General features: G+C 44.8%; 2 protein-coding genes across 5 annotated transcripts; one reads left to right on the top strand and one right to left on the bottom strand.

Annotated features, from left to right (window-relative positions):
• Positions 1–22,886: 22,886 nt before the first annotated feature.
• Positions 22,887–153,163, top strand: LOC138661800 (cytochrome P450 2F3-like). 3 transcript variants are annotated; one of them, XM_069746726.1, is made up of 10 exons: positions 22,887–23,017; positions 54,185–54,362; positions 91,586–91,748; positions 108,840–108,989; positions 111,662–111,822; positions 123,537–123,713; positions 143,867–144,008; positions 147,195–147,382; positions 149,623–149,764; positions 151,043–153,163. In XM_069746726.1, the coding sequence occupies exons 2-10, from the start codon at positions 54,186–54,188 to the stop codon at positions 151,222–151,224; spliced, it is 1,482 nt and encodes a 493-aa protein (XP_069602827.1). In that variant the 5' UTR covers positions 22,887–23,017; position 54,185; the 3' UTR covers positions 151,225–153,163. The 3 variants fall into 3 exon arrangements, with proteins under 3 accessions (XP_069602827.1, XP_069602826.1, XP_069602828.1); XM_069746725.1 differs by lacking the exon at positions 22,887–23,017 and adding an exon at positions 25,834–25,924; XM_069746727.1 differs by lacking the exon at positions 22,887–23,017 and adding an exon at positions 27,920–27,971.
• A 37,013-nt stretch (positions 153,164–190,176) lies between these two features.
• Positions 190,177–234,375, bottom strand: LOC138661801 (cytochrome P450 2F2-like). Of its 2 annotated transcripts, XM_069746728.1 has the most exons (10): positions 234,300–234,375; positions 229,750–229,927; positions 224,102–224,264; positions 220,150–220,299; positions 217,882–218,042; positions 194,682–194,858; positions 194,439–194,580; positions 193,391–193,575; positions 193,149–193,290; positions 190,177–192,646 (listed from the first exon to the last, which is right to left on the bottom strand). In XM_069746728.1, the coding sequence occupies exons 2-10, from the start codon at positions 229,924–229,926 to the stop codon at positions 192,444–192,446; spliced, it is 1,500 nt and encodes a 499-aa protein (XP_069602829.1). In that variant the 5' UTR covers position 229,927; positions 234,300–234,375; the 3' UTR covers positions 190,177–192,443. The 2 variants fall into 2 exon arrangements, with proteins under 2 accessions (XP_069602829.1, XP_069602830.1); XM_069746729.1 differs by lacking the exon at positions 217,882–218,042 and having other exon boundaries at positions 194,682–194,776.
• Between the last annotated feature and the right edge of the window lie 53,983 nt (positions 234,376–288,358).

Genomic DNA, 288,358 nt, shown 5'->3' on the forward strand with positions numbered 1-288,358 from the left:
CAAGTATCGGAATGTATCCTCATGGATCCCAGGGTCTGAAGGAGAGGAAACTCTCCTTCAGGCCCTGGGATCCATATTAAAGTGTAAAATAAAGAATTAAAATAAAAAATATTGTTATATTCACCTCTCCGGCGGCCCCTGGACATCAGCGGGAGGATCCGGCGTCCGGCACGGCTTCTTTCTTCAAAATGCGCGCCTTTAGGACCTGTGGAATGACGTCCCGGCTTCTGATTGGTCGCGTGCCGCCCATGTGACCGCCACGCGACCAATCAGAAGCCGCGACGTCATTCCTCAGGTCCTAAAAGGCGCTCATTCTAGGACTTTAGCTGAGGAATGACGTCGCGGCTTCTGATTGGTCGTGTGGCGGTCACATGGGCGGCACGCGACCAATCAGAAGCCGGGACGTCATACCACAGGTCCTAAAGGCGCGCATTTTGAAGAAAGAAGCCGTGCCGGACGCCGGATCCTCCCGCTGATGTCCAGGGGCCGCCGGAGAGGTGAATATAACAATATTTTTTATTTTAATTCTTTATTTTACACTTCCGATACCGATACCCGATATCACAAAAATATCGGATCTCGGTATCGGAATTCCGATACCGCAAGTATCGGCCGATACCCGATACTTGCGGTATCGGAATGCTCAACACTAATCCTGTCTATGATTCCTGCTTACCAAGTAAACAATGAAGGACAGCATCCAATCCAGGTGAAATGTTCAAGAAAGGATTTCTTTATTTGCCAAAGTGCAACGTTTCAACCCACAAGGGTCTTTTCCAAGCATAACATATATTGGTAATGGTGGGTTTTTATAGGAAGTGGATTGCCATCCACCAATCCCCACAGAGCAACCACCTACATAGTAAATATCATTTAAAACAACACATCAATACACATAAACATAATACATATTATATACATATCAAATATCAGGGCAAAATCAAAAAAATCCCTTCACAAATGTAATTATAGTACATATAGTTCCCTAAAGGAACTGCTTGCGATCTTGTCCAGGTGTCCATAGCAACAAGGCACCAATAGCTAGGCATGTTACATCCAGCATACTATTACCCTGGTAATCACATTCAGTTTAGTATCCCATTATTCCACATGTATATTTCACAATACGTATCTCATATGCGCACACCAATCACCACCTGTACCCAGAATGCCTCATGTCTCAAACCTACCAATCACTCCATATGACTCATGTAATGTTTACAAAATAGACCGCCAAGCCAATGGATGAGCTAGTTCACATGGGCGCTGCTCACCAACACATATGCCGTCTCCAATGGGCTGGATCTATACATATACCTCATGGTCCGGTGTCCGATGCTCCATGCTTGTGTGCAGGCATGCGGGCTCCCAAAGCTCCACCCACCGCGACATCATCACCAATGATGCGACCCAGTGAGAGAAACAATGCACGCCCACAGCCGCACCACCGCGCATGCGCACCGGCCTCTTACCAAGCTACCAATGCAGAGTCATAGACTCACTCTACGGGGGAACACCCCCCAGATAAACAACAGAGGAAACACAGCGTGGAACACCATACTGTCACCACGCAAGCGCATAGGTGTCCAGCACCGCACCACATAATTGACGCTATGAAGTGACACCTCCTCTAAAGGGGGAACGCCCCCTAATCAACCAGGCAGAGGATTCAGTATGTGAATAAAGCCGAAACATAACACAATAATGCCCTCCGTATGCAGAGATATCCTCTTAAAGGTAACATATCCATCTGCCATAGTTATCATATTATATACAAAGTCGGCATACCCATCCATATTGATTTGGCAGTGATAGCCCAGTAATAAAGCAATCTGCAATCAAAAAAACTATCGATCATTGGTTCACAAGGCCATATTAATGTAAATCTTCATGTCATTGGGCACTTAACCCTTAAAGAGCTGGTGGACTCATATGAATGTTCAATCGCATATTAACATAAGGTTTCATAATGAAAAAAAGAGGGGAAAAAAAGCAAAGAAGTAATGTACATACTATATAGTGTACAGACAAGAACACTACACCCGCAAAACCACCGGACTTTACATCTTCTTATATCATGACCATCTATGTATATAAACCTAAGAAAACAAAAAAGAAGAAAAAAAGAAGACAAAAATTCTGTTTAAAACCAATTTAAAAACATTCTTATACCTAGGAAAAACCACAGAATAATCTCAACTTAATCATGATATACAAATTTGTAGATTATACTCAATATTGAGACCCCCAGGTTGCAAAGAACCTAGCCTGGAGTTCCATCTCAGTTCCTTTTGCTTCAACAATTTAATCCGATCTCCACCTCTCCGGAGTGGTGGTACCCCATCAATCACCCTAAACCTCAGCTGACTAACGGTATGTTTATTCTCGCAAAAATGTTTAGGAACAGGTAACTCTAGCATTTTGTTTCTAATCGTACTCTTATATTTCCCAATGCATGCCTTAACCTCCATTGTTGTCTCACCGACATATGTTAGCCCACAAGGGCACACTATAATATAAATGACAAAATTAGACGTACATGTGTATCTGTCTCTAATAGCTATTCTCTTCCCTGTATGGGGATATTCCCCTGTCTCGGAGGGTCCAGAGTTCTCTGTATAGAGACCTTACCAGGGCCTATATCAGAGTGAACCAACCTGTCCTTAAGATTCCGTCCACGTTTGTACGAAAAAAATGGGAGTTTGTGAGAATTTGGCTACATTGGGAAGACCTTTGCTTAGTATATGCCAGTGGTTCCTCAAAATCCCACTGATTTGACTACTGTCAGTACTAAATGTAGAAACAAAGGGTATACGCCTATCAGCATTTTTAGTTCTCTTATTCCTAAACTCATGCTGTGTTAACTCTTTAACTCTGTTCTTATAAACCATCACATCCTTGTTAGGGTAACCCCTATCCGTAAATTTCCTACACATATCGTCCAACCTGGGATCAAGTAAGGATTCGTCTGACACTATTCTTCGTACCCTAACCATCTGACTCCAAGGTAGGGACTCTACCATTTTTCTCGGGTGATGGCTGTCAAAACACAATAGACTATTCCTGTCTGTTTCCTTGACAAACAGATCCGTCCTCAATACAGATTCCTCTTTATATACCATTGTGTCCAGAAATTGAACCCGCCCTGATGAATATGTCAGAGTAAAGTCCAACTCAGGGAAGATTCCATTTAGCTCTCCCTGGAATTCAAGCAGCTCGCTCTCCTCACCATCCCACACAACAAAAATGTCATCGATGTAGCGCCACCAGGCCCGGACATGGCACCAAAATTTGGAACTGTACACATGCCGGTCCTCAAGTACCACCATATAGATGTTTGCATAAGTGGGGGCCACATTGGACCCCATGGCGGTACCTCTACACTGCAGGTAGTAATCATCCCCAAAGAGGAAATAATTCCTCCTGAGGATGAACTCTAGCAGCGAGAGGACCAGCTGTGCACAGCCCCGTCCCAAGTCCGAGCCCGATAGCGCCACACCAACGGCCTCCAGGCACCTGGCATGCTCAATAGATGTATAGAGCGAGACGACATCAAAAGATGCCAGTATGGTGTTGGAAGTCACAGTCAAATGTTCAATCTTACTCAGGAAATTATTCGTGTCCTTAACATAGGACTTAGCAGACATTGCAAATTCACGTAGAACCCTGTCCAAAAAAAATAGCCACTTTGTTAAATATGGAGCCTCTACCGGACACAATCGGGCGCCCTGGTGGATTAAAGTAATCCTTATGGATTTTAGGCAATACATGTATTAAAGGGCACTCACCCATAGAAGCGCAAGCACAGCGCGAAACGGCCGTCGTCTTGGTTCTCCCCTGCTCACACGAGCTGCGGCTCTGCTAGCTCCAGGCATGGAGTTTATGTGAAGATTTCATCAATAAAGTTTTGAATCCTGTGAAGATTGGTGAGTGCCCTCGTTTTTTCTCGTATTTGGACTATATCTGATGACTGGTTTAGAGGAGCACCCTAGTCAGGATTTCGTCAGCTGCGTTGTCCACTGCCAGATCATCACGCATCCTGTAGTGGTGGAGATTTACCGTTGAAGGCTGTGCCACCCGCTATTTTGTTATATATTTTGGAAATGTATTAAAGGTCTCACCGGGCACTCAACTATAAGAAATTGAGAAAGTTTCAAGTCAATGAGGCCCTCAAGAAGGGCATTATTGACCAGAGACTGCAAACCCTTCTTAAAACGGGCCGTGGGGTCACTAGACAATTTACAGTATACCTCCTCATCAGTTAGTTGGCGTATAATTTCTGCTTTGTACTTATCACTGTCCATCACTACCACCGCCCCACCTTTATCGGCGGCCTTAATAGTAATGGCAGTGTTCTTTGAAAGGCCGTCCACTGCTTTTTTCTCATCAGGTGTTAAATTATATCAGTCACGATTATTAAACTTCTTTTTAAGGTTTCCAAAGTCCCTTTCAACCAACTGTACATAAGCCTCTTCGAAATGGTTTTTAATGGGAGGTTGAAAACCACTCTTGTTAAACAGGCCCACACCCTGCAGGGAGAAACCTGTCACAGAGTTATCAACCTCAATACCATCATATTTCTTATCAGAAAAAAATGAAGTAAGACGACACCTTCTAAAGAAACAGAATGTTAGGAGTCGAGTTTCCTCTGCTGCACAGGGGGAATCTGGATCCGTGTCTGCTGCGGTCTCCCATTCTGCATCGGCCGCAGTGAAGCCTGCTCAGCGGAGACGTCGCTCCCAGCATCTCACTGAGACTGATTCTGTGCAAAGGGTTACTACTGCCTCTCCTGGCTCTGCTATTGCACCCTGCACTGATCTGTGGCGAGCAGGCTTTTCTGGGACTAAGTCCTACTTTGCACACACTGAGCATGCCCAGGGCAAGATCTCTCAGTGGAGATCTAGGGTCACATGCTCAGGTACTGCAGCGACTTTCACTGGTCCTTCTTTGAAGGGTCCTATAAGTGCTGCAGCTATTTAAGGCTTGCATGGCCGCACGGCCATGCGCTAGTATCCTCTTATGTTATGTGCTTTGCGCCAGTGTGGTCATATGTTTGAATGTGTTCAGGGACCCGGCTGAAATAAGCCCCTAGAATGTTGGCACCTCCGGCGAGGAGATTGTGTTTAAGTGTGTTCAGGGACCCGGCTGAAATAAGCCCCTAGAATGCTGGTACCTCCGGCGATGAGATTGTGTTTAAGTGTGTTCAGGGACCCGGCTGAAATAAGTCCCTAGAATGCTGGCACCTCCAGCGGGGAGATTGTGTTTAAGAGTGTTCAGGGACCCGGCTGAAATAAGCCCCTAGAATGCTGGCACATCCAGCGAGGAGTTTTGTGTGCATGCATGACCACTCACTGCTCACATCTGGCTAGTTGGCCTGTGCCTCTGTGAAAGTCTAACAGGGCACAGAGCTTTGCCGTCTCGGCTGCTCTGTGAAGCTAACAGAGCTGGTTTATACCGCCATATAATGCCGCCATTTATTTAGCAGCAGGTTCTTTCCTGCACGGTGGATCCCGGGTTGCGAACGCATCAATCCCACTTAATAAATATATTCGGTGCGTTCCGCCAACCCTAACATAGAATAAGTAAATTTCCAATTCAAACCAATCAGGTAAATTGGTTGGACAAAACGACAGTCCTTTTTCCAACAGCCTTAATTCAAGTTCAGTCAGTATAGTAGATGAGATATTTACCACCAATGTCTTTTTAGTTAGTTGCTGGTCCCCCGCTTCTCCTCTATATTCCTCATCTTCATTGCAGTGTTGCGTGTCAACCTCTGGTTCTGTGGTGGTCTTTTTCCTTTTGTGCTTCCTGCCTCCTCTCCGGCTCCTTCTCTCTGGATAGCACTTTCGACAGGGCCCCACCCTAAAAAATGCGTCGATGTTGAGGTGCCCATACTCGAATCGCCCGCTGAATCTGATTCAGCTGTGGTAAAACCAAATTGTTGATTCCTCTCCATTGTCCGCTTCTACCTTCGACTCTGAAAAAATTTTTTGTTCCTTTTATTTTTAAAAGAAGATGGTTGCTGTCCTATTTGCCAGGAAAAGACTCGGCCGCTTTTGTAGTCCTCGGTGTCACGGAACCATTTGGTCCTCTTTGTACCCTCAATATCCTTTCGGAATTTCAATAGGGTCTCTTCCAACACAGTTTTACAGGAACTCATGTCTTGTGCTGTCAGCTGCGCAGCTAACTGCTGCTCTAAGTCACCAATATTTTTCTTAATAGTCTCTGCTTCCAACTATAGATATTCGATATTAAGAAGCATCAAGTCAAAAGAGAACTTATTGGTTATAGATTCGAATTTAGTGCAGAATTGCGTATTATCCGCCATCAGTGTAGGGCGCAAATGAGGTCGCAACCCCCGAGGTATCCTCCGTGCTTTATAATACTCGATCAGTGTTGTTGCATGCAATTCAAACGAGATTAATCTCCTCTTTTCATTCTCATACTTCCTCCTTAACATGTCAGTTGAAGGAGTACTCAGAAAGGCAGCACTGGTCTGTGCGCCTGAGATTATCCTTATGGCATCATCTTCCGTTTAAGAAAAAATAGCGGCAACATCCAGTTCACCCATTTCTGGATTTAAAACAGTTTCAGTCATCATATATTTAGTGCACGCCAACCAAAGTCCAAACTTAGTCCAACAAAATAGCAAATGGCCGACAGCACATTAGACATGTGGATGCACGTCCTAGTTCCACTGGATCCCCATGGAAAGAGTACATACCAAGTAAACAATGAAGGACAGCATCCAATCCAGGTGAAATGTTCAAAAATGGATTTCTTTATTTGCCAAAGTGCAACGTTTCAACCCACAAGGGTCTTTTTCAAGCATAAAATACATTGGTAATGGTGGGCTTTTATAGGAAGTGGATTGCCATCCACCAATCCCCATAGAGTAACCACCTACATAGTAAATATCATTTAAAACAACACATCAATACACATAAACATAATACATATTATATACATATCAAATATCAAGGCAAAATCAAAAAAATCCCTTCAAAAATGTAATTATAGTACATATAGTTCCCTAAAGGAACTGCTTGCGATCTTGTCCAGGTGTCCATAGCAACAAGGCACCAATAGCTAGGTATGTTACATCCAGCATACTATTACCCTGCTAATCACATTCAGTTTAGTATCCCATTACCCCACATGTGTATATTCCACCAATACGTATCTCATATGCGCACACCAATCACCACCTGTACCCAGAATGCCTCATGTCTCAAACTTACCAATCACTCCATATGACTCATGTAATGTTTACAAAATAGACCGCCAAGCCAATGGATGAGCTAGTTCACATGGGCGCTGATCACCAACACATATGCCGTCTCCAATGGGCTGGATCGATACATATACCTCATGGTCCGGCGTCCGATGCTCCATGCTTGTGTGCAGGCATGCGGGCTCCCAAAGCTCCACCCACCGTGACGTCATCACCAATGATGCGACCCAGTGAGAGAAACAATGCACGCCCACAGCCGCACCACCGCGCATGCGCACCGGCCTCTTACCACGCTACCAATGCAGAGTCATAGACTCACTCTACGGGGGGAACACCCCCCAGATAAACAACAGAGGAAACACAGCATGGAACACTTTCTTTCTCTCTTTCTCTCTTTTTTTTTTCTTCTTTTTTGTTTTCTTAGGTTTATATACATAGATGGTCATGATATAAGAAGATGTAAAGTCCGGTGGTTTTGTGGGTGTAGTGTTCTTGTCTGTACACTATATAGTATGTACATTACTTCTTTGCTTTTTTTCCCCTCTTTTTTCTCATTATGAAACCTTATGTTAATATGCGATTGAACATTCATATGAGTCCACCAGCTCTTTTAGGGTTAAGTGCCCAATGACATGAAGATTCACATTAATATGGCCTTGTGAACCAATGATTGATAGTCCCAACAACACTGCAGCTCCATGTACCGACCTCTGGATATATCCTGACTATGATTCCTGCTTATCCTCCCAACAATACTGCTGCTCCGTGTACCGACCTCTGGATATATGCTGACTATGATTCCTGCTTATCCTCCCAACAATACTGCTGCTCCGTGTACCGACCTCTGGATATATCCTGACTATGATTCCTGCTTATTCTCCCAACAATACTGCTGCTCCGTGTACCGACCTCTGGATATATGCTGACTATGATTCCTGCTTATCCTCCCAACAATACTGCTGCTCCGTGTACCGACCTCTGGAAATATGCTGACTATGATTCCTGCTTATCCTCCCAACAATACTGCTGCTCCGTGTACCGACCTCTGGATATATCCTGACTATGACTCCTGCTTATTCTCCCAACAACACTGCTGCTCCGTGTACCGACCTCTGGATATATCCTGACTATGATTCCTGCTTATTCTCCCAACAACACTGCAGCTCCGTGTACCGACCTTTGGATATATCCTGACTATGATTCCTGCTTATATACAAAAAAGGTTGTACTCTATTATGCTAAAGCATGTCAATGTGAAATATATGAAATATGAATAGCAAGACGCCTTTTGAATTTTAGGAAGAAAATAAGACACTTAGCATAAACTATGGCATATTATTTCTGCCCATCAAGCATCGTCAAAGTGGTCTCAAAGACTGATGGGTCCCTACTAGGGTTGAGCGACCTTGACTTTTTTAGAGTCGAGTCGTGTTTCGCGAAACCCGACTATCTTAGAAGTCGAGTCGAGTGGAATCGGCCGATTATGGCGAAAAGTCGGGTATCGCCCGAAACACGAAACCCAATGCAAGTCAATGGGGGAGCATAGTCGGCAGTGAGTGGAGGCCAGAAAAACACCTACACTGCCCATTTTAATGGCAAAAACATCCATTCTTGTTACAGAAGCTTGTCAATCGTAATTTAGCTTATAATAATTGGAAGGCATTTGAAATTGGGGGTCATTTGGCTAAAGTTGTGGGGGGTAGGGCTGGTTCAAGTAATTAGTGGGCCCAGTAAATCTGGACCACGTCACGGCAGTGGAGCAGGGAGAGGTAAGTATTTCAACTTTGCAAGTGCTGTGATCCTGAGCAAGCAGGGGGGGCCCACTCGTTGGCATTGGCACTGGCACAGGGCCCCTCAAAGTACAGCGGTGTGTTTGCACGGCGGGGGCGCCTCCCACCGGCAGCAACACTTTTGCGTACTATGAGAGGCCCTGTGCCAGTGACGTCGCCAACTAGTATTCCTCCCCCCACCTGATGAAGGAACCTGCACTTTCATCTGCACCTTCCTCTTTGTCCCCGTGTAAGGTGGTATGGTATGCGGGAAGAGGAACCTGACTTTCAGCAGGGTCACAATCTTGCTGTGTAGCGTGCACGGGGAATTTTGCGTTATGGGTCAATGTACCAGCAGACTCATCTATCACTGGCTGGGCAATGGGCAGGATGAGGAGGAAACACAGATATAGGCCCAAAGAATAAAGTTGGCTAAATGCAGTTCAAAATTGGTAACACAGGACTAACCAGGGGGCATTGCAGTGGAGGACAACTGGAATGAGAGGCTGACACAGAGAGTAGGCCCAAATCAGTAAGTAGTCGAAATGCAGTTCAAAATTGGCAACCGTAGTAAACAGGCGGCACAGCTTTGTTCAGTGGAGGAGAACAGCAAGGAGTGGCAGACACCGATAGTAGGCCCCAACCCAACTAGTAGGCCAAATGCAGTCTAACATTAACAACTACTTAACGAGAGCCTGAAAATGGAATTTCAGGACAGGAAACCAGGAGAACAGCAAGGAGTGGCAGACACCGATAGCAGGCCCCAAACCAACTAGTACGCCAAATGCAGTTGTTCCATTTAACCACAATTTAATGAGAGCCTGAAGATAGAAGTTCAGGAAAGGCAACCTGGAGAACACCTTGGATTGGAACACACCATCTCTCTACACCCCATACCCAATTTGTAGGCCTAATGCAGTTTAGTTTCCAACAACTACTAAACGAGAGCATGAAGATCGAAGCATTGGCGAGGAAACCTGGGGAACACCTTGGAGTGGAACACACCATCTCTCTACACCCCATACCCAATTTGTAGGCCTAATGCAGCGTAGTTTCCAACAACTACTAAATGAGAGCCGGAAGATCGAAGCTCAGGAAAGGCAACCTGGAGAACACCTTGGAGTGGAACACACCATCTCTCTACACCCCATACCCAATTTGTAGGCCTAATGCAGTGTAGTTTTCTACAACTACTAAACGAGAGTCGGAAGATAGAAGTTCAGGAAAGGCAACCTGGAGAACACCTTGGAGTGTAACACACCATCTCTCTACACCCCATACCCAATTTGTAGGCCTAATGCAGCGTAGTTTCCAACAACTACTAAACGAGAACATGAAGATCGAAGCATTGGCGAGGAAACCTGGGGAACAACTTGGAGTGGAACACACCATCTCTCTACACCCCATACCCAATTTGTAGGCCTAATGCAGTGTAGTTTCCAACAACTACTAAACGAGAGCATGAAGATCGAAGCATTGGCGAGGAAACCTGGGGAACACCTTGGAGTGGAACACACCATCTCTACACCCCATACCCAATTTGTAGGCCTAATGCAGCGTAGTTTCCAACAACTACTAAACGAGAGCCAGAAGATTGAAGCTCAGGAAAGGCAACCTGGAGAACACCTTGGAGTGGAACACACCATCTCTCTACACTCTATACCCAATTTGTAGGCCTAATGCAGTGTAGTTTCCAAGAACTACTAAACGAGAGCCGGAAGATCGAAGCTCAGGAAAGGCAACCTGGAGAACACCTTGGAGTGGAACACACCATCTCTCTACACCCCATACCCAATTTGTAGGTCTAATGCAGCGTAGTTTCCAACAACTACTAAACGAGAGCATGAAGATCGAAGCAATGGAGAGGAAACCTGGGGAACACCTTGGATTGGAACACACCATCTCTCTACACCCCATACCCAATTTCTAGGCCTAATGCAGTTTAGTTTCCAACAACTACTAAACGAGAGCATGAAGATCGAAGCATTGGCGAGGAAACCTGGGGAACACCTTGGAGTGGAACACACCATCTCTCTACACCCCATACCCAATTTGTAGGCCTAATGCAGCGTAGTTTCCAACAACTACTAAATGAGAGCCGGAAGATCGAAGCTCAGGAAAGGCAACCTGGAGAACACCTTGGAGTGGAACACACCATCTCTCTACACCCCATACCCAATTTGTAGGCCTAATGCAGTGTAGTTTTCTACAACTACTAAACGAGAGTCGGAAGATAGAAGTTCAGGAAAGGCAACCTGGAGAACACCTTGGAGTGTAACACACCATCTCTCTACACCCCATACCCAATTTGTAGGCCTAATGCAGCGTAGTTTCCAACAACTACTAAACGAGAACATGAAGATCGAAGCATTGGCGAGGAAACCTGGGGAACACCTTGGATGGAACACACCATCTCTCTACACCCCATACCCAATTTGTAGGCCTAATGCAGTGTAGTTTCCAACAACTACTAAACGAGAGCATGAAGATCGAAGCATTGGCGAGGAAACCTGGGGAACACCTTGGAGTGGAACACACCATCTCTACACCCCATACCCAATTTGTAGGCCTAATGCAGCGTAGTTTCCAACAACTACTAAACGAGAGCCAGAAGATTGAAGCTCAGGAAAGGCAACCTGGAGAACACCTTGGAGTGGAACACACCATCTCTCTACACCCCATACCCAATTTGTAGGCCTAATGCAGTGTAGTTTCCAACAACTACTAAACGAGAACATGAAGATCGAAGCATTGGCGAGGAAACCTGGGGAACACCTTGGAGTGGAACACACCATCTCTCTACACCCCATACCCAATTTGTAGGCCTAATGCAGTGTAGTTTCCAACAACTACTAAACGAGAGCATGAAGATCGAAGCATTGGAGAGGAAACCTGGGGAACACCTTGGAGTGGAACACACCATCTCTACACCCCATACCCAATTTGTAGGCCTAATGCAACGTAGTTTCCAACAACTACTAAACGAGAGCCAGAAGATTGAAGCTCAGGAAAGGCAACCTGGAGAACACCTTGGAGTGGAACACACCATCTCTCTACACTCTATACCCAATTTGTAGGCCTAATGCAGTGTAGTTTCCAAGAACTACTAAACGAGAGCCGGAAGATCGAAGCTCAGGAAAGGCAACCTGGAGAACACCTTGGAGTGGAACACACCATCTCTCTACACCCCATACCCAATTTGTAGGTCTAATGCAGCGTAGTTTCCAACAACTACTAAACGAGAGCATGAAGATCGAAGCAATGGAGAGGAAACCTGGGGAACACCTTGGATTGGAACACACCATCTCTCTACACCCCATACCCAATTTCTAGGCCTAATGCAGTTTAGTTTCCAACAACTACTAAACGAGAGCATGAAGATCGAAGCATTGGCGAGGAAACCTGGGGAACACCTTGGAGTGGAACACACCATCTCTCTACACCCCATACCCAATTTGTAGGCCTAATGCAGCGTAGTTTCCAACAACTACTAAACGAGAGCCGGAAGATCGAAGCTCAGGAAAGGCAACCTGGAGAACACCTTGGAGTGGAACACACCATCTCTCTACACCCCATACCCAATTTGTAGGCCTAATGCAGTGTAGTTTTCTACAACTACTAAACGAGAGTCGGAAGACCGAAGCAATGTGGACGAAACCTGGGGAAGACCTTGGAGTGGAACACACCATCTCTCTGCACCCCATACCCAATTTGTAGGCCTAATGCAGCGTAGTTTCCAACAACTACTAAAAGAGAGCCGGAAGATCGAAGCTCAGGAAAGGCAACATGGAGAACACCTTGGAGTGGAACACACCATCTCTCTACACCCAATACCCAATTTGTAGGCCTAATGCAGTGTAGTTTCCAAGAACTACTAAACGAGAGCCGGAAGATCGAAGCTCAGGAAATGCAACCTGGAGAACACCTTGGAGTGGAACACACCATCTCTCTACACCCCATACCCAATTTGTAGGCCTAATGCAGTGTAGTTTCCAAGAACTACTAAACGAGAGCCGAAAGATCGAAGCTCAGGAAATGCAACCTGGAGAACACCTTGGAGTGGAACACACCATTTCTCTACACCCCATACCCAATTTGTAGGTCTAATGCAGCGTAGTTTCCAACAACTACTAAACGAGAGCATGAAGATCGAAGCAATGGAGAGGAAACCTGGGGAACACCTTGGAGTGGAACACACCATCTCTCTACACCCCATACCCAATTTGTAGGCCTAATGCAGTGTAGTTTCCAACAACTACTAAACGAGAGCCGGAAGATCGAAGCTCAGGAAAGGCAACCTGGAGAACACCTTGGAGTGGAACACACCATCTCTCTACACCCCATACCCAATTTGTAGGCCTAATGCAGTGTAGTTTCCAACAACTACTAAACGAGAGCATGAAGATCGAAGCAATGGAGAGGAAACCTGGGGAACACCTTGGAGTGGAACACACCATCTCTCTACACCCCATACCCAATTTGTAGGCCTAACGCAGTGTAGTTTCCAACAACTACTAAACGAGAGCATTATGATCGAAGCAATGGCGAGGAAACCTGGGGCACACCTTGGGGAGGCAGACACCGTTAGTAGGCCCTACCAAAGTTGTACCCCCAATGCAGTTTTAAAATTCCTAGAGGCTGAAAACAAGACTATTGACGCTCAGCTTTTTTCAAAGGAACACAGCTGAATTGAGTGGCGCAGACAGACACAGGTAGTAGGACTTAACCCAAAAATGTGGCTCACTGCAGCTTAAAAAAGTTACAGGGGTACACAAGCAGCAGTGCTCTGGGCAGTGGAGGACAATTTCAATAGTGGACCGCAGACAGACTTTGTACGCCTACTATTAAAAAAAGGATGCTCTATGCAATTAAAAATAGGTTCCAGGGGTCCACGGGCAGCAGTGGTGTGGTCAGTGGACGAGTATTGGAAGGAGGGACCGCAGACAGGCGTAGTAGGCCTAACATAACAAAATTAGGCTGTAGACACTGTAAAATTGGTTCCAGGGGTACACGGGCAGCAGTGGTGTGGTCAGCGGAGGAAATTTGGAATTAGGGACTGCAGACAGACTTTGTAGGCTGTCCCCTGTGGACCATGCATCCAACACATTAACCCAGTGCGCCGTAATGGACATGTAACTTTTTGTGGACATGCCTACTGGTCCATGCGTCTCTTGTCAGGTGCACCTTTCTACTGTTTGAGTGCCTGAGTGCTATGACAATGCAGACTTTTTCATGCCGGTGGAGGGCTGGGATGGCTTTTCTCGCAAAAGAAACGTCGACTGGGTAGCTTGAACCGTTGCACAGCGTAGTTCATCTGGGCTTTCTAAATATAAAACAAAGAAAAAAAGGAGGCTACATGCACTTTCAGCTGGGTTCCAGGGGTACACGGCCAGCATTGGTCTGGTCAGTGGAGAACTATTGGAAGGAAGGACCGCAGACACGCTTCGAAAGCCTAACATAATAACAGATGGCTGTAGGCAATTTTAAATTGGTTCCAGGGGTACACGGGCAGCAGTGGTGTGGTCAGTGGAGGCCTAGTGGAAGGAGTGACCGCAGACAGGCATCGAAGGCCTAACATAATAACACATTGCTGTTGGCAATTTTAAATTGGTTCCAGGGGAACACGGGCAGCAGTGGCCTGGTCAGTGTAGTAGTAGTAGAAAGAACGGACCGCAGACAGGCATCGAAGGCCTAAAATAAAAAAATTGGGCTGGCTGTAGGCAATTTTAAATTGGTTCCAGGGGTACACGGGCAGCAGTGGTGTGGTCAGTGGAGGCCTAGTGGAAGGAGTGACCGCAGACAGGCATCGAAGGCCTAACATAATAACACATTGCTGTTGGCAATTTTAAATTGGTTCCAGGGGAACACGGGCAGCAGTGGCCTGGTCAGTGTAGTAGTAGCAGAAAGAACGGACCGCAGACAGGCATCGAAGGCCTAAAATAAAAAAATTGGGCTGGCTGTAGCCAATTTTAAATTGGTTCCGTGGGTACACGGGCAGCAGTGGTGTGGTCAGTGGAGGCCTAGTGGAAGGAGTGACCGCAGACAGGCATCGAAGGCCTAACATAATAACACATTGCTGTTGGCAATTTTAAATTGGTTCCAGGGGAACACGGGCAGCAGTGGCCTGGTCAATGTAGTAGTAGTAGAAAGAACGGACAGCAGACAGGCATCGAATGCCTAAAATAAAAAAATTGGGCTGGCTGTAGGCAATTTTAAATTGGTTCCAGGGGTACACGGGCAGCAGTGGTGTGGTCAGTGGAGGCCTAGTGGAAGGAGTGACCGCAGACAGGCATCGAAGGCCTAACATAATAACACATTGCTGTTGGCAATTTTAAATTGGTTCCAGGGGAACACGGGCAGCAGTGGTGTGGTCAGTGGAGGCCTAGTGGAAGGAGGGACCGCAGACAGGCTTCGAACGCCTAACATAAAAAAATAGGGCTGTTGGCAATTTAAAATTGGTTCCAGGGGTACACGGGCAGCAGTGGTCTGGTCAGTGTAGTAGTAGTAGAAAGAAGGGACTGCAGACAGGCTTCGAAGGCCTAACATAACAAAATTGGGCTGTTGGCAATTTAAAATTGGTTCCAGGGGTACACGGGCAGCAGTACAATGGTCAGTGGAGGCCTAGTGGAAGGAGGGACCGCAGACAGGCTTCGAAGGCCTAACATAACAAAAATGTCAATACAATGGTATTGTCAGTGCCAGGCATTGAAGGATGTCAGCGCATAGACTAAACATTGGTGGAGCTGTGAGAGATAATTTTGCAAGTGGTAGAGCACTGTTTGAGCTGGGGGGGGGAACTGTCTTGTGGCCGGCGGTACAGGTCCAGGGCCCCACATATTACAACGGTGTGTCTGACGTTGGGTGCGCACCACCACCGCCAGAGACACTTTATTGTACTATGAGGGACCCAGTGGCAGTGCCGTCGACCAAAAGCGGGCACACCCACCTCTTCAGAAAAAAAACAGCACTCTCACGGGTGCTGGCGCCAAGTGGAGATACCACGGCCCCGTGTGGGGAGTTTGGCCATTTAGGGAGGTGTAAACATGTCGTATGCTGGACAATCAGGTGCAGCAAATTAAGATATTGATAAAGTCATTCATAATAGTCCACAGGCAAGACCTTTTCATAGGGAAGCTAGGTGTCAGCCGGGCAAGGTGGGGCAAAAGATTTCGAAATCCAGTTGTGGTTCATTTTAATGAAGGTTAGATCATCTACATTTTGGGTAGCCAGACGATTCCTTTTTTCTGTTAGTATTGAACCTGCAGCACTGAATACTCTTTCTGATAGGACAACAGCTGCCGGGCAAGCAAGCTCCTGCAATGCATATTCTGCCAATTTTGGCCAGGTGTCTAATTTGGATGCCCAGTAATCAAATGGGAATGACGGTTGAGGGAGAACGTCGATAAGGGATGAAAAATAGTTTGTAACCATACTGGACAAATATTGTCTCCTGTCACTTTGAATTGATGCTGCAGTACCTGTCCTGTCTGCGGTCATAGCAAAATCACTCCACAACCTGGTCAGAAAGCCCCTCTGGCCAACGCCACTTCTGATTTCTGCCCCTCTAACACTTCTGGTCTGCTGGCCCCTGCAGCTCGTGTGAGAACGATCACGGGCGCTGTGTGCAGGGAATGCCAGAAGCAAACAGTCAACAAGAGTTGATTGTTTGGTTGCTAATATTATTTCCAAGTTCTCATGTGGCATTATATTTTGCAATTTGCCTTTATAGCGAGGATCAAGGAGGCAGGCCAACCAGTAATCGTCATCGTTCATCATTTTAGTAATGCGTGTGTCCCTTTTGAGGATACATAAGGCATAATCCGCCATGTGGGCCAAAGTTCCAGTTCTCAAATCTGCGGTTGTGCTTGGTTGAGGGGCAGTTTCAGGCAAATCCACGTCACTTGTGTCCCTCCAAAAACCAGAACCCGGCCTTGCCGCGCCAACAATTTCCAGTGGCCCCAGAAAAGCTTCCTCATTAAAAATATAATCATCCCCATCATCCTCCTCGTCCTCCTCCTCCTCTTCGCCCGCTACCTCGTCCTGTACACTGCCCTGGCCAGACAATTGCTGACTGTCATCAAGGCTTTCCTCTTCCTCAGCTGCAGACGCCTGATCCTTTATGTGCATCAAACTTTGCATCAGCAGACGCATTAGGGGGATGCTCATGCTTATTATGGCGTTGTCTGCACTAACCAGCCGTGTGCATTCCTCAAAACACTGAAGGACTTGACACATGTCTTGAATCTTCGACCACTGCACACCTGACAACTCCATGTCTGCCATCCTACTGCCTGCCCGTGTATGTGTATCCTCCCACAAAAACATAACAGCCCGCCTCTGTTCGCACAGTCTCTGAAGCATGTGCAGTGTTGAGTTCCACCTTGTTGCAACGTCTATGATTAGGCGATGCTGGGGAAGGTTTAAAGAACGCTGATACGGCTGGAGTGTACGGGCGAACGGCGGATATGTGAGCAAAGTCCACGCACTTTGAGGAGCAGGTCGGATAACCCCGGATAACTTTTCAGGAAGCACTGCACCACCAGGTTTAAGGTATTAGCCAGGCAAGGAATGTGTTTCAGTTGGGAAAGGGAGATGGCAGCCATGAAATTCCTTCCGTTATCACTCACTACCTTGCCTGCCTCAAGATCTACAGTGCCCAGCCACGACTGCGTTTCTTTCTGCAAGAACTCGGACAGAACTTCCGCGGTGTGTCTGTTGTCGCCCAAACACTTCATAGCCAATACAGCCTGCTGACGTTTGCCAGTAGCTGCCCCATAATGGGAGACCTGGTGTGCAACAGTGGCAGCTGCGGATGGAGTGGTTGTGCGACTGCGGTCTGTGGACGAGCTCTCGCTTCTGCAGGAGGACGAGGAGGAGGAGGAGGGGGTGCGAACGGCTACAGCCAACTGTTTCCTAGACCGTGGGCTAGGCAGAACTGTCCCAAAATTGCTGTCCCCTGTGGACCCTGCATCCACAACATTCATCCAGTGTGCCGTGATGGACACGTAACGTCCCTGGCCATGCCTACTGGTCCATGCATCTGTTGTCAGGTGCACCTTTGTGCTCACAGATTGCCTGAGTGCATGGACGATGCGCTCTTTAACATGCTGGTGGAGGGCTGGGATGGCTTTTCTGGAAAAAAGTGTCGACTGGGTAGCTCGTAGCGTGGTACAGCGTAGTCCATCAGGGCTTTGAAAGCTTCGCTTTCAACTAACCGGTAGGGCATCATCTCTAACGAGATTAGTCTAGCTATGTGGGCGTTCAAACCCTGTGTACGCGGATGCAAGGCTAAGTACTTCCTTTTTCTAACCATAGTCTCATGTAGGGTGAGCTGGACTGGAGAGCTGGAGATCGTGGAACTAGCGGGGGTGCCGGTGGACATGGCAGACTGAGAGACGGTGGGAGATGGTATTGTTGCCGCCAGTGCCCTAGATGCAGTGTTTCCTACTACGAAACTGGTGATTCCCTGACCCTGACTGCTTTGGCCTGGCAAAGAAACCTGCACAGATACTGCAGGTGGTGCAGAAAATGGTGGCCCTACACTGCCGGAAGGGATGTTGCGTTGATGACTAGCTTCATTGGCCGAGGGTGCTACAACCTTAAGGGACGTTTGGTAGTTAGTCCAAGCTTGCAAATGCATGGTGGTTAAATGTCTATGCATGCAACTTGTATTGAGACTTTTCAGATTCTGCCCTCTGCTTAAGGTAGTTGAACATTTTTGACAGATGACTTTGCGCTGATCAATTGGATGTTGTTTAAAAAAATGCCAGACTGCACTCTTTCTAGCATCGGATACCTTTTCAGGCATTGCAGACTGAGCTTTAACCGGATGGCCACGCTGTCCTCGAACAGGTTTTGGCTTTGCCACGCGTTTTGGGCAAGATACGGGCCCGGCAGATGGAACCTGTTGCGATGTTGATGCCTGCTGCGGCCCCTCCTCCTCCACTTCAGAACTGCTGCCGCCTGCACCCTGTTCCCCCAATGGCTGCCAATCGGGGTCAAGAACTGGGTCATCTATTACCTCTTCTTGTAGCTCGTGTGCAACTTCGTCTGTGTCACCGTGTCGGTCGGTGGTATAGCGTTCGTGATGGGGCAACATAGTCTCATCAGGGTCTGATTCTTGATCATTATCCTGCGAGGGCAATGTTGTGGTCTGAGTCAAAGGACCAGCATAGTAGTCTGGCTGTGGCTGTGCATCAGTGCACTCCATGTCAGATTCAACTTGTAATGGGCATGGACTGTTAACTGCTTCACTTTTTAAGCCAGGGACGGTATGTGTAAAGAGCTCCATGGAGTAACCCATTGTGTCGCCTGCTGCATTCTTCTCTGTTGTTGTTTTTGCTGAAGAGGACAAGGAAGCGACTTGTCCCTGACCGTGAACATCCACTAACGACGCGCTGCTTTTACATTTACCAGTTTCACGAGAGGAGGCAAAAGAGCTAGAGGCTGAGTCAGCAAGATAAGCCAAAACTTGCTCTTGCTGCTCCGGCTTTAAAAGCGGTTTTCCTACTCCCAGAAAAGGGAGCGTTCGAGGCCTTGTGTAGCCAGACGACGAACCTGGCTCCACAGCTCCAAACTTAGGTGCAATATTTTTTTTCTCACGACCACCTGATGCTCCACCACTACCACTACCCTCATTACCAGCTGACAATGAACGCCCCCGGCCACGACCTCTTCCACCAGACTTCCTCATTGTTTTAAAAGCGTAACCAAACTAACGGTATTTGTTGCTGTCACACAACTTACACGGTGAGCTATAACTTCAGTATGATTTAGCTACCCCTTTACAGGTGGGTGAGACCGGAAGGAAAATCAGGCACAATGTTACACACTCTGTTTTTGGTGGCAACAAATGAGAGAGATGCCACACACGCAGGACTGTCACTGAAGCACAAATGTAAATATTAATCTCCCACTGATTTGTTGTTTTTTTTGTTTTTTTCAGGGAGACTTTAGAAAAACAAATAATAGAATAAAATGATTTTTTAAGGAAGAATTTAGAAACCAAATAAAATAAAATGATTTCTTCAGGGAGAATTTAGAAAACAAATAAAACAAAAAATAGGCTTTCTATGGCCCACTGAGTGAGTGATGACGCACACAGGAGTCTGGAGTGGCACACAAGCCCAGAGGCCAATATTTATCTCCCACTGACTGATTTAGTGATTTTTTCAGGTAGATTTTGGAACCCAAATCAAGCAAAAAAAATAATAGGCTTTCTATGGCCCACAATTGGAGAGAGAGAGAGAGAGAGAGATGGCACACCCAGGAGTCAAGACTGGCACACAAGCAGAAAGGGCAATATTAATCTCCCACTGATTTGATTTTTTTTTTTTTCAGGGAGACTTTAGAAAAAAAAAATAATAAAAAAAAATGATTTTTTCAGGAAGAATTTAGAAACCAAATAAAATAAAACGATTTTTTCAGGGAGAATTTAGAAAACAAATAAAACAAAAAATAGGCTTTCTATGGCCCACTGAGTGAGAGATGACGCACACAGGAGTCAGGAGTGGCACACAAGCCCAGAGGCCAATATTTATCTCCCACTGATTGATTTATTGATTTTTTCAAGTAGAATTTAGAACCCAAATCAACCAAAAAAATAAATAGGCTTTCTATGGCTCACTATTTGTGAGAGAGATGGCACGCTCAGGACTGGCACACAAGCCCAGAGGCCAATATTAATCTCCCACTTTTTTTTTTTTTTTCAGGGAAAATTTATAAACCCAATAAAAAAAATAATAAATTTGCTTTCTATGGCCCACTATCTGAGAGAGAGAGATGGCACGCTTAGGACTGGCACACAAGCCCAAAGGCCAATATTAATCTCCCTTTATTTTTTCAGGGAGAATTTATAAAACCAAAAAAAAAAAAAATAAATAGGCTTTCTATGGCCCACTATTTGTGAGAGAGATGGCACGCTCAGGACTGGCACACAAGCCCAGAGGCCAATATTAATCTCCCACTTTTTTTTTTTTTTTTCAGGGAAAATTTATAAACCCAATAAAAAAAATAAATAGGCTTTTTTATGGCCCACTATCTGAGAGAGAGAGATGGCACGCTTAGGACTGGCACACAAGCCCAAAGGCCAATATTAATCTCCCACTGATTGATTTATTGATTTTTTCAGGTAGAATTTAGAACCCAAATAAAGCAAAAAAAATAAATAGGCTTTCTATGGCCCACTGAGTGAGTGATGATGCACACAGGAGTCAGGAGTGGCACACAAGCCCTGAGGCCAATATTTTTCTCCCACTGATTGATGTAGTGATTTTTTCAGGTAGATTTTATAACCCAAATCAAGCAAAAAAATAAATAGGCTTTCTATGGCCCACTGAGTGAGAGATGACACAGACAGGGATGGCACTCTAGCAGAAATGTCAATCTTAATCTCCCACAAAAAAAAAAAAAAAACAGGGAGTGTCCTTCAATTACTATCTCCCTGCAGTAATCTCAGCCAGGTATGGCAGGCAGCAATAAGGAGTGGACTGATGCACAAATTAAATAAAAAGTGTGTACAAACAAAAAAGATAGCTGTGCAGAAAGGAAGGAACAAGAGGATTTGTGCTTTGAAAAAAGCAGTTGGTTTGCACAGCGGCGTACACACAGCAATGCAGCTATCAGGGAGCCTTCTAGGGCAGCCCAATGAGCTACAGCGCTGAGGGAAAAAAAAAATGTAGCTTCCACTGTCCCTGCACACCGAAGGTGGTGTTGGGCAGTGCAAATCGCTACAGCACAAGCGGTTTGGTGGTTAATGGACCCTGCCTAACGCTATCCCTGCTTCTGACGAAGCGGCAGCAACCTCTCCCTAAGCTCAGATCAGCAGCAGTAACATGGCGGTCGGCGGGAACGCCCCTTTATAGCCCCTGTGACGCCGCAGACAGCAAGCCAATCACTGCAATGCCCTTCTCTAAGATGGTGGGGACCAGGACCTATGTCATCACGCTGCCCACACTCTGCGTTTACCTTCATTGGCTGAGAAATGGCGCTTTTCGCGTCATTGAAACGCGACTTTGGCGCGAAAGTCGCGTACCGCATGGCCGACCCCGCACAGGGGTCGGATCGGGTTTCATGAAACCCGACTTTGCCAAAAGTCGGCGACTTTTGAAAATGAACGACCCGTTTCGCTCAACCCTAGTCCCTACGTGTGTAAATACCGCTCTTAGGCTGATGTCTGAATTCCTGGGTGAATGTGGACACCTCTCTCAGCAAGGCCTGCATTTATGGGTAGATAAGAACCTGCTGTAATTAAAATCACCACATGTTGAATGGCGGAGTGCTCGGTCACTAAACTAACATAGAAATGGCAAAAAACTGACTGGCACATCCCGACTAGTGTGAATAGGTGCATACCAGGAGCAGCTACCTCCATATACAATATACAAAAAAAGGTTGCACTCTATCATGCTAAAGCATGTGAATGTGAAATATATGAAATATGAATAGCAAGACGACTTTTGAATATTAGGGAAAAAAAATGAGACGCTTAGCATAAAATATGGCCAAATTATATCAGGGTTGGGGGCAGGGTTACAAAGTATATTTGACTAGAAGGCACAAGACACCTAGTCCTGTAGTGATAATCTCCTGCTAATAAAACACTAATTTTATTGAAACAGCAACGCACAACCCAGTAAAAGACAAATCACTGGAGTCAGAACTTTGTCTCCTACATCATGGTGCACTCAGATTACAGACAGATTCCCTTTCATAAACATTTGATTTAAAAAGCGCCAACATTTTCTAGGCAATCAACCCCAGGATACAGTGACACATAATTACAGTCAGACGCAATATTACTGCACAAACATAAGGAAAACAGGCCTGAGCTCGAAATCTGCAAGAAAAGGAGGGGACACAAAAGGAACAATGGCATTTGTTCCACTACTATTCCAGCTTATTCAAGCAAACATGATTAAAGCAATAAATACTGTTCATGTTAATTCCTTCTGACTGCTTCTCTTATAAACGCCAGATAACAATCGCCACCGCGGAGAGACGTCTACAGCTTCAGGTAAGAAACGTTCCCTACTTTATCGAGAAATCAAAGAACACATCGCTGAGTGGTCGTAACTTACGTAAGGCTATAAATCGTCACATATCGCACTCATCTAACCTGTGACTGTATTGTACTCTCCTAGATAATTTTCTACCCAGATATTATACTAGATTACATTACATAAACTATATTATATTATTCTGTGCAAAGTTAGAACACATGCCCTACTGTAGTATATTACACTGCATCATTTATTATTTTACATTACTTATTTTGTACTTTATTTTATCTAGTACAATTTTATACTATATTAAATTCTATATTTTCTTACACTATATAATGTTATGCAACGCTATATCATAGGATTATATTCCATATACATAGTATACTAAACTTCACAATATTATATTTATTCTATATTATTATATCCAATATTATGATACACTGTATACATGTATAACTGTAGTTTTGTTTTACTATATTACTATATATTGTTCTACTATACTTTATATTACAGTATAACATTATGTCCAATACTTTGATATACTGTATATAAAATGCATATATACTGTACTGTATATATACTGTAATATAAAGTATAGTAGAACGATGTACAGTTATATAGTAATATATAGGACACATATATACACATATATATATTTTGTACTACATTCTACTATATTACTATACATCGTTCTACTATACTTTATATTACAGTATATCATTCTATCCAATACTATGATATGCTGTAAATATATATATTTATATATATACACTAGCTGTTTCCAGCCAGCTAACGCGCAGCACGCACATTGCATTCTAATTAACGCTGCTGGTGATTAAATAGTAAATAATGACAACATTCAATAGCGCTTACGCAGGTGGTAAATTAACTTAAAATGAAGTTAATAACAATAATAATCATAAAAAATCTGAATAATACTAATAATACATTTTATTCACAGTGTAAAATCAAAAACAAACTGGATTCAGTAAGATGTGCATTTATTATTCATTCCAGCATCTAAACAAATTTCATAACGAAACATAAATTAAAGGGAACCTGTCACCTGAATTTGGCGGGACCGTTTTTTGGTCATATGGGCGGAGTTTTCAGGTGTTTGATTCACCCTTTCCTTACCCGCTGGCTGCATGCTGGCCGCAATATTGGATTGAAGTTCATTCTCTGTCCTCCGTACTTGCCTTGCGCAGGCGTGTACTACGGAGGACAGAGAATGAACTTCAATCCAATATTGCGGCCAGCATGCAGCCAGCGGGTAAGGAAAGGGTGAATCAAACACCTGAAAACTCCGCCCATATGATCAAAAAACGGTCCCGCCAAATTCAGGTGACAGGTTCCCTTTAAGTTAAAATTTCTCTGTAAACACAATTAAATGTATAGTCATTTTCATCATTTTCAAAGATCTATCCTTGACTTCTACCAGGTACAATTTAATGTGTGGGGACCGGATTATGTGTGGTAATGTGGTGGGGGGGCTGGATTATCTGTGGTGATGTGGTAGGGGGGCGGGATTATCTGTGGTAATGGAGTGGAGAGGCAGGATAATGTGTGGTAATATGGTGGGGGGCGGGATTATGTGTGGTAATATGGTGGGGGGCGGGATTGTGTGTAGTGATGTGGTGGGGGCGGGATTGTGTGGTAATGTGGTGGGGGGTGGGATTATCTGTGGTAATGTGGTGGGGGGCAAGAATATGCATGGTGATTTGGTGCGGGGGCGGGATTATGCGTGGTGATGTGGTGGGGGGTGGTATTATGTGTGGTGATGTGTTGGGGGGGCGGGATTATGGATGGTGATGGGGTGGGGGCAGAATTATGGGTGGTGATGGGGTGGGGGCGGGATTATGGGTGGTGATGGGGTGGGGGGGGCGGGATTATGGGTGGTGATGGGGTGGGGGGCGGGATTATGGGTGGTGATGGGGTGGGAGGGCGGGATTATGGGTGGTGATGGGGTGGGAGGGTGGGATTATGGGTGGTGATGGGGTGAGGGTCGGGATTATGGGTGGTGATGGTGTGGGGGGTGGGATTATGTGTGGTGATGGGGTGGGGGGCAGGATTATGGGTGGTGATGGGATGGGGGTGGGATTATGGGTGGTGATGCAGTGGGGGGTGGGATTATGGGTGGTGATGCAGTGGGGGGGCGGAATTATGGGTGGTGATGGGGTGGGGGGTGTAATTATGGGTGGTGATGGGGTGGGATTATGGGTGGTGATGGGTGTGAGAAAATGTATAATATAAATATTAGTTTCTCTTGCTAGCCCATGCTGTGGGCTAAAATCCCCCTTCTCGCTCTGGCTCTCTTTGTTTCTATATGTGAGTGGAGCTTTTCTTCACAATGCTCTGCCCTCCCCCCAAGCCAGAAAGGTCTATTGCGCTTTTGACGGCACAATTCTCCCTCCAGCTGAAACTGGTTTGATAAGACATGCAGTTCTTTGTTCGGTTATAGTAAGATATTGGGCCACCGATTTGGGCTAGAAAAATAATAAGTATATATTGCTAACCTCCTTCGGCGGATCTATCGGCCCCTATAAGCACTAGCCTCTAATTCCACCAGGTAACAAAATACAGATTTCTCTGGAACAAAGTGTTCCTTACTAGTCCGAATTTAGTATCTATAGAGAGGAAATCTTAATACAAGATGAATGCTGGGCGTGTTATGATTCTGACATGTTCTGTAGCGGAGATACAGGCATTAGACAAACTTGTGTGAAATTTACTAAGACTGAAGAGATAGGAGGGTCTGAAGAGACCAGCCCTGTTAGTGATGTCACAAGGCTGTGGTTATTTAAGTGACTCCTTTACCCAGCCTGGAGAGTCAGCAGAGTTTTGAGAAGCTGTACTATGCACTGGGACATTTGGGGTCTGCCTGCCACATGGTTTTGCCTGATATGAACTGAGAACATGTGAGTTTTACCTTTCTTCTTTATTCCCTTTTATTTTATAATTATTTTGTACATATTTCAATTGTCTCTTTTGTAACATCTTTATATGCCTTTTCCTAAACACTGCCTAATTTTAATTAAGTAATATATTTAAAATACTAGATTCGTTCTTCTGCTCTAAAACGTACCCTAAGCCTTCTGAAGGGAATTACGCTACTGTTTTGGGTTAGCTTCGGACCCGTTTAATCGAAGCTGATGGCAGCATACCGTGTGCTGTGCCTTTGGGAGTCATTGTAGCGACTGCGGCGTTGATAATTATTGTTCCTGCCTGAGCGGGAGTAGTTATATCGCCTCGTTGCAGCATCCGCAATAGCTAGTACATAGCAGGCAGGCTTTCTGGCGACTAATTACCCTAGGTGCAGTACCTAATCTGACCTGAGAGTAAGGGGGGTGCCAGAGAGCTGCAAGTTCACGCAGAACTGTAAAGCGGGATATACATAAATCCCTGCAGTTCGTGGTATATTGAAGAGCAGTGGGATACCTAAAATAAGCCCCTGCTGTAAACTAAGAGGTCAATAGCCTTGTGTGTGTTTTTCATCACATTGTAACAGTGGAGGGATAACTAAGATAAGCCCCCTGCACAGGTGATAGCCATCTGTTGGCCTAAAGTCACCCTGATCCGTGACGTGGGGGTGATGGTCACGGTGTGAATCGTGACAATGGGGTGGGGGGGCGGGATTTATGGGTGGTGATGGGGTGGGGGGCGGGATTATGGGTGGTGATGGGGTGGGGGGGTGGGATTATGGGTGGTGATGGGGTGGGGGGCAGGATTATGGGTGGTGATGGGGTGGGGGGCGGGATTATGGGTGGTGATGGGGTGGGGGGGCAAGATTATGGGTGGTGATGGAGTGGGCGGCGGGATTATGGGTGGTGATGGGGTGGGGGGCGGGATTGTGTGTGGTGATGGGGTGGAGGGTGGGATTATGCGTGGTGATGTGTTGGGGGGCGCGATTATGTGTGGTGATGTGTTGGGGGCGGGATTATGTGTGGTGATGTGGTGGGGGGTGGGATTATGTTTGGTAATGGGGTGGGGGGCGGGATTGTGTGTGGTGATGTGCTGGGAGGCAGAGCTACTGTTCAGGGGGTGGGATTAGTGAGTAATCACAATGCCGCTTATATATATAGATGTAAGTATCTGTATTATATTTTACTATATTACCATATATTATTCTGCTATACTTTACTTTACCTTACAGTGTATTATTCTTTCCAATATTATAGTATTCTGTATTCTATTATGTCCCACTATATTAAATTTACTAAGCAAGACTGTACTGTATTTAGTATATCTTTTCCAAAGATTTTATTTGGATTTTAAAATAGCAGGCAAGAAAAGGGAATAAGGGCGGGATAGGATGGTGGGGGGGGGGGAAGGGAGGGGAGTGTATTTAGTATATCTTAGGCTGTGTTCACACATTGCATTTTTTGCAACATTTGTTTACTGCTTTTTTATGCACATTTTAAGCTGCATTTTACATTACCAGCAAAGTCTATGAGATTTCAGAAATCTCATGCACACACATTGGTTTCATTTTCCTGACTGATTTGAAAAACTGCTGCACTTTTGCAAACTGCAGCATGTCAGTTCTTTTAGCATTTTTTTTTCAGCGTATTTGCAGCATTTTCTCACCCATGGAATTCAATGGGTAAGTGCAAAAATGAAGCAAAACATGCAGGCATCGGTTTTGCTCCATTTTTGGTGTAGAAACCTAAGGAAGTTAAATCAGGTTTTTTTTAGTCCACTAAACTTTAGCAACATGCACAAGAGACAACAAAAATGAAGAAATAAAAAAACGCAGCAAACCCTGCTTTTTGCAAGCAGCTTCTTTACTGCCAAGAGAGCAGGTTTTGCCTCTGGAAAAAAATTATTATTATTATTATTATTATTATAATTGGCTGTCAACACTTTAAATAATCTATCTGGCCAGTACCCAACCACCCCTGGAAAAAGTATTTAGTTGTGAAACGCGCGTCGGGTGTGTTGGGTCCCCAGCCATCTATCTCTGAGGTACAGTACCTGTCACTATGTACTCTGTAACTGTGTGAAACCATTTGTCATTCTCTGCATACCCTTTTACTTGCCTCACACCTTGCCAATGCATATTTTTTACTAGCAACTTTGCCTTTTGCTGTTTTACCTTGGCCTTGGAGTAGAGCTGCAAATTTTCTGAATACACACTTATAATTTGTGGTTCTTTATATGACTTTCATTCTTTGTATTGCGCACAGTGGCAATACTGATTGCACTTTTTTCATTGTTACTATTTGTCCTCCTTTTTTGGGGGACTATTATATGTGCATTATGGGTTATGCGAGTAAGTAACATTAACAATCTTTTGAGTACTAGTTTATGCTCTACATTATCTGGGTGTACCCACCTTTTGTTCCTGTAACCTGCAGTGCTCTTTCTTTTTTATGTCTAAATTTAAATGTATTTGATAAGCTTTATATTCTTCATTCTATACATTCGCCTTTTCTAAAGTTTTTCTCCATTTGGTGTCTCTATAAAGTGTTTTTCTTTACCGCCATTTAACAATAGGATAATTGGTTGGTGTATTTTATCTGTGGAAAAAAATGCAGCAAACATGCATACTACATAATATATTGTTCTGTGTTTTCTTAAAAGGTACTTTAGTATATCACACTTTATTATTCTATCTAATATTATATTATTCTGTATTCAATTATGTTCTAATTTCCTATACAAGACTAATATTTAGAATTGAGAGTCCTCAGTGGTTGATAGAGGAATTCCCAAAGTTCAGATCAATAGAAATACTGTAGATTTTAGTTTATTTCCAACGCATTTCTAGATCGAAAGGACCTCTTCCTCAGAGGAACCACAATACAGATCCTCCGGGGGAGGGGGGGGGGGGGCAGGATTCAGATCCTATCAATCTAATATCGATTAGATATTCTGAGAATATATCTTCAATATCATAATAGTGGAAAACATGGTTTAAATAGATAAAAAAATATTACATCAAAAATATTCATCAAAATACTACAAAAAGGTGTCCAAAAGGCTGCAGAAAGGTGGAGGACAGAGAGTTAATATACTGTGTGAAAGCATAGTTTACATTCATGAAAAAATATTTAAAAAAAGTAAAAATTCATAATAAATATTGCATGAAAAAGTCAATAAATACTTTAAAATGCTTTAATTATACATTGTAAAGCGTAATCTGAAATTATGTGGTTAAAAATTATCCAAATTATGGCCCCGATTCATCATTGCCTTTACACTTGGGTTTTCTGTAGTTTTTTTGTGTTTTTCTTCTTTTTTATTGTATGCATTTATTGTTTAAGTTTATTTTACATGCGCTCCCCCTGTTTTTGTATTGTTTTTTTTTTTCACTTTGCAGGCATAGTTTAACTATTCTAGAAATTTTCAACTGATTCATCAATTACGACTTTTTAAAAGTTGTAAAATTTCGCGAAACTCTACTATAGTCACCCCCTGGTGTAATTTTATGCATGGTTTCAAAAGTCTCATCTCCCTCACTCCTCTTTTTTTTTAATGACGTTTGAAAAAGATATAAGCCTACAAAATAGTGTCACACTTTTCAATAATAAAATATAGTATTTTTATTAAATCCTTCTTAAAAACATGTCACATAAATATAGTGATATAAAATACAAGATCAAGGAAACACGAAACATGAAAACGGATATGCATGGATAGAGATATATAAATATAATCAAAAGAGAATCAAATGTCAATCTTTAATTAAAACAGTTAATGGGTATATATATATATATATATATATATATATATATATATATGTATATATTCTGTATATATATATATATGTATATATATATATATATATATATATATATATATGTACCGCCAGCTGAGATGATTCAAGTTCTGTCTAAAATCTGTACAAACATTTACCAAAGCTATCATAGCAAGGGCATGATCACAAAAAATAAAAAGTTATATTATTACATAGGGATGTAAGTACCCCAACGTACGTTTCACTCCATTTGATCCCATGAGGATTAACATGTTCATTTAGAAATCCAAACTCTTTTATCTGCCTATCACAATGAATTTTACGGTGTATTTGTTTTATAGTTGTGAAATGTGTAAAGAATTTAAAAAATACAGTGGAGACACTTGGATTAATAAATCTTGATAAATCTATTTTAAACATTTCATCTGTGTTTGTTGATTCTCACACGACCAAGAATTTAAAGAGAATGCATCATCAGAAAATCATCTTCTAGTTTCAATCATGTTTTTGTGTTAAACGTATTTTTTTATTTTAACATTTTTTCTACATCAGTCTTTATTGATAAGAAAAAAAATACAAAATTTGCAATTTTCTTTCTTTTAAACTTTTTTTTCTTAGAATTTTGTGTGGTGAGTATAACAAAAGGTTACATACGCATAAGCAATGGTTAGAGGGAAAAAAAAAAAAAAAAAAACATTTCCTTTCTTGGCGCTTCCGGAAGACAAGGATAGTTTGAAGGTTGAGATAATTTGCTCAGTACCAAATTTATTAGGACACTTTAATAAGAAACAATACAACCCGTTTCAGCCCACAACGGCCTTCATCAGTTATAATATGTGCTTTTAAAAATGTTTTAAAAGAAAGTTATCTTTATAGACTGGTGACTCCTAACACATAGCAGGGGTGTGCCTGAATTAATTAGGATTAACGCTCCACCCCGAGTGAGTCAGTGTGATCTTAAAGCAATCCTGGTGTATCAAATGTTATAATGGTATAATAAAAAAATAAAAAAATTATATATACAGTTAGGGCCAGAAATATTTGGACAGTGACACAATTTTCGCGAGTTGGGCTCTGCATGCCACCACATTGGATTTGAAATGAAACCTCTACAACAGAATTCAAGTGCAGATTGTAACGTTTAATTTGAAGGGTTGAACAAAAATCTGATAGAAAATGTAGGAATTGTACACATTTCTTTACAAACACTCCACATTTTAGGAGGTCAAAAGTAATTGGACATGTTATAATGGTATAATACAAAATTATAAATAAATATCATAAATTAATTTATTAATCATAAATTAATAAATATGCGAAGCACATTATAAACTGCATTGCTTCGCATATTTATTTATTTATTCATTTATTTTATTTTTGTTTTTTACTTTTTATTTTTTATTTTTTATTATTTTTCTCCTTTCCTAACTTTTAAATTTTAAATTTTGCTAAGGCGATATGTCATTTAATTGTTTTGTAAATACTTTTCGAAAGGATTTACTGTGTAACTTTACAATTTATAATATGTCTGGTATATTTATTTATATATATATATATATATATATACAGTTAGGGCCAGAAATATTTGGACAGTGACAAAAGTTTTGTTATTTTAGCTGTTTACAAAAACATGTTCAGAAATAAAATTATATATGTAATATGGGCTGAAAGTGCACACTCCCAGCTGCAATATGATAGTTTCCACATCCAAATCGGAGAAAGGGTTTAGGAATCATAGCTCTGTAATGCATAGCGTCCTCTTTTTCAAGGGACCAAAAATAATTGGACAATGGACTCTAAGGGCTGCAATTAACTCTGAAGGCGTCTCCCTCGTTAACCTGTAATCAATGAAGTAGTTAAAAGGTCAGGGGTGGATTCCAGGTGTGTGGTTTTGCATTTGGAAGCTGTTGCTGTGAGCAGACAACATGCGGTCAAAGGAACTCTCAATTGAGGTGAAGCAGAACATCCTGAGGCTGAAAAAAAAAGAAAAAATCCATCAGAGAGATAGCAGACATGCTTGGAGTAGCAAAATCAACAGTTGGGTACATTCTGAGAAAAAAGGAATTGACTGGTGAGCTTGGGAACTCAAAAAGGCCTGGGCGTCCACGGATGACAACAGTGGTGGATGATCGCCGCATACTTAATTTGGTGAAGAAGAACCCGTTCACAACATCAACTGAAGTCCAGAACACTCTCAGTGAAGTAGGTGTATCTGTCTCTAAGTCAACAGTAAAGAGAAGACTCCATGACAGTAAATACAAAGGGTTCACATCTAGATGCAAACCATTCATCAATACCAAAAATAGACAGGCCAGAGTTAAATTTGCAGAAAAACACCTCAAGAAGCCAGCTCAGTTCTGGAAAAGTATTCTATGGACAGATGAGACAAAGATCAACCTGTACCAGAATGATGGGAAGAAAAAAGTTTGGAGAAGAAAGGGAACGGCACATGATCCAAGGCACACTACATCCTCTGTAAAACATGGTGGAGGCAACATGATGGCATGGGCATGCATGGCTTTCAATGGCACTGGGTCACTTGTGTTTATTGATGACATAAGAGCAGACAAGAGTAGCCGGATGAATTCTGAAGTGTACCGGGATATACTTTCAGCCCAGATTCAGCCAAATGCTGCAAAGTTGATTGGACGGCGCTTCATAGTACAGATGGACAATGACCCCAAGCATACAGCCAAAGCTACCCAGGAGTTCATGAGTGCCAAACAGTGGAACATTCTGCAATGGCCAAGTCAATCTCCAGATCTAAACCCAACTGAGCATGCATTTCACTTGCTCAAATCCAGACTTAAGACGGAAAGACCCACAAACAAGCAAGACCTGAAGGCTGCGGCTGTAAAGGCCTGGCAAAGCATTAAGAAGGAGGAAACCCAGCGTTTGGTGATGTCCATGGGTTCCAGACTTAAGGCAGTGATTGCCTCCAAAGGATTTGCAACAAAATATTGAAAATAAAAATATTTTGTTTGGGTTATGTTTATTTGTCCAATTACTTTTGACCTCCTAAAATGTGGAGTGTTTGTAAAGAAATGTGTACAATTCCTACATTTTCTATCAGATATTTTTGTTCAACCCTTCAAATTAAACGTTACAATCTGCACTTGAATTCTGTTGTAGAGGTTTCATTTCAAATCCAATGTGGTGGCATGCAGAGCCCAACTCGCGAAAATTGTGTCACTGTCCAAATATTTCTGGCCCTAACTGTATATATAATTTTTTTATTTTTTTATTATACCATTATAACATTTGATACACCAGGATTGGTTTAAGATCACACTGACTCACTCGGGGTGGAGCGTTAATCCTAATTAATTCAGGCACACCCCTGCTATGTGTTTGGAGTCGACAGTCTATAAAGATAACTTTCTTTTAAAACATTTTTAAAAGCACATATAATACCTGATGAAGGCCGTTGTGGGCTGAAACGCGTTGTATTGTTCTTATTAAAGTGTCCTAATAAATTTGGTACTGAGCAAATTATCTCAACCTTCAAACTATCCTTGTCTTCCGGAAGCGCCAAGAAAGGAAATTTTTTTTTTTCCTCTAACCATTGTATTCACATGCAATCCTTGGATCAAGGCTGGCATAGTTCCTGCAATAGTGCTGCATACCGGAATATTATAAGGCGTGGATCCATCATACGGATCAATTGAATGTACATACAAGACATCCAAAGGGTGAGTGCAACAATATATATTTCTTGCTGCTTACGGCTTAAGCTGTATGGAGGAAATAAAGTCAAAAACAGATAATTTAAGAACAAGTCAACAAAGAGTTCCGAGAAGGGGGAAGGAAAGAGAGGTAAAAAAGAATTCAGGAAGCACAATTAACCCCTACCCCAGAAATTTGTCTCTTACATCTTTTTCCATACAAAATGTGCAATTTTAACACCAGTCACTGCAGATTTTTTAAACTCATGTAAAGGTCATCATGAAGGGGAGGTGAGTTATGACATAACATATTTCGATTAGTATATCTTCTGTTTTCTACTGTATAGAGAAGTGTTTTCAGTCATTTTATAGGAGGGGGAGGAGGTGAGCTGTGACATAATAAATTAAGAATAATGAACCTGTGCTACCTAGGTGATTATCTAGTGTATATAGTGGTGTCATCACTCATTGTGCTGATAGAGGAGGTGATCTTTGACATCGCCTATTGTGAATAGTGGATCCTGTGTTATCTACTGTATATAGCTGTGATATTAGTCATTGTACAGGAGGAGGAGGAGGTGAGCTGTGACATCACCTATTGTGAATGGTGGATCCTGTGTTATCTACTGTATATAGAGGTGTTATCAGTGATAGTACAGGAGGAGGGGGTGAGCTGTGATATATATTGTGAATGATGGATCCTGTGTTATCTACTGTATATAGAGGTGTTATCAGTCATTGTACAGGAGGAGGTGAGCTGTGATATCACCTATTGTGAATGGCGGATCCTGCGTTATCTACTGTATATAGAGGTGTTATCAGTCATTGTACAGGAGGGGGTGAGCTGTGATATCACCTATTGTGAATGGTGGATCCTGTGTTATCTACTGTATATAGAGGTATTATCAGTTATTGTACAGGAGGGGGTGAGCTGTGACATCACCTATTGTGAATGGTGGATCCTGTGTTATCTACTGTATATAGAGGTATTATCAGTCATTGTACAAAAGGGGGTGAGCTGTGATATCACCTATTGTGAATGGTGGATCTTGTGTTATCTACTGTATATAGAGGTGTTATCAGTCATTGTACAGGAGGAGGCAGAGGTGAGCTGTGACATCACCTATTGTGAATGGTGGATCCTATGTTATCTACTGTATATAGAGGTGTTATCAGTCATTGTACAGGAGGAGGTGAGCTGTGACATCACCTATTGTGTATTGTGGATCCTGTGTTATCTACGGTATATAGAGGTGTTATCAGTCATTGTACAGGGGGAGGTGAGCTGTGACATCACCTATTGTGAATGTTGGATCCTGTGTTATCTACTGTATATAGAGGTGTTATCAGTCATTGTACAGGGGGAGGTGAGCTGTGACATCACCTATTGTGAATGGTGGATCCTGTGTTATCTACTGTATATAGAGGTGTTATCAGTCATTGTACAAAAGGGGGTGAGCTGTGATATCACCTATTGTGAATGGTGGATCTTGTGTTATCTACTGTATATAGAGGTGTTATCAGTCATTGTACAGGAGGAGGCAGAGGTGAGCTGTGACATCACCTATTGTGAATGGTGGATCCTATGTTATCTACTGTATATAGAGGTGTTATCAGTCATTGTACAGGAGGAGGTGAGCTGTGACATCACCTATTGTGTATTGTGGATCCTGTGTTATCTACGGTATATAGAGGTGTTATCAGTCATTGTACAGGGGGAGGTGAGCTGTGACATCACCTATTGTGAATGTTGGATCCTGTGTTATCTACTGTATATAGAGGTGTTATCAGTCATTGTACAGGGGGAGGTGAGCTGTGACATCACCTATTGTGTATGGTGGATCCTGTGTTATCTACGGTATATAGAGGTGTTATCAGTCATTGTACAGGAGGGGGTGAGCTGTGATATCACCTATTGTGAATGGTGGATCCTGTGTTATCTACTGTATATAGAGGTATTATCAGTTATTGTACAGGAGGGGGTGAGCTGTGACATCACCTATTGTGAATGGTGGATCCTGTGTTATCTACTGTATATAGAGGTATTATCAGTCATTGTACAAAAGGGGGTGAGCTGTGATATCACCTATTGTGAATGGTGGATCTTGTGTTATCTACTGTATATAGAGGTGTTATCAGTCATTGTACAGGAGGAGGCAGAGGTGAGCTGTGACATCACCTATTGTGAATGGTGGATCCTATGTTATCTACTGTATATAGAGGTGTTATCAGTCATTGTACAGGAGGAGGTGAGCTGTGACATCACCTATTGTGTATTGTGGATCCTGTGTTATCTACGGTATATAGAGGTGTTATCAGTCATTGTACAGGGGGAGGTGAGCTGTGACATCACCTATTGTGAATGTTGGATCCTGTGTTATCTACTGTATATAGAGGTGTTATCAGTCATTGTACAGGGGGAGGTGAGCTGTGACATCACCTATTGTGTATGGTGGATCCTGTGTTATCTACGGTATATAGAGGTGTTATCAGTCATTGTACAGGGGGAGGTGAGCTGTGACATCACCTATTGTGAATGTTGGATCCTGTGTTATCTACTGTATATAGAGGTGTTATCAGTCATTGTACAGGGGGAGGTGAGCTGTGACATCACCTATTGTGTATGGTGGATCCTGTGTTATCTACGGTATATAGAGGTGTTATCAGTCATTGTACAGGGGGAGGTGAGCTGTGACATCACCTATTGTGAATGTTGGATCCTGTGTTATCTACTGTATATAGAGGTGTTATCAGTCATTGTACAGGAAGAGGAGGTGAGCTGTGACATCACCTATTGTGAATGGTGGATCATGTGTTATCTACGGTATATAGAGGTGTTATCAGTCATTGTACAGGAGGAGGAGGAGGTGAGCTGTGACATCACCTATTGTGAATGATGGATCCTGTTTCATCTACTGTATATAGAGGTGTTATCAGTCATTGTACAGGAAGAGGAGTTGAGCTGTGACATCACCTATTGTGAATGGTGGATCATGTGTTATCTACAGGATATAGAGATGTTATCAGTCATTGTACAGGAGGAGGAGGTGAGCTGTGACATCACCTATTGTGAAAGGTTAATCCTATGTTTTCTACTGTATATGTGTTACCTGGCATTGTAATCCTGCCTATGATGAGCCTGGTGAAAACTCTTTCTGAAAGGTCAGCATTGTCTAAAATAGCTACAGTGGCAAGTGTGAACATTGCAAGATTACTTTTTTAATGAAGATTGTGCTATGAAACAAATAATTTTTTAATTACATGTTACAAAAACCTCATTTAAACAATATTTTTTTTCTGATGACACAGGCCCCTTAAGAAGAATGTTAGACTTGGAAGGGAACTTCCTGTTCAATGCAGGATTCACTAAACCATCTCAAACAGACGTCTGTCCAGCCTCTGTTTGAAGCCTTCCATTGAAAGAGAACTCACCACCTCTCTTGGCAGCCTGTTCCACTCATTGATCACCCTCACTGTCAAAAAGTTTTTTCTAATCTCTAATCTGTATCTTCTCCCTTTCCATTTCATTCCATTACTTCTTGTGTTTAAATGCACAAACGAGAATAAGGATGATTTCTCTACTATATAAAATAATAATAATAATTTTTATTTATATAGCGCCAACATATTCCGCAGCGCTTTACAAATTATAGAGGGGACTTGTACAGACAATAGACATTACAGTATAACAGAAATACAGTTCAAAACAGATACCAGGAGGAATGAGGGCCCTGCTCGCAAGCTTACAGACTATGAGGAAAAGGGGAGACACGAGAGGTGGATGGTAACAATTGCTATAGTTATTCGGACCGGCCATAGTGTAAGGCTCGGGTGTTCATGTAAAGCTGCATGAACCAGTTAACTGCCTAAGTATGTAACAGTACAGACACAGAGGGCTATTAACTGCATAAAGTGAATGAGAACATTCATTTTTTTTTTTAAAATAGGCCACACAGGGATCGTTAGGGTTAATGCATTGAGGCGGTAGGCCAGTCTGAACAAATGAGTTTTTAGGGTACACTTAAAACTGTGGGGATTGGGGATTAATCGTATAAACCTAGGTAGTGCATTCCAAAGAATCGGCGCAGCACGTGTAAAGTCTTGGAGACGGGAGTGGGAGGTTCTGATTATTGAGGATGCTAACCTGAGGTCATTAGCGGAGCGGAGGGCACGGGTAGGGTGGTAGACTGAGACCAGAGAGGAGATGTAGGGTGGTGCTGAGCCATGGAGTGCTTTGTGGATTAGGGTAGTAGTTTTGTACTGGATTCTGGAGTGGATGGGTAGCCAGTGTAATGACTGGCACAAGGTAGAGGCATCGGTGTAACGGTGGGTGAGGAATATGATCCTGGCAGCAGCATTCAGGACAGATTGGAGTGGGGAAAGTTTGGTAAGAGGGAGGCCGATTAGTAGAGAGTTACAATAGTCCAGACGAGAATGAATGAGTGAAACAGTAAGAGTTTTTGCAGAGTTGAAAGTAAGAAAAGGGCGAATTCTAGAAATGTTTTTGAGATGCAGGTAAGAAGAGCGAGCCAGTGATCGGATGTGGGGGGTGAATGAAAGATCAGAATCAAGGATGACTCCAAGGCAGCGGGCATGTTGCTTTGGAGTAATGGTGGAACCGCACACGGAGATGGCAATGTCAGGCAAAGGTAGGTTAGTAGAGGGAGAGAACACGAGGAGTTCAGTTTTTGACAGGTTTAGTTTCAAATAGAGGGAGGACATGATGTTAGAGACAGCGGTAAGACAATCACTGGTGTTTTCTAATAAGGCAGGCGAGATGTCAGGAGAAGAAGTGTATAATTGGGTGTCGTCAGCATAGAGATGGTACTGGAAACCAAATCTACTGATTGTTTGTCCAATAGGGGCAGTATACAACGAGAAGAGGAGGGGGCCTAGGACTGATCCTTGAGGAACCCCAACAGTAAGGGGAAGGTGAGAGGAGGAGGAACCAGCAAAACATACAGTGAAGGATCGGTCAGAGAGATAGGAGGAGAACCAGGAGTGAACGGTGTCCTTGAGGCCGATGGAGCGGAGCATAGTGAGGAGGAGCTGATGATCCACAGTATCGAATGCTGCAGAGAGATCCAAGAGAATTAGCATCGAGTAGTGACCATTAGATTTAGCTGTTAGTAGGTCATTAGAGACTTTAGTGAGGGCGGTTTCAGTAGAGTGTAAAGAGCGGAAGCCAGATTGAAGAGGGTCGAGAAGAGAGTTATCTGAGAGATAGCGGGTAAGACGGGAGTGGACCAGGCGTTCGAGGAGTTTAGAGATGAAGGGAAGATTAGAGACAGGTCTATAATTAGCGGCACAGTTTTGATCGAGGGATGGTTTTTTAAGTAATGGATGTATGATGGCATGCTTAAATTAGGAGGGAAAAATACCGGAAGTGAGGGAAAGATTGAATATTTTTGTTAGGTGAGAGGTGACAGCCGGGGAAAGGGACTGGAGGAGATGTGTTGGAATGGGGTCACTGGTGCAAGTGGTTGGGCGAGAAGATGCATGGAGCCTGCTTACTTCTTCTTCTGTAACTGCTTCAAAGTCAGAGAGTGAACTAGATGCAGTGGGGGAGGGAGGACAGTGCATGGTATGAAGAGATTGGGAGATGATTTCCTGTCGAATGTGGTCAATTTTTTCTTTGAAGTAATTGGCCAGATCGTCAGCACGGAGATCCGTGGTTGGGGCCTGCTCTCTTATATATAAAGTTAATGGTTCTAACTTCTCCCCCCATAGCATTACTTCAAAAACAATTTTTATGTTATTCAGTTAACTAAAAATATAATTATTGCAGCATTTTCAAAAGCAAAGGAAATGTTACCCTCCAAAAATTCCACAGCCAAAGATCACAAGTCTGACACTGAAGTGGAACTTAAAGTCATCACTAGGGTTGAGCGAAACGGGTCGAACATTTTCAAAAGTCGCCGACTTTTGGCGAAGTCGAGTTTCATGAAACCCAATCCGACCCCTGTGCGTGGTTGGCCATGCGGTACGCGACTTTCGCGCCAAAGTCGCGTTTCAATGACGCGAAAAGCGCCATTTCTCAGCCAATGAAGGTAAAGGCAGAGTGTGGGCAGCGTGATGACATAGGTCCTGGTCCCCACCATCTTAGAGAAGGGCATTGCAGTGATTGGCTTGCTGTCTGCGGCGTCACAGGGGCTATAAAGGGGAGTTCCCGCCGACCGCCATGTTACTGCTGCTGATCTGAGCTTAGGGAGAGGTTGCTGCCGCTTCGTCAGAAGCAGGGATAGCGTTAGGCAGGGTCCATTAACCACAAAACCGCTTGTGCTGTAGCGATTTCCACTGCCCAACACCACCTTCGGTGTGCAGGGACAGTGGAAGCTCCTTTTTTTTTTTCCCCCCTCAGCGCTGTAGCTCATTGGGCTGCCCTAGAAGGCTCCCTGATAGCTGCATTGCTGTGTGTACGCCGCTGTGCAAACCAACTGCTTTTTTCAAAGCACAAATCCTCTAGTTCCTTCCTTTCTGCACAGCTATCTTGTTTGTTTGTCCACACTTTTTATTTAATTTGTGCATCAGTCCACTCCTTATTGCTGCCTGCCATACCTGGCTGAGATTACTGCAGGGAGATAGTAATTGAAGGACAGTTCCTTTTTTTTTTTTTTTTTTTTGTGGGAGATTAAGATTGACATTTCTGCTAGAGTGCCATCTCTGTCTGTGTCATCTCTCACTCAGTGGGCCATAGAAAGCCTATTTATTTTTTTGCTTGATTTGGGTTCCAAAATCTACCAGAAAAAATCACAACATCAATCAGTGGGAGAAAAATATTGGCCTCAGGGCTTGTGTGCCACTCCTTACTCCTGTGTGTGCCATCTCTCACTCAGTGGGCCATAGAAAGCCTATTAATTTTTTTGCTTGATTCGGGTTCTAAATTCTACCTGAAAAAATCAATAAATCAATCAGTGGGAGATTAATATTGGCCTTTGGGCTTGTGTGCCAGTCCTAAGCGTGCCATCTCTCTCTCTCTCTCAGATAGTGGGCCATAGAAAGCCTATTTTTTTATTATTTTATTGGGTTTATAAATTTTCCCTGGAAAAAAAAAAAAGTGGGAGATTAATATTGGCCTCTGGGCTTGTGTGCCAGTCCTGAGCGTGCCATCTCTCTCACAAATAGTGGGCCATAGAAAGCCTATTTATTTTTTGGGTTGATTTGGGTTCATAATTCTACCTGAAAAAATCAATCAATCAATCAGTGGGAGATTAATATTGGCCTTTGGGCTTGTGTGCCAGTCCTAAGCGTGCCATCTCTCTCTCTCAGATAGTGGGCCATAGAAAGCCTATTTATTATTTTTTTTTTATTGGGTTTATAAATTTTCCCTGGAAAAAAAAAAAATGGGAGATTAATATTGGCCTCTGGGCTTGTGTGCCAGTCCTGAGCGTGCCATCTCTCTCACAAATAGTGGGCCATAGAAAGCCTATTAATTTTTTTGCTTGATTTGGGTTCCAAAATCTACCAAAAAAAATCACTAAATCAATCAGTGGGAGATTAATATTGGCCTCTGGGCTTGTGTGCCACTCCTGACTCCTGTGAGCGTCATCTGTCACTCAGTGGGCCCTAGAAAGCCTATTTTTTGTTTTATTTGTTTTCTAAATTCTCCCTGAAAAAATCATTTTATTTTCTTTGGTTTCTAAATTATTCCTGAAAAAAATCATTTTTTTTGTATTTTTTTTTCTCTAAAGTCTCCCTGAAAAAAAAAAAAAAAAAAAAAAATCTGTGGGAGATTCATATTGCCCCTTCTACTTGTGTGCCAGTCTTGACTCCTGGGTGTGCCATCTCTCTCTCTCTCCCCAATTGTGGGCCATAGAAAGCCTATAAATTTTTTTGCTTGATTTGGGTTCCAAAATCTACCAAAAATAATCACTAAATCAATCAGTGGGAGATTAATATTGGCCTCTGGGCTTGTCTGCCACTCCTGACTCCTGTGTGCGTCATCTGTCACTCAGTGGGCCCTAGAAAGCCTATTTTTTGTTTTATTTGTTTTCTAAATTCTCCCTGAAAAAATCATTTTATTTTCTTTGGTTTCTAAATTATTCCTGAAAAAAATCATTTTTTTTGTATTTTTTTTTCTCTAAAGTCTCCCTGAAAAAAAAAAAAAAAAAAAATCTGTGGGAGATTCATATTGCCCCTTCTGCTTGTGTGCCAGTCTTGACTCCTGGGTGTGCCATCTCTCTCTCTCTCCCCAATTGTGGGCCATAGAAAGCCTATAAATTTTTTTGCTTGATTTGGGTTCCAAAATCTACCAAAAAAAATAACTAAATCAATCAGTGGGAGATTAATATTGGCCTCTGGGCTTGTGTGCCACTCCTGACTCCTGTGTGCGTCCTCTCTCACTCAGTGGGCCCTACAAAGCCTTTTTTTTTTTTTTTCCTAAATTCTCCCTGAAACAATCATTTCATTTTATTTGTTTTATAAATTCTTCTGTAAAAAATAATTTTTTTTTAATTTTTTTTTTTCTGAAGTCTCCCTTTTAAAAAAAACAAACACAAATCAGTGGGAGATAAATATTTACATTTGTGCTTCAGTGACAGTCCTGCGTGTGTGCCATCTCATTTGTTGCCAACAACAACAGAGTGTGTAACATTGTGGCTGATTTTCGTTGTGGTCTCACCCACCTGTAAAGGGGTAGCTAAATCATACTGAAGTTATAGCTCACCGTGTAAGTTGTGTGACAGCAACAAATACCGTTCCCCTGGAACCAATTTTAAATTGCCTACAGCCAGCCCATTTTATTATGTTAGGCCTTCGAAGCCTGTCTCCGGTCCCTCCTTCCACTAGGCCTCCACTGACCTGTCTACTGCTGCCCGTGTTCCCCTGGAACCAATTTTAAACTGCCTACAGGCAGCCCAATTTATTATGTTAGGGCTTCGAAGCCTGTCTGCGGTCCCTCCTTCCACTAGGCCTACACTGACCTGTCTACTGCTGCCCGTGTACCCCTTGAACCAACATCATAAAATAAAAAAAAAGTATTTTGCTTATAAAAAAGAAAATACTGGTGAGATATCAAATGCAGACATTTTAACATTAAAAACAAACACACAACTAAAATCTGGTACAGTACTAAAAATGGCCACCAGCTACAATTACTTTATCCTGCAAGTATTTAACTGAAAGGTTTTTTAAATTGAAAACACAGATATGGCATCCACCGAGTGTTGTCCTGTCGCGTCTTCTTTATATTATTGCCGAGAAGATGCAAAACAATGAAAATAATAAAATCATTAATTACCAAAATAATAGAGAAAGTCAACACCACATTGCAAATAAATATTCATTCCAAATAAAGAAGCAGGGCGCGTCCGAGGGTGAGTATATACCTAATAAGAATATAATCACCCTCGGACGCGCAATGCTTATTTCGAACAGCCTTCCTTCCTAAGAATCAGCCCTTCCGTGGTGCAGAGAGATGTTGTGTTCCACTCCAAGGTGTTCCCCAGGTTGCCTTTCCTGAGCTTCGATCTTCCGGCTCTCGTTTAGTAGTTGTTGGAAACTACGCTGCATTAGGCCTTCAAATTGGGTATGGGGTGTAGAGAGATGGTGTGTTACACTCCAAGGTGTTCCCCAGGTTGCCTTTCCTGAGCTTCGATCTTCCGGCTCTCGTTTAGTAGTTGTTGGAAACTACGCTGCATTAGGCCTTCAAATTGGGTATGGGGTGTAGAGAGATGGTGTGTTCCACTCCAAGGTGTTCCCCAGGTTGCCTTTCCTGAGCTTCGATCTTCCGGCTCTCGTTTAGTAGTTCTTGGAAACTACACTGCATTAGGCCTTCAAATTGGGTATGGGGTGTAGAGAGAGGGTGTGTTACACTCCAAGGTGTTCCCCAGGTTGCCTTTCCTGAGCTTCGATCTTCATGCTCTCGTTTAGTAGTTGTCGGAAACTACGCTGCATTAGGCCTACAAATTGGGTATGGGGTGTAGAGAGAGGGTTTGTTACACTCCAAGGTGTTCCCCAGGTTGCCTTTCCTGAGCTTCGATCTTCCGGCTCTCGTTTAGTAGTTGTTGGAAACTACGCTGCATTAGGCCTTCAAATTGGGTATGGGGTGTAGAGAGAGGGTGTGTTACACTCCAAGGTGTTCCCCAGGTTGCCTTTCCTGAGCTTCGATCTTCCGGCTCTCGTTTAGTAGTTCTTGGAAACTACACTGCATTAGGCCTTCAAATTGGGTATGGGGTGTAGAGAGAGGGTTTGTTACACTCCAAGGTGTTCCCCAGGTTGCCTTTCCTGAGCTTCGATCTTCCGGCTCTCGTTTAGTAGTTGTTGGAAACTACGCTGCATTAGGCCTTCAAATTGGGTATGGGGTGTAGAGAGAGGGTGTGTTACACTCCAAGGTGTTCCCCAGGTTGCCTTTCCTGAGCTTCGATCTTCCGGCTCTCGTTTAGTAGTTCTTGGAAACTACACTGCATTAGGCCTACAAATTGGGTATGGGGTGGAGAGAGATGGTGTGTTACACTCCAAGGTGTTCCCCAGGTTTCCTTGCCATTGCTTCGGTCTTCCGACTCTCGTTTAGTAGTTGTAGAAAAGTACACTGCATTAGGCCTACAAAATGGGTATGGGGTGGAGAGAGATGGTGTGTTACACTCCAAGGTGTTCCCCAGGTTGCCTTTCCTGAGCTTCTATCTTCAGGCTCTCATTAAATTGTGGTTAAATGGAACAACTGCATTTGGCGTACTAGTTGGTTTGGGGCCTACTATCGGTGTCTGCCACTCCTTGCTGTTCTCCTGGTTTCCTGTCCTGAAATTCCATTTTCAGGCTCTCGTTAAGTAGTTGTTAATGTTAGACTGCATTTGGCCTACTAGTTGGGTTGGGGCCTACTATCGGTGTCTGCCACTCCTTGCTGTTCTCCTCCACTGAACAAAGCTGTGCCGCCTGTTTACTACGGTTGCCAATTTTGAACTGCATTTCGACTACTTACTGATTTGGCCCTACTCTCTGTGTCAGCCTCTCATTCCAGTTGTCCTCCACTGCAATGCCCCCTGGTTATTCCTGTGTTACCAATTTTGAACTGCATTTAGCCCACTTTATTCTCTGGGCCTATATCTGTGTTTCCACTTCATCGTGCCCATTGCCCAGCCAGTGATAGATGAGTCTGCTGGTACATTGACCCATAACGCAACATTCCCCGTGCATGCTACACAACAACATTGTGACCCTGCTGAAAGTCAGGTTGCTCTTCCCGCATACCATACCACCTTACACGGGGACAAAGAGGAAGGTGCAGATGAAAGTGCAGGTTCCTTCATCAGGTGGGGGGAGGAATACTAGTTGGCGACGTCACTGGCACAGGGCCTCTCATAGTACGCAAAAGTGTTGCTGCCGGTGGGAGGCGCCCCCGCCGTGCAAACACACCGCTGTACTTTGAGGGGCCCTGTGCCAGTGCCAATGCCAACAAGTGGGCCCCCCCTGCTTGCTCAGGATCACAGCACTTGCAAAGTTGAAATACTTACCTCTCCCTGCTCCACTGCCGTGACGTGGTCCAGATTTCCTGGGCCCACTAATTACTTGAACCAGCCCTACCCCACACAACTTTAGCCAAATGACCCCCAATTTCAAATGCCTTCCAATTATTATAAGGTAAATTACGCTTGACAAGCTTCATTAAGAAGAATGGATGGTTTTGACATTAAAATGGGCACTCTAGGTGTTTTCCTGGCCCCCACTCACTGCCGACTATGCTGCCCCATTGACTTGCATTGGGTTTCGTGTTTTGGTCGATCCCGACTTTTCGCCATAATCGGCCGATTTCACTCGACCCGACTTTTGAGATAGTCGGGTTTCGCAAAACCCGGCTCGACTCTAAAAAGGTCAAGGTCGCTCAACTATAGTCATCACCCCTTACAACCAGTCGCCTATTGCTAGCCATGATATAATAGTAACATGTAGATCCATTCTGGTATATGACCCCTATCTTGCTATCAACCTTTAAAGCAAACCATCTGACATAACATACATACTGACTCACTTTCCTAAAAACACACTGGCAGCAAGACAGCTAGGGACAGCTAAAAACCCTTACCGTAAACCAAAACTATCAAGCTGCTATTCACAAATATCACAAGTTATTTTAGGTCTAATCTGTACTTTTGCATTGCTCCTGCACAAGACATCCCTACTTTCAGATGCTTGATTCCTGGAGGTAGAATCTGACATAGGATTTGGCCTTGCCCATATTGGTTGATGCACTCCTCACCACCCATCTAATTCTTCTGGTGCTGACTCGGGCTGGCCAATATACTCACCTCTGGCTTGGTAGCACATGCGTCATCCAACTAGTAAATTTAACATTATGAATGTTGTTTTTCAAGTCCCTGTTAGCCAGAGCATCGTTAGAGCTGGCCAGCTTATCATGGCATGTTAGGCAGCCGGTAAGTGCTCTATTTAATTCCCTTCTTGGCCAGTTCCCAGTTCTTTTTTATCTTCTTCTACTCTTTATATTCAATTGATTTCTGTTCCTGACCCAGTTTTTTTCTCCCGTCCCTTTGTACACCTGGCCTAATTTGACCCCCTAGTCTAACTTATTACTGTCTCTGCCTAACCTTTCTGTTTGACCACCATGACTTCAACTTGGCTTTCTTTAGGTTCTGATTTTGGCATTTTCCCTATCTCTCTATTTCTGACTTGGTTTGTACAAATTTTTCGTTCTACTCACTATACCAGTCTGCAGTTTCTCCATGGATGCAACCCAAGGGCCCCTGCAGCTAAGGCCAGATTATTGAACATAGATAAAAGACCCCCTTGTCTAACTGATTACTGTCTCTGCTTGACCTTTTAGTGTAACCACCATAACTTTAATTTGGCTGTCCCTATGATCTGATTTTGTCATTGTCCCGGCCTCTCTAGTTCTTACTTAGCTTTTACTTAAATTCAGTCTACCAGCCTGCAATTTCTCCCTGGAAGCAACCCAAGTGCCCCAGCAACAAAAGGCCAGATCCTTGTCCACAGGCAGAAGAGGCAGCCTTTGGGACCTGATACGAGGAACCTGCCAAGTCTTTAAACAGATGCCCATTCGACGTGACAGATTACCTTACATAATGACAGATATAAGTAAAAGAAATAATGTTTTCAATGTAATATTATTGTCAAGGAATGTACTTCCAAATCCTTCATTAATTGCTCTTCCATTTCCAGTTTTATCATATATTGCTTTGAATGCTCATTTAAGTTTCAAAATGTCACCAGGACAATATTAAGTATCAGGTGTAGGCTCTATAAACAGAGATAAAATTTCCCAAATTGATTTATTAGACCATGCATGTCCAGACTTGATGCTTCTTTATTCATCACTGTGACTTTAAACATTCTAAGGTCACATCTGTAAAATAAATACCATTGACAATCACAGACAAATTTATGAGCTTAAAATGCAGAGAATTATCTACCGGACTTATAATCTGAGTCTACTGACCTCCATGGGATGGGATGAATTCTTGGAGAGCATATACAGGATTACCAATCTTCACTACCCAAGTGACGATATAAATCCTCTGGATGTTCCATCACAAATGCTTATGATAATCGAGAGTAGAGTTGAGCGACTTTTACTTTTTTAGGATTGAGTCGGGTTTTGCGAAAACTGACTTTCTCAAAAGTCGATTCGGGTGAAATCGGCCAATTATTGCGAAAAGTCGGGGGCCGACTGAAACGCGAAACCCAATGCAAGTCAATGGGGAATCAAAGTCGGCAGTGAGTGGAGGACAGGAAAACACCTACAGTGCCCATTTTAATGCCAAAAACATCAATTCTTATTACTCAAGCTTGTCAATCTGAATTTACTTTATAATAATAGTTAGGCATTGAAAACAGGGGGTCATTTGGCTAAAGTTGTGGGGGGTAGGGCTGGCTCAAGATTTTCGTGGGCCCAGGAAACGCGGAATACGTCACGGCGGTGGAGCAGGGAGAGGTAAGTATTTCAACTTTGCAAGTGCTGTGATCCTGAGCAAGCGGGGGGAACCCACTAGTTTGCACTGGCACAGGGCCCCTCATAGTACGGCGGTGTGTTTGATGGCAGGTGGCGCCTCCCACTGCCAGAGACATTTTGTTTACTATGAGGGGCCCTGTGCCAGTGACGTCGCCAACGAGTATGCCCCCCACTTGATGAAGGAACCTGCACTTTCATCTGCACCTTCCTCTTTGTCCCCGTGTAAGGTGGTATAGTATGCGGAAGGGGAACCTGACTTTCAGCAGGGTCAGATTCTGGCTGTGTAGAATGCAAGGGGAATGTAGTGGTCTGGGTCAATGTACCAGCTGACTCATTTAGCAGTGGCTGGGCAATGGGCAGGATGAGGAGAAAACACAGATATAGGCCCAAAATAAAAAACTAGGCTAAAAGCAGTTCAAAATTGGTAACAGGACTAAACAGGTGGCATAGCTTAACTGGTCTAAATGGAGGCCAGGGCCCCTGTATATTTTAACTATCATCTATAATTTCAACAAATTTGCATTGGCAGTGCCATTGAAGGATTTAACAGCACAGACTACACAGTGGTGGAGCAGGGAGAGGTAAGTATTGCAAGTGGTAGAGCACTGTTCGAGCTGGGGGGAACACTCTCTCGTGGGCGGCGGTACTGGCACAGGGCCCCTCATATTATGACGGTGTGTCTGATGTTATTTGTGCACCACCACCGTCAGAGACACTTCATTGTACTATGAGGGACACTGTGCCAGTGCCGTCACCCAAGAGTGGGCGCACCCATCTGTCCAGGCAAATGGCACTCGAACGGGTGCTTGTGCCAGGTGGTGACCACGACCCTGTGGGGGGAGTCAGCCCATTTAGGGAGGTATAAAAATGGCCTATGGTGGAAATTCAGCAGCTGCAAATGGAGGAATTGGAGAAGTCAGTAAGAGGAGGCCAAAAGCAAGACATTTTTCAGGCAAGCTACCTGTCAGCAGGGGAAGGTGGGGCAAAATAATTTAAAATCCATGATTGGTTCATTTTAATGAAGGTTAGATCATCAACATTCTGGGTAGCCACACGTGTATTTTTTTTTCGGTCAGTATTGAACCAGCAGCACTGAAGATTTTTTCTGATAGCACACTAGAAGCAGGGCAAGCAAGTTCCTGTAATGCATATTCTGACAATTCAGGCCAGGTGTCTATTTTAGATGCCCAGTAATCAAAGGGGAGTGACCTGTGAGGGAGAACATCGATAAGGGAGGAAAAGTAGTTCATAAATATACTGGACAAATGTGTCTCCTGTCACTTTGAATCGATGCAGCAGTACCTGTCAAGTCAGCGGTCATTGAGAAATCACTCCACAACCTGGTCAGAAAACCCCTCTGTCCAACGCCACTTCGGATTTGTGCACCTCTAACACCTCTGCCATGTTCCCCCTCTACGGCTCTTGTGAGAACCATCACTGCCGCTGTGTGCTGGGAATGCCTGAACCAAACGGTCTACAAGAGTTGCTTGTTTGGTAGCCAATATTTGCTCAAGGTTCTCATGTGGCATGATATTTTGTAATTATCCTTATATCGTGGATCCAGGAGGCAGGCCAACCAGTAATCGTCATCGGTCATCATTTTGATAATGCGGGGGTCCCTTTTTAGGATACGCAAGGCATACTCAGCCATGTGGGCCAATGTTCCAGGTGTCAATTCACTGCTTGTGCTGGGTTGAGGAGCACTTTCTTGCAAATCAACATCACTTATGTCCGGCAAAAACCCTGTACCTGACCTTGCAACGCCACCAGTTTCTATTGCCCCCTGTGAAGCATCCTCCTCCCATAAATATTCATCCCCATCATCCTCCTCCTCTTCATCCGCCACCTCGTTCAGGAGAGTTCCCGGAGCAGACAATGGCTGACTGTCATCAAGGCTTCCCTCCTCCTCGGCTGCAGACGCCAGCTCCTTAATGTGCGTCAAACTTTGTATCAGCAGATGCATTAGTGGGATGCTCATGCTTATGATGGCATCATCTGCACTTACCAGCCGTGTGCATTGAAGGACTTGACAGAGGTCTTGGAGCTTCGAACACTGCACACCAGACAACTCCATGTCTGCCATCAAGTGCCTGCCCGTGTATGTGTATCCTCCCACAAATTAATCACAGCACACCTCTGTTCGCACAGCCTCTGAATCATGTGCAGTGTGGAGTTCCACCCTGTTGCAACGTCGATGATTAGGAGTTGCTGGGGAATATTCAGCAATCGCTGATGGTTCTGCATACGGCTGGAGTGTACGGGCGACCGGCGGATGTGCAAGCAAAGTCTTCGCAACTTCAAGAGCAGGGCTGGTAACTCCGGATAATTTTTGATGACGCACTGCACCACCAGGTTCAAGGTGTGAGCCAGGCAAGATATGTGTTTAAGCTCTGAAAGGGCTATGGCAGCCATAAAAGTCCTTCCGTTATCACTGATTACCTTGCCTGCCTCAAGATGTACACTGCCCAGCCATGACTGAGTTTGTTGCTGCAAGTACTCGGCCAGTACTTCCATGGTGTGTCTGTTGTCGCCCAAACACTTCATTTCCAACACAGCCTGCTGACGCTTACCACTAGCTGTTCGATAATGGGACACCTCGTGTGCAACACTGGCAGCTGCGGATGGAGTGGTCATGTGACTGCGATCTGTGGACGAGCTTTCGCTTCTGGAGGAGGAGGAGGGGTGGCGAACGCCTATAGCCAACTGTTTCCTAGACCGTGGGCTAGGCAGAACTGTCCCACTATGGCTGTCCCCTGTGGACCCTGCATCCACCACATTAACCCAGTGTACCGTGACGTACACGTAACGTCCCTGGCCATGCCTACTGGTCCATGCATCTGTTGTGAGGTACACCATTCTACTGACTGATTGCCTCAGTGCATGGACAACGCGGTCTTTGACATGCTGGTGGAGGGCTGGGATGGCTTTTCTCGCAAAGAAGTGTCGACTGGGTAGGTCATAGCCTGGTACTGTGTAGGCCATCAGGGCTTTGAAAGCTTCGCTTTCAACTAACCGGTAGGGCATCATCTCTAATGAGATTAGTCTAGCAATGTGGGTGTTCAAACCCTGTGTACGCGGATGAGAGGATGAGTACTTTCTTTTCCTAATGAGAGTCTCTTGTAGGGTGAGCTGGACTGGAGAGGTGCATATGGTGGAACTAGCAGTGGTGGTGGTGGTGGACATGGCGGATTGAGAAAGGGTTGGAGATGGTATTCTCGATGTTGGCCTACATACAGTGTTTCCTACCAATAACCTTGTAATTCCCTGACTGCTTTGGCCTTGCGACGATACCTCCACATTTGCTGCAGGTGGTGTCCTAACCGGTGGGCTTACAGTGAGGGAAGCAATGTAGAGTTGCTGACTACCTTCATTCTGAGCAGGTGCACCAACGGTACGGGACATTTGGTAGTTAGTCAAGGCTTGCAAGTGCATTCTGGTTAAACGTCTAAGCATGCACGTTGTATTTAAATTTTGAAGATTCTGCCCTCTGCTAAAGATCTTTGAGCATTTCTTACAGATAACTTTTGACTGATCATTCGGATCTTGGTGGTTAAAAAATTGCCACACTGCACTCTTCCTACTATGGAATACCTTTTCAGGCATTGCACGCTGTGCTACTTTTACCGGATGGCCACGCTGTCCTAAAACTGTTTTTGCTTTTGACAAACGTTTTTTGCCTGATACGAGCCTGCCAGATGACAGTTGTTTTGATGTAGATGGCTACTGCGGGTCATATTCCTCTGCTTCAGAGCTACTGGCAGCGGCACCCTCTTCCCCCAATGGCTGCCAATCTGAGTCATCTATCACTTCCTCTTCAATGTCATGTGCACCTTCCTCTGTGTCACCATGCAAGGTGCTATAGCATTCGTGACGGGGCACCATAGTCTCATCAGGGTCAGATTCTGGCTCAGTACACTGCGAGGGCAATGTAGTGATCTGAGTCAATGGAACAGCATTAGTGTATAATCTAGCTGTGGCTGTGCATCAGTGCACTCCATGTCCGATTCATCTTGTAATGGGCAGTTAACAATTTCCCGTTCTAACCCAGGCACGGTATGTGTAAAGAGCTCCATTGAGTAACCTGTAGTGTCGCCTGACGCATCCTTCACTTTTGGTCTGGGTGAAGGACACAAGGAAACGTCTTGTTCCTGACCGGGAACATCCACTGACGACTCGCTGCTTTTATATTTGGAACTTTCTGAAGAGGAGGCGAAAGAGCTAGAGGCTGAATCAGCAATGAAAGCCAAAACTTTTTCCTGCTGCTCCGGCTTTAAAAGCTGTTTTCCTACTGCCAGAAAAGGGAGCCTTCGAGGCCTTGTGTAGCCAGACGATGATGCTGGCTCAATACCTCCAGCCTTTGGTGCTATTGTGCTTTTCCCACTACCACCAGATGCTCCACCATCACCACCACCACCACAATTAGTACCAGCTGGCAACCACCGCCCACGGCCTCTTCTACGAGACTTCCTCGATTTTTGGAAAATCTAACCAAAATAACAATCGTTATATGGTACGGTAAAACAAGGTAGAAGGTGTATATAAACTTGTTGAGAATTTGAAACTCCCTTTTTTGGGGAGACTGACCCAAAACTCAGGCCCTGTGTATAAAACAACGCAATCTAAGTGGCAGAAAGTAGCTGGCTGACATACACCAAACTTACAGGACTGCAGTAGAACCACTTTGTGAGAATTTGAATCTCCCCTTTTTTGGGGGGAGACTGACCCAAAATTCAGGCCCAGTGTATATAACAATGCAATCTAAGTGGCAGAAAGTGGCTGGAAGATATATGAAAAAATACAAGGACTGTAGTACAATTTCAATCTCCCTACAATGATGTCAGGAAAAGTATGGCAGCAATAAAAAGGACTGCTGCACACAAAAGTGTGGACAAATAAACAAGATAACTGTGCAGAAAGGAGCAACAGGTTTTTTGCTTTTAAAAAAGCAGTTGGCTTGCACAGCGGTGTGCAAACAGCAATGCAGCTATCACGGAGCCTTATAAGGCAGCCTAATAAGCTACAGAGCTGATGCACAAAAATATAAACTCCACTGTCCCTGCAAACAAATGGTGGTGTTGGACAGTGGAAATCGCTACAGCACAAGCAGTTTGGGGGCTTAATTTTCCCTCCCTAACTATATCCCTTCTTCTGATGCAGCTGCGGCAACCTCTCCCTATGCTACGATCGGCAGAAGTAAGATGGCGGTCAGCGTGCACGCCCATATATAGTGTTGTGAATTCCGCCCTTGGGCTCCCTCCGGTGGTTGTAAGTGGCACTTTTGTGAGTTCTGCTCTTGGGCTCCCTCTTGTGGTTTCAAGTGGTATGGCTGCTCCTTGGATTTAGCTGTCAGCAGCTGCTTCTACTGATTGTCTTTTCTGCTCGGCTATTTATGCCTGGCTCTTTCCTTCAGCCAGTGCCACTTGTAAATGGTTCCTGGTTGGATTCACATCTCTTTGGATTTCCCCGTTATCCTGACCAGTTCAGCTAAGCTAAGTTCTTGCTTGCTCTTTTCTGTCCACAGATTGTGGACTTATCCGTTCTGTGCTTTCTATGTTTGTCCAGCTTATCAGTATGAATTATCTCTGTGTTGCTGGAAGCTCTGGGAAGCAGATTTACCCTCCACACCTTTAGTCAGGTGTGGAGATTTTTGTAATCTCTGCGTGGATTTTTGTAGTGTTTTATACTGACCGCACAGTATTCCATCCTGTCCTATCTATTTAGCTAGACTGGCCTCCTGTGCTCATCCTGGTTTCATTCTGTGTATGTCTTTTCCCTCTCCACTCACAGTCATTATTTGTGGGGGGCTAATCTATCCTTTGGGGATTTTCTCTGAGGCAAGATAGTTTTCCTGCTTCTATCTTTAGGGATAGTTAGCTCTTAGGCTGTGACGAGGTGCCTAGGGAGAGTTAGGAGCATCCCACGGCTACTTCTAGTGTTGTGTTGAGCTTAGGGACTGCGGCCAGTACAGATACCACTTCCTTCAGAGCTCGTTCCATGTTGCTCCTAAACCACCAGATCATAACAATATAGCCGCTGTGACGCGGCAGAAAGCAAGCCAATCACTGTCATACCCTTCTCTAAGATGGTGGGGACTGAGACCTATGTCATCACGCTGCCCACACTCTGCGTCCTCCTTCATTGGCTGAAAAATGGTGCTGAAAGCATCATACGATACGTGACTTTGGCGTGAAGATCGCCGACCTCATGGCCGATGCCACACTAGGATCGGGTCGGGTTTCATGAAACCCGACCTTGCCAAAAGTCAGCGATTTTTGAATGTGTCTGATCCGTTTCGCTCAACCCTAATCAAGAGTGTATTCCTTGATTAAAGACTGTGTTTACACATTAATAAACTTTCCTGATAAGACTAGGGTTACATGTCAACTTTAGCTGTGATACTTGTAGCGTGACCAAAAATTATGCTATGCTGCTACACTGCAGCATAAAGGAGTTAATGTCATCAAGCCATAACTCAAAACTTGCCCAAAGTAGTAGTAATCCCTATATTGTTTTGTCAGTTATACTATGATAATCTCAGAATTCAAGACAAGAAGCCCAGTTCTCTAGTTATCGATCAGACTTCCCAATCCCATCCTTAGACCATCTAAACTTTTCATAAAAGCTGATTCTTCAAGTATTTTTAATACATTCCTTGATAATGGAAGTGTGTGGTTATTTTCCCTTTTCTGGGCATCATAATCTGCTTAATGCATGTTGTGTACATAGAAAAAAACATAAAGGGAACCTGTTATCAGAATTTTTCTTCTTAATCTAATAGCATATTAGACCTAATAACAACATTGTGTTAAAAATTAAAGATCAACTTGTTGGACATCATGATTGGTGAATGTGTAAAATATTATTAAATTCTGTATAAAACTGTGACTTTTTGCAGGATGGACTGGTCCAGCACCTTTGTTCTTCTAATCATCTTCTGCGTGTCTTATATCATCTTGAGCTACATGAGGATCTTCAAAGAGAAGTCAACACTCCCTCCAGGACCCATGCCAATTCCATTCTTGGGAAACCTTCTTCAGATCAACACGAGTGACATAGTCAGCACACTCATGAAGGTGAGAGCTACTTGTGGTGAGAATGGCGGCCCCGCTCATAGGCGACTGTCCCTCCTATCTCTTACTGACTGTGAATAGCAGACAGCGTGATTCTAGGGAAGAGCGTAAAAGGTAAAGAGCCTGGTCTTTTTAAGGAGAAAATCAAATGTAGATGGTGCAAATGCACCAGCCGACAGCTGCCGATGAGCTGGGGCACCAGTCTGGTTACATCTACGGTGCCAACCCCTGCTGCTAGGTAGCTTGAGAAATATAGGGGAAACTAGGTGAACATTTTCTATATAGAGAATCTTCACTTGGTAATTTAACAATTGAATCCTCTATTACTAGTAAGTGTTATATACATAACTCTACACTCTGACATTCCTATCTATTGTTGTGTCTTTTGCCTTCTCCACTGCTCCAGCTAGGGGCTGACAGGGCCAGCAGGGTGAGCCGTCGACGAGCGGGGGCAACAATGTGCAGGTTTTAAGGTGCCAACTTCCGCTGGTAGGTAGGGTATTTCAAGTTTGTATAGGCACAGGCACCTCCCTATGGTATGTTCTAAGGGTGTCAATATGGTACTTTGGTGGTGTGTAGACATGAGCGAATATCATCAGATCCCTCCTTATTCGGCTCGCTAATAGAGCTTTCCGAATAGCTGGATCGAGAACCCGGATCCCTGGATCGGGAACCCAGATACCTGGATCGGGAGCCCAGATACCTGGATCGGGAACCCTGATACCTGGATCGGGAACCCGGATACCTGGATCGGGAACCCGGATACCTGGATCGGGAACCCGGATACCTGGATCGGGAACCCTGATACCTGGATCGGGAACCCTGATACCTGGATCGGGAACCCTGATACCTGGATCGGGAACCCGGATACCTGGATCGGGAACCCGGATACCTGGATCGGGAACCCGGATACCTGGATCGGGAACCCGGATACCTAGATCGCTCCCAATAATCAGGAGTCCGGTGCTGCTGCTGCATGTGTTACAGCTGTGTGATACTCACAACACTCCAGGTTCTCAGGTTTCCTTTCACATTCCAAAGACATAGTGATAGGGAATTTAGATTGTGAGCCCCAATGGGGACAGCGATGATAATGTGTGCAAACTGTAAAGCGCTGCTGAATATGATAGCGTTATATAAAAATAAAAATTATTATTACATATTGAGATCTTGTGTGCTGTGACTTGCAATAGGAACAGAATAGCCGGTCTCAGGATCGCAGAAGGAGAACACAGACACCAGTTAGGGTAAATCCACAACGCGTTTCAACGGCCTGGGCCGTCTTCTTCAGGCGGATATTTATTAATGATATGCAAGGAAGCAGTATTTAACCTTACAAGGACAAATCACAGAACAGTGGCAATTACATATGCAAATGTAACAAATAAAAAGTGGGCATGTATCATTTATTACAACATTTAGCAGCAAAGCAGCAAATGTAACATACAGATAGTGGGCATGTATCATTTGTTACAAGATTTTAGCAGCAAAAAATTGCCTAATAAAAACCAATTAAAAGAAAAATAATAATAAAAAATAAAAATAATCACCAAAGTAATAATAATAAAAAATCAGCATTAAAAATTATCATGACACATGACACATGCAGCTGCGCTGTCGGACACCATCAGGAGCGATCCAGGTATCCGGATTCCTGCAGCAGCTATTTGGTAAGCTCTATTAGCGAGCCGAATAAGGAGGGATCCGAAGATATTCGCTCATGTCTAGTGGTGTGTGCTTTTTTCAACTCAATATTATTTTTAATGAAATAACTAAAAGCTGTATTTTAGTATCTCATAAATTAGGGGTTTCTACGACGAATCACTGCTTTGAAGTATACTCCTATATTGATTCCTTTTTTTCTGTGAATAAAAAGTTCTTAGGGGGCAAGCATCTGCCTAAATTTACTCTTGTAACCTTGGATCTAACAGAGTTGCACCCCAGTAGTCAGCACTATTTCTAACACTAAGAATACGAGCATCATGTTGAAGATTGTGCAGCAAGAAGGCGCTCATGTTTTAGGTGCTTCTATGAGGTCCAAGCCCATGGTGTGTTGGGGTGGGGTAACACTCAAGCTTGCTTCCTCCATTGCTCCTGCACCTTCACTAACAGTTTGTCTTTTATCATGAGCCCCCTTCAATCACTGTGAGACACCCTCCCATGGCACATGTTTTTTCCAGGGATCAGTGACCGGTCAGAAGCCATACACATGAATCAGAGCACAACATGAAGACCCATCACAGGCCGCCCTGGAGCACGAGCATATCATTAACTCAAAACTACAAATAAAGATTAAACAACAACCACAAGATGGATTTCATAACCATGGTACTATTTTAATCAGTATAACGTCCCATTGTTCTCAGCAGCAATCTGGGAGTCGGAGATGCTTCCAGGGGCCTTCCATTTGCTATTCTCCTTCCATTTGCTATTCTCCTTCCATTCAGCAATTTTCCCATCCATTTGAACATTTTCACTGTCCCTGATATCTCTTTTTACGGTCTGCTGGAAAAAAAAGATTTCCTATTGACTCCCATTATATTTGTTACTCGAAACTAGCATGCGAGTATTAGCAAATTCTTGGTTCGAGCAACGAGCACGAGAGCATTTTAGTGCTCGGTCCTCCCTAATGATCAAACAGTGATATATGGAAACATATGTATGTATTGTGTTTCATTATCGTGCCAAGTCATAAAGCCATTAAAAGGGGAGTCCATGGTAGATCGCCAATAAAGGACACTAATGATGTTACTACAAGACACATTTTAATTGATTGATTGGCTTAGAAAATACATTTAAATACACACTACTAGGGGCTATAGAGAGGAAATAGTCTCACAATCCTCTTTTCCAAACGTTCACCTTGTCATTGAAGTGCTCAAAGAGCATTTCCAACTCTTATGGATCAAGCCAAACGGAGGGATGACTGATTTAGTTAAGTGATGAGCAAATCAGTTTGAGGCTAACTGATTTTGCTTAAAATTTTATAAAGAAAATTTGGCATATTTAAAAAAAATAATAAATTATTATAATCACCTCACCACTTCCCATCTGGTCCCCCATGATGCTCCATCCAGACTCTTTTTTTTAATTATTATTTTGACATGCAACATCTGACATCTTCATTCTGCATTGGGGTTTCCAGGAACCAGGTAGGCATCTGCTGTCATGGCTAAATGACGCACTAGCTAGTCTTTGTGCAACCCATGTAGCCATGCTGTGACATGGTAGCCTCAGAGGCTGAGAAAGACCAAGCTCAAAGTAAAGATGCCAGACTTTGGACACCGAAGAAAACAAGAGACCATCCAAAGCTTCCTATGCGTTGTAGCAACAGGACAATTTAGCTGCAAGGTCTTATTGTTCTTTTACCCTTTGATTATTAGGTTCTAGGGTTTTTAGAGACCCTCAATAAGGAACGCACAAATTGCATGGCATAACTTCAGTATAAATCGAGTTTCTTTGATAAATACATGCAAACTGCCAAATTTGAACTTAGGCCTAGAATTGTGTAATACTTGATTTTTACTGCAGGGGCCCAGTAGGAAAATGAAATACTTTCCTCCAGGCTTCTTCAGAGATCACAACTGATTGCTGGAGATCACCTTTTAATATCTCTAACTTATAATCACGCCCATTTTCTATTATAATTTAGTTTTTCCCAACAAGATTAGTAACTGATATCTAATGCAAAGCGATCCATACATGAGATGTTTATTTTATGTAATATCTAAAACAATTCTAACAATTTACACAAAGTTATGTAACCTTACAGTTTAATCCAATCCAAATAAGCAAAGTATATAGCAACCCTGCAGAACTTGTAAATCAACTCTTAAAAGTAGATTACAAGCGATGATTGTAGTAAAGGTAAGAGGTAGGGGAATTCAGTACTTCTCCTTATACCTTTTATTCATGGTTCTGAGAATGTATAATACTATACAAATGCATTATATGTGTAAAGTATAAAAAGCCAACTCCAAGTGTTGGCGCATTGTGTTAGTGATCATAATACTAGAATATTCATGAAACCACCAGTATTGTGTGGATGCAGGTGTGAATCTACTAATCCCTATCAAACGTTGTAAAGGGACTGATTAAATAACAAACCCAATAACCACATTAGAAGGATCAGTCAGGAAATATGTGTATCGGCAATATGGACTAAATCGAGTCCGAGGAAGCCTCTGGACTAAAATTTGGTAGAAGTCCTCTCTTCGCTAGTAGTGTCGACTCATAATAGTAATCCAATATTAATTAGCACAAATGACCTACTAAATACGAACAATGTTTCATCCATGTATTAGGATGGGCTTTTACAAAAACGCTTTGTTGACCCGTCCAACCTTCACCTTTTTCCCAATGCTTTCTTTATTATGACTTCATCTTATACATAAAATGTTTATGTACTTCATGACAGTAATCCAGTGTTATGATCATGGTGTCCTCAGTCCAAGTACATAGTTTTTTTTTTACCATATATAGTAGAGATATTGGAAAGATGGAGCCTAGGGTTCTTCAACCTGTTTTGAGGATCTTCTACTTTCTTAAAGGGTGTCATGTAAAGGAGTTGTCCCAACTTAGTAAGTTATCTTCTATCTACAGAATAGTTGATGAGTTGCTGATTGCTGGTACTACCATCAATCCCAATACTATAGCCCTGAAATACCTCTTTAAAAAGGAGCACTCAATTTATTATCAATGGGACTGATAGGGATGGCCATTACTTTGCTTGCCTACCTCTAACAGTCCTATAGGCAATGTATGCATTGGTGGCATATACGCACTGCCATTGTTCAAAATTGGACATTCCAAAGATCCATTATCATATTTGATGGTGGTCCCAGTAATTAGCAATTTATCCCCTATCATAACACAGTGTCACAAAGTTAATTTTTTTTTTTTTTTTTTTTAAAGAAGTCTGGAAATCTCCCACCTCACTCATAGGAATATGGTGGACCAAGAGCAAAACTAAGAGAGGACACATCTGTATATTGTTGGAGGTTCCCTGTGAATGTATTTAAGCTCTCTTATCTTTATGAGTAGCTGCTAGGAAGAGCTATGGAGAGTTTAGGAAATTTGATGGAGGACTCTGGTGCACTATACCTATGGCCCTCCCTGTATTTTTGTAAGTTGCTGCAGCCAGGCATCGTGTGAGCTTCTCCTTGCTTTTATCAATTTCAGTCAAGTTTTCTTGGAGTCCGCCCAGTATTTATACTGAAATATATTTTTCTATCATTTTGCTAAAAAAAACTGTAGAAAAATGAGTGAATATACCTCTATAAGGAGAATAGTATGCTGTAATGCAAAAATCCACAAACTGTGTGTTAGGGCTGGTGGAAAGCATCGAGTAAATATGGACATGATATAGGTGCGTTCACAGCCCATGGTCCACCGTGCAGGAGTGGAACCAGCTGCTAGTAGATGGCGGCACTATATGGCGGTACTACGCCTGAATAGACACGGCTTCCGTCACCCGGTCTGTATAGGAGCGAACCCTGTTGCTTCACAGAGTCACCGGGATTAAAGGTAATGCTGTACTCTGTTAACCTCACAGAGGATCACAGCTTACTAATGGAGCAGGTAGCATACAGTGGTCGTTCAGTCAGCAACAGCACACAAACAACTCCTCTCCGGAGGTGCCGGAATTCTAGTGGTTATAAGCCAGCCCTAAAATCACACACACAAACTCCTCTCCGGAGGTCCCGGAATTCTAGTGGCTATACAGCCGACCCTGAGCACATGCTGACACAGACCACAAAGTATCTAAGCTCATAAACATAAGTTGATACTAGCGCATGGCCGTGCGGCCATGCAAACCTTTTATAGAGAAAGCTATCCAGGACCTTCCTAGTGGTCCAATAGGAACTGCTTCAGGACCTGAGCATGTGACCCCTGACCTCCAATCCCTTGAGCATGCTCAGTAGCGGAAAAGCATGACTTAGTCCCAGAAGCGTCTGCTCGCCTCTGAACAGTGCTGGTTACAATGGCTGAGCCTGGAAGATCAGCAGTAACCAAGCGCACAGTATCTGACTGAGCCAGACGCTGGGACCAACATCTCTGCTGAGCAGGCTCCACTGCGGCTGAAGAAGAATGTGAGAAAGCAGCAGAGGTGGCTTGAGATTCCCCCCTATGCAGTGGAGGGAACTCGACACCTAACACTTTGTCTCGGGGGCCACATGTGGCTCATATACCACAGATGTGTGGCTCGCGACTGCCAGCTTGGTGCATTAGCACTTGGGTCTAGCAATCAGCCATGAAGAGAAAGCTTCCAGATGGTGACCTTTATGAATATGCCCACACAAGAGAGAAAATCTGGATGTGTATACTTGTGGGTGGGGGGATAAACCTATTAAGCTGGAGATAGTATCATAATGTTAGTTGTTGTGAATTCTGCTCTTGGGTTCCCTCCAGTGGTTGTAGGTGGGAATGCAGTTGTCTCTGAGTCGCAGTCCTGGCCTGGTGTGTCTGCTGATTACAATTCTGACTGGGATATTTAGGTGTGCAGGATTCATTAGCCCTTGCCAGTTGTCAATGTTCCTTGTGAAGTGTTGGATCACTTTCTGGCTTCTCCTGCTAGCTCCCAAATTCAGCAAAGATAAGTGTTTGGTTTTTTGTGTCTGTGGCACACTGCTGTGTGCTTGTTTTTGTTTGTATTCCTGCTCTGATTGTAGGATTCGCTGGAGTTGCAGATATACGCTCCTACATCTTTAGTTAGATGTAGGAAGTTTTTGTATATTCTGCTGTGGATATTTTTGAAGGGTTTTAATACTGACCGCACAGAACACTGTCCTATCCTGTCCTATTTAGCTAAAGTGGCCTCCTGTGCTAAATCCTGTTTTTCTGCCTGTGTATGTTTTTTCCTCTCTGACTCACCGCCAATATTTGTGGGGGGCTGTCTATCCGTTGGGGATCTGCTCTGAGGCAAGATAGTATTCCTATTTCCATCTTTAGGGGTATTTAGTCCTCCGGCTGTGACGACGTGTCTAGGATTGTTAGGTACACTCCACGGCTACTTCTAGTTGCGGTGTTAAGTTCAGGATTGCGGTCAGTACAGTGACCATCTTCTCCAGTGAAAGTTCTCATGCTGCTCCAAGGTCACCGGATCATAACAGTTAGTTAGTGGGTAGCTTGAAGGTGGATGCAATGGTGTGGATGGTATGCTTGAAATGAGAATACGAAATAAAGGTAAAGTGGTAACCCTTGGATGTAATTATACTACTGCCTGTTAGGGGTCGAGTTCCCGCCTCTGCACAGGGGGAATCTTGAACCATCTCCGCTGCAGTCTCCCATTCTTCTCCAGCTGCAGTGGAGCCTGCTCAGTGGAGACATCGGTCCCAGTGTCTGGCTCAGCCTGATACAGTGCAGATGGTTACTGCTGCCTTCCCAGGTTCAGGCATTGTAGCCAGCACTGGTCAGCAGCGAGCAGATGTCTCTGGGACTAAGTCCTGCTTTTCCCCTTCTGAGCATGCCCAGGGTAAGTCCTCTCCCTTGGGCTCGGGGGTCACATGCTCAGGTACTATAGCAGCTCCCATTGGTCCTCTAGAAAGGTCCTGAAGTGGCTCAGGTACTGAAGCAGCTCCCATTCGTCCTCTAGGAAGGTCCTGTAGTTGCTACAGCTATAAAAGGTTCGCATTGACGCACGGCCATGCGCTAGTATCAACTAAGTTGTGTGTTCTGCGCCAGTGTGGTCATGTGTATGTGGTTTCAGGGTTCGGCTGAAATAAGCCCCTACAATATCGGCACCTCCGGTGAGGAGTTTTGTGTGTGCTATTCTGACTGCATGACCACTGTTCGCTCTATTTGGTAGCTGTGTTCCTCTGTGAGGTTAACAGGGCACAGCGTTCTCTTGTCTTAAGCGACTCTGTGAAGTAACAGAGTTCACTTATACCGCCATATAGTACCGTCAGTTATTAGCAGCGGGTTTTACTCCTGCACGGTGGACCCCAGGTTGCGAACGCACTTATTACTTTATAAATATACAGTATATTTGGTGCGTTCCGCCAAACCTTAACACTGCCTATATGATAGGCACAAAGTCTCAGTATGCTATCTGTGGGGTAATTTGAGCTCTGAGGGTCAATATTGTGCAGATCGGGGGGTGATGGGACTGGATGTGGCTCACAACCATCTCTCAAAGCTGAATGTAGCTCTCAAGATAAAAAAAAGTTGGGGACTGCTGCTGTAACGTCACACTTTTATTGCCAGGAAATATTGCTTCAGATAGCCAGAAGAATCTTTGATTCTTGTTCTTATCTTCCCACTTTCCTATCCACAATAACCATTTACGACACTAACCAATTACCGTAATTACATTTTATTATTGGTTAAAAAAACTTTTGCACCATTTTTATTTAAATCAATTACTGATCACCATAAGTAATTTGACTGTTCTTTACTGTTTTGTGATTATGTGATCAAAATATATTTAAAAAAATGCATTAGATGCCATTTATTTTTGCAGTTATTTTTAGTATCATTTAATAACAGATGTAAAATGTAACTTTTAATTAGTACAATTAGTATTTTTTCTTTCACCTAGAAAAAAACTGGCACAGAGATGCAGTATATCTGTTTATACCAGTACATTACTCGAGTAAAATAAGAAAAATGCTGTTGAGGTTTTTAGTCAGAGAAAAGCCTCCCTCATTGGCTCACTGGTAGTGTTTCTGCCACTCTTATTGCAAGAAATGGATTTTAGATTCAGGGGGAACAGTAAAAGCAAAATATAAGTATGGTAAATATTAAATATGCAGGGTAATACCCTGAGCATTGTTAGTGTGCTAGGAAAGTGTAGAGAGCATTTGGGGTTATGCTTTTTTTTATCTTGCTGGAACTGATGCAAGCCCTGGCCACAGAAATAGTGCATTTGAATATATTGGTACCCATGTTGATCAAATTGCGGTGCACCTTGGAGTGCCCCAGGACTCTCGCGAAGAATACATACATTATGTGGAAACAAAAAAAAAGTAAAACTTGAGATGAATTCTATTGTCCTATCTAGAGTTGAGCGACCTTGACCTTTTTAGAGTCGAGCCGGGTTTTGCGAAACCCGACTATGTCCAAAGTCGGGTCGAGTGAAATCGGCCGATTATGACGTAAAGTCGGGATCGACCGAAACACGAAACCCAATGCAAGTCAATGGGGCAGCATAGTCGGCAGTGAGTGGGGGCCAGGAAAACACCTAGAGTGCCCATTTTAATGTCAAAACCATCCATTCTTCTTAATGAAGCTTGTCAAGCGTAATTTACCTTATAATAATTGGAAGGCATTTGAAATTGGGGGTCATTTGGCTAAAGTTGTGGGGGGTAGGGCTGGTTCAAGTAATTAGTGGGCCCAGGAAATCTGGACCACGTCACGGCAGTGGAGCAGGGAGAGGTAAGTATTTCAACGTTGCAAGTGCTGTGAACCTGAGCAAGCAGGGGGGGCCCACTCGTTGGCATTGGCACTGGCACAGGGCCCCTCAAAGTACAGCGGTGTGTTTGCACGGCGGGGGCGCCTCCCACCGGCAGCAACACTTTTGCGTACTATGAGAGGCCCTGTGCCAGTGACGTCGCCAACTAGTATTCCTCCCCCCACCTGATGAAGGAACCTGCACTTTCATCTGCACCTTCCTCTTTGTCCCCGTGTAAGGTGGTATGGTATGCGGGAAGAGCAACCTGACTTTCAGCAGGGTCACAATGTTGTTGTGTAGCGTGCACGGGGAATGTTGCGTTATGGGTCAATGTACCAGCAGACTCATCTATCACTGGCTGGGCAATGGGCACGATGAAGTGGAAACACAGATATAGGCCCAAAGAAGAAAGTGGGCTAAATGCAGTTCAAAATTGGTAACACAGGAATAACCAGGGGGCATTGCAGTGGAGGACAACTGGAATGAGAGGCTGACACAGAGAGTAGGGCCAAATCAGTAAGTAGTCGAAATGCAGTTCAAAATTGGCAACCGTAGTAAACAGGCGGCACAGCTTTGTTCAGTGGAGGAGAACAGCAAGGAGTGGCAGACACCGATAGTAGGCCCCAACCCAACTAGTAGGCCAAATGCAGTTTAACATTAACAACTACTTAACGAGAGGCTGAAAATGGAATTTCAGGACAGGAAACCAGGAGAACAGCAAGGAGCGGCAGACACCGATAGTAGGCCCCAAACCAACTAGTACGCCAAATGCAGTTGTTCCATTTAACCACAATTTAATGAGAGCCTGAAGATAGAAGCTCAGGAAAGGCAACCTGGTGAAAACCTTGGAGTGTAACACAACCTGTCTCTACACCCCATACCAAATTTGTAGGCCTAATGCAGCGTAGTTTCCACCAACTACTAAACGAGAGCCGGAAGATCGAAGCTCATGAAAGGCAACCCGGGGAACACCTTGGAGTGTAACACAACCTCTCTCTACACCACGAAAGGGCTGATTCTTAGGAAGGAAGGCTGTTGTAAATAAGCATTGCGCGTCCGAGGGTGATTATATTCTTATTCGGTATCTACTCACCCTCGGACGCGCCATGCTTCTTGATTTGTAATTAATGTTTATTTGCAATGTGCTTTTGACTTACTCAATTATTTTTTTAATTATTGATTTTATTAAATTAATAGTTTAACATCTTATTGGAAATAATTTAAAGGAGACGCGACAGGACAACACTCGGTGGATGCCATATCTGTGTTAACAACTCCAAAAAACTTTCAGTTAACTTCTTGCAGGAGAAAGAAATTGTAGCTGTTGGACCTTTGTAGTACAGTTCCAGATATTTGTTGTGTGTTTGTTTTGATTGTTAAAATGTCTGCATTTGAGATCTCAACACGATCTTATTTTTTATAATCAAATTAATTTTTTAAATATTTTATTAGGTTGGTTCAAGGGGTACACGGGCCGCAGTAGACAGGTCAGTGGAGGCCTAGTGGAAGGAGGGACCGCAGATGCGCCACTGTTTCACCCATACACAATTAGTAGGCCTAATGCAGCGTAGTTTCCAACAGCTACTAAACGAGAGCCGGAAGATCGAAGCTCAGGAAAGGCAACCTGGGGAACACCTTGGAGTGTAACACAACCTCTCTCTACACCACGGAAGGGCTGATTCTTAGGAAGGAAGGCTGTTGTAAATAAGCATTGCGCGTCCGAGGGTGATTATATTCTTATTCGGTATCTACTCACCCTCGGACGCGCCATGCTTCTTGATTTGTAATTAATGTTTATTTGCAATGTGCTTTTGACTTACTCAATTATTTTTTTAATTATTGATTTTATTAAATTAATAGTTTAACATCTTATTGGAAATAATTTAAAGGAGACGCGACAGGACAACACTCGGTGGATGCCATATCTGTGTTAACAACTCCAAAAAACTTTCAGTTAACTTCTTGCAGGAGAAAGAAATTGTAGCTGTTGGACCTTTGTAGTACAGTTCCAGATATTTGTTGTGTGTTTGTTTTGATTGTTAAAATGTCTGCATTTGAGATCTCAACACGATCTTATTTTTTATAATCAAATTAATTTTTTAAATATTTTATTAGGTTGGTTCAAGGGGTACACGGGCCGCAGTAGACAGGTCAGTGGAGGCCTAGTGGAAGGAGGGACCGCAGATGCGCCACTGTTTCACCCATACACAATTAGTAGGCCTAATGCAGCGTAGTTTCCAACAGCTACTAAACGAGAGCCGGAAGATCGAAGCTCAGGAAAGGCAACCTGGGGAACACCTTGGAGTGTAACACAACCTCTCTCTACACCACGGAAGGGCTGATTCTTAGGAAGGAAGGCTGTTGTAAATAAGCATTGCGCGTCCGAGGGTGATTATATTCTTATTCGGTATCTACTCACCCTCGGACGCGCCATGCTTCTTGATTTGTAATTAATGTTTATTTGCAATGTGCTTTTGACTTACTCAATTATTTTTTTAATTATTGATTTTATTAAATTAATAGTTTAACATCTTATTGGAAATAATTTAAAGGAGACGCGACAGGACAACACTCGGTGGATGCCATATCTGTGTTAACAACTCCAAAAAACTTTCAGTTAACTTCTTGCAGGAGAAAGAAATTGTAGCTGTTGGACCTTTGTAGTACAGTTCCAGATATTTGTTGTGTGTTTGTTTTGATTGTTAAAATGTCTGCATTTGAGATCTCAACACGATCTTATTTTTTATAATCAAATTAATTTTTTAAATATTTTATTAGGTTGGTTCAAGGGGTACACGGGCAGCAATAGACAGGTCAGTGGAGGCCTAGTGGAAGGAGTGACGGCAGACAGGCATCAAAGGCCTAACATTGGGCTGGCTGTAGGCAAGTTAAAATTGGTTCCAGGGGAACACGGCCATCAGTGGCCTGGTCAGTGTAGTTGTAGTTGAAAGAACGGGACGCAGACAGGCTTCGAAGGCCTAACATAATAACATAGGGCTGGCTGTAGGCAAGTTAAAATTGGTTCCAGGGGAACACGGCCATCAGTGGCCTGGTCAGTGTAGTTGTAGTTGAAAGAACGGGACGCAGACAGGCTTCGAAGGCCTAACATAACAAACTTGGGCTGGCTGTAGGCACTTTTAAATTGGTTCCAGGGGTACACGGGCAGCAGTGGTCTGGTCTGTGGAAGTCTAGTGGAAGGAGTGACCGCAGACAGGCTTCCAAGGCCTAACATAACAAACTTGGGCTGGCTGTAGGCACTTTTAAATTGGTTCCAGGGGTACACGGGCAGCAGTGGTCTGGTCTGTGGAAGTCTAGTGGAAGGAGTGACCGCAGACAGGCTTCGAAGGCCTAACATAACAAACTTGGGCTGGCTGTAGGCACTTTTAAATTGGTTCCAGGGGTACACGGGCAGCAGTGGTCTGGTCAGTGGAAGTTTAGTGGAAGGAGTGACTGCAGACAGGCTTCCAAGGCCTAACATAACAAACTTGGGCTGGCTGTAGGCACTTTTAAATTGGTTCCAGGGGTACACGGGCAGCAGTGGTCTGGTCAGTGGAAGTCTAGTGGAAGGAGTGACCGCAGACAGGCTTCCAAGGCCTAACATAACAAACTTGGGCTGGCTGTAGGCACTTTTAAATTGGTTCCAGGGGTACACGAGCAGCAGTGGTCTGGTCTGTGGAAGTCTAGTGGAAGGAGTGACCGCAGACAGGCTTCCAAGGCCTAACATAACAAACTTGGGCTGGCTGTAGGCACTTTTAAATTGGTTCCAGGGGTACACGGGCAGCAGTGGTCTGGTCAGTGGAAGTTTAGTGGAAGGAGTGACCGCAGACAGGCTTCCAAGGCCTAACATAACAAACTTGGGCTGGCTGTAGGCACTTTTAAATTGGTTCCAGGGGTACACGGGCAGCAGTGGTCTGGTCTGTGGAAGTCTAGTGGAAGGAGTGACCGCAGACAGGCTTCGAAGGCCTAACATAACAAACTTGGGCTGGCTGTAGGCACTTTTAAATTTGTTCCAGGGGTACACGGGCAGCAGTGGTCTGGTCAGTGGAAGTTTAGTGGAAGGAGTGACCGCAGACAGGCTTCCAAGGCCTAACATAACAAACTTGGGCTGGCTGTAGGCACTTTTAAATTGGTTCCAGGGGTACACGGGCAGCAGTGGTCTGGTCAGTGGAAGTCTAGTGGAAGGAGTGACCGCAGACAGGCTTCCAAGGCCTAACATAACAAACTTGGGCTGGCTGTAGGCACTTTTAAATTGGTTCCAGGGGTACACGGGCAGCAGTGGTCTGGTCTGTGGAAGTCTAGTGGAAGGAGTGACCGCAGACAGGCTTCCAAGGCCTAACATAACAAACTTGGGCTGGCTGTAGGCACTTTTAAATTGGTTCCAGGGGTACACGGGCAGCAGTGGTCTGGTCAGTGGAAGTCTAGTGGAAGGAGTGACCGCAGACAGGCTTCGAAGGCCTAACATAACAAAATTGGGCTGACTGTAGGCACTTTTAAATTGGTTCCAGGGTAACACGGCCAGCAGTGGCCTGGTCAGTGTAGTAGTTGTAGAAAGAAGGGACCGCAGACAGGCTTTGAAGGCCTAACATAACAAAAATGTCAAAACAATGGTATTGTCAGTGCCAGGCATTGAAGGATGTCAGCGCCTAGACTACACATTGGTGAAGCTGTGAGAGATAATTTTGCTAGTGGTAGAGCACTGTTTGAGCTGGGGGGGGAACTGTCTTGTGGCCGGCGGTACAGGCACAGGGCCCCTCATATTACAACGGTGTGTCTGACGTTGGGTGCGCACCACCACCGCCAGAGACACTTTATTGTACTATGAGGGACCCAGTGGCAGTGCCGTCGACCAAAAGCGGCCGCACCCACCTCTTCAGACAAACAGCACTCTCAAGGGTCCAAGCGCAAAGTGGCGATAGCACGGCCCCGTGTGGGGAGTTTGGCCATTTCGTGAGGTGGAAACATGTCGTATGCTGGACAATCAGGTGAAGAAAATTACGAGATTGGAAAAGTCATTCAGAATAGTCCACAGGCAAGACCTTTTCATAGGAAAGCTAGGTGTCAGCCGGGCAGGGTGGGGCAAAAGATTTTGAAATCCAGTTGTGGTTCATTTTAATGAAGGTTAGATCATCTACATTTTGGGTAGCCAGACGAGTCCTTTTTTCTGTTAGTATTGAACCTGCAGCACTGAATACTCTTTCTGATAGGACACTAGCTGCCGGGCAAGCAAGCTCCTGCAATGCATATTCTGCCAATTCTGGCCAGGTGTCTAATTTGGATGCCCAGTAATCAAATGGGAATGACGGTTGAGGGAGAACGTCGATAAGGGATGAAAAATAGTTTGTAACCATACTGGACAAATGTTGTCTCCTGTCACTTTGAATTGATGCTGCAGTACCTGTCCTGTCTGCGGTCATAGAAAAATCACTCCACAACCTGGTCAGAAAACCCCTCTGGCCAACGCCACTTCTGATTTCTGCCCCTCTAACACCTCTGGTCTGCTGGCCCCTGGAGCTCGTGTGAGAACGATCACGGGCGCTGTGTGCAGGGAATGCCAGAAGCAAACGGTCAACAAGAGTTGATTGTTTTGTTGCTAATATTAGTTCCAAGTTCTCATGTGGCATAATATTTTGCAATTTGCCTTTATAGCGAGCATCAAGGAGGCAGGCCAACCAGTAATCGTCATCGTTCATCATTTTTGTAATGCGTGTGTCCCTTTTGAGGATACGCAAGGCATAATCCGCCATGTGGGCCAAAGTTCCCGTTGTCAAATCTGCGGTTGTGCTTGGTTGAGGGGCAGTTGCAGGCAAATCTACGTCACTTGTGTCCCTCAAAAAACCAGAACCCGGCCTTGCCACGCCACCAATTTCCCGTGCCCCCGGGAAAGCTTCCTCATTAAAAATATACTCATCCCCATCATCCTCCTCATCCTCCACCTCCTCTTCGCCCGGTACCTCGTCATGTACACTGCCCTGACCAGACAATCGCTGACTGTCATCAAGGCTTTCCTCTTCCTCTGGTGCAGACGCCTGCTCCTTTATGTGCGTCAAACTTTGCATCAGCAGACGCATTAGGGCAATGCTCATGCTTATTATGGCGTTGTCTGCACTAACCAGCCGTGTGCATTCCTCAAAACACTGAAGGACTTGACACATGTCTTGAATCTTCGACCACTGCACACCTGACAACTCCATGTCTGCCATCCTACTGCCTGCCCGTGTATGTGTATCCTCCCACAAAAACATAACAGCCCGCCTCTGTTCGCACAGTCTCTGAAGCATGTGCAGTGTTGAGTTCCACCTTGTTGCAACGTCTATGATTAGGCGATGCTGGGGAAGGTTCAAAGAACGCTGATATGTCTGCATACGGCTGGAGTGTACAGGCGAACGGCGGATATGTGCGCAAAGTCCACGCACTTTGAGGAGCAGGTCGGATAACCCCGGATAACTTTTCAGGAAGCACTGCACCACCAGGTTTAAGGTGTGAGCCAGGCAAGGAATGTGTTTCAGTTGGGAAAGGGAGATGGCAGCCATGAAATTCCTTCCGTTATCACTCACTACCTTGCCTGCCTCAAGATCTACAGTGCCCAGCCACGACTGCGTTTCTTGCTGCAAGAACTCGGACAGAACTTCCGCGGTGTGTCTATTGTCGCCCAAACACTTCATAGCCAATACAGCCTGCTGACGTTTGCCAGTAGCTGCCCCATAATGGGAGACCTGGTGTGCAACAGTGGCAGGTGCGGATGGAGTGTTTGTGCGACTGCGGTCTGTGGACGAGCTCTTGCTTCTGCAGGAGGACGAGGAGGAGGAGGAGGAGGAGGGGGTGCGAACGGCTACAGACAACTGTTTACTAGACCGTGGGCTAGGCAGAACTGTCCCAAACTTGCTGTCCCCTGTGGACCCTGAATCCACCACATTTACCCAGTGTGCCGTGATGGACACGTAACGTCCCTGGCCATGCCTACTGGTCCATGCATCTGTTGTCAGGTGCACCTTTGTGCTCACAGATTGCCTGAGTGCATGGACGATGCGCTCTTTAACATGCTGGTGGAGGGCTGGGATGGCTTTTCTGGAAAAAAAGTGTCGACTGGGTAGCTCGTAGCGTGGTACAGCGTAGTCCATCAGGTCTTTGAAAGCTTCGCTTTCAACTAACCGGTAGGGCATCATCTCTAACGAGATTAGTCTAGCTATGTGGGCGTTCAAACCCTGTGTACGCGGATGCGAGGCTAAGTATTTCCTTTTTCTAACCATAGTCTCATGTAGGGTGAGCTGGACTGGAGAGCTGGAGATCGTGGAACTAGCGGGGGTGCCGGTGGACATGGCAGACTGAGAGACGGTGGGAGATGGTATTGTTGCCGCCGGTGCCCTAGATGCAGTGTTTCCTACTACGAAACTGGTGATTCCCTGACCCTGACTGCTTTGGCCTGGCAAAGATACCTGCACAGATACAGCAGGTGGTGCGCTAAATGGTGGTCCTACACTGCCGGAAGGGATGTTGCGTTGATGACTAGCTTCATTGGCCGAGGGTGCAACAACCTTAAGGGACGTTTGGTAGTTAGTCCAAGCTTTCAAATGCATGGTGGTTAAATGTCTATGCATGCAACTAGTATTGAGACTTTTCAGATTCTGACCTCTGCTTAAGGAAGTAGAACATTTTTGACAGATGACTTTGCGCTGATCAATTGGATGTTGTTTAAAAAAATGCCAGACTGCACTCTTTCTAGCATCGGATACCTTTTCAGGCATTGCAGACTGAGCTTTAACCGGATGGCCACGCTGTCCTCCACCAGGTTTTGGCTTTGCCACGCGTTTTGGGCAAGATACGGGCCCGGCAGATGGAACCTGTGGCGATGTTGATGCCTGCTGCGGCCCCTCCTCCTCCTCTGCTTCAGAACTGCTGCCGCCTGCACCCTGTTCCCCCAATGGCTGCCAATCGGGGTCAAGAACTGGGTCATCTAATAACTCTTCTTGTACCTCCTGCGCAACTTCGTCTGTGTCACCGTGTCGTTTGGTGGTATAGCGTTCGTGATGGGGCAACATAGTCTCATCAGGGTCTGATTCTTGATCAGCACCCTGCGAGGGCAATGTTGTGGTCTGAGTCAAAGGACCAGCATAGTAGTCTGGCTGTGGCTGTGCGTCAGTGCACTCCATGTCAGATTCAACTTGTAATGGGCATGGACTGTTAACTGCTTCACTTTCTAAGCCAGGGACGGTATGTGTAAAGAGCTCCATGGAGTAACCCGTTGTGTCGCCTGCTGCATTCTTCTCTGTTGTTGTTTTTGCTGAAGAGGACAAGGAAGTGACTTGTCCCTGACCGTGAACATCCACTAACGACGCGCTGCTTTTACTTTTACCAGTTTCACGAGAGGAGGCAAAAGAGCTAGAGGCTGAGTCAGCAAGATAAGCCAAAACTTGCTCTTGCTGCTCCGGCTTTAAAAGCGGTTTTCCTAATCCCAGAAAAGGGAGCGTTCGAGGCCTTGTGTAGCCGGACGACGAACCTGGCTCCACAGCTCCAGACTTAGGTGCAATATTTTTTTCCCCACGACCACCTGATGCTCCACCACTACCACTACCCTCATTACCAGCTGACAATGAACGCCCCCGGCCACGACCTCTTCCACTAGACTTCCTCATTGTTTTAAAAACGTAACCAAACTAACGTTATTTGTTGCAGTCACACAACTTACACGGTGAGCTATAACTTCAGTATGATTTAGCTACCCCTTTACAGGTTGGTGAGACCACAGCGAAAATCAGGCCCAATGTTACACACTCTGTTTTTGGTGGCTGCAAATTAGAGAGATGCCCCACACGCAGGACTGTCACTGAAGCACAAATGTTAATATTAATGTCACACTATTATTTTTTTTTTATTTTTATTTTTTTCAGGAACACTTTAGAAACCCCAAAAAAAAAAAAAAAATAGATTTTTGCAGGGAGAATTTAGAAAACAAATGTAACAAACTATATGCTTTCTATGGGCCACTGAGTGAGAGATGACGCACACAGGAATCAGGAGTGGCACACAAGCCCAGAGGCCAATATTTTTCTACCAATGATTGATGGAGTTATTTTCTCTGGTAGATTTTGGAACCCAAATCAAGGAAAAAAAATATAGGCTTTCTATGGACCACAATTGGAGAGAGAGAGAGAGAGAGAGAGAGAGAGAGAGATGGCACACCCAGGAGTCAAGACTGGCACACAAGCAGAAAGGCCAATATTAATCTCCCATTTTTTGGGGTTTTTTTTTTTTTTTTCAGGGAGACTTTAGAAAAAAAAATAATAAAAAAAATATGATTTTATCAGGAAGAATTTAGAAACCAAATAAAATAAAATGATTTTTTCAGGGAGAATTTATAAAACAAATAAAAACAAAAGTAGGCGTTCTATGGCCCACTGACTGAGAGATGACGCACACAGGAGTCAGGAGTGGCACACAAGCCCAGAGGCCAATATTTTTCTACCAATGATTGATGTAGTTATTTTCTCTGGTAGATTTTGGAACCCAAATCAAGGAAAAAAAATATAGGCTTTCTATGGACCACAATTGGAGAGAGAGAGAGAGAGAGAGAGAGAGATGGCACACCCAGGAGTCAAGACTGGCACACAAGCAGAAAGGCCAATATTAATCTCCCACTGTTTTTTTTGGTTGTTTTTTTTTTTTTTTTTTCAGGGAGACTTTAGAAAAAAAAATAATAAAAAAAATATGATTTTATCAGGAAGAATTTAGAAACCAAATAAAATAAAATGATTTTTTCAGGAAGAATTTATAAAACAAATAAAACCAAAAATAGGCGTTCTATGGCCCACTGACTGAGAGATGACGCACACAGGAGTCAAGACTGGCACTCAAGCAGAAAGGCCAATATTAATCTCCCACTGTTTTTTTTTTTTTTTTTTCAGGGAGACTTTAGAAAAAAAAATAATAAAAAAAATATGATTTTATCAGGAAGAATTTAGAAACCAAATAAAATAAAATGATTTTTTCAGGGAGAATTTATAAAACTAATAAAACAAAAAATAGGCGTTCTATGGCCCACTGAGTGAGAGATGACGCACACAGGAGTCAAGACTGGCACACAAGCAGAAAGGCCAATATTAATCCCCCACTGTTTTTTTTGTTTGTTTTTTTTTTTTGTTTGTTTTTTTCAGGGAGACTTTAGAAAAAAAAATAATAAAAAAAATATGATTTTATCAGGAAGAATTTAGAAACCAAATAAAATAAAATGATTTTTTCAGGGAGAATTTAGAAAACAAATAAAACCAAAAATATGCGTTCTATGGCCCACTGACTGAGAGAGAGAGAGAGAGAGAGATGGCACGCTTAGTACTGGCACACAAGCCCAAAGGGCAATATTAATCTCCCTTTTTTTTTCAGGGAGAATTTCTAAAACCCCAAAAAAAAAAAAAATAGGCTTTCTATGGCCCACTATTTGTGAGAGAGATGGGACGCTCAGGACTGGCACAGATGGCACGCTCAGGACTGGCACAGAAGCCCAGAGGCCAATATTAATCTCCCTTTTTTTCTGGGAGAATTTATAAAACCAAAAAAATATTTAAATAGGCTTTCTATGGCCCACTATTTGTGAGAGAGATGGCACGCTCAGGACTGGCACAGATGGCACGCTCACAACTGGCACACAAGCCCAGAGGCCAATATTAATCTCCCTTTTTTTCAGGGAGAATTTATAAAACCAAAAAAAAAATTAAATAGGCTTTCTATGGCCCACTATTTGTGAGAGAGATGGCACGCTCAGGACTGGCACAGATGGCACGCTCACAACTGGCACACAAGCCCAGAGGCCAATATTAATCTCCCTTTTTTCAGGGAAAATTTATAAAACCAAAAAAAAAATTAAATAGGCTTTCTATGGCCCACTATTTGTGAGAGAGATGGCACGCTCACAACTGGCACAAATGGCACGCTCACAACTGGCACACAAGCCCAGAGGCCAATATTAATCTCCCTTTTTTCAGGGAAAATTTATAAAACCAAAAAAAAAATTAAATAGGCTTTCTATGGCCCACTATTTGTGAGAGAGATGGCACGCTCAGGACTGGCACAGATGGCACGCTCACAACTGGCACACAACCCCAGAGGCCAATATTAATCTCCCTTTTTTCAGGGAGAATTTATAAAACCAAAAAAAAAAATTAAATAGGCTTTCTATGGCCCACTATTTGTGAGAGAGATGGCACGCTCAGGGCTGGCACAGATGGCACGCTCAGGACTGGCACAGAAGCCCAGAGGCCAATATTAATCTCCCTTTTTTTCTGGGAGAATTTATAAAACCAAAAAAATATTTAAATAGGCTTTCTATGGCCCACTATTTGTGAGAGAGATGGCACGCTCACAACTGGCACAGATGGCACGCTCACAACTGGCACACAAGCCCAGAGGCCAATATTAATCTCCCTTTTTTCAGGGAAAATTTATAAAACCAAAAAAAAAATTAAATAGGCTTTCTATGGCCCACTATTTGTGAGAGAGATGGCACGCTCAGGACTGGCACAGATGGCACGCTCACAACTGGCACACAACCCCAGAGGCCAATATTAATCTCCCTTTTTTTCAGGGAGAATTTATAAAACCAAAAAAAAAAATTAAATAGGCTTTCTATGGCCCACTATTTGTGAGAGAGATGGCACGCTCAGGGCTGGCACAGATGGCACGCTCACAACTGGCACACAAGCCCAGAGGCCAATATTAATCTCCCTTTTTTCAGGGAAAATTTATAAAACCAAAAAAAAAATTAAATAGGCTTTCTATGGCCCACTATTTGTGAGAGAGATGGCACGCTCAGGACTGGCACAGATGGCACGCTCACAACTGGCACACAAGCCCAGAGGCCAATATTAATCTCCCTTTTTTCAGGGAAAATTTATAAAACCAAAAAAAAAATTAAATAGGCTTTCTATGGCCCACTATTTGTGAGAGAGATGGCACGCTCACAACTGGCACAGATGGCACGCTCACAACTGGCACACAAGCCCAGAGGCCAATATTAATCTCCCTTTTTTCAGGGAAAATTTATAAAACCAAAAAAAAAAATAAATAGGCTTTCTATGGCCCACTATTTGTGAGAGAGATGGCACGCTCAGGACTGGCACAGATGGCACGCTCACAACTGGCACACAACCCCAGAGGCCAATATTAATCTCCCTTTTTTTCAGGGAGAATTTATAAAACCAAAAAAAAAAATTAAATAGGCTTTCTATGGCCCACTATTTGTGAGAGAGATGGCACGCTCAGGGCTGGCACAGATGGCACGCTCACAACTGGCACACAAGCCCAGAGGCCAATATTAATCTCCCTTTTTTCAGGGAACATTTATAAAACCAAAAAAAAAATTAAATAGGCTTTCTATGGCCCACTATTTGTGAGAGAGATGGCACGCTCAGGGCTGGCACAGATGGCACGCTCAGGACTGGCACACAAGCCCAGAGGCCAATATTAATCTCCCTTTTTTTCAGGGAGAATTTATAAAACCCAAAAAAAAATAAAATAGGCTTTCTATGGCCCACTATTTGTGAGAGAGATGGCACACTCAGGACTGGCACACAAGCCCAAAGGCTAATATTAATCTCCCACTGTATTTTTATCAGGGAGAATTTATACACCCCACAAAAAAAAATACAGAAAAATGAAAAGGCTTTCTATGGCCCACTATGTGAGAGAGATGGCACACACAGGGATGGCACTCTAGCAGAAATGCCAAATTGCCAATCTTAATCTCCCACCAAAAAAAAAAAAAAACAGGGAATGTCCTACAATTACTATCTCCCTGCCTGCAGTAATCTCAGCCAGGTATGGCAGGCAGCTACTATCTCCCTGCCTGCAGTAATCTCAGCCAGGTATGGCAGGCAGCAATAAGGAGTGGACTGATGCACAAATCAAATAAAAAGTGTGGACAAACAAAAAAGATAGCTGTGCAGAAAGGAAGGAACAAGAGGATTTGTGCTTTGAAAAAAGCAGTTGGTTTGCACAGCGGCGTACACACAGCAATGCAGCTATCAGGGAGCCTTCTAGGGCAGCCCAATGAGCTACAGCGCTGAGGGGGAAAAAAAAAAAAAAAACTTCCACTGTCCCTGCACACCGAGGGTGGTGTTGGACAGTGCAAATCGCTGCAGCACAAGCGGTTTTGTGGTTAATGGACCCTGCCTAACGCTATCCCTGCTTCTGACAAAGCGGCAGCAACCTCTCCCTAAGCTCAGATCAGCAGCAGTAAGATGGCGGTCGGCGGGAACGCCTCTTTATAGCCCCTGTGACGTCGCAGACAGCAAGCCAATCACTGCAATGCCCTTCTCAAAGATGGTGGGGACCAGGACCTATGTCATCACGCTGCCCACACTCTGCGTTTACCTTCATTGGCTGAGAAATGGCGCTTTTCGCGTCATTGAAACGCGACTTTGGCGCGAAAGTCGCGTACCGCATGGCCGACCACGCACAGGGGTCGGATCGGGTTTCATGAAACCCCGACTTAGCCAAAAGTCGGCGACTTTTGAAAATGTTCGACCCGTTTCGCTCAACCCTAGTCCTATCTAAATAAGGACACTATTAGAGAGACCAAGATTACAGCTTAGCAGGTCGACCGTTAAACCCTTGGGACTAGAGGCTGAAACAAATGATGAAACTTTCCGCATGATTACTCTGAATGAGCCTTGATGGTGTTATGTAACATGTTTGTACCAGGGAAATATTTAATTTGCTCCTATTTTTAGTCACAACGACATATTTCAATGTATTTGCTCTTGCAGTTGAACTTATAAACAGCAGTTCAGGTTTCTTTTAGTCCAAATCGATGGACTCATTTAGACCTGATGACAGGAACGGAATTTGAAAATCCCATGATTTCCTTCTCTTCAAAGAAGTAAATATTTTTGCAATGTCTTTTTTTTTACTGCAGCTGGAATAATATTGACTTGATCAAAACTCTGTGCATGATGTGAAGTCAGATCCCTTAAAGGGAATCTGTCATCCCCAAAATTGTATATATGAGCTACGGCCACCGGCATCAGGGGCTTATCTACAGCATTACGTAATGCTGTAGATAAGCCCCCGATGTAACCTGAAAGATAAGAAATAAAGGTTAGATTATACTCACTCAGGGGCGGTCCCAGTTCGTTTCGGGTCCGATGGGCATCGTGGTCCGGTCCAACGCCTCCTATCTTCATACAATGACGTCCTCTTCTTGTCTTCTTGCCGCTGCTCCGGCGCAGGTGTACTTTGTCAGCCCTGTTTAGGGTAGAGTAAAGTACTGCAGTGCGCAGGCGCCAGGAAAGGTCAGAGAGGCCCGGTGCCTGAAGCTGGACATTCCTTTCTTTTTTTTTACTTTATACGCCTGGACACAGCGGATCCGTGCTCCCGAAGATTGGTTTATGCATCACGGGTGAGCTGGCTTATTTTTCTTCATACTAATGGGATCCCTGCAACTCACCCCCACTATGCTGGTGGTTGATCCGGCTCTGACCCTCGGTGGCTTTTGAGCCCACGCCTGAGGATGCCCTGAGTCAGATGCTGGGATCAAACGGGAGTTCCCACCCTACACTGACTAGTTGTCAGGAGACGCTAAAGATAGCCACACAGAGTGCGTACACCACCGCAGCAGCGGTCACTGCAGGATAGACGCAGTATATTTTGTGCCTGGTGCTGGATGGCACTATCTGGCGCTAGACAGCTACAACACTCATGATCATTCAACAAATCTAGGGATGGGAATGATTCGGAGCTTTCACCAGAACAGGCATACATCCACAAATACTGAATTATACTAGCGCATGGCCGTGCAGGCATGCAAACCTTTTATAGAGGAAGCTCTCCAGGACCTTCCTAGTGGTCCAATAGGAGCAGCTACAGGACTGGAGCATGTGACCCCCGACCTCCAATGAGAGGTCATCCCTTGGGCATGCTCAGTAGCGGAAAAGCAGGACTTAGTCCCAAGAGTGTCTGCTCGCTGCTGAACAGTGCTGGTTACAATGGCAGAGCCTGGAAGATCAGCAGTAACCAAGCGCACAGTATCTGACTGAGCCAGATGCTGGGACTGACATCTCCGCTGAGCAGGCTCCACTGCAGCTGAAGAAGAATGGGAGACCGCAGCAGAGGTGGCTCGAGATTCCCTCTGTGCAGCGGCAGGAACTGGACACCTAACACACACCTCATCGCCTGCCTTTCACTAAAAATGTTTTCATGCTTTCTCTGTAAAGCATATCTGGCTGAAATAATCATTTTGCACATTGCAGATGATTGCATCTGTTACAGAATGATCACATGCTGGGGAGGCTTTTTATTATGTCTTGTAGATATTAGGTCACATTGTACAGAACAGCCAATCAGGAGGGATTATCATTGACTGTATAAAAGCTGAGGCATGGAATGCAACAACCATTTTGTGGTGAATTTGGATAGTGAGAGATTGTCACATCTCACATCTTAGCCATATACAGTGGGAAAAATAAGTATTTGATACACTGACAAATTTGCAAGTTTTCCCACCTACAAAGAATTGAGAGGTCTGTATTTTTAACATAAGTAGGTAAATTCAACCATCAGCACTCGGTTTGAGGGATGCACGCTCCAAAGTCCAAGGATCCAATCAGACCAGGAAAACTCAAAGAAGAAAAGAGAGCAGCATCCATCTTAGGTGAAAACGATTTCCAAAAAGGTGCTTTATTCTGCCATACAAAATTACAACATTTCGGCCACAGTGGCCTTTGTCAAGTATACAAAGTATCAAAAGTGGCCATCTTAAATAGTGTGGAGCCCACATGGGCACCAATCACCATCGAGGGGCGGCCTTTATTAAATCTACATACAAATAAAATATGTGCACAAATAATAAACATCATATCGTCCTAAGAACAATAACAAATCCTCCTCAATAATAAACACAATAATTAACATAGAAAATCGCAGATCGGGGTATAATATATTTTCACAGCCCAGTAACTGTTTTTGTTGTTCCGTTGTCATGGCATAGATTCATCCAATCATCGGATCTTCATAGAGCACATCCCCTTTCTTCTCCAATCACTGTGCTTTGAAGAAAAGGCGCACAATGTACAGTCACCCAATCAGCTAACTCGCACTGGAAGGTGTGTCACCCACCCTAAGACGCCGGCGCGTGCGCACAGAGAGCACCGCGCCGACGGTCACATGACCGTCCCACGGCGCCGCCCAGCACGCCGCGCCCGGCGTCATACACCTAGCGCCGGCAACTGAAGGAGGCAGACGCAGCGCGGCCTATGAGGGTTGGCATGGAGACACCATGGCGTACAGACGCCAGGGACTCCAGCCCGCCCACCCGCCACACCGCGCATGCGTCAACAGTGACGACGCAAACACAGCTAAATCCATAGCAATTATGTATTTACTGCGGAGAGATTAAAGCTGATTTAACAAATAAGGAACACAGGGAGGAGAAGAAAAAAAAAGGGGGGGACGGGAAAAAGGGCATAAAAAACCCCCAGATTCCAGGGCGATCGTAAAATGCCAGATAATATAATACAAACAACCTCCGTCTGTTCCTCAGGTATCAAATCATCGACCCACTATAGGAAGAAAAAAGAAAAAAACATATTAAACAGAATCATAAAAAAAACATAAAAAAAACAAATAACCACATATTTAAAATACACAGAGGGGGAGTATACGCTCCCAATGAGTAGTGGGGACACTATTTGCATATCATTGGAACTCAATTAATAGACCATACAATGTCTTAAATACCTAGATAGTAAAGGTTATGACACACAAATCTATAGATTATAATCTATATTCAACCCACAGGGCTGTAGTGTCTCCAATACTGAGATCCACCTCAACTCTTTTTGCTTCAGTTTAAGTGTCCTATCGCCACCCCTCCTCAATACCGGAACCCCGTCTATGACCCTAAAACGTAGCTGATTGATTGAATGACGACATTCACTAAAGTGTTTGGGAATTGGTAAATCCAATACATTAGTCCGTATTGTGCTTTTATGTTTGCTTATTCTCGTTCTTATCTCCTTCGTTGTTTCGCCCACGTACATGAGCCCGCATGGACACACTATCAGGTAAATAACAAATTTTGATAGACACGTATAACGTTCCTTAATCAAAAATTTTTTGCCAGTTCGAGGGTGACAAAAACTGTCTCCTTTAAGCATATTGCCACAACAGGCACAGTTGAGGCAGGGAAAGTTGCCCATACGTGGAGGGCAAAGAGTCCTCTGTATGGCAACCTTACCCGTCCCAACATCAGATTTGACCAATTGGTCTCTCAAATTTCGACCTCGTCTATATGAGAGAATAGGGCGTGAGACAAAATCTTGTACCTGAGGTAGACCCTTATGTAATAAACCCCAATGTTTGTTCAAGATATTGGCAATACCATTGCTAGCTGGACAATAGGTGGAAACAAACGGCACTCGTTTCTGTTTCTCTTTAACATTATGGGTCTGTAACTCCTCACTAGTTAATCTCATCGCCTTCTCTTTGTGATCCAACACTTTCGTCTTTGGATATCCTCTCCGTATAAACTTTTTACACATCTCATCGAGTCTTTTATCACATATTTCTGTATCCTTAACCACCCTACATACTCGAATCAATTGACTCCAGGGTAATGAATCCATCATGCGCCTTGGATGATAGCTCTCATATCGTAGGAGACTATTCCTATCCGTTGCCTTGGTAAACAAATCCATCCAAAGTCTCCCATTTTGTTTGTAAACCATAGTGTCTAGAAATTGCACTCTATCCACCGAACATGTCATAGTAAATTTCAACTCTGGATGAATAGAATTAAGTTCTGTCAAGAAATCAAGGAGGCACTCATGGGTACCCTCCCATACACAAAAAATGTCATCGATGTAGCGCCACCAAGCCCGGACGTGCCGCCAGAAGATGGATCTGTACACATGCTGGTCCTCTAGTGGGGGTTTTTTATGCCCTTTTTCCCGTCCCCCCCTTTTTTTTTCTTCTCCTCCCTGTGTTCCTTATTTGTTAAATCAGCTTTAATCTCTCCGCAGTAAATACATAATTGCTATGGATTTAGCTGTGTTTGTGTCGTCACTGTTGACGCATGCGCGGTGTGGCGGGTGGGCGGGCTGGAGTCCCTGGCGTCTGTACGCCATGGTGTCTCCATGCCAACCCTCATAGGCCGCGCTGCGTCTGCCTCCTTCAGTTGCCGGTGCTAGGTGTATGACGCCGGGCGCGGCGTGCTGGGCGGCGCCGTGGGACGGTCATGTGACCGTCGGCGCGGTGCTCTCTGTGCGCACGCGCCGGCGTCTTAGGGTGGGTGACACACCTTCCAGTGCAGGTTAGCTGATTGGGTGACTGTACATTGTGCGCCTTTTCTTCAAAGCACAGTGATTGGAGAAGAAAGGGGATGTGCTCTATGAAGATCCGATGATTGGATGAATCTATGCCATGACAACGGAACAACAAAAACAGTTACTGGGCTGTGAAAATATATTATACCCCTATCTGCGATTTTCTATGTTAATTATTGTGTTTATTATTGAGGAGGATTTGTTATTGTTCTTAGGACGATATGATGTTTATTATTTGTGCACATATTTTATTTGTATGTAGATTTAATAAAGGCCGCCCCTCGATGGTGATTGGTGCCCATGTGGGCTCCACACTATTTAAGATGGCCACTTTTGATACTTTGTATACTTGACAAAGGCCACTTTGGCCGAAACGTTGTAATTTTGTATGGCAGAATAAAGCACCTTTTTGGAAATCCTTTTCACCTAAGATGGATGCTGCTCTCTTTTCTTCTTTGAGTTTTCCTGGTCTGATTGGATCCTTGGACTTTGGAGCGTGCATCCCTCAAACCGAGTGCTGATGGTTGAATTTACCTACTTGTGACTGTTTGGATCCGAACCGACGTGCACCGGACTATGGCCATGGAGCCGGGTATTAATCCAGAGGTTGGTGAACTGGATGCTGCCTTAACTTTTTCTTATACGGAGGAGGATGCGATACGGATCCTATCCGGCACCTCTAATGACCATGCTTTTTTAAGTAAACCAACTGCTGATATGATATGTAAAAAACACGAGAGTGAAAAAAGGAGGTTGGTCTCGTTTGAGCTACACGTGACTACACTCACGGAATATTATAAGGCCCGTAGGATTCCTCGTGGTCTGCGTCCACATTTACGTCCCACTCTTCTGGTGGACAATGCTCAATTTTGCAATAAATTCGAGTCAATCACGAACAAGTATTCATTTGATCTAATGCTCCTGAACATAGCGTTTCTCCGTAAGGAGATGGAGTTGATCAGAATATCTGTGGCAGATCTAGAGCAACAACTAACTGGCCTGATGATGGTGCAAGATTTGGAAATCTATAAAAATAAATTGGAGGAAAATCTTACTAAATTTAGAAATGATATTGAGAAAACCAAAAGGACAAAATGGTTTCGTGATCGTGATTTGGAGGATTATAAATCAGGCCGTATTTTTTCATGGCACCCTGGTACTCTATCATCATTCAATAGTGGGAGATCTAGACCCTTTCAACAGAGAAGGAAAAGGAAACCTCAGGAGAGGGATCCTCAGAGATTCGGTTTTACGACAGCAGAATCCGATTCGACAGATGACTCTAATGTGGGAGCTTCCTCTTCATCCTTAAGTTTTTTAGGGGCCAATCAACCGGCTACGACAACAGTAAAAGGAGGTATCTGAGAGGTGGGAGGAAACATAAGAGACGGCGGCACGAGCAGAGGACAGAGGAAATTTCAACGGTCCCCTATGAGGACACGGAACATGGACGGACGACGGAAACAGAATTAAATCATGATGAACTGGTGGTAAATATATCATCTGTGCAGTTGTCAGATATTGAGCGTAATGTATTATCCAAAGGTCTATCTTTCTGTCCAAAGAACTCCCCTGATTGGTTTCAGATTGAATGTGATTTGTTTGCTTTCTATAGGAGACTGCGGTTAACTTCCTATTTTTCTGAGTCACACCAGAATAGTGATGAATCCACAGACGTGGTTGTGGAGGGGTTTACACTTAAAGGGGCTGGTCTATACAATAAGAGTTCCTTTCAACCCCACATTAAGAATCAATTTGTTGAATCCTATATTACTCTGGTGGAGAGGGATATAAAGAAATTGAAGGGGAGGTTCCGCAATAGTGGATTTAATAACTTGTCAACTGCCGAAAGACAGGCTTTAAATGGTCTTTCAAGTAATACCATGCTTACGGTGAAACCGGCCGATAAAGGCGGTGCGGAGGTAATTATGGACACTGTAAAGTATAAGGCGGAGATTATGACTCAATTATCTGATACTGCTGTTTATAAGAAACTGGAATGCGATCCCACTGCTGTGTTTCAGAGGGAGTTGCAGCTTCTGATTGATGAGTCCTTGATTAATGGACTCATCGATCAGAAGCTGTCTGAATATTTGTTTGTTAATGCACCAATTACCCCAGTCCTGTATACGTTGCCAAAGATACATAAGGATTTATTAAATCCCCCCGGGCGCCCTATTGTATCGGGCCGGGGATCTATGTGCAACAAGGTTTCCATCTTTCTAGATAAAGTATTGCGTGTTTTTGCTATCTCTGCCCGCTCCTATATTAGGGACACAGGTGACTTTTTAGAGAAAATTAGTACTATCTCTGTGGACAATTCGACTTTTTTGGTTTCCTTTGACATTGTGTCATTGTACACATCCATTGAACATGTGAGAGGTTTATATGCTGTCGATGTGGCGCTGTCAGGCTCGGACGTGCCTCCGGATTGTGCACGGTTGGTCCTCAGGCTGCTGGAGTTCATCCTCGGGAGAAATTTTTTTCTCTTCGGGGATGTTTACTACCAGCAGCTACGGGATACCGCCATGGGGTCCAATGTGGCCCCCACGTATGCTAACATCTACATGGCGGTACTAGAGGACCAGCATGTGTACAGATCCATCTTCTGGCGGCACGTCCGGGCTTGGTGGCGCTACATCGATGACATTTTTTGTGTATGGGAGGGTACCCATGAGTGCCTCCTTGATTTCTTGACAGAACTTAATTCTATTCATCCAGAGTTGAAATTTACTATGACATGTTCGGTGGATAGAGTGCAATTTCTAGACACTATGGTTTACAAACAAAATGGGAGACTTTGGATGGATTTGTTTACCAAGGCAACGGATAGGAATAGTCTCCTACGATATGAGAGCTATCATCCAAGGCGCATGATGGATTCATTACCCTGGAGTCAATTGATTCGAGTATGTAGGGTGGTTAAGGATACAGAAATATGTGATAAAAGACTCGATGAGATGTGTAAAAAGTTTATACGGAGAGGATATCCAAAGACGAAAGTGTTGGATCACAAAGAGAAGGCGATGAGATTAACTAGTGAAGAGTTACAGACCCATAATGTTAAAGAGAAACAGAAACGAGTGCCGTTTGTTTCCACCTATTGTCCAGCTAGCAATGGTATTGCCAATATCTTGAACAAACATTGGGGTTTATTACATAAGGGTCTACCTCAGGTACAAGATTTTGTCTCACGCCCTATTCTCTCATATAGACGAGGTCGAAATTTGAGAGACCAATTGGTCAAATCTGATGTTGGGACGGGTAAGGTTGCCATACAGAGGACTCTTTGCCCTCCACGTATGGGCAACTTTCCCTGCCTCAACTGTGCCTGTTGTGGCAATATGCTTAAAGGAGACAGTTTTTGTCACACTCGAACTGGCAAAAAATTTTTGATTAAGGAACGTTATACGTGTCTATCAAAATTTGTTATTTACCTGATAGTGTGTCCATGCGGGCTCATGTACGTGGGCGAAACAACGAAGGAGATAAGAACGAGACTAAGCAAACATAAAAGCACAATACGGACTAATGTATTGGATTTACCAATTCCCAAACACTTTAGTGAATGTCGTCATTCAATCAATCAGCTACGTTTTAGGGTCATAGACGGGGTTCCGGTATTGAGGAGGGGTGGCGATAGGACACATAAACTGAAGCAAAAAGAGTTGAGGTGGATCTCAGTATTGGAGACACTACAGCCCTGTGGGTTGAATATAGATTATAATCTACAGATTTGTGTGTCATAACCTTTACTATCTAGGTATTTAAGACATTGTATGGTCTATTAATTGAGTTCCAATGATATGCAAATAGTGTCCCCCCTACTCATTGGGAGCGTATACTCCCCCTCTGTGTATTTTAAATATGTGGTTATTTGTTTTTTTATGTTTTTTTTATGATTCTGTTTAATATGTTTTTTTCTTTTTTCTTTTTTCTTCCTATAGTGGGTCGATGATTTGATACCTGAGGAACAGACGGAGGTTGTTTGTATTATATTATCTGGCATTTTACGATCGCCCTGGAATCTGGGGGTTTTTTATGCCCTTTTTCCCATCCCCCCCTTTTTTTCTTCTCCTCCCTGTGTTCCTTATTTGTTAAATCAGCTTTAATCTCTCCGCAGTAAATACATAATTGCTATGGATTTAGCTGTGTTTGCGTCGTCACTGTTGACGCATGCGCGGTGTGGCGGGTGGGCGGGCTGGAGTCCCTGGCGTCTGTACGCCATGGTGTCTCCATGCCAACCCTCATAGGCCGCGCTGCGTCTGCCTCCTTCAGTTGCCGGCGCTAGGTGTATGACGCCGGGCGCGGCGTGCTGGGCGGCGCCGTGGGACGGTCATGTGACCGTCGGCGCGGTGCTCTCTGTGCGCACGCGCCGGCGTCTTAGAGTGGGTGACACACCTTCCAGTGCGGGTTAGCTGATTGGATGACTGTACATTGTGCGCCTTTTCTTCAAAGCACAGTGATTGGAGAAGAAAGGGGATGTGCTCTATGAAGATCCGATGATTGGATGAATCTATGCCATGACAACGGAACAACAAAAACAGTTACTGGGCTGTGAAAATATATTATACCCCGATCTGCGATTTTCTATGTTAATTATTGTGTTTATTATTGAGGAGGATTTGTTATTGTTCTTAGGACGATATGATGTTTATTATTTGTGCACATATTTTATTTGTATGTAGATTTAATAAAGGCCGCCCCTCGATGGTGATTGGTGCCCATTTGGGCTCCACACTATTTAAGATGGCCACTTTTGATACTTTGTATACTTGACAAAGGCCACTTTGGCCGAAATGTTGTAATTTTGTATGGCAGAATAAAGCACCTTTTTGGAAATCGTTTTCACCTAAGATGGATGCTGCTCTCTTTTCTTCTTTGTATTTTTAACATAGGCACACTTTAACTCTGAGAGACATAATCTAAAAATAAAATCCAGAAAATCACATTGTATGCTATCTACATGGCTAGGCCACTCGAGGACCTTGAAATGCTTTTTTGGAGCCACTCTTTAATTTCTCTGACTGTAGTTTTTGGATTATTGTCATGTTTGGAGACCCAGCCACGACCCATCTTCCAAGCTCTTACTGAGGTAGGGAGGTTGTTGGCCAAAATATTGCGATACATGGCCCCATCCATCCTCAATACAGTGCAGTCGTACTGTCCTCTTTGCAGAAAAGCCCCCCCCCCCCAAAGTATCATATCTCCCAACCATGTTTCACGGTTGTTATGGTATTCTCGGGGTTGTACTCATCTTTCTTCTTTCTCCAAACATGGTGAATGGAGATGATTCCAAAAAGTTCTGTTTATTCTCATCTGACCACATGGCCTTCTCACATGTCTCCTCTGGATAATCCAGATGGTCGTTTGTGAACTTCAACTGTGCCTGCACATGTGCTGGTGTGAACAGGGGGACTTTGCGTAACCTGCAGGATTTTAATCCATGGTGGCGTAGTGTGTTACTAACGGTAATGTTTGAGACTGTGGTTTCAGCTCTTTTCAGGTCATTGACCAGATCCTTTTGTGTAGTTCTGGGCTTTCTCAGAAGCTTCCTTACCCCACAAGGCGAGATCTTGCATGGATTCCCAGACCAAGGAAGACTGACAGTCATCTTGTGTTTCTTACATTTTCTAAAAATTGCACCAAACGTTGTTGCCTTCTCACCAAGCTGCTTGCCTATTGTCCTGTAGTCCATCCCAGCCTTGTACAGGTCTACAATTTTGTCCCTTTTGTCCTTTAACAGCTCTTTGGTCTTGGCCATGGTGGACAGGTTGGAGTGTGATTGATTGAGTGTGTGGACAGGTGTCTCTTATACAGGTAACGAGTACAGAGTAGTATGGATTCTTAAAAAACCTGACAGGTCTGTGAGAGCCAGAATTCTTACTAGTTGGTAGGTGATCAAATACTTATTTCATGCATTTTAAAATCATACAATGTGATTTTATGTTTTTTATTCTTAGATTCTATCTCTCAAAGTTGAGATGTACCTACGATAAAAATAACAGACCTCTCCATTCTTTGTATGTGGGGAAACTTGCAAAATCGGCAATGTATCAAATACTTATTTTCCCCTCTATAGAATGAGAAAGAAAGCCATTAAATACTGAAGAAAGAAGACAGTAATTGATATGGTATATTACTAATAGACCAATGATTCTGTTCATTTAGGGGTAACCAGATAGTACAGAGCTCATAGCCTCTGGAAGTGAGAGCTTGGCACCTATGAAAAAACAATCAGTACCACCATTGAGGACAGTGGCCAATATGTAATCTTTGTGACTTCAGGCTCAAGTTATGAAACTTTCTGCATGACTGATGATCAGTGATGTTGTTATGCAACATGTTTATACAAAGAGAATGTTTAATCTGTCTGAATGACATATTCCAATGACTTATTTGCTTTCCTCAATAATATAATATAGTGCTTCAAAGGAGCACTTTATGTTTGTTTTTTTTACCCACTCAAAGATAAAGCTAAATAGATCTGGCTCCCTCTTCCCTGTACAGTACTGGCCGAACGTGTTTGCACACTTGAAATTGTTCCAGAAGCGTAAGTATTTCTCCTATAAAAATAATTGCAGTTACATATGTTTTGTTATACACATTTATTTCCTTTGTGTGTATAGTAACAACGCAAAAAAAAAGAGGAAACAAAGGTAAATTGGACATAATTTCACAAAAAAAGCAAAATTGTTGGCACCTTTCCAAATTAGTTTGTAAACAACTTTGTTTCAAGCATATAATGCTCATTCAAACTCACCTGTAGCAACTAACAGATGTGGGAAATATCAAAATATGAAAATCATGCCTGTAACCAGATAAAGAGTAGAGAGGTTGACTTAATCTTTCCATTGTATGTCTGTGCTTGCCACACTAAGCATGGAGAACAGTAAGAGGAGAAGAGAACTGTCTGAGGGCTTGAGAACCAAAATTATTGAACAATCAGCAATCTCAAGGCTACAAGTCCAAGTCCATCTCCAGAGATCTTGATGTTCCTTTATCCACAGTACGCAACATCATCAAGAAGTTCAGAACCCATGGCACGGTAGCTAATCTCCCTGGAGGTGGATGGCAGAGAAAAATTGATGAAAAGTTACAACACAGAATAACCCAGATGGTACATAAGCAGCCCCAATCAAGTTTCAAACTGTCCTGCAGGCTCAGTGGTCATCAGTGTCGGCACGAACTATCCGTCCACATGTGAATGAAATGAAGCGCTATGGCAGGAGACCCAGGAGGACCCCATTTTTCACACAGAGACATAAAAAGGTTAAACTGCAGTTTGTCAAACTAGACATGAGTAAGCCAAAATACTTCTGGGAAAGTGTCTTCCGGACAGATGAGACCAAGATAAAGCTTTTCAGTAAAGTACATCATTCTACTGTTTACCAATAATGGAATGATGCCTTCAAAGAAAGGAACACAGTACCTCTAGTCAAATATTTTGGAGGTTCAAAGATATTTTAGGGTTGTCTCGCTGGTTCTGGCACTGGGTGAACTGACAGTGTGCAAGGCGTATGAAATCTGAAGATTAGGATTTGGTATCAAAATGTAGTGCCCAGTGTCAGAAAGCTGGGTTTGTGTCCTAGTCAAGGGTCTTCAGCAGGGCAACGACCCCAAGCATAGAACAAGAATAATCCAGAAATGATCGGAAACAAAGAGCTGGAGAGTTCTGACGTGGCCAGCAATGAGTTCGGATTTAAATTCCATTGAACGCTTGTGGAGACATCTTAAAATTGCTGTTAGGAGAAGGCGCCTTGTCCAATTTACCTTCTTTTCTCAGTATTTTTGTGTTGTTCCAATACACGCAAAAGAAATAAACATGTGTATAACAAAACATGTTATTTCAATAATTTTCTGGGAAGAATACTTCATTTTCTGGAACATTTTAAAGGGTGCAAACACGCTCAGCCATTGCTGTATAGGGAAGAGGGAGCCAGGTCTAAGGACTGGAGAGGAGCAGGGAAAAAATAAAAAATTTGCCAGGTTCAGGAAAACAGCGGCATTTACACCAGGTAAAAAATTACAAATTTATGGCAAGTGACAGGTTCTCTTTAAAGAAAGAAGACAATCTCAGGCCAAAAAAGTCAAACAATTCAATACAATCAAAGTTCAATAAAATCAAACAGTTTTCTAGCTCTGCCTTGGGTTAGACTGGGTTACTAAGTAATTAATACATTTTTTTGTTCAATTCAACAATAGAAAAAAATACATTTTTCATAAATTTTTTTGCCTATGTTTTTTTATTGATCACTTTCGCATATTGAATGATTTATCCAGCTTAGTGGTGTCATGTGGATGATAAATGTATGCATGTTTTTGTATGTATATGATAAAATTTATGAAAAAAAAATCCAAGTTTTTGATGATAGGAACTTTTTACTTTTTATTATTTTTTTCCCAAGATGTTTTATAGTTCTGCTTTGCCAGGTTCACTATGCCAGATCACATGATCTAATAGACGCATAAACAGAGCCGATTAATTGATTTACCACTTAGTGCTTATTGAGCTCTATGTGGCCAGTAAAATGAAAGACATAAGCCGTAATAAACCGCTTCTGTCTTCTGCTCAGGGTCTCCAGCTGTGTCTTACTGTGGGAATCAGATATGTTTTTTCTAGAATTAAGACATTTTAGATTTAATCTTGCACCATAAATTAAGGCCCAGGACCAAATGTGGTCATCTTGGGCATCTTTTCATTATTATGTTATACAATTGTCACTCAAGTCTCTGTTCTTTTCATGGAAACAACTCCCAACGCTGTGTTAGTTCATACAGTTCTTACACTAATGTTTTAAGCACTGCTTCATCTCTGGCTAGAGTCTATCACATTCTTTCTTTTTTTTATACATGTTCTTAAGGACTTTTTTTTTCTACTCAAACTCTATGGCTGCCGCTTCACTATCAGTATTTGGTCAGTATTTTACATCAGTATTTGTAAGCCAAAACCAGGAGTGGAACAATTAGAGGAAAAGTATAATAGAAACATATGTACCACTTCTGCATTTATCACCCACTCCTGGTTTTGGCTTACAAATACTGATGTAAAATACTGACCAAATACTGCTAGTGTGACGGCAGCCTATTTCTCATGGTATCTATCCACACCCAAGTTCTTTCACAGAAACCATCCAGTAAGCAGTCTCATAAAAAGTTAATTAGGCCACACTTCAGGCTCAGGCTCAAGCGTCTACTCCTTTGGCCGTGACTCCCAATGGCTCTCACTGGCCCATTCCTCCAATCGTGTACTTCACTCAGTCCAGTCTATTTCAGGGCTATACTACAGATCAATCAGATCTTGCTAGACTTATCTATCAGCCCAAATGGATCTTCCTAAGAATTGTAATAGGACCCAAATACAGCCTCCCTGCAAAGCCAACTAATGCTGAGTTTCCTCTCAACCAAGTGCCGTATAGCAGCCATATGGATTGTCTCAATGTAATGCGTAGAGGGTCCTTTAACTACTCCTCCTGTTGAATCTATTTTATGCTAAAAAAAATTTGTGTTGCTTTATTTTTTCACAGTTAAAAGATAAATATGGGCCAGTGTACACCCTATACTTAGGACCTAAACCTGGAGTCGTCATATGTGGCTACAAAGCACTGAAGGAGGCCTTGATTGACCAAAATGATGCGTTTGGTGACAGAGGAGACTATCCAGTTTTCCTAAACTTCATAGGAGACCATGGTAATAGTATTCCAATGTCAATATTCAATATTCTCTAAATGGTTATTTCCAAAATCACAAATTATCCTCTATCCTATGCTGATCACTGAAAGGCTGAATGAAGAGACACCCAATGATACTAAAATGGCGATTCTGAAACTCTTCAGAATGGGGCTCGGCAGCCCCATCATAAATAGAGTGGAGGTATGCTTGCTCAATATTGCCTATGGGAGTGCAGGAAACAGTTGAACGTTATGATCATCTATATTCAGCAGTTCCATTGGCAATGGGTGGAGCGAATGTTCAGCAATCACACCCACACTCCATTCAAGATGGGGCTGCAGAACTTGGAGGTTCCAGATCTCCGTTTTCTGAATCTCTGGGGGTCCCAGAAGTTTGACCCCAAGTGATCAACTGTTTATCTTCTATCTTATGATCAGTAATTTTATGCAGTGTGTATGTAAATACTCGCCTTTATTGTACATCCAGAGAATTATAGTCTGTCCTAGTTATGTCTTTCTACACACAGCTGCATGGCTTATAACAGTACAGTTATCAGAGCAGTGCCTTGTGATGATCTAGAGACCCATGTGATCATCGCATGACCAGGATAAATTTTTTTATTAGATGTAAGCAAGTCTTAAAATAAATAGCCTTTAATAATCGAAGAAAGTAGTAAGGTGGCACACAATAGTACATATAAGTGAAAAAAGAAAAAGTAAAAAAAAGAATATATATATATGTTAGGGTTGGCGGAACGCACCAAATATATAGTTTATTAGATGGAATTGGTGCGTTCGCAACCCGGAATCCACCGTGCAGGAAAGTACCTGCTGCTAAGTAAGACGGACTATATGGCGGTACTATAAGTATACATACAAGGGTTAACTTCACCCTGCGTGAAGGAAGCGATCCTGTTGCGTCACAGGACCGCGGTACCGCACATAGAGCGCGAGCAATAAGTCAGCGAACACAACCCCAACTAGGATTGAAGTCCGATTAGACCACTGCTGGCACAACACCGCAACTGGGTGTGTAAGGAAACTATCGAAATAGTAAATAAAGGCATGAGAGTGCGTGCGGTGCCGCACAAACGGACGACGCTAACCACCCAGGCTTGGGTAAGGAAAGCGCACGGCGCCGTACAGGCGGTCACTGCAACTAGACGCTGTTATGTGTGTTTTGTGCTGATGGCTAGTCGGGCGCTAGATAGCTATCATCATCCGCAAACAGTCAACAACACTAGGGAGGGATATTAGGAGCTTTCATCCTTCGCCATACATCCATCTACACACACACATATTTTCAAGACAATACTAGCGCATGGCCGTGCGGTCATGCGCAGTTTATATAGTTGCAGCACAGGAAGCTGCTACTGAAGTTTTTGCCCTTTCAGGACCTTCCAGAAGGACCAATGGAAAGTGCTGCAGTACCTGAGCATGTTTTGCCCTTTCAGGACCTTCCAGGAGGACCAATGGAATGTACTGCAGCACCTGAGCATGTGAGCGAACATGTGGCCCTCGACCTCCAATGGGAGACCCTGCCCTGGGCATGCTCAGTGTGAGTAAACAAGGACTTAGTCCCAGAGAGGCTCGCTCGCCGCAGATCAGTGCAGGGTACCATAGGAAAGCCAGAAAAGGCAGTAGTGACCCTATGCACCGAATCAGCCTCAGCGAGACGCTGGGAGCGACGTCTCCGCTGAGCAGAGCCCACTGCGGCCGATACCGAATGGGAGACCGCAGCAGACACGGATCGAGATTCCCCCTGTGCAGCAGAGGAAACTCGACTCCTAATATTACCCCCCCTAGGGCCCCCCCCCTCCTTGAGCCATACTACGCTCAAAAGCTGCGATAAGCAGCGGAGCCCGAATGTGCTCCACAGGCTCCCAGGTTCTATCCTCTGGGCCGTGACCCTTCCAGTCCACCAGATCAAATTTCTTGCCACGTACCAGCTTGCACCCCACAATAGCATTCACCTCAAACTCATCCGTGGATGAACCCGATGTCCCAGCAGATGACTCAGAAAACCTGGACAAATAAACGGGCTTTTACAGGGAAACGTGGAAAGTATCGGTGATACCAAGGCGTGGAGGAATAGCCAAACGGAAGACCACAGGGTTGACCTGTTCCAGAACCTTAAACGGGCCAATGTAGCGAGGAGCAAACTTAGTGGACTCAACTCGCAGTCTGATGTTACGGGTGGAGAGCCACACTAAGTCGCCAGGAGCAAAGACCGGAGCGGGGCGCCGGTGTGTATCAGCTGAAACCCTCATTCTCTCCTTGGAGGCCCGGATGGCATCCTGTGTGCGGTCCCAGATGTCACGTGCCTCCACCGCCCAGTCTGCCACCCTAGAATCGGTGGATGACACGGGCATGGGCACAGGGACACGCGGATGCTGGCCGTAATTAAGGAGAAAAGGAGTTTGACCAGTGGAATCGGCTACGGCGTTGTTCAAGGCAAATTCCGCCCAAGGTAGCAAAGATGCCCAGTCATCCTGCCTAGCAGAGACGAAATGTCGCAAATATGTCACCAGAGTCTGGTTGGTTCTCTCCACCAACCCATTCGTCTCGGGATGGTATGCAGAGGAGAGGTTTAACTCTATGCTGAGTAAACGGCAGAGCTCTCTCCAAACCGAGATGCGAACTGGGGACCCCGATCGCTGACAATCTTATCAGGCATACCATGCAATCGGAAAACATGTTTAATGAACAACACCGCCAAGGCCTGTGCTGACGGTAACCGAGGAAGCGGCACCAAATGCACCATCTTGGAGAAATGGTCGGTGACAACCCAAATAATGGAGCAGCCACGCGACTTGGGTAGACCCACCACAAAGTCCATCCTGACCATCTCCCAGGGCCTGTCTGCCACCGGTAGAGGGTAAAGCAACCCAGCAGGCCGTTGCCGAGGAGACCGATTCTGGGCGCAAGAAACGCACGCCTGAATATAGTCGTTGACATCTCGGGCCATATTTGGCCACCAGTATGTTCTCGCCAGAAGCTCAGATGTCCTCTTGGTCCCAAAATGCCCACCCACTCTGGAGGAGTGAGCCCACGAGAGAACCTCCGGTCGCAAGTTAGCTGGTACAAAAGTCTTGCCCGGGGGCACAGACTCTAGCGAAACCGGAGCTACAGTTCTCAGGCTCTCAGAAGGGACAATAAGCCGAGGCTCCTCCTCCTCCGATGACACCACGGAGCGGGAGAGAGCGTCAGCACGAACGTTCTTCTCCCCGGAGAGGAAATGGAGAGTAAAATGGAACCGGGAGAAGAACAGGGACCATCTAGCCTGGCGAGAATTCAGCCGCTGGGCCGTTTGCAGATACACCAAGTTCTTGTGGTCAGTGAAGACTTGGAAGGGAAAGCGAGCTCCCTCCAAGAGATGTCTCCACTCCGAAAAAGCCAACTTCATGGCCAGCAACTCCCTGTCCCCAATGGAATAATTCCTCTCCGCTGGTGTGAAGGTCTTGGAGAAGAAGAAGCATGGATGCTTCCGACCTTGAGCATCCTTTTGGAAAAGGACTGCTCCAGCACCAACGGATGAGGCATCCACCTCCAAGATAAATGGCTTATCAACATCGGGGCGATGTAGGATGGGAGCGCTAGCGAAGTGTGACTTGATCGAGAGAAAGGATCTGGAGACCTCCTCTGACCACAACTTGGGATTTGCTCCCTTCTTGGTGAGGGCAACCAAGGGAGCTACCAAAGTTGAGAAGTGTGGGATGAACTGGCGATAATAATTAATGAACCCCATAAAGCGCTGCACCGCTTTAAGAGAATTGGGTTCCTGCCAGTCCATTACAGCCTGTAACTTGGCAGGATCCATAGCCAAACCCTGGGCAGAGATGATATAACCAAGGAAAGGCCAGGACTCCTGCTCAAACACACACTTCTCCAACCTGGCGTAGAGGGAGTTTGCCCGAAAGAGGTCGAAGACTTTGCGAACATCTCTCCGATGGGAGTCAATATCTGGAGAGAAGATGAGAATATCATCCAGATAGACTACGACCGAGGTGGTGAGCATATCCCGGAAGATGTCGTTCACAAAGTCTTGGAAAACGGCTGGGGCATTACAGAGCCCAAAGGGCATCACCAGATATTCATAGTACCCATCCCTGGTGTTAAAAGCCGTCTTCTATTCATCCCCCTCACGGATGCGAAACAGGTTGTAGGCACCCCGCAGATCTAACTTCGTAAATACCCTTGCTCACCGTAGCCTATCAAACAGCTCAGATATCAGGGGTAATGGGTACTTGTTCTTAACGGTGATGGCGTTAAGACCCCTGTAGTCTATGCATGGACGTAAGTCTCCAGTCTTCTTCTGTACGAAGAAGAACCCAGCCCCTGCCGGTGACACTGACTTCCTAATGAATCCTCTTGCCAGATTCTCTTGGGTGTACTGAGACATTGCCTCCGTCTCCGGGAGAGATAACGGATAGACTCAACCCCGGTGAGGCTCAGCACCAGGCAAGAGGTCAATAGGACAGTCATAGGGGCGGTGAGGCGGAAGGGTCTCCGCAGCTCTTTTGGAGAACACGTCAGCATAGGGCCAATAGTGCTTGGGGAGAGAGGAAAGATCTGCGGGTACCTGTGTAGTAGCAACCTGAACGCACTCCCTCTGACATCTACCCTCGCAGGATTTACTCCATCCCAAAATTCTCCCAGAGGACCACTCAATATGAGGAGAATGGTAGCGAAGCCATGGTATCCCCAACAGGACCTCATCAATTCCCTCAGGAATGACTAATAGGGAGATTATCTCCTGATGTGATGGAGACACAGTAAGCATGAAAGGAATGGTTTGGTGGGTAATCTGTGAGGATAGTGTTGACCCATTTACCACTCGAACGGTCACAGGCTTGGCGAGCATCACCAAGGGTATTGCGTGACGCTGGGCAAAAGAGGAAGACATAAAATTACCCTCTGCCCCAGAATCCACGCATAGCTCGACCATAAGAGTGGATGGGCCTATGGTAATTGTCCCCTTGAAGGACAACTTTGAGGCAAACGTCGCCGTGTCTAGTGTACCTCCTCCAACTGCCACTAAACGCTGACGTTTCCCCGACCGCTGAGGACCCTTGGAGGCAAGATGTCCTGACTGCCGGTAAACATGACGGACCTTATGTGCACGGGCGGACTGAGACTTGGATCCCGCTCGTGTCACCTCTAAGGCCTCATGTGACTCGGACGCCTGGACTGGACATTCCAAAGGTTTGGCGAAGGTGGGAGCCAGCCGAAACCTCTGCCTACACTGGGCTTGCTCCAACCTTCGCTCGTGAAAACGAAGGTCTATGCGAGTAGATATGGCTATGAGCTCCTCCAGTGTGGCGGGAATCTCCCTAGTGGCCAAAGCGTCCTTCACATGGTCAGCCAGCCCCCTCCAAAATACGGGAATGAGGGTTTTATCTGACCATTCCAACTCAGACGCTAATGTCCGGAAGAGAACAGCAAAATGGCTGACCATGGTTGAACCCTGAGTCAAAGCCAGCAGCTGGAGCGCTGTATCATGGGTGACTTGAGGTCCTAAAAAGACCTGTTTCAGAGAGTCCAGAAACCGAGGAACACTCCGCACCACATGATCGTTGCGCTCCCACAGCGGCGTAGCCCACTCCAACGCTCTGTCCGACAAGAGGGAGATTATGAATCCCACCTTTGCCCGCTCAGTAGGGAAACGTGCAGCCAGGAGCTCGAGGTGTATACCACATTGGCTCACGAAACCCCTACAGGACTTACTGTCCCCAGAGTATCTCTCAGGCAAAGGAAGGTGAGATAGGGTCGGAACAGAGGTGGCAGTGGGTAAAGCTGCTACAGCCACGCTAGCAGCCTGAACAGCTATTGCGGTAACATCCACCGCCGAGGTTGCACGCTCAAGAGACGCCAACCGGCCCTCCAGCAGCTGGATGTACCCCTGCAATCGCTGTTCATCCACCATTACTTAGCCAGATCCTGGCACTAGTATTCTGTTAGGGTTGGCGGAATGCACCAAATATATAGTTTATTAGTTGGAATTGGTGCGTTCGCAACCCGGGATCCACCATGCAGGAAAGTACCTGCTGCTAAGTAAGACGGACTATATGGCGGTACTATAAGTATACATACAAGGGTTAACTTCACCCTGCGTGAAGGAAGCGATCCTGTTGCGTCACAGGACCGCGGTATCGCACATAGAGCGCGAGCAATAAGTCAGCGAACACAACCCCAACTAGGATTGAAGTCCGATTAGACCACTGCTGGCACAACACCGCAACTGGGTGTGTAAGGAAACTATCGAAATAGTAAATAAAGGCACGAGAGTGCGTGCGGTGCCGCACAAACGGACGACGCTAACCACCCAGGCTTGGGTAAGGAAAGCGCACGGCGCCGTACAGGCGGTCACAGCAACTAGACGCTGTTATGTGTGTTTTGTGCTGATGGCTAGTCGGGCGCTAGATAGCTACCATCATCCGCAAACAGTCAACAACACTAGGGAGGGATATTAGGAGCTTTCATCCTTCGACATACATCCATCTACACACACACATATTTTCAAGACAATACTAGCGCATGGCCGTGCGGTCATGCGCAGTTTATATAGTTGCAGCACAGGAAGCTGCTACTGAAGTTTTTGCCCTTTCAGGACCTTCCAGAAGGACCAATGGAAAGTGCTGCAGTACCTGAGCATGTTTTGCCCTTTCAGGACCTTCCAGGAGGACCAATGGAATGTACTGCAGCACCTGAGCATGTGAGCGAACATGTGGCCCTCGACCTCCAATGGGAGACCCTGCCCTGGGCATGCTCAGTGTGAGTAAACAAGGACTTAGTCCCAGAGAGGCTTGCTCGCCGCAGATCAGTGCAGGGTACCATAGGAAAGCCAGAAAAGGCAGTAGTGACCCTATGCACCGAATCAGCCTCAGCGAGACGCTGGGAGCGACATCTCCGCTGAGCAGAGCCCACTGCGGCCGATACCGAATGGGAGACCGCAGCAGACGCGGATCGAGATTCCCCCTGTGCAGCAGAGGAAACTCGACTCCTAACAATATATATATATATATATATATATATATAAAGTGTCCTTCTCACACCCAATGGAGGTGGTCTTTGTTGTCGGTTCTCATTCTCGGGTCCTCTACCAGAGGCCTGTGAGTTTGAGTGTTCTGCGCAGGATCTTAGTTTTTCCCAGCACTGCGCTTTTCTGGACAGAGTTCAGATGTTGCTCCTCGGACCTGTTGTGGCCATTTTCCTAACTTATGGGTCTCCGCTCCAAGTGCTCCTATCAGCACTGGAATAACTGTTGCCTTCACCTTTCACATCTTCTCCAGTTCTCCTTTGAGGCACCGATATTTCTCCAGCTTCTCATATTCCTTCTTTTTGAGGTTGCTGTCACTTGGCACGGCCACATCTATTAACATTGCTGTCTTCTGATTCTTGTCTATTATCACAATGTTTGGTAGGGTAGCCAACACCTGCTTTTCCAAATTGGATCTTGAAGACCCATGGGATTTTAGCCCTTTCATTGTCTACCACTTTCTCTGGGATCTCCCACCTTTACTTAGGGGGACCTAGCCCATATGCTGTGCAGATGTTCCTGTTTACAATTCCCACTACTTGGATTGTGGCGTTCGGTATACGCTGTTCCTGCTTCATTTTGCATCCTGCCACTATAAGTTGGACGGTTTCTGAGGTTTCTGAGGTCTGCACCTTGGGTCTTGTCTTGTGTGGTAGATTCCTGTGTGGATCTGGTACTTAGTGCTTGCTCTTGTACTGCTATGATTAGTGCCTCTGTGCTGTCTTGGAGTCCAGCTTTCTCCAGCCATTGGTAGGATTTCTCCATGTCAGCGACCTCCATTATCTGTCAATGGTACATCCCATGTAGCGGTTTGTCTTGGCATGGTGCTTCATATTCCTGTTCTTCCTTCCAGATCTGTTGTTGTTGCTGCCTTAGGCTTTCTCTCAGCATCTAATTTTTTGGTGCCATTCTTCTGATCTATTCCTGGATACTCCTTGTTTCATCTGTGATGGTGGCTTGGATGCTTATCAAGCCTCAACCACCCTCCTTTCTGTTGGTATACAATCTTTGGGTGCTAGACTTAGACCTCCATGTATTGTGAGGAGCTTTTGTGTCTTCACATCCGCAGCTTCTACCTCTTCATTTGGCCAATACACTATTCCAGCAGGGTATCTGATTACTGGCAGGGCATATGTATTGATGGCATGGATTTTATTCTTCCCATTGAGCTGGCTCTTCAGGACCTGTCTTACCCTTTGATAGAATTTGGATGTTGCTCCTTTCCATTCCTCCTCATCATGGTTACCGTCTCCCTGTGGGATGCCGAGGTACTTGTAGCATGTCTGTACATCTGCTTGTGCCCTCCTGGTAATTCCACTCCATCAGTTTTGTCTACCTTGCCTCTCTTTATTACCAACCGGCTGCACTTCTCCAGTCTGGAGGACATCTCGATGTCTGCACTGTAGATCCTTGTCAAGTGGATCACTGAATTAAAGTCTCGTTTGTTTTTCACATACAGCTTGATGTCATCCAAATAGACGAGGTGACTGATGGTGCTTCCACTCTTGAACTTGTATCCATAGCCCGACTCTGTAATTATCTGACTGAGGAGATTCAAACCTATGCAGAACAGAAATGGGGACAGTGTATCACCTTGGTATATGCTGCATTTGAAGGTCACTTGTGCTAGTTGTCTTGAGTTGATTTCCAATGTTGTTCTTCATAGCCCCATTGAGTTTCTGAGAAAGGTTCTTAATTTCCTATTGACATTGTAGAGAACCAAGCATTCACAGATCCATGTGTGTGGCATTGAGTCATAGGCTTTCCTCCCGTGTCGGTCCCAATGCCTTTCTGAGCTTGATTCATGTACTGGTTCATATGGTTCTGTAGCTTGGTGGCTATGATGCAGGCATGACAGGAGTATCCATGTTGTTGTAAGGCAGGTTATTGGGCAGTAATTGAATGGAACTATTCCTTTGAGAGGATTCTTCATGATCAGCAATGTACTTCCTTGTGTTAGCCAAGCTGGGTGGTGGCCTGCTTCATTTGCTTTGCCATTCGTTCATGTACTGCTGTTAATTTCTTTAGCCAGTAGGTGTGGATCATGTCTGGTCCAGCTCTTCATGTTTTTGACCCACTGTTGGATGTCTGCTTCTGTAATGGTAACTGGTTCTTTCTCCAGGTGGTTGCTGTGTTTCATTTTCAGATCTTGCAGCCACTTACTCAGACCTTGTATTAGTCCCATTGCTCCCATGGTAATGTCTCCATACAGTGTTCATTCTGTGCCACCTCAAATTACCATATAAACCTCTAGTTTCTTTGTATGAGAAGTTGTCGAGCAGTACGTGCAGCGCCCCAGAGACCTGGTCGTTGCAGTATGGCCCCAAGGCGAGTAGCGGTATGTCCGATGGCACTAAGGAGTTCTCCTGACCAGGTATCACCAGAACACATTACACTTCACACTCCGGCCACTAGGGGGAGAAAAAGGCTTTATTTATTGGGCCACTCCTCACGCTGGTAAAACTAGGGGCTGGGGAGGAAGTTAGTCAGAAGCTGACTGGGTTGGAACCAGGCAACATCCCGTGGCAGGGGGTGTTGCAGGGAGAAGGCACAGGGGGGTCCCTGTCAGGCGTGGGAACCTGGCAGGTGCCTAGCAAACAGAAGAGAACGTTACGGAACCGCGCCTGCACACCTTGCGGCAGTATCCTAAGAGAGAGACACGAGGGGAAGAATATTGTGGAATAGTGTAAACGAGATCAGCACAAAGGAGAGCCAGTAAGAGTCGTGCCGAGAGAGGAAGGCAACATCTTACTGAGGCGCGTAGTCGGTGGCCGGATCACCGTAGATCACCGTAGGAGTAACTGACTTCAGGCCTTACTTCAAATTCCGCTGGACAGTTGATTATAGGTTGGCTGTCTACCTTTTACACCTACGAAGACATAGGGGGCAACATTGGGAGAGGGGCGTCTCTAGGGTCCCGGAAGACCTCCAAGCCTTCCCGTCAAACGGGTGGCGTCCTAGCCATAACATATCTGGGGGACTTTAGAAACTAGCAACATCTGGAACCAAAGAACGAGAGAGAGAGAGAGAGAAAGCTGTAGAGAACGAACGAAGGAGAACAGCAGTTGTGAGGACTATTCCGAATGCTCAGCAGGGTAGGACTACAACACACAGGCACTATTGGTAGGCAACGATTTCCATCTGCGAGGGAAACTCTGGATGTGCCCATTGGACCGGCCGGTCTCTGATAGCCCGGTTGAACGTGCTCTGGACTGAGTGTACTGAAGCCTTCAGTAAAAGGTAAAGAGACTGCAACCCTGTGTCCTCGCTATTGCCTGCACCTCACACCATCTCCATCCACACTACTGGGAAGCCCTGGGGATTTACTTCACCTGTGGGAAGGTATACCATCCGGCTGCTATCCCATCACCCCAGTGGACCCCACAGCAACGTCGGTCACCCTGACCGAACACCACAGGTGGCGTCACGAACTACTGACAGACTGTACTACCATTTTCATTGGACGCCCCTTAGCAGGGTCACGACCGGGTCCAGCCTCCGTGACAACCGCAGAACCGAAGGAGAAGGGACCGGTACCGAGTGACTTGTGGCCCTGTGTCTGGGGGGCGCTCCAACTTGGCATCACGAAGAGGATCGTACTTAAGCCGGAAGAATTGGGTCATGTGTGCCTTGGAATTGTGATTGAAACGTGTTTGAACTGTGATTTATTGCAAGGACTGTGTATTGCTGATTGTCGCATGATTCCCGCCAAAACCGCCGCCATTGCCGCGCCACGAGGAGTGCAGGAGAAGAAGAAGGGCGTGGAAGTGGGCGTGGACAAGCTGAAGAGCGCGAACGACAATGGCCGCCCAGTCTAAATATTTCTGTGCCTTGAGGACGTGTCCGTCAGCGGCCGAGATCCACCTTCTGATCCTCAGTGGAGGGCGGAGACAAAGAAAACGAAACCGCCCACGGAGGAGAGAGCGGGAAAAGGACAAGGAGGGAGAAGAACTGAACCACGTGGGAGACGCCAAGGCCAGCCGACCGGGATCGGAGCGTGGGGTCGGAGCAGAGGACTCCCCCAGCTACTCAGAGAGATACCGCGGCCAGGCGTCACCTGGTGGCCCCGACTTCCTGCAGGCTGGAGTGGACGAGCTCAGCGATCGACTCCGGCGGACGCAGCAGAGCACTGAGGCCGGGTGGAAGGAGATCGTCGCCGGGGGCCTCACCAGACATCTGTCGGCAGCCTCGTGTGGTCCGGAGCGAGAAAGAAGTTCCAGCGCTCCGAAGCCAGAAAGCAAGGTCCTGCCGGAAAGCGAGCTACTGCAAACAGAGATGGCAAATCCGCAGCGCAAGGCCCCGCAGTCAGCGTTCCAGATCCCAGCGGAGACGGAGCAGGCCGACCCCGAGGACACCGTGGTGGCAGGTAAGAACGCTGACCCTGCCCCAGTGACAGAAGACCTACTGATAAGCTACGTAGCAGCGCCACCTGCTGCCATGACTAAGAATAACTCTGAACTGACAAATCCTAATACTACTACCACAGTGGGCATTATTGCCGCTACTGAACCTACTACCAAAACTGACATTCGAACCCAGATTATACCTGAAAAACTGATTAGGGACATTGATACCGCATCGGATGAGAAAAGAGATATGCAAAGCTATAAGACCCCCATCTGGAGTGAGGGAGCCCCTTATGTGGCACCTGGTAGCCGCCAGTATCCAGCTGGGCTACCCCCTGAGATACAGCACTAAACCTCGAAACCCCAACAAATGTACATAGTTATTTAACTGTTTCCTGTTTTGCTGATTTAAACCCGACCAGGGTTATTTCTTAAAGGGGTCCCTTTGTTTACCCGGGATCCCTTTCTTTTTGTTTGTTCATCATTGTTTTAAAGACTGCCGAATCATGGACGGTGAATGATTCACAAACTGGCTTTGTAAATAGTTGCACCTTCTTAAAGGTGCCTCCTACTGGTTTTATAAGTCGAGAAAGACTTTGTGAAGACTTTGCGAAGACTTGCTGCAGAAGGACTTGCTTGCCGTGAACTTGCTTGCTGGAAAGAGAATCTGCACCAGAGACTTGGGTCCCTCTTAAAGGGAATGTTTGATGATAACTTTGATAAATGTTGAAACGTTAATAATGTTGAGGAATTTAGATAGTTTAATAATGTTAATAAAGATTGAGGACAGGAAAGTTTGAAGTGAACCCGTAGTGGTTAAAGATAGAGTCCTCCTGAGAAGATGTAGAAAGATGGTCGGCGCAATGGCAGTAGGCTCAGCCAAGGAGCTAGGCGGTCCTGCATTGGTGAAGTGAGAACGGAAAAGAAAGTTGAGTTGTTGTAGTACTTGATAGTAGGCCTTTAGTGGGTTCAGCTTATACGCCCTTAAAGGAAGAGTTAGTTTAATGTTCAAAAAATTTGCACTTACTAGAATACCCGGCTGGGTACAGATAGTTATTTATAGTCTAAATGTTATTTAAAAATATTTAATCTTGTTATTGTTTGTAACGTTCAAGTGTCCTTACCTCCCATAAAGGGAAGCACCTTTTCTATTTACTTGTTCTTAGCATTCAAAATTTTGTATGTCTTTCACTGAATTATATTGTTGTTCTTCTTACCAGTCCAGGAGTACTGGATTTAACCGGGGGGGGGAGTGCAGCGCCCCAGAGACCTGGTCGTTGCAGTATGGCCCCAAGGCGAGTAGCGGTACGTCCGATGGCACTAAGGAGTTCTCCTGACCAGGTATCACCAGAACACATTACACTTCACACTCCGGCCACTAGGGGAAGAAAAAGGTTTTATTTATTGGGCCACTCCTCACGCTGGTAAAACTAGGGGCTGGGGAGGAAGTTAGTCAGAAGCTGACTGGGTTGGAACCAGGCAACATCCCGTGGCAGGGGGTGTTGCAGGGAGAAGGCACAGGGGGGTCCCTGTCAGGCGTGGGAACCTGGCAGGTGCCTAGCGAACAGAAGAGAATGTTACGGAACTGCGCCTGCACAGATTGCGGCGATATCCTAAGAGAGACACACGAGGGGAAGAATATTGTGGAACAGTGTAAACGAGATCAGCACAAAGGAGAGCCAGTAAGAGTCGTGCCGAGAGAGGAAGGCAACATCTTACTGAGGCGCGTAGTCGGTGGCCGGATCACCGTAGGAGTAACTGACTTCAGGCCTTACTTCAAATTCCGCTGGACAGTTGATTATAGGTTGGCTGTCTACCTTTTACACCTACGAAGACATAGGGGGCAACATTGGGAGAGGGACGTCTCTAGGGTCCCGGAAGACCTCCAAGCCTTCCCGTCAAATGGGTGGCGTCCTAGCCATAACATATCTGGGGGACGTTAGAAACTAGCAACATCTGGAACCAAAGAGCGAGAGAGAGAGAGAGAAAGCTGTAGAGAACGAACGAGAACAGCAGTTGTGAGGACTATTCCGAATGCTCAGCAGGGTAGGACTACAACACACAGGCGCTATTGGTAGGCAACGATTTCCATCTGCGAGGGAAACTCTGGATGTGCCCATCGGACCGGCCGGTCTCTGATAGCCCGGTTGAACGTGCTCTGGACTGAGTGTACTGAAGCCTTCAGTAAAAGGTAAAGAGACAGCAACCCTGTGTCCTCGTTATTGCCTGCACCTCACACCATCTCCATCCACACTACTGGGAAGCCCTGGGGATTTACTTCACCTGTGGGAAGGTATACCATCCGGCTGCTATCCCATCACCCTAGTGGACCCCACAGCAGCGTCGGTCACCCTTACCGAACACCACAGGTGGCGTCACGAACTACTGACAGACTGTACTACCATTTTCATTGGACGCCCCTTAGCAGAGTCACGACCGGGTCCAGCCACCGTGACAACCGCAGAACCGAAGGAGAAGGGACCGGTACCGAGTGACTTGTGGCCCTGTGTCTGGGGGCGCTCCATACACATACGTCAGTCGGCTGTGCCCCACCTCCCCCCATTCCCTTTGGCGTCATTTCATTTGCCTACTGCCGACTTCCGGTACCTCCTGTGTGCACATGCATCGCAATATGCCATGAACTTCCTGTCATTGGTCTACGCTGGACATTTAAACTCCCTTCCTCTAGATGATGCCACCCCTTCACAAAGGCAATGCTGAAACACACGTCGATGCAGGCGCATCTTGTCCCTTGGAGTCTCTATTGCTGGTACCACTAAGGTCATATGCCCTTATAACCCTGTGCATTCAATTGTGACATCAACTAAAATGCTACTATTATGTGCTATTTTTTTCTTGTTGCATGTTCACCTTACCCCTTGCTTCGATTAATTAAGGCTATTTCTTTTTAGACTTTGTACTTATTTTGACTTCTTCTTGTTGGCGTCTTGGTGTTTTCACTGATAGATCTTGTCTGCATCACAGTCTGGAAAAATATACGAACTCACTGTCTATTATTTAGACATTATTCATACTGTATGTACCTATTCATATTTACTGCATAATAATAGTGCATGAGCATTTTACATTGCCTCTTGCCTTGATTTTTCAAATTTAATGAATGCAAACAAGATAGATCACATTTCAATTAGATCTTTAGAACCTTAGAGGGGTTGTCCACTACTTGGACAACATTTACTGAAATGTTATATTCACCAGTGTCAAAAAAACAGATACTCACCTCTCGCACTGGCACCATTCCAGGGATATTACATTGTTATGCCGGGGGACAACTGCAGCCGATCAGTGGCAGCTAACAAGCTTCAGTTCTCACATTTCCCTTGGACATCTAAGCTTGATCCAAGGGAAGTATGAGTGAAGCAATGCATTAGCAGCTTGCTGATTGGCTGCAGCATTCACTTTGCATAATAATGTCTCAAATGCGACAGTGTGACAGTGTATTTTACACAGGGGAATACATTATATACAGTGGGGAAAATAAGTATTTGATACATTTTTCCAACCTACAAAAAATTAGGAGGTCTGTAATATTTATCGTAGGTACAATTCAACCGTGAGTGACAGAATTTTAAAATGAATCCAGAAAATCACATTGTATGATTTTTATGTAATTAAGTTGCATTTTACTGCATGAAATAAGTATTTGATGCAATAGAAAAACAGAACTTAATATTTGATACGGAAACCTTTGCTTGCAATTACAGATGTTTCCTGTAGTTCTCGACTAAGCCTGCACACACTGCAGCAGGGATTTTGGCCCACTCCTCCATACAGATCTTCTCCAGATCTTTCAGGTTTCGATGCTGTTGCTGGGTACATTGAGTTTCACCTCCCTCCAAAGATTTTCCATTGTGTTCAGGTCTGGAGACTGGCTAGGCTGCTCCAGGACCTTGAAATGCTTCTTACAGAGCCACTCCTTAGTTGCCCTGGCTGTTTGTTTTGGGTCATTGTCATGCTGGAAGACCCAGCCACAATCCATCTTCAATGGTCTTACTGAGGGAAGGAGGTTGTTGGCCAAAATCTTGTGATACATGACCCCATCAAATCCTCCCTCCAATACGGTGCAGTCATCCTGTCCCCTTTGCAGAAAAGTACCCCCAAAGTATGATGTTTCCCCCACCATGCTTCACATGTGGGATAGTGTTCTAGGGATGCACTCATAATTCTTCTTCCTCCAAACACGGCCAATGGAGTTGATATCTAAAAGTTCTATGTTTGTCTCATCTGACACATGACCTTTTCCAATGCCTTCTCTGGATCATCTAGATGGTCATTGGTGAACTTCAAATGGGCCTGGACATGTGCCAGCGTGAGCAGGGGGACCTTGTGTGCTCTGTGGGATTTTAATCCATAACAGTGTAGTGTGTTACTAATGGTAATGCTTGAGACTGTGGTCCCAACTCTGTTAAGTTCCTGGTTCTCCCATGCAGTTTCGGGCTAATTCCTGACCTTTCTCAGAATCATCTTTACCCCATAAGACGAGATTTTGCATGGAGCCCCGACCAAAGAAGATTGACAGTAATCTTATGCTTCTTCCATTTTCTAATTGGGCCAAGAATTGTCGCTTTCTCACCAAGCTGCAGGGCTACAATTTTGTGATCCTACAAAAATCCATGGGGTAAGAAGTCCAATATACTCATATTAAAAGTTAAATAATTTTATTAATAATCACACAAACAAAGGAGTAACTACAGACTAACAACACAAAATCCAGTAATGATGCTTGTACAGAGGGCACAGACAACTGTAATAACACCAAGGGTATATAGAGCGAATAACCCCGTACTGAATATGGTACAACATATAACGGAAAAGTGCTTAGTGCAATGTAAGGTGCCAAAAAAGTATGAGGCTGAATCCCTATCTGAGGTAAATAACTCTGTATACGCTGTGTCACCTACAGGGCCAGAAGGTAAACAAATGTGCAAAGTGCACCGCTCATCTTACCCATGTGCCAGTGCCTGTCTCTTCAGCAGCCCCGACGCGCGTTTCGCATTTGGCTTCCTCGGGGGGCTGTCAATTTTGTTCCTGTGTCCTTAGACAGCTCTTTGGTCTTGGCCATGATGGAGAGGTTGGAGTGTGATTGAGTGTGTGGACAGGTGTCTTTTATACAGGTAACGAGTTCACACAGGTGCAATTATTACCGGTAATGAGTGCAGAGTAGGAGGGATTCTTAATGGAAACTAACAGGTCTGTGAGAGCCAGAATTCTTGCTGGTTGGTCGGTGATCAAATACTTATTTCATGCAAAAAAATGCAATTTAATTATTTAAGACATCATGCAATGTGATTTTCTGGCTTTTATTTTTAGATTGTATCTCTCACAGTTGAAGTGTACCTATGATAAAAGTTACAGACCTATCCATTCTTTGCAGGTGGGAAAGCTTGCAAAATCGGCAGTGTATCAAATACTTATTTTCCCCACTGTAACTACCGTATATCTTGAAAAGCTGTGATGAGGCCACATTTCCTAATGCAATGACTTTATGAGGTATTATGGGGCTTGGAGTCAATAGAGCTATTGCCTGCCCTCAAAATTTCCACAATCAAGATGGCAGACAGAGACTGAATTTTTCTCTTCTAAAAAGCAAAAATGAGAAGATATAGGGAAACAAAAGAGCACTGTTATATGTATGAGGTTGTTTTGGGATGCATTCATGTACTTATTAGAGTTTCTTTTTACGAATAAACTTTTACCCCCATAGATATAGGATTTACCAATGGTGAGAGCTGGAAGAATCGCCGGCGATTTGCTTTGCTGACACTGAGAAACTTTGGAATGGGGAAAAAGAGCATCGAAGAGAGGATCCTGGAGGAGGTGCAATTCCTCATCAAAGAGTTTGAGAACACAAAGCGTAAGATCATAGACACATTTGGAATGTACAGTACAGACCAAAAGTTTGGACACACCTTCTCATTTAAAGATTTTTCTGTATTTTCACGACTATGAAAATTGTACATTCACACTGAAGGCATCAAAAATATGAATTAACACATGTGGAATAATATATTTAACAAAAAAAGTGTGAAACAACTGAAATTATGTCTTATATTCTAGGTTCTTCAAAGTAGCCACCTTTTGCTTTGATGACAGCTTTGCACACTCTTGGCATTCTCTTGATGAGCTTCAAGAGGCAGTCACCGGGAATGATTTTCACTTCACAGGTGTGCCCTGTCAGGTTAAATAAGTGGGATTTCTTGCCTTTTAAATGGTGATGCGACCATCAGTTGTGTTGTGCAGAAGTCTGGTGGATACACAGCTGATAGTCATACTGAATAGACTGAAGAATTTATATTATGGCAAGAAAAAAAGCAGCTAAGTAAAGAAAAACGAGTGGCCATCATTACTTTAACAAATGAAGGTCAGTCAGTCCGAAGGTCAGTCAGTCCGAAAAATTGGGAAAACTTTGAAAGTGTCCCCAAGTTGCATTGGCAAAAACCATCAAGCACTACAAAGAAACTGGCTCACATGAGGACCACCGCCCCAGGAAAGGAAGACCAAGAGTCACCTCTGCTTCTGAGGATAAGTTTATCCGAGTCACCGGCCTCAGATATCGCAGGTTAACAGCAGCTCAGATTAGAGACCAGGTCAATGCCACACAGAGTTCTAGCAGCAGACACATCTCTACAACAACTGTTAAGAGGAGACTTTGTGCAGCAGGCCTTCATGGTAAAATAGCTGCTAGGAAACCACTGCTAAGGACAGGCAACAAGCAGAAGAGACTTGTTTGTTTGGGCTAAAGAACACAAGGAATGGACATTAGACCAGTGTAAATCTGTGCTTTGGTCTGATGAGACCAAATTTGAGATCTTTGGTTCCAACCACTGTGTCCTTGTGCGATGCAGAAAAGGTGAACGGATGGACTCTACATGCCTGGTTCCCACTGTGAAGCATGGAGGAGGAAATGTGATGGTGTGGGGGTGCTTTGCTGGTGACACTGTTGGGGATTTATTCAAAATTGAAGGCATACTGAACCAGCATGGCTACCACAGCATCTTGCAGCAGCATACTATTCCATCCGGTTTGCGTTTAGTTGGACCATCATTTATTTTTCAACAGGACAATGACCCCAAATACACCTGCAGGGTGTGTAAGGGCTATTTGACCAAGAAGGAGAGTGATGGGGTGCTACGCCAGATGAGCTTGGCCTGAACCCAATCAAGATGGTTTGGGGTGAGCTGGACCGCAGAGTGAAGGAAAAAGGGCCAACAAGTGATAAGCATCTCTGGGAACTCCTTCAAGATTGTTGGAATACCATTCCTGGTGACTTACCTCTTGAAGCTCATCAAGAGAATGCCAAGAGTGTACAAAACAGTCATCAAAGCAAAAGGTGGCTACTTTGAAGAACCTAGAATATATGACATAATTTCAGTTGTTTCACACTTTTTTGTTAAATATATAATTCTGCATGTGATAATTCATAGTTTTGATGCCTTCAGTGTGAATGTACAATTTTCATAAGTCATGAAAATACAAAAAAATCTTTGAATGAGGTGTGTCCAAACTTTTGGTCTGTACTGTATGTTAGTGTTTTTTGTGCTCATGTTCCAAAATAGATGACAATTTCATGACTTTTGTCAAGTAGTGCTTTTCAGCCTCCCCAAAAATTGAAGCAGCATAATTTGAATTGAGCCCACATTTTAAATATGGTCTCAAATGTCATGGGGATACAATTCTGTGGGTGTATTGACTAATCTGTTTTTTGATACTTGTACTTTTTTGTAGTTGGGTATCTATCAAATTTTAAACAATAGAGTTCCCGCAGCCAGACTTGGCACTAGCCAACTCTGCTTGGCAAGTCCCAGGAAACACCCTGGTTTCACCCTTCCATCCCAGTAAAGGGATCTGTCCTTCATTGCAGAGACTCCTAGGCTGCATCCACGGAGTGACTACTGGCCGGTGGAGCAAGCTGGTATTAGAATGCTATACAGGACAGGTCAGAGTCAGAGATAGGGACAATGACAACATCTATAGAAAGGGGCCGGATAAAAAAAGAAAGCTGAGGGAAGTCCAGGGATGAGGCAGAGATGCAAGGGTAGTAGTATCAAACAGTCACTATCTGGTTGGATGGCAATTACATTTCCCAGCATAAGATAGCAGGACATGATACCCTCACCCTTGCTATCAATGCCAACCACAAAGTCAGAGCTGCAGAGCCAGACAATGATGACAGAGGGCAATAGAGCAGGATCAGGTAAATGAGGACTAAAGGTTTATTTGAAGCCATCAGACACATGGTTTTGTTCCCAGTACTGTAAATCCCAAGAGTAAGCTTTGTACAGACACAGAGCCATCAAGTAATGCTGGGAGATTTGCACTCCGAAGCCTGCAGAATTATAAACGCAGCTCGGACTGTAATACAAGCTGAAATTCTAGATCAGTACAAGATAACTAATGCAACGTATGTATGAAATGGCCTAACATTTCATATAGATTTGATCTACTGTATATGTAAACCATAAAATGCAAATTTACACTTTGTTTAATTAATATAATGTAATGTCTTTTGTGCCTTTTGTTGCTTAGAATCTCCAGTGGATCTTACAATATTCTTAGCTCGGGCAGTCTCCAATGTGATCTGCTCCATAATCTATGGGAATCGCTTTGATTACGAGGATAAGAGACTGTTAGCAATCACTGCCAGTATCTACAACAACTTCTGTGTCATGAGCAGCACGTGGGGGACTGTGAGTATAAAAATATAATATGCAGTACAATGTTTATAGTGATGGCTCCAGCCTTATAATTTGGCATCCAACTGAGGCAATTACAAGGCTCGGAGTCTAAATGGCAGAAGAGGCACAGTTCTGTTTAAAGGGTTAATCCTATCTACTTACTCCCACTTCAAGTGATAGATTAAGCAAAAATGATAAACTCATGGATGCCAATGATGTCACAAGTAGTGTTGAGCATTCCGATACCGCAAGTATCGGGTATCGGCCGATACTTGCGGTATCGGAATTCCGATACCGAGATCCGATACTTTTGTGGTATCGGGTATCGGTATCGGATACATAGAGATGTGTAAAATGAAGAATTAAAATAAAAAATATTGATATATTTACCTCTCCGGCGGCCCCTGGTGAGTCCGCGGGTAACCGGCAGGCTTCGTTGTTCAAAATCAGCACTTTTAGGACCTGAGAATCACGTCCCGGCTTCTGATTGGTCGCGGGCCGCCCATGTGACCGCCACGCGACCAATCACAAGCCGCGACGTCACCGCAAGCTATTAGCGCGCTCATTTTTGAAAAATGAGCGCGTTAATGGCTTTCAAAGACGTAGCGGGTTGTGATTAGTCGCGTGGCCGCGACCAATCACTAGCCGCGACGTCACCGCAAGCTATTAACGCGCTCATTTTTAAAAATGAGCGCGTTAATGGCTTTCAAAGACGTAGCGGGTTGTGATTGGTCGCGGCCGCGACCAATCACAAGCCGCGACGTCACCGCAAGCTATTGACGCGCTCATTTTTAAAAATGAGCGCGTTAATGGCTTTGAAAGACATAGCGGCTTGTGATTGGTCGCGTGGCCGCGACCAATCACAAGCCGCGACGTCACCGCAAGCTATTGACGCGCTCATTTTTAAAAATGAGCGCGTTAATGGCTTTGAAAGACATAGCGGCTTGTGATTGGTCGCGTGGCCGCGACCAATCACAAGCCGCGACGTCACCGCAAGCTATTGACGCGCTCATTTTTAAAAATGAGCGCGTTAATGGCTTTGAAAGACATAGCGGCTTGTGATTGGTCGCGTGGCCGCGACCAATCACAACCCGCTACGTCACCGCAAGCTATTGACGCGCTCATTTTTAAAAATGAGCGCGTTAATGGCTTTGAAAGACATAGCGGCTTGTGATTGGTCGCGTGGCCGCGACCAATCACAAGCCGCGACGTCACCGCAAGCTATTGACGCGCTCATTTTTAAAAATGAGCGCGTTAATGGCTTTGAAAGACATAGCGGCTTGTGATTGGTCGCGTGGCCGCGACCAATCACAACCCGCTACGTCTTTGAAAGCCATTAACGCGCTCATTTTTAAAAATGAGCACGTCAATAGCTTGCGGTGACGTCGCGGCTTGTGATTGGTCGCGGCCACGCGACCAATCACAAGCCGCTATGTCTTTCAAAGCCATTAACGCGCTCATTTTTAAAAATGAGCGCGTCAATAGCTTGCGGTGACGTCGCGGCTTGTGATTGGTCGCGGCCACGCGACCAATCACAAGCCGCTATGTCTTTCAAAGCCATTAACGCGCTCATTTTTAAAAATGAGCGCGCTAATAGCTTGCGGTGACATCGCGGCTTGTGATTGGTCGCGTGGCGGTCACATGGGCGGCCCGCGACCAATCAGAAGCCGGGACGTGATTCTCAGGTCCTAAAAGCGCTGATTTTGAACAAGGAAGCCTGCCGGTTACCCGCGCTGAGTTCAGGGGCCGCCGGAGAGGTAAATATATCAATATTTTTTATTTTTATTCTTTATTTTACACCTCCCTATGGATCCCAGGGCCTGAAGGAGAGTTTCCTCTCCTTCAGACCCTGGGAACCATGAGAATACCTTCCGATACTTGATGTCCCATTGACTTGTATTGGTATCGGATATCGGTATCGGCGATATCCGATATTTTTCGGATATCGGCCGATACTATCCGATACCGATACTTTCAAGTATCGGACGGTATCGCTCAACACTAGTCACAAGTGTTTTATTTCTAGGTACTGTTCCCTTCCTTAACGCACAAATCTATACCTGCCTCTCTGCTTCACTATTCATATCTATAGAGTGGTTCAAGGCAGGGTCATAACTACCGTGGGTGTAAGAGTTGTAGTCACTTCTCACCTCTGAAGCTCAGGAAGGTTCCAAAGATCCATTTGGCTCATACGAAAAAACCAATACCATCAAAGACCTTCGATAGTTGGGGCCCTGTTAAACATTTTGAAACTGGACCCAAGAGTTTCAACTTAAGCGACTGGTTCAAGACTTGTGCACTTGCCCTCAACCTGATCTGTAGTCCTTCAAATAGCACAGAGCAGCTAAGCTTCAACTTTCATTCAAAGGGACTTACCCACTAACAGGGCAGGATTTCAAAATCAAGGACAGCATGGATTATCAGAAAGTTGGAAAACCCCTTTGATGGAGCAAAAGGCATATCGAACACCATTATCAGATGTCTACATGTGGCACTTCGTGTTTATCTAAAATCAACACTATGTATAATGAGAACAGATATTACAAATCTGTACACGATGGATCACAGAGGGATAGCAACCCTCACTCATCTTTTCATGTGCCAATCTCAGCATGTATTCTTATATGGAAAAGCTCTATGATTAATCTTTGCTCTGAAACTCAGGTTAACATTTCCAATCATCCGGTACAGGAAGTCATGGTCCTTCCATGCCATTTTTATAGCTTGGGAATATATACAGTTAGGGCCAGAAATATTTGGACAGTGACACAAGTTTTGTTATTTTAGCTGTTTACAAAAACATGTTCAGAAATACAATTATATATATAATATGGGCTGAAAGTGCACACTCCCAGCTGCAATATGATAGTTTCCACATCCAAATCGGAGAAAGGGTTTAGGAATCATAGCTCTGTAATGCATAGCGTCCTCTTTTTCAAGGGACCAAAAGTAATTGGACAATGGACTCTAAGGGCTGCAATTAACTCTGAAGGCGTCTCCCTCGTTAACCTGTAATCAATGAAGTAGTTAAAAGGTCAGGGGTGGATTCCAGGTGTGTGGTTTTGCATTTGGAAGCTGTTGCTGTGAGCAGACAACATGCGGTCAAAGGAACTCTCAATTGAGGTGAAGCAGAACATCCTGAGGCTGAAAAAAAAGAAAAAATCCATCAGAGAGATAGCAGACATGCTTGGAGTAGCAAAATCAACAGTTGGGTACATTCTGAGAAAAAAGGAATTGACTGGTGAGCTTGGGAACTCAAAAAGGCCTGGGCGTCCACGGATGACAACAGTGGTGGATGATTGCCGCATACTTAATTTGGTGAAGAAGAACCCGTTCACAACATCAACTGAAGTCCAGCACACTCTCAGTGAAGTAGGTGTATCTGTCTCTAAGTCAACAGTAAAGAGAAGACTCCATGACAGTAAATACAAAGGGTTCACATCTAGATGCAAACCATTCATCAATACCAAAAATAGACAGGCCAGAGTTAAATTTGCAGAAAAACACCTCAAGAAGCCAGCTGTTAGGGGTCGAGTTCCCACTTCTGCACAGGGGGAATCTCGAGCCACCTCCGCTGCGGTCTCCCATTCTTGTCCAGCCGCAGTGGAGTCTTCTCAGCAAGGACGTCGGTCCCAGCGTCTTGCTCATTCTCACTCTGTTCTGAGAGTTAATGCTGCTTCTCCAGTCTCTGCTATTAAAGTCTGTGCTGGTCAGCAGCGAGCGGACTTCTCTGGGACTAAGTCCTTGTCTGCACGTACTGAGCATGCCCAGCGTAAGGTTTCCCGTTGGAGATCGAGGGTCATGTGCTCAGGCTCTGCAGCACATTCCATTGGTCCTCTTGGCAGGTCCTAGAAGGGCAAAAGTGCTGTGGCCACTTCCTGTGCTGCTGCTATATAAACTGCGCATGACCGCACGGCCATGCGCTAGTATTGTCAAACAATTGCTAATGTGTGTATGTTGTGAGTGCAAGTCGTCCTTGGATACCCCTACCCTATAGTATGACTGTTCGCGGAAGGTGTATGGCTGCTACCTAGCGCCCGACTTATCCTACAGCACTAGTCACACATTATAGCGTCCAGTTGCTGTGACCGCCAGTACGGCGCCGTGCACTTCCTCTGTGCTTTCCTTACCCAAGCCTGGGTGGTTAGTGGCGTTCGTCAGTGCGGCACTGCATGCTCTTCTGTTTCATTTCACACCCAGTTGCGGTGTTGCGCCAGCAAGGGTCTAATCAGACTTCAATCCCAGTTGGGGTTGAGTTCGCTGACTACTTGCTCGCGCTTTAGGTGCGGTACCGCGGTCCTGTGCCTTAACAGGATTGCTTCTTTCACGCTGGGTGAGGTTAACCCACGCGTGTATACTCTAGTGTACCGCCATATAGTCTGCTAATTGCTAGCAGCAGGTTTTCACCTGCACGGTGGACCCCGGACTGCGAACGCATCTATACCATCTGTCTTGGTGCGTTCCGCCAGTCCTAACAGAATACTAGCGCCAGGGTCTGGCTAGTAAAATGGCAGACGACCAGCGTTTACAGCGGTACATCCAGCAGCTGGAGGGAAGGTTGGTGTCTCTTGAGCGTTCAACCTCAGCTGTGGATGTTACTGCTGTAGCTGTTCAGGCTGCAAGTGTGGCTGCAGCTACCTTGTCCACTGCCGCTCCTGTACCGACGCTATCTCGCCTCCCGCTACCAGAGAAATTTTCTGGTGACAGTAAGTCCTGTAGGGGTTTCATGAGTCAGTGCTCAATACATCTCGAGCTTCTGGCCTCTCGTTTCCCTACAGAGCGGGCTAAGGTGGTCTTTATAATTTCCTTATTGTCGGACAGGGCGTTGCAGTGGGCTACGCCGCTGTGGGAGCGTGGCGATCATGTGGTGCAGAGTGCTCCGTTATTCCTGAGCACTCTGAAACAGGTCTTTCTAGGACCTCGTGTCACCCATGACACGGCGCTCCAACTGTTGGCACTGACTCAGGGCTCGTCCTTGGTCAGCCTTTTTGCCGTCCATTTCCGCACTCTGGCATCTGAGCTGGAGTGGTCGGATAAACCCTTATCCCTATATTTTGGAGGGGGCTGGCTGACCACGTTAAGGATGCTCTGGCCACTAGGGAGATTCCCGCCACACTGGAGGAGTTAATAGCAGTATCTACTCGCATTGACCTCCGTTTTCACGAGCGGAGGTTAGAGTGAGCCCAGTGTAGGCAGAGGTTTCGGCTGCCTCCCACCTTCGCCAAACCTTTGGAATCTCCAGTCCAGGCTCCTGAGTTCCAGGAATCTAAGGTGGTGTCACGAGCGGGATCTAAGTCCCAGACCGCTCGTGCACTCCAGGGTTGCCATGTTTGCCAACAGTCAGGACATCTTGCCACCAGATGTCATCAGCGGTCGAGGAAACGTCAGCGTCTAGTGGTAGTAGGTGGAGGTGCACTAGACACTGCGACGTTTGCCTCCAAATTGTCCTTTAAGGGGACAATTACCTTTGGCTCATCCTCCCACTCGGTAGACCTCTGCGTGGATTCTGGGGCGGAGGGCAATTTTATGTCTTCTGCCTTCGCCCAACGTCACGCAATACCCCTGGCTATGCTATCTCAACCAGTAACGGTACGAGTGGTGAATGGGTCGACACTTCCCGCACAGATAACACATGAGACCATCCCTGTTACTCTGTCCCTGTCGCCATCCCATCAGGAGATTATTTCTCTGCTCGTCATTCCTGAGGGTATTGATGAGGTCCTGTTGTGGATACATTGGCTACGGTACCACTCTCCTCACATCGAGTGGTCCTCAGGCAGAATTCTGGGATGGGGTGAATCATGTGGGGGTAGGTGTCACCGAGAGTGCGTCCAGGTTGCTACTACTGAGGTACCCGCAGATCTATCCTCTCTCCCCAAGCAATATTGGTCTTACGCAGACGTGTTCTCCAAGAAGGCGGCGGAGACCCTTCCGCCCCATCGCCCCTATGACTGTCCTATTGATCTCTTGCCTGGTGCGGAGCCTCCCCGGGGTCGAGTTTATCCATTATTTCTCCCGGAGACGGAGGCCATGTCTCAGTACATTCAAGAGAATCTGGCAAGAGGGTTTATCAGGAAGTCAGTGTCACCTGCTGGGGCAGGGTTCTTCTTCGTGCAGAAGAATGGGGAGCTACGTCCATGCATAGACTACAGGGGTCTTAACGCTATCACCGTTAAGAACAACTATCCTTTGCCCTTGATATCTGAGCTCTTCGATAGGCTTCGGGGAGCAAGGGTATTTACTAAATTAGATCTGCGGGGTGCTTACAACCTGATTCGCATCCGTGAGGGGGACGAATGGAAAACGGCGTTTAACACCAGAGATGGGCACTATGAGTATCTGGTGATGCCCTTCGGGCTCTGTAATGCCCCAGCCGTTTTTCAAGACTTTGTCAACGACATCTTCCGGGATATGCTTTCCACCTCAGTTGTAGTCTATCTGGATGATATTCTCATCTTTTCTCCAGATATTGACTCCCACCGGAGAGATGTTGGCAGAGTCTTCGACCTCCTACGGGCAAACTCTCTTTACGCTAAGTTGGAGAAGTGTATGTTTGAGCAGGAGTCTTTGCCGTTCCTGGGCTATATCATCTCCGCCCAGGGATTGGCTATGGATCCTGCCAAACTACAGGCTGTGATGGACTGGCAAGAGCCCCATTCTCCTAAAGCGGTGCAGCGCTTTATGGGGTTCATTAATTATTACCGCCAGTTCATTCCCCACTTCTCAACTCTGGTCGCTCCCTTGGTAGCCCTCACGAAGAAGGGAGCGAATCTTAAATTGTGGTCGGAAGAGGTCTCCAAGGCCTTCACTTCTATTAAGTCCCACTTTGCTAGCGCTCCCATCTTACATCGTCCTGATGTGGATAAGCCATTCCTAATGCAGGTGGATGCCTCGTCCGTGGGTGCTGGAGCAGTCCTCTACCAGAAGGATGCTCAAGGTCGGAAGCATCCATGCTTCTTCTTCTCTAAGACTTTCTCGCCAGCGGAGAGAAACTACTCCATCGGGGATAGGGAGCTGCTAGCAATGAAGTTGGCCTTTTCAGAGTGGAGACATCTTCTGGAAGGTGCGCGGTTTCCCTTCCAGGTTTACACTGACCACAAAAATTTGGTCTACTTACAGACAGCCCAGCGGCTAAATTCTCGCCAAGCCAGATGGTCCTTGTTCTTTTCCCGGTTCCACTTTTCTCTTCATTTTCTCGCCGGGGAGAAGAATATTCGTGCTGATGCTCTCTCTCGCTCCCTTATGTCAACTGAAGAGGAGGAAGAGGAGCCTCGGCTTATTGTTCCCTCTGAGAGCCTGAGAACCGTAGCACCGGTTTCGCTTGAGTCTGTGCCTCCGGGCAAGACTTTTGTGCCCATTAATTTGCGACCGGAGGTTCTCTCTTGGGCTCATTTGTCCAGAGTGGGTGGACACTTTGGGACAAAGAGGACATCTGAGCTACTGGCGAGGACGTACTGGTGGCCGCATATGGTCCGGGATGTCAGGGATTATATTCTGGCGTGTGTGCCAAAAATAAATCTCCGCGTCAAAGGCCAGCTGGGTTGCTCTATCCCTTGCCGGTGGCAGATAGGCCCTGGGAGATGGTCGGGATGGACTTTGTCGTGGGTTTGCCCAAGTCTCTCGGCTGTACCATCATTTGGGTCATCACCGATCATTTCTCGAAAATGGTGCATTTGGTGCCGCTACCACGGTTACCTTCTGCACGGGCCTTGGCTGCGTTGTTCATTAAGCACATCTTTCGCCTACATGGTATGCCTGACAAAATTGTCAGTGACCGGGGTCCCCAGTTTGCGTCTCGGTTCTGGAGAGAGCTGTGTCGTCTTCTCAGTATTGAGTTGAATCTCTCTTCCGCTTATCATCCCGAGACGAATGGGTTGGTAGAGAGGGCCAACCAGACCTTGGTCACATACCTGCGACATTTTGTTTCAGCCAGGCAGGATGACTGGGCATCCTTGCTATCATGGGCAGAGTTTGCGCTGAACAACGCCGTAGCCGACTCCACTGGACAAACCCCATTCCTCCTCAACTATGGTCAGCATCCACGGGTACCTGTGCCTATGTCCGTGTCTTCCACAGACTCCAGGGTGGCAGACTGGGCTGTGGAGGCACGAGATATTTGGGACCGCACTCAGGATGCCATTCGGGCCTCTAAGGAGAGAATGAGGTCCTCCGCCGGTGCTCATTGGCGCCCCGCCCCGTCCTTTGCTCCTGGCGACTTGGTGTGGCTCTCCGCCCGTAACATCAGGCTGCGAGTTGAGTCCACTAAATTTGCTCCTCACTACTTGGGTCCCTTCAAGGTCCTCGAACAGGTTAATCCTGTGGTCTACCGTCTGGCCCTTCCTCCACGCCTTGGTATCACCGACACCTTTCATGTGTCCCTCCTTAAGCCCGTATACATGTCTCGGTTTTCTGAGTCATCTGCCAGGACATCGGGTTCGTCTACGGACGATTTCGAGGTGAACGCTATCTTGGGGTGCAAGGTGGTACGTGGCAAAAAAATTTTTTTGGTGGACTGGAAGGGTTACGGCCCTGAGGATAGGTCCTGGGAGCCTGCTGAGCACATTCGGGCTCCGCAGCTCATTGCTGCCTTCGAACGTAGCGAGGCCCAAGGAGGGGGGGGCCCTAGGAGGGGGGGTAATGTTAGGGGTCGAGTTCCCGCTTCTGCACAGGGGGAATCTCGAGCCACCTCCGCTGCGGTCTCCCATTCTTGTCCAGCCGCAGTGGAGTCTGCTCAGCAAGGACGTCGGTCCCAGTGTCTTGCTCATTTTCACTCTGTTCTGAGAGTTACTGCTGCTTCTCCAGTCTCTGCTATTAAAGTCTGTGCTGGTCAGCAGCGAGCGGACTTCTCTGGGACTAAGTCCTTGTCTGCACGTACTGAGCATGCCCAGCGTAAGGTTTCCCGTTGGAGATCGAGGGTCATGTGCTCAGGCTCTGCAGCACATTCCATTGGTCCTCTTGGCAGGTCCTAGAAGGGCAAAAGTGCTGTTGCCACTTCCTGTGCTGCTGCTATATAAACTGCGCATGACCGCACGGCCATGCGCTAGTATTGTCAAACAATTGCTAATGTGTGTATGTTGTGAGTGCAAGTCGTCCTTGGATACCCCTACCCTATAGTATGACCGTTCGCGGAAGGTGTATGGCTGCTACCTAGCGCCCGACTTATCCTACAGCACTAGTCACACATTATAGCGTCCAGTTGCTGTGACCGCCAGTACGGCGCCGTGCACTTCCTCTGTGCTTTCCTTACCCAAGCCTGGGTGGTTAGTGGCGTTCGTCAGTGCAGCACTGCATGCTCTTCTGTTTCATTTCACAACCAGTTGCGGTGTTGCGCCAGCAAGGGTTTAATCGGACTTCAATCCCAGTTGGGGTTGAGTTCGCTGACTACTTGCTCGCGCTTTATGTGCGGTACCGCGGTCCTGTCCCTTAACAGGATTGCTTCTTTCACGCTGGGTGAGGTTAACCCACGCGTGTATACTCTAGTGTACCGCCATATAGTCTGCTAATTGCTAGCAGCAGGTTTTCACCTGCACGGTGGACCCCGGACTGCGAACGCATCTATACCATCTGTCTTGGTGCGTTCCGCCAGTCCTAACACCAGCTCAGTTCTGGAAAAGTATTCTATGGACAGATGAGACAAAGATCAACCTGTACCAGAATGATGGGAAGAAAAAAGTTTGGAGAAGAAAGGGAACGGCACATGATCCAAGGCACACCACATCCTCTGTAAAACATGGTGGAGGCAACGTGATGGCATGGGCATGCATGGCTTTCAATGGCACTGGGTCACTTGTGTTTATTGATGACATAAGAGCAGACAAGAGTAGCCGGATGAATTCTGAAGTGTACCGGGATATACTTTCAGCCCAGATTCAGCCAAATGCTGCAAAGTTGATTGGACGGCGCTTCATAGTACAGATGGACAATGACCCCAAGCATACAGCCAAAGCTACCCAGGAGTTCATGAGTGCCAAAAAGTGGCACATTCTGCAATGGCCAAGTCAATCTCCAGATCTAAACCCAATTGAGCATGCATTTCACTTGCTCAAATCCAGACTTAAGACGGAAAGACCCACAAACAAGCAAGACCTGAAGGCTGCGGCTGTAAAGGCCTGGCAAAGCATTAAGAAGGAGGAAACCCAGCGTTTGGTGATGTCCATGGGTTCCAGACTTAAGGCAGTGATTGCCTCCAAAGGATTTGCAACAAAATATTGAAAATAAAAATATTTTGTTTGGGTTATGTTTATTTGTCCAATTACTTTTGACCTCCTAAAATGTGGAGTGTTTGTAAAGAAATGTGTACAATTCCTACATTTTCTATCAGATATTTTTGTTCAACCCTTCAAATTAAACGGTACAATCTGCACTTGAATTCTGTTGTAGAGGTTTCATTTCAAATCCAATGTGGTGGCATGCAGAGCCCAACTCGCGAAAATTGTGTCACTGTCCAAATATTTCTGGCCCTAACTGTAGCTATAACTAAATAACTGTTAATACTGATGAACTTAGGAACTACATACTGTACCTATTCTCATTCTCCCCAAGAATTAACATGGGAACAAGACCAACTTGGAGTTGGATACCTCTTATACAGTCTCTACTATATGCCTACCATTCAAATAAAAAGCTTGGATGTACCGCTCCTGTCAGAGCTTATTTCTGTTTTGAGGAGTTTAATGACTTCCATGTTGCCAAATAGGACATTGAGATGTGGATTTTTTATAAAAGTCAGTAGAGGGTATGCTGTTCACCAGAAAATCCTTTGACCTGACCGATCCATGTGGACGAGGAACACAGCCACCCGTCAACTGAGTGTATGAATTAGTTCGAAAAGACAAAACAAAAAGAAGTAATGCTGGATCCTTGAGATAAAAATGTCCTTGTTTTTATTTGAAAATCATTTAAAAAATCAAATCAGGGTAGTCAGTAACTGGTTAACGCATTTTAGCAAGAGCCTTAGTGGATTTTTGATGGTTAGAATACCCATTTAATATGTATCATTCATGACATCATAGAAGCAACAAACATTTTAATCACTATATCTTGGAATAAAACTAAGTTCCCCAATTAGATGTGTTAAAAAATGTTCATATGCTAAGATAGTATTATAAATATGCCCCTGCTATGTACTGTGTAATGGCTGTGTCTGACCATGCAGAGCTGCTCCAGTTCATGGTCAAGACATACCACTTGACCACTTGTGATAATTGAGTATACAGACGACATAGCATGAGGTCTCAGCCACTTCTTTATGAAGTGAAACATTTCTCTTCCTAAGATAACACAGGAGTGAGTGTTTCTTCCACGTTTCCAGCCCACTGAGCTCATCATAAATCAAGTAAGTCACATAGGAGCTCCACTGTCTACTAAACCTATATGTCACTGATTCAAATGATGATGAGTTCACAGGAATTGTGATGTGGCAGAAAGACTTGCTCCAGTGATATAAAACAGGAAGAAAAATGTGTTAACTTAGAAAGGGGCAGTTGGGAGGCCCTCCTGTTTAGTCTGTATACTCACTTATCATAAGTGATATATTCTTCCTTCCCTGACAGTGGGATGTGCCTGAAGTGGAGAAGCTCTACATGGTTGGGCACAATCATTACATAGTTGATACAATTACTTTTATCATGACTTCATTAAGAACTTTGGTGCTGGATGAATCTTTTTTTTCCTTCATAACATTTATTTTCATAAACAAAAGGGTATTTATTTTTATTCTTTCTTAGCTCTACAACATGTTTCCAAATCTTATGGACTATTTGCCAGGTCCACATAAGAAAATATGGAGAAATTTTCAAGATATCTATGATATCTCAGCAGACTTAATAGAAAATCACGAGAAGACGCTTGATCCAAAAAATCCACGAGATTATATAGACTGCTTCCTCATCAAGATAAAACAGGTAAAATGACCAATTCCAAAATATTCACAATATGATCATCTGATTTATAAAATGTTTTATACATACCATAATTTGGAATATAAGAAGGGTTCTTGTTTAAAACCCCTATCTATCTGCCATACACTACTTGGGATTGACTACACAGAGTGTCTCTTTCTCTAGAGGATCCAACATGCTAATTTATTACATGAATAGCTGACTGATTTTAATACAATCTCTGTAATGCTTCATTTTCCCTCTGGAGGCACTGCAGGAAAAATGAGCCCTTTGAATCCTTTGAGATTACAGTTGACCATCGGTGGAATCGGAAGTGGGACATGGCGTGATCAAGTTATTAACAGTGGATCCATATAGTAAATAGGGATTTCCAAAGTGGACTTTGGAACCACTTTAAAAAGGACTTTTGCCAGACGTAAAAGGAATTTGTCATCAGAAAATGCTCTATTCTTTATATTAAGTTTTTGATTTGAATGTATTTTATACATAATAATTAAAACACTCAACAACTACTTTCTTGAGCTATGTTGTGAAATTCACTGTTTCAAGTGAATTCGAACATTTTGAGATTAAATTTATGGTTTGCAAAATGAAAACAAAACAATCCTGCATTATCTACTGTATATATAGGTGTTATTAGTCCTTGTACAGGAGGAGGAGGTGAGCTGTGATATCACCTATTGTGAATGGTGGATCCTGTGTTATCTACTGTATATAGAGGTGTTATCAGTAGTGTTGAGCATTCCGATACCGCAAGTATCGGGTATCGGCCGATATTTGCGGTATCGGAATTCCGATACCGAATTCCGATATTTCCCGCGTATCGGATACCGGAATCGGAAGTTCCCAGAATTCAAACTGAACGCAGCAGCCAATGAGGAATGAATGGAAGTGTGGGCACATCCTGTTTAGCATGGTGGGCATGTAACTACTGGCAAGGCTGTGATTGGCTGCTGAAATGATGTCACCATGTACTATAAAAAACGCTGCCGCCATTTTGCGCTCACTCTGCTGTGATTTCAGTTAGGGACAGGACGCTGTGTTCTAACTGAGGGCCAGTTGAGATAGCTAATTGCTTTATTTTGCTTTTCCAAGGCTAATTTAGCAAACGCTGTGTGTTCACCTTGCTCTTGCCTTGCAGCGCTGTTTTAACAGCGTTCTGCAAGGTCTCTGTGTATGTGTGTGTGTGCAGCTCACTCTGTAGTCTGTGTGCAGCCATATACCCGGTTGTATTCAGCTCAGGGGGGTTCACACTGCCTCATACAGTTCTATCCATTGTCCTTTTTTGCTCATAGTGCAGCCTGCTGCACATTTTTTCTAAAATTTCCTATTAGTGTTTTTCCACCCGTCTCCAGCCAAATTGTGGAAATACACTACATAGGATAACCTAGAGGGTTTTTTTTGGGCCTTGCAGCGCCGTTTACGGCTGTCTGCACGGTCTCCGAGTGAGCGCAGCACGCCCTGTAGTCTGTGTACAGCCACAGCCGGTTGTATTCAGCTCAGGGTGCGTCACGGCCTCATACCGTGAAAAAACTTTTCCTTTTTTTCAAATAGTGCAGCCTGCTGAAAATTTTTCCAAAAATGTCCTATTAGTGTCTTTCCACCCGTCTCCAGCTAAATAGTGGAAAAACACTACATAGAATAACCTAGAGTAGGGTTTTTGGGCATTGCAGCGCCGTTTACAGCTGTCTGCACAGTCTCCGTGTGAGCGCAGCTCGCCCTGTAGTCTGTGTGCAGCCACAACCGGTTGTATTCAGCTCAGGGTGCGTTACTGCCTCATACCGTTAAATAACTTGTCCTTTTTTTCAAATAGTGCAGCCTGTTGAAATTTTTTTTTTAAATTTCCTATTAGTGTCTTTCCACCCGTCTCCAGCTAAATAGTGGAAAAACACTACATAGGATAACCTAGAGAAGTGTTTTTGGGCCTTGCAGCGCCGTTTACGGCTGTCTGCATGGTCTCCGTGTGAGCACAGCTCGCCCTGTAGTCTGCATGCAGCCACAGCCGGTTGTATTCAGCTCAGGGTGCGTCACTGCCTCATACCATTAAATAACTTGTCCTTTTTTTCAAATAGTGCAGCCTGTTGAAAATTTTTCCAAAAATTTCCTACTAGTGTCTTTCCACCCGCCTCCAGCTAAATTGTGGAAAAACACTACATAGGATAACCTAGAGGAGTGTTTTTGGGCCTTGCAGCGCCGTTTATGGCTGTCTGCACGGTCCCTGTGTGAGTTAAAGTCGCTCTGTAGCCCGATCTGCAGAAAAAAAAAGTAAAGTTCACCAAACACCACTTAACACTTGTGTAAGCCACATTTTATCAATAATAAAGTCTAGTCCACATTTTACAACATTAGTGTTTCTTACACCTGTTAGGAGGAGCATTTCAGGAATAAGCACACTAAGGCCTTAGTACTTTTCTGCTTATCCTTATCTGTCAACCAAGATGAAGAGGGCAGGGAGTAAGGCACGTGGGCGTGGGCGCGGAGCAGGGAGAGGAGCAGGGAGAGGACGTGGTGATTCTGTGCCTGCTGCGGGCACCGGTGACTCATCATCACTCAATTTCAGCAGGGAACAGTCCTTCATGCGCAGCTTTGTCGGAGAGCGCCGTGCACCGCTGCTGCGTGAAGATCAAATTGAAGCCGTTGTCGGATGGATGGCAGCTAACGCATCGGCATCGACTTCAATTAGTGCCACATTCTCTCTGGCACAGACCACTGGAGAGCAGCCATCTGTCTCTTCACCACCTGCCAAATTGGCCAGGCAGTCAGAGAGCCCAGGACAGGAGCCGTCTCTACTCCTGTTCTCTGAATCTCTTGGCTTGGAAACAGGGGGCCAGCCAAGCAGCATTGGAGAAATGGAAGAAGAGGCAGTGTGCAGTGATGCCCAACAGCTTTGTCTCTCTGACTCTGAAGAGGCGGGTGGACCAGTGCCTGCGGTAACCACAGCGCAGTACGCATCTGATGATGAAACTCAGGTGCCGCTTTCTGGTGCGTACTGTGCTGCCGAGACTACCCAGGAGGAGCAGTTGGTGGCAGAGGGTAGTGGAGATGATGAGGTCCTTGACCCATCGTGGCGTGAGGAACAGTAAGTTGGTGGGAGCAGCTCTGAGGAAGAGATTCCCCTAACGGGTCAAAGAGGGAGAGGGAGCGGGAAGACTGCGGAGCCTGTAGCCTCCACTTTGGCACCCGTTAGGAGCCTGTCTCTTTCAAAAGCCAAAAAGGGCGCTCCCAAGACTTGCAGTGCCTGGTCCTTTTTTGACACAGTTGCAGATGACATTTGTTTTGTCAAATGCAAGCTGTGTCATCAGAAAGTCAAAAGAGGTAAAAGTGTCAGCAACCTCAATACCACAAATATGTGGAAACATGTGCGGACCAGGCACGCGGTGGAGTTACAAAAACACACTGAAGACCTAGGCCAACCAACAGCGGCAGCTACCACCTCTTCAGCTCGTGTTGCCTCTTCCTCCAGCTCACGCACAGCTGGTTCGGCTTCCTCCCAGGATCGCCATGGAAGAACCTCTGGCACTGTTGTCCAGAGACCTAGTGTAATTCCACCCACAGCACCCCATTCCCAGTCATCCTCACACTCCCAGTCTACTCTACAGCCATCGGTAGTACAGGCATGGGAGAAAAGGCGGGCATTCTCGGCCAACCACCCCCAAGCACAGGCTCTGAATGCAGGCATTGCCAAACTTCTGTCACTGGAAATGCTCTCATTCAGGCTGGTGGAGACTGACAGCTTCCGTGACTTGATGGCATTGGCAGTCCCACAGTACAAGGTGCCCAGCCGCTTTTACTTCAGCAGGCAAGCTGTCCCTGCCCTGCACAAGCATGTGGAGGGACACATAAAACACGCGCTACTGAACGCCGTCAGTAGCAAGGTCCACCTCACCACCGATGCGTGGACCAGTCAACATGGACAGGGGCGATACATTTCCCTCACTGCCCATTGGGTAAATGTTGTTGAGCCAGGTACAGATCGTGTGAGTGGCGCAGGACGTGTCCTGCCCACTCCAAGGATTGCAGGAATCCAGTCTGTACGCATTGACTCCTCCTCATACACAAGTTCCTCGGAATCATCGCTGCAGGAGTCGTCACAGTCCACCTCCACATGGACCTGTGAACGTTTACCTGTTACGACCGACATGAGCACAGCCGTGGCCAAACGTCAACAGGCCGTCTTGAAACTTGTTTCTTTGGGGAATCGAAGCCACACAGCGCAGGAGCTCTGGAACGCCATCAAGCAGGAGAGCGATGTGTGGTTTGTGCCAGCGAATCTCCAGCCAGGCATGGTAGTGTGTGACAATGGCCGAAATCTGGTGGCAGCTTTGGCCATTGGCAACCTCACTCACATCCCATGTCTGGCACATGTGCTCAATTTGGTTGTGCAGAGATTTCTGAGGGACTATCCGGATCTTGATGCACTGCTGCACAAGGTCCGCTTAGAGTGTGCTCACTTGCGGCGTTCCAGCTTGGCAAGATCCCGCATTGCTGCTCTGCAGCGCCGATTCCGCCTTCTGGAACACCGCTTCATATGTGACCTACCTACCAGGTGGAATTCCACGTTACATATGTTGGAGCGGTTGTGTGAGCAGCAGCAAGCAGTAATGGAGTACCAGCTGCATCAGGCGCAAAAAAGTCGCAGTCAGCGCCGATCAGACTTCACAACCACAGAGTGGGCCACTATGAAGGACGTCTGCCAGGTTTTGCGTCCTTTCGATTATTCCACACGGATGGCAAGTGCAGATGATGCACTAGTCAGCATGACTGTCCCCCTTATCTGCCTGCTTCAACAAACTTTGCAAGCGTTAAGGGATGATGTTGTGGAGGAGGTGGAGGATGAGGAGTCACCTTTTCCATCAGCTTCTGGAGAGTCAGCGTCACGTGGTTCCTCACAAAGGGGTACGCAGGGGCCACTTTGTGAGGAGGATGAGGAGGAGTCAATGGAGGAGGAAGAGCTCTGTCCAGAGGAGGGAGTTACACAATTGTCCAGTGGTCAGTGTGTACAGCGAGGGTGGGGTGATGATGAGCGGGCAGAGATCATGTCTCAAGCAGGGGACAGCGTTTCTGGGCCAGTTGGCAGTCTGCAGCACATGGTTGATTTCATGCTGCAGTGCCTGAGAAACGACCGCCGCATCGACCACATTCTCAAAATGCCTGATTATTGGGTGTTCACCCTCCTCGATCCTCGCTACCAGGACAACGTCCAAAACCTCATCCCAGCGTTGACCCGGTAGCGTAAAATGCGGGACTACCACGACACACTGGTGAATTCCATCATCTTCTCCAGTCCAACTGAGAGGCGTGCTGCTGGTGCTTTACAAAGCAGCTCAGTGCGTCGAGGCAGTGGAGGAGGCTCTGCACAAAGAGGGAGCAGAAGCAGTGCCTCTGCCCAAGGCAAGACCAGTATGGCACAACTGTGGCAAACTTTTGTGTGCCCGCCCCAAATGTCTACACCATCACCGGCGGCTCCAGTCAGCAGGAGGCAACGGTTCCGTCAGATGGTGACAGACTACATGTCTTGCCCTCTTACTGTATTCCCAGACGGCTCTTCCCCGTTCAAGTTTTGGGTCTCTAAGCTGGATACATAGCCAGAGCTAAGCCAGTATGCATTGGAGGTGCTGGCTTGCCCTGCGGCTAGTGTCTTATCGGAACGTGTCTTTAGTGCCGCAGGTGGTGTACTAACAGACCGTCGCATGCGACTATCCTCCGATAACGTTGACCGGCTTACATTTCTGAAAAAGAACCAGGCCTGGATCTCGCAGGAATTTGCCACTCCTCTGCCTGATTAAGTAATTGGGTGTCATCCAGGTCTCCTGATGTGTTCATCTTTCTACCACCTGAACTGCTATTCCTGGGCTCCAACACCGCCAGTTGCGGCTCAGAAGTGCAGGCTGCACAGTCAAAACATACGACCCAGTGTTATTGGGTTTCAGTAACGTCAGCTGATCCCCAGCTGTGTAGCCGGCAATGTGTCCTGTGACCGCCACGCTGGCACAACAACCTAAATGTAAGGGAACCTGTCCCCCCCCCTTGGCGTTTGTTACTGAAAGAGCCACCTTGTGCAGCAGTCATGCTGCACAAGGAAAAGGTAGCTCGTTTAGTTTAGCTCCTTGCACACGCAGAACTTAACACTTATAAAATGTGTTCACTGATACCGTTATACCGTCCCGGAGCTGGGACTTTCCTTCGTAATGTGACGCAGCACAGCCGTCATTCCTACCCCCTTGGTACCGTGCGCTGCCTCCTCAGCATTGTTTTAAGCTGTCACAGACCCTGCGCTGTTCTGTGATCCCTTGGCCATGCCCAATTTGTGCTGCTTGTCTTCTGACATAATTTGATGTCAGGCTGGCTGCGCCTGTGCGCCCGCGCTGCCCGAGATCCCACCTCGCAGTGTCTTCTGATTGAATCACACTGCGAACCTGGGATCCATGGGCATGCGCAGTGCATATATTCCCCTCGGGCTCTCGCTCATCTCCCTCCGCCTTCTTCAGATTGTGCGTCGTCAGCTGATCCCTAATAGCATGCCACGGCCGTGACGCCGCACAGTCTGAAGAAGAGGGAAGGAGGGGAGTGAGAGGCGAGGATATGCACTGTGCATGCCCATGGATCCAAGGCCCGCAGTGGGATTACATTAGACAACACTGCGAGGTGGGATCTGAGGCAGCGTGGACGCACAGACACTGACAGCCTGACACCAAATTATGTCAGAAGACAGGCAGCGCAAATTGGGCATGGCCAAGGGATAACAGAACAGCACAGGGTCCGTGACAGCTTAAAATAACGCTGAGGAGGCAGCGCACGGCACCAAGGGGGTAGGAATGACAGCTGTGCTGCGTCCCATTACGAAGGAAATTCGCACCTCCGGGATGGTTTTACGGTATAAGGGGACACATTTTTCGTGTTTACTTCTGTGTTTGCAAGGAGCATAATTAAAAGAGCAACCTTTTCCTTTTGCATCCTTAGTGCTGCACAAGATGGCTCTTTCAGCTACAAACATCTTGGGGGGGTTAAAGGTTCCCTTTCAACTTGCTCCAATCAGGCTTCGGCCTACACTCTGTTCCTCTGCTACTCGTGCTGTCCCTGGGCTCTAACACCGCCAGTTGGTGCCTGGAAGTGCTGTCCGCACAGTCAACAGTCGCTCCTCTGTTATTGGGGTTCAGTAACGTCAGCTGATCCCCAGCTGTGTGTGCGGCAATACCTCCAATCTGCTCCTCCTGCTGTCCCTGGGCTCTAACACAGCCAGTTGGTGCCTGGAAGTGCTGTCTGCACAGTCAACAGTCGCTCCTTGTTATTGGGGTTCAGTAACGTCAGCTGATCCCCAGCTGTGTGTGCGGCAATACCTCCAATCTGCTCCTCCTGCTGTCCCTGGGCTCTAACACCGCCAGTTGGTGCCTGGAAGTGCTGTCTGCACAGTCAACAGTCGCTCCTCTGTTATTGGGGTTCAGTAACGTCAGCTGATCCCCAGCTGTGTGTGCGGCAATACCTCCAATCTGCTCCTTCTGCTGTCCCTGGGCTCTAACACCGCCAGTTGGTTCCTGGAAGTGCTGTCTGCACAGTCAACAGTCGCTCCTCTGTTATTGGGGTTCAGTAACGTCAGCTGATCCCCAGCTGTGTGTGTGGCAATACCTCCAATCTGCTCCTCCTGCTGTCCCTGGGCTCTAACACCGCCAGTTGGTGCCTGGAAGTGCTGTCTGCACAGTCAACAGTCGCTCCTCTGTTATTGGGGTTCAGTAACGTCAGCTGATCCCCAGCTGTGTGTGCGGCAATACCTCCAATCTGCTCCTCCTGCTGTCCCTGGGCTCTAACACCGCCAGTTGGTGCCTGTAAGTGCTGTCTGCACAGTCAACAGTCGCTCCTCCGTTATTGGGGTTCAGTAACGTCAGCTGATCCCCAGCTGTGTGTGCGGCAATACCTCCAATCTGCTCCTCCTGCTGTCCCTGGGCTCTAACACCGCCAGTTGGTAACTGGAAGTGCTGTCTGCACAGTCAACAGTCGCTCCTCTGTTATTGGGGTTCAGTAACGTCAGCTGATCCCCAGCTGTGTATCCGGCAACGTGTCATGCGACTGCCACGCTGGCACAACTAAAATGAAAGGGGACCTGTCCTCCCCCCCCAGGCGTTTGTTACTGAAAGAGCCACCTTGTGCAGCACTAATACTGCACAAGGAAAAGGTCGCTCTTTAAATTATGCTCCTTGGAAACGCTGAAATACACACTCATGTAATGTGTCGCCTCACACCGTCAAACTGTCCCGGAGGTGGGACTTTCCTTTGTAATGTGACGCAGCACAGCCGTCATTCCTATCCCCTTGGCTCCGTGCGCTGCCTCCTTAGCGTTGTTTGATTCTGTCACGGACCCTGCGCTATTATGTTATCCTTTGGCCATGCACAGTTTGCGCTGCCCGTCCTCTGACATCATTTGTTGTCATCCTGGCTGCGCCTGTGCATCCACGCTGCCCGAAATCCCACCTTGCAGTGTCGTCTAATGTGATCCCACAGTGGGCCTGGTATCCATGGCCATGTGCAGTGCATATACTAGCCTCTCACTCCCCTTCTTCACGCTTCTTCAGACTAGGCGGCGTCAGCTGATCCCTGATAGCATGCCACGGCCGTGACGCCGCACAGTCTGAAGAAGCAGGAAGGAGGGGAGTGAGAGGCGATGATATGCACTGCGCATGCCCATGGATCCCAGGCCCGCAGTGGGATTACATTAGATGACACTGCGAGGTTGGATCTCGGGCAGCTTGGATGCACAGGCACTGCCAGCCTGACACCTAAATGATGTCAGAAGACGGGCACCGCTAACTGTGCATGGCCAAGGGATAACATTACAGCGCGGGCTCCATGACAGAATCAAACAATGTTGAGGAGGTGGCGCACGGCACCAAGGGGGTTGGAATTACGGCTGTGCTGTGTCACATTACAAAGGAAAGTCCCACCTCCGGGACGGTTTAACGGTGTGAGGGGACACATTATATGAGTGTGTACTTCAGTGTTTGCAAGGAGCATAATTTTAAGAGCCACCATTTTCCATGTGCAGTATTACTGCTGTACAAGATGGCTCTTTCAGCAACAAATGCCTGGGGGGGTTAAAGGTTCCCTTTCAACTTGCTCCACTGCAGGCTTCGGCTTACACTCTGCTCCTACTGCAGACCCTGGGCTCTAACACCGCCAGTTGTTGCCCGGAAGTGCTAGCTGCACAGAGAAAAACACCCGCCAATGTGTCAGTGGGGTTCAGCAACGCCAGCTGTTCCTCTGCTGTCTAGCCAGCAACGTGTCCAGCACAAGCCACGCTGGCACAATAACAGCCATTTTCCTGCCTCCAGTGCAGGCTTCGGCCTACACTTTGCTCCTCTTTTATTCCCTGGGTTTCAACACTGTCAGTTGTCACCTGGAAGTGTTGTCTACACTGAAAAAACACTCGCTGATGTGTCAGTGGGGTTCCGCAACGCCAGCTGTTCCCGTGCTGTGTAGCCGGCAACGTGTCCTGCAAACGTCACGCAGGCACAACAGACCTAAAGCTGCCACCAGTGCAGGCTTTGGCCTACACTCTGCTCCTCTCCTCCTCCTGCTGACCCTGGGCTCTAACACCGCCAGTTGTTGCCCAGAAGTGCTAGCTACACAGAGAAAAACACCCGCCAATGTGTCAGTGGGGTTCAGCGACGCCAGCTGTTCCCCTGCTGTGTAACCGGCAACGTGTCCTGCAAACGCCATGCAGGCACTTGAACTGAAATTAAAGGGAACCTGCCCCCCCAGGTATTTCTATGTATAACAGTCACCTTGTACAGCAGTAATGCTGCATTTATACAAGGTGGCTGACTTTTTCTCCTTGCCCACGTCGAACTCAACACGTACAAAATGTGTCTCATTAGAGACCATTACACTGTCCCTGAGGTGTGATTCTCCTTTTGAAATGACACGCAGCACCCCCTTGGTAGCGCTGCCCATCTTCTGACATCACTGGTTGGCTGCTTGTGCCTGTGCGTCCGCCCTGCCCGACACAACGCCCCTCGTTGTCTGATCTATTTTGACTGAGAGGGTGTGATTGATGGGCATGTGCAGTGCATATGTTCGCCTGTCTTCACTCATCTCCTTCCACCTTCTTCAGACTGTGCGGCCTCATGGCCGCGGCATGCGATAAGGGATCAGCTGAGGCTGCCCAGTCTGAAGCAGGTGTAAGGACATGAGTGAGCGGCAAACATATTTACTGCTCAAGGCCATGAATCCCAGCCCTGCAGTTTGACTTTATGAAAAGACACTGCGGGTCTGGGATTCCTGGCCATCGATAACCGCACCGGCCAACATGAAATGAGGTGAGAAGACAGGCAGCGCTCACAGCGCATGGCCAAGGGATAACAAGAGCGCAGACTCCTGTACAGCAAATAACAGCGCTCAGGAGGCTGCGACCAGCACCAAGGCGTTATTTTGGACACCTGTGCTGCGTCTCCTTAAAAAGGCAAGTCAGTCACGCCTCCAATACAGTTTGACTGTATAATGGGCAAAATTGTGTACGTGTTTCATTCAGCGTGTGCAAGTAGAAAAATTCATAGAGCAACCTCTGACTTGTGCAGCATTAATGCTGCACAAGGTGTGGCTCTTGTACTTTGCAACACCTGAGGGGGGGTTAAAGGTTACCTTTGAAATTGGTTCCACTAGGCTTATGCCTACACTCTGCTCCTCCTGCAGACCCTGGGCTCTAACAACGCCAGTTGGGGCCCGGAAGTGCTGGCTGCACAGAGAAAAACACCCGCCATTGTGTCAGTGGGGTTCAGCAACGCCATCTGTTCCCCTGCTGTGTAGCCGGCAACATGTCCAGCACAAGCCACGCTGGCACAACAGAACAATAGTTGCCACCAGTGCAGGCTTCGGCCTACACTCTGCTCCTCTCCTCCTCCTGCTGACCCTGGGCTCTAACACCGCCAGTTTTTGCCCGGACGTGCTAGCTGCACAGAGAAAAACACCAGCCAATGTGTCAGTGGGGTTCAGCATCGCCAGCTGTTCCCCTGCTGTGTAGCCGGCAACGTGTCCAGCACTAGCCACGCTGGCACAACAGAACAAAAGCTGCCACCAGTGCAGGCTTCGGCCTACACTCTGCTCCTCTCCTCCTCCTGCTGACCCTGGGCTCTAACACCGCCAGTTTTAGCCCGGAAGTGCTAGCTGCACAGAGAAAAACACCCGCCAATGTGTCAGTGGGGTTCAGCACCGCCAGCTGTTCCCCTGCTGTGTAGCCGGCAACGTGACCTGCAAACGCCATGCAGGCACCTGAACTGAAATTAAAGGGAACCTGCCCCCCCAGGTGTTTCTATGTATAACAGCCACCTTGTACAGCAGTAATGCTGCATTTGTACAAGGTGGCTGCCTTTTTTTCCTTGCCCACGTGGAATTTTAACACTTACAAAATGTGTCTCATTACAGACCATTACATTGTCCCTGAGGTGTGACTTTCCTTTTTAATGACACGCAGCACCCCCCTTGGTAGCGCTGCCCGTCTTCTGACATCATTGGTTGGCTGGCTGTGCCTGTGCGTCCGCCCTGCCCGACACAACGCCCCTCATTGTCTCATATATTTTGACTGCGAGGGTGTGATTGATGGGCATGTGCAGTGCATATGTTCGCCTGTCTTCACTCATCTCCTTCCGCCTTCTTCAGACTGTGCGGCCTCATGGCCGCGGCATGCGATAAGGGATCAGCTGAGGCCGCCCATTCTGAAGCAGGTGTAAGGACATGTGTGAGCGGTGAACATATTTACTGCACAAGGCCATGAATCCCAGCCCTGCAGTGTGAATTTTTGAAAAAACTCTGTGGGTCTGGGATTCATGGCCATCGATAACTGCAGCGGCCAACATGAAATGAGGTGAGAAGACAGGCAGCGCTCACAGCGCATGGCCAAGGGACAACAAGAGTGCAGACTCCTGTACAGCAAATAACAACGCTCAGGAGGCAGCGCCCAGCACCAAGGCGTTATTTTTGGCCACCTGTGCTGCGTCTTCTTAAAAACACATGTCACGCCTCCAATACAGTTTTACTGTACAATGGGCAAAATTGTGTACGTCTTTCATTCTGCGTGTGCAATAAGCAAAATTTAAAGAGCAACCTTTCACTTGTGGAGCATTACTGCTGCACAAGGTGTGGCTCTTCTAAATTGTAACACCTGAGGGTGGGTTAAAGGTTACCTTTGAAATTGGTTCAATTAGGCTTCGGCCTACACTCTGCTCCTCCTGCAGACCCTGGGCTCTAACACCGCCAGTTTTTGCCCGGAAGTGCTAGCTGAAAAACACCAGTCAATGTGTCAGTGGGGTTCAGCAACGCCAGCTGTTCCCCCGCTGTGTAGCCAGCAACGTGTCCTGCAAACGCAACGCAGACACAAAGCTGCCTCCAGTGCAGGCTTCGGCCTACACTCTGCTCCCCCTGCTTACCCTTTGCTCCAACACTGCTAGTTGGGGCTCTAGGAAGACAATCTTGAATAGGCAACGCATCCGTGTTCCAGCACCGTCAGCTGGTCCTCAGTTGCATTGGCTCTTACACACTTGGGCAACGCATCCGTGTTCCAGCACCGCCAGCTGGTTCTCGGCAGTGTTTTTGTCACGGGTACTCCCTCGTGCCCAGCCTGGTTCCAGCACCGTCAGCTGGTTCCGGGTAGTGTCAAGCTCACTGAGACGCCTATGCATTGCCCCGTCATGTTGCGGTCGGGTTAGCCAACTCCATGGTGCCTCCAGTTTAGGAGCTTCCTATGTGGGCTGCGGGAATTGGCAATCAAGGCTGGTTCTGTAGTGCCAGTAGGCCAAGCTCCCCCTGTAGGACTGTTGGTGTTCGGTAACTGTGGCTGCCTCACGGCCTAGCTGTTCTCTCCTCTCCTGTGGACCTTCTGGTCCACATCCTGGTTCCAGCACGGTCAGCTGGTTCCGGGCAGAGCCTTTGGCTTAGGTGCCTCCTTCTGGGTATCCGAGTTCCGCCAACGCCAGGCGGTCCTTGGTAGTGCTTTTAAGCGCGGGTACCTACAGCTTAGCAACCGTGTTCGAGCACCGTCAGCTGGTCCTCTGTGCCATTGGCTCTTATACACTTGGGCAACGCATCCATGTTCCAGCACCGCCAGCTGGTTCTCGGCAGTGTTTTTGTCACGGGTACTCCCTCGTGCCCAGCCTGGTTTCAGCACCGTCAGCTGGTTCCGGGTAGTGTCAAGCTCACTGAGACGCCTATGCGTTGCCCCGTTATGTTGCGGTCGGGTTAGCCAACTCCATGGTGCCTCCAGTTTAGGAGCTTCCTATGTGGGCTGCGGGAATTGGCAATCAAGGCTGGATCTGTAGTGCCAGTAGGCCAAGCTCCCCCTGTGGGACTGTTGGTGTTCGGTAACTGCGGCTGCCTCGCGGCCTAGCTGTTTCTCCTCTCCTGTGGACCTTCTGGTCCACATCCTGCTTCCAGCACCGTCAGCTGGTTCCGGGCAGAGCCGTTGGCTTAAGTGCCTCCTTCTGGGTATCCGAGTTCCGCCAACACCAGGCGGTCCTTGGTAGTGCTGTTAAGCGTGTGTACCTACAGCTTAGTAACCGTGTTCCAGCACCGTCAGCTGGTCCTCAGTTGCATTGGCTCTTACACACTTGGGCAACGCATCCGTGTTCCAGCACCGCCAGCTGGTTCTCGGCAGTGTTTTTGTCACGGGTACTCCCTCGTGCCCAGCCTGGTTCCAGCACCGTCAGCTGGTTCCGGGTAGTGTCAAGCTCACTGAGACGCCTATGCATTGCCCCGTCATGTTGCGGTCGGGTTAGCCAACTCCATGGTGCCTCCAGTTTAGGAGCTTCCTATGTGGGCTGCGGGAATTGGCAATCAAGGCTGGTTTTGTAGTGCCAGTAGGCCAAGCTCCCCCTGTAGGACTGTTGGTGTTCGGTAACTGCGGCTGCCTCACGGCCTAGCTGTTCTCTCCTCTCCTGTGGACCTTCTGGTCCACATCCTGGTTCCAGCACCGTCAGCTGGTTCCGGGCAGAGCCTTTGGCTTAGGTGCCTCCTTCTGGGTATCCGAGTTCCGCCAACGCCAGGCGGTCCTTGGTAGTGCTTTTAAGCGCGGGTACCTACAGCTTAGCAACCGTGTTCGAGCACCGTCAGCTGGTCCTCTGTGCCATTGGCTCTTATACACTTGGGCAACGCATCCATGTTCCAGCACCGCCAGCTGGTTCTCGGCAGTGTTTTTGTCACGGGTACTCCCTCGTGCCCAGCCTGGTTCCAGCACCGTCAGCTGTTTCCGGGTAGTGTCAAGCTCACTGAGACGCCTATGCATTGCCCCGTCATGTTGCGGTCGGGTTAGCCAACTCCATGGTGCCTCCAGTTTAGGAGCTTCCTATGTGGGCTGCGGGAATTGGCAATCAAGGCTGGTTCTGTAGTGCCAGTAGGCCAAGCTCCCCCTGTGGGACTGTTGGTGTTCGGTAACTGCGGCTGCCTCGCGGCCTAGCTGTTTCTCCTCTCCTGTGGACCTTCTGGTCCACATCCTGCTTCCAGCACCGTCAGCTGGTTCCGGGCAGAGCCTTTGGCTTAGGTGCCTCCTTCTGGGTATCCGAGTTCCACCAACACCAGGCGGTCCTTCGTAGTGCTTTTAAGCGCGGGTACCTACAGCTTAGTAACCGTGTTCCAGCACCGTCAGCTGGTCCTCGGTGCCATTGGCTCTTACACACTTGGGCAACGCATCCGTGTTCCAGCACCGCCAGCTGGTTCTCGGCAGTGTTTTTGTCACGGGTACTCCCTCGTGCCCAGCCTGGTTCCAGCACCATCAGCTGGTTCCGGGTAGTGTCAAGCTCACTGAGACGCCTATGCGTTGCCCCGTCGTGTTGCGGTCGGGTTAGCCAACTCCATGGTGCCTCCAGTTTAGGAGCTTCCTATGTGGGCTGCGGGAATTGGCAATCAAGGCTGGTTCTGTAGTGCAAGTAGGCCAAGCTCCCCCTGTAGGACTGTTGGTGTTCAGTAACTGCGGCTGCCTCGCGGCCTAGCTGTTCTCTCCTCTCCTGTGGACCTTCTGGTCCACATCCTGGTTCCAGCACCGTCAGCTGGTTCCGGGCAGAGCCTTTGGCTAAGGTGCCTCCTTCTGGGTATCCGAGTTCCGCCAACGCCAGGCGGTCCTTGGTAGTGCTTTTAAGAGCGGGTACCTACAGCTTAGTAACCGTGTTCCAGCACCGTCAGCTGGTCCTCGGTGCCATGGGCTCTTGCACACTTGGGCAACGCATCCGTGTTCCAGCACCGCCAGCTGGTTCTCGGCAGTGTTTTTGTCACGGGTACTCCCTCGTGCCCAGCCTGGTTCCAGCACTGTCAGTTGGTTCCGGGTAGTGTCAAGCTCACTGAGACGCCTATGCGTTGCCCCGTCGTGTTGCGGTCGGGTTAGCCAACTCCATGGTGCCTCCAGTTTAGGAGCTTCCTATGTGGGCTGCGGGAATTGGCAATCAAGGCTGGTTCTGTAGTGCCAGTAGGCCAAGCTCCCCCTGTAGGACTGTTGGTGTTCGGTAACTGCGGCTGCCTCGCGGCCTAGCTGTTCTCTCCTCTCCTGTGGACCTTCAGGTCCACATCCTGGTTCCAGCACCGTCAGTTGGTTCTCGGCAGTGTTTTTTGCTCTTGTACCTTCTGCTCCCCATCCTGGTTCCAGTACCGTCAGCTGGAACCGCCTTTGGCTTAGGTGCCTCCTTCTGGGTATCCGAGTTCCACCAACGTCAGGTGGTCCTTGGTAGTGCTTTCAGGCACGGGCATCTCCTGCTTAGTAACCGGGTTCCAGTAACGTCAGCTGATCCTCGGTAGTTCCATTGGCTCTTGGACCTTCGGCTACCCAACCGGGTTCCAGTACCGTCAGCTGGTTCTCGGCAGTGTCTTTTGCTCTTGTACCTTCTGCTCCCCATCCTGGTTCCAGTAACGTCAGCTGGTTCCGGGCAGAGCCTTTGGCTTAGGTGCCTCCTTCTGGGTATCCGAGTTCCGCCAACGTCAGGCGGTCCTTGGTAGTGCTTTTTAGGGTTCCAGTAACGTCAGCTGGTCCTCGGTAGTTCCATTGGCTCTTGAACCTTCGGGTAGCCATCCGAGTTCCAGTTCCCTCAGCTGGTTCTCGGCATTTTCTCAGCCTTCTTGTACCTTCTGCTACATTTCCAAGTTGAAGACCCTAAAGACGACGACCCGGAAGACCACCCTTAAGATGACGACGACACCAGAGACGACAACCACTGAGATGACGACGACCCTGGAGACGACGACCCTGAAGACCACCCCGATGACGACGACGATGGCGGAGACGACGACGGTGGAGACGACGACGGCGGAGACGACGACCCTGGAGACGACGACCCTGGAGACGACGACATGGAAGACCGAGAAGCAGAAGAACAAGAGGCTGCAGAACAAAGAGCAGAAGAACATTAAGCATAACACTTAATATCAGAGCAAAAGATATTATCAAAATTATATGCAGAAGAAGACTAAGCAGTGTATGGGGGTGAGTCCGTTCCTCCTCGTGGTGCCCCTGGATAAAGCCTGACGCTGCAGGCCAAACTGAACGCGGACAAATGTAACTTTTGCGACAGGCAGAACGGAAGGTGTAATCTTCAAACTTTTATAGATAACAACTACGGGAATGCCTGTCACAAATGAGAATATGATGAAGAAGTAGAATAGGAAGAATAATAATAGTTGAATAAAATGAATATGAAGAATGTAATAAAAAAAAAATAGGCAGAAGATGAAGAAGAAGATGAATAAGGTGAAGAAGAAGTTGATGTCAAAGATGCTGATGATGATGAAGATGAAAGTGTGGGAAAAGTAAAAAAAATGAAGGGGAAGGGCGTGGAATAGTGAAACATCAATATCTGACAAAATAAAAAAAAAAATTTACATAGTCAATATCTTTGTCACTCCGAACGTCTTTAAAAAAAAAAAAAAATTCATGCTATTCTATTTGATTAGGCTTAACCTCTATGCCTTTAATGTCTCCGCCACCTCCCCAAATACATCCTGCATTATTCTTAGTTGTTTTCCTTCATGTAGAATGAACCTACAAGGAAAGAAAGGGTTTATTTTAATTCCAATATTTTGGTCCCATTGACTTGTATTGGGATCGGGTATCGGTATCGGCGATATCCGATATTTTTTGAATATCGGCCGATCCAATCCGATACCGATACTTTCCGATATCGGAAGGTATCGCTCAACACTAGTTATCAGTCATTGTACAGGAGGAGGAGGTGAGCTGTGACATCACCTATTGTGAATGGTGGATCCTGTATTATCTACTGTATATAGAGGTGTTATCAGTCATTGTACAGGAGGAGGATGTGAGCTGTGACATCACCTATTGTGTATGGTGCATCCTGTGTTATCTACTGTATAGAGTGGTGTTATCAGTCATTGTACAGGAGGAGGAGGTGAGCTGTGACATCACCTACTGTGTATGGTGGATCCTGTGTTATCTACTGCATATTGAGGTGTTATCAGTCATTGTACAGGAGGAGGAGGTGAGCTGTGATATCACCTATTGTAAATTGTGGATACTGTGTTATCTACTGTATATAGAGGTGTGATCAGTCATTGTACAGGAGGAGGAGAGCTGTGATATCACCTATTGTGAATGGTGGATCCTGTGTTATCTACTGCATATTGAGGTGTTATCAGTCATTGTACAGGAGGAGGAGGTGAGCTGTGATATCACCTATTGTAAATTGTGGATACTGTGTTATCTACTGTATATAGAGGTGTGATCAGTCATTGTACAGGAGGAGGAGAGCTGTGATATCACCTATTGTGAATGGTGGATCCTGTGTTATCTACTGTATATAGAGGTGTTATCAGTCATTGTACAGGAGGAGGAGGTGAGCTGTGACATCACCTATTGTGAATGGTGGATCCTGTATTATCTGTTGTGAGTTCCGTTCTGGAGCTCCCTCCTGTGGTTGCTAATGGTATTTTTGTGGGTTCTGCCCTTGGGCTCCCTCTGGTGGTTTCAAGTGGAACTGCTGCTCCGTTGGGTGGCTGTAGCAGCTGTCTTCACTAATCGCCTTGCCTGGGTTTGTTATTTAAACCTGCTCTGGGCTTTAGTCCATGCCTGCTGTCAATGTTCTTGGTTGGATTTGATTCTTCCCTTGGATTTCTCATATGGCCAGTCCTTGTCTGCAAAAGATAAGTTTCGCTAGTTTTGTTTGTCCATTTGTTTGGACTCTATTGCTTTGCATTTTGTCTCTTTTGTCCAGCTTGTCACTATGTCTTATTCAGGCTAGCTGGAAGCTCTGGGAAAGCAGATTTGCCCCTCCACACCGTGAGTCGGTGTAGAGTTCATTTTTGTAAACTCTGCGTGGATTTTGTAGTTTTTAATACTGACCGCACAGTATCCTTTGCTCTCTGTCTATCTAGTTTAGTTTTGGCCTCCCTTTGCTGAAATCTAATTTCATTTCTGTGTTCGTCATTTCCCTCTCCTTTAACAGTCAATATTTGTGGGGGGGCTGTCTTTCCTTTTGGGGGTTTCTCTGAGGCAAGATAGCTTTCTATTTCCTTCTTTAGGGGTAGTTATATCTGAGGCTGTGACGAGGTGTCTAGGGAGTGTCAGGAACATCCCACGGCTATTTCTAGTTGTGTTGTTAGGATTAGGGACTGCGGTCAGTAGAGATACCACCTTCTCAGAGCTCGTTCCATGTTGCGTTTTAGCCACCAGGTCATTTCAGTGTGGCCTCTTAACCACCAGGTCATAACAATTATCTACTGTATATAGAGGAGTTATCAGTCATTGTACAGGAGGAGGAGGTGAGCTGTGACATTCCCTATTGTGAATGGTGGATCCTGTATTATCTACTGTATATAGAGGTGTTATCAGTCATTGTACAGGAGGAGGTGAGCTGTGACATCCCCTATTGTGAATGGTGGATCCTGTATTATCTACTGTATAGAGAGGTGTTATTAGTCATTGTACAGGAGGAGGAGGTGAGCTGTGACATCACCTATTGTGAATGGTGCATCCTGTGTTATCTACTGTATATAGTGGTGTTATCAGTTATTGTACAGGAGAAGGAGGTGAGCTGTGACATCACCTATTGTGAATGGTGGATCCTGTGTCATCTATTGTATATAGAGGTGTTATAAGTCATTGTACAGGAGGAGGTGAGACATGACATAACCTATTATGAATGGTGGATCCTGTCTTATCTGCTGTATATATAGAGATCTTATCAGTCATTGTACAGGAGGGGGAGGAGGTGAGCTGTGACATCACCTGTAGTGAATGCATACATTTTTGTTATCTACTGTATGTAGAGGTGTTGCAAGTGATTGTATAAGAAGGAAAGGAGGGTAGGTGTATTTATCACCTATTGTCAATAGTGTATCCTGTGCTATCTACTGTATCTAGAGGTGTCATTGTACAGGAGGAGGAGGTGAGCTGTGACATCTCATGCTATTGTGAATGATGGATTCTCCTGTTTTATCTACTTTATACAAAAGCGTTATCTTTCATTGAAATATTGTCTGTAATGATAATGAAGCTGCTGAACATAGACAAGAAATGTAAATTTAGTATAACGCTTAGCGGCCTATGTGAACATTTCAAGCTTTTTAATTTTATTTCAGTATTGATAGTTATATAGAAATTGTCAGAAAGAATGTCAAATTTATAAATATTTAGTTGTTTTTATTTTTCCAAAAAAGAGATTTAACATAAGAACTTGATTCAAACAGTATTCCATTTAATGTGGTGATTCCTTGAGTTTTCCTGGCCTGTTTCTACTCAAGAACACCTTTATCACTTTGTTACCTGTCATCTGCATCACTTGTCCTGGAAGGCGTTACAGGGTGTGTCATTAAAGGGGTAGCCGCTTACTTCTGTTAGTGCTGCTTCCTCAAATTGACCAGTACTTCTGTCTGTATAATGGTTTCAGATGGAGGAGCGCGTAACCAGATCCATCCATCCAGGCCATCCTCAATTGTAAAACACTTCAAATGGGAAAGCTACTTTTTTATTTTGAGGAGGGTGATGTCTAGGTCAGATCATATGATCCTCCAACAGCAGCCATTGTATGGACAAAAATGTAAGTCAGTTTGTAAGGAAAGCTACAGTAACAAGAGAAATAGGACAACCCATTGAGGGTTGTCATGAACCTGATGAACACATCTTTCTAGTAATTTAACAAAACCAACCTGTTTTAGGTAATTTAACATTTTTACATTCTTAGGAGGCGGATATCCCAGATACCAGCTTCTATATCAAAAGTTTGCCAAGAACCATTCAAAATCTGCTTTTTGGTGGAACAGAGACTGTCAGTACGACTCTGCGATATGGAATCCTTATCCTTATGAAATATCCCGAGATAGCAGGTGAACTCAGAACACATATATGATGATTATTGTATTATGAGGAGGTCAGGGTGGCAGTCGGGGGGGAGGTGCTGTTGCATTCCCACACGCTGGCACCCCACAAAGGAAATATAAAGTAGAACACTCACTTTAGATTTCAGGGTTCCTTCTGCTTCAGTCATCCAGCTCCAGATTCCCGGTTCTCACAAACAACTCCAGAATCTATGTCCATGCTTAACAGTCCAACTTTGCTTAGCAACAGGGTTCTTATAACAGATGCAGCACAGTTTTTATGCAATGGCATTCCTGGAGCTTTCCCTGTCTTCCCTTGCAATCTCTGCCTCGTCCGACAATCTATGTCCCTCCTGGCAATCTTTGCCTTTCCCGGAAATCTCTGCCTTGCTGGACAATCTCTGTCTCACCTGGCAATCTCTGCCTCACTGGACAATCTCTGTCCACTCTGACAATCTCTGTCTCCCAGCAATCTCTGCCTCGTTGAACAATCTCTGTCCCATCTGACAATCTCTGTCTCTCCTGGCAATCTCTGCCCCTTCCGTGCCTTTAGGTCCACCAACTTCCTCCCATTCCCTATGTCCAGTTTCAAAAGGAAAATATAAAAGGCGTGCTCAGCTCTGCCTAATTCCGGCTGTAGGCCCGGATTCTCTTTAGAAAGGTTACCGTTTAAGATGATGACCACTTGCACGCTACTCAGCCTGGGGTCCCTTCTTGCCTCAGAAACTTCACCCCCATGGCTATCTGACTGCCTTTCTTCACTCCTGCCTCACTACTCCTCACTAAAACCAGGAAGTCCCTCACTATAGCTCACTGTTCTGTACTACACCATCTGTAACTCCTCCCAGTCTGGAAAACCCTTAAGCTACTGCTACCTTCTATTCTATCCCTAATCCTATGCACAATACATGTCAAGAACATACACATTTAGAATAACAGTAAATGAATACAATAACAGTCATAAACTCTATGGAACCACACGTTTTTAATATGAACACTGTTTAAAGAGAGGGAGGCATATGACGGCCCCTGTCACCTCCTTACACTATCATAATCAAAGAATGAATACTAGGGATGAAAGAGCCACTTAAAGGCTCATTGAATTTGCATTGAATTTCACAAAAAGTTAGGATTTGCAATAATCCAAATTTGTTTGAAGATACGATTCACGCGAATTCAGCAAAATGGTGACCAATCAGACACCATTTAGCTGGATTCAAAGAAGCTGAAAAAAGATTTAAAACCAATTTTTTGAAAATGATCCAATCAGCCATTACCCTTAGATTTCAGGAGGCTTCTGTCCAGTGACTAGTGAGGTCGTCAATAGGTCATCTTCAGTGTCTTTTGGAGCCCAGCAACTTTGAAGTCTGCTACGTTGAGTGTTGTGAATTCTGTTTTCGGGCTCCCTCCTGTGGTCATGAATGGTACTTCGGCTGGTTCTGTCCGTGGACTTTCTCTGATGCCTGTGGGTGTTTCTGAGTTTCCTTCTACAGGTGACGAGGCTAATTCATTAGTGGGCTGCTCTATTTAACTCCACTTGGATCCTTGTCTGATGCCAGCTGTCAATGTTGTAGCATTGGTCTAGTTCGCTCCTGGATCTTCCTGGTTACCTGTTTCCTCCAGCAAAAGCTGTTTCGCTTTGCTTTTTTCTTGTTTGCTATTTTTTCTGTCCAGCATGCTTATGTGAATTTTGCCTTGCTTGCTGGAAGCTCTGGGACGCAGAGGGGCGCCTCCGCTCCGTTAGTCGGTGCGGATGGTATTTTTCCCTGCACTCTCTGTGTGGCTTTTTGTAGGGTTTTTTGCTGACTGCAAAGTGACCTTTCCTATCTTCTGTCTGTTTAGTAAGTCGGGCCTCTCTTTGCTAAATCTATTTCATCTCTGTGTTTGTGATTTCATCTTACTCACAGTCAATATATGTGGGGGGCTGCCTTTTCCTTTGGGGAATTTTCTCTGAGGCAAGATAGGCCTTTTTTTCCTATCTCTAGGGCTAGCTAGTTTGGAGGCTGTGACGAGGCGCCTAGGTCATGATAGGAGCGCTCCATGGCTATTTCTAGTGTGCGTGATAGGATTAGGGATTGCGGTCAGCAGAGCTTCCACTTCCCAGAGCTTGTCCTGTTCTAATGTGCTATCAGGTCTTTTCTGGTGTTCTAACTACCAGGTCCACTATTTGTCCTAACCACCAGATCATAACAGTTGAGTAGGCCGTAATGAACACCACACAATATTGTGAGGTTATTGCCTTGCCAACACATGAGGTGCCAAAGATGTTGCGCACTGGAAGATGCCGAAGATGTCTGTCGCTGGAGGATGCAAAAAATATCTCAATAAGCATCAAAGTGTTAACTAGATCGAAGAAAATAAACAGCCAGGAAAGGGGTTGTGCAGGAGGACAGATGAGGGCTGAATTAGTATAAATAGCTTTTTAAAAAAACGTTTTTTTAGATATGTTTATTATTCTGACTCCATAACTAGGCTGCAGATGTGAGGCTCATGAGACAGTGTTTCTATGGATGTCTGTATTGAAACAGTACTCACACCAAGAAACTTCATCAGATAGCTTGACTTGACTGCAGAGGCACTTATGAAAATTCCAGAAGAACTTTATTCTCAAGCTGAGTTTTTATATTGTGCACAATAGTGACAGCAGCAGCTGCAACAATTGCTGTTTGTAAAAGACAATTCTGAAATAGACATATGCAAAGACTAACCTAGCAAGATGGATGACAAAAACTAACTGAGAAGGAGGAAGGGAGGAGTTACTTACATTAGAAATGGGCTACAGTGAGAGAGAAAGGACAAACTTGTGAAAGGCAAACCTGATTTTGTAGCAGTGTAACAACAACAATACAAAGACAATCCATTCTTATATGATTCTCATGTTGTGAGAAATGACATTTAACATACAGTGGGGTATCTCAAGACCTCAAGGAAAAACAATGTAATATCAATTCACATTGAATAAAATCAATGCAAATCAAATTTCCTGGACAAATAGTGCATGAATTTGAATTTCAGCAGATTAGGCCATCACGTAACACCAACCCTTCAGAAAATGTCACGTCCATTGATATAAATACATCACTGAACTAAATGGTGTATTTATTATTTTGTTATTCGGATGACTTTAGCTTACTTTTTATGATACCTGGCCCATTATACAATCATGTAGTAACATGTTTCTTCACTCTGGTCCAGAGAGAATTCAAAAGGAAATTGATAACGTTGTGGGACGAGATAGAAGCCCATCAATAGCAGATAGGAGTAAGATGCCCTACACCGAAGCAACGATCCATGAATTCATGAGATTCTGTGATGTCATACCTATCAGTCTTCCTCGCAGCACATCAACAAATACAGTTTTCAGAGGATTCTCCATTCCGAAGGTTTGTGAATATTTCAAGTAAAATCCAATGACAATCCTTATCCTGCGACTGTAAATGTGATTTCCACAGCCCTATTCACATGACGCAGTGCAAATTCCTGCAGATTTTTTGGTACCGGTAAGGAAAAAGCTACCACTTTCAAAAGAGGTTGCATGCTAATTATTTTTTGTGGATTCTGTAAAAAATAGCTGAGGATTAGCACCATTAAATGGCAGTCAATAATGAAAATCATGGCAGAAATCCAAGAGTCAGCCTGAAATTTCTGCACTGGAAGTAAAAGTCGGAATTGTATTCGGGTGTTAACATAGTCTACATGGGCAAAAGATGTCAGCAGCTCATTGTTCTCTTTCATTTCTCAAAGAGCCGTGTGTGAGCTATGTCTTAGGCCGGTTTCACACATCCTGATATTTCCAGTACCAGAAAAAATGGTACCCGAGATATCTGTGTCCGTGTGTCCGTTTGTTGTGAATGCAATACTTGCGGCACACATGTGGCAAATGTGTGTCGCCAGTGTACCGCATCAGTACCACACGGATGTCCCCCTGGGAAGAAGAGCTACAGTAAGCGCTGTTCCCTGGCAGCTGGTGATGAAGACGCTCTCATCATTTTTCCCTATTCTGCCGGCTATCGGCGCGAGAAGAGGAGAATGATGAGAGTTATAATAAAGTCTGAATTATGACAGCAGGTGGGAGCTTTTGGGACTCTTACTCCCATCATTGGACACCTGCTGGCGCTAATAACAGTGACAGCAGGAGCGGATGATCAGGGTATTCCTCAGCCACCACCTGTGATCTAACAGCGTGGGGACCCCTCCATTCTTCATAACCAACCTACCCGAAGCTGAGAGCTGAGGTTGCAGCTGTGAGTTTTGCCTGGTTGGTTCAAGAAAATAGGGGGGGCCCACATCAGGTTTTTCATTCATTTATTTTGTTAGATCGCAGTTGGTGGCTGTTGAATACCTCGATCATCCCATCCTGCTGTCACTGTTATTAAATGGTGGTTCTGATAATAAATAAATGCTATATATGTACTGATGGGGATTCTGCTACTGTATTTATTTACTGTGATGGTTCTGGTGCTGTATTGAAGAACTATTGATGGCTCTGGTGTTCTATTTATGTAGTGATAATTATTCTGGTTTCATATTAATTTACTGATGATGATGATGCTTCTGTTGACGACTGATGATAATATCACCAGAATCACCATCAGCTTATGAATACATCACCAGAACCACCATTAGTACATGAATACAGGACCAGAACCACAATCACTACATGAATGTGTCACCAAAACTACTATCAAAACAGGAATACATTACTAGAACCACCATTGGTACTGGAATACAACAGAAAAACCACTATTAGAACCATAATACAGCACCGTAGCCACCATCAGTACAGGACTATATCACAGCACCAGAACCATCAGTTTTGTTGCAAGCTGCATTTGCCAAATGATGGACACAAAAAATATCAAACATATCATTTTTAGTTTTAATTAAGTTATTTGCCAAATGCTGGACAAGTTTATTGAAATCCAATGGCCCCATTATAGTTAAGCTATATTTGTTTCAATTGGGATCCACTGGTCTGACATTTAAAATATAGGATGCCAGGGATGAATATTGCTATTTGTCCCTGGTTTTGTGTAAATGGTCTGCAAACAATGAATTATTCTATACGCAACTTTGAATTTGCACAACTTGTTAAATAATGCATCTAAAATATACCGCTTTTTTCTACTTTTTCTGGTATTTATTGGTAAGCAACATAACATTTTTAGTGTAAGTGGTCATTGTAGCACTTGTTACCTGACCCATCGGAGGGGGAGGATGCATTAGTGGACCTGTTTCCTTAGTTTTTGACATATTACTTTGATTGGGGGCAGGTGTAGGAGGCGCTATTAGCTTCATCTGCCGAAGGCACCAAAACACCTTGTCTCAGCCCTGCCAAAGATCCAAGAGCTTATGCCTCTTTATTTTAGGAAATGGAGGTGTTTTTAATGCCTAGATCAAAGTCAAAAGTTCTGTTTCTACATGACATTTCCAATATTTTTAAAAGGACAGATACACAATATATAGCTCTTATGTAAGCAGACCTAGGGTAATCCTTCCATGATGATATATGACATGTACTGTACAAGGAGGCGTTCTGACATTTTGGAAAATATCAACACGATGAATGAAATTGCCCTCTCTCTTCTGTTTATTTATTGAATAAATTTAATTTTTCATATAGGGCACATTAATTACTCCACTCTTGACTTCAGTTCATTATGATCCTGAATATTATACTGAACCAAACATGTTCAACCCAAACAATTTTTTGGATGAAAAGGGTCTTTTTAAGAAGAATGATGCTCACATGCCCTTTGCAGCTGGTAAGAAGTGTTATGTTTACACTTTTTATGATTTGGACTCTGTCCATTGATTATTTTGTAATTGCCTGACACAAAGGTCTGGAGAAATAGCTCATTGCATATAGCACACTTGGCAAATCATAGATGAATCAATTTTCCAGCGGTAAAAAAAAATCCATCCAGAAACACTATACAGACCTTAACATGGGTTGTGCTTGGATGGTGACCAGAAAGCAGATTTCAAGAAGCTTCCATGGCTCCAAAACATACATGGAAGAGATGTGATGTGGGCATGGAAGAGATATGTAGGGACTCAAAAAAAGAAAATGTCTGGGTGCCACCATACTATGAGGGGGCTTAGTGGGGGTAATACTGTTTAGCGGGGGCAGAGGGGTTATCATACTGTGTGGAGGGCTGTGGGGTAATAATACATGTTAGAGTAAGACCTAGCATAATATGAATCTGCACTAGCAGTTAGTCAACATACTTAAAGGGCAACTGTCAGCAGCATTTCACTCCCAAACTAGGTATATGTGCATGTAACACTTTCAAAGACGAGTCAGGCAATATGTTAATATGGCATGGTCCGCTCCTCTTTACTGAGAAATCAGCATTTGAAGTGATATGCAAATGAGGCTAAAGAGCTTTGGTAGATCTGAAACCTCTGTCACTCCAGCTCTACTCCCTTCGCAGTACTGCCGCTTACTGCTTGACTTAAAGCCTCTATGCTGTGTGACTTCAGCAAAGGGACCCATCTATCAAGCAGGAGGAGATGACACTGAGAGGGGAATAGAGCATAAATGACCCATGGCTTCAGATCTGCAAATAATTCTTCAATCTCATTTGTATATAAATTCAAACGCTGATTTCTGAGTAATGAAGGAACTGACCGGCCATATAAAGCTATTGCTGGACTTGTCTTTGAAAGAGCTATATGCACATATAAATATATTGGGATGTGAAATCATGCTGACAGGATCCCTTTAATTCTGCTCAATATTAAGTGACACAATTAATATGTAACATTACTAATAATACATTTCAGTAATAATATTAGTATTGATCATTAATAACATTAGCCTACTGGTTCAGCCCACTACAACAGTGATAGTCTTTGCAAAAAATGAACTGTCTACTATTGCTCTATTATTATTTTTCTGAAAAAGACTTGAAAGAGACATTTAAATCTGATTTCTAAATGTTACTGTTCCGTTAATTTTGATTTAATAGTTACATGAGTATCAATACAATCAAGCTCTACCGTTCTGTACTTAATGTTCTCTCTCTTTCTCTGGCTAGGAAAGCGAATTTGTCTCGGAGAAAGTCTGGCTCGGATGGAACTCTTTCTTTTCTTTACATCCTTACTGCAAAATTTCACCTTCAAACCCATGGTTTCAAAGGAAGAATTAGATATCAGACCAACAGCGTCTGGTCTTGGGAGTGTCCCTCCAGAGTACAAGTGCTGCATTTTACCTCGTTAGTCTTTTACAATCTGTGAAAAATTGCTGCTTTACTTGTAGATCCGACCAAGCCACCCTTGAAAAAATATCTCTGATTCTTCAAAGAAATGAAAAGTTGAATGTCTAGAGTTCAATTGAAATACATACTGCATCCTAATATTCCTTGGACGTTCTTAACTCATGGCTTACGTGAATGTAGGTTTGGTTAGACATCCAGAATGTACTTATCATTGTATTACAGGTATAGCCACACTAGAAAGAAGATGTGAGTTGTGTGATGGCCATAAAACAACTCGCCTACACACTTTTGTCTTATTTCCGCTGCTATCCAGAGTATTCCTTTTTCTGATGTTGTTTTTCTTATATCTGTTATATGGTTCCAGAGATATTGCCCATCTTAATTAGTGCTAATGTTTTGGTCTTTGCTCAGAGGAATCTCTGGGGTCACATATTTAGGTTGTGCCGCATAATCACCTTGTACACCAAATCAGGTATAGACCACAAAAATGAGCACTGAATAGAAAGGTACATATATCAGGAGCCATGTAGGGGACTGCAAAAATAAAATAAAATAAAAAATAGAATACTAAGAGGAGCAGAGGGAATGCAATGATTTAAAAAATGATCCACTTTTAACCTGGTCATAGGTCCTCTTTGAAGAATGCGACATCATAATTGTATTAATCACTGGTTTAAATCAATATATAAAGTTTTACTTTTAGTTTCCATTTTCTTGTGAATGCTAAAAAAAAATCGTAGTCATCAAAAGATTGAATTTGTCTAAAGATACCGTATTTTCCGGACCATAAGATGCACTTTTTTCCCCTCAAAATTTTTGGGGAAAATGGGGGTGCATGTTATGGTAGGAATATACTTACAAATCCTGTGGCGGTGGCGGTCCCGGTGCAGCCTCGCGTACCTGGCTGGTGCGGCTGTGGTGCTGCGGTGACGGTTCTCTGTGGTGTTGTGGTGGCTGGGCTCTGTGGTGGTGGCGGGGCTTCACCAGCATTTCTTCAAAGCCCGGACGCCCCTGCAGCTTTGTTGCTGTGATGCGGTTCGGTGGTCTCGGGCAAAATGGCCGCCAGGGGTGGCACATGCTCAGATTCAGATCTCGGCAACGAGAAGGGAATTGAAAGTAAGGAAAAAGCAAGGAAGGAAATGAAAGGAATATAAGAAAGGAAATGGAAAGAAAGAGAAGGGAAGTAGATGAAAAGCAAAGAAAGGGAAGGGAAAGAAAATGAATGCAAAAGAAAGGGAGGGATTGGAAAGGAAAGTAAGAGAAGGTTGAAAGAGGGAAGGGAAAGGATGATAAGAGTATTTAAAGTAAAGAAAAGCAAGAAAATCAAAATAAAAGAATGGAAGGTAAGGGAAAAGAAGATGAAGGAAAGGAAGAAAAGCAAAGGAAAATAAGGAAATTGAAAATAAAGGAAAGGGAAAGGAAGTGGCAAGGGAAAAGAAAAGGGGGAAGAGACAAAAATATGCAGATTACACCATAGAAGCTGCTAAATTTTGCACCATCCAACTGTTCCCCATGATTGTACTCATAACTTTCTACAGGATCTGCTTTTAATATTACTTGTGTTAATGAATGGTGGGTTAGAGGTTTGTGATTCCTTGTGTCTAGTGGCTTGTTGATTTTTTCCAAGAAGTAACTCTCATTGAACAAATCAGCTGGTAGTGTGCTCTGCCTAGTGGTGCCAGACATTTTATATTTCAATTAACCTTTTGCGTTAAGAGGGCTTCTGGTTACTTTAAGACACCCAACATCTTAGGTTTGACTATATATCTTTACATGTGTAGCTTTTTAAAATTATAGGTATGCTTGAAAGAATTTGAAATTTTAAGACCAAATACTTGATTTATTTTCTGTTGGTGAATATATACTCGTATCTGCCCTTAAAGTTAACAATCATGCATATACCAAAAGTAGCACTTTTAGAAATAAAGATCATATTTTTCATCCAGTGTATTTTATTTATTTTCTAAGCCTTTTTGTACACAACAGATTTATGAAACCTTTATGCAAAATTTGCCTTAGGGAGCTGTGTCTCATTACATTGAAATATTCTGTCCCTTTACATTTGGCAAGTGATAGAAGCTGATTTCAGCCAAACTCTTCATATGAAGCCAAATCCTTTTCCATGCAAACTCTTCAATCCTTGCAAAGCTGGCATGTAACCTATTTCAGCAGAGAAGAAGGAAAATACAGACCTCCTTAGCTCCAGGAGAAAACAAAAGAAGAGATTAACCTTGGAACTAAGCAAGAGGCAATGAACTCTCATGAGGCCTGTAAGGGTCCCCCTACACATTGGATGGCTGATGATGGCCAAACGATGCTTTGGCCGATCATTCAGGAGACAGTCATACACAGAAGAACTTATTCGGCTCAGCGTTCAGGTGTTATATATGACAAAGCAGACTTCTCTGCTGGCAGCTTTTCTCCAAGGGAAAAAATTGATAGGCAGTTCAAAATCAAACTTGGCCGAGCAACATCTCCCCCAACAATCATTTGTCCAGTGACCCCATACACAGCAGAGTGTTGGTTGAACCCTTTGATACAAGCAAATGTGGCCCAAATTAGCTGAATGTATATGAGCGCTTAAGACTTTTAGTAGATCCACACTGTTGATTTGGTGTATTGGACACATCATATTCACATTTACGCTTCAGCAAACTTAACTTGATGATGTATACAATGAGGTGCCAGGCACATCTCCCTTCCTTCGTATGTTCCAAAAAACAAGGATTCAGATAAAGCCCCTGATCTAACCATAAAACACAGTACGCTGAGACAAATTAATTACAAACTAACTCCATTTGTATTTTTTTCTTGCTTTGTATTTCTTTTCAATGAGGAAGAAAGTCGATTTGAACTCCCTTGCAATTTCCATAATTCCATGACTTTTCCTTCTTGGTGTTGCAATTTTCAGTGCCTTTGGCTCCTGTAAAGCCAGGGCTGTCAATCACGAAATGGGTGCCTAAATTTATGGAGGAGAGAATGTGAACTGAAATGCTTGGTCAGGAGTGCTGTTGACTAGTATTCTTACCTGAGCCTTGATGTCTAATGAATGCTGAGACAAGTAGTCTCCCCTGAGAATTGATGTCTGATGAACGCTGGGCCAAGTAATCTCACCTAAGCCTTTATGGCTTGTGAACACTGGGCCAATTAGCCTCACTCGAGCCTTGATGAGTAATAAATTATATTCCCACCCAAGCCCTGATGTCTGATGAATGCTGTGCCGAATAGTCCTACCTGTGCCTTGATGGCACGACCAATGACTGAAGCGGTGTTTAAATACCGCGCCAATATCGCTGATTGGATGTGGCCGGCCGTGCGCGACTAATAACTTAAGCAGTGTTTAAATCCCGTGCCAATATAGCTGATTGGTCATGGCCGGCCGGGCTCGACCAATCAGCGCAGCGTGGTTTAAATCCCGCGTCAATTCGTGGCTGGACTGCGTCTGTCGCTGATTGGTCGCAGGATGTCGGGGGTTCAGGGCGCTGGATGTCGGGGGTTTGGGGTGCAGGATATAGTATAGCCACAAAGTATATAACACAGCCACGCAGTATCTAGCAGGAACGTAGTATGAATATCAACGTTACCAGATTCATTTTGTGACCACTGTTAGTCACTTAATAGTAGCATATACCTCCATGGATTAGCCATATAAGACTCAGGAGAACTAATGGAAGTTTTGTATAAAAAATGAACAAATTTTATTTATAACAATACACACGATTTAAAAACAAGCACATATCAGAATAATGAGAGTGCATATAACACAAAAGTGCAAATATCAAAAGACACCAGATTTAAAGGTTTACCGCACAGTAATTAGTATATACATAGAATTATATTGTGTTTAGGGTACAGACAACACTCTCCTATAAGATATCCCAAAGGGTAGTATTCCTATTGATAATAAGCCATCTTTTTAGCATAATCCCTTACTTATCCCCATCTAAGGGGATTCCATCTACCGGTACGTCAGTTAAATAAGGCTATAACCATAACAAATTCCACAATGTGGTGACCCCGGCGATGGGAATATTAGGAGGGCATGTCTCACCTCGTGCTGGATAGACCACTGCACGCACCCTGATGCGCGTTTCGCTGCTGTCAGCCTCGCATTCTCAAGGTGCAACCAATTAGCGAAGCATGGTTTAAATTCAGCTCTAATTCGCGGCCGGACTGCACCTGTCGCTGATTGTTCATGGCCGGCCGGCCGTGACCAATCGGTGAAGCCAGGGCTAGCTCCAGGTGTTTCAGGGCCCCGGGCAAAAGAGTCTCAGTGGGCCCCCTCTTTAACATATACCACGATTCATGATGCACAGATACAGCAGAGAAATATACCACAGCCAAGTAGCATATAATACAGCCGATGTAGCTTATACCACAGCCTACATAGCATATAGCACAGCCACATAGCATATAGCACAGGCCAAGTAGTATATAACACAGGCCACATAGTATATAACACAGCCCACGTAGCATATAGCACAGCCCACGTAGCATATAGCACAGCCACGGAGCACATAACACAGCCACGTAGCATATAGCACAGCCACATAGTATATATCACAGCCACATAGTATATAGCACAGCCCACGTAGTATATAGCACAGCCCATGTAGTATATAGCACAGCCCAAGTAGTATATAGCACAGCACACGCAGTATATAGCACAGCCCATGCAGTGTATAACACAGCCGATGTAGTATATAGCACAGCCCACGCAGTGTATAACACAGCCCACATAGTATATAGCACAGCCCACGTAGTATTTAACACAGCCCACACAGTGTATAACAGCCCACGTAGTATATAGCACAGCCCACGCAGTATAACAGCCCATGCAGTATATAGCACAGCCCACGTAGTATATAACACAGCCCACGTAGTATATAACACAGCCATGTAATTTATAGCACAGCCATGTAGTATATTGCCCAGGCATGTATATTGCACAGAGACATAGTATATTACACAGCCCATGCAGTATATAACACAGCCCGCGTAGTATATAACACAGCCCACGTAGTATATAACACAGAAATGTAGTATATTGCCCAGCCACATAATATATTGCACAGCCCACATAGTATATAGCACAGAGACATAGTATATAACACAGCCCATGCAGTATATAACACAGCCCACGTAGTATATAACACAGCCCACGTAGTATATATAGCAATGTGGGCACCATATCCCTGTTAAAAAAAGAATTAAAATAAAAAATAGCTATATACTCACCTTCCGGTGGCCCCCGGATCCAGGCGAGGTGTTTAGCGATGCTCCTCGCGATGCTCCGGTCCCAAGAATGCATTGCGGTCTCACGAGATGATGACTTAGTGGTCTCACAAGACCACTACATCATCATCTCGCGAGACCGCAATGCATGGCCTGGAGCGTCGCGAGGAGCGGGAAAGGCACCAGAAGGTGAGTATATAATGATTTTTTATTTTTTTTATCATTTTTAACATTAGATCTTTTTACTATTGATGCTGCATAGGCAGCATCAATAATAAAAAGTTGGTCACACAGAGTTAATAGCAGCGTTAACGGACTGCGTTACACTGCGGCATAACGCGGTGTAACACAGCCATTAACCCTGTGTGAGTGCTGACTGGAGGGGAGTATGGAGGGGGCACTGACAGAGAGTAGGAAGGGGCGGCCACGACCAATCAGCGATGCGGGATTTCCATGACAAACAGACCGACAGACAGACAAACAGATAGAAGTGCCCCTTAGAAGATCTATAATATAACGCTGGGAGCGTCACTCTGTCCGAAGCCTCTATAGACTGCGCAAGCGCAAGCGCCGGCGCAGTCTGGGCCTCACAGAGCGACGCTCCCGGGAGATCGCGGTATGCGTAAGCACTGAACGCATACCGCGATCTCCACCGGAGAGTCAGGGACCGCCAGGAGGGAGGGTAAGTATACTCACCTTTCCCGGTTCCAGCGCTGCTTGCGGCTCCGTCTCCCGGCTCCTCTGCTCCCGGCTCCGGAGGGCGCGGACTGCGCAGGCGCCGATTCCTGCTGCCGGAATCGGCGCCTGCGCAGTCCGCGGTTTCCGGCGCCATTTTCTTGAAGACACACTCCGGCTCCACTGCAGGTGTGTCTTCAAGAAAATGGCGCCGGAAAGCGCGGACTGCGCAGGCGCCGATTCCTGCTGCCGGAATCGGCGCCTGCGCAGTCCCCGCTTTCCGGCGCCATTTTCTTGAAGACATACCTGCAGTGGAGCCGGACGATAGGTGAGTATGGTATTTTTTATTTTTTTATATGGCAGCAGCATTCGGGGGCATACACACTGGAGCGGGGGGCATATAATACAATGGTGGCGCAGGATGGGAGCAGCACATGACAGAACGGGCGCAGGATGGCAGCAGCACATGACAGAACGGGCGCAGGATGGCCGCAGCACTTGACAGAACGGGCGCAGGATGGCTGCAGCACATGACAGAACGGGCGCAGGATGGCCGCAGCACATGACAGAACGGGCGCAGGATGGCCGCAGCACATGACAGAACGGGCGTAGGATGGCAGCAGCACATGACAGGACGGGCGCAGGATGGCAGCAGCACATGACAGAATGGGCGCAGGATGGCAGCAGCACATGACAGAACGGGCGCAGGATGGCCGCAGCACATGACAGAACGGGCGCAGGATGGCCGCAGCACATGACAGAACGGGCGCAGGATGGCCGCAGCACATGACAGAACGGGCGCAGGATGGCAGCAGCACATGACAGAACGGGCGCAGGATGGCAGCAGCACATGACAGAACGGGCGCAGGATGGCAGCAGCACATGACAGAACGGGCGCAGGATGGCAGCAGCACATGACAGAACGGGCGCAGGATGGCAGCAGCACATGACAGAACGGGCGCAGGATGGCAGCAGCAAATGACAGAACGGGGACGCAGGATGGGAGCAGCAAATGACAGAACGGGCGCAGGATGGGAGCAGCAAATGACAGGATGGGAGCAGCAAATGACAGAATGGAGGCACAGGATGGGAGCAGCACATGACAGAACGGGGGCGCAGGATGGGAGCAGCACATGACAGGATGGGGGCGCAGGATGGAGCAGCACATACCAGGATGGAGACCATATACCAATATAAATGCTCGCCACACGGGCGTAGAACGGGTTCAATAGCTAGTTAAATATGTAGATGAAATATAGACAAATGGAAACATGGATTTAAAATCACGCTGCCAAGCTCCCACCAGATGATGAAGTAACAGTGAAAGGTAGTTGGAAGCGATTGATATTTGTCAACGCATTTCAAAGCAAACAACACTTCTTTATCAGGACAAACCACTATATTAAATTGTAAAATACCCAACACCTTACAATTGACCATATATAACTTTACATGTGATTTTTAAAATTTATAGGTATGCTTGAAAGAGTTCGACATTTTAAGATCAAATGCGTGATTTCTTTTCTACTGACACATATACAGCACAGACCAAAATCTCATTTAAAGATTTTTCTGTATTTTCATGACTATGAAAATTGCACATTCACACTCAAGGCATCAAAACTATGAATTAACACATGTGGAATTATATACTTGTGACACCTGCCGCACCTGGTTCACAGCATACTTACCTCTCCCGGTGCGCTTCCCTCGCTGCTGCCGCTCCGGCTTTGTGTTCTGCTGGGTCCCGGCGTGCTTGACCGGCTCTGCGTGTCTCTGCTGTGTCCGCGCACCGCCTGGCCTCCCGACTTCCGGTCTCCTCGCTGGCTTCTAGTTCCCGGTGGTGGCGCGTGCGCACTCCTCCCTTCGGCTCCAGCGGCGCACGTGCCCGACCTTCATTCGTTCCGCTCCTCCTTACCATAATTCTGCTGGTTTCCTGACCCAGAAGCTCTACAGATGCTTCCTTTATCAGATAGCCTCTCCCTCTGTCCTTTGTCTGTTTGTCATTTGTCCTTACTTGACCCAGGTCCCTCTGTGCTTTGTTTCTCTCCAGTGCGATACTCTGTCCGTCTTGTGTCTAAACCTTACCCTGTCAGTCCTGGTGATCCGTCATATCCTGCTTGTCCAGTGTCTTCGCCATATCCAGTCTGTCTGTCATATCGTGCTTGTCCAGTGTCTCCGCCATATTCAGTCTGTCTGCCATATCCAGCCTGTCCTGTGTCTCCACCGTACCCAACCTGTCCTGGGTGTCCACCATAACCAGTCCACTCTGTGTTTCAGTCACTGTCACTCTGTCCTATGTCTCCGCCTTAGCGACTTCCGTGTCTTTCCTCTCCTACTTCCTGTTCCTTGGTATCAGCTTCTGCGGCAATAGTCTACCTTGGACCTGCCCCTAATGCTCCCTGTATTGGGGGTGGTCCACCAGACCAGCTCACCCTTGGGAGGTTCGTTGTCGTGGTTCTGCGGGTTCACTTTTCCATAAGATCTGACAATACTTAACAAAAAAGTGTGACACACCTTCTCATTTAAAGATTTTTCTGTATTTTCATGACTATGAAAATTGTACATTCACACTGAAGGCATGAAAACTATGAATTAACACATGTGGAATTATTCTTAACAAACAAGTGTGAAACAACTGAAATTATGTCTTATATTCTAGGTTCTTCAAAGTATCCACCTTTTGCTTTGATGACTGCTTTGCATACTCTTGGCATTCTCTTGATGAGCTTCAAGAGGTAGTCACCGGGAATGGTTTTCACTTCACAGGTGTGCCCTGTCAGGTTTAATAAGTGGGATTTCTTGCCTTATAAATGGGGTTGGGACCATCAGTTGTGTTGTGCAGAAGTCTGGTGGATACACAGCTAATAGTCCTACTGAATAGACTGTTAGAATTTGTATTATGGCAAGAAAAAAGCAGCTAAGTAAAGAAAAATGAGTGGCCATCATTACTTTAAGAAATGAAGGTCAGTCAGTCCGAAAAATTGGGAAAACTTTGAAAATGTTCCCAAGTGCAGTGGCAAAAGCTAGGGTTGAGCGACTTTTACTTTTATAGGATCGGGTCGGGTTTCACGAAACCCGACTTTTTCAAAAGTCGGGTCGAGTGAAATCGGCCGATCCTATAAAAAAGTCAGGGTTGGCCGAAACACGAAACCCCAATGCAGCGCATTGGGTTTCCAATGGTTCCCAGGGTCTGAAGGAGAGGAAACTCTCCTTCAGGCCCTGGGATCCATATTTAAGTGTAAAATAAGGAATTAAAATAAAAAATATTGCTATACTCACCCTCTGACGCGCCCTGGTACTAACCGGCAGCCTTCCTTCCTTAGAATCAGCGCGTGAAGGGCCTTAGATGACGTCGCGGCTTGTGATTGGTCGCGCGACCGCCCATGTGACCGCTCGCGCGACCAATCACAAGCCGCGACGTCACCGATGGTCCTTCAAGCGCTGATTCTTAGGAAGGAAGGCTGCCGGAAAGAAGCAGGGCGCGTCCGAGTGTGAGTATATTCCTATTAGTAACATACATAGTAACATAGTAACAGAGTTAGTAAGGCCGAAAAAAGACATTTGTCCATCCAGTTCAGCCTATATTCCATCATAATAAATCCCCAGATCTACGTCCTTCTACAGAACCTAATTGTATGATACAATATTGTTCTGCTCCAGGAAGACATCCAGGCCTCTCTTGAACCCCCCGACTGAGTTCGCCATCACCACCTCCTCAGGCAAGCAATTCCAGATTCTCACTGCCCTAACAGTAAAGAATCCTCTTCTATGTTGGTGGAAAAACCTTCTCTCCTCCAGACGCAAAGAATGCCCCCTTGTGCCCGTCACCTTCCTTGGTATAAACAGATCCTCAGCGAGATATTTGTATTGTCCCCTTATATACTTATACATGGTTATTAGATCGCCCCTCAGTCGTCTTTTTTCTAGACTAAATAATCCTAATTTCGCTAATCTATCTGGGTATTGTAGTTCTCCTATCCCCTTTATTAATTTTGTTGCCCTCCTTTGTACTCTCTCTAGTTCCATTATATCCTTCCTGAGCACCGGTGCCCAAAACTGGACACAGTACTCCATGTGCGGTCTAACTAGGGATTTGTACAGAGGCAGTATAATGCTCTCATCATGTGTATCCAGACCTCTTTTAATGCACCCCATGATCCTGTTTGCCTTGGCAGCTGCTGCCTGGCACTGGCTGCTCCAGGTAAGTTTATCATTAACTAGGATCCCCAAGTCCTTCTCCCTGTCAGATTTACCCAGTGGTTTCCCATTCAGTGTGTAATGGTGACATTGATTCCTTCTTCCCATGTGTATAACCTTACATTTATCATTGTTAAACCTCATCTGCCACCTTTCAGCCCAAGTTTCCAACTTATCCAGATCCATCTGTAGCAGAATACTATCTTCTCTTGTATTAACTGCTTTACATAGTTTTGTATCATCTGCAAATATCGATATTTTACTGTGTAAACCTTCTACCAGATCATTAATGAATATGTTGAAGAGAACGGGTCCCAATACCGACCCCTGCGGTACCCCACTGGTCACAGCGACCCAGTTAGAGACTATACCATTTATAACCACCCTCTGCTTTCTATCACTAAGCCAGTTACTAACCCATTTGCACACATTTTCCCCCAGACCAAGCATTCTCATTTTGTGTACCAACCTCTTGTGCGGCACGGTATCAAACGCTTTGGAAAAATCGAGATATACCACGTCCAATGACTCACCGTGGTCCAGCCTATAGCTTACCTCTTCATAAAAACTGATTAGATTGGTTTGACAGGAGCGATTTCTCATAAACCCATGCTGATATGGAGTTAAACAGTTATTCTCATTGAGATAATCCAGAATAACATCCCTCAGAAACCCTTCAAATATTTTACCAACAATAGAGGTTAGACTTACTGGCCTATAATTTCCAGGTTCACTTTTAGAGCCCTTTTTGAATATTGGCACCACATTTGCTATGCGCCAATCCTGCGGAACAGACCCTGTCGCTATAGAGTCCCTAAAAATAAGAAATAATGGTTTATCTATTACATTACTTAGTTCTCTTAGTACTCGTGGGTGTATGCCATCCGGACCCGGAGATTTATCTATTTTAATCTTATTTAGCCGGTTTCGCACCTCTTCTTGGGTTAGATTGGTGACCCTTAATATAGGGTTTTCATTGTTTCTTGGGATTTCACCTAGCATTTCATTTTCCACCGTGAATACCGTGGAGAAGAAGGTGTTTAATATGTTAGCTTTTTCCTCGTCATCTACAACCATTCTTTCCTCACTATTTTTTAAGGGGCCTACATTTTCAGTTTTTATTCTTTTACTATTGATATAGTTGAAGAACAGTTTGGGATTAGTTTTACTCTCCTTAGCAAGGTGCTTCTCTGTTTCCTTTTTGGCAGCTTTAATTAGTTTTTTAGATAAAGTATTTTTCTCCCTATAGTTTTTTAGAGCTTCAATGGTGCCATCCTGCTTTAGTAGTGCAAATGCTTTCTTTTTACTGTTAATTGCCTGTCTTACTTCTTTGTTTAGCCACATTGGGTTTTTCCTATTTCTAGTCCTTTTATTCCCACAAGGTATAAACCGCTTACAGTGCCTATTTAGGATGTTCTTAAACATTTTCCATTTATTATCTGTATTCTTATTTCTGAGGATATTGTCCCAGTCTACCAGATTAAGGGCATCTCTAAGCTGGTCAAACTTTGCCTTCCTAAAGTTCAGTGTTTTTGTGACTCCCTGACAAGTCCCCCTAGTGAAAGACAGGTGAAACTGTACAATATTGTGGTCGCTATTTCCTAGATGCCCGACCACCTGCAGATTTGTTATTCTGTCAGGTCTATTAGATAGTATTAGGTCTAAAAGTGCTGCTCCTCTGGTTGGATTCTGCACCAATTGTGAAAGATAATTTTTCTTGGTTATTAGCAGAAACCTGTTGCCTTTATGGGTTTCACAGGTTTCTGTTTCCCAGTTAATATCCGGGTAGTTAAAGTCCCCCATAACCAGGACCTCATTATGGGTTGCAGCTTCATCTATCTGTTTTAGAAGTAGACTTTCCATGGTTTCTGTTATATTTGGGGGTTTGTAACAGACCCCAATGAGAATTTTGTTACCATTTTTCCCTCCATGAATTTCGACCCATATGGACTCGACATCCTCATTTCCTTCGCTAATATCCTCCCTTAAAGTGGACTTTAGACAAGACTTTACATAGAGACAAACCCCTCCTCCTCTCCGATTTTTACGATCCTTTCTAAACAGACTGTAACCCTGTAAGTTAACTGCCCAGTCATAGCTTTCATCTAACCATGTCTCGGTTATTCCCACTATGTCAAAGTTACCTGTAGATATTTCTGCTTCTAGTTCTTCCATCTTGTTTGTCAGGCTTCTGGCGTTTGCAAGCATGCAGTTTAGAGGATTTTGTTTTGTTCCAATCTCCTCACTGTGGATTGTTTTAGAAATGTTCTTACCTCCCTTCTGAGTTTGTTTTCCTGGATCTTCTTTGTTCAAGTCTAATGTTTTTCTTCCCGTCCCCTCTTCTTCTAGTTTAACACCCTCCTGATGAGTGTAGCGAGTCTTCTGGCGAATGTGTGTTTCCCAGGTTTGTTGAGGTGTAGTCCGTCTCTGGCGAGGAGTCCATCGTACAAGTAATTCACACCGTGGTCCAGGAATCCGAATCCTTGTTGTCTGCACCATCGTCTTAGCCAGTTGTTTGCATCAAGGATCCTGTTCCATCTCCTGGTGCCATGCCCGTCTACTGGAAGGATAGAAGAAAAAACTACCTGTGCATCCAGTTCCTTTACTTTCTTCCCCAACTCTTCAAAGTCTTTGCAGATTGTCGGTAGGTCCTTCCTTGCCGTGTCATTGGTGCCAACATGTATCAGAAGAAATGGGTGGACGTCCTTGGAGCTGAAGAGCTTTGGTATCCTATCGGTCACATCCTTGATCATCGCACCTGGAAGGCAGTATACTTCTCTTGCAGTTATGTCCGGTCTGCAGATGGCTGCTTCTGTGCCTCTCAGTAGTGAGTCTCCCACCACCACCACTCTTCGTTGCTTCTTGGCTGTACTTTTTGCTGTCACTTGTTGCTGTGTGCCCTTTTCTTTTTTGCTTGCTGGTATTGCTTCATCCTTAGGTGTGCCATCTTCATCCTCTACAAAGATTTGATATCGGTTCTTCAGTTGTGTGGTTGGTGATTTCTCTATGGTCTTCTTGCTTCTTTTGGTCACATGCTTCCACTCATCTGCTTTTGGAGGTTCTCTGACACTTTTTTCACCTTCTGTGACCAGTAGAGATGCTTCTGTTCTGTCTAGAAAGTCTTCATTCTCTTTGATGAGTTTCAAAGTTGCTATTCTTTCTTCCAGACCCCGCACCTTTTCTTCTAAAAGGGCCACTAGTCTACACTTCTGACAGGTGAAATTTAATTCTTCTTCTGGTCGATCTGTGAACATGTAGCACATGCTGCAGCTCACCATGTAGGTTGTCACATCTGCCATGTTGCTCCTAGATCCTGCTGACTTGCTGTGTGTTTTCCTTCTTGTGTAATCTACTCAGCCAAGCTCTCTTGCAATAATGTCCTACAGGCAAAAATTCCCAACGATCTTCTAGCTTAGGGAGACTCTTCGCTTTCCCAGAAGGCACCTGGAATATGCAAATTAGCCTCCTCAAGCTTGAATCCCTGGTTTGGTGATTCTTTCCAAGCAGCTGGTCCCGGCTGTACCCAACGATCTTCTAGCTTAGGGAGACTCTTTGCTTTCCCAGAAGGCACCTGGAATATGCAAATTAGCCTCCTCAAGCTTGAATCCCTGGTTTGGTGATTCTTTCCAAGCAGCTGGTCCCGGCTGTACCCAACGATCTTCTAGCTTAGGGAGACTCTTCGCTTTCCCAGAAGGCACCTGGAATATGCAAATTAGCCTCCTCAAGCTTGAATCCCTGGTTTGGTGATTCTTTCCAAGCAGCTGGTCCCGGCTGTACCCAACGATCTTCTAGCTTAGGGAGACTCTTCGCTTTCCCAGAAGGCACCTGGAATATGCAAATTAGCCTCCTCAAGCTTGAATCCCTGGTTTTGAGTATATACTCACCCTCGGACGCGCCCTGCTTCTTTCCGGCAGCCTTCCTTCCTAAGAATCAGTGCTTGAAGGACCTTCGGTGACGTCGCGGCTTGTGATTGGTCGCGCGAGCGGTCACATGAGCGGTCGCACGACCAATCACAAGCCGCGACGTCATCTAAGGCCCTTCACGCGCTGATTCTAAGGAAGGAAGGCTGCCGGTTAGTACCAGGGCGCGTCAGAGCGTGAGTATAGCAATATTTTTTATTTTAATTCTTTATTTTACACTTAAATATGGATTCCGATACCGATTTCCGATATTGCAAACATATCGGAACTTGGAATCGGAATTCCGATACCAGATTCAGTAGATCGCCGACCTCATGGCCGACCCCACACAGGGGTCGGGTCGGGTTTCATGAAACCCGACTTTGCCAAAAGTCGGCGACTTCTGAAAATGGCCGACCCGTTTCGCTCAACCCTAGCAAAAGCCATCAAGCGCTACAAAGAAACTGGCTCACATGAGGACCACCCCAGGAAAGGAAGACAAGAGTCACCACTACTTCTGAGGATAAGTTTATCCGAGTCACCAGCCTCAGAAATCGCAGGTTAACAGCAGCTCAGATTAGAGACCAGGTCAATGTCACACAGAGTTCTAGTAGCAGACACATCTCTACTGTTAAGGGGAGACTTTGTACAGCAGGCCTTCATGGTAAAATAGCTGCTAGGAAACCACTGCTAATGACAGGCAACAAGCAGAAGAGACTTGTTTGGGCTAAAGAACAAAAGGAATGGACATTAGACCAGTGGAAATCTGTGCTTTGGTCTGATGAGTCCAAATTTGACATCTTTGGTTCCAACCACCTTGTCTTTGTGCGACACAGAAAAGGTGAACGGATGGACTCTACGTGCCTGGTTCCCACCGTGGAGCATGGAGGAGGAGGTGTGATGGTGTGGGGGTGCTTTGCTGGTGACACTGTTGGGGATTTATTCAAAATTGAAGGCATACTGAACCAGCATGGCTACCTGTTATCGCTGGTAATTCAGTGCCACAATGGACATAGAGGTCAGTGCACATACAGTGACCTGGCAATAACCCAAAAAATAAGAACGAGCTCTGAGACGTGGGAACTCTGTTGACCGCAATCCCTAATCCTCTCCAACACAACTAGAGGCAGCCGTGGATTGCGCCTAACGCTACCTATGCAACTCAGCACGGCCTGAGAAACTAACTAGCCTGAAGATGAAAAATAAGCCTACCTTGCCTCAGAGAAATACCCCAAAGGAAAAGGCAGCCCCCACATATAATGACTGTGAGTTAAGATGAAAAGACAAACGTAGAGATGAAATAGATTTAGCAAAGTGAGGCCCAACTTCCTGAACAGAGCGAGGATAGAAAAGGCAACTTTGCGGTCAACACAAAACCCTACTAAATCCACGCAAAGGGGGCAAAAAGATCCTCCGTACCGAACTAACGGCACAGAGGTACACCCTCTGCGTCCCAGAGCTTCCAGCAAACAGAAAAAACAAATAGACAAGCTGGAATAGAAAAAACAGCAAACAAATAGCAAAGAGGAACTTAGCTATGCAGAAGCAGGCCACAGGAACACTCCAGGAGGAAACAGGTCCAACACTAGAACATTGACTGGAAGCAAGGATCCAAGCACCAGGTGGAGTTAAATAGGGTAGCACCTAACGACTTCACCATATCACCTGAGGAAGGAAACTCAGAAGCCGCAGTACCACTTTTCTCCACCAACGGAAGATCACAGAGAGAATCAGCCGAAGTACCACTTGTGACCACAAGAGGGAGCTCTGCCACAGAATTCACAACAGTACCCCCCCTTGAGGAGGGGTCACTGAACCCTCACCAGAGCTCCCAGGACGACCAGGATGAGCCATATGAAAGGCACGAACAAGATCGGGAGCATGGACATCAGAGGCAAAGACCCAGGAATTATCTTCCTGAGCATAACCCTTCCACTTAACCAGATACTGGAGTTTCCGTCTAGAAACACGAGAATCCAAAATCCTCTCCACAAAATACTCCAACTCCCCCTCCACCAAAACCGGGGCAGGAGGATCAACAGATGGAACCACGGGTGCCACGTATCTCCGCAAAAATGACCTATGGAATACGTTATGTATGGAAAAAGAATCTGGCAGGGTCAGACGAAAAGACACAGGATTAAGGACCTCAGAAATCCTATACGGACCAATAAAACAAGGTTTAAACTTAGGAGAGGAGACCTTCATAGGAACATGACGAGAAGATAACCAAACCAAGTCCCCAACCCGAAGTCGGGGACCCACACAGCGTCTGCGATTAGCGAAACGTTGAGCCTTCTCCTGGGACAAGGTCAAATTGTCCACTACATGAGTCCAAATCTGCTGCAACCTGTCCACCACAGTATCCACACCAGGACAGTCCGAAGACTCAACCTGCCCTGAAGAGAAACGAGGATGGAACCCAGAGTTGCAGAAAAACGGTGAAACCAAGGTAGCCGAGCTGGCCCGATTATTAAGGGCGAACTCAGCCAAAGGCAAAAAGGACACCCAGTCATCCTGATCAGCAGAAACAAAGCATCTCAGATATGTCTCCAAGGTCTGATTGGTTCGTTCGGTCTGGCCATTAGTCTGAGGATGGAAAGCCGAGGAAAAAGACAAGTCAATGCCCATCCTACCACAAAAGGCTCGCCAAAACCTCGAAACAAACTGGGAACCTCTGTCAGAAACGATATTCTCTGGAATGCCATGTAAATGAACCACATGCTGGAAAAACAATGGCACCAAATCAGAGGAGGAAGGCAATTTAGACAAGGGTACCAAATGGACCATCTTAGAGAAGCGATCACAGACCACCCAAATGACTGACATCTTTTGAGAGACGGGAAGATCTGAAATAAAATCCATAGAGATATGTGTCCAAGGCCTCTTCGGGACCGGCAAGGGTAAAAGCAACCCACTGGCACGAGAACAGCAGGGCTTAGCCCGAGCACAAATCCCACAGGACTGCACAAAAGCACGCACATCCCGCGACAGAGATGGCCACCAAAAGGATCTAGCCACTAACTCTCTGGTACCAAAGATTCCAGGATGACCAGCCAACACCGAACAATGAACCTCAGAGATGACTTTATTCGTCCACCTATCAGGGACAAACAGTCTCTCCGCTGGGCAACGATCAGGTTTATTAGCCTGAAATTTCTGCAGCACCCGCCGCAAATCAGGGGAGATGGCAGACACAATTACTCCCTCTTTGAGGATACCCGCCGGCTCAGATACACCCGGAGAGTCGGGCACAAAACTCCTAGACAGAGCATCCGCCTTCCCATTTTTAGAGCCCGGAAGGTAAGAAATAACAAAGTCAAAACGGGCAAAAAACAACGACCAATGAGCTTATCTAGGATTCAACCGCTTGGCGGACTCGAGATAAGTCAAGTTCTTATGATCAGTCAAGACCACCACGCGATGCTTAGCTCCTTCAAGCCAATGACGCCACTCCTCGAATGCCCACTTCATGGCCAGCAACTCTCGATTGCCCACATCATAATTTCGCTCAGCAGGCGAAAACTTCCTGGAAAAGAAGGCACATGGTTTCATCACCGAGCAATCAGAACTTCTCTGCGACAAAACAGCCCCTGCTCCAATCTCAGAAGCATCAACCTCGACCTGGAATGGAAGCGAAACATCTGGCTGACACAACACAGGGGCAGAAGAAAAGCGACGCTTCAACTCTTGAAAAGCTTCCACAGCAGCAGAAGACCAATTGACCACATCAGCACCTTTCTTGGTCAAATCGGTCAATGGTTTAGCAATACTAGAAAAATTGCAGATGAAGCGACGATAAAAATTAGCAAAGCCCAGGAACTTTTGCAGACTTTTCAGAGATGTCGGCTGAGTCCAATTATGGATGGCTTGGACCTGAACAGGGTCCATCTCAATAGTAGAAGGGGAAAATATGAACCCCAAAAATGAAACCTTCTGAACACCAAAGAGACACTTTGATCCCTTTACAAACAAAGAATTAGCACGCAGGACCTGAAACACCGTTCTGACCTGCTTCACATGAGACTCCCAATCATCCGAGAAGATCAAAATGTCATCCAAGTACACAATCAGGAATTTATCCAGGTACTCTCGGAAGATGTCATGCATAAAGGACTGAAACACTGATGGAGCATTGGCAAGTCCGAATGGCATTACTAGATACTCAAAATGGCCCTCGGGCGTATTAAATGCAGTTTTCCACTCATCGCCTCGCTTAATACGCACAAGATTATACGCACCACGAAGATCTATCTTGGTGAACCAACTAGCCCCCTTAATCCGAGCAAACAAGTCAGAAAACAATGGCAAGGGGTACTGAAATTTAACCGTGATCTTATTCAGAAGGCGGTAATCTATACAAGGTCTCAGTGAACCATCCTTCTTGGCTACAAAAAAGAACCCTGCTCCCAATGGCGACGATGACGGGCGAATATGCCCCTTCTCCAAAGACTCCTTCACATAACTCCGCATAGCGGCATGCTCAGGCACAGATAAATTAAACAGTCGACCTTTTGGGAATTTACTACCAGGAATCAAATCGATAGCACAATCACAATCCCTATGCGGAGGTAGGGTATCGGACTTGGGCTCATCAAATAGATCCCGGTAATCAGACAAAAACTCAGGAACCTCGGAAGGGGTGGATGACGAAATAGTCAGAAATGGGACATCACAATGTACCCCCTGACAACCCCAGCTGGACACAGACATGGATTTCCAATCTAATACTGGATTATGGACTTGTAGCCATGGCAACCCCAACACGACCACATCATGCAGATTATGCAACACCAGAAAGCGAATAACCTCCTGATGTGCAGGAGCCATGCACATGGTCAGCTGGGTCCAGTACTGAGGCTTATTCTTGGCCAAAGGCGTAGCATCAATTCCTCTCAATGGAATAGGACACTGCAAGGGCTCCAAGACAAACCCACAACGCCTAGCATACTCCAAGTCCATCAAATTCAAAGCAGCGCCTGAGTCCACAAATGCCATGACAGAATACGATGACAAAGAGCAGATCAAGGTAACGGACAGAAGAAATTTTGACTGTACCGTACCAATGGTGGCAGACCTAGCGAACCGCTTAGTTCGCTTAGGACAATCAGAGATAGCATGAGTGGAATCACCACAGTAGAAACACAGCCCATTCAGACGTCTGTGTTCTTGCCGTTCAACTCTGGTCAAAGTCCTATCGCACTGCATAGGCTCAGGTCTAAGCTCAGGTACTACCGCCAAATGGTGCACAGATTTACGCTCGCGCAAGCGTCGACCGATCTGAATGGCCAAAGACATAGACTCATTCAGACCAGCAGGCATAGGAAATCCCACCATGACATCCTTAAGGGCTTCAGAGAGACCTTTTCTGAAAATAGCTGCGAGCGCACCTTCATTCCACTGAGTGAGTACGGACCACTTTCTAAATTTCTGACAGTATACCTCTATTTCATCCTGACCCTGACACAGAGCCAGCAAATTCTTCTCTGCCTGATCCACAGAATTAGGCTCATCGTACAGCAATCTGAGCGCCATGAAAAACGCATCGATATTACTTAATGCAGGATCTCCTGACGAAAGAGAAAATGCCCAGTCCTGAGGGTCACCACGCAAAAAAGAAATAACGATCCTAACTTGTTGTCCTGGGTCACCAGAGGAACGAGGTTTCAAAGCCAGAAATAGTTTGCAATTATTTTTGAAACTCAGAAATTTGGTTCTATCTCCAAAAAACAAATCAGGAATAGGAATTCTCGGTTCTAACATAGAATTCTGAACCACAAAGTCTTGAATACTTTGTACTCTTGCCGTGAGCTGATCCACACATGATGACAGACCTTTAATGTCCATTGCTACACCTGTGTCCTGAACCACCCAAATGTCTAGGGGAAAAAAAAGGCAAAACACAGTGCAAAGGAAAAAAAATGGTCTCAGAACTTCTTTTTTCCCTCTATTGAGAATCATTAGTACTTTTGGCTTCCAGTACTGTTATGGCTGGTAATTCAGTACCACAATGGACATAGAGGTCAGTGCACATACAGTAACATATTAACATAGTAACATAGTAACATAGTTAGTAAGGCCGAAAAAAGACATTTGTCCATCCAGTTCAGCCTATATTCCATCATAATAAATCCCCAGATCTACGTCCTTCTACAGAACCTAATAATTGTATGATACAATATTGTTCTGCTCCAGGAAGACATCCAGGCCTCTCTTGAACCCCTCGACTGAGTTCGCCATCACCACCTCCTCAGGCAAGCAATTCCAGATTCTCACTGCCCTAACAGTAAAGAATCCTCTTCTATGTTGGTGGAAAAACCTTCTCTCCTCCAGACGCAAAGAATGCCCCCTTGTGCCCGTCACCTTCCTTGGTATAAACAGATCCTCAGCGAGATATTTGTATTGTCCCCTTATATACTTATACATGGTTATTAGATCGCCCCTCAGTCGTCTTTTTTCTAGACTAAATAATCCTAATTTCGCTAATCTATCTGGGTATTGTAGTTCTCCCATCCCCTTTATTAATTTTGTTGCCCTCCTTTGTACTCTCTCTAGTTCCATTATATCCTTCCTGAGCACCGGTGCCCAAAACTGGACACAGTACTCCATGTGCGGTCTAACTAGGGATTTGTACAGAGGCAGTATAATGCTCTCATCATGTGTATCCAGACCTCTTTTAATGCACCCCATGATCCTGTTTGCCTTGGCAGCTGCTGCCTGGCACTGGCTGCTCCAGGTAAGTTTATCATTAACTAGGATCCCCAAGTCCTTCTCCCTGTCAGATTTACCCAGTGGTTTCCCGTTCAGTGTGTAATGGTGATATTGATTCCCTCTTCCCATGTGTATAACCTTACATTTATCATTGTTAAACCTCATCTGCCACCTTTCAGCCCAAGTTTCCAACTTATCCAGATCCATTTGTAGCAGAATACTATCTTCTCTTGTATTAACTGCTTTACATAGTTTTGTATCATCTGCAAATATCGATATTTTACTGTGTAAACCTTCTACCAGATCATTAATGAATATGTTGAAGAGAACAGGTCCCAATACTGACCCCTGCGGTACCCCACTGGTCACAGCGACCCAGTTAGAGACTATACCATTTATAACCACCCTCTGCTTTCTATCACTAAGCCAGTTACTAACCCATTTACACACATTTTCCCCCAGACCAAGCATTCTCATTTTGTGTACCAACCTCTTGTGCGGCACGGTATCAAACGCTTTGGAAAAATCGAGATATACCACGTCCAATGACTCACCGTGGTCCAGTCTATAGCTTACCTCTTCATAAAAACTGATTAGATTGGTTTGACAGGAGCGATTTCTCATAAACCCATGCTGATATGGAGTTAAACAGTTATTCTCATTGAGATAATCCAGAATAACATCCCTCAGAAACCCTTCAAATATTTTACCAACAATAGAGGTTAGACTTACTGGCCTATAATTTCCAGGTTCACTTTTAGAGCCCTTTTTGAATATTGGCACCACATTTGCTATGCGCCAGTCCTGTGGAACAGACCCTGTCGCTATAGAGTCACTAAAAATAAGAAATAATGGTTTATCTATTACATTACTTAGTTCTCTTAGTACTCGTGGGTGTATGCCATCCGGACCCGGAGATTTATCTATTTTAATCTTATTTAGCCGGTTTCGCACCTCTTCTTGGGTTAGATTGGTGACTCTTAATATAGGGTTTTCATTGTTTCTTGGGATTTCACCTAGCATTTCATTTTCCACCGTGAATACCGTGGAGAAGAAGGTGTTTAATATGTTAGCTTTTTCCTCGTCATCTACAACCATTCTTTCCTCACTATTTTTTAAGGGGCCTACATTTTCAGTTTTTATTCTTTTACTATTGATATAGTTGAAGAACAGTTTGGGATTAGTTTTACTCTCCTTAGCAATGTGCTTCTCTGTTTCCTTTTTGGCAGCTTTAATTAGTTTTTTAGATAAAGTATTTTTCTCCCTTTAGTTTTTTAGAGCTTCAGTGGTGCCATCCTGCTTTAGTAGTGCAAATGCTTTCTTTTTACTGTTAATTGCCTGCCTTACTTCTTTGTTTAGCCACATTGGGTTTTTCCTATTTCTAGTCCTTTTATTCCCACAAGGTATAAACCGCTTACACTGCCTATTTAGGATGTTCTTAAACATTTCCCATTTATTATCTGTATTCTCATTTCTGAGGATATTGTCCCAGTCTACCAGATTAAGGGCATCTCTAAGCTGTTCAAACTTTGCCTTCCTAAAGTTCAATGTTTTTGTGACTCCCTGACAAGTCCCCCTAGTGAAAGACAGGTGAAACTGCACAATATTGTGGTCGCTATTTCCTAAATGCCCAACCACCTGCAGATTTGTTATTCTGTCAGGTCTATTAGATAGTATTAGGTCTAAAAGTGCTGCTCCTCTGGTTGGATTCTGCACCAATTGTGAAAGATAATTTTTCTTGGTTATTAGCAGAAACCTGTTGCCTTTATGGGTTTCACAGGTTTCTGTTTCCCAGTTAATATCCGGGTAGTTAAAGTCCCCCATAACCAGGACCTCATTATGGGTTGCAGCTTCATCTATCTGCTTTAGAAGTAGACTTTCCATGCTTTCTGTTATATTTGGGGGTTTGTAACAGACCCCAATGAGAATTTTGTTACCATTTTTCCCTCCATGAATTTCAACCCATATGGACTCGACATCCTCATTCCCTTCGCTAATATCCTCTCTTAAAGTGGACTTTAGACAAGACTTTACATAGAGACAAACCCCTCCTCCTCTCCGATTTTTACGATCCTTTCTAAACAGACTGTAACCCTGTAAGTTAACTGCCCAGTCATAGCTTTCATCTAACCATGTCTCGGTTATTCCCACTATGTCAAAGTTACCTGTAGATATTTCTGCTTCTAGTTCTTCCATCTTGTTTGTCAGGCTTCTGGCGTTTGCGAGCATGCAGTTTAGAGGATTTTGTTTTGTTCCAATCTCCTCACTGTGGATTGTTTTAGAAATGTTCTTACCTCCCTTCTGAGTATGTTTTCCTGGGTCGTCTTTGTTCGAGTCTAATGTTTTTCTTCCCGTCCCCTCTTCTTCTAGTTTAACGCCCTCCTGATGAGTGTAGCGAGTCTTCTGGCGAATGTGTGTTTCCCAGGTTTGTTGAGGTGTAGTCCGTCTCTGGCGAGGAGTCCATCGTACAAGTAATTCACACCGTGGTCCAGTGACCTGGCAATAACCCAAAAAATAAGAACGAGCTCTGAGACGTGGGAACTCTGTTGACCGCAATCCCTAATCCTCTCCAACACAACTAGAGGCAGCCGTGGATTGCGCCTAACGCTACCTATGCAACTCGGCACGGCCTGAGAAACTAACTAGCCTGAAGATGAAAAATAAGCCTACCTTGCCTCAGAGAAATACCCCAAAGGAAAAGGCAGCCCCCACAAATAATGACTGTGAGTTAAGATGAAAAGACAAACGTAGAGATGAAATAGATTTAGCAAAGTGAGGCCCAACTTCCTGAACAGAGCGAGGATAGAAAAGGCAACTTTGCGGTCAACACAAAACCCTACTAAATCCACGCAAAGGGGGCAAAAAGACCCTCCGTACCGAACTAACGGCACGGAGGTACACCCTCTGCGTCCCAGAGCTTCCAGCAAACAGAAAAAACAAATAGACAAGCTGGAATAGAAAAAACAGCAAACAAATAGCAAAGAGGAACTTAGCTATGCAGAAGCAGGCCACAGGAACACTCCAGGAGGAAACAGGTCCAACACTAGAACATTGACTGGAAGCAAGGATCCAAGCACCAGGTGGAGTTAAATAGGGTAGCACCTAACGACTTCACCATATCACCTGAGGAAGGAAACTCAGAAGCCGCAGTACCACTTTTCTCCACCAACGGAAGATCACAGAGAGAATCAGCCGAAGTACCACTTGTGACCACAAGAGGGAGCTCTGCCACAGAATTCACAACAGCTACCACAGCATCTTGCAGCAGCATGCTATTCCATCCGGTTTGTGTTTAGTTGGGCCATCATTTATTTTACAGCAGGACAATGACCCCAAACACACCTCCAGGCTGTGTAAGGGCTATTTGACCAAGAAGGAGAGTGATGGGGTGCTACACCAAATGACCTGGCCTCCACAGTCCCCAGATCTGAACCCATTTGAGATGGTTTGGGGTGAGCTGGACCGCAGAGTGAAGGCAAAAGGGCCAACAAGAGCTAAGCATCTCTGGGAACTCCTTCAAGATTGTTGGAAGACCAATCCCAGTGACTACCTTTTGAAGCTCATCAAGAGAATGCCAAGAGTGTGCAAAGCAGTCATCAAAGCAAAAGGTGGCTACTTCGGAGAACCTAGAATATAAGACATAATTTCAGTTGTTTCACACTTTTTTGTAAGTATATAATTCCACATGTATTAATTCATAGTTTTGATGCCTTCAGTGTGAATGTACAATTTTCATAGTCATGAAAATACAGAAAAATCTTTAAATGAGAAGGTATGTCCCAACTTTTGGTCTGTACTGTATATCTGCCCTTAAAGTTAACAATCATTCCTATACTAGCAGTAGCACTTCTAGAAATAAAGGTAATATTTTTCATCAAGTGTCTTTTATATATTTTCTAAGCCTGTTTGCATCCACCTAATTTATGAAACCTTAAAACACTTTATGCAAAATTTGGCTCAGGGACCAGAGTCTCATTACATTGAAATATTCTGCTCCTTTACATTTGGCAAGTGATAGAAGCTGATTTCAGCCAAACTCTTTACATGAAGCCAAATGCTTTTCCATTCAAACTCTTGAATTCTTGCAAAGCAGTCATGTTGAGGTACAGTCACACTCAGCAACTTTCCAACGATCATGACCAGCGATACGACCTGGCCATGATCGTTGGAAAGTCCTTGTGTGGTCGCTGGGGAGCTGTCACACAGACAGCTCTCCAGCGACCAACGATGCCGAAGTCCCCGGGTAACCAGGGTAAACATCGGGTTACTAAGCGCAGGGCCGCGCTTAGTAACCCGATGTTTATCCTGGTTACCATTGTAAATGTAAAAAAAAAAAAACACATACTTACATTCCGGTGCCTGTCACGTCCCCGGCGTCCGCTTCCCTGCACTCCTCCTGCATCCTGTGTAAGCGCCGTCCGTAAAGCAAAGCGGTGACGTCACCACTGTGCTCTGCTTTACGGCCGGCCAGCGCTGACACAGGATGCAGGAGGAGTGCAGGGAAGCGGACGCCAGGGACGTGACAGGCACCGGAATGTAAGTATGTGTTTTGTTTTTTTTACATTTACAATGGTAACCAGGGTAAACATCGGGTTACTAAGCGCGGCCCTGCGCTTAGTAACCCGATATTTACCCTGGTTACCAGTGAACACTTTGCTGGATCGGCGTCACACACACCGATTCAGCGATCCAGCGACGAAATAAAGTTCTGGCCTTCTAGCTCCGACCAGCGATGTCACAGCAGGATCCAGATCGCTGCTGCGTGTCAAACACAACGATATCGCTATCCAGGATGCTACAACGTCACGGATCGCTGTCGTTATCGTTGTAATGTTTTTCAGTGTGAAGGTACCTTTATTTCAAAAGAGTAGGAAAATACAGACTTTCTTAGCTCCAGGGTAAAACAAAAGAAGCTTATCTCTCTGAGAAGACATTGAATGTTAATTAAGTGCTTGTAGAGGGGGATGTTTAAAATAAATTTGCTAGAGTGTAGTATAAAAAATACTCACTAAATGGCAGTATAGTCCACTCTTAGTGCATTGCATTGCTCTGTATTTCCTCCCCAGAGCTCCAGGCTTCTAATTTTGGAAGCACAATGCATCTCTATGGGAAATCTGTGTATGACCGATATTTCTCTTTGCTTTTCTTTGAACACAAGTTGTTCGACACCTGTATGTTTTTGGGGCAGGTCAGATGCAATTTGAGGAGTTACCTGACCCCCTTCCAGTTTTACAGTAGATTGCATTCCCCATCGGACTCCATACAGTAGAATGCATTCCCGATTGGACTGCTGGGGAAGCTTGAAATTTTGAAAATTTTGAGAAAATCCTGATTTTGTGAAAAATGACCCATTTCCCTTACTTCCACCGTAAAGGGGGCGTCAATATGTTGTAAGGTACCCCAAGAGAGGGACCTAAGTGTGGGTGAAGTTTGTGGTTCACAGGCGGAAAGTTGAATTGTGGGTGAAAAACTGTATTTTCATACTTTAAAAATTTCAGACAAGTGTCAGACTTCCAGGCGGGGGAAACCGCCGCTGGAGCAGTACCGAGGACGCTTCCAGGAGCCTGGGGAAGCTTTTACGGATGAGTCCTTGACACTTAGAAACATTTTGAGAAAATCCTGATTTTGTGAAAAATGACCCATTTCCCCTACTTCCACCCTAAAGGGGGCGTCAATATGTTGTAAAGTACCCCAAGACAGAGACCTGAGTGGGGGTGAAGTTTGTGGTTCACGGGCGGAAAGTTGAATTTTGGGTGAAAAACCGTATTTTCATACTTTAAAAATTTCAGACAAGTGTCAGACTTCCAGGCAGGGGAAACCGCTGGAAGTGTACCGAGGAAGCTTCCAGAAGCCTGGGAAAGCTTTTCTGGAAGAGTCCTTGACACTTACAAAAATTTTGAGAAATTCTCAATTTGTGAAAAATGACACACTTCCCCTACTTCCACCACAGGTGGGCGTCAATATGTTGTAAGGTATCCCAAGACAATGACCTGAATGTGGGTGAAGTTTGTGGTTCACAGGTGGAAAGTTGAATTTTGTGTGAAAAACCGTATTTTCATACTTTAAAAATTTCAGACAAGTGTCAAGTGTTGGGCATTTGTGCCCCCTCAAGCCTGCACCACCAGGATCCTTTTCATCAATGGACAGCCAGCTCTAACCCCCTGAATTCAAATTTCCTGGGGAGCAGGGGGACAAGTTATGTTTCTGTGTGTAGGTGGCCTCCTGGATGATGTTCCTGCCAAGTTTGGGTGGCCTGACCCCTTCTGCAGAGGAGTTATGGGGTTAGAGAACCTCTAAAAATGGCTCTGACTGAAAATGTCTTTTCAAATCTGCTGTCCAAATCAGACATTAGGGCCCCTGGTGGGACTTATGGTGAGGCCAGAGGGGCCATTGGGGTGTAATTTGAAAGCTAATTACCAGACTGAGGTGAAGGAACAGTTGTTGGGGCTGTATGGTGCTCTGTTGGGCATTTGTGCCCCCTCAAGCCTTCACCACCAGGATCCTTTTCATAGGGGATAGGGTTAGGGTTAGTGTTAGGGTTAGGGGTTAGGAATTAGGGGTTAGGGGTTAGGACTAGGGGTTAGGGCCAGGGGTTAGGGTTGGGGTTAGGGTTAGGTTTAGGGGTTAGGGTTAGAGGTTAGGGGTTAGGTTTATGGTTAGGGCTAGGGTTAGGGGTTAGGGTTAAGGGTTTGGGTTAGAGGTTAGGGCAAGGGGTTAGGGTTAGGGCAGGGGTGTCAAACTGCATTCCTCGAGGGCCTCAGACCATGCGTGTTTTCAAGATTTCCTTTGCATTACACAAGGTGCTGGAATCATTCTGCGCAGGTGATTAAATTATCACCTGTGCAATAGAAGGAAATCCTGAAAACATGACCTGTTTGCGGCACTCGAGGAATGCAGTTTAACACCCCTGGGTTAGGGGATAGCGTTAGGGGTTTGGGTTAGGGGTTATGGTTAGGGGTTAGGGTTAAGGCTTAGGGTTATGGTTAGGGTTAAGGGTTAGGGATTAGGGGTTAGGGTTAAGGGTTAGGGTTATGGTTAGGGGTTAGGGTTAGGGTTTGGGTTTGGGTTAAGGGTTTAGGGATAGGGTAAGGGGTTAAGATTTAGGGGTTAGGGTTAGGGGTTAGGGGTAGAGGTTAGGGGTAGGGATTAGGGGATAGGGTTAGGTTTAGGGTTAGGGGTTAGGATTTAGGGGTTAGGGGTTAGGGTTAGGGGTTAGGGCTAGGGGTTAGGGGTTTGGGGTTAGGGTTAGGTGTGGTGCTCTGTTGGCCATTGGTGCCCCCTCAAGCCTTCACCACCAGGATCCTTTTCATCAATGGACAGCCAGCTCTAACCCCCTGAATTCAATTTCCCAGGGCAGCAGGGGGACAAATGATGTCTCTGTGTGTAGGTGGCATCCTGGACAATATTCCTGCCAAGTTTGGTTTGCCAGGTACCTTCTGCTGGTTAGTTGTGGGGTTTCAGAACCTCAAAACCCACCCAAGGCCTCAAAATGTCTTTTCAAATCTGCTGTCCGAATCAGACATTGGGGCCCCTGGTGGGGCTTATGGTAAAGCCAGAGGGGCCATTGGGGTGTCATGTGAAAGCTAATTACCAGACTGAGGTGAGGGAACAGTTGTTGGGGCTGTGTGCTGCTCTGTTTGGGCATTTGTGCCCCTCAAGCCTGCACCACCAGGATCCTTTTCATCAATGGAAAGCCAGCTCTAACCACCTGAATTCAAATTCCCTGGGGAGCAGGGGACAAGTGATGTTGATGTGTGTAGGTGGCCTCCTGGATGATGTTCCTGCCAAGTTTGGGTTGTCTGACCCCTTCTGCAGAGGAGTTATGGGGTTAGAGAACCCCTAAAAATGGCTCTGACTGAAAATGTCTTTTCAAATCTGCTGTCCAAATCAGACATTGGGGCCCCTGGTGGGACTTATGGTGAGGCCAGAGGGGCCATTGGGGTGTCATTTGAAAGCTAATTACCAGACTGATGTGAGGGAACAGTTCTTGGGGCTGTGTGGTGCTCTGTTGGGCATTTGTGCCCCCTCAAGCCTTCACCACCAGGATCCTTTTCATCAAGGGACAGTCAGCTCTAACCCCCTGAATTAAATTTCCCTGGGCAGCAGGGGGACAAGTGATGTCTCTGTGTGTAGGTGGCATCCTGGACAATATTCCTGCCAAGTTTGGTTTGCCAGGTACTTCCTGCTGGGTAGTTGTGGGGTTTCAGCACCTCAAAACCACCCAAGGCCTCAAAATGTCTTTTCAAATCTGATGTCCGAATCAGACATTGGGGCCCCTGGTGGGACGTCCGGTAAAGCCAGAGGGGCCATTGGGGTGTCATTTGAAAGCTAATTACCAGACTGAGGTGAGGGAACAGTTGTTGGGGCTGTGTGGTGCTCTGTTTGGGCATTTGTGCCCCCTCAAGTCTTCACCACCAGGATCCTTTTCATCCTGGTGCCCAGGGAAATTGAATTCAATGCACTCCCCATCGGACTCCATACAGCAGAATGCACTCCCCATCACACTGCATGCAGTAGAATGCACTCCCCATCGGACTCAATACAGTAGATTGTACTCCCGATCGGACTCCATACAGTAGAATTCACTCCCCATCCTACTGAATGCAATAGAATGCATTCCCCATCGGACTCAATACAGTAGATTGCAATCTCTTGGCTCTCAGGCAGAGTGGTGGTATTTTAGTCCTATTTCTTGGATTTGAGCCTGAGAGCCATGGAATCCTGCACCGTATTTGGTGCAATTTGGCAGGATCTTAGGCAGAGTGGTGGTATGTTAGTACTATTTCTGGTATTTCAGTCTGAAAGCCATGGAATCCTGCACCTTATTTGGTGCAATTTGGCAGGCTCTCAGGGAGAGTGGTGGTATTTTAGTCCCATTTCTAGGATTTCTAAATTGGGTTGGGGTTAAGGGTTAGGGTTAGGGTAAGGGGTTAGGATTTAGGGGTTAGGGTTAGGGGTTAGGGTTAGGGGTTAGGGGTTAGGGCTAGGGGTTAGGGGTTTGGGGTTAGTGTTAGGGGATAGGGTTAGTGGCTAGGGTTAGGGGTTAGGGTTAGAGGTAAGGAGTTAGGGGTTAAGGTTAGGGTTAGGGGTTAGGGTTAGGGGTTAGGGTTAGGGGGTTAGGGTTATGGTTAGGGTTAAGGGTTAGGGTTAGGGTTAAGTGTTAGGGGTTAGGGTTCAGGGTTAAGGGTTAGGGTTATGGTTAGGGATTAGGGATAGGGTTGGAGTTAAGGGTTAGGGTAAGGGTTAGGATTTAGGGGTTGGGGGTTAGGGGTAGGGGGTAGGGGTTGGGATTAGGGGATAGGGTTAGGGTTAGGGTTAGGGGTTAGGATTTAGGGTTTAGAAATATGGGTTAGGTCTAGGGGTTAGGGCTAGTGGTTAGGGTTGCGGTTAGGGATTAGTGTTAGGTTTAGGGGTTAGGGTTAGGGGTAAGGGGTTAGGTTTATGATTAGGGCTAGGGTTAGGGTTTAGGGTTAGGGGTTTGGGTTAGAAGTTAAGGCAAGGGGTTAGGGGTTAGGGTTAGGGGTTAGGGGTTAGGTTTATGATTAGGGCTAGGGTTAGGGTTTAGGGTTAGGGGTTAGGGCAAGGGGTTAGGGGTTATGGTTAAGGGTTAGAGTTAAGGGTTAGGGTTATGGTTAGGGTTAAGGGTTAGGAGTTAGGGGTAAGGGTTAGGGTTTAGGGTTAAGGGTTAGGGTTATTGCTAGGGGTTAGGGATGGGGTTAAGGGTTTAGGGTTAGGGTAAGGGGTTAGGATTTAGGGGTTAGGGGTAGGGGTTAAGGGTAGCGATTAGGGGATAGGGTTAGATTTAGGGTTAGGGGTTAGGATTTAGGGGTTAGGGTTAGGGGTTAGGGCTAGGGGTTAGGGGTTTTGGGTTAGGGTTAGGGGTTAGGGTTAGGGGTTAGGGTTAGGGGTTATAGTTAGGGGTTAGGGTTAGGGGTTAGGGTTATGGTTAGGGATTAGGGTTAGTTGTTAGGGTTAGGGGTTAGGGTTAAGTGTTAGGGGTTAGGGTTATGGTTAGGGGTTAGGGTTAGGGTTAGGGGTTAGGGTTAGGTTTGGGGGTTAGGTTTAGGGGTTAGGGTTAGGGGTTTGGTGTTAGAATTAGGGGTTAGGGTTAAGGTTAGGGTTAGGCTTAGGGGTTAGGGTTAAAGTTAGGGTTAGCTTTATGGGTTAGGGGTTAGGTTAGGGGTTAGGGTTTAGGGTTAAGGGCTAGGGGTTAGCATTAGGGGTTAGGGGTTAGCGTTAGGGGTTATGGTTATGGATAGGGGTTAGGGGTAGGGGTTAGGATTAGGGGTTAAGGTTATGGTTAGGTTTAGGGATTAGGGTTAGGGGTTAGGGGTTAGGGTTAGGGGTTGGGGTTAGGGCTTTATGGTTAGGGTTAGGGGTTAGGGTTAGGTTTTGGGGCATTCTACTTCATGCAGTCTGATGGGAAGTGCATTTTACTTTATGGAGTTCGATGGAGAGTGCAATCTACTGTATTGAGTCCGATGGGGAGTGCATTCAACTGTAAGGAGTCCAATGGGCAAGGCATTCTACTATATGGAGGCCAATTGGGGATTGCATTCGACTGTATGGCGTTCGATGGAGAGTGCAATCTACTGTATTGAGGCCAGTCTGGAGGAGAAGGTTCCCTCTGTGGGGGAGAAGGTTCCCTCTGTGGGGGAGCAGATTCCTTGGGTTGAGGGCCAGAGCCTCTGATGGGGATCAGGCTCCCTCTGGGGGGGAGGCAGAGCCTCTGGGGCAGAGCAGGCTCTCTTGGTTGATGGCCAGAGCCTCTGGGGGGAGCAGGCTCCTTCATGGGGGAGCAGGCTCCCTGGGTTGAGGGCCAGAGCCTCTGATGTGGAGCAGACTCCCTGGGTTGAGGGCCAGAGACTCTCGGGGGAGCAGGCACCCTGTGTTGAGGGCGAGAGCCTCTGGGGGAGATGAGGCTGGCTCTGGGGGGAGCAGGCTCCCTGGGTTGAGGGCAAGAACCTCTGAGGGGAAGCAGGCTCCCTGGGTTGAGGGCAAGAACCTCTGAGGGGAAGCAGGCTCCCTGAGGAGAAGCAGGCTCCCTGGGTCGAAGGCCAGAGCCTCTGGGGAGGAGCAGGCTCCCTCTGGGGGGGGAGCAAGCTCTCTGGGTTGAGGGCCAGAGCCTCTGGGTGGGAGCAGGCTCCCTCTGCGGAAGAGCAGGCTCCCTAGGTTGAGGGGCAGAGCCTTTGGGGTGGAGCAGGCTCCCTGGTTTGTGGGTAAGAGCCTCTGGGAGAAGCAGGCTCCCTGGTTTGAGGGCCAGAGCCTCTGGGGGGGAACAGGCTCCCTCTGGGGGGAGGAAGGCTCCCTGGGTTGAGATCCAGAGACTCTGGGAGGAGCAGGCTCCCTCTGGGGGGGGACCAGGCTCCCTGGGTTGAAGGCCAGAGCCTCTGGGGGAGCAGGCGCTTTGGGTTGAGGGCCAGAGCCTCTGGGTGAGAGCAAGCTCCCTCTGCGGGGGGAGCAGGCTCCCTGGGTTGAGGGCCAGAGCTTCTGGGGTGGAGCAGCCTCTATGGTTTTAGGACAAGAGCCTCTGGGGGGGAGCAGGCTCCCTGGGTTGAGGGTCTGAGCCTCTGGGGAAGAGCAGGCGCCCTCTGGGGGGAGCAAGCTCCATTAGTTAAGGGCCTGAAGCTCTGGGGGGAGCAGGCTCCCTCTGTGGGGAGCAGGCTCCTTGGGTTGAGGGCCAGAGCCTCTGGGGGAGCAGGCTCCCTCTGGGGGTGAGCAGGCTCCTTGGTTTTAGGTCCTGAGCCTCTTTGGGGGAGCAGGCTCCCTCTGGGGGGAGCAGGCTCCCTGGGTTGAGGGTCAGCACCTCTGGGGGGGAACAGGCTCCCTGGGTTGAGGGCCAGAGCCTCTGGGGGAGCAGAAAGCCTGACACATATTATGGTTTTATAATTGTTAGTTTTGAAGATATTATTTTTTTAATTTAAATAATATGCCTAAATAAAAAATCGCGCACTTTGTGGTGACAAACAAAGGATACAAAACTTTTGGTCCTGACACATGAGGATATAGAGATATTTTAGCTAAAACCATGGAAAAAACAAAATGGCGAATGCAATAAACACTCTTTAGGGTACCATGCGAGCTACTCTTATCCTATAGCCACCAAATTTTCAGCATTTGTTTGAAACATACTGTACATATCTAAGAGCCTGTCAAATATTATGGTTTTATAATGTTTAGATTTGAATATATTAATTTTTAAATGTGGAAAAAAAAGAGGCCTAGTGAAAAAATGTTCAGGATTAAAAAGGAATTTCGGAGGCTACGTTTTGTCTACAGCTTCAATATTTTCAGCAATTGGTAAGAATGGAGGCCCCTAAAGGTTTGCCAAATTTTGTAGACTTCGGATGTTTGGTTTTGAAGATATTAATTTTTTTATTTAAAAAAAGGCCTGCAGAATGAAAAATTGCGCATTTTAAAAATTATTTTTGCAGGAACCGTGCATCCCAGCAACACGAGTTTTTGCATGCAAGATCTCTCAGTAGTCTTAAGCTAGGTGTAAAAAACTTGAATCAATACCGCAAATGGATATGGAAGTATTTCACCCGAAACACTGGCTAAACAAAATGGCCGACGCCTTTCCGATGCTCTGGACACGCCCCCTTTGGCGGCAAATGCCCGAGTAGGGTATCAAATCGACCGGCTTGAAAAGGCAAATGAATAGACGTCTGTAGTTTGTGGATCGGATGCATTTTAAAAAGTTTCAACCTCTTTCGACCCTTTTGCCGCTTTCGCCATTCCACGCCAGGGGTTTTGGAGCGCCAAAAAAAATCGCCAATACACCATTTTGTCGCCCTCGAAGTCAGCCACCAACTTCCGGAGTAAGATTACTGTTAGACATGACGTCTAGTAATCAATTTTTTCCATTTCACCTTGCCAGGTCCGCGTTTACCGGGTTAAGGGCCTGAAGCCGAGGTGATGCAAGTGAAGCTGTTGAGACTCAGATATTAGAGGTGCATGCTGACTGTACTGTGGTGTCAGGGCAGGAAGGGGAGGAAGGTGTCTCTCAGGGTGAGGAGTGTGAGAACAAAGAGGATGATGATGACGTTGTTAATATAAATTGGTGTGAACCCAGAGATATGCAGCAGAGTAGCTCAGCAGAGGAGATGGAGGTGGAGGAAGACAAAGAAGTTACTTTCGGCTTCCCACACAGACAAGAAGTGATGCAACCAAAACAAACACTACATCCTCAGCTCTAACTCTGGCTGTGGCCAGCACTGGTTGCGAGTGTGCAGTTCATAGGGGTGGCAAGGATTGCCTAGCCTAGGACTTTTTGAGACTGCAAAGGATGACCTACACAATCATAATAACAGTAACAGAATAACACACATTATTTGCAAAAAAAACATATTAGAGGCAAAAATTGCAATAATTTGACAACTACATGCATAACAACACATAAGCGACCAACATGCCTTAGTGCGGAAATCTTACTGTGCTAAAATACGCACTAGCAGGTCTCGCCAACCACCCGCCATCCCATCAGCCCCATCTGTTGCTTATTCCTCCTCAATCCCATGTCAAGTCTTCCCACAGGTCTCAAGCGATCGCACTTCAACCAATCGCACCCACAAGCCATCGACTTGCATTGCTACTGAGGTCTTACACCCTATCAGTTGACCGTTTGATTTGTGATGCTCTGACATAGTGGAATTCTACTCTGCAGATGTTGCAGCAACTGTGGCAATAGTGATGAGCCCTGGTGCAGTATGTCCTTTTACATAGCCTTGGCCAATGCAGTACAGACATGGTGCAAACGCTTGCAGAGTGGGTACAGATGAAGAACCTCTTCACCCTTCTGCACAGTTTCGAAATGGCTACAAAGATGGTTAGCGCTGACGATGCCACCATTATTCCAGTCACCTACATGCTGGAGCACACTTTGAATAGTCTCCGTGAGGAGGTGGTGGTCCCGGAGGAAGAGGCATAAGCAGAGGATGACGCGTAAGGGATAACAGTTTCTCAAATTTCTAGACTGTTATTGCACATGCGAGTGCCATCGGAGGATGGCTTGTAGCGATAGGGGGGCTCTCATTCCCAGACAAACTGTTAGTGAAGGTGCAGGTGCCAAGGAACAAAAGGAGAAGGGTGAGGTGATGGACTCACCACAGTCAGGAGATGAAGAGCATAATGATGACCTTGAGTGTTACCTCCACCACCGACACCCCATGGACTTGGACCTCATGGAAGAGCTCGACACATGATCTCCTTCTTGCTGCACTATTTTCAACATGATGTCTTTATTCTTAGGGTTAGAAATAGTGCTGACTACTAGGTTGCCATTCTGTTTGATCCATGGTACAAGAGTAAATTTAGACCAATGCTTCCACCCCTGGAAAGGGATGTGCGCATGCTGCAGTACCAAAACATGCTTATAGACAATCTTAAGAGTGGTTTTCACCAAGATAGCAGTGAGGCACCCAGTGTGCATCCTGGTCCTAAGCGTCCAACCCTGGGAACATCATGGTGTCATTGCAAAAACACTAGCAGCAGCAGTCTAAGAGGCATACGAGATTTCAGTGAGTCGTTTCACACATTTTTTAGACCAGTCCATGCACCAGCAGAGCAGAGTACAAATCGGAAACGTTGTGAACGACTGGAGAGGATTGTGCTGGAGCTCACTATCAAAGCCATCGGGGGGTTGGATTGTTTTGCATTTTGGTCTTCAAAAATGGAAGAGTGGCCTTAGCTTGCCTGTCATACTTTGGAGGGTTTGTCATGCCCAGCAGCCAGCATTCTCTCAGAGTGTGTCTTCAGCAATGCTGGTGGTGTCCTGACAGATATGCGCATCTGACTGTCCTCTAAAAGTATAGACCACCTAACTTTCATCAAAATGAACAAGTCAAGGATCTCCAATGACTTTTGCACCCCAGTCGCAGACTGGACAGACTAGGCGATGGTGTAGGTTTTAGTGTCATGCATTGATCTCTTGCTATTGTAGTCCGTGCCATCTTTGTGATGTCTTGTGTGCCCTCTGTTGCTACTGCTGCTGATGTTACAAACAATTTTTTAAAATGTGGAGACTCCAAGTTGGGTTTCCATCTGGTGTGTTACCTGTAGTAGAAGGTGTGTGAGAGGCCTATTATACTGTTTCTTCTCTGTGGAAATTGATGCCACTTTAGTGCTGTGTGACAATTATTTTTTCAAATGTGGAAACTCCAAGTTGAGTTTCTATCTGGTGGGTTGCCTGTAGTAGAGGGTGTGTCAGAGGCCAATTATACTGTTTGTCCTCTGTGGAAATACATGCTACCTTAGTGGTGTGTGACAATAATTTTTTGAAATGTGGAGACTCCAAGTGGGATCTCCATCTGGTGGGTTGCATGCGTAAATAGGGCTCCGAGGTAAGCAGAACTGGAATTACTTTTAGTTAATTACCTGTGTTACTTTCCTTACATTTTTTTCCCCTAAAGTACTGTATGAAACTGATGTTTGTGCCATTTGAGTGTGGCTGGAATAATGAAAAATAATTGGAGGTGTTGCATGAGGTATCAGGTCTCTCAGCTAAGAAGCCTTACACTGTTGCCTTAACCACCAGGTCCTCATTGAAACTTCAACTCCAAGCTGTACTGTAAATGCTGGGCCAGACCCCGATACCTCATGCATGGGCCACGGCTGACTGATTCTACACCATTATAAAAGGTTATGCTGTGGATCAATTGATCAGTCACCTACATGTGTTACTTTCCTTACATTTATCTACCAATATTACTGTGCCATCTGAGTGTGGCTGGTATAAAAAAATGTGGAGGTGTTGCATGAAGTATCTGGTCTCTCAGCTAAGAAGGCTTACACTGTTCCCTTAACCACCAGGTTCTCATTGAATCTTTAATTCCATGCTGTAAATGCTGGGCCAGACACTGATACTTCATGCATAGTCCATGGCTGACTGGTGTGCCATTTGCAAATTTCTACTGTGATGTCACTTTTCATGATGTTTACCCATAATTTTAGCTGTTTGGAAAGCGTTTTGTCACCCCTTAAGGTTTTGCATATATGTTTGGTTTAGCTTCCCGCTGAATCTAATAGAGTCCAACCGTTCGGCGAACGTCTAAACGTTCAGCTAATCGAATTGAACCAAACCAGTGTTCAGGCCCAGATTGGACATTTGCCCAAGGGGCCAACGACCTACAAAATGTGTAGCCAGCCCTACTTTATAGCCATAGGCCCTTTTGACTTTTGTCACCGGTCATTTAAAAGGTGTGCGTTTGCAGGCACACTCGCACTGGCGGTGCTGCCACAGCACCTGTTGGGATGAGGCTACATGGAATCTGCTTCTATGCACACCCAGCTCTGGAGACTCTCTGCTGCCTATAATCTGGGTAAGTCCTGGCCACATGGAACTTTTATTAGCATTTGCAGCAGTCACAGCCTACTATGTACTGTATATGCCGCAGTCACAGCCTCCTATGTACAGTTGTGTGAAAAAGTGTTTGCCCCATTCATGATTTCCTATTCTTTTGCATGTTTGTCACATTTCAATATTTCAGATCACCAAACAAATTAAAATATAAGACAAAGATAATACACGTAAACACAAAATGCAGTTTTTAAATACAGGACTTTATTATTAAGGGAAAAAGAAATTCAAATCTACAGCGCCCTGTGGGAAAAAGTGATTGCCCACCCTCCTTAAAACACAAATTAACCCTGGTTTATCACATCTTTGGGGAGCTGAGTTTAAATTCCCTAGCCACAGTCAGGCCTGATTACTGCCACACCTGTTCTCAATCAAGAAATCACTTAAAGAGGACTTGTCTCAAGTGATGTTGACCAAAAGGTCCACCAAAGCTAGACATCATGCAGAGATATAAAGAAAACAAATGAGAAACTAAGTAATTGAGATCTTTCAGTCTGGAAAAGATTATAAATCCATTTCTAAAGCTTTGTGACTTTAGCGAACTACAGTGAGAGCGATTATCCACAAATGGTGAAAACATGGAACACTGGAGAACCTTTGCAGGCATGGTTGGCCTACCAAAATTACCACAAGAGTGCAGCGATGACTCATCCAAAAGGTCACAAAAGACCCCACAACAACATCAAAAAAACTGCAGGCCTCACTTGCCTCAGTTAAGGTCAGTGTTCATGACTCCACCATTAGAAAGAGACTGAGTTAAAATGGCCTGCGTTCAGAGTTCCAAGACAAAAAACACTATTGAGCAATAAGAGCATAAAGGTTCATCTCTTTTTTGACAGAAAACTTTAAGATGATCCTTAAGACTGGTGTAGAAGTAACACAGCTTTCCTAAAAAGGAACATCATATAAACAGTAAAATATGGTGGTGGTAGTCTTATGGTCTGTTTTTCTGCTTCAGGACCTGGAAGACTTGCTGTGGTGAATAAAACCGTGAATTCTGCTGTCTACCAAAAAATCCTGAAGGAGAATGTCCAGCCATCTGTTTGTGACCTCAAACCGAAGCTCACTTGGGTCATGCAGCAGGACAATGATCCAAAACACACCAGCAAGTCAACCTCTGAATGGCTTAAGATAAACAAAATTAAGACTTTGGAGTGCAAAGTCAAAGTCCTGACCTTAATCCAACTGAGATACTGTGGTATGATTTTAAAAAGGTGGTTTATGCTCGGAAACCCACCAATGTGGCTGAATTACAACAATTCTGCAAAGACGAGTGGGCCAAAATTGCTCCAGAACATAAAAAAAAAACTCATTGTCACCTATCGCAAATGATTACAGTTGTTGCTGCTAAGGGTGACCCAACAAGTTACTAAGTGTAGAGAGCAATTACTTTTTTCACACAGGGCCCTGTAGGTTTAGATTTCTTTTACCCTTGATACTAATTACTTTTATTTAAAAACTGCATTTTATGTTTACTTGTGTTAACAATCTTTGTCTAATAATGAAACTTTTTTGGTGATCTGAACAACATTTAAGTTTGGCGAAGGGGGCAAACACTTTTTCACACAGCTGTATATACCATAGCCTCCTATGTACATACTGCAGTTACAGCCTCTTATTATTCTGTATTTATATACTGCACAGTACCACTTCTCCTGTCCTGTATATATACACTGAACAGTACCATTTCTCCTGTCCTGTATACAGGTTGTATTCCTCAGTGTCTATATTATTCTGTATATATACACTGCACAGTACCACTTCTCATGTCCTGTATACTGTGTGTGATTCTCAGTGGCTGCACATTATATATATATATATATTGTAGGGATTTCACTCACTCAGGTGTGACGGCTGACACTCAGGAGGCACATTCCTTTAAAAGTTCACAGAGTTTATTACTTCATAAACCACATGGCAAAATAACAGCAAACAAATAGCCTTTAGCTCAGGAAAAGAAAACAAAGTGTCCAGTCCATCAGGCTCAGTTCTGGAGCCTTCACACACTCAGGAGGGTTTTTACCTCCACACATATCTGCTGTGTTAAGCATTAGCCTGTCTTATATAAAGCTAACCACACCCAGTAACCCATCACATGATTAGCCATGTGGTCTGACATCACCACAGGTCCTGAAACACATATATATATACATGGTTATGTACAACAAAGAAATACTCCGGGCTACATTACAGCAACAAGGCACTTATGTGGCACATACCTCCCGTCGACTACACACCCTGTAGCCATGCTACTATATATATATATATATATATATACCTTGCACAGAATTGCTTCTCCCACCCTATATACTGGGTGTAATTTCCCCATTATTGATTTATTATTTTCTATATCCCTATATGCAAATAAAACACAATCTTGGAAAACCTGTTTAAAAAGGGTTATCACAAGTTTGGAAGTTATCCCCGTTTCTCTGGATAGTGGGTAACTTTTCAATCGCTGGGAATCCAACCTCTGGGACCCCCAAGATCCTGAGAACCAGAGCTCTGAGGAAGACCATGTAAATGGATCTGTAGTCGATCATGCCACTGTTGCACCATGTACATGTGGCTCTTCAAGTAACTCCTCTAAGAGAATGTTAAAGAGCATGACTAAGCAAAGCAAAATTCATTGAATGGGGGACTGTATAGTTCGGGGCTAGTGGTATTAGTGTGGCAGGGCTACTTTTTTGTCCCAGTCTGTGTCTTCACACTGTATTCCCATATAATCTTGGAATTAAAAAGCACAAATTAATGCACCAGTGGTGAGTGCCACTTATTTTTCTTCTCATCATTTTTGAAGATTGTACAGCTGCACAATTGAGCACCATCACATCTGACATTCTCTTTTAACCACCATTGCATGCTCCAGTGGTAAATACTTGCAGCAGTGCCGGTCAGCTGCTTTTTTTGAAAGGAATATCTTTACATTATGTTCTTTGGATGGAAGAGATCCTCAGTTTTTCCCAAATGTCACTAAATTCCTAAAGTGGTTTTAGGGGTAACGTTTCTCCTTATGGAGAGTGACATACCAGCTCTGGCATGTCAAGATAATGAGGCTTATTCGCCATGCAATGCTCCTTAGGAAAATTCAATATGCAAATTGCCTCATTAGAGAGAAAGGGGACTTGAATTCTATAGCGCCACCTGTTGGAAGCAGTGATTCTACAAGTCACAGTCATCCCTTAACCGAGTCTTGCAATATGACTTAGGATAAAAGCCTAATCAGAATCTCAATTTGCAGACACGGTGTTTCGGGCTATTGGCCATTATCAGTGCAAAGTATGAGAGCTAATTTGGCTAGGTGAGAGGCTCTGGACTGAGGTCTAAGGGACAACATTTCTTCTTATGGACAGTGACATACACTGCACTGATGAGGGCCAATAACCCAAAACACTGTTTCGCAAATTTAGAGTCTGATTCGGATTTTATCCAAGGTCATATTGCAAGACTTGTTAAAGGGTTGATTGTGATTTGTAGGATCGCTCCTTCCAACAGGTGGCGCTATAGAGTTCAAGTTCTCTTTCTCGATGAAGAGGTAATTTGCATATTATATTTCCAAGAGGAGCATTTCACAGAGAATAAGCCTCCTTAGCCTTGACATGCCAGAGATTTTATGTCACTCTCCATAAGGAGAAACATTACCCTTAGACCCCAGTCCAGAGCCTCTCACCTAGCCAATTCAGTTCTCATACTTTGCACTGACGAGGGCCAATAGTCTGAAACACCATATTTGCGAATTGAGATTCTGATTTGGCTTTTATCCTAGGTCATATTGCAAGACTCATTAAAGGGTTGATTGTGACTCTTAGGATCCCTGCTTCCAACAGGTGACGCTAAAGAGTTCAAGTCCTTTTTCTCTCTGAAGAGGCAATTTGCATATTAAAGTGGTTTTAAAGACCCTCAAAATAACATTTTGTATTTATTTATTGATTTATTTATTTTTTAATAGCAATGCTCTTCTCAAGTGCTGTACCTGGTAATGCAGCTCATTTCCATTCTGTAAATTGTTATTTATTCCATAAGCTAATGATACAAATGAGTAATACATGGAATGTTATCTTTCTTCCCTATAATCAAATTGCTTCCTGCACTCATGAACACTTCACTAATCTCCTAATCTCTTAGGTTCTTACAACTTATCATATTATTGTTCTTCTTGAGAACATGTTCGGGGTATAAGACATATCTCAAATGTGGGAGGAATATGCCCAATCCCACATCCCACCGGAGCAACTGAGATTTTTTCGGGGGGCACTGGTGACTTGATTGTGAAGTTCTGCAGAAGTGTGGTGATAAAAATAAAAAGCTCAATCTTCGCCAAGGTCATGCCTGGGCAAATTCTTCTACCTGGAAAGAAAAATCAATGAATTTAAAAACATCTAGAATCGGTGATATATTCGGCTTTATATTACATACACATTCATTTTAAAGGGTTGATTCAGGATTTTTTATTTTTTTACTATGTGCCTAAGAACTAACAGGCAGGTATTTGCTACCTACCTGCTTGTTGTGACTGCCGTGGATTCTCTTTTGCTCTGCTTTTTTGATGAGGCATACTGCCGAAGTCATGCTGATTGACAGCCTCTCCCCACTACATAACTGCGGAGAGCCGGCTGGCAATCAGCATGACGCGGTCAGTCACAACTCATGAAACAAAGCAGCCCAGGAGAGGAAAAGCTGCTCTGTTGACTTGGAGTAGCCAAATGTTACATGGCTGGTAACACCCAGCTGTCATTTAAGTTATACACTTCCAAGTGGAATATCTCCAGAATTCGATATCCTGTTTGGTCCAAAATCCAATTTTTTACTAAAATATTAGTGTCAGAAAGTAGTTTCATGTCACCCTCACCTGCAGAAAATGGCATCAAGGACTCGTTCTTCATTAGTTTCCCATTTTCATCCAAAAAGTTTTTTGGGTCAAAATGTTCAGGGTTCTTGAACTGTGTCTCGTCATTGTGCACACCTGTAAGAACTGAAGTGAAAACTGTTCCCTGTGATTTGATAAATAATTAGAAAATTGATCAGTAAACCTTTTTTTAATGCTTTTATTTTTCATTTTTAATATTTGCTTTAGTCCAAATTGATACTTACCTTCTTGAATTTATAATTGCGGATCTCAGTATCCATGGTCAATTCATGGGGAAGACCCAATGGTGTCACATCAGCAAATCTCTGAACTTCATGTATAAAAGCGTCTGTGTACGGCATTTTGAATCTGTCCTCAAAATTTGGTGGACGTTGGCCAATTACGTTGTCTATCTCATTGTAGACTTTCTCTGAGGAAAACAAAAAAAATTATATATATATTTTTAAATGCTGCTTAAAGGGGACCGGTTATCAAAAAATACCTAAAGTTTAAATCAGATTTTTGTGTTAGATGTATTTTTAATAAAATTTTGAGAATGTTTTTTGTTTCATATTACTATCATTATTTATTTTTTTTAAAGTTGTAATTTTGCAATTTCAGGGCACTTGGGATTTTTTACACTCGAACACCCTGCCCTTTCAGGAACAGTTAATTAGAAGGTTGCAGATCATCACAGGCAGTATTATAATGACAAGTAACACCGCTAAAAGCAACTGATGTCATATTACTACCATGATGAATGACAGTTTTATGCCTGAAACGCGTCATTTTAATGCCTTGGTACAAAAATTTTTAATGTGACTAGAATGATATAAGCTGTACTAATAAATTGGTAAATTTTATCTCCAAACAGCTGGATGCCTACGTTTGATTGTCTGCATTTCAAGTTAAGCAAAGGCTTTCCCTTTTTATGCCAAAGATCTTCACAGTAAATCTACAAGAGCTGGAGAGCATTGTATTTTCTGCTCATCTGATGTCTGACCCTGCTGCTCCTCCCTTCACAATGACTTTTTCCCATGCACATTAGACATTTTAATACAAAAGAGATAGGGTTTAGATCAGAATATTGTGGCTATGTTCATGTGTTGTTTCTTGAAGCAACAAGAAGTTAGAGTGTGAAAGAAGAAGTTAGAGGTGTGAAAATTGCAATGATAAAGGATATTGAACAAAATAAAAAAAAAACTGATTTAAACGATAGGTCAATTTCTGATGATAGCTTTCATTTAAGTTCTCATAAGGCATTTAAAGATGTGTCTGATACTAGTTACATACCTGTTATACTGGGGTATTTCAAAAGAAGCAAAAATGTAAATCTGGTGGTAGCGCTTACTGTTTCTGTCCCACCAAAGAACATGATCATAGTGTTCATCACCAAAGTATCAGTATTGTAGATATCTGCTTTAGTCTTCCCTTCCTATGTGCAGACAAGAGAAAATAGTGTATACAATGATAGAAAGTTCTTCTTAATATATATATGTGACAACTGATGGCCATTTGTGTATGGGAGGGGGTTACCTTCTCAATTTTGGTCAAGAAACAGTCAATAAAATCCCTTGGGTTATTAATGTCAAACGTTTTCATATTGATCTCCATTTTCTTCCTGACATAGTCTGCCATGAAAGAAAAGTTTTCTTTAATTTTATGATGTGGTCCAGGTATATACTTTAAGACATTTGGGTAAATGTTGTATAGCTGAAATAAAAGAAAAATGATTCAATTAGATTAAATTAAAAAAAACAGTCATATCTACCCCCATGTAAGGCTCCCATAGGAATTTCTGTATGCTCAATAGTTAACATATTTGGTCCCTCTTCTACAGTGAGGAGCAAATTTATAAGTTTACACAGGAGACTGTAATTGCTAAAAGGAAGAGAACATCATTCCAATATTTAAAGAAGCACTCCTCCTCCCATAAATGTTTTTATCTTAGTATATTGCATTCATCATATTATATAGCACTGTGTACTTACAATGGTTCCTTTTTTCTTTCTACTAGTTAATTCTTCTCTTTTCTGTGCTCTATGTAGAAACAGGAAGTCTCTTGTTCCTACATGACTCATCATCTCTTCAAATCCTGACCCAGCTGCTCCATTCTTCCCCTCTGCTTTAGGCTTTTGCAATGACTCATGACTTGTGCAGAGAAAATTGACCTCCTGTTCCTAAATTGAGCTTAGAAGGATTCAACTACCGTATTTTCTGGTGTATAAGACGACTGGGCGTATAAGACGACCCCCAACTTTTCCATATAAAATATGGAATTTGGGATATACCCGCCGTATAAGACAGGTGTCATCTTATACGCCCAGTCATCTTATACGGCGTGCCCAGTCATCTTATACGGCGTGTGGTTCCCAGGGTGTGGAGGAGAGGAGACTCTCCTTCAGGCCCTGGGATCCATATTCATGTAAAAAATAAAGAATAAAAATAAAAAATATGGATATACTCACCCCTCCGAAGGACCCTGGCTCTCACCGCTGCAAGCGTCTGCCACCGTTCCTAAGAATGCAGTGAGTGAAGGACCTTCGATGACGTCGCGGCCACGTGAGCGTTCCGCCAGTCTTAACAGAACACTAGCGCCAGGGTCTGGCTAGTAAATGGCGGACGATCAGCGTTTACAGCGGTACATCCAGCAGCTGGAGGGAAGGTTGGCGGCTCTAACGTTCAACCTCAGCTGTGGATGTCACTGCTGTCGCTGTTCAGGCTGCAAGTGTAGCCGCAGCCAGTTTGTCCGCTGCCACCCCTGCTCCGACTTTATCCCGTCTCCCGCTTTCTGACAAGTTTGCTGGTGACAGTAAACAATGTCGCGGATTCGTGAGCCAGTGCTCCATACACCTTGAGCTCCTGGCGTCACGTTTCCCTACGGAACGGGCGAAAGTGGGATTTATTTAATCTCTCTTGTCGGGCAGGGCGTTGGAGTGGGCAAGGCAGCTTTGGGAGCGTGAGGATCCTGTGGTACAGTGTGCTCCTCTCTTCCTGGACGCTCTGAAGCAGGTCTTTTTAGGACCTCGTGTTACCCACGATACCGTGCTCCAGTTGTTGACTATTACTCAGGGTTTGTCCGTGGTCAGCCAGTTTGCCATCCAGTTCCGGACTCTAGCTTCAGAGTTAAAGTGGCCAGACAAAGTTCTTATTCCGGTGTTCTGGAAAGGACTGGCAGACCACTTGAAGGACGCTTTGGCCACCAGGGAGATACCCGCCACACTGGAGGAGCTTATTTCAGTATCTACCCACATCGACCTCCGTTTTCTCGAGCGGAGGTTAGAGCGGACCCAGTGTAGTTAGAGATTTCGGCTGGCTCCCACCTTCGCCATACCTCTTGAGTCTCCTGTTTTGACGTCCGACTCCCATGAGGCCATGGAGGTTTCTCGAGCGGGACCTAAGTCTCAGGCCGCTCGAGTACCCGTGGTTTGCAAAAATTGTCACCAACTAGGACATTACGCCAATAAATGTCCACGGCGGTCGGGATTCGATCGCGTCTAGTAACCATTGGGGGAGGTTCACTAGACACAGCTGCATTTTCATCCAAACTGTCCTTTAAAGGGACAATCCTGTTAGGCTCCTCCACTCTAACAGTCGAGCTTTGTGTGGATTCAGGAGCAGAGGGAAATTTCATGTCCTCTGCTTTTGCTCTGCGCCACGCTATACCACTAGTAATGCTCGCCAAACCTGTAATAGTTAGAGTTGTGAATGGGGCGACACTTCCACTGCAAATCACATACCAGACTGTTCCATTCTCGTTGTCCATGTCCCCTTCCCACCAGGAGATTATTTCCCTTCTTGTCCTTCCCGAGGGAATGGATGAGATTTTACTGGGAATACCCTGGCTCCGTTTCCACTCCCCACATATTGAGTGGTCCTCAGGGAGAATATTGGGTTGGAGTAAGTCTTGTATGGGCAGGTGTGTGAGTGAGTGTGTACAGGTTTCTACTTCCAAGGTACCCGCAGACCTTTCTTCTCTTCCCAAGTGCTATTGGTGCTATGCAGACGTATTCTCTAAGAAGGCTGCAGAGACTCTACCGCCTTATTGCCCCTACGACTGTCCTATTGATCTCTTGCCTGGAGCTGAACCTCCTCGGGGAAGGGTATATCCCCTCTCTCTCCCTGAGACAGAGGCTATGTCTCAATAATCCAGGAGAATTTGGCAAGAGGGTTCATTAGGAAGTCAGTGTCTCCTGCAGGGGCGGGATTCTTCTTTGTACAGAAGAAGAATGGGGAATTACATCCTTGCATCGATTACAGGGGTCTTAATGCTATCACCATTAAAAATAAGTACCCGTTGCCTCTGATTTCTGAGCTCTTTGACAGGCTAAGGGGAGCAAAGGTATTCACCAAACTAGATCTGCGGGGTGCCTACAACCTGATTCGCATCCATGAGGGGGACGAATGGAAAACGGCTTTTTAATACCAGGGATGGGCACTATGAGTATCTGGTGATGCCCTTCGGGCTCTGTAATGCCCCAGCCGTTTTTCAGGACTTTGTCAATGATATCTTTCGGGATATGCTTTCCACCTCGGTCGTAGTCTATCTGGATGATATTCTCATCTTCTCTCCAGATATTGACTCCCACCGGAGAGATGTTGGCAGAGTCTTTGAACTCTTACGGGCGAATTCCTTTTATGCAAAGTTGGAGAAGTGTGTGTTTGAGCAGGAGTCTTTACCTTTCCTGGGCTATATCATCTCGGCCCTGGGATTGGCTATGGGTCCTGCCAAACTACAGGCTGTGATGGACTGGCAAGAACCCCATTCTCTTAAAGCGGTGCAGCGCTTTATGGGGTTCATAAATTACTATCGCCAGTTCATCCCCCACAGTAGTGTATAATAGCCATGATCCGTCAAACTCAATCTGACAGGTGCCCCGCCCCTATCAAAGTGTATCAAAGTGTCTAACCCCTCCCCTCCCCTTGTCTGACGGCTGGTATCCAGCTGTCCCTCCTTGTTTGATTTCCCCTTTTGATATAGTTTAATATAGTTTAATTTGTTGTAGTTTTGATATTATTCCCGTATTTTGTGGAATAACACATGTTTATAATTATAGCCTAGTCGTGTATTTATTTTACACGTGGTTTATAACACCTTTCTCATTTGTTTTATAATAGATTTTATACGTATCCCCGAGTTTGATTCTGTAAGCTTTTGTTTTATTCACAGTGTATTCATATAGTGGAGAACTTAAAGCTGTTTATATGTGTCTCTACTGAACACTATGGTGAACATTAACTAAATGTTTATTTTTCACAAACAGAGAATCTGCTGTGGGTATTTGCAGTGTATTCATATAGTGGAGAACTTAAAGCTATCTATTTGTTTTTGTAAATGGTGAACACTAACTAAATGGTGAACATTACCTAAATTAGGTTAACTGTGGCTCAGAGGTTTATAGCACCTAGGTCAAGCAATTGTTGTTGTATTTGCGTACCCCATAAATGTTTATTCTCACAAACAGAAAAGTTATTGTGTCCTGAAGATGACATCTGAGGTTATTTGTTTTTTGTATTAGCTTTCTCAGAAAACAGCTGTGTTATCGGAGGGTCAGATATTTTTGTACAAACTCATGCTGTTTGGTGATCTTTGTGAAGCAGAACTTTGTTTTATAACACATTTGTACTTGTATTGTACCTGGATTGATATTTGCTTTCTCTTTTTTGTGTCCTGAAGATGGCATCTGCAAAGTTTTTTGTTATCTACTGAGGCCATTGCAAGTTGTGTTTATTCACATTGTAGCAGGTTTTATCCTTGTGGCTGCCTTATATACACAGAAGAGATATGCACCAATGTCACAACACAAGTTATAATATGACCCAATGTTACAACACAAGTAAGAAGCGGCGTGTTTTATACGAATAAAAACCAAAGACACGATATTGTAAAAAAAAAAAAAAAAAATTTAAAAGATTTATTTCTCACGATAAAACAGCATCTCAAAGACATTTCAACACTATAAAAAATTCTTACAGAATATAAAAAGTAAAAACATTAAAATAGTACAATGAACAATTACACTTCTTACAAAATAATTAATATAGAGTTACAAGGCGAGTACAGCATTTTAGCCAGTACATTCTTTACATCGTGAGCCACATGGTTTGCAGCATCGGTAGAGACCTTTTTTAGGTAGCAGAGTTCCACGTGTGGTACCTAATGACGGGGAATGTAAAGATTGAATTGTACGGGGAACCGCCGCTAACTTCAGCGGTGTAGATACAGAGCGTGTCTCACTGTTGGTAATTTTTAATTCATCTAAAAGCTTCCTAGTAGCGGTGTTACCCACAACTGTAGACGGCATATTTAGTTCGGCCATAGCCTGCATAAATGAATCCCAACCCGGTGGTAAATTTCTACTGTTCAGAGCATGGCTCTGCGTTGTACTACGTACCAAATCCAGTAAGTTAGACCCTGGTATTACGGATCCTTTGAAAATAAATTCAGCATTATTATTCCATGCTGTGACATTTTTATTCTGCAGCAGCCTGTTTAGTAAAAATTCAGCATTCTTTTTATATCTCTGGTTTATATGGCTGACAATTTCAGCGATCTCATGATTTTTATCAGAGTCGGTATGATTTTTATCAGAGTCGGTATTTGGCAATTGATATATATATATATATATATAATATGACCCAATGTTACAACACAAGCAAGTAAGAAGCGGTATGTTTTATACGAATAAAAAAACCAAAGACACGATATTGTAAAAATAGAAAAAGATTTATTTCTCACAATAAAACAACAGCTCGAATTTTAACATGAAATAGACATTTAGGACTTATGTTATTATCTTTATGCACGTTGCCTGTGCTGTCTATAATTTGACTCTATCCTTGTTTTGTTGAAAATAACTGGACATACATAAGAAACCGGGCAATATATCTTTATAGAAATAACACTTCTGCACTCTTTGTGCATTTCTATCAGTTTTATTCATGCATTTATAACACACCATGTTTGATATTGGTAATTTGATTCTGGGAACACATTTTAAGTTACTTCTGCACATGTATTACTGTTTTTAGGCCATATAAATAGAAAATTATGTAGAAACCCAAAGTTTTGATAAGTGTATGAAAATACACCAATATTAACTATTTGTGCTATTTTAGGCGTAAATTTGTCCTATATGTATAGCAGTCAGGAGTTGGGGCGATGAAATATGTGTTACAAGCGTAGTGAATTGCAGATATATTCTACAGTGTATGTCATTTTGAGAAATGTGTGGCATAACCAATGTATACAGTAACAGGCGGAATGACTGAGTGTAATACTGCACTCAATACTGTGCAAAGGGTCTGAATACTTATGACCGTGTGATATTTCAGTTTTCTTTTTAATAAATTCGCAAAAAATCTACATTTCTGTTTTGTTCAGGCATGATGGCGTGCAGAGTGTACATTAATATATATATATATCTCAGAATGCAACTGAATAGTATTGCTAATTAGGCCATATAAATAGAAAATTATGTAGAAACGCAAAGTTTTGATAAGTGTATGAAAATACACCAATATTAACTATTTGTGCTATTTTAGGCGTAAATTTGTCCTATATGTATAGCAGTCAGGAGTTGGGGCGATGAAATATGTGTTACAAGTGTAGTGAATTGCAGATATATTCTACAGTGTATGTCATTTTGAGAAATGTGTGGCATAACTAATTACCTATTACGGCCACATTTCTATGCAGTGTATTTTAAAACCAGTGTTTCTGGCTGCAGACTGTAATGTGTAAGGTATTCTCATTTTTATATACTGTATTTTATAACACACCATGCCGTTTATATAATAATCACAGTTGTGTCTCTACAGGACAACGTGGCTTACAAAGACATTTCATTAATATAAGTGTGAAACTGACAGACAAGCACAGCTGTGTCTCTACAGGACATGCTGGTCACTAGACAGCCAGAGTTTCTGTGGGGGAGATATACTAACAGAGGTTCTGTTGACCCAATAAACCGGTGTAGAACGTACACAGAGAGCAACTTGCAATATTTACTAAGGTAGCGGAAATGAGTTTACTGCAGTTATCAGAGCATTGTATTTTATTTGACAGCCACAAGTCACACAGGTCATGATGATAGTGTATCTGCAGCATGTTATTTGGAAATAAAGAAGCCTTTTTTGTATTCGCCCGCATTTTATATAAAATCTGCATAAAAAAATCTTCTTGGCTACACCAAAACACGTAAGAAACAAATGTATAACTTTTAGATCTACCGCATCCACAGATATTATTCCAGCGTTCTTTAATTCTACATTATTTTAGCACATATTAATTTCACAACTTTTATATGATATTTATAACACTCATTTTATATGAGTTTTCTAACACATTCTCACGGGAATATTATATATATATATTTTGTGTTTTGCGCAATTATTTGACACTGTAATTGGCATTTTATATAAAATATGCATAAAAAATCTTCACATTCTCACGGGAATATTATATATATATTTTGTGCTCTGCATCATTATTTGACACTGTAATTCGCATTTTATATAAAATCTGCATAAAAAATCTTCTTGGCTGCACCAAAACACGTAAGAAACAAATGTATAACTTTTAGCGCTGTCGCATCCGCAGATATTATTCCAGCGTTCTTTAATTCTATATTATTTTATCACATATTAATTTCACAACTTTTATATGATATTTATAACACATTCTCATTTATAAGGGATTTATAACACAATATTGTAAAATCATTTATTGGTTCGCGGCCTTACTAATATCCTTTGAAAATAAATTCAGCATTATTATTCCATGCTGTAACATTTCTATTCTGCAGCCTCCTGTTTAGTAAAAATTCAGCATTCTTTTTATATCTTTGGTTTATATTATATTAGCTTTTTGATAATCCCGGGAGTGCCATCTATCTAGCCCTAGTATTTTTGTTATCTCAAAAGGGTGTGACACAGTCCCATATATTATTCCAGCATTCTTTAATTCTACATTATTTTAGCACATATTAATTTCACAACTTTTATATGATATTTATAACACTCATTTTATATGAGTTTTCTAACACATTCTCACGGGGATATTATATATATATATATATATACTGTATATATTTTGTGTTATGCACCATTATTTGACACTGTAATTCGCATTTTATATGCCGCTGCTTTTTCTTGTTTTTGTGTAAAAATCTCTGGCAGACAGGCACAGCTGTATCTCTACAAGACATGCGGGACACACCAGAGACATTGGAAATTGGGGGTTATAATGTCGAATTCAGAAAATAACCATTTTATATTGAATGACTAATGATTTCTATAGGCCTACTTTACTATGAAATTATGCATAAAAAATCTTCTTGGTTAACCCAAAACCGTAAGAAACAAACGCATAACTTTTAGCTCGAACACATCAGCATATATTATTACAGTTTTTTGCTGAATTAAAAATTATACAGTTATTTCATATTTTTGGGGCTTCATGACAGGAGAAATTATTGATAGAAACCCAGAGTTTTGATACGTGTATGAAAATACACCAATATTAACTATTTGTGCTATTTTAGGCACAAATTTGGTCTATATGCATAACAGGCAGGAGTTGGGGCGAAGAAATATGTGTTACATGCGTAGTGAATTGCAAATATATTCTGAAGTGTATGGCATTTTGAGAAATGTGTAGCATAACCAATTACCTATCACGGTCACTAGATGGCAGAATATCATATTAATTATACATTGGGGTTTACTTTTGGAAGCTTATAAAGGCGGTGTGTATGTGCACAGGATGACTTATTTTGTTTTTATAGTCACTAATATCCATATTAAATGACTCTTTAGCTTTATGAGTAAGAGACAACATACAAATAGAATCCTTTTCCCTAGTAGTTTTATATTCTATGTCTGATATATTTCTACACAAAGCTACAAAACTATTTTGTAGTTTATAATGTATCACAGTAGTTTCATGTGAAGTTACATCTTAGGTTCTGTTCAGACTATTGTAATATCTATAGCTTAAAATAGAGCCAAATAGCTACTTTCAAACACGGACATACACCATTGATTTTCGTCACAAATGGATCCAATATATCTCGTGTCACGGTTTATTTTTACCGCGTTGCGGTTTAAAGTTATAAGCATTTAAATAATAATTTTCTCATTAGATATGTGACTCGCGATATTTATTTGCTTAGGTTAGATCATTTTCAGTTTAACAATACATTTTATCACAAAAATGACCTTATTTGGGGCCCTAGAAACAACATAGCAGCATTAGTAAGCCCCTTTCTTTTTACATTATCAAGAATCCCTGGGTTAAGATAACGTAAGTTTATATGCATAAAGCATTTAATATAGTGCACCAAACATGATATGGTTTTTGATTTCTATGAACTGTCGCGAACAAATCATATAAGGTTAAAAATATGAATATTATTGAATATAATGTTTTACTATTGTTTACAGTATTTTATTTTCCGGGTGTTACTTTTGTTCATGTACTACTGGTTTCTTCCTCAGTTGTGATTTTTACCTTTTCTATATAAATATGGGTAAATGAATTGGCCATTATAGATTTATGGCGCTGTAAAGAGAGAGGAGAATTACAGAAAGGAGATGGCTGCAGGCAAACACACACACACAACAAACACACATAACATACAGAAAACACACAACACATACAACAAACATACATACACAACATACAGAACACACACACACACACAACACAGAACCCACACACCACAAACACACATAACATACAAAACACACACACACAACACATACAACAAACATACATACACAACATACAGAACACACACACACACACAACAAACACACATAACATACAAAACACAACATAACATACAGAAAACACACAACACATACAACAAACATACATACACAACATACAGAACACACACACACACACACACACACACACAACACAGAACCCACACACCACAAACACACAACATACAAAACACACACACACACAACACATACAACAAACATACATACACAACATACAGAACACACACACACACACAAAAAACACACATAACATACAAAACACAACATAACATACAGAAAACACACAACACATACAACAAACATACATACACAACATACAGAACACACACACACACAACAAACACACATAACATACAAAACACACACAACACATACAACATACACACACACACACACAACACACAGAACACATACAACACATGCTGTATGTGTTGTGTGTTTTCTGTATGTTATGTTGTGTTTTGTATGTTATGTGTGTTTTTTGTGTGTGTGTGTGTGTTCTGTATGTTGTGTATGTATGTTTGTTGTATGTGTTGTGTGTGTGTGTTTTGTATGTTGTGTGTTTATGGTGTGTGGGTTCTGTGTTGTGTGTGTGTGTGTGTGTGTGTGTGTGTTCTGTATGTTGTGTATGTATGTTTGTTGTATGTGTTGTGTGTTTTCTGTATGTTATGTTGTGTTTTGTATGTTATGTGTGTTTGTTGTGTGTGTGTGTGTGTTCTGTATGTTGTGTATGTATGTTTGTTGTATGTGTTGTGTGTGTGTGTTTTGTATGTTATGTGTGTTTGTGGTGTGTGGGTTCTGTGTTGTGTGTGTGTGTGTGTTCTGTATGTTGTGTATGTATGTTTGTTGTATGTGTTGTGTGTTTTCTGTATGTTATGTGTGTTTGTTGTGTGTGTGTGTTTGCCTGCAGCCATCTCCTTTCTGTAATTCTCCTCTCTCTTTACAGCGCCATAAATCTATAATGGCCAATTCATTTACCCATATTTATATAGAAAAGGTAAAAATCACAACTGAGGAAGAAACCAGTAGTACATGAACAAAAGTAACACCCGGAAAATAAAATACTGTAAACAATAGTAAAACATTATATTCAATAATATTCATATTTTTAACCTTATATGATTTGTTCGCGACAGTTCATAGAAATCAAAAACCATATCATGTTTGGTGCACTATATTAAATGCTTTATGCATATAAACTTACGTTATCTTAACCCAGGGATTCTTGATAATGTAAAAAGAAAGGGGCTTACTAATGCTGCTATGTTGTTTCTAGGGCCCCAAATAAGGTCATTTTTGTGATAAAATGTATTGTTAAACTGAAAATGATCTAACCTAAGCAAATAAATATCGCGAGTCACATATCTAATGAGAAAATTATTATTTAAATGCTTATAACTTTAAACCGCAACGCGGTAAAAATAAACCGTGACACGAGATATATTGGATCCATTTGTGACGAAAATCAATGGTGTATGTCCGTGTTTGAAAGTAGCTATTTGGCTCTATTTTAAGCTATAGATATTACAATAGTCTGAACAGAACCTAAGATGTAACTTCACATGAAACTACTGTGATACATTATAAACTACAAAATAGTTTTGTAGCTTTGTGTAGAAATATATCAGACATAGAATATAAAACTACTAGGGAAAAGGATTCTATTTGTATGTTGTCTCTTACTCATAAAGCTAAAGAGTCATTTAATATGGATATTAGTGACTATAAAAACAAAATAAGTCATCCTGTGCACATACACACCGCCTTTATAAGCTTCCAAAAGTAAACCCCAATGTATAATTAATATGATATTCTGCCATCTAGTGACCGTGATAGGTAATTGGTTATGCTACACATTTCTCAAAATGCCATACACTTCAGAATATATTTGCAATTCACTACGCATGTAACACATATTTCTTCGCCCCAACTCCTGCCTGTTATGCATATAGACCAAATTTGTGCCTAAAATAGCACAAATAGTTAATATTGGTGTATTTTCATACACGTATCAAAACTCTGGGTTTCTATCAATAATTTCTCCTGTCATGAAGCCCCAAAAATATGAAATAACTGTATAATTTTTAATTCAGCAAAAAACTGTAATAATATATGCTGATGTGTTCGAGCTAAAAGTTATGCGTTTGTTTCTTACGGTTTTGGGTTAACCAAGAAGATTTTTTATGCATAATTTCATAGTAAAGTAGGCCTATAGAAATCATTAGTCATTCAATATAAAATGGTTATTTTCTGAATTCGACATTATAACCCCCAATTTCCAATGTCTCTGGTGTGTCCCGCATGTCTTGTAGAGATACAGCTGTGCCTGTCTGCCAGAGATTTTTACACAAAAACAAGAAAAAGCAGCGGCATATAAAATGCGAATTACAGTGTCAAATAATGGTGCATAACACAAAATATATACAGTATATATATATATATATATAATATCCCCGTGAGAATGTGTTAGAAAACTCATATAAAATGAGTGTTATAAATATCATATAAAAGTTGTGAAATTAATATGTGCTAAAATAATGTAGAATTAAAGAATGCTGGAATAATATATGGGACTGTGTCACACCCTTTTGAGATAACAAAAATACTAGGGCTAGATAGATGGCACTCCCGGGATTATCAAAAAGCTAATATAATATAAACCAAAGATATAAAAAGAATGCTGAATTTTTACTAAACAGGAGGCTGCAGAATAGAAATGTTACAGCATGGAATAATAATGCTGAATTTATTTTCAAAGGATATTAGTAAGGCCGCGAACCAATAAATGATTTTACAATATTGTGTTATAAATCCCTTATAAATGAGAATGTGTTATAAATATCATATAAAAGTTGTGAAATTAATATGTGATAAAATAATATAGAATTAAAGAACGCTGGAATAATATCTGCGGATGCGACAGCGCTAAAAGTTATACATTTGTTTCTTACGTGTTTTGGTGCAGCCAAGAAGATTTTTTATGCAGATTTTATATAAAATGCGAATTACAGTGTCAAATAATGATGCAGAGCACAAAATATATATATAATATTCCCGTGAGAATGTGAAGATTTTTTATGCATATTTTATATAAAATGCCAATTACAGTGTCAAATAATTGCGCAAAACACAAAATATATATATATAATATTCCCGTGAGAATGTGTTAGAAAACTCATATAAAATGAGTGTTATAAATATCATATAAAAGTTGTGAAATTAATATGTGCTAAAATAATGTAGAATTAAAGAACGCTGGAATAATATCTGTGGATGCGGTAGATCTAAAAGTTATACATTTGTTTCTTACGTGTTTTGGTGTAGCCAAGAAGATTTTTTTATGCAGATTTTATATAAAATGCGGGCGAATACAAAAAAGGCTTCTTTATTTCCAAATAACATGCTGCAGATACACTATCATCATGACCTGTGTGACTTGTGGCTGTCAAATAAAATACAATGCTCTGATAACTGCAGTAAACTCATTTCCGCTACCTTAGTAAATATTGCAAGTTGCTCTCTGTGTACGTTCTACACCGGTTTATTGGGTCAACAGAACCTCTGTTAGTATATCTCCCCCACAGAAACTCTGGCTGTCTAGTGACCAGCATGTCCTGTAGAGACACAGCTGTGCTTGTCTGTCAGTTTCACACTTATATTAATGAAATGTCTTTGTAAGCCACGTTGTCCTGTAGAGACACAACTGTGATTATTATATAAACGGCATGGTGTGTTATAAAATACAGTATATAAAAATGAGAATACCTTACACATTACAGTCTGCAGCCAGAAACACTGGTTCTAAAATACACTGCATAGAAATGTGGCCGTAATAGGTAATTAGTTATGCCACACATTTCTCAAAATGACATACACTGTAGAATATATCTGCAATTCACTACACTTGTAACACATATTTCATCGCCCCAACTCCTGACTGCTATACATATAGGACAAATTTACGCCTAAAATAGCACAAATAGTTAATATTGGTGTATTTTCATACACTTATCAAAACTTTGCGTTTCTACATAATTTTCTATTTATATGGCCTAATTAGCAATACTATTCAGTTGCATTCTGAGATATATATATATATTAATGTACACTCTGCACGCCATCATGCCTGAACAAAACAGAAATGTAGATTTTTTGCGAATTTATTAAAAAGAAAACTGAAATATCACACGGTCATAAGTATTCAGACCCTTTGCACAGTATTGAGTGCAGTATTACACTCAGTCATTCCGCCTGTTACTGTATACATTGGTTATGCCACACATTTCTCAAAATGACATACACTGTAGAATATATCTGCAATTCACTACGCTTGTAACACATATTTCATCGCCCCAACTCCTGACTGCTATACATATAGGACAAATTTACGCCTAAAATAGCACAAATAGTTAATATTGGTGTATTTTCATACACTTATCAAAACTTTGGGTTTCTACATAATTTTCTATTTATATGGCCTAAAAACAGTAATACATGTGCAGAAGTAACTTAAAATGTGTTCCCAGAATCAAATTACCAATATCAAACATGGTGTGTTATAAATGCATGAATAAAACTGATAGAAATGCACAAAGAGTGCAGAAGTGTTATTTCTATAAAGATATATTGCCCGGTTTCTTATGTATGTCCAGTTATTTTCAACAAAACAAGGATAGAGTCAAATTATAGACAGCACAGGCAACGTGCATAAAGATAATAACATAAGTCCTAAATGTCTATTTCATGTTAAAATTCGAGCTGTTGTTTTATTGTGAGAAATAAATCTTTTTCTATTTTTACAATATCGTGTCTTTGGTTTTTTTATTCGTATAAAACATACCGCTTCTTACTTGCTTGTGTTGTAACATTGGGTCATATTATATATATATATATATATATCAATTGCCAAATACCGACTCTGATAAAAATCATACCGACTCTGATAAAAATCATGAGATCGCTGAAATTGTCAGCCATATAAACCAGAGATATAAAAAGAATGCTGAATTTTTACTAAACAGGCTGCTGCAGAATAAAAATGTCACAGCATGGAATAATAATGCTGAATTTATTTTCAAAGGATCCGTAATACCAGGGTCTAACTTACTGGATTTGGTACGTAGTACAACGCAGAGCCATGCTCTGAACAGTAGAAATTTACCACCGGGTTGGGATTCATTTATGCAGGCTATGGCCGAACTAAATATGCCGTCTACAGTTGTGGGTAACACCGCTACTAGGAAGCTTTTAGATGAATTAAAAATTACCAACAGTGAGACACGCTCTGTATCTACACCGCTGAAGTTAGCGGCGGTTCCCCGTACAATTCAATCTTTACATTCCCCGTCATTAGGTACCACACGTGGAACTCTGCTACCTAAAAAAGGTCTCTACCGATGCTGCAAACCATGTGGCTCACGATGTAAAGAATGTACTGGCTAAAATGCTGTACTCGCCTTGTAACTCTATATTAATTATTTTGTAAGAAGTGTAATTGTTCATTGTACTATTTTAATGTTTTTACTTTTTATATTCTGTAAGAATTTTTTATAGTGTTGAAATGTCTTTGAGATGCTGTTTTATCGTGAGAAATAAATCTTTTAAATTTTTTTTTTTTTTTTTTACAATATCGTGTCTTTGGTTTTTATTCGTATAAAACACGCCGCTTCTTACTTGTGTTGTAACATTGGGTCATATTATAACTTGTGTTGTGACATTGGTGCATATCTCTTCTGTGTATATAAGGCAGCCACAAGGATAAAACCTGCTACAATGTGAATAAACACAACTTGCAATGGCCTCAGTAGATAACAAAAAACTTTGCAGATGCCATCTTCAGGACACAAAAAAGAGAAAGCAAATATCAATCCAGGTACAATACAAGTACAAATGTGTTATAAAACAAAGTTCTGCTTCACAAAGATCACCAAACAGCATGAGTTTGTACAAAAATATCTGACCCTCCGATAACACAGCTGTTTTCTGAGAAAGCTAATACAAAAAACAAATAACCTCAGATGTCATCTTCAGGACACAATAACTTTTCTGTTTGTGAGAATAAACATTTATGGGGTACGCAAATACAACAACAATTGCTTGACCTAGGTGCTATAAACCTCTGAGCCACAGTTAACCTAATTTAGGTAATGTTCACCATTTAGTTAGTGTTCACCATTTACAAAAACAAATAGATAGCTTTAAGTTCTCCACTATATGAATACACTGCAAATACCCACAGCAGATTCTCTGTTTGTGAAAAATAAACATTTAGTTAATGTTCACCATAGTGTTCAGTAGAGACACATATAAACAGCTTTAAGTTCTCCACTATATGAATACACTGTGAATAAAACAAAAGCTTACAGAATCAAACTCGGGGATACGTATAAAATCTATTATAAAACAAATGAGAAAGGTGTTATAAACCACGTGTAAAATAAATACACGACTAGGCTATAATTATAAACATGTGTTATTCCACAAAATACGGGAATAATATCAAAACTACAACAAATTAAACTATATTAAACTATATCAAAAGGGGAAATCAAACAAGGAGGGACAGCTGGATACCAGCCGTCAGACAAGGGGAGGGGAGGGGTTAGACACTTTGATACACTTTGATAGGGGCGGGGCACCTGTCAGATTGAGTTTGACGGATCATGGCTATTATACACTACTCCCCACTTCTCAACTTTGGTAGCTCCCTTGGTATCCCTCACCAAGAAGGGAGCGAATCCCAAATTGTGGTCGGAAGAGATCTCCAAGGCCTTCACTTCTATAAAGTCTCATTTTGCTAGCACTCCCATCTTACATCGTCCTGATGTGGATAAGCCATTCCTTATGGAGGTGGATGCCTCATCCGTTGGTGCCGGAGAAGTCCTCTATCAAAAGGATGCTCAAGTTCGGAAGCATCCATGCTTCTTCATCTCAAAGACCTTCACACCAGCGGAGAGAAATTACTCCATCAAGGATAGGGAGTTGCTAGCAATGAAGTTGGCCTTTACGGAGTGGAGACATCTTTTGGAAGGTGCTCGGTTTCCCTTCCAAGTCTTCACGGACCACAAAAATTTGGTCTATTTGCGTACAGCCCAGCAGCTTAATTCTCGTCAGGCCAGATGGTCCTTGTTCTTCTCCCGGTTCCACTTCACTCTCCATTATCTCGCCGGGGAGAAGAACATTCGTGCTGACGCTCTCTCTCGCTCCCTTGTGTCAACTAAGGAGGAGGAGGAGGAGGAGGAGCCTCGGCATATTGTCCCTTCGGAGAGTCTGAGAACTGTAGCTCCGGTTTCACTAGAGTATGTGCCTCCGGGCAAGACTTTTGTTCTGATCAATTTGCGACCGGAAGTTCTCTCTTGGGCTCATTCATCCAGAGTGGGTGGACACTTTGGGGCAAAGAGGACATCTGAGTTGCTGGCGAGAATATACTGGTGGCCACATATGGTTCGTGACGTCAGTGACTATGTTCGGGCATGTGTCTCCTGTGCCAAAAATAAGTCTCCTCATCAACGGCCAGCTGGATTGTTATATCCTCTGCCGGTGGCAGACAGGCCCTGGGAGATGGTCGAGATGGACTTTGTGGTGGGTTTGCCTAAGTCTCGTGGCTGTACTGTCATTTGGGTAATCACTGACCATTTTTCTAAAATGGTGCATTTGGTGCCGCTTCCTCGGCTACCTTCTGCACGGGTCTTGGCAGCATTGTTTATTAAAGATATCTTCCGCCTTCACGGTATGCCGGACAAAATTGTCAGTGATCGGGGTCCTCAGTTTGCATCTCGGTTCTGGAGAGAGCTTTGTCATCTTCTCAGTATTGAGTTAAATCTCTCTTCTGCCTATCATCCCGAGACGAATGGGTTGGTGGAGAGAGCCAACCAGACCTTGGTCACATATCTGCGACATTTTGTCTCTGCCAGGCAGGATAACTGGGCATCCTTGTTACCGTGGGCAGAGTTCGCCCTTAAAAACGCTGTAGCCGATTCCACCGGTCAGACTCCTTTCCTCCTTAATTACGGCCAGCATCCTCGGGTTCCTGTGCCTATGCCCGTGTCCTCTGCTGACTCCAGGGTGGCAGACTGGGCAGTGGAGGCACGAGACATTTGGGACCACACTCAGGATGCCATCCGGGCCTCCAAGGAGAGAATGAGGCTCCTGGCGACTTAGTGTGGCTCGCCGCTCGTAACATCAGGCTGGGTGTTGAGTCCACTAAGTTTGGTCCTCGCTACTTGGGTCCCTTCAAGGTCCTCGAACAGGTTAATCCTGTGGTTTACTGTCTAGCCCTTCCTCCACGCCTAGGTATCACCGATACCTTTCATGTGTCCCTCCTTAAGCCCGTGTACATGTCCCGGTTTTCTGAGTCATCTACCGGGACGTCGGGTTCGTCTATGGACGATTACGAGGTGAACGCTATTTTGGGGTGCAAGGTGGTTTGTGGCAAAAAATTTTATTTGGTGGACTGGAGGGGTTACGGTCCTGAGGATAGATCCTGGGAGCCTGCTGAGCACATTCGGGCTCCGCAGCTCATTGCTGCCTTCGAACGTAGCAAGGCCCAAGGGGGGTGGTGTTAGGGGTCGGGTTCCCGCTTCTGCACAGGGGGAATCTCGGGCCGTTTCTGCTGCGGTCTCCCATTCTTCTCCTGCCGCAGTGGAACCTGCTCAGCAGAGGCATCGGTCCTTGCGTCTGGCTCAGTCTCACTCTGTGCTTAGGCTTGCTGTTGCTTCTCCAGCTTTTGCCATTAAAGCCAGTGCTGGGCAGCGGCGAGCAGACGCTTTTGGGACTAAGTCCTGCTTTTTCCCTTCTGAGCATGCCCAGGGTGAGATCTTCCATTGGAGATCGAGGGTCACATGCTCAGATGCTGCTGCGGTTCCAATTGGTCCTTTTTTGGAAGGTCCTATACATACTGCAGCTATATAAGCTTCGCATGACCGCACGGCCATGCGCTAGTGTACAATTGTATACGTGTGTATGTTGATGAGTGCAAGTCGTCCTTTAAATAACCCACCCTATTGTATGACTGTTCGCATAAGGAGTATGGCTGCTATCTAGCGCCCGACTATCCTCACAACGTGATACACACGAATCAGCGTCCATTGCTGTGACCGCCAGTGCGGTGCGCAATTAGTCTGTACGGACTTCAACCCCGAGTCTAGGGATTGAGTTCGGTGACTCTTAGCTTGCGCTCTTTAGTGCGGTATTGCGGTCCTGTGACTTAACAGGGTTCGCTTTCACCGCCATATAGCGCTGCCATTTACTAGCAGCAGGTTTTCACCTGCACGGTGGACCCCGGACTGCCAACGCACCTAATATTATTTCATCTTAAACTTGGTGCGTTCCGCCAGTCTTAACACCAGCCTTGCTAAAGCTGACAGCTGAGGGTTGAAGCACTCCGATGTGAGTTTTGCCTGGCTGGTTATAAAAAACACAAGGGAATGCACGTCATTTTTTAAAAAAATTATTTATCTACAGCGCAGGCATCGGTTGATGCATACTTTCGACAGCAGCTCCTGCTCTCACTGTTATTAGCGGTAGCAGGCGTTGACTGAAGGGACCAATAGTCCCATCAGCCAGCACCAATGACTAGAGGTAAACTTTATACTTTCAATCACAGCTGGGAGCTCATGCTGTCTTTTGACAGCGTGGGAACGGCGGCTCTCTGACTGGCAGTGATGATTTTACCACCGATCAGAATCGGTGTTTGCCACACATGACAGCATGACAAACACCCTGTGTTCAGGGGGCCAAACCCGACCAGTAACACAGACTTCCTGGCTAGAGGCTTTTGACAGACTTTACATATGGCAAACAAAGCACCTATAGCTCCTTAATGCAAAATCATAGACTACATGAACACGCTGAGCACATGATTCTTAAGTTGGAAATGTAATGTATATGACATTTATTCTTAAATCTAAGGTTATACTTACTATTCCAATAGCCAGGAGAAAACCTCTTGAAATATAAAACATAACCTTTAATGGTAACTCTCTAAAAATGATTTTTATGGACAATAACGTGATAAAGTGCATATAGTGCTCAAATAACCAGTGCTCAATAAAAAAATGGTTTTATCTCACCAAATCAGTCGTTTTTCTCACGGGAGCGTCCTCATATATTTAAAGGGGATGGGAAAACAATTACTATACTACCCAGTCGTGCCCCTGTGTTGCTCCCGCCCTGACAAGGGCAGTCCCCAAGTCAGGCTAAATAATTGTACCCACCATGACCAAGTAAACTTCCCTACGCGTTTCCTCTCCCATAGGGGAGATTCATCAGGGAAAAAGAAAGGGGTATAAATATTATAGGATATCCTGTTTAAGAAGGGAGAGCCCCTGCATCGGCAGGTAGCTCCTACAGTTAGGTCCATATATATTTGGACAGAGACAACATTTTTCTAATTTTGGTTATAGACATTACCACAATGAATTTTAAACAAAACAATTCAGATGCAGTTGAGGTTCGGACTTTCTGCTTTCATTTGAGGGTATCCACATCAAAATGGGATGAAGGGTTTAGTAGTTTCAGCTCCTTAACATGTGCCGCCCTGTTTTTAAAGGGACCATAAGTAATTGGACAATTGACTCCAAGGCTATTTCTTGGACAGGTGTGGGCAATCCCTTCATTATGTCATTCTCAATTAAGCAGATAAAAGGCCTGGAGTTGTTTTGAGGTGCGGTACTTGCATTTGGAAGGTTTTGCTGCAAAGTAAACATGCGGTCAAAGGAGCTCTCCATGCAGGTGAAACAAGCCATCCTTAAGCTGCGAAAACAGAAAAAACCCATCCAAGAAATTGCTACAATATTAGGAGTGCCAAAATCTACAGTTTGGTACATCCTGAGAAAGAAAAAAAGCACCGGTAAACTCATCAATGCAAAAAGACCTGGGCGCCCACGGAAGACAACAATTGTGGATGATCGCAGAATAATCTCCATGGTGAAGAGAAACCCCTCACAATAGCCAACCACGTGAACAACACTCTCCAGGAGGTCGGCGTATCAATAGCCAAATCTACCTTAAAGAGAAGACTGCATGAAAGTAAATACAGAGGGTTCACTGCACGGTGCAAGCCACTCGCAAGATTCAAGAATAAAAAGGCTAGACTGGACTCTGCTAAAAAACATCTAAAAAAGCCAGCACAGTTCTGGAAGAACATTCTTTGGACAGATGAAACCAAGATCAACCTCTACCAGAATGATGGAAAGAGAAAAGTATGGCGAAGGCGTGGTACAGCTCATGATCCAAAGCATACCACATCATCTGTAAAACACGGTGGAGGCAGTGTGATGGCTTGGGCATGCATGGCTGCCAGTGGCACTGGGTCACTAGTGTTTATTGATGATGTGACACAGGACAGAAGCAGCCGAATGAATTCTGGGGTATTCAGAGACATACTGTGTGCTCAGATCCAGCCAAATGCAGCCAAACTGATTGGTCGTCGTTTCATACTACAGATGGACAATGACCAAAACATAAAGCCAAAGCAACCCAGGAGTTTAGTAAAGCAAAGAAGTGGAATATTCTTGAATGGCCAAGTCAGTCACCTGATCTCAACCCAATTGAGCATGCATTTCACTTGTTAAAGACTAAACTTCAGACAGAAAGGCCCACAAACAAACAACAACTGAAAATCACCGCCGTGAAGGCCTGGCAGAGCATCAAAAAGACGAAAACACAGCGTCTGGTGATGTCCATGAGTTCAAGACTTCAGACAGTCATTGCCAACAAAGGGTTTTCAATCAAGTATTAAAAATGAACATTTTATTTAAAATCATTGAATCTGTCCAATTACTTTTAGTCCCTTTAAAAACAGGGTGGCACATGTTAAGGAGCTGAAACTCCTAAACCCTTCATCCAATTTTACTGTGGATACCCTCAAATGAAAGCTGAAAGTCTGAACTTCAACTGCATCTGAATTGTTTTGTTTAAAATTCATTGAGGTAATGTCTATAACCAAAATTAGAAAAATATTGTCTCTGTCCAAATATATCTGGACCTAACTGTATGTGTCCAGTGCACCTAGTTTTGGTATGGACTATGGTAAGGTGAGATGAAAGACGGGAAGGCATTCCCTTATATAGTTTCCCCCCTCTCTACTTAATTACATAGCGTCCTACCTCATTTCCGGCAGGTCTGCATGACCGTTATATTTATTAAACGTCCCTGGCGCTGTATCGCCATCTTACCCACACGCCGTGTGTATACATTTCCGGGATCTGGATAGTTCTTCACTGCGCATGCGGGTTGGAGACCTAGTTAGTGAAGCCGTGCTCTTACCGGCTTTCACTTCCGGTTCATGCTGCCTAGCTTGCCCGCTATTGCGCAGTGCAGAATACAAGCACATACCTGCCGCCTGACTGTATTCCTGGTAACCTTCGTGCTCCAGGGTTCCTCACTAATGTGCATGCGGCCTTTTTGCCCGTACAAATATCCACCTTGAAGGCCATACAGTTTATGGGTATTGAGAAAGTCAGGCCACCAAGAAGAGGGGGTGACTTCGATAGGGTTCTGCTTCAAAGAGAATGAAGGTGGATATTTCGCCTTGAGACCTGTTATCCGCATGGTCTGAATGAACAATTGAGTTACAGTTGCTTTCTTTGAAATTACAATATCTGTATATGATTCTCCCCATCAATTGGGGTTTTTACTGCAGGTCACGAATATGTTGGAATTTGGGTTTCTGCCCCCTAGGAGTACTAAGCCTATAAAACAGGATATATTATCTATCATGATTTGAAAATATGAGCCGCTGCCATATTTTATCTATATCTTTATCTCTGGCCCCATTGTATTAGGCATAAAACTGAGAATTTATAGATTTTTTATGGATATCTATATAGGGACAGTTTCCTCATTGTCTACTTTATCCCCCTCTCATTATAACACCTAAAATTAAAAATATATATGCGCGTATAATAAGGTTATGTATTTACAAAAGGCCGCATGCGCATTAGCGTGGTTCCCTGGGAGCACGACTGTTGCCGGGGATACAGCTGGGCCACTAGGCTACATTTAATTTTGTACTGCGCAGCAGCGGGCAAAAAGGCCGCATGCACATTAGTGAGGAACCCTGGAGCACGAAGGTTACCAGGAATACAGTCAGGCGGCAGGTATGTGCTTGTATTCTGCACTGCGCAATAGCGGGCAAGCTAGGCAGCATGAACCGGAAGTGAAAGCCGATAAGAGCACGGCTTCACTAACTAGGTCTCCAACCCGCATGCGCAGTGAAGAACTATCCAGATCCCGGAAATGTATACACATGGCGTGTGGGTAAGATGGCGATACAGCGCCAGGGACGTTTAATAAATATAACAGTCATGCAGACCTGCCGGAAATGAGGTAGGACGCTATGTAATTAAGTAGAGAGGGGGGGAAACTATATAAGGGAATGCTTTCCCGTCTTTCATCTCACCTTACCATAGTCCATACCAAAACTAGGTGCACTGGACACATAGGAGCTACCTGCCGATGCCGGAGCTCTCCCTTCTTAAACAGGATACCCTATAATATTTATACCCCTTTCTTTTCCCCTGATGAATCTCACCTATGGGAGAGGAAACGCGTAGGGAAGTTTACTTGGTCATGGTGGGTACAATTATTTAGCCTGACTTGGGGACTGCCCTTGTCAGGGCGGGAGCAACACAGGGGCACGACTGGGTAGTATAGTAATTGTTTTCCCATCCCCCTTAAATATATGAGGACGCTCCCGTGAGAAAAACGACTGATTTGGTGAGATATAACCATTTTTTTATTGAGCACTGGTTATTTGAGCACTATATGCACTTTATCACATTATTGTCCATAAAAATCATTTTTAGAGAGTTACCATTAAAGGTTATGTTTTATATTTCAAGAGGTTTTCTCCTGGCTATTTGTATATTCTCTGTTAGAGGACCTTTTAGGGGTATCGGACGTGGGTACACCCTATAATTTGGCTATTTTTTATACTTACTATTCCCCAGCGTGAGCTCATAATTTCAAAGTTGTCTTGAACACACTTTACAAGCTTTTGAAAATTTTCATCTTGATATTCAAACCGACTACCAAATACCACAGAGCAAATCACATTGGACACAGCACGTAATGTGTGGTAATTGAGATCTATAGGGGATCCTAAAATAACACATACAAATAGGTAAATCAAAAGTTAAAGTTCAGGGGTCACAGAATTGATGTCATGTTTTTAAACAGGGTTAGTTGTGTGGCATAACTAGGTTTACTGTTGAAGTCAGTTGTAATGATCACACAGGGCTCATCAGCAGGCTCTCATTAATGGTGCCTTACGATATTATATTGGGAGATGGTGAAATAACCTACTGCTAGCCAGCAAGAGCAGTGTGTCGGGCTCACTTGGCATCAGCCATCGCACTGCTGCACACCCTTAAAATCTGCCTTCCAGCAATCATCTGACCAAGCTGAAGCAACACCCAATCTCTACCCCCAAACTACAGGGTCCCCACACAGCATAATCGCTGGGAGCAGCGGTGTCCCACCTCCCAGCAATGCTAGGAGTGCATCTCCTAGAATGCGATAACCAGACTGAGCGACCACCCCCTCAAGTTACACCCCCCATGGTGACACCCCACCCCCCATTGCCTGTAAAGGGTGATGGGCATTTCAGGCCTGTGAGTTTTTCCTTGCCAGTCTTGATGAACTATGCCCTGGAGTAAGATGTGACAAGTTCATTAAGAGATGTGCATATTCTAATAAACCTTTCAAATGCCGCGTTCCACCACTCCAACTGAAGTGCATTTTTGTCAAAATTTACACAACTTTTGTGCAGTTAGTCATGAATACAGTTAATGGGAATTAATTCACACAAAGCTGTCCATTGCACTACTTGGTCTACAGGCCATGACAGTAATCTGGGGCCACTGGAAAGGAGCCAAGAAACCAACCTCTTACATTGATTAGCAAGCCAAGTGCAAAATCATGGTTATGGCATTAAACAAATCTGATGTCATACTATATTGGTTAATCAAAAGAAGTCTTGTGGATGCAAATAGGTAAAGGGCAGTTCGCACACTTTCTGTCCTATGGTCACAGATTACTGTCATGTCCAATAGACATCTGTGACCTCGTCTCCCGGTACTTACCTACACGCAACCTCTGATCCTCACAAGATCTCCTACTCTACTCCCCTCTTATCTCCTCTTCCCACAATCGTATACAAGATTTCTCTCACGTATCACCCCTACTCTGGAACCCTCTACCACAACACATCAGACTCTCGCCTACCATCGAAACCTTCCAAAAGAACCTGAAGACCTACCTCTTCCGACAAGCCTACAACCTGCAGTAACCACCGATCGACCAAACCGCTGCACGACCAGCTCTATCCTCACCTACTGTATTCTCACCCATTCCTTGTAGATTGTGAGCCTTCGCGGGCAGGGTCCTCACTCCTCCTGTACCAGTTATGACTTGTATTGTTTAAGATTATTGTACTTGCTTTTATTATGTATACCCCTCCTTACATGTAAAGCGCCATGGAATAAATGGCGCTATAACAATAAATAATAATAATAATAGACCAAGTCATTTGAAACAATTCAAACCAACTATAACTGTATTGAATTTGTTGGGTGCATTTGGTCATGCCCCATCATGCCCAAGACCTGCCCATTTTTCGAAAAGTTGGCTGAGGTGGCCAGGACTGGTGTAAGTGTAAGCACAAAAGAAGTGACATTTAAAGCAGTTTCATGTCACAAAAACTTCTTGATGAATCACAACCTAAATTTTCATTACAAAGTCGTATTACTTTTACTTAGTTCTTGTTTTGTCATTCCTCTTACTTAATTCCTGTATGTATGAAGCAGTTATTCTGTTATTTTCTCACTGTATGTTGGTATTTTCTAAGTACTGTGTGGTGGTATTTTTTTGCGAGGCACTGCTATCTGACAGTTCTTGTATGGTGGTGGCACTGTAAAACACTGATGTTTAAGCAACCGTACGCAGGTGATAGTTCACCAATGAATGGTTCTGTTATTGGGCACTTTGCTATACAGTCTGCATACATGGACATTGTGTTATGTAGGCATTTGTAAACTGCATGGCAGTAAATCAAAAGGAGGTGGTGTCAAAAGCAGGCGCTATACCAGGCACAATTCAAAAACAGGCTTACCCTTGATTCTATTCTGCAATCATATACCGTATTAAAAATAAAAAATTGTGAAGAATAAACAAATATATGAAGTATGTTGATAATATTAAACCTTACCATTAGACTTTCTCAGCACCTCAGTCAGATACATAGCCTCTTCTCGTATCCTCTCCTCAAAGCTTCGTTTTCCAACTCCAAAATTACCCAGCGTTAGCGCGGAAAACCGTCTGAACTCCTTCCACTTTTCACCACTACTGAATGCAAGATCTGTTCAAAATAATAAAATAGTTAATTCCAAATGAAATTCCTTATGGGCCTTTAGAGCTCAATACATACTCGAGGATTGTATTGCAGTAGCAAAATAAACTGCAGCATCGTCAAATTTTCAATAATTTATGTGTGATTTACACAAACTCTGGGTTTGGTAAGATACGGTGGGAGAAATAAGTATTTGATCCCTTGCTGATTTTGTAAGTTTGCCCACTGACAAAGACATAAACAGTCTATAATTTTAAGGGTAGGTTAATTTTAACATGGAGAGATAGAATATCAAAAATAAAATCCAGAAAATCGCACTGTATAAATTATATAAATTCATTTGCATTTTGTAGTGAGAAAGAAGTATTTGATTCCTCTGACAAACAAGACTTAATACTTGGTAGCAAAATACTTGTTGGCAAGCACAGCAGTGTTTTTTGTAGTTGATGCTGAGGTTTGCAAACATGTCAGGAGCAATTTTGGTCCACTCCTCTTTGCAGATCATCTCTAAATCATTAAGATTTTGAGGTTGTCACTTCGCAACTCAGAGCTTCAACTCCCTCCATAAGTTTTCTATGGGATTAAGGTCTGGAGACTGGCTAGGCCACTGCTTCTTTTTGAGCAACTCCTTTGTTGCTTTGGCTGTATGTTTTGGGTCATTGTCTTGCTGGAAGACCCGGCCACGACTCATTTTTAATGTCCTGGCGGAGGGAAGGAGGTTGTCACTCAGGATTTTATGGTACATGGCTCCATCCATTTTTCCATTGATGTGGTGAAGTAGTCCTGTGCCCTTAGCAGAGAAACACCCCCAAAACATAATGTTTCCACCTCCATGATTGACAGTGAAGATGGTGTTCCTTGGGTTATAGACAGCATTTCTCTTCCTCCAAACATAGCAAGTTGAGTTAATGCCAAAGAGATCAAGTTTTATTATACTCACCTGGGGGCCGGTCTGGTCTAATGAGCATCCCAGGTCCGGGTCTGGGGCCTCCCATCTTCATGCGATGTTGTCTTCCTGCTTGCTTTGTGCCGCGCTCCTGCGCAGGTGTACTGATCTGCCCTGTTGAGAGCAGAGCAAAGTACTGCAGTGCACAGGCACTTGGCCTCTCTGACCTTTCCTGGCACCTGCACACTACTGTACTTTGTTCTGCCCTCAACAGGGCAGATCAGTACACCTGCGCAGGAGCACGGCATGAAGGAAGCAGGATAACGACATCGCATGAAGATGGGAGGCGCGGACCCTGACCTGCGACACCCATCGGACCGGACCGCCCCCGGGTGAGTGTAATAAAACTTGTTTTTCTTCTCTTTCAGGTTGGACCGGGGGCTAATCTACAGCATTACAGAATGCTGTAGATAAGCCCTGAAAGGCAGTGGCCGCATCTTATAGCAGCAAAATGAGGTGACAGGTTCCCTTGAAGGTGATCTCTCACCTTCCTCATGATCAAGGATACCCCACGAGGTGAGATTTTGCATGGTACCACAGATCAACGGTGATTGAAAGTCATTTTGCAATTATTCCATTTTCTTACTATTGCACCAACAGTTGTTTCCTTCTCACCCAGCGTCTTACTTATGGTTTTGTAGCCATTCCAGCTTTGTGCTGGTCTATTATCTTGTCCCTGACATCCTTATAAAGCTCTTGTCCATATTGTAGAATTTAGAGTCTGACTGATTAATTCTGTGGACAGGAATCTTTTATAAAGGTGACTATGTAAGAGAGCTGTCTTTAATGCAGGAAACAAGTTGATTAGGAGCATCTAACTGGTTTGTAAGAGCAAAAACTCTTAATGGTTGGTAGGAGATCAAATACTTATTTCTCACAGCAAAATGCAAATTATATAATTTATACAATGTGATTTTCTGGATTTTATTTTTGATATTCTCTCTCTCATTGTTAAAATTAACCTACCCTTAAAATTATAGACTGTTCATATCTTTGTCAGTGGGCAAACTTACAAAATCAGCAAGGAAGAAAATACTTATTTCCGCCACTGTAGGTGCATTTCATGCTTTATAGCTTTGTTTCATACATAACAATATGTGATCTTAATTATCTACTTGGAACCTTTGAGAGAGTTTGACTCGCTAAATGTTGCATAGTTTGGTAGCAGAATAAACTTGTGAGAGTAGATTATATGGGGTAATTCAACTTTTATCTACACAGAACATAAGGTACATGCATGAGCTTCTTAATACAGCATAACAGAAGTCTGAAGGACCTTTACCAGAGAGAAAGTGAAACCAAAGTAAAACAAGTATATGCATAACATTCGACTAAGCATATAACAGTAAAAACATCGCCATCTACTGTCAGAAAGGTGTAAACTCCTCCTGCACGCAAATAAGTCTGTATCTGTTGCATATCTGCCAACAGTAAGAACCCATTTATTGGCCTGATTGCCTCTTGCTTTGGCATGTAAAGGAGTTATTATTACATGTTTCATGCCTTTCAATGAACCAAAGAAGGAAAGACAACAAGAATTCTTGCAGAAATATGTTGCCATGCGCTCTTTTATATTTTACAGGTCCTGGATTGCCAAGGATGGCAATCATTAAAGATGGGGGTTGTGTAAAGGAAAGATAAGTTGTCTGAAACCTCCCTGAAAACGTTATGTGCTGTTATAAAAAGGCTGTTTTATACTGAATTTAATGTAATACTCCCCATTAGAGCTAAAGTAGATTAGACAGCTGGGAAAGGAACAGTTAACAGTCAGCGAGCCATGCAGATGGGATTAGTGTTTGGGAGTAAAGCAAGGTTATGTTATGGCTACAGTGAGTCAGGGTGAATGAATAGTTCTGAGATGAGAAAGATATAGGCCCCTTACTAAGATGTGCATTAAAGGAAGATTGCAGGAGTACCAAGTTTTGAAGTAACTAACTAGATTGAGTGGCAGAAATCAAGCCAGAAAATCCTTAGCACTCAGGAGTGAGTCTTACAGGAAGGAGGCAACAGTAGTGAGTACGGCCTAAGCCAGAAATAGTTCTGTGAATTAAGGGGCCCAAGGTAGCCAAGAAGGAGTGGGACTGAAGAGGCACTGTGTAAGCTGGTCCTGGAATCATAGAAATAACACGAGGCCAACCAGGCAGGGACACAGGTACTACTACAAAAGTGGAATATAGCACTAGTAAGAAGTTAATATGGAGATGGGAAGATCAAGTTGTTTATTCCGTATATTTGAAAAGTCCTTGCTGCTACTTGCAGTCGATATGCCTGTGCCTCTGTGCAAAACAGATGAAGATTTTGATATTAAGATTTGAACCTGCCACCAACTGTATTAATGTTATACTAGAAAAGACTATTTTATTTATATAAAATAGACTGAGATCTTCCTTGTCTACTGCATAAGCTGGAGGTTCCTGTACCATTTTCTAGTATGTGGCTTAAGAAAGATTGCCGAAGTCAAACCATAACACCTGCACCCAAAGGATCTCGTTTCACTGATGTCTGAGGTTGCAGTGCTGCATATTGACCCTTGCACCCATTACAAGCAGACACATTAAGTATTTGAATTACATGAAGAGGCTATTGATTCATTTTAGAATTGGGTAAAACCAAATTTCCCCTGTTGTGATGTTGCCATGGAACTGAGTAGGACAATATGGTAACAGGTTGTCGGTGATATTGTTCAAAGCAGGCCACCCCTCCAAATGTGGATTATTGGTCTAGATCCATCAATATTCCAATGATATTCTCCTGGAACCACAATAAGAATAAAAGTAGCCAAACAGCCAACAAGTGTGAAGAAAAAGTCAATGAATAATACACAGAAATCAAAGAAGAATAAACTTCCCCTGACTAAATACTCACCATCTCCTTTGGTAAAATCATAGAATGAAGCATAATAGGCTCGACCACTGAACTCTTCTGCTTTGTCAATGAAAGTTTCTTTGAGGGCTTTATAACTACAAAGAATGATAACTGGTCGAGTCCCCTCATATACTGTAAATATGTCACCATATTTTTTCGACAACTAGGAGAAAACAGAGACATTCAACATGACAGGTTATGAACTGAAACTATACTATAATGTTCCATAGGTGGCCAAAACAAATTCCATTGAGTAGGTCGATGGTTCTTAAGGAGCATTACTGTTGTGAATTCTGTGGTCAAGCTCCCTCCTGTGGTCATGAGTGGTACTTCGGCTGGTTCTGTCTGTGAGCTTCCTCTGGTGGATGTGAGTGGGGCTGCGGCTTCTGAGTTTCCTTCCTCAGGTGACGGGGTTAAGTCATTAGGTGCTGCTCTATTTAACTCCACCTAGTTCTTTGTTCCTGGCCTCCAGTCAATGTTCCAGTATTGGCCTTGCTTTCTCCTGGATCGTTCCTGTGGCCTGTCTGCCTTGCATGAGCTAAGTTTTGCTTATGTTACTTTGTTTGCTATATTTTCTGTCCAGCTTGCTATATTGGTTTTTGTTGCTTGCTGGAAGCTCTGAGACGCAGAGGGAGCACCTCCGTACCGTTAGTCGGTGCGGAGGGTCTTTTTGTCCCCTCTGCGTGGTTGTTTGTAGGTTTTTGTGCTGACCGCAAAGCTATCTTTCCTATCCTCGCTCTATTCAGTAAGTCGGGCCTCACTTTGCTAAAATCTATTTCATCTCTGTGTTTGTATTTTCATCTTACTCACAGTCATTATATGTGGGGGTCTGCCTTTTCCTTTGGGGAATTTCTCTGAGGCAAGGTAGGCTTATTTTTCTATCTTCAGGGCTAGCTAGTTTCTCAGGCTGTGACGAGGCGCCTAGGTTTTGTCAGGAGCGCTCCACGGCTACCTTTAGTGTCATTTGATAGGATTAGGGATTGCGGTCAGCAGAGTTCCCACGTCTCAGAGCTCGTCCTATGTTAGTAACTAAACAGGTCACTTATGCGCTCTTAACCACTAGGTCTATTGTGGTTCTGAATCACCTGTTCATAACACATTACTAGAAAAGTGGGAAAGCTTCATATCCTCAAGAGATACATATTGCAGCTTGAAAAGAAAAACAATACATTGAGCTTTCACAGTTTCATGGGGAAGAGAAAAATTACAATGGGCAAAGCTATAAATATGTATGGAGAAGATTCAAACATATAAAGTTAACCAATGGAAAACAAAAAAGTACATGTGAACGGAGGAATGCACATCCAAAATTAGGAAATTTTGGTATGAAACGAAAACAAATATACAGTGCCCACAAGTAGTATTCAACCCCCTGCAGATTTAGCAGGTTTAATAAGATGCAAATAAGTTAGAGCCTTCAAACTTCAAACAAGAGCAGGATTTATTAACAGATGCATAAATCTTACAAACCAAAAAGTTTTGTTGCTCAGTTAAATTTTTATAAATTTTAAACATAAAAGTGTGGGTCAATTATTATTCAACCCCTAGGTTTAATATTTTGTGGAATAACCTTTGTTTGCAATTGCAGCTAATAATCGTCTTTTATAAGACCTGATCAGGCCGGCACAGGTCTCTGGAGTTATCTTGGCCCACTCCTCCATGCAGATCTACTCCAAGTTATCTAGGTTCTTTGGGTGTCTCATGTGGACTTTAATCTTGAGCTCCTTCCACAAGTTTTCAATTGGGTTAAGGTCAGGAGACTGACTAGGCCACTGCAACACCTTGATTTTTTGCCTCTTGAACCAGGCCTTGGTTTTCTTGGCTGTGTGCTTTGGGTCGTTGTCTTGTTGGAAGATGAAATGACGACCCATCTTAAGATCCTTGATGGAGGAGCGGAGGTTCTTGGCCAAAATCTCCAGGTAGGCCGTGCTATCCATCCTCCCATAGATGCGGACCAGATGGCCAGGTGTTGTAAGTTCTGTTTTTGGGCTCCCTCTGGTGGTTACTGATGGTTTTGGGTGACTTGTCTTTCCTGGGTCTCTGGGTTCCACCTGTTCCATCAGGATATGGGAGTTTCCTATTTAACCTGGCTTTGCTGGCATTTCCTCGCCGGTTATCAATGTATCCAGTGTGTCTTGTTACCTCTGCTCCCTGCTCCTAGAACCTTCTGGTCAAGCTAAGTTTGGATTTTCCTGTTTTGGTGCTTTGCTTTATTTGGTTTTTTAGTCCAGCCTGCAGATATGTGATTCTTGCTGCTGGTTGCTCTAGTGGGCTGAAATTGCTCCTCATGTACCATGAGTTGGCACATGAGTTCAAGTAATTTCAGGATGGTTTTTTGAAGGGTTTTTCGCTGACCGCGCAGTTCACTTTTGTATCCTCTGCTATCTAGCTTTAGCGGGCCTCATTTTGCTGAAACTGTTTTCATACTGCGTATGTGCTTTCCTCTCATTTCACCGTCATTATATGTGGGGGGCTGCTATTTCTGTGGGGTATTTCTCTGGAGGCAAGAGAGGTCTGTGTTTCTTCTAATAGGGGAAGTTAGATCTTCGGCTGGAGCGAGACGTCTAGGATCATCGTAGGCACGTTCCCCGGCTACTTTTATTTGTGTGTTAGGTTCAGGGTCGCCGTCAGCTCAGGTTCCATCGCCCTAGAGCTTGTTTGTATCAGTGCTTGTCCTTTAGTGATCCCCTGCCATTGGGATCATGGCAGCCAGGCCCCTTGGCTGAGAAAAAGCCCCACAGCATGATGCTGCCACCACCATGCTTGACTGTAGGGATGGTATTCTTGGGGTCGTATGCAGTGCCATCCAGTCTCCAAACGTCACGTGTGTGGTTGGCACCAAAGATCTCGATCTTGGTCTCATCAGACCAGAGAACCTTGAACCAGTCAGTCTCAGAGTCCTCCAAGTGATCATGAGCAAACTGTAGATGAGCCTTGACATGACGTTTTGAAAGTAAAGGTACCTTACGGGCTCGTCTGGAACGGAGACCATTGCGGTGGAGTACGTTACTTATGGTATTGACTGAAACCAATGTCCCCACTGCCATGAGATCTTCCCGGAGCTCCTTCCTTGTTGTCCTTGGGTTAGCCTTGACTCTTCAGACAAGCCTGGCCTCGGCACGGGAGGAAACTTTCAAAGGCTGTCCAGGCCGTGGAAGGCTAACAGTAGTTCCATAAGCCTTCCACTTCCGGATGATGCTCCCAACAGTGGAGACAGGTAGGCCCAACTCCTTGGAAAGGGTTTTGTACCCCTTGCCAGCCTTGTGACCCTCCACGATCTTGTCTCTGATGGCCTTGGAATGCTCCTTTGTCTTTCCCATGTTGACCATGTTTGAGTGCTGTTCACAAGTTTGGGGAGGGTCTTAAATAGTCAGAAAAGGCTGGAAAAAGAGATAATCCAAACATGTGAAGCTCATTGTTCTTTGTGCCTGAACTACTTCTTAATACTTTAGGGGAACCAAACAGAATTCTGGTGGGTTGAGGGGTTGAATAATAAATGACCCTCTGAAAAAACTTTTCCCAATTTAAAAAAAAAAAATAAACAATGAAATAACATTCTTTTTTGCTGCAGTGCATTTCACACTTCCAGGCTGATCTACAGTCCAAATGTCACAATGCCAAGTTAATTCAAGATGTGTAAACCTGCTAAATCTGCAGGGGGTTGAATACTACTTGTAGGCACTGTAACACAGCGAAAACCACCATCACAGCGACAGTGCAAGAGCAGGGCGGGCATCCCGGTGCCTCATAACATCCATGCTGCAACACTGAGTCTTCACGACCCCAGGCCGCACTGCCCGGCTGACACAACACCGCAGCAGCAATGGCGGCCACAGAGCACCAAACACCAGGTGAATAGATGTAAAAACTTCACCTTCCACATGTTCTCAGACTGTGGACTGAGAGCAAAAATAGGCAGAACCCCTCCTGCAGTCTCCTGCTAATTTAAAAACACCGGGGTCAAATTGGAGGAGTGTGGGTCCAAGTAAAACAAAAATAATAGGGGACAACAATGCATATGCCAGAACTGCCAAAAAAAGATGTCCATACTTTTTTTTCAGCTTATTGCATGAACTGTCCTTTTTTTCGGTTCTGCACTCCTTCCATTTGGCATAGGTGATTTTAAATAGCTGGAGACTGCAAAGAGCTTATTTTTGCTCTCATTTGAGAGCTTGGTGAAGGTGAGTTTCAATGCTTCTTTCATTTGGTGTTGGTGCTGTGTGGCAGCCATTGTTGCTGTGGTTTTGTACTTGTGGGGCGGTGCATTGTCGCTGCAGCAGTCGTTACCGCACGATGCCAGTCCTTTAAGGAAAAAAAAAGTTAGGACCCACTGAGAGGTTTGCGGTGACGTGGCAGTGGGCTTCACACAGTCTAATCAGAATGTTAAACTAAGAACCTCATGCCCAGTTATATATATTTTTGCCTAGCAGCATTAGATCGATGCATGATTTTTGGAGGTGCGATCCATATTGTGTAATAAATATGATAATTCAGAGACTAAAAGACAAGGTGAGAGAATAAGAAAAAAAAAACACTAGTGACCTATAGCGGCAACAGCAATATCGATCAAGACAAAAAAAACATGTATTTAATGCAAATTTCGAGTTTCATGGGCATAACATTTTAAGTTGCTCTCATGTGCCCCCTGACCAAGTCTTGTGACCAGCTGATTAGTGCAGTAACTCTTAAATGACACAGCACTTTACACCTTTTCACCACCAGTGATATCCTGCTGGGCATTATCAAAAACTCACTGACACAAAAAGGACTAAAATCCTCAAAATTTATACAAAAATCACTGAAAAGAAGGTAGAGATACTTACCTACCCAGGCCTCAAAGCAAATGCACTATCAGGGTGCAGCGGACCCAACTAATTAAGGCAGAAACACAGGTACAATACCAGTGCACAAAAAATCCCAATCTGCATATAGCATTATTCACACACGAGTTTCCCATAAATGACTTATATTTATTTGTATCACTAAAGAGAACCTGACAGGTGATACACGCTGCTCAAACCGTGGGCCGTATGTATCACCCACTGGCTAAATGATCACAGCCATGAATGTTTACTTTGGCGTTTCAGAGTAAAATATACTTTCACTAGCCTTCGAGGACTGAGCCGGATTGGTAACTAGCTGTACAAGCTCGTCCCCCGCAGCCTACACTGACTAAAAACGCTCTGTCAATATGCGCAAGCAAGCAGAGGCTTGTCAGTAACTGTCAGTGGGTCGAAAGAAGCCGCCAGCTATCAAAAGTATGCTTCACTCTGAAACGCTGTAGAGTTTGAAGGTACAATATACATGGATGTGATCATACAGTCAAGTCCTGATACATGCTGCCCACCTTTTGGTCAGCATGTAGCACCTGACAGATTCCCTTTAACTCATACAGTGTATGCTACAATTGTCGACAAATTTGCAATCTCACATCAGTCACAACCCCCATACATTTCAGTGCTAACATAACTGTAAAGATGTGAAGTTATCTAGCAATATTGTACTTGGCTCACGATATGCAGCAGTGGTGAACACAGCATACAATATCACACAACACAGCATCGCATGCATCAGACTTAAATTTGATCATAACAAAAGTGCTGCCTTCATTCTTATTTATCCAGCACTTTCTTTCTGGCTTTACTCACCTCCAGGAGGGACTTCACAACATCATCAAGGTTCATTAGATGAAGAGTTCCGATTATGGGAAGAGGAGTTGGTCCAGGAGGCAACTTTGACTTCTCCAACAGTAGCTTTATATAGTTAACCAACACGCTGGTTATGAGAATCACCAAGAGGACGGTAACCAGTGAGTAGAAATCCATCCTGTGGACAGAAATTAGCACCAAATCATCCAAAAAGTCAGCCATTTAAAATACTTAAATCACTTTCATTGACCATTTACTGTCTATTTTCAAAATCTTAATTTAGGGACAAGACAAGGTCCAAAAAAGTAGAAACTAAGTTTTATTACTGATGTGTTAAGACAAGACAGTACAGAAGAAGCAACAAGATAATTAGTCTCCTAGGAAAGTAGAGAGACAATAACTTGTGTAATATACTGTACCTAATGTTAAATGTGCTCACGGAACCAGTCAGGAGGTCACCAGATAGTTACTCGTCGGGTTTGGGTAGCTCTGAGCTCAGCCATACTTCTTGGAGTCAAATAGAGTGCCCGAAGAATGGGCTAATTCCTGGGGAGTGTATCATTCATTTTCATTAAGGATGAGGGAACCCGAACTGTAAGGTTCAGGGTACATACCTGACTTCTAGTGTCCGGTGCTGAACTCCAAACACGGACTTCTCCCAGAAGTCCATGTTACTGTTCAGAGTTCGGATGCTTAATAAAGCTTCTTGAAAGACTGAAATGCAGCCAGTCAACAGGCTTTTTAGCTGTGGACACTTCCAGAGTAATCCCAGCCATGGCAAGTATTGGCATGGCTGTAATTGGCCAGTGCCACCCGTGTCCTGGCCTGTATAACCACCAGATCACGGGTGGTGTCGCTGATCAAGTGAGGGACAGTGTAAATTAAATAAATAATTTAAAAAAAACAATGTGAGTTCCCTCCTATTTTTAATAACTAGCCAAAGGAAAGCAGATAGCTGTGAGCTGGTTTTATTATGATGCAAAGTGGCCAATATCCATGAACCTTCTCAGCCTATTAATATCAGCCCCCAGCTGTCTGCTTTGCCTTTCATGGTTTTTAAAAATGGGTGGATCCTAAAAAATTGACTTGGTATCCCCACTATTTTTAATAACCAGCTAAGGCAAAGCAGACAGCTTCGGGTTGATATTAATAGGCTGGGAAGCTCCATGGATATTCTCCCCTTTACAGCCTAATAAGACCAGCCCTCAACTGCCCCAGAAATAGTGCATCCATTAGATGTGCCAATTCTGGCACTTAGCCTCGGCTTTCCCAATTGCCCTTGTGCATTGGCAATCAGGATAAAAAGATTGTGGTAGTGTGGTGGTGTGGTGCTGACATGAAACCCACAGATTAGTAAAGGAGAGACACCCCCATTTCTAATCCAGCAGTCACAAGAAATAAACACACACAAAAAAAGATTTATTTAAGAACAAAACTCCCCGACAATTTCTCTCTTTCATCCATTTATTAAAAAAAAAAGACACCAGTCGGCCATAGTAAGTAAACTGACAGTCCAGAAATGTTCAGACAAGATGCCAATTTTTCACAAAAAGAAATAAGACAGAAATGTCTTGAGAGAGAGACAAAGAGACTGAGATAGAGAGAGACAGGAAGAGACACAGATACAGAAAGATAGAGGAGAGAGACAAAGACTGAGGCAGAGAGAGATAGGGAGAGACAGGGAGACAGAGTGAGAGAGAGAGACAGGAAGAGAGAGACAAACAGTGGAAGAGAAGAGAGGAGACAGGCAAAGACAGAGAGAGATAGGCAGAAAAAAAGAGAGATAGAGAGGGAGACAAAGAAATAGAGAGATCATAGACAGAGAGAAAGACAGATTTGGTGTCCTCAGATAAACTCTCTGTTGACACCAAATAATTGATTGACGCCTATGTCAGATAACTTTTTGGTTCTCCATCTCATAACCAGACATTACATTTCTAGAGAAGCCAGATAGCCTAAAGGTACCTTCACACTAAACGACGCTGCAGCGATCCAGACAACGATCCGGATCGCTGCAGCGTCGCTGTTTGGTCGCTGGAGAGCTGTCACACAGACAGCTCTCCAGCGACCAACGATGCCGGTAACCAGGGTAAACATCGGGTTACTAATCACAGGGCCGCCCTTGATAACCCGATGTTTACCCTGGTTACCAGCGTAAAAGTAAAAAAAAACAAACACTACATACTTACCTTCCGCTGTCTGTCCCCCGGCGCTGTGCTTTCCTACCCTGGTTACCAGTGAAGACATTGCTGAATCGGCGTCACACACGCCGATTCAGCGATGTCTGCAGGAGGTCCAGCGACCAAATAAAGTTCTGGACTTTCTGCAGCGACCTACGACATCACAGCAGGATCCTGATCGCTGCTGCGTGTCAAACTGAACGATATCGCTAGCCAGGACGCTGCAACGTCACGGATCGCTAGCGATATCATTCAGTGTGAAGGTACCTTAAGCAATGTATTCGCTGAGTGGAAGAGTACTCAGAAAAATGTCCAAATATTGGTGGATCCATGATTGCGAGGTAACAGAGTCAGTGTGCCAGGATTATGTGCTATGCCACCATACAGGGGAATCATCAATCATCTCTACACTAGAAAAAGTATAAATGCAGCAAATGTTTTGCTCTATATGTAGTTGCAATTTCTAGTGTGTTTACATGACCTCTGCCTCTTCTCTGAAATAGTAGTGGCGCTTTAATGGTGGATGTGATGTAGGAAGATGGACCGGGTCGGTGATGCCTCTCTCGTGCCGGTGCCAGAACTATTGAGGCTTTCACCATTGTTGCAGGGGGGAAGGCTTTCCAACCCAGACAGACCTTTGCACTCAACTGTAGAGATGGGTCAGGTATAAAAGGGGCAGTATGCGAGAAAGTGAGAGACTTGTCGGGAAGACAGCACACAACAGGAGAAGGTTGACTCACTTTCTTTGGGTCTACGCAATAACCTAGGTCCACACTGCAGTTCCTCAGATCTTTTGCACACTGACTGTGAGGGACATGAGGTTGTGTGTCCGTCCATTCCGACTACCGAAGCTCTGACCCATGAGTGTGCGGCCAGAAGGATCGTTGAGGAGCAGATAACTACATTCCCGTCACCAGCATTGTTCAGAGACATCTTCCAGTGGAGGCAGAGACTGCTACACCCAGTGGATATCTCCCCGGTAACCCGATTCCTTGCCTGAGAGAGAGAGAACCAGGATACGCTGTTTCGGCCGGGAGACAGTGCTTCACCTTCCTCCAAGAACAGGCCAGAGACTTCATGTGTCACCTACAGTGCCACCGTGGGATTTCAAGCTTCCACAGCCCGGAAATCATCAGACTGATAAGTTTACCAGTTTACTAACCGTTTGTTCATACCCTGATACAAAACACAAGTTTATTTCCCCCTTAACCCTTTCCCTCCCTGCGTGGAGTAATCTTTGTAATAAACCCATTAACTCTTGTTCTGCCTCCTGCTCTTCACTGCATCCCACGTTCCTGCTATCTTACAGTGACAAAGCACAATCGGACACATTCTCTATAGTTATTGCCTTCAAATTTACAAAATGTGTAATAAAAATGAATAATTGTCGTAATCAAGATTTTATGTTTAAAAAAATAGTGTTTTTTTGTTTCTCTTCGTTTTTTTTTTTTTTTTTTTTTTAATCTTCCTAGACCTTATCGATTTAAAAAACATCCCACAATCTTGCTGTCTTCATCCTCACTAAAACCAGACAATAAGATATCTATTGCCACAGGCAAGATTATTAATAAATATTGTGCATGTTATAAAGGACAGTTTATCGGCAGGAATTCTGGCACAAAATTGGTAAATCTCTGCCTCAAATTTAATTTTTACACTAGTATCTAAGGGGTCAAAAAAAAAGAAAAATGGAATTCATTATACTCCAGGAGAGAGAACATTTTAGAATGGCTTATGTGACTCTAGTAAAAGAAAATAAAATTAACACTTTCCTCCACACTCCTGGAAAAAGCAAATATTTCTTCTCGGATTTGGCAAAATTATAGTTTGCAGCTTGTGCTTCCCTGTTTTTGGATCCGTCCTGAAATTGGCAATTTTTCAACTAAATGTCAAGGAAAAAATTAGAATGTTTAGGACCCTCATGTAATAGGGGGTATTTAAGAATAAAATACCCAGGGGCAAAAACCACCTAGCAATACTTGGCAATATTTGGCGGTTTTATTCAGCTTGTATGTGATTTGCATCATTTTGAGCCATCCGTAGAGTCAGTATTATCTGTATTCTTCTTTAATGATTTTGCATATTTTTGGTAACATCTGGTAATGTTATATAGGCTGTAAATGGCAATGTTATATTAGCACTATCTGGTGGTATTAATTTGATTAAAATTATGAGTAAACTGCCTAAAAATTGTAAACAAAAAGTTCTACGTTGCTTTTTGACCCTAAACCGATTTTCCCTGATATTCATGTAATAGTAGATCACGAGACATATAATATAACCCAATAATCTCTGCCATAGTATAAAAACCTTTTAATTAAAATAGCATAAAATGGTGACATGATCGATAGAGAATTGAAAGACACTTACGGTACTTTAAACTGCAGCGTGTTGATCTCGACTTCTTTTTAGAATAACCTCTGATTACACAATAGTTAGCTCTAAGTAATGTTCAGTTCTTGTAGTCACATGTATATGGGGAGAGACAAAAATGCTCTGTCAAGGTGCCAAATATTGGCAAAAAAAATAATAAGGCAAACATTTCATAACTGACACTTTCAGGTCTGTTGTCATTTATATTTTGTGGTTATTCGTGGACTCCAGATATGAGCAGAATGAGGAATACAGTCAGGACCAGAAATATTTGGACAGTGGCACAAGTTTTGTCACTTTAGCTGATCATATTGAAGATAAAGTTATGTAATCAATTAGGTCTTAATGTGCAGACTCTCAGCTTTAGGCCGGAGTCACAGTAGCGATTTTAAAATTGGTCCAATTTTGTTCCTGCAAAGTCAGACGAGTGTAATGCAAGTGTTATGCGTTTTTCATGCAAATACAATCCGATTTTTCACACCTAGCATCCGAATTACATCCGAATGCAGTGTGAAGATGACTGAAAGGTGATCTATAAGTATATAAGGGGACAATACAAATATCTCTCCAAGGATCTGTTTATACCAAGGAATGTGATGGTCACAAGGGGGCATTCTTTGCGTCTGGAGGAGAGAAGGTTTTTCCATCGACATAGATGAGGATTCTTTACTGTTAGGGCAGTGAGAATCTGGAATTCCTTGTCTGAGGTGATGGCGAACTCAGTCAAGGGGTTCAAGAGAGTCCTGGATGTCTTCCTGGAGCAGAACAATATTGTATCTTACAGTTATTAGATTCTTTAGAAGGACGTAGATCTGGGGATTTATTCTGACGGAATATAGGCTGCACTGGATGGACAAATGTCTTTTTTCGGACTTGCTAACTATGTTACTATGTTACTATACAGTACAGACCAAAAGTTTGGACACACCGTCTCATTTAAAGATTTTTCTGTATTTTCATGACTATGAAAATTGTACATTCACACTGAAGGCATCAAAACTATGAATGAACACATGTGGAATTATATACTTAACAAAAAAGTGTGAAACAACTGAAAATATGTCTTATATTCTAGATTCTTCAAAGTAGCCACCTTTTGCGTTGATGACTGCTTTGCACACTCTTGGCATTCTCTTGGTGAGCTTCAAGAGGTAGTCACAGGGAATGGTTTTCACTTCACAGGTGTGCCCTGTCAGGTTTAATAAGTGGGATTTCTTGCCTTATAAATAGGGTTGGGACAATCAGTTGGTTTTTGCAGAAGTCTTGTGGATACACTGAATAGACTGTTAGAATTTGAATTATGGCAAGAAAAAAGCAGCTAAGTAAAGAAAAACGAGTGGTCATCATTACATTAAGAAATGAAGGTCAGTCAGTCCGAAAAGTTGGGAAAACTTTGAAAGTGTCCCCAAGTGCAGTGGCAAAAACCATCAAGCGTTACAAAGAAACTAGCTCACATGAGGACAGCCCCAGGAAAGGAAGACCAAGAGTCACCTCTGCTTCTGAGGATAAGTTTATCCGAGTCACCAGCCTCAGAAATCGCAGGTTAACAGCAGCTCAGATTAGAGACCAGGTCAATGCCACACAGAGTTATAGCAGCAGACACATCTCTACAACAACTGTTAAGAGGACACTTTGTGCAGCAGGCTTTCATGGTAAAATAGCTGCTAAGAAACCACTGCTAAGGACAGGCAACAAATAGAAGAGACTTGTTTGGGCTAAAGAACACAAGGAATGGACATTAGACCAGTGGAAATCTGTGCTTTGGTCTGTTGAGTCCAAATGTGAGATCTTTGGTTCCAACCACCATGTCTTTGTGGGATGGAGAAAAGGTGAACGGATGGACTCTACATGCCTGGTTCCCACTGTGAAGCATGGAGGACAAGGTGTGATGGTGTGGGGGTGCTTTGCTGGTGAAACTGTTGGGGATTTATTCAAAATTGAAGGCATACTGTATCAGCATGGCTACCACAGCATCTTGCAGTGGCATGCTATTCCATCCGATTTGCGTTTAGTTGGACCATCATTTATTTTTCAACAGGGCAATGACCCTAAGCACACCTCCAGGCTGTGTAAGGGCTATTTCACCAAGAAGGAGAGTGATGGGGTGCTACGCCAAATGACCTGGCATCCACAGTCACCAGACCTAAACCCAATCAATATGGTTTGGGGTGAGCTGGACCGCAGAGTGAAGGCAAAAGGGCCAACAAATGCTAAGCATCTCTGGGAACTCCTTCAAGATTGTTGGAAAACCATTCCCGGTGACTACCTCTTGAAGCTCATCAAGAGCCTGCCAAGAGTGTGCAAAGCAGTCATCAAAGCAAAAGCTGGCTACTTTGAAGAACCTAGAATATAAGACATAATTTCAGTTTTTTCACACTTTTTTGTTAAGTATATAATTCCACATGTGTTAATTCATAGTTTTGATGCCTTCAGTGTGAATGTACAATTTTCATAGTCATAAATATACAGAAAACCTTTAAATGAGAAGGTGTGTCCAAACTTTTGGTCTGTACTGTATATACATATATACACTACTCAAATTAATAAAAGGAACACTTAAACAATAGAATATAACTCCAAGTAAATCAAACTTCTGTGAAATCAAACTGTCCACTTAGGAAGCAACACTGATTGACAATCAATTTCACATGCTGATGTGCAAATGGAATAGACTACAGCTGGAAATTATTGGAAATTATCAAGACACCCTCAATAAAGGAGTGGTTCTGCAGGTGGGGACAATAGACCACACCTTAGTGCCAATGCTTTCTGGCTGATGTTTTTGTCAGTTTTGAATGTTGGTTGTGCTTTCACACTCGTGGCAGCATATGAGGGACTGGAGGCGCTACCAGAGGCTGGAGGCGCTACCAGGAGACAGGCCAGTACACCAGGAGATGTGTAGGAGGCTATAGGAGGGCAACAACCCAGCAGCAGGAACGCTACCTCAGCCTTTGTGCAAGGAGGAACAGGAGGAGCACTGCCAGAGCCCTGCAAAATGACCTCCAGCAGGCTACAAATGTGCATGTGTCTGCGCACATGGTTAGAAACTGACTCCATGAGGATGGTCTGAGTGCCCTACGTCCACAGATGGGGGTTGTGCTTACAGCCCAACACCGTGCAGGACGCTTGGCATTTGCCGCAGAACACCAGGATTTACAAATTCGCCACTGGCGCCCTGTGCTCTTCACCGATGAAAGCAGGTTCACATTGATCACATGTGACAGACGTGACAGAGTCTGGAGACACAGTGGAGAGAGATCTGCTGCCTGCAACATCCTTCAGCATGACCGGTTTGGCAGTGGGTCAGTAATGGTGTGGGGTGGCATTTCTTTGGAGGGCCGCACAGCCCTTCATGTGCTCACCAGAGGTAGCCTGACTGCCATTAGGTACCGAGATGAGATCCTCAAACCCCTTGTGAGACCATATGCTGGTGTAGTTGGCCCTGGGTTCCTCCTAACGCAGGACAATGCCAGACCTCATGTGGCTGGAGTGTGTCACCAGTTCCTGCAAGATGAAGGCATTGAAGCTATGGACTGGCCCGCCCGTTCCCCAGACATGAATCCCATGGAACACATCTGGGACATCATGTCTAGCTCCATCCACCAACGTCACGTTGCACTACAGACTGTCCAGGAGTTGGCGGATGCTTTAGTCCTGGTCTGGGAGGAGATCCCTCAGGAGACCATCCGCTGCTTCATCAAGAACATTCCCAGGCGTTTCAGGGAAGTCATACAGGCACGTGGAGGCCACACACACTACTGAGCATCACTTCCTTGTCTTGAGGTATTTCCACTGAAGATGGATTAGCCTGCAATTTGATTTTCCACTTTGATTTTGAGCATCATTCCAACTCCAGACCTCCATGGGATATTAGTTGTGATTTACATTGATCATTTTTAGGTTTTACTGTTCTCAAAGCATTCCACTATATAATGAATAAAGATTTACAACTGGAATATTTCATTCAGTGATATCTAGGATGTGGGATTTTAGTGTTCCCTTTATTTTTTTAGCAGTGTATATATATAATAGATAGAGAGATAGAAAGCTGGGAATTCTGCATCCTTCTACAGTAAAACGTGCGTTGGGGTGGGTGGGGGATGCTCCTTGGGTCCTGTCACGAGGCCCTTGTCTCTCGGTGCTTCTTCAGTGTTACTCTGCATGCTTGTTTTTTTTTCCTATTCTATATTTCTAAAACAATGTGTACTCCTAAGTGAACTTCTAAATGGGGTGTCTATATTTTGATTTATAAAGTCTCTGCTGCACACCTTTTAATGTATTATTGTATCTTTTTTACTGAGCCTGATATATAGAACCTGTATACTCTTTGATCTCACTTATTTGGACCAGGTTTTTTGTCACTAGAGCTCTAGGTGTTCTCATAGGGGGTTTATTCCCCAGGTTATACATAGCCTAGAAAGTTCTATTTGCTTCAATTCATTATCCTTATTGTTATTGAACAATAGGGCTCTATATTTTTACCACACTATATTGTTCAAGTGTTGTGATTTTACATGTACTGATGTGAGGGCTCCCCCTACTGGGCACTTTTGTCTCTTTTCTTATTTTTACTTGTTTTTAAATATTTAAAATAAAGTTGTATATTTTAATCTATATATCGTTCACTTCTTTGGACTACTGCTAACGTAAGTCTATTGGTAGTGATACACTGTACTTCTCATATAATTGGAATATTATCAAAAAGTTACTTTATTTCAGTTCTTAACTGCAAAAAGTGACACTCAAATATTATATAGAGTCATTACAAACAGAGTGATCTATTTCAAGTGTTTATTTCCGTTGATGATTATGGCTTTCAACCAATGAAAATCTAAAAGTCATTTTCTCAGTAAATTAGAATAATTAACAAAAAACAAAGGCTTCCTAAGTGTTTAAAAAGGTCCCTTAGTCTGTTTCAGTAGGCTCCACAATCATGGGGAAGACTGCTGACTTGACAGATGTCCAGAAATTAACTTTTTGATGATATTCTAATTTTGTGAGAAGCACCTGTATGTGACCTGGCAGTCTATCTTTGTCGCCCCAAAATAGATTCTAGCTGCTTTTTATAGGTAATGAAGGCTTCAAAAGATAGGAGGCAGAAAAAGGGGCTCACAGGGTCAGAAAGAAGCTTATTTTTCTGATAAGATATCTTACAGTAATTTATACTATTGAATTAATTATGCAAAATTTCTTGAAACAACAGTGGCTCTTTAAATCTATAGTGAACAGCTTCCAAATTCGTTCTCAACCCTGCTGATTATGCAATCTATTAAGAATCCTGGTAAAATGTATTAAAGGTACAGATTGTTCCTAATCCTAGCCAAAGGCTGATCAGAACTAACATTAGAGGAATCAAAAAACGAAAGATGGAACTCATTATACTCCATAAGAGAGAGATAAGATTTTCTAATGGCTAAAACTGTGGCATTGTGCGAAAAACTGTTGTGATCCAGGCACAAAGAAACGTTTAAACTTTTCTTATTTTTATATGCGCCATGAGAAGCGAATACTTCCACTCAGAGACTTGGAAAAGGTCCAGTTTGTGATTATGAATATATTCTAAAATTGGAAAAAAAATGCCGTTTTGGCACTAAGGCTAGTTTCACATTTGCGTTTAAAAACGCAGCGTTTAAAACGCAAGCGCAGGTGGTGAAAAAACGCATGTAAACGCGTGCAAACGCTGTGTTTTTTAGACGCATGCATTTTTTCCTGCGTTTGCGTTTTTGAAACGCATGATGAGAAGTGTGTGACAGCTGCCGATCATAAAAATCAACTAGAAAACCCACTATAAATAGAAATAGCTAGGGTTAGGGTTAGTGTTTGTATCCCTAGGGTTAGGGTTAGGGGTAGGGTTAGGGTTAGGGTTAGGGTTTGGATCCCTGGGGTTAGGGTTAGGGGTAGGGTTAGGGCTAGGGTTAGGGTTAGGGTTTGGATCCCTAGGGTTAGCGTTAGGGTTAGGGGTAGAATTAGGGTTAGGGTTTGGATCCCTAGGGTTAGGGTTAGGGCTAGGGTTAGGGTTAGGGTTTGGATCCCTTGGTGTTAGGGTTAGGGTTATGGTTAGGGGTAGGGTTAGGGTTAGGGTTTGTATCCCTAGGGTTAGGGTTAGGGTTTGGATCCCTAGGGTTAGGGGCAGGGTTAGGGTTTGGGTTAGGGTTTGGATCCCTAGGGTTAGGGTTAGGGGTAGGGTTAGGGCTAGGGTTAGGGTTAGGGTTTGGATCCCTAGGGTTAGGGTTAGGGGTAGGGTTAGGGGTAGGGTTAGGGGTAGGGTTTGTATTCCTAGGGTTAGGGTTAGGGTTTGGATCCCTAGGGTTAGGGTTAGGGGCAGGGTAAGGGTTAGGGTTTGGATCCCTAGGGTTAGGGTAAGGGTTAGGGTTTGGATCCCTAGGGTTAGGGTTAGGGTTAGGGGCAGGGTTAGGGTTAGGGTTTGGATCCCTAGGGTTAGGGGTAGGGTTAGGGCTAGGGTTAGGGTTAGGGTTTGGATCCCTAGGGTTAGGTTTAGGGGTAGGGTTAGGGGTAGGGTTAGGGGTAGGGTTAGGGGTAGGGTTAGGGTTAAGGTTTGTATTCCTAGGGTTAGGGTTAGGGTTAGGGTTTGGATCCCTAGGGTTAGGGCTAGGGTTAGGGTTAGGGTTAGGGTTTGTATCCCTAGGGTTAGGGTTAGGGGTAGGGTTAGGGTTAGGGTTTGGATCCCTAGGGTTAGGGTTAGGGGTAGGGTTAGGGCTAGGGTTAGGGTTAGGGTTTGGATCCCTAGGGTTAGGGTTAGGGGTAGGGTTAGGGTTTGTATTCCTAGGGTTAGGTGTAGGGTTGGGGTTAGGGTTAGGGTTTGGATCCCTAGGGTTAGGGTTAGGGGTAGGGTTAGGGCTAGGGTTAGGGTTTGGATCCCTAGGGTTAGGGTTAGGGGTAGGGGTAGGGTTAAAGCTAGGGTTAGGGTTAGGGTTTGGATCCCTAGGGTTAAGGTTAGGGGTAGGGTTAGGGCTAGGGTTAGGGTTTGGATCCCTTTATCACCTTGAAGGTGGGGGGTGGCTTATCAGTGTGTAGACTAGTTTTTCTCTATGTAAACGCATGCGTTTAAAAACGCAACCAAACGCATGTGCTTAACAACTCATGCATTCACATAGACATCAATACGTTTTTTTGCCGCAAAAAAAGCATGCATTTTTTTGCCGCAAAAAAATGCCTCTAGAAATTACTACATGTTGCATTTCCGCAACAAAACGCAAGCATAGAAACGACGCATGCGTCGTCAAATGCGGCAAAACGCATAAAAAAAAAACAGATGCGTTTTTAATGTTAAATATAGAAAAAAAACGCATGCGTTATTTGCGTTAAAACGCAGCGGCAGCCTAAATCTCAAAGAAACCAGCCTAAATCTCAAGAAAAAACATGAGGATATAGGACCATTATTCACTACGGAGGAACAGAAAATGGGATTCCCAGAAGTCAGTGAAAAATACAGAAGTGGTGCATGTTTTTATATTATACTTTTTCTTTTCCAATGTTTTTATTTTCATTTTAGCAACATAACAAGTTTTGGGTTTATAGGCATTGTTTGCTATTAGGTAACATATAACATAAGATATTCCATATTATAATTGACATTTGACATAAAATGGTTGTCTAAAAGTCTTTGTATTGTTTCATTAACAATTTTAAGCATATCAGATGCTTCATATCGTTTTAGGAATATAGAAAAAGTACATTCCAATATTTCTATTTTCATTTTAGTAACAAAACTGGATTCATTCATTTTATAGGCATTGTTTGCCATTATGTAACATATACTGTAACATACTGTATAATATTTTTATATTTAGTATTATATTTGACATAAACATTCTCTATAAAGCTTTATTGTGTTTTGTTATCAATTTTAGATGCTTTAAACGCTTTATATCACTTTAGAGATAAACAATAAAAATAAACTGAAATGTACAAAGATAGAATAAAATAAACTTTATCAAACAATTTTTAAGGTACGTATATTGGATTTATACCTTTGAGGATAAGAGTTAGGGATATATATTGTCCCAGTGAGACCACTTATTTGTAAATTTCACTAGCTGGTTGTTCACTAAGGCGAAGGATATTTCATATGTCCTATGGAGAGATAGTTTTTCTATTATGTCTAAAAATGAAGGAGGGAGATGATGTTTCCAGTGAAAAGCTATGCTGTTTTTTACTACCAGTAATATTTGTATGATCATATTTCTTTTATCAGGATTAAGGTCCTCGAGGCCCAGGGAAAGCGAAGCTATTTGGGGTGTTAAATTTAGTGCTTTGCCATAAATCTTGTCTATAAGGGTGGATATTTGTGTTCAGAGAGGTTTTAGTTTTGGGCAATGCCAAAGCATGTGAAGGAGGTCCCCTTTAATGCCGCATTTTCTCCAGCAGGCGGCAGATCCATCTTGGTTAATATGAGCTAATCTTGTTGGAGTATAGTACCAGCGGGTATTTATTTTGAAATGAAATTCTTGAAGAGATATAGATAATGTGGAGTCATTTGTGGAAGACGAAAAAATAATCTCCAGCATGGATCTTCTAAAAAGTCAATTTATTGGAAACACTTTAAAATGCAAACATTTGCAAAAAAGAGATGGGGGTCCCAGGTGGTCAACGCCGAAGAGTTTCGACCATCAGGTCTTAGTCATGCCATGACTAAGACCTGATGGTCGAAACGCGTCGGCGTTGACCACCTGGGACCCCCATCTCTTTTTTGCAAATGTTTGCATTTTAAAGTGTTTGCAATAAATTGACTTTTTAGAAGATCCATGCTGGAGATTATTTTTTCTTTTTCATTGCTGGCTCTGGACTATGCCCTTGACCAAGGCGGCTCCGTGTGTGGACATCATAGCACTGTTGAGGGATTGGTGAGCTGACTTATTTTCTTCCTATTTTTTCCTTTTTCCCCATTTTTGTAATATGTGGAATACAGAGCGTCCTCCCGTTCTTCTCTGGTAAAGGTAGACTGCAGATCCTTTTCCTATTTACGTATAAATAGGTGTTTGGGCATTTCCCAATCATGATTTAACCAGTCGTAAATGTATTTGTGACTCCAAAAGGCTACTTGTTCTATGTTACTTACTAAGTTTAAGGATGCTTCAGAGAATTTAGGACCCTTCTGGAGAAACTTCATGATTTGTTCTTTTAGCGATACAAATTGTAAGAACATCGACGACGGGAGCTTAAGCTTGTCTTTAAGGTTGCTAAATTTTATTAAAGAGTTGCCGTCATAGATGTCTCCCAATTTCGTGATTCCTTTTTCCTCCCAGAGGGTTGAAGGAGTGATATTGTTACATGTATAAATGGTGGAGAGAGGAATTTTAACCAAGATAGCTTTTATAGATGTACCCTTTCTTGATTTAGACAATTTTTCCCAAGCACTTATAGTGGCCTGAAATACCGGATGAGTCACTGAATTAAGTTGATGACCAGTTAGTGTTTTTATAATTAAATCTCTGGTGTTTTTGTTTTTGTTTAGAAGGGTTTCCATATCTACCCATGCTGGGGGTTTTGATATTGTTAGCCATAATCTACTTTGCCTTATCAAAGATGTATAAAAGTGGGCAGCTATATTGGGAATCCCAAGCCCCCATAAGCCCTTTTTTTTATAAATGATACTTGAAGATGTCCTGGGCTTTTTATTATTCCAAATAAATTTGGTAATGATGGTTTGGAGTGATGTAAGGTATGATACCGAAATAGGAAGAGGAATGGAATTCAGAGTGTATAAAATCTTAGGTAACGTAAAGATTTTTATTGTAAGGACTTCGCCCCAAAGGTGGTAGTGTTGTTATTTATAGTTTTAATTAAGGAATTGATATTATTTGTTACTATGTTGTTTAGATTTTTAGTGATCTTAATCTCTAAATAGGTAATTTCTTTATTAGTCCAGGTAATGGGGGAGAAAGCCTTGATTTGCTTAATTTGCTCTTCCTCTACATTTAGAGGTAGGATTTTTTATTTTATTGCGTTAATTTTGAAATGGGAGACATTTGAGAAAGAATCCAATATCCTGTGAAGTTCTGTCATGGATTTGAAAGGATCTGTTAGGGTACCGTTACACTATACGATTTACCAACGATCAAGACCAGCGATACGACTTGGCCGTGATCGTTGGTAAGTCGTTGTGTGGTCGCTGGAGAGCTGTCACACAGACAGCTCTCCAGCGACCAACGATGCCGGTAACCAGGGTAAACATCTGGTTACTAAGCGCAGGGCCGCGCTTAGTAACCCGATGTTTACCCTGGTTACCATCCTAAAAGTAAAAAAAACAAACGCTTCATACTTACCTTCGGCTGTCTGTCCCCGGCGCTGTGCTTCTCTGTACTGTCTGTGAGCACAGCGGCCGGAAAGCAGAGCGGTGACGTCACCGCTCTGCTTTCCGGCCGCTGTGCTCACAGTGAGTGCAGGAAAGCACAGCGCCGGGGACAGACAGCCGAAGGTAAGTATGAAGCGTTTGTTTTTTTTACTTTTAGGATGGTAACCAGGATAAACATTGGGCTACTAAGCGCGGCCCTGCGCTTAGTAACCCGATGTTTACCCTGGTTACAAGCGAACGCATCGCTGGATCGGTGTCACACACACTGATCCAGCGATGACAGCGGGAGATCCAGCGACGAAAGAAAGTTCCAAACGATCTGCTACGACGTACGATTCTCAGCAGGGTCCCTGAGCGCTGCTGCGTGTCAGACACAGCGATATCGTATGGATATCGCTGGAACGTCACGGATCGTACCGTCGTAGCGACAAAAGTGGCACTGTGTGACGGTACCCTTAGGGTGAGAATGATGTCATCAGCAAACATACTTCATTTATATTGGCGAGAGGGGGTTTCCAATCCCTTATGTTATTATTTTGTCTGACCATTTGTGCAAGGGGCTCCATGGCTAAGATTAAAAGGAGTGGGGATAAGGGGCATCACTGTCTTGTACCATTTGTTATAGCGAAGGAGGGAGATACATGATTGTTAGCAACGATTTTTGCTCTAGGGTTGGAGTAGAGGGCCATAATTGTAGTAATAAAGGAATTATCAAAACTGAATTTGATCAGGGTCTGCCATAGGAAGCACCACTCCAGACAGTCAAAAGCTTTTTCTGCATCTAGAGAGACGATCAGGGTGCTTTGTTTTGTTTGATTAGCTATTTTGATGGCGTTGATGATTCTCCTGGTACCGTCTGAAGCGCGGCGATCCACGACAAACCCGATCTGTTCATTATTTATTAAGGTGGGAAGTATCAGATTAAACCTATTAGCTAGAATTTTGGTGTATATTTTGATGTCGCAATTGAAAAGGGAAATAGGTCAAAAATTGTCAATGTCTTCAAGGTTATCTTTGAGTTTGGGAATTAAAACAATAGAAGCTTTGAGCATTTCAGTAGGGAAGGTACCCGAGGATGAGGCCATGTTAAATGTTTGCAAGAGATGGGGGAGAGAGTTTTGAAGAAAGTTCTATAATAATCGTTGCCAAAGCCATCGGGACCTGGGGATTTTGATGGCTTTATTTGCTTAATACAATCCTCTATCTCCTCTAAATCAAAGGGAGCTGATAGTATTGACTTGTCTTCCGTTGCTAATTTTTGGGAGGTTGATTGAAGAAAGGAATGAGGTTATGGCATCTTGGTGGAGTTGGGAGGGTTTTTTTGGGGGAGGTTAATGTTATATAGCTTCTCGTAGAATTTCGCAAATTCATTTACTATGTCTTGGGGATGAGATAGTATTGTTCCTTTTGAATTTTTTATTGTGTCAATTCTGTTATGGAGCCTTCTTTTTTTAATGCAATTGCACATAAATTTAGTGGGTTTGTTTAAAGATGTATACAATTTATATTTGGTGTTTTTGACTGCTGCTTCATAAGGGGAGAATAATATTAATTTTAGGTCTTGTGTCAATTTTCGATATCTCAGTCTGTAATGTAGAAGAAGGGCAGGGGAGTGCAATTTGCTCAATAATTTTATTTTTTAGAAGAGATTGGATTCTTTCTGTGTCAGCCCTTTTTTCTTTCTTTTCTCTGGAAGAGATCTGGATCAGCAAACCTCTAATCACTGCCTTGTGGGCACACCATCTAATGATGAGGTTAGTGGAGTCAGAGCAATTTTCTTTAAAGTACAGTTTAATCAAGGATTCTATTGAGTATTTATGTATGGGGTTGTTGATTATATTAGAGTTACATTTCCACAAAGTTTTGTTGTTTATTGGGGGTCCCAGAACGAGCTCTCCAACCTCCGGGGAATGGTCTGAAATTGTTCTGTCTTTTATATAAATTTTTGTAAACCTTGCCAAAGTAAAGACGTCAGCGATAATTAGGTCTATTCTGGACGCTGATTGATGAGTCTCTGAGAAGAAAGAGTATTCAATGGAAGATGCGTTGATACATCGAAACGTATCGTAGAGCTCATTCTGGAACAGCCAAGGGTTGAGATCTCCTGTTTGTGGTCTCTTTTTGGAAGAGGAGTCAAGGAGGTGGTCTGGGGTGGAGTTAAAGTCTTTCAATATAATGGGTATACCTTTTTTGTTTTGGTCGAATTTTTTAACAAACCCATTTAGAAATCTTTTTTGGTTTTTATTAGGGGCATAGATGTTGGCAATTGTACGGGTTATGTTGTTAATACGGCAAATTAGGATGTGATATCTGCCGTTATTGTCCCTGACTTCTTCAATAAATTCAAATGGGATCGAGTTTTTTATTATTGTCATTACCCCCACTTTCTTTTTTGAATTGTTAGATTGGTATCTATGTGGGAAATTTTTGTGTTCAAATTTTGGATGGTCTTCATTTTTAAATTTGGTCTCTTGGACACATATTAAGTCTGTTTTAGAGTTGTCAAGTTCTCTCCATAGGGAAAATGTTTTCCTAGGACTATTAAAGTCCTTTAATATTGTATGTCATGATTTTAAGGTTCATGTTTATAGTGTATTGTGTAAAAAGAGTTGGGGAAAGTGGAAGTTAAAGTAGAAATAAAAGTCTCACTGGTCAATACTAAAACGTACCTCTATTGATCAAGAATTAAGGTGTATATGGTACACCTAGAAATGAATTAAATATTTACAAATATTCAAAAATGGGGTGTATAGAATACACCAACAATTGAGAAATTTGTTTAATACATAGAACCCACTCACAGTGGGTTATATATTCTTCATGAGGGTATGAACTAAACGTGAACTGAGGAAGAAGAAAATTAACCTCTTGTATCGGGAATGAATGAATGATCTAAACCGAAACCAAAAGTCATGATCCTCTATGTGAGGGGTTGTCTTTTAATGAGGCAATACATTTTTTTCCCTTCTTCAGGTGTGAAGATTGGGATGGTTTTTCCGTCTAAGAAAATTAAGAGTTTGAGAGGATGTTGTTATCCCTGAGTGATGAGGTAACAGTATTGAAAGTTTTCCTTGGACAGGTCAGCAAATATATTGAGAATGTTATAAGGTTCTGGAATTATTTTTTTCTATTTTAAGTATTGCAGTATTCTTTCCTTGGTGTTGTAGAAATGGATTCTAAGAATTACGTCCCTGGGAAAATCTGGTGAAATTTTGGGGGGTTTTGGGAGCCTATGGATTCGATCTATGATTAGGTCTGATTCTGAGAGAGTAGGAATAGCTTTCCTAAAGATGGATTTTACATGGTTTGAGAGGTTATTCGTGTGGATATTTTCCGGGATACCTCGGATTTTTAAGTTATTCCTGCGATTACGGTCTTCTATGTCAGCCAGTTTGTTTTTTAGCTTTTTGACCTCTGAAGCCAGATCTTGAATAGTATTGGAAGATTTTGTAGTAATTTTTTCCACTACCCCAATTCTTGTTTCATGATCTGAGATTTTTAAGCTAAGTTGTTCAAAAGTGACTTCAAACCGTTTAGCTTGAATGTCGAAGTTTTTTAACATCTTTTCGTTTATTTTGTTAGCTAGATTAAGCATAAATGCCTCAGTACTAGTATTGTTGCTGAGAGAGGGGATTTGACTAGGATTAGTATCCAATAAATTTGGTGGGGTTGTATCATGGTCATTGTCTAATTTGAGCTTATTTTTAGTGGACTTGTGTTAGGGGAAGAATCACTGAAACTGGAACTGGAGAGTTCTTCTTCTTGTTCTGATCCCTGAGATGGTGTGGAGAGTTTTTGTCTCTCCTCCTCTCGATCTTTTCTTTTGTTGGACTGAGATGAGTCCATATTTTCAGGTTGGTCCTCCATCTGAGGAAACTTTGGAGGATTCAATTTTTTTATTTTTTGAGGGGTATTATAGGTTTTTCTCTCATCTTTTATGGCGGATCTAGATTTTTCAGGGCTTAAGGTGTTAATCTTGTCCCCTGGAGGGTAGCAGTAGTAATGTATTCTTTCCCCTCCTTGCGTTTTGGTTTGCTTGGAGAATTGAGGAATGTTAGATTTAGGAACGGTTCCCTCTTTTTTTCCCATGGTGATGATATTATGCAGAGTATATTCGTCAATAATAACTATCAAATATGCTTATAGAGCATACACAGATATTTAAACCTGTTGAGACAAAGCAGAGTACCGATAGTATATTATGACAATTAGTTCTTAGCAAATCCTGTCAGGATAGAAGAAAAGAGAATATAATGCAGCAAATATAAACTAAATTTTAAGCAGGTGTATCCAGCAGAAATCTTCCGCTCCAGAGGTTAGGGTCAGCAGCTTGTAGAGAGAGTAGGTGTAAAAGAATTCTCTAGACTGAGAAAACTGTGGAAGGAGGGGTACCATATGGCGCAGCAAGCTTTAAGAAACGTTGCTGTAGTATAAACATGTGGCCTGATACTAAAGGCCTTGACAAGGTCTGTTTATAGTGTTTCTGTAACAGGTGTGAGAGGGTAATTGTTAACTACAGCCCCAGGGAGGTTTAGTATAGCAGATGTCCAAAACGCAGATTGTGGAGTAAGGGGTACCACAGGGCGCAGCAAGCCTTGAGAAACACTACTGTAGATTAAATGTGTGGCCTGATGTCAAATGCCTTGCCACGAACTGCTTATAACGCTCCTGTATCAGGGGTGAAAGGGTAATTGTTTTTCCACAGCCCCAAGGAGGTTTAATACAGCATATGCCCAGCAAATGTTCAGATCATTTTTTAGGAGGGGTACCACAGGGTGCAGGGAGCCCCGAGAGACGCTGCTGTAATATAGCAACTCTTCTTGGGTTAATATGCTGTTAGAGTTAGAGCAAGCTGAGGCTGAAGGGAGGAAGTGGGGGGACCATAAGGCACAGTGTGCCCTTTGAAGTGTTGCTGTTGTAGTACAAAAAATGTATATAGTATGCCTTCTTTGGCAGATTTAATAACCCACAGCCCTGGGGGGTATGAAGAGCTAATTCGGTTATGGTGAGCAAAGTACAGCCACAGTAATAATAGAACCTCACTGCGGCCGGGGGCCTCTGGTTTGACAAAAAAAGGCGGGAAACCGTGGAGGATCCTGTTAGTATATGTTAGTGCCGGTTTTTTGTGCTCCACCGATAGCAGGGGGAGAACCATTGCAAGAACTCACCGCAGCTTCGATGTCCGGTGTCCGGAGTGTCCTCTCCGGTTGTAGTCTGGTGAAGACACCGGGTCCGGCGGTTGGGAACAGCGATGGCTCCGTTTGACGGTCCCGACACTACTAGAAAAACGTCAGGCTATAGAAAGGGGACCACCACTAGAATATATACAAAATTAAACGAATTTTATTTTGTCAGCCAAAAAACGTGCACCACACTATTAACCCCTTCATGACCCAGCCTATTTTGACCTTAAAGACCTTGCCGTTTTTTGCAATTCTGACCAGTGTCCCTTTATGAGGTAATAACTCAGGAACGCTTCAACGGATCCTAGCGGTCCTGAGATTGTTTTTTCATGACATATTGGGCTTCATGTTAGTGGTAAATTTAGGTCAATAAATTCTGCGTTTATTTGTGATAAAAACGGAAATTTGGCGAAAATTTAGAAAATTTCGCAATTTTCACATTTTGAATTTTTATTCTGTTAAACCAGAGAGTTATGTGACACAAAATAGTTAATATTTTACTTTACATCGACACAATTTTGGAAACAAAATTTTTTTTTGCTAGGAAGTTATAAGGGTTAAAATTTGACCAGCGATTTCTCATTTTTACAACGAAATTTACAAAACCATTTTTTTTAGGGACCACCTCACATTTGAAGTCAGTTTGAGGGGTCTATATGGCTGAAAATACCCAAAAGTGACACCATCCTAAAAACTGCACCCCTCAAGGTACTCAAAACCACATTCAAGAAGTTTATTAACCCTTCAGGTGCTTCACAGCAGCAGAAGCAACATGGAAGGAAAAAATGAACATTTAACTTTTTAGTCACAAAAATTATATTTTAGCAACAATTTTTTTATTTTCCCAATGGTAAAAGGAGAAACTGAACCACGAAAGTTGTTGTCCAATTTGTCCTGAGTATGCTGATACCTTATATGTGGGAGTAAACCACTGTTTGGGCGCACAGCAGGGCTTGGAAGGGAAGGAGCGCCACTTGACTTTTTGAATCAAAAATTGGCTCCACTCTTTAGCGGACACCATGTCACGTTTGGAGAGCCCCCGTGTGCCTAAAAATTGGAGCTCCTCCACAAGTGACCCCATTTTGGAAACTAGACGCCCCAAGGAACTTATCTAGATGCATAGTGAGCACTTTGAACCCCCAGGTGCTTCACAAATTGATCCGTAAAAATGAAAAAGTACTTTTTTTTCACAAAAAAATTCTTTTAGCCTCAATTTTTTCATTTTCACATGGGCAACAGGATAAAATGGATCCTAAAATTTGTTGGGAAATTTCTCCTGAGTACACTGATACCTCATATGTGGGGGTAAACCACTGTTTGGGCACATGGTAAGGCTCGGAAGGGAAGGAGCGCCATTTGACTTTTTGAATGAAAAATTATCTCCATCGTTAGCGGACACCATGTCGCGTTTGGAGAGCTCCTGTGTGCCTAAACATTGGCGCTCCCCCACAAGTGACCCCATTTTGGAAACTAGACCCCCCAAGGAACTTATTTAGATGCCTAGTGAGCACTTTATACCCTCAGGTGCTTCACAAATTGATCTGTAAAAATGAAAAAGTACTTTTTTTTCACAAAAAAATTCTTTTCGCCTCAATTTTTTCATTTTCACATGGGCAATAGGATAAAATGGATCATAAAATTTGTTGGGCAATTTCTCCCGAGTACGCCGATGCCTCATATGTGGGGGTAAACCACTGTTTGGGCACTCGGCAGGGCTCGGAAGGGAAGGCGCGCCATTTGACTTTTTGAATGGAAAATTAGCTCCAATTGTTAGCGGACACCATGTTGCGTTTGGAGAGCCCCTGTGTGCCTAAACATTGGAGCTCCCCCACAAGTGACCCCATTTTGGAAACTAGACCCCCCAAGGAACTTATCTAGATGCATATTGAGCACTTTAAACCCCCAGGTGCTTCACAGAAGTTTATAACGCAGAGCCATGAAAATAAAAAATAATTTTTCTTTCCTCAAAAAAGATTTTTTAGCCTGGAATTTCCTATTTTGCCAAGGGTAATAAGAGAAATTGGACCATAAATGTTGTTGTCCAGTTTGTCCTGAGTACGCTGAAACCCCATATGTGGGGGTAAACCACTGTTTGGGCGCACGGCAGGGCTCGGAAGGGAAGGCACGCCATTTGGCTTTTTAAATGGAAAATTAGCTCCAATCATTAGCGGACACGATGTCACGTTTGGAGAGCCCCTGTGTGGCTAAACATTGGAGATCCCCCAGAAATGACCCCATTTTGGAAACTAGTCCACCAAAAGAACTAATCTAGATGTGTGGTGAGGACTTTGAACCCCCAAGTGCTTCACAGAAGTTTATAACGCAGAGCCATGAAAATAAAAAAAAATAAATATATTTTCTCAAAAATGATCTTTTAGCCTGCAATTTTTTATTTTCCCAAGGGTAACAGGAGAAATTTGACCCCAAAAGTTGTTGTCCAATTTCTCCTGAGTACGCTGATACCCCATATGTGGGGGTAAACTACTGTTTGGGCACATGCCGGGGCTCAGAATTGAAGTAGTGACGTTTTGAAATGCAGACTTTGATGGAATGCTCTGCGGGCGTCACGTTGCGTTTGCAGAGCCCCTGATGTGGCTAAACAGTAGAAACCCCTCACAAGTGACCCCATTTTGGAAACTAGACCCCGAAAGGAACTTATCTAGATGTGTGGTGAGCACTTTGAACCCCCAAGTGCTTCATAGAAGTTTATAATGCAGAGCCGTGAAAATAATAAATACGTTTTCTTTCCTCAAAAATAATTATTTAGCCCAGAATTTTTTATTTTCCCAAGGGTTACAGGAGAAATTGGACCCCAAAAGTTGTTGTCCACTTTCTCCTGAGTACGCTGATACCCCATGTGTGGAGGTAAACCACTGTTTGGGCACACGTCGGGGCTCAGAAGGGAAGTAGTGACTTTTGAAATGCAGACTTTGATGGAATGGTCTGCGGGCGTCACATTGCGTTTGCAGAGCCCTTGGTGTGCCTAAACAGTAGAAACCCCCCATAAGTGACCCCATTTTAGAAACTAGACCCCCCAAGGAACTTATCTAGATATGTGGTGAGCACTTTGAACCCCCAAGTGCTTCACAGACGTTTACAACGCAGAGCCGTGAAAATAAAAAATCATTTTTCTTTCCTCAAAAATGATGTTTTAGCAAGCATTTTTTTATTTTCACAAGGGTAACAGGAGAAATTGGACCCCAGTAATTGTTGCGCAGTTTATCCTGAGTATGCTGGTACCCCATATGTGGGGGTAAACCACTGTTTGGGCACACGTCGGGGCTCGGAAGTGAGGGAGCACCATTTGACTTTTTGAATACGAGATTGGCTGGAATCAATGGTGGCGCCATGTTGCGTTTGGAGACCCCTGATGTGCCTAAACAGTGGAAACCCCTCAATTCTAACTCCAACACTAACCCCAACACACCCCTAACCCTAATCCCAACTGTAGCCGTAACCCTAATCACAACCCTAAGCCTAAGGCTATGTGCCCACGTTGCGGATTCGTGTGAGATTTTTCAGCATCATTTTTGAAAAATCCGCGGGTAAAAGGCACTGCGTTTTACCTGCGGATTTTCCGCGGATTTCCAGTATTTTTTGTGCGGATTTCACCTGCGGATTCCTATTGAGGAACAGGTGTAAAACGCTGCGGAATCCGCACAAAGAATTGACATGCTGCGGAAAATACAACGCAGCGTTTCCGCGTGGTATTTTCCGCACCATGGGCACAGCGGATTTGGTTTTCCATATGTTTACATGGTACTGTAAACCTGATTAGTGTTGAGCGATACCGTCCGATACTTGAAAGTATCGGTATCGGATAGTATCGGCCGATACCCGAAAAATATCGGATATCGCCGATACCGATATCCGATACCAATACAAGTCAATGGGACATCAAGTATCGGAATGTATCCTCATGGATCCCAGGGTCTGAAGGAGAGGAAACTCTCCTTCAGGCCCTGGGATCCATATTAAAGTGTAAAATAAAGAATTAAAATAAAAAATATTGTTATATTCACCTCTCCGGCGGCCCCTGGACATCAGCGGGAGGATCCGGCGTCCGGCACGGCTTCTTTCTTCAAAATGCGCGCCTTCAGGACCTGTGGAATGACGTCCCGGCTTCTGATTGGTCGCGTGCCGCCCATGTGACCGCCACGCGACCAATCAGAAGCCGCGACGTCATTCCTCAGGTCCTAGAAGGCGCTCATTCTAGGACTTTAGCTGAGGAATGACGTCGCGGCTTCTGATTGGTCGCGTGGCGGTCACATGGGCGGCACGCGACCAATCAGAAGCCGGGACGTCATTCCACAGGTCCTGAAGGCGCGCATTTTGAAGAAAGAAGCCGTGCCGGACGCCGGATCCTCCCGCTGATGTCCAGGGGCCGCCGGAGAGGTGAATATAACAATATTTTTTATTTTAATTCTTTATTTTACACTTCCGATACCGATACCCGATATCACAAAAATATCGGATCTCGGTATCGGAATTCCGATACCGCAAGTATCGGCCGATACCCGATACTTGCGGTATCGGAATGCTCAACACTAAACCTGATGGAACACTGCTGCTAATCCGCAGCCAAATCCGCACCGTGTGCACATAGCCTAATTCTAAAGGTATGTGCACACGCTGCGGAAAACGCTGCGGATCCGCAGCAGTTTCCCATGAGTTTACAGTTCAATGTAAACCTATGGGAAACAAAAATCGCTGTACACATGCTGCGGAAAAACTGCACGGAAACGCAGCGGTTTACATTCCGCAGCATGTCACTTAATCAAATAGAAAATCGCAGTTGTAAAACCGCAGTGAAATGCGCAGAAAAAACGCGGTAAATCCGCCATAAACACGCAGCGGTTTAGCACTGCGGATTTATCAAATCCGCAGCGGAAAAATCTGCAGAGGACCAGAATACGTGTGCACATACCGAAACCCTAACCCTAGCCCTAACCCTACCCCTAGCCCTAACCCTACCCCTAGCCCTAACCCTAGCCCTAACCCTAACCCTACCCCTAACCCTAACCCTACCCCTAACCCTACCCCTAACCCTACCCCTACCCCTAACCCTAACCCTACCCCTAACCCTCCCCCTAACCCTAACCCTACCCCTAACCCTACCCCTAACCCTAACCCTACCCCTAACCCTATTCTAACATTAGTGGAAAAAAAAAATCTTTATTTTTTATTGTCCCTACCTATGGGGGTGACAAAGGGGGGGGGTCATTTATTATTTTTTTTATTTTGATCACTGAGATATAATCTCTCTCAGTGATCAAAGTGCACTTTGGAACGAATCTGCCGGCCGATTCGGCGGGCACACTGCGCATGCGCCCGCCATTTTGGAAGATGGCGGCGCCCGGGGAGAAGACGGACGGACCCCGGCAGGATCGGTAAGTATGATGGGGTGGGGGGGAGCACGGGGGGGGGATCGGAGCATGGGGGGGGATCGGAGCATGGGGGGTGTCGGAGCGCGGGAGGGGTGGAACGGAGCACGAGGGGGTGGAACGGTGCACGGGGGGTGGAACGGAGCACGGGGGGGTGGAACGGAGCACGGGGGGGTGGATCGGAGCACGGGGAGGGTGATTGGAGCACGGGGGGAGCGGGAGCACAGGACGGGGGCGCGCCGCCCTCTGCCTGAACAGTCAGTGTGGAGAGATGCCGAGATGGGACGCTGAGGAGTTGCGGGCAGCAAGAGAGGTGAGTATGTCATTTTTTTTTATTGCAGCAGCAGCAGCATTATATATTGCACAGCTTTATATGGAGCATCTATGGTGTTAGGGCTAGTGGAATGCACCAAATAATAAGATAGGTAGAATAAGGTGTGTTCGCAGCCCGGGGTCCACCGTGCAGAGATGGGACCTGCTGCCAAGTAACGACGGACTATATGGCGGTACAATGTGAATACACACACGGGTTAACTTCACCCTGTGTGAAGGAAGTGAACCCTGTTAAGTCACAGGGCCATGGTACTGCACACAAGAGCACAAGCAAGGAGTCTCCGAGCTCAGTCCTAAGACTTGGGATCTGAGTCTGTGTAGACTACTTGCGGTCGACACCGCAACTCAGGTGTCAGCGTAACCAAAATAATAACTAAAGAATGCACGAGAGTGCATGTGGTGCCACACTGGCGGATGCCACTAACCACCCAGGCTTGGGTCAGGAAAGCGCTGTGAAAGCGCACGGCGCCGCACTGGCGGACACAGCAACTAGACACTGTATTGGTGTGTAACGTGCTGTTGGGTAAGTCGGGCGCTAGACAGCAATCATCCACCTTCCGCAAACAGTCATCCAATAGGGAGGGTTTTTTAAAGAATGACTTTCACTCACAACACACACACGTTTACAAATGTACACTAGCACATGGCTGTGCGGTCATGCGAAGCTTATATAGCTGCAGCACGTTCAGGACCTTCCAATAAAGGACCAATGGGAAGCTGCCACAGAAGTTTAGCACCTTCAAGACCTTCCTGGAGGACCAATGGGAACCGCTACAGCATCGGAGCATGTGACCCTCGATCTCCAACGGGGGATCTCACCCTGGGCATGCTCAGAAGGGAAAAAGCAGGACTTAGTCCCAAAAGCGTCTGCTCGCCACTGCTTTGGAGGCATCCACCTCCATAATAAATGGCCTATCTACATCGGGGCGATGTAGGATGGGAGCGCTAGCGAAGTGTGACTTAATCAAGAGAAAGAACTTGGAGACCTCCTCCGACCACAACTTGGGATTTGCCCCCTTCTTGGTGAGGGCAACCAAGGGAGCTACCAAAGTTGAGAAGTGGGGAATGAACTGTCGATAGTAATTGCTGAACCCCATAAAGCGCTGTACCGCTTTGAGAGAATGGGGTTCCTGCCAGTCCATCACAGCCTGTAGCTTGGCAGGATCCATAGCCAATCCCTGGGCAGAGATGATATAGCCAAGGAAAGGACTCCTGCTCAAACACACACTTCTTCAACTTGGCATAGAGGGTATTAGCCCGTAGGAGGTCGAAGACCTTGCAAACATCTCTCCGGTGGGAGTCTATATCTGGAGAGTAGATGAGAATATCATCCAGATAAACTACGACCGAGGTGGAAAGCATATCCCGGAAGACGTCGTTCACAAAGTCTTGGAAAACAGCTGGGGCATTACAGAGCCCGAAGGGCATCACCAAATATTCATAGTGCCCATCCCTGGTGTTAAAAGCCGTCTTCCATTCGTCCTCCTCATGGATGCGAATCAGGTTGTAAGCACCCTGCAGATCTAATTTAGTAAATACCCTTGCTCCCTGTAGCCTATCAAAAAGCTCAGATATCAGGGGCAAAGGATACTTATTCTTAACGGTGATGGCGTTAAGACCCCTATAATCTATACATGGGCGTAGTTCCCCATTCTTCTTCTGCATGAAAAAGAACTCTGCCCCAGCAGGTGACACTGACTTCCTGATGAACCCTCTTGCCAGATTCTCTTAACTGTACTGAGACATTGCCTCCATCTCCGGGAGAGAAAACGGATAGACTCGACCCCGGGGAGGCTCAGCACCAGGCAAGAGATCAATAGGACAGTCATAGGGGCGATGAGGCGGAAAGGTCTCTGCCGCCTTTTTGGAGAACACGTCCATATAGGACCAATATTGCTTGGGGAGAGAGGATAGATCTGCGGGTACCTCTGTAGTAGCAACCTGAACGCACTCCCTCTGACACCTACCCCCACAAGATTCACCCCATCCCAGAATTCTGCCTGAGGACCACTCGATATGAGGAGAGTGGTACCGTAGCCAAGGTATCCCCAACAGGACCTCATCAATTCCCTCAGGAATGACGAGCAGAGATATAATCTCCTGTTGGGATGGCGACATGGACAGAGTAAAAGGGATGGTCTGGTGTGTTATCTGTGAAGGCAGTGTCGACTCATTCACCACTCGTACCGTTACTGGTTGAGCTAGCATAACCAGGGGTATAGCGTGACATTGGGTGAAGGCAGAAGACATAAAATTGCCTCCACCCCAGAACCCACGCAGAGCTCTACCGAGTGAGTGAATGAGCCTATTGTTATTGTCCCCTTAAAGGATAATTTGGAGGCAAACGTCGCCTTGTCTAGTGTACCTCCACCTACTACCACTAGACGCTGACGTTTCCTCGACCGCTGGGGACATCTGGTGGCAAGATGTCCTGACTGCTGGCAAACATGACAAATCTGGAGTGCACAAGCGGTCCGGGACTTAGATCCCACTCGTGACACTTCCATGGCCTCATGTGACTCAGGGACCTGGACTGGAGATTCCAAAGGTTTGTCGAAGGTGGGAGCCAACCGAAACCTCTGCCTACACTGGGCTCGCTCTAACCTCCGCTCGTGAAAACGGAGGTCAACACGAGTGGACACTGCTATTAACTCCTCCAGTGTGGCGGGAATCTTCCACGTGGTCAGCCAGCCCCCTCCAAAATATCGGAATTAGGGCTTTATCCGACCACTCCAACTCAGATGCTAGGATGCGGAAGTGGACAGCAAAATGGCTGACCAAGGACGAGCCCTGAGTCAATGCCAGCAGTTGGAGCGCCATATCATGGGTGACACGAGTTCCTAAAAAGACCTGTTTCAGAGTGCTCAGGAAAAACGAAGCACTCTGCACCACATGATCGCCACGCTCCCACAGCGGCATAGCCCACTCTAACGCCCTGTCCGACAGGAGAGACACAATAAACCCCACCTTTGCCCGCTCTGTAGGGAAACGAGAGGCCAGAAGCTCGAGATGTATAGAGTTGAGCGACTTTTAGTTTTTTAGGGTCGAGTCGGGTTTCGCGAAACCCGACTATCTCAAAAGTCGAGTCGAGCGAAATCGGCCGATTAAAGTCGAGGATCGACCGAAACACGAAACCCAATGCAAGTCAATGGGGAAGCATAGTCGGCAGTGAGTGGAGGCCAGGAAAACACCTACAGTGCCCATTTTAATGGCAAAAACATCCATTCTTGTTACTGAAGCTTGTCAATCTTAATTTACCTTATAATAATAGTTAGGCATTGGAAATTGGGGGTCATTTGGCTAAATTTGTGGGTGGTAGGGCTGGTTCAAGTATTTAGTGGGCCCAGGAAATGTGGACCACATCACGGCAGTGGAGCAGGGAGAGGTAAGTATTTCAACTTTGCAAGTGCTGTGATCCTGAGCAAGCAGGGGGGGCTCACTCGTTGGCATTGGCACTGGCACAGGGCCCCTCAAAGTACGACGGTGTGTTTGCACGGCGGGGGCGCCTCCCACCGGCAGCGACACTTTTGCGTACTATGAGGGGCCCTGAGCCAGTGACGTCGCCAACGAGTATCCCCCCAACCTGATGAAGGAACCTGCACTTTCTTCTGCACCTTCCTCTTTGTCCCCGTGTAAGGTGGTATGGTATGCGGGAAGGGGAACCTGACTTTCAGCAGGGTCACATTCTGGCTGTGTAGCGTGCACGGGGAATGTAGAGTTATGGGTCAATGTACCAGCTGACTCATCTATCACTGGCTGGGCAATGGGCAGGATGAGGAGGAAACACAGATATAGGCCCAAATAATAAAGTGGGCTAAATGCAGTTCAAAATTGGTAACAGGACTAACCAGGGTGCATTGCTTTGTTCAGTGGAGTACAACTGTAATGAGAGGCTGACACAGTTTCAAGTGATAGTTTTGCTCAGTGTTTTACAATTTAGCACATAAATATACTTCTTATTTCTTCTGCCCAAGTGCATGACCTTACATTTATCCCCATTAAAACTCATTTGCCATTTATCAGCCCCAGCTTCTAGTTTGCATAAATCCTCCTGTAATATTAAATTGTCCGCCTCTGTATTTGTTACCTTGCAGAGTTTAGTGTCATCTGCAAAAATTAAAATCCTACTCTGTATGCCCCCTACAAGGTCATTAATAAATATGTTAAAAAGAAGAGGGCCCAATACAGACCCTGTGGTATACCACTGCAAACCGCGACCCAGTCCGAGTGTGCTCCATTAATAACCACCCTTTGTTTCCTATCCCTGAGCCAGTTCTTAACCCACTTACACATATTTTCCTCTCTCCCCATTGTTCTCATTTTATGTATCAATCTTTTTATGTGGCACCATATCAAAAGCTTTTGAAAAGTCCATATACACCATGTCCACTGCGTTTCCATGGTCCAGTCCGGAACTTACCTCTTCATAGAAGATTATCAGATTAGTCTGACATGAACGGTCCCTCGTAAACCCGTGTTGATATTCGGTCATGAGGTTATTCCTTTTCAGATACTCTAGTATAGCATCTCTTAGAATACCCTCCAGAATTTTACCCATGGTAGAGGTTAAGCTTACTGGCCTATAATTACCGAGTTCAGTTTTTGTCCCCTTTTTGAATATTGGCACCACATTTGCTATACGCCAGTCCTGTGGTACAGACCCTGTTATTATGGAGTCTTTAAAGATTAAAAATAATGGTCTATCAATGACTGTACTTAATTCCTGCAGTACTCAGGGGTGTATCCCATCCGGGCTCGGAGATTTGTCAATTTTAGTGATTTTTAGACATCGCCGACTTCCTGCTGGGTTAGCAGGTGACATTTTATGGGGAATTTTTGTTATCACTAGTCATTTTGTCTGCCATGGAATTTTCTTGTGTAAATACTGTTGAAAAAATTCATTTAGCATATTGGCTTTTTCCTCATCCTCATCCACCATTTTACCCAGACTATTTTTAAGGGGGCCAACACTACCATTTTTTTGTTTCTTACTATTTATGTAGTTAAAGAATATTTTGGGATTATTTTTAATCTCTCTGGCAATGAGTCTCTCTGTCTCAAATTTTGCTGCCTTGATTTGCTTTTTAGAGATGTTATTTAATTTTATGTATTTATTTAATGGCTCATCACTACCTACTTCCTTTAAGTCTCTAAATGCTTTATTTTTGCTTATTGCGTCCCTTACAGCTCTATTTAGCCATATTGTTTTCCTCCTATTTCTAGTATGTTTATTCCCATACGGTATATACTGTGCACAGGTCCTATCCAGGATGCTAATAAACGTCTCCCATTTTCTTTGTGTATTTTTATGTCTCAGGATATCGTCCCAGTTAATTGAACCAAGATCATCTCTCATCCGTTGGAAATTTGCCCTCCTGAAGTTTAGTGTCCTTGTAACCCCTCTACTACACATCTTATAAAAGGATATATGAAAATTTATTATTTTGTGATCGCTATTTCCCAAGTGACCCCCAACCCTTATATTTGCTATGCGGTCTGGCCTGTTGGTTAATATTAGGTCTAGCAGTGCCCCCATTCTTGTTGGGTCCTGAACCAGTTGTGAAAGGTAATTGTCTCTCATAGTTGTAAAAAAACGATTACCTTTGCTGGAACTGCAGGTTTCTGTTCCCCAATCTATTTCACTGTAGTTGAAGTCCCCCATAATAATGATATCTCCTTGAGTCGCAGCTTCATCTATTTGCATTACGAGGATATTCTCCGTTGCCTCCATTATTTTTGGAGACTCATAACAAACCCCTATAATTTATTATTTTTTCGCCCACTCCTTATCTCCACGCACAGCGACTCTACGTTTTCATCGATTCAGCTATATTATCACGCAGGATGGGTTTTAAGGATGATTTCACATATAGACACACACCTCCCCCTCGCTTATCTGTTCGGTCATTTCTGAACAGACTATAGCCCTGTAAATTAACAGCCCAGTCATGGCTCTCATCCAGCCATGTCTGTAATTCTCAGTATCTGTATTATTCTGTATATATACTTTGCACAGTACCACTTCTCCTGTCCTGAATCCTGGGTGTAATTCTCAGTATCTGTATTATTCTGTAAATATATACAGTACAGTATTACTACTCCAGTCCTGTATATATACACTGCACAATACAACTACTCCTGTCCTGTAGATATACACTGCACAGTACCACTATTCCTGTCCTGTATATATACATTGCACAGTTCCACTTCTTCTGTCCTGTATACTGGATGTAATTCTCAGTATCTGTATTATTCTGTATATATACACTGCACACAGGGCCGTATTTGCCACTAGGCAGTTGAGGGCACGTGCCTAGGGTGGGACAATGCAGGGGGCGGCACCTGAGCAAGGTTGTTTTTTTATTATCTATTTAAGTCCTGGGTCACCTCCTGACCGACCGCCCCCCTGCCTCCCGCCCCCCCCCCCCCCCCCCGGCCGCCTGCTTCCCATGCACCCTCCTTGAAGTCGTCATACTCACCCAGCTCCAGCGATGCCTGGTCTCAGCGTCTGCAGCTCGTCCTGAGTGAGCAGTCACGTGGTACCACTTATTAAGGTCATGAATATGGGCATATTCCTGACTTTAATGAGCGGTACCACATGACCGCTCACTCAGGAAGAAGGTGCTGCGCCGGGAGTCAGGACAGAGCCAGAGGGATGTTCGGCGCGGCTGCACGGTGTGGGAAAGGTGAGTATGAGGTACGGGGGGAATATGAGCCATGCATACAGGAAGGGGGAATATGAGCCATGCATACAGGAGGGGGAATATGAGCCATGCATACAGGGGGGTGAATATGAGCCATGCATACAGGAGGGGGGTGAATATGAGCCATGCATACAGGAGGGGGGGAAATATGAGCCATGCATGAAGGAGGGGGGGGAATATGAGCCATGCATACAGGATGGGGAGGGGAATATGAGCCATGCATACAGGAGGGGGAGAATATGAGCCATGCATACAGGAGGGGGGAATATGAGCCATGCATACAGGAGGGGGGAAATATGAGCCATGCATATGGGATGGGAGGGAGATGAGCCATGCATACAGGAGGGGGGATATGAGCCATCCATACAGGATGGGGGGAGATGAGTCATGCATACAAGATGGGAGGGGGCCATTATACAGTATGGAGCATCATGTGTGGCCATTATACAGTATTCAGCATCATGTGGGGTCATTATACAGTATTGAGCATCATGTGGGGCCATTATACAGTATTGAACATCATGTGGGGTCATTATACAGTATGGAGCATCATGTGTGGCCATTATACAGTATGGAGCATCATGTGTGGCCAATGGCCATTATACGGTATTGAGCATCATGTGTGGCCATTATACAGTATGGAGCATCATGTGTGGCCATTATACAGTATTGAGCATCATGTGTGGCCATTATACACTATGGAGCATCATGTGTGGCCATTATACAGTATGGAGCATCATGTGGGGCCATTATACAGTATTGAACATCATGTGGGGTCATTATACAGTATGGATCATCATGTGTGGCCATTATACAGTATGGAGCATTAGGTGTGGCCAATGGCCATTATACAGTATTGAACATCATGTGGGGTCATTATACAGTATGGAGCATCATGTGTGGCCATTATACAGTATGGAGCATCATGTGTGGCCAATGGCCATTATACAGTATTGAGCATCATGTGTGGCCATTATACAGTATGGAGCATCATGTGTGGCCATTATACAGTATTGAGCATCATGTGTGGCCATTATACACTATGGAGCATCATGTGTGGCCATTATACAGTATGGAGCATCATGTGGGGCCATTATACAGTATTGAGCATCATGTGGGGCCATTATACAGTATTGAACATCATGTGGGGTCATTATACAGTATGGATCATCATGTGTGGCCATTATAAAGTATGGAGCATTAGGTGTGGCCAATGGCCATTATACAGTATTGAACATTATGTGGGGTCATTATACAGTATGGAGCATCATGTGTGGCCATTAAACAGTATGGAGCATCATGTGTGGCCAATGGCCATTATACAGTATTGAGCATCATGTGTGGCCATTATACACTATGGAGCATCATGTGTGGCCATTATAGAGTATTGAGCATCATGTGGGATCATTATACAGTATGGAGCATCATGTGTGGCCATTATAGAGTATGGAGCATCATGTGTGGCCAATGGCCATTATACAGTATTGAGCATCATGTGTGGCCATTATACAGTATGGAGCATCATATGTGGCCATTATACAGTATTGAGCATCATGTGTGGGTATTATACAATATGGAGCATCATGTGTGGCCATTATACAGTATGGAGCATCATGTGGGGCCATTATACAGTATTGAGCATCATTTGGGGCCATTATACAGTATTGAACATCATGTGGGGTCATTATACAGTATGGAGCATCATGTGTGGCCATTATACAGTATGGAGCATTATGTGTGGCCAATGGCCATTATACAGTATTGAACATCATGTGGGGTCATTGTACAGGATGGAGCATCATGTGTGGCCATTATACAGTATGGAGCATCATGTGTGGCCAATGGCCATTATACAGTATTGAGCATTATGTGTGGCCATTATACACTATGGAGCATCATGTGTGGCCATTATAGAGTATTGAGCATCATGTGGGATCATAATACAGTATGGAGAACTGTGTGTGGCCATTATACAGTATGGAGCATCATGTGTGACCGTTATATAGTATTGAGCATCATGTGTGGCCATTATACAGTATTAAGCATCATGTATGGCCATTATACAGTATGGAGTATCATGTGTGGCCATTATAAAGTATGGAGCACTGTGTGGCCATTATACAGTATTGAGCATCATGTGTGGCCATTATACAGTATGGAGCACTGTATGGCCATATTTTTTTTGTTATAATTATTGTATATGAAACAGTGTGATCAGCAGTGCTAAATGGGTGTGGTTGGGTCGTGGATATGGGTGTGACTAGTTGTGAAATGGGTGTGGTCAGAGGCATGGCCTAAAATTTGCCACGGTGCACTAAGCGCACCGCAAACTTTATACCTCTTTCCCTTCTTCAAAAGTTGGGAGGTATGGTATCACATTTGCCAGATCACGGCAAGTGCCACAAATCCCATAGGGAATGAATGAGGCCAAACGCAGTGTTGCTGTAAGTGATCCGTTACGCGGCAGATGCAGAAAAACTGCCAAATCTGCTGCAAAAGGCGACTTTCACATCAGCGATTCTTGCCAAAGTCACTGCCGATAGTGTCATACTCACCAAAGGAGGAGGAAGAACTAAAAGTGCCTAGGGCAGCAGAAACTCGAAATACAGCCCTGACTGCACAGTACTACTTCTTCTGTCCTATATACTGGGTGTAATTCTCAGTATCTGTATTATTCTGTATATATACACTGCACAGTACCACTTCTCCTGTCCTGTATACTGGGTGTAATTCTCAGTATCTGTATTAGGCCGGGGTCACACTAGACCGTAATACGGCCGAGTACAATGCGATAAAAAATCGCATTGCACTCGGACCAATATTACTATATGGGGCCGCTCCCACTAGCCGACTTTTTCTCGGCCATTTTCCTCGGTCCGAGACACTCGCAGTATGCTGCGATTGTCTCGGACCGAGGAAAACTCTCGGCTCACTCGCACCCATATAAACCTATGGGTGCGAGTGAGACAGCGCACACCACTGGGATATCATCAGCGGACCCCAGCAATGGAGGAGATGGAGAAATTCATTTCTCCGCCTCCTCCACAGCTGTGCTCCGATCCTCCCTGTGCAAGAGAATCGGAGCACAGACGCACGACACTCGGCTCCTGCTCTGCTGCGAGCAGGAGCCAAGTGTCATTAGCATATTGCATCCGATGCTCTCGCATCGGATGCAATACGCTAGTGTGACCCCGGCCTTATTCTGTATATACAGTGAGGCAAAAAAGTATTTAGTCAGTCAGCAATAGTGCAAGTTCCACCACTTAAAAAGATGAGAGGCGTCTGTAATTTACATCATAGGTAGACCTCAACTATGGGAGACAAACTGAGAAAAAAAAATACAGAAAATCACATTGTCTGTTTTTTTATCATTTTTTTTGCATTTTATGGTGGAAAATAAGTATTTGGTCAGAAACAAACAATCAAGATTTCTGGCTCTCACAGACCTGTAACTTCTTCTTTAATAGTCTCCTCTTTCCTCCACTCATTACCTGTAGTAATGGCACCTGTTTAAACTTGTTATCAGTATAAAAAGACACCTGTGCACACCCTCACACAGTCTGACTCCAAACTCCACTATGGTGAAGACCAAAGAGCTGTCAAAGGACACCAGAAACAAAATTGTAGCCCTGCACCAGGCTGGGAAGACTGAATCTGCAATAGCCAACCACCTTGGAGGGAAGAAATCAACAGTGGGAGCAATAATTAGAAAATGGAAGACATACAAGACCACTGATAATCTCCCTCGATCTGGGGCTCCACGCAAAATCCCACCCTGTGGGGTCAGAATGATCACAAGAACGGTGAGCAAAAATCCCAGAACCACGCGGGGGGACCTAGTGAATGAACTGCAGTGTAACACACTACGCCACCATGGGCTCAGATCCTGCAGTGCCAGACGTGTCCCACTGCTTAAGCCAGTACATGTCCGGGCCCGTCTGAAGTTTGCTAGAGAGCATTTGGATGATCCAGAGGAGTTTTGGGAGAATGTCCTATGGTCTGATGAAACCAAACTGGAACTGTTTGGTAGAAACACAACTTGTCGTGTTTGGAGGAAAAAGAATACTGAGTTGCATCCATCAAACACCATACCTACTGTAAAGCATGGTGGTGGAAACATCATGCTTTGGGGCTGTTTCTCTGCAAAGGGGCCAGGACAACTGATCCGGGTACATGAAAGAATGAATGGGGCCATGTATCATGAGTAGTGTTGAGCGATACCTTCCGATATCGGAAAGTATCGGTATCGGATTGGATCGGCCGATATTCAAAAAATATCGGATATCGCCGATACCGATACCCGATCCCAATGCAAGTCAATGGGACGAAAATATCGGAATTAAAATAAACCCTTTCTTTCCTTGTAGGTTCATTCTACATGAAGGTAAACAACTAAGAATAATGCAGGATGTATTTGGGGAGGTGGCGGAGACATTAAAGTCATAGTAGAGGCGTAGCCCAATCAAATAGAATAGCATTATTTTTTATTATTTTTTTTTTTTAAAGACGTTAGGATTGACAAAGATATTGACTATTTTTTTTTTTTTTTAAATATTGATGTTTCACTATTCCACGCCCTTCCCCTTTTTTTTTTTTTTTTTTTACTTTTCCCACACTTTCATCTTCATTAACATCAGCATCTTTGACATCAACTTCTTCACCTTATTCATCTTCTTCTAAATCTTCTATCTATTTTTTTTTATTACATTCTTCATATTCATTTTATCCAACTATTATTATTCTTCCTATTCTACTTTTTCATCATATTCACATTTGTGACAGGCATTCCCGTAGTTGTTATCTATAAAAGTTTGAAGATTACACCTTCCATTCTGCCAGTCACAAAAGTTACATTTGTCCGCGTTCAGTTTGTCCTGCAGCATCAGGCTTTATCCAGGGGCACCACGAGGAGGAACGGACTCACCCCCATACACTGCTTAGTCTTCTTCTGCATATAATTTAGATAATATCTTTTGCTCTGATATTAAGTGTTATGCTTAATGTTCTTCTGCTCTTTGTTCTGCAGCCTCTTGTTCTTCTGCTTCTCGGTCTTCCATGTCGTCGTCTCCAGGGTCGTCGTCTCCGCCGTCGTCGTCTCCGCCGTCGTCGTCTCTACCGTCGTCATCTCCGCCGTCGTCGTCGTCGTCATCGGGGTGGTCTTCAGGGTCGTCATCTCCAGGGTCGTCGTCATCTCAGTGGTTGTCGTCGTCATCTTAGGGGTGGTCTTCCGGGTCGTCGTCTTTAGGGTCTTCAACTTGGAAATGTAGCAGAAGGTACAAGAAGGCTGAGAAAATGCCGAGAACCAGCTGATGGAACTGGAACTCGGATGGCTACCCGAAGGTCCAAGAGCCAATGGAACTACCGAGGACCAGCTGACGTTACTGGAACCCGGTTACTAAGCAGGAGGTACCCGTGCTAAAAAGCACTACCAAGGACCGCCTGACGTTGGCGGAACTCGGATACCCAGAAGGAGGCACCTAAGCCAAAGGCTCTGCCCGGAACCAGCTGACGTTACTGGAACCAGGATGGGGAGCAGAAGGTAAAAGAGCAAAAGACACTGCCGAGAACCAGCTGACGGTACTGGAACCCAGATGGGTAGCCGAAGGTCCAAGAGCCAATGGAACTACCGAGGACCAGCTGACGTTACTGGAACCCGGTTACTAAGCAGGAGGTACCCGTGCCTGAAAGCACTACCAAGGACCACCTGACGTTGGTGGAACTCGGATACCCAGAAGGAGGCACCTAAGCCAAAGGCTCTGCTCGGAACCAGCTGACGGTACTGGAACCAGGATGGGGAGCAGAAGGTACAAGAGCAAAAGACACTCCCGAGAACCAGCTGACGGTACTGGAACCTGGATGCGTTGGCCAACTGTGCAAGAGCCAATGGCACGACCGGGGACCAGCTGACGGTGCTGGAACCCGGTTACAAAGCTGTAGGTGCCCGCGCTTAAAAGCACTACCAAGGACCGCCTGGCGTTTGCGGAACTCGGATACCCAGGAGGAGGCACCTAAGCCAAAGGCTCTGCCCGGAACCAGCTGACGGTGCTGGAACCAGGTGGTGGACCCGAAGGTCCACAGGAGAGAACAGCTAGGCCGCGAGGCAGCCGCAGTTACCGAACCCCAACAGTCCTACAGCGGGAGCTTGGCCTACTGGCACTGCAGAACCAGCCTTGACTACCAATTCACGCAGCCCACATAGGAAGCTCCTAAACTGGAGGCACCCTGGAGTTGGCTAACCCGACCGCAACACGAAGGGGCAACGCATAGGTGTCTCAGTGAGTTTGACAGGACCCGGAAACAGCTGACGGTGCTGGAACCAGGCTGGGCACGAGGGAGTACCCGTGACAAAAACACTGCCGGGAACCAGCTGGCGGTGCTGGAACCCGGATGCGTCGCCCCAGTGTGCAAGAGCCAATGGCACGACCGGGGACCAGCTGACGGTGCTGGAACCCGGTTACAAAGCTGTAGGTGCCCGCACTTAAAAGCACTACCAAGGACCGCCTGGCGTTTGCGGAACTCGGATACCCAGGAGGAGGCACCTATGCCAAAGGCTCTGCCCGGAACCAGCTGACGGTGCTGGAACCAGGTGGTGGACCCGAAGGTCCACAGGAGAGAACAGCTAGGCCGCGAGGCAGCCGCAGTTACCGAACCCCAACAGTCCTACAGGGGGAGCTTGGCCTACTGGCACTACAGAACCAGCCTTGACTACCAATTCACGCAGCCCACATAGGAAGCTCCTAAACTGGAGGCACCCTGGAGTTGGCTAACCCGACCGCAACACGACGGGGCAACGCATAGGTGTCTCAGTGAGTTTGACAGGACCCGGAAACAGCTGACGGTGCTGGAACCAGGCTGGGCACGAGGGAGCACCCGTGACAAAAACACTGCCGGGAACCAGCTGGCGGTGCTGGAACCCGGATGCGTCGCCCCAGTGTGCAAGAGCCAATGGCACGACCGGGGACCAGCTGACGGTGCTGGAACCCGGTTACTAAGCTGTAGGTGCCCGCGCTTAAAAGCACTACCGAGGACCGCCTGGCGTTGGCGGAACTCGGACACCCAGGAGGAGGCACCTAAGCCAAAGGCTCTGTCCGGAACCAGCTGACGGTACTGGAACCAGGCGGTGGACCCGAAGGTCCACAGGAGAGAACAGCTAGGCCGCGAGGCAGCCGCAGTTACCGAACCCCAACAGTCCTACAGCGGGAGCTTGGCCTACTGGCACTACAGAACCAGCCTTGACTACCAATTCACGCAGCCCACATAGGAAGCTCCTAAACTGGAGGCACCCTGGAGTTGGCTAACCCGACCGCAACACGACGGGGCAACGCATAGGTGTCTCAGTGAGTTTGACAGGACCCGGAAACAGCTGACGGTGCTGGAACCAGGCTGGGCACGAGGGAGTACCCGTGACAAAAACACTGCCGGGAACCAGCTGGTGGTGCTGGAACCCGGATGCGTTGCCTATTCAAGATTGTCTTCCTAGAGCCCCAACTAGCGGTGTTGGAGCAAAGGGTAAGCAGGGGGAGCAGAGTGTAGGGCGCAGCCTGCACTGGAGGCAGCTTTGTGTCTGCGTTGCGTTTGCAGGACACGTTGCCGGCTACACAGCGGGGGAAGAGCTGGCGTTGCTGAACCCCACTGACACATTGGCTGGTGTTTTTATCTGTGCAGCTAGCACTTCCGGGCAAAAACTGGCAGTGTTAGAGCCCAGGGTCAGCAGCAGGAGGAGGAGAGGAGCAGAGTGTAGGCCGCAGCCTAATTGAACCAATTTCAAAGGTAATCTTTAACCCACCCTCAAGTGTTACAATGTAGAAGAGCCACACCTTGTGCAGCAGTAATGCTCCACAAGTGATAGGTTGCTCTTTAAATTTTGCTCATTGCACACGCAGAATGAAAGACGTACACAATTTTGCCCATTGTACAGTAGAACTGTATTGGAGGCATGACTTGTCTTTTTAAGGAGACGCGGCACAGGTGTCCAAAAATAACGCCTTGGTGCTGGGCGCATCCTCCTGAGCGTTGTTATTTGCTGTACAGGAGTCTGCGCTCTTGTGTTATCCCTTGGCAATGCCCTGTGAGCGCTGCCCGTCTTCTGACCTCATTTCATGTTGGCCGGTGCGGTTAGCGATGGCCATGAATCCCAGACCCACAGTGTGATTTCTAAAATTCACACTGCAGGTCTGGGATTCCTGGCCTTGTGCAGTAAATATGTTCGCCGCTCACTCATGTCCTTACACCTTACACCTGCCTCAGACTGGGCGGCCTCAGCTGATCCCTTATCGCATGCCGCGGCCATGAGGCCGCACAGTCTGAAGAAGGCGGAAGGAGGGGAGTGAAGACAGGCGAATATATGCACTGCTTGTGCCCATCAAGCACACCCTCGCTGTCAAAATAAATGAGACAACGAGGGGCGTTGTGTCGGGCAGGGCGGACGCACAGGCACAGCCAGCCAACCAATGATGTCAGAACACGGGCAGCGCTACCAAGGGGGGTGCTGCGTATCATTAGTAAGGAAAGTCACACCTCAGGGGCAGTGTAATGGACTCTATTGAGACACATTTTGTACGTGTTGAGTTCCACCTGGGCAAGGAGAAAAAGTCAGCCACCTTGTACAAATGGAGCAGTACTGCTGTACAAGGTGGCTGTTATACATAGAAACACCTGGGGGTGGGGGTCAGGGTCCCTTTAATTTCAGTTCAGGTGCCTGCATGGCGTTTGCAGGTCACGTTGCCGGATACACAGCAGGGGAACAGCTGGCGGTGCTGAACCCCACTAACACATTGGCTGGTGTTTTTCTCTGTGCAGCTAGCACGTCCGGGCCCCAACTGGCGGTGTTAGAGCCCAGGGTCAGCAGGAGGAGGAGAGGAGCAGAGTGTAGGCCGAAGCCTGCACTGGTGGCAGCTTTTGGTCTGTTTTGCCAGCGTGGCTTGTGCTGGACACGATGCCGGCTACACAGCAGGGGAACAGCTGGCGGTACTGAACCCCACTAACACATTGGCGGGTGTTTTTCTCTGTGCAGCTAGCACGTCCGGGCCCCAACTGGCGGTGTTAGAGCCCATGGTCAGCAGGAGGAGGAGGAGAGGAGCAGAGTGTAGGCCGAAGCCTAGTAGAACCAATTTCAAAGGTAACCTTTAACCCCCCCTCAGGTGTTGCAAAGTACAAGAGCCACACCTTGTGCAGCACTAATGCTGCACAAGTCAGAGGTTGCTCTATGAATTTTGCTCATTGCACACGCAGAATGAAAGACGTACACAATTTTACCCATTATACAGTAAGACTGTATTGGAGGCGTGATTTTTGATTTAAAGGAGACGCAGCACAGGTGCACAAAAAAAACGCCTTGGTGCTGGGCGCAGCCTCCTGAGCGTTGTTATTTGCTGTACAGGAGTCTGCGGTCTTGTTAGCCCTTGGCCATGCGCTGTGAGCGCTACCTGTCTTATGACCTCATTTCATGTTGGCTGGTGCGGTTAACGATGGCCATGAATCCCAGACCCACAGTGTCTTTTAATAAAGTCACAGTGCGGGGCTGGGATTCGTGGCCTTGTGCAGTAAATATCTTCGCCGCTCACACATGTCCTTACACCTGCTTCAGACTGGGCGGCCTCAGCTGATCCCTTATCGCATGCCGCAGGCCATGACGCCGCACAGTTTGAAGAAGGCGGAAGGAGGGGAGTGAAGTCAGGCGAAGATATGCACTGCTTGTGCCCATCAATCACACCCTCGCAGTCCAAATATATCAGACAACGAGGGGCGTTGTGTCGGGCAGGGCGGACGCACAGGCACAGCCAGCCAACCAATGATGTCAGAAGACGCCTAGCGTTACCAAGAGGGGTGCTGCGTGTCATTTAAAAGGAGAATCACACCTCAGGGGCAGTGTAATGGACTCTAATGAGACACATTTTGTGCGTGTTGAGTTCCTTGTGGGCAAGGAGAAAAAGTCAGCCACCTTGTACAAATGCAGCAGTACTGCTGTACAAGGTGGCGGTTATACATAGAGACACCTGGGGGGGGCCAGGGTCCCTTTAATTTCAGTTCAGGTGCCTGCATGGCGTTTGCAGGACACGTTGCCAGCTACACAGCAGGGGAACAGCTGGCGGTGCTGAACCCCACTAACACATTGGCGGGTGTTTTTCTCTGTGCAGCTAGCACTTCCGGGCCCCAACTGGCGGTGTTAGAGCCCAGGGTCAGCAGGAGGAGGAGAGGAGCAGAGTGTAGGCCAAAGCCTGCACTGTTGGCAGCTTTTTGTCTGTTGTGCCAGCGTGGCTTGTGCTGGACACGATGCCGGCTACACAGCAGGGGAACAGCTGGCGGTGCTGAAGCCCACTAACACATTGGCTGGTGTTTTTATCTGTGCAGCTAGCACATCCGGGCCCAAACTGGCGGTGTTAGAGCCCAGGGTCAGCAGCAGGAGGAGGAGAGGAGCAGAGTATAGGCCGCAGCCTAATTGAACCAATTTCAAAGGTAACCTTTAACCCACCCTCAGGTGTTACAATTTAGAAGAGCCACATCTTGTGCAACAGTAATGCTACACAAGTGAAAGGTTGCTCTTTACATTTTGCTCATTGCACACGCAGAATGAAAGACGTACACAATTTTGCCCATTGTACAGTAGAACTGTATTGGAGGCGTGACTTGTCTTTTTAATGACACGCAGAACAGGTGTCCAAAAATAACGCCTTTGTGCTGGGCGCTGCTTCCTGTTGTGAATTCTGTGGCAGAGTTCACTCCTGTGGTCACAAGTGGTACTTCGGCTGATTCTCTCTGGGATCTTCCGTTTGTGGAGGAAAGTGGTACTGCAGCTTCTGAGTTTCCTCCCTCAGGTGATCTGGTGAGCTCGTTAGCTTCTTCTCTACTTAACTCCACCTGATGCTTTGATCCATGCTTCCTGTCAATGTTCCAGTGTAGGACTTGTTTTTTCCCTGGATCATTCCTGTGGCCTGCTGCTCTGCAAAGCTAAGTTTTGCTTATGTTATTTTGTTGCTATTTTTCTGTCCAGCTTGCTTTATTGGTTTTTCTCACCTGCTGGAAGCTCTGAGACGCAGAGGGACCACCTCCGTACCGTTAGTCGGTGCGGAGGGTCTTTTTGTCCCCTCTGCGTGGTTATTTATAGGTTTTTGTGCTGACCGCAAAGTTATCTTCCCTATCCTCGTTCTGTTCAGCTAGTCGGGCCTTACTTTGCTAAATCTGTTTCATCTCTATGTTTGTGTTTTCATCTTACTCACAGTCATTATATGTGGGGGGCTGCCTTTTCCTTTGGGGAATTTCTCTGAGGCAAGGTAGGCTTATTTTTCTATCTTCAGGACTAGCTAGTTTCTCAGGCTGTGACGAGGCGCCTAGGTTCTGGTCAGGAGCGCTCCACGGCTACCTTTAGTGTGGTTTGATAGGATTAGGGATTGCGGTCTGCAGAGTTCCCACGTCTCAGAGCTCGTGCTATTATTTTGGGTTATTGTCAGATCACTGTATGTGCTCTGACCTCCATGTCCATTGTGATTCTGAATTGCCTTTCATAACAGCTTCCTGAGCGTTGTTATTTGCTGTACAGGAGTCTGCGCTCTTGTGTTATCCCTTGGCAATGCCCTGTGAGCGCTGCCCGTCTTCTGACCTCATTTCATGTTGGCCGGTGCGGTTAGCGATGGCCATGAATCCCAGACCCACAGTGTGTTTTCTTAAAATTCACACTGCGGGTCTTGGATTCATGGCCTTGTGCAGTAAATATGTTCGCCGCTCACTCATGTCCTTACACCTGCCTCAGACTGTGCGGCCTCAGCTGATCCCTTATCGCATGCCGCGGCCATGAGGCCGCACAGTCTGAAGAAGGCGGAAGGAGGGGAGTGAAGACAGGCGAAGATATGCACTGCTAGTGCCCATCAAGCACACCCTCGCTGTCAAACGAAATGAGACAACGAGGGGCGTTGTTTTGGGCAGGTCGGACGCACAGGCACAGCCAGCCAACCAATGATGTCAGAAGACGGGCAGCGCTACCAAGGGGGGTGCTGTGTATCATTAGTAAGGAAAGTCACACCTCAGGGGCAGTGTAATGGACTCTAATGAGACACATTTTGTACGTGTTGAGTTCCACGTGGGCAAGGAGAAAAAGTCAGCCACCTTGTACAAATGCAGCATTACTGCTGTACAAGGTGGCTGTTATACATAGAAAAACCTGGGTGGGGGGCCAGGGTCCCTTTAATTTCAGTTCAGGTGCCTGCATGGCGTTTGCAGGACACGTTACCAGCTACACAGCAGGGGAACAGCTGGCGGTGCTGAACCCCACTAACACATTGGCGGGTGTTTTTCTCTGTGCAACTAGCACGTCCGGGCAAAAACTGGCGGTGTTAGAGCCCAGGGTCAGCAGGAGGAGCATAGTGTAGGCCGAAGCCTACACTGGTGGCAGCCGTTGTTCTGTTGTGCCAGCGTGGCTTGTGCTGGACACGTTGCCGACTACACAGCAGGGGAACAGCTGACGGTGCTGAACCCCACTGACACATCAGCGAGTGTTTTTTCTGTGTAGACAACACTTCCAGGTGGCAACTGACAGTGTTGAAACCCAGGGAATCAAAGAGGAGCAGAGTGTAGGCCAAAGCCTGCAGTGGAGCAAGTTGAAAGGGAACCTTTAACCCTCCCCCCAGGCATTTGTTGCTGAAAGAGCCATCTTGTACAGCAGTAATACTGCACTTGGAAAATGGTGGCTCCTAAAATTATGCTCCTTGCATACGCTGAAGTACACACTCATACAATGTGTCCCCTCACACCGTTAAACCGTCCTGGAGGTGGGACTTTCCTTTGTAATGTGACACGGCACAGCCGTCATTCCAACCCCCTTGGTGCCGTGCGCCACCTCCTCAACGTTGTTTGGTTCTGTCACGGAGCCCGCGCTGTAATGTTATCCCTTGGCCATGCACAGTTAGCGGTGCCCGTCTTCTGACATCATTTAGGTGTCAGGCTGGCAGTGCCTGTGCGTCCAAGCTGCCCGAGATCCAACCTCGCAGTGTCATCTAATGTAATCCCACTGCGGGCCTGGGATCCAAGGGCATGCGCAGTGCATATCATCGCCTCTCACTTCCCTCCTTCCTACTTCTTCAGACTGTGCGGCGTCACGGCCGTGGCATGCTATTAGGGATCAGATGACGCCGCCTAGTCTGAAGAAGCGTGAAGAAGGGGAGTGAGAGGCTAGTATATGCAGTGCGCATGGCCATGGATCCCAGGCCCACTGTGGGATCACATTAGACGACACTGCGAGGTGGGATTTCGGGCAGCGTGGACGCACAGGCGCAGCCAGGACGACAACAAATGATGTCAGAGGACGGGCAGCGCAAACTGTGCATGGCCAAGGGATAACATAACAGCGCAGGCTCCATGACGGAATCAAACAACGCTAAGGAGGCGGCGCACGGAGCCAAGGGGGTAGGAATGACAGCTGTGCTGCGTCACATTACAAAGGAAAATCCCACCTCCGGGACGGTTGGACGGTGTGAGGGGACACCTTACATGAGTGTGTAGTTCAGCGTTTCCAAGGAGCATAATTTCAAGAGCGACCTTTTCCTTGTGCAGTATTAGTGCTGCACAAGATGGCTCTTTCAGTAACAAACGCCTAGGGGGGGGGGGACAGGTCCCCTTACATTTTAGTCGTGCCAGCGTGGCGGTCGCATGACACGTTGCCAGATACACAGCTGGGGATCAGCTGACGTTACTGAACCCCAATAACAGAGGAGCGACTGTTGACTGTGCAGGCAGCACTTCCAGGCACCAACTGGCGGTGTTAGAGCCCAGGGACAGCAGGAGGAGCAGATTGGAGGTATTGCCGCACACACAGCTGGGGATCAGCTGACGTTACTGAACCCCAATAACAGAGGAGGGACTGTTGACTGTGCAGACAGCACTTCCAGGCACCAACTGGCGGTGTTAGAGCCCAGGGACAGCAGGAGGAGCAGATTGGAGGTATTGCCGCACACACAGCTGGGGATCAGCTGACGTTACTGAACCCCAATAACAGAGGAGCGACTGTTGACTGTGCAGACAGCACTTCCAGGCACCAACTGGCGGTGTTAGAGCCCAGGGACAGCAGGAGGAGCAGATTGGAGGTATTGCCGCACACACAGCTGGGGATCAGCTGACGTTACTGAACTCCAATAACAGAGGAGGGACTGTTGACTGTGCAGACAGCACTTCCAGGCACCAACTGGCGGTGTTAGAGCCCAGGGACAGCAGGAGGAGCAGATTGGAGGTATTGCCGCACACACAGCTGGGGATCAGCTGACGTTACTGAACCCCAATAACAGAGGAGGGACTGTTGACTGTGCAGACAGCACTTCCAGGCACCAACTGGCGGTGTTAGAGCCCAGGGACAGCAGGAGGAGCAGATTGGAGGTATTGCCGCACACACAGCTGGGGATCAGCTGACGTTACTGAACCCCAATAACAGAGGAGCGACTGTTGACTGTGCAGACAGCACTTCCAGGCACCAACTGGCGGTGTTAGAGCTCAGGGACAGCAGGAGGAGCAGAGGAACAGAGTGTAGGCCGAAGCCTGATTGGAGCAATTTGAAAGGGAACCTTTAACCCCCCTCCCAGACGTTTGTAGCTGAAAGAGCCATCTTGTGCAGCAAGATGCAAAAGGAAAAGGTTGCTCTTTTAATTATGCTCCTTGCAAACACAGAAGTAAACACTAAAAATGTGTCCCCTTATACCGTAAAACCGTCCCGGAGGTACGAATTTCCTTCGTAATGGGACGCAGCACAGCTGTCATTCCTATCCCCTTGGTGCCGTGCGCTGCCTCCTCAGCGTTGTTTTAAGCTGTCACGGAGCCTGCGCTGTTCTGTCATCCCTTGGCCATGTCCAATTAGCGCTGCCTGTCTTCTGACATAATTTGGCGTCAGGCTGTCAGTGCCTGTGCGTCCACGCTGCTCCAGATCCCACCTCGCAGTGTCATCTAACGTAATCCCACTGCGGGCCTTGGATCCATGGGCATGCACAGTGCATATCCTCGACTCTCACTCCCCTCTTTCCCTCTTCTTCAGACTGTACGGTGTCACGGCCGTGGCATGCTATTAGGGATCAGCTGACGGCGCACAGTCTAAAGAAGGCGGAGGGAGATGAGCGAGAGCCCGAGGGAAAGATATGCACTGCGCATGCCCATGGATCCCAGGCCCGCAGTGTGATTCAATCAGAAGACACTGCGAGGCGGGATCTCGGGCAGCGCGGCCGCACAGGCGCAGCCAGCCTGACACCAAATTATGTCAGAAGACAGGCAACGCAAATAGGGCATGGCCAAGGGATAACAGAACAGCGCAGGCTCCGTGACAGCTTAAAACAACGCTGAGGAGGCAGCGCATGGCAGCAAGGGGGTAGGAATGACGGCTGTGCTGCGTCACATTACGAAGGAAAGTCCCAGCTCCGGGACAGTATAATGGTATCAGTGAACACATTTTATAAGTGTTAAGTTCTGCGTGTGCAAGGAGCTAAACTAAAGGTGGCTCTTTCAGTAACAAGCGACGGGGGGGGGACAGTTTCCCTTACATTTAGGTTGTTGTGCCAGCGTGGCGGTCGCAGGACACATTGCCGGCTACACAGCTGGGGATCAGCTGACGTTACTGAAACCCAATAACACTGGGTTGTATGTTTTTACTGTGCAGCCTGCACTTCTGAGCCGCAACTGGCGGTGTTGGAGCCCAGGAATAGCAGTTCAGGTGGTAGAAAGATGAACACAGCAGGAGACCTGGATGACACCCAATTACTTAATCAGGCAGAGGAGTGGCAAATTCCTGCGAGATCCAGGCCTGGTTCATTTTCAGGAAAGTAAGCCGGTCAACGTTATCGGAGGATAGTCGCATCCGACGGTCTGTTAGTACACCACCTGCGGCACTAAAGACACGTTCCGATAAGACACTAGCCGCAGGGCAAGCCAGCACCTCCAATGCATACTGGCTTAGCTCTGGCCATGTATCCAGCTTACAGACCCAAAACTTGAACGGGGAAGAGCCATCTGGGAGTACAGTAAGAGGGCAAGCCATGTAGTCTGTCACCATCTGACGGAACCGTTGCCTCCTGCTGACTGGAGCCGCCGGTGATGGTGCAGACATTTGGGGCGGGCACACAAAATTGTGCCAGAGTTGTGCCATACTGGGCTTGCCTTGGGCAGAGGCACTGCTTCTGCTCCCTTTTTGGGCAGAGCCTCCCCCACTGCCTCGACGCACTGAGCTGCTTTGTAAAGCACTAGCAGCACTCCTCTCAGTTGGACTGGAGAAGATGATGGAATTCACCAGTGTGTCGTGGTACTCCCGCAATTTACGCTCCCGGGTCAACGCTGGGATGAGGTTTTGGACGTTGTCCCGGTAGCGAGGATCGAGGAGGGTGAACACCCAATAATCAGGCATGTTGAGAATGTGGTCGATGCGGCGGTCGTTTCTCAGGCACTGCAGCATGAAATCCACCATGTGCTGCAGACTGCCAACTGGCCCAGAAACGCTGTCCCCTGCTTGAGACATGATCTCTGCCCGCTCGTCATCACCCCATCCTCGCTGTACACACTGACCACTGGACAATTGTGTCACTCCCTCCTCTGGACGGAGCTCTTCCTCCTCCATTGACTCCTCATCCTCCTCACAAATTGGCCCCTGCGTACCCCTTTGTGAGGAACCACGTGGCGCTGACTCTCCAGAAGCTGATGGAAAAGGTGACTCCTCATCCTCCACCTCTTCCACAACATCATCCCTTAACCCTTGCAAAGTTTGCTGAAGCAGGCAGATAAGGGGGACAGTCATGCTGACTAGTGCATCATCTGCACTTGCCATCCGCGTGGAATAATCAAAAGGAGGCAAAACCAGGCATACGTCCTTCATAGTGGCCCACTCTGTGGTTGTGAAGTCTGATCGGCGCTGACTGCGACTTCTTTGCGCCTGATGCAGCTGGTACTCCATAACTGCTTGCTGCTGCTCACACAACCGCTCCAACATATGTAACGTGGAATTCCACCTGGTAGGTAGGTCACATATGATGCGGTGTTCCGGAAGGCGGAATCGGCGCTGCAGAGCAGCAATGCGGGATCTTGCCAAGCTGGAACACCGCAAGTGAGCACACTCTAGGCGGACCTTGTGCAGCAGTGCATCAAGATCCGGATAGTCCCTCAGAAAACTCTGCACAACCAAATTGAGCACATGTGCCAGACATGGGATGTGAGTGAGGTTGCCAAGGGCCAAAGCTGCCACCAGATTTCGGCCATTGTCACACACTACCATGCCTGGCTGGAGATTCGCTGGCAGTAACCACACATCGCTCTCCTGCTTGATGGCATTCCAGAGCTCCTGCGCTGTGTGGCTTCGATTCCCCAATGAAACTAGTTTCAAGACAGCCTGCTGACGTTTGGCCACGGCTGTGCTCATGTCGGTCATAGGTAAACGTTCACGGGTCCATGTGGAGGTGGACTGTGACGACTCCTGCAGAGATGATTCTGAGGAACTTGTGTAAGAGGAGGAGTCAATGCGTACAGACTGGATTCCTGCAATCCTTGGAGTGGGCAGGACACGTCCTGCGCCACTCGCACGATCTGTACCTGGCTCAACAACATTAGCCCAATGGGCAGTGAGGGAAACATATCGCCCCTGTCCATGCTGACTGGTCCACGCATCGGTGGTGAGGTGGACCTTGCTACTGACGGCGTTCAGTAGCGCATGTTTTATGTTTCCCTCAACATGCCTGTGCAGGGCAGGGACAGCTTGCCTGCTGAAGTAAAAGCGGCTGGGCACCTTGTACTGTGGGACTGCCAATGCCATCAAGTCACGGAAGCTGTCAGTCTCCACCAGCCTGAATGAGAGCATTTCCAGGGACAACAGTTTGGCAATGCCTGCATTCAGAGCCTGTGCTCGGAGGTGGTTGGCCGAGAATGCCCGCCTTTTCTCCCATGCCTGTACTACCGATGGCTGTAGACTAGGCTGGGAGTGTGAGGATGACTGGGAAGGTGGTGCTGTGGGTGGAATTACACAAGGTCTCTGGACAACAGTGCCAGAGGTTCTTCCATGGCGATCCTGGGAGGAAGCCAAACCAGCTGTGCGTGAGCTGGAGGAAGAGGCAACACGAGCTGAAGAGGTGGTAGCTGCCGCTGTTGGTTGGCCTACATCTTCAGTGTGTTTCTGTAACTCCACTGCGTGCCTGGTCCGCACATGTTTCCACATATTTGTGGTATTGAGGTTGCTGACACTTTTACCTCTTTTGACTTTCTGATGATACAGCTTGCATTTGACAAAACAAATGTCATCTGCAACTGTGTCAAAAAAGGACCAGGCACTGCAAGTCTTGGGAGCGCCCTTTTTGGCTTTGGAAAGAGACAGGCTCCTAACGGGTGCAAAAATGGAGGCTACAGGCTTCGCAGTCTTCCCCCTCCCTCTCCCTCTTTGGCCCGTAAGGGGAATCTCTTCCTCTGAGCTGCTCCCACCACCTTCCTGTTCCTCACGCCACGATGACTACCCTCTGCCACCAACTGCTCCTCCTGGGTAGTCTCGGCAGCACAGTACGCACCAGAAAGCGGCACGTGAGTTTCATCATCAGATGCGTACTGCGCTGTGGTCACCGCAGGCACTGGCCCACCCGCCTCTTCAGAGTCAGAGAGACAAAGCTGTTGGGCATCACTGCACACTGCCTCTTCTTCCATTTCTCCAATGCTGCTTGGCTGGCCCCCTGTTTCCAAGCCAAGAGATTCAGAGAACAGAAGTAGAGACGGCTCCTGTCCTGGGCTCTCTGACTGCCTGGCCAATTTGGCAGATGGTGAAGAGACAGATGGCTGCTCTCCAGTGCTCTGTGCCTGAGAGGATGTGGCACTAACTGAAGTCAATGCCGAGGCGTTAGCTGCCATCCACCCGACAACGGCTTCAATTTGATCTTCACGCAGCAGCGGTGCACGGCGCTCTCCGACAAAGCTGTGCATGAAGGACTGTTCCCTGCTGAAACTGAGTGACGACGAGTCACCGGTGCCCGCAGCAGGCACAGAATCACCACGTCCTCTCCCTGCTCCTCACCCTGCTCCGCGCCCACGCCCACATGCCTTACTCCCTGCCCTCTTCATCTTGGTTGACAGATAAAGATAAGCAGAAAAGTACTAAGGCCTTAGTGTGCTTATTCCTGAAATGCTCCTCCTAACAGGTGTAAGAAACACTAATGTTGTAAAGTGTGGACTAAACTTTATTATTTTTCAAATGTGGCCTACACAAGTGTTAAGTGGTGTTTGGTAAACTTTACTTTTTTTTTTTTCTGCAAATCGGACTACAGAGCAAGTTTAACTCACACGGGGACCGTGCAGACAGCCGTAAACGGCGCTGCAAGGCCCAAAAACCCTCCTCTAGGTTATCCTATGTAGTGTTTTTCCACTATTTAGCTGGAGACGGGTGGAAAGACACTAATAGGATATTTTTTTAAATTTTAAACAGGCTGCACTATTTGAAAAAAAGATAACAAATATACACAATAAGTGCATACACACCCTATAAGTGATATAAGGGTCCACCTGCTGCAGTCCACCCCTGTCAAACGTAACAGCGCCGCTATCCTTCAATATTTTTGTCTATTTGAAAAAAAGGAAAATTTTTTTCAAGGTATGAGGCAGTAACGAACCCTGAGCTGAATCCAACCGGCTATGGCTGCACACAGACTACAGGTCGAGCTGCGCTCACACAAAGACCGTGCAGACAGCCGTAAACGGCGCTGCAAGGCCCAAAAACACCCCTCTAGGTTATCCTATGTAGTGTTTTTCCACTATTTAGCTGGAGACGGGTGGAAAGACACTAATAGGAAATATTTTTTTAAATTTTAAACAGGCTGCTCTATTTGAAAAAAAGGAAAAATTTTTTCAAGGTATGAGGCAGTAACGAACCCTGAGCTGAATCCAACCGGCTATGGCTGCACACAGACTACAGGGCGAGCTGCGCTCACACCGAGACCATGCAGACAGCCGTAAACGGCGCTGCAAGGCCCAAAAACCCTCCTCTAGGTTATCCTATGTAGTGTTTTTCCACTATTTAGCTGGAGACGGGTGGAAAAACACTAATAGAAAATTTTTTAAAAATTTTTAAACAGGCTGCTCTATTTGAAAAAAAGGAAAAATTTTTTCAAGGTATGAGGCAGTAACGAACCCTGAGCTGAATCCAACCGGCTATGGCTGCACACAGACTACAGGGCGAGCTGCGCTCACACCGAGACCGTGCAGACAGCCGTAAACGGCGCTGCAAGGCCCAAAAACCCCCCTCTAGGTTATCCTATCTAGTGTTTTTCCACAATTTAGCTGGAGACGGGTGGAAAAACACTAATAGGAAATTTGAGAAAAAATGTGCAGCAGGCTGCACTATGAGCAAAAAAGGACAACTGTGTGAGGCAGTGTGAACCCCCCCTGAGCTGAATACAACCGGGTATATGGCTGCACACAGACTACAGAGTGAGCTGCACACACACACACAGAGAGACCTTGCAGAACGCTGTTAAAACAGCGCTGCAAGGCAAGAGCAAGGTGAACATAGTAACATAGTAACATAGTAACATAGTTAGTAAGGCCGAAAAAAGACATTTGTCCATCCAGTTCAGCCTATATTCCATCATAATAAATCCCCAGATCTACGTCCTTCTACAGAACCTAATTGTATGATACAATATTGTTCTGCTCCAGGAAGACATCCAGGCCTCTCTTGAACCCCTCGACTGAGTTCGCCATCACCACCTCCTCAGGCAAGCAATTCCAGATTCTCACTGCCCTAACAGTAAAGAATCCTCTTCTATGTTGGTGGAAAAACCTTCTCTCCTCCAGACGCAAAGAATGCCCCCTTGTGCCCGTCACCTTCCTTGGTATAAACAGATCCTCAGCGAGATATTTGCATTGTCCCCTTATATACTTATACATGGTTATTAGATCGCCCCTCAGTCGTCTTTTTTCTAGACTAAATAATCCTAATTTCGCTAATCTATCTGGGTATTGTAGTTCTCCCATCCCCTTTATTAATTTTGTTGCCCTCCTTTGTACTCTCTCTAGTTCCATTATATCCTTCCTGAGCACCGGTGCCCAAAACTGGACACAGTACTCCATGTGCGGTCTAACTAGGGATTTGTACAGAGGCAGTATAATGCTCTCATCATGTGTATCCAGACCTCTTTTAATGCACCCCATGATCCTGTTTGCCTTGGCAGCTGCTGCCTGGCACTGGCTGCTCCAGGTAAGTTTATCATTAACTAGGATCCCCAAGTCCTTCTCCCTGTCAGATTTACCCAGTGGTTTCCCATTCAGTGTGTAATGGTGACATTGATTCCTTCTTCCCATCTGTATAACCTTACATTTATCATTGTTAAACCTGATCTGCCACCTTTCAGCCCAAGTTTCCAACTTATCCAGATCCATCTGTAGCAGAATACTATCTTCTCTTGTATTAACTGCTTTACATAGTTTTGTATCATCAGCAAATATCGATATTTTACTGTGTAAACCTTCTACCAGATCATTAATGAATATGTTGAAGAGAACAGGTCCCAATACTGACCCCTGCGGTACCCCACTGGTCACAGCGACCCAGTTAGAGACTATACCATTTATAACCACCCTCTGCTTTCTATCACTAAGCCAGTTACTAACCCATTTACACACATTTTCCCCCAGACCAAGCATTCTCATTTTGTGTACCAACCTCTTGTGCGGCACGGTATCAAACGCTTTGGAAAAATCGAGATATACCACGTCCAATGACTCACCGTGGTCCAGTCTATAGCTTACCTCTTCATAAAAACTGATTAGATTGGTTTGACAGGAGCGATTTCTCATAAACCCATGCTGATATGGAGTTAAACAGTTATTCTCATTGAGATAATCCAGAATAACATCCCTCAGAAACCCTTCAAATATTTTACCAACAATAGAGGTTAGACTTACTGGCCTATAATTTCCAGGTTCACTTTTAGAGCCCTTTTTGAATATTGGCACCACATTTGCTATGCGCCAGTCCTGCGGAACAGACCCTGTCGCTATAGAGTCACTAAAAATAAGAAATAATGGTTTATCTATTACATTACTTAGTTCTCTTAGTACTCGTGGGTGTATGCCATCCGGACCCGGAGATTTATCTATTTTAATCTTATTTAGCCGGTTTCGCACCTCTTCTTGGGTTAGATTGGTGACCCTTAATATAGGGTTTTCATTGTTTCTTGGGATTTCACCTAGCATTTCATTTTCCACCGTGAATACCGTGGAGAAGAAGGTGTTTAATATGTTAGCTTTTTCCTCGTCATCTACAACCATTCTTTCCTCACTATTTTTTAAGGGGCCTACATTTTCAGTTTTTATTCTTTTACTATTGATATAGTTGAAGAACAGTTTGGGATTAGTTTTACTCTCCTTAGCAATGTGCTTCTCTGTTTCCTTTTTGGCAGCTTTAATTAGTTTTTTAGATAAAGTATTTTTCTCCCTATAGTTTTTTAGAGCTTCAATGGTGCCATCCTGCTTTAGTAGTGCAAATGCTTTCTTTTTACTGTTAATCGCCTGTCTTACTTCTTTGTTTAGCCACATTGGGTTTTTCCTATTTCTAGTCCTTTTATTCCCACAAGGTATAAACCGCTTACACTGCCTATTTAGGATGTTCTTAAACATTTCCCATTTATTATCTGTATTCTCATTTCTGAGGATATTGTCCCAGTCTACCAGATTAAGGGCATCTCTAAGCTGTTCAAACTTTGGCTTCCTAAAGTTCAATGTTTTTGTGACTCCCTGACAAGTCCCCCTAGTGAAAGACAGGTGAAACTGCACAATATTGTGGTCGCTATTTCCTAAATGCCCAACCACCTGCAGATTTGTTATTCTGTCAGGTCTATTAGATAGTATTAGGTCTAAAAGTGCTGCTCCTCTGGTTGGATTCTGCACCAATTGTGAAAGATAATTTTTCTTGGTTATTAGCAGAAACCTGTTGCCTTTATGGGTTTCACAGGTTTCTGTTTCCCAGTTAATATCCGGGTAGTTAAAGTCCCCCATAACCAGGACCTCATTATGGGTTGCAGCTTCATCTATCTGCTTTAGAAGTAGACTTTCCATGCTTTCTGTTATATTTGGGGGTTTGTAACAGACCCCAATGAGAATTTTGTTACCATTTTTCCCTCCATGAATTTCAACCCATATGGACTCGACATCCTCATTCCCTTCGCTAATATCCTCCCTTAAAGTGGACTTTAGACAAGACTTTACATAGAGACAAACCCCTCCTCCTCTCCGATTTTTACGATCCTTTCTAAACAGACTGTAACCCTGTAAGTTAACTGCCCAGTCATAGCTTTCATCTAACCATGTCTCGGTTATTCCCACTATGTCAAAGTTACCTGTAGATATTTCTGCTTCTAGTTCTTCCATCTTGTTTGTCAGGCTTCTGGCGTTTGCAAGCATGCAGTTTAGAGGATTTTGTTTTGTTCCAATCTCCTCGCTGTGGATTGTTTTAGAAATGTTCTTACCTCCCTTCTGAGTATGTTTTCCTGGATCTTCTTTGTTCAAGTCTAATGTTTTTCTTCCCGTCCCCTCTTCTTCTAGTTTAACGCCCTCCTGATGAGTGTAGCGAGTCTTCTGGCGAATGTGTGTTTCCCAGGTTTGTTGAGGTGTAGTCCGTCTCTGGCGAGGAGTCCAACATACCAGTAATTCACACCGTGGTCCAGGAATCCGAATCCTTGTTGTCTGCACCATCGTCTTAGAACAGTGAAGAACACACAGCGTTTTGCTAAATTAGCCTTGGGAAAGGAAAATAAAGCAATTAGCTATCTCAACTGGCCCTCAGTTAGAACACAGCGTCCTGTTCCTAACTGAAATCACAGCAGAGTGAGCGCAAAATGGCGGCAGCGTTTTTTTTATAGTGCATGGTGACATCAGTTCAGCATCCAATCACAGCCTTGCCAGTAGTTACATGCCCACCATGCTAAACAGGATATGCCCACACTTCCATTCATTCCTCATTGGCTGCTGCGTGCAGTTTGAATTCCGGGAACTTCCGATTCCGGTATCCGATACGCGGGAAGTATCGGAATTCGGTATCGGAATTCCGATACCGCAAGTATCGGCCGATACCCGATACTTGCGGTATCGGAATGCTCAACACTAATCATGAGATTTTGAGTGCAAACCTCCTTCCATCAGCAAGGGCATTGAATATGAAACGTGGCTGGGTCTTTCAACATGACAATGATCCAAAGCACACCGCCAGGGCAACGAAGGAGTGGCTTCGTAAGAAGCATTTCAAGGTCCTGGAGTGGCCTAGCCAGTCTCCAGATCTCAACCCTATAGAAAACCTTTGGAGGGAGTTGAAAGTCCGTGTTGCCAATCGAAAAGCCAAAAACATCACTGCTCTATAGGAGATCTGCATGGAGGAATGGGCCAACATACCAACAACAGTGTGTGGCAACCTTGTGAAGACTTACAGAAAACGTTTGACCTCTGTCATTGCCAACAAAGGATATATTACAAAGTATTGAGATGAAATTTTGTTTGTGACCAAATACTTATTTTCCACCATAATATGCAAATAAAATGTTAAAAAAACAGACAATGTGATTTTCTGTATTTTTTTTTCTCAGTTTGTCTCCCATAGTTGAGGTCTACCTATGATGTAAATTACAGACGCCTCTGATCTTTTTAATTGGTGGAACTTGCACTATTGCTGACTGACTAAATACTTTTTTGCCCCACTGTATACACTGCACAGTACCACTTCTCCTGTCCTGTATACTGGGTGTAATTCTCAGTATCTGTATTATTCTGTATATATACATTGCACAGTACCACTTCTCCTGTCCTGTATACTGGGTATAATCATCAGTATCTGCATTTTTACCCTTCGCCATGACAGCACCCACTGGAGAGATAGGGATCCGCCCCAAGGAACAGGAAACCTACAGAGACATAAAAGGGGGCGGTCCCCCTCTCCTCCTCAGTTTAGGTTTCCTGTTCCCAGGGGACAGGATCTCTGGATTCTCCAAGAAGACTTACAGAAAATCATACCTGGGCCATAAGCATCCGCCTGTGCGGTCTCTGCGGGAACGGCAGGGGATGCGGTCCAGTAGCAGCGTCGGGGGAGACTCCGTTAGACGGCTCCCCCCTCGTCTGGCCAGCATGTGGGATGGCTGGGTCCATGGGGGCCGGCCGAATCCTGGTACGACACTGCGGGAGTGCGGCCGAAGGAGGCGCCGGACGCTGGACCGGCTTATTTGGGGTCCGCGATCCGTGGCTCTGCAGCAGCGGCAGCCGGCACACCGCTCCCAGACGCAGGCCGGAATAATGGCGGCCGCGCATGCGGGGAGCGGTGGAAGATTCCCCTTACTGACCCGGAGGTGTTGGACTACTTCCGGGTCACTCACACAGCGGTGAGGGAAAGCGCGGTTTCGCGCATGCGCAGTACACCGCTGTGTGAAGGGGTGGGGAAAGGAAAAAAAAAAAAAAAGTCCGGATCCTGGCAGTTAAAAGGGGATGGTTGCAAACGCACAGGCGATGCAACATGTCAAGTCAGTCAAGCAAGTCAAGCAAGTCAGTGGACCCAACAGGTGAGCCATCCAGCAGGAGGTCCTCAGATGCCAGCCGTAGAGGTGAAGCCACAGATTCCAGATCCAGGAAGACGCTTCAACAACCTGATCCGGTACCGTACAGCTTCACTGGGTGAGTGTTAAAATCCCTCTGCCTATAAAGCTGACACACTTTTCCACAATATCTTCCTCACCCAGGCCAAAAGGAGACAAAAGTCTAAACACAAACAGTGTGCATTATGTGACGAGCCTCTCCCAGACGCCCACCCCAAAAAACTCTGCAACCAGTGTATCACCGAAACAATGCAGAGCCAATCCATGTCGGTTACGGATATACGGGCCATAATTAGGGAAGAGTTGCAGGCCATTAAACAAGCCAGTGCACCCCCTAAAAAATCCAGTAAGGAAAAGGCTGTATCCAGCTCTGAGTCTGATGAGGAAGGCGTCATCCACTCTGATTCCTCATGTTCATCATCCTCATCCTCGACACAATCTGACATTGGAGGTCGAGCTTGTTTCCCCCTTGATGGGGTTGACAACCTGGTAAAATCTATCAGGAATACCATAGGTTGTGAGGATGCAAAAGACGACCAAACTGCACAAGACATCATGTTTGCAGGGTTGGCAGAGAGGAAGAGAAG

The sequence above is a fragment of the Ranitomeya imitator genome, chromosome 2 (assembly GCF_032444005.1).
Source record: "Ranitomeya imitator isolate aRanImi1 chromosome 2, aRanImi1.pri, whole genome shotgun sequence".
NCBI classification, from domain to species: domain Eukaryota; kingdom Metazoa; phylum Chordata; class Amphibia; order Anura; family Dendrobatidae; genus Ranitomeya; species Ranitomeya imitator.

Coding starts and splice junctions, on each gene's coding strand:
- LOC138661800 (XM_069746725.1), top strand. Junction 91,749..108,839: donor AAACTTCATAGGAGACCATG/GTAATAGTATTC, acceptor TTACCCCCATAG/ATATAGGATTTACCAATGGT. Junction 108,990..111,661: donor AGAGTTTGAGAACACAAAGC/GTAAGATCATAG, acceptor TTTGTTGCTTAG/AATCTCCAGTGGATCTTACA.
- LOC138661801 (XM_069746728.1), bottom strand. CDS start 229,926: ATGGATTTCTACTCACTGGTTACCGTCCTCTTGGTGATTCTCATAACC. Junction 220,300..224,101: donor TGATTTTACCAAAGGAGATG/GTGAGTATTTAG, acceptor TATTTTGAACAG/ATCTTGCATTCAGTAGTGGT. Junction 218,043..220,149: donor GGTGCTGAGAAAGTCTAATG/GTAAGGTTTAAT, acceptor GTGTTATTTTAG/GATCCCCTATAGATCTCAAT.